Source organism: Triplophysa dalaica, chromosome 10 (genome assembly GCF_015846415.1).
Source record: "Triplophysa dalaica isolate WHDGS20190420 chromosome 10, ASM1584641v1, whole genome shotgun sequence".
NCBI classification, from domain to species: Eukaryota; Metazoa; Chordata; class Actinopteri; order Cypriniformes; family Nemacheilidae; genus Triplophysa; species Triplophysa dalaica.
The window spans coordinates 9,978,829-10,198,617 of record NC_079551.1 but is presented as its reverse complement, the minus strand read 5'-3'; the positions used below and the strand labels follow the sequence as shown (position 1 = coordinate 10,198,617).

Sequence of the window (219,789 nt, the reverse complement as noted above, 5' to 3'; positions counted from 1 at the left end):
ATATGGACCATGTCTTGCGCAGAAATCATCTCAGGATGAAGCAGGTCTACAGGGTGCCATTTGAATGCAATTCATAAAGAGACAAAGAATTGCGATATAACTATGTGCAAGTGAGTCCCACAATTGATGCATACTCTCAACACTGTATACAGTAAATTCTTCTGTTGTTTTGTATGTAGTGTGTGTGCAACTTTATGTTGGTCGGGAATGGGACGAACTGTGTACATTGTTTTTGCGGGACAAATAAACTACAATTTTACCGTGTATTTGTGTGTTCTGAGTATAAAAACAATATTCTCAATATTTTACAACACACTTATGTTTGTACTGTCTGCAGTAAGTGTAACACTATACCAAAAGAAGGGCTAAGTCATTATGTTGAATGGAGAAGAAGTGTTTTAAATTCATCATAGTGTTTTACATTGAGCACATCAGTGTTCAGCTGGTTCTTATAAATGTCTATACATATGATGGTTTGTGTGTGTCATTTGAAAACAAACTCCCATTTTGAGAAGAAATAACATTGTTTTGAATGTAAAGTTTCATTTTGCAGGAGAATTGAGGGGTTTTAGCCATTGTGTGTGTTTTTTTGGATTTGTGTGTAGAGTTCTGAGAATATGAGGCATGCTTTCAGAAAATGTGTGTAAACAATTGAGAAAAACTGTAATCGACAGAAGTGGTTCAAGAGGCAAAGTTGCTCAGAATAAGGAGAGCTATCATATGATAACATTAGTTTGGGTATATGTCAAATGTCACGTGATACACAATGGTTTAAGCACTCCTAAAGCGTTATTTCGCCCCCCGGTGGCCAAATGAGTTCATATTTCTTACAGACCTTAAGGACTGTGAGACAAATAATCCCAGCGAGTGTCGTTTTGATCGGCCTCAGTTAACTCGGTGTAATTAGCGCTCAAACTTCATTGGCCAATGGCGGCCATGTTTTTTGAGATACGCCAATGTCCTTTGAGATATTCATGTAGCATGAGACAAAGACCCACCATACCACATATCAAGTCAATCGGGCAAAGGGTTGCGTAGTTATAGCCATTTTCTAGCTCATTCAAATTATAGCGCCACCTAGTGGCCAAATGCCGCAGTTTTTTTATTGTGACCCCGGACTGAGAGTCTACACATATTTTCCAAGCCCCATGAACATATCTCAAACAGTTCACGAGTTAGGGCCATTTTAGTTAAATATGTTACTTCCGGTTTGGACGTTTTAGCGCCACATAGCGGCCGTGAATTGAAAATTCAACTTTTTTTTGATAATTATTTACATTCACACTCATCAGAACTCATCAGCGTTGGTTTGGTTCCGATCGGGCAAAAATCCAGGGACTAGTTCATTTTTAATTTTTTTCATAAAATGCAAATTAGCGAAAAAATTTGCATACCGGAAATGAAATCGGAGATATACGTTTTTTAAGTTTTGAGCCAATGATTACACTGATATAAAACACTTGGGTGTGCGACAAACGGTTTAGGGGTTACGTGCGCAAACGCGCCTTTCATCGCTGTAGCGCCACCTATGGGCCGATTTGGCTGGCTCCCTGTATCTGAGTAGCGACAAGGACTACTACCATCTGACCAAGTCACAGCTCTGTCGGCTTTACGGTTTGGGCTGCACGATCACTTTTAGGGAAGAATAATAATAAGAAGAAGAAGAAGAAGAATAAAACCTACAAATACAATAGGTTTCTAGCCCTACGGGCTCGAACCCTAATTAAAGCTGCAAGCAGCATTTAGCGGGTTCGAGCGATTTAAGGCATCTAAGGTACGTCTGCCATCGCCGATCAGTTTCAATAATCGCACCATAACAGATCAAGGACGGACGACACTCTAGCGCACCAAGTAAAATGTCAGAAACGTTTAATACAGTTGCAGAGATATAGATCTTGCTAAAAGGTTGCTAAGCTAATCCGTTTGGTTGCTATTGGCGTGGAATGGCACCTGCCAATTAATAACACATCAAACCACAAGTGGCGAAACAACTCCAGTGACTCTGCGATGCTCTATTGCAGAGATGGAGGTCTAGCTTAATGGTTGCTAAGTTAACAGTTTAGTTGCTATGGGTGTGGTATGGCACCTGCCAATTGATATTACATTAAGTCACAAGTGAAATTAACCGAACCCCTGTGTCTCTACAATATTCAACTGCAGAGATATACGTCTGTGTAACTGATTGTAGAGCTAATCTGTTTAGTTGCTATGGGCATAGCTTGTCACCTGTCATATTATAATACACTTTTCCATGAGTAGAACGAAGCAACTTCTTTGTCTCTATGACATTCGATTGCAGAGATATTGGTCTTTTTTGTTCATTTAATGCATATTTTTCAACATAGCCTCTTTTGTGTTTTGAAGAATTAAAATTGAATTTAAAATTTAGGACAATTTTAAATGGATACATTGATTCATATTCATGAATACATTGTGGTCAGTAGGACATTGACATTGTCTGCAATAATATTTTAGAAGGACGTGCCATTTAAATTTTGTTTCTTTGGTAGACACACCTCACATGATATATCCCATTTCTTCTCAATTTTGATGTTTGGTTTGAACTTCAGGAAGTCATGTTTACCATGTCTAAATGCCTAAATGCATTGAGTTGCTGCCATGTGACTGGCTGAGTAGCAATTTGGGTTTACATGCAATTAAACTGGTTTTATCTAATAAAGGTGTGTTGTATATATATATATATCAACACAGCATCTTAAAACCAGCCAGACATGTGCTATATTTATAGATGTGTAAATATGGAGCAACTTTTAATCTGTAATACATTATATTTCTAACACTGTCTTCCTGTGAGACATATTTCATTACACACACATGCACAGTCTCGATCACACAAGACACACAGAACTATACAGTGCATTCACACTCTTATGATAAAGAGGGAAATGATACCCAGAAACATACACACATGCACACTACACACCTTTATCCTGCACACATTTATCGTTCCTTAAGCAAAGCTACATGCATTGTGATCTGGTGACTCTATAAGAAAGCCATTGAAATGAATGATATTTCACCTTTTTGACTCTTATGAAGGAAAGCCTATTCCTATGAGCATCACATTTTGCATGATTGTTAAGTATCATAATATGTATAATAGTACTAAATGGCAAGTCAGTTGGATCATTTATTAAGGACTAGCGACCTTCACCGTACTCGATTCACGCTAATATCAAAAAGGACACTGTTATGGTCACAAAACTAAAAACACTCAACATGTTTTTGATGATTATTGACCTAGAGAATCTGAAAAAATGTACTGTGGTGGAAATTTAGAAATTGCTTGAAAATCCTTGAACAAGTTTGCAAAAGTAGTTTTTTACATCATAACCAATAAGTCACAAACCTTTTGATAGACATGATAGACAATGGTTCAAGAGGCAAAGTTGTTATGAATGAGGAGATCTATCGTTTGATATCAATAGTTTGTGTATTACTCAAATGACATGTGACACAGAGTTGTCTAGGCCACCAAAAGACATGTACATTTGGCCATTTTTACTGTTATAGCGCCACCTAGTGTCCAAACACCACGTTATTTTGTAGGTGACCTTGGAGTGATGATCTACATATATTTCCCGAGGCATATGATGATATGTTAAGCCGTTCTGGATTTATGGCCATTTAAATGTGATAGGCTCCACCCATTCTTTTATTTTGGCGCCCCTAAGCGACCGTGAAAGGAAATTTCTACTTTTTTTCAATAATTATTTACAAACACTTCCCACAGAAGTCATCTGCATTGTTTTGGTTCCGATCGGTCGAAAATCCAACGACTAGTTTGCGAAGGTAGGTTTTTGACCTCATCAGCGATAACTCACAAACTGTTCGATTGACAGAAGTTGTTCCAGAGGCAAAGTTGCTCAGAATGAAGAGTACTATCATATGATACCAATAGTTTCTGTATATGTCAAATGTCACGTGATACACAATTGTTAAAGCACTCCTAAAGCGTTATTTCGCCCCCCGGTGGCCGAATGAGTTCACATTTCTTACAGACCTTAAAGACCATGAGACGAATAAGCCCAGCGAGCGTCGTTTTGTTCGGCCTCCGTTAACTCGGTCTAATAAGTGCTCAAACTTCATTGGCCAATGGCGGCCATGTTTTTTAAGATACGCCAATGTCCTTTTAGATATTCATGTAGAATGAGACAAAGACACACCATACCAAATAATAAGTCAATCGGGCAAACTGTTGCGTAGTTATGGCCATTTTCTAGCTCATTCAAATTATAGCGCCACCTAGTGGCCAAACGCCGCATTTTTTTTTATTGTGACCCCGGATTGAGGGTGTACACATATGTTAAAAGCCCCATGAAGATATCTCAAACAGTTAAGGAGTTATGGCCATTTTAGTTCAATATGTTACTTCCGTTTTGGACATTTTTGCGCCCTCTAGCGATGGGGGATGAAAATTTCAACTTTTTTTTAATAATTATTCATATTCACACTCCACAGAACTCATCAGCGTTGGTTTGGTTCCAATAGGGCAAAAATCCAGGGACTAGTTCATTTTTAATTTTTTTCATAAAATGCTAATTAGCGAAAAAATTTGCATACCGGAAATGAAATCAGAGATATACGTTTTTTAAGTTTTGAGCCAGTGATTACACTGATATAAGACACATGGGTGTGCGACAAACGGTTTAGGAGTAACAAGCGTTAACGCGTTCGGCATCGCTGTAGCGCCACCTATGGGCCGATTTGGCTGGTTCCGTGTATCTGAGTAGCGACAAGGACTACAACCATCTGACCAAGTCTCAGCCCTGTCGGCCTTACGGTTTGGGCTGCAGTATCAGTTCTAGGGAAGAAGTATAATAATAATAATAAAACCAACAAATACAATAGGTTTCTAGCCCTTCGGGCTCGAACCCTAAAAATCCTTACAAAAACAATAGGTTTTCAGCACTTCGTGCTCGAAACCCTAATAAAAATCCTTACAAAAACAATAGGTTTTCAGCACTTCGTGCTCGAAACCCTAATAAAAATCCTTACAAAAACAATAGGTTTTCAGCACTTCGTGCTCGAAACCCTAAAGAAGAAGAAGAATAAAACCTACAAATACAATAGGTTTCTAGCCCTACGGGCTCGAACCCTAATAAGAAAAATCTAATATTAAGGCCGGTTGAAGAAATTCAAAGAACGATACGGCGTGTTTCCCAGGTGTCTTCAATTTGTTTCAGCATCACGCTGGTGCATTGTGGGATTGGTTTCGAACATGAAGCTCCAGCGATCTTGACTTTTGAGACGATTTTCTCGGCTTCAACAGAAACATGGTAAAAATGCTTCATATCCTAAACGTGATGCAGGTAGACAGTTATTTATAAAAACGAACATCTGATAGAAGGGCCTTTTATTTAACATCGACACGTGTCCTGTGTGTACACTAGAGGGTGCACACGTCCATGTTTTGTCTGCGAGAAATGCATGGTTATACATGTATTACGGTTATTGTTGAGTTGGGTAACACAGCTCGCATCAGTTTAGCTAGCACTTGTTTATTCAACTAAGTGTAAATAGTAAATAAACGTATAGACTAAACTTGCAATAGTCTGGAAAAGGACCTACATATTTCCTATGTGTGTGGCCGCTCAGATCATCAATAGACTTGCTTTTGTCCGATCTTGTGCATGTTAGCAGCGCAGTGTGTTAAGTGCACACTTCAACTGTCTTCCGCGCCCTCCCCTGAGCCCCAGTCACTTACCGCAAACCGGGGAGGCCAAGCCTCACTGCCCCTCCACGCCCACTGAGTGCTTAACAACCGGCAGCTGAGAAAACGCTTGAACGTTAAACTGTAGGCTAATGCTACTTCTTCGGTTCGTGCTAGTGCCTGTGCCATTGATTTCTTGTCGCGGCCCCTCAGCCCGACAAAATACTAATGGTGGTGGTCAATAAAGCACATGAACTGTTGGTTCTCACTTTTCCTATTCAATCAAAGTCAAAAGAGCAACTCCATACCACTAGGAGTCTACTGAGGTCCAGTGTACGCAGTTGTATTTTATCATCAGTTACTTTATTTTGGCCCATTGAATGTAAATATAAAGGTTTTACTTCTGTTTACTGCTTTGGACCTATGGGTATTTGAATGAACTTTAATTTAATGCATCATTAGTCTGACCACAATTAGCGGATCTTGGTGAGTGTTAGGCGCAACATTTGGTTGCATTATTGAAAAGAACATCTATATGCCAAATACAGATTTAAATGTGATGAATATAAAAGGCAGTTGTCACGGCTGTAGACTGACATATTTCACTGTGTTGTGCATTCAACAATAACAAAAAAAAGGAATTTATTCACCGTCATGTCATTCAAAACCGTTAACCTTTGTTTCTTTGGTGGAACACAGAAGAAGATATTTTGAGAAATGACAGTTTTGAGTGACAGTCATACAATGGAAGTCAATGGGGGAAGGATTTGGGATGTCATTACTTTTTTATTTAAAATATTAAGGATGGATGAAGCCTGCACAATAAAATCAAATAGACAAACTATAGAGGTATAAAGGAACGCATAAGGAACATACTATTCATTTTATTACAATCACACAACGATGCATTCAGAGATAAACTTCGCAAAGTTTTGACTTACTCAAAGGAACCCTTTGAGTGAGGTATTGATCTGTTTCTGTTATATAAAAGTTCAATGCCTTTTCCTGTTCCTGCCAAGTGTTGAAATTGCTACATCACTCGCTTTATCTCGAAACAAATGGAGTTCCTTGAATCATCAAAACTGTCAGTTTACAAAAGCCTGTTGTGCTTTCACAAATTCAACAGCCACAGCAGGGTAACAATGTGACAGCTTTTTCAAAGACCATTAAAAACAAGCCAATGTTTTCTTTTAATTAAGCAACTGTTTGGGACCTTGCATGAATGGTCACATAAAATATGCATGAAACATTGTTATGCATTTTGAAGTTATACACACCTAGCAGCCAACAATTCTTACTATCTTTAGGGTCAACTGTTTTCATGGATAATTTCATATTAAAATGCCTTTATGGACAGGTTGATGCCACAATATTTGAAAAATGTTCTTGGATAACACCTGTAACCATGCTTACAGTTCAATATGTAAAGTGAATTTCAATTTCCCCTGCAAAAGTATACCATTGTAAACATATGTTATACTAAAATACTACAGATCATAAACTAATTAAGTAATACAATGAAGTCGAAGCCCATCCCTAATAGATGATTAATCTGAAAATTTTCAACCGAAAGCATTTTAATTGTAACTAAACGCCATTAGTTCAAAAAGGTAAACATATTGTTTTAAAATACAAACATAGTATAAAGGCCTTGTCAGTTAGGTATGTAAAAGTAAAGCACGTGTGTTACATGCGGTCCTGCGTTTCCCGGAGGCTGCGTTTTATCCAGTGCTCGAATTGTACCAAGTCTTATGGGGGGTCCCCTCATAAGACTTTTTTAGGTGGGGGTTAGTCTCGCAATGTACAATTGATACAAAATACACAATATATTTGATTATTATATGCATAACTTTATACTATTATATTTAAAACAGGCTTACATAGAAGAACAGGCTTCTTACACTCTCCTGCACTTAGCGGTCTTTAGACGTCAAATTTAAAGAAACGTGACATATAAATTATTGTAAATAATTTATTCACAAAATGTACCACATCCATTGCATGAATTTAATCACATTTGTCATTGTAATTTTTACTCAAATACAAATATCTGAGGGATACCCCTAAAAAGTTAATTTTTACTTCTTGAGGGGGGTCCCTAACGCCTCCCGAACCCCCCAGCCCCCCTTCAATCCGAGCACTGGTTTTATCTCAAATTTGGGAAACTTCTTGTTGCGGAGCAAACGTGGATTTTCTATCTTAAATCTGTTTTTTCTATCTCGTATTTTATATACACGTTAGATTTAGAGGCTTTGGTGTACGTTAACTCATGGTCGACTCTAATTGTCATTGTTGAATAGTAATGTATATTTTCAACGAGAATATAGACGTTTTTCTTAAGCCACTCTGATTCTACTACAACATATCTAATCGCCCTCGTTGGCCACTGGGTGTCACTCAGGAGCAGAAAATGGCGCGTATTCCAGTCCGTCTCCCCCACCCCCTTTACCATCCACTGTCTATGTGTGTGTATCACCTAGAAAGTAAGTCTGTGTTTCCAGATGACTGCTCGCTCTCTCTCAGTGTGTGTGTGCGTGTTGTCATTATTATTATCCAGTCTGCTCCAAGCTCAGAATGGCCAGATTCACTCAGACTGAGAGAAGAACGGAGCAGCACCCACAGCCGCCCCATCCCGCATACTCCAGCCTGCTTTTCACTGGACCCGGGGCAGCACCGACCCAACATCCACTCCTCTTTATCCCGCACCAGTACGCTCAGATCCCATTTCCTAAACCCATGAACGGGTCAGAATCCATCTCCATTCATCCGGAGAACGGCACCATGAAAGACCAAGATGCCATAAAACTCTTTATCGGGCAAATACCGCGAAACCTTGAAGAAAAAGACCTGAAGCCCCTATTCGAACAGTTTGGGAAAATCCACGAATTGACAGTATTGAAGGACCGTTACACCGGCATGCACAAAGGTAAACGCGTGATCCCAATTCAGTGATTCTAGTAAGAGTGCTGTGATTTGTAAATTTGTTGTTGCTATTGTCTGGAAGCACGCAACAATTTTAGTGACACAATAATGTTAGACTTTATATATATTTGTCAGATTATGTTTGCTCAATATGTCTATTAATGACGCATGCGTTATATTAGCGTAATATTTATTGTAAATCATACATGACATTTTTGTGATGAAATAAGACCCTATGTTTCTTCTAGGCTACTATACCATTTAACAGGTGCAACCTTTAAACAACTTGTTCCAATAGTTTTGAACCTATTTTCTAGCATTACCTTTATGAATGATACATATTTCCACACATGCATGAAATTGGCAGGTTGCTTTTCTTTTGGTCTGTTTCATTTTGGGCGCTTTCAGTCGCGCTCTCTCGAAACTGGGGCAAATTACGCGGCTTGTGCTAAAATTCTTATTCGTAGTCTTTCTTTTGTCTGTTAAACGTGGACATATTTCAGCTGAACGAACTATCGGACGACACCGGTGATGGATTTTGGATGATATCATATTTGCACTTAAAACGCGTTTGGGTTGTGCGTCATTAAGTGAACTACTACGACCAGCGCGCTCTACGCTGTGGCGTGACGTTCTGCTTGACAATTGGCATGGAAGACGTCATAAATCCCACTCAAACAAATAGACAATGACTCAAATTAAACCTCCGTTTTGGTGTAATCTGTCGACGTGGGCGACACCGACGTGTCAGTTATTCTCCTCGAGCGATATGTTTCGGGAACCGAATTTTCACATTTATCTGCGTTAGTGTCAGTTGCCATTAAGCTTCATATCAGTGGCGTGTTTATAATTATGCTAATAAGGCTGTATTTGCTTGAGCGCTCATCCACAATATTTACCACCCTGAGTAACGTTAGCCCAGTTTTAGAATAACTGGGGTTTAAAATTGGGTTTAACTCCAAAGAAATGATAATGCATGGTTTGATTTTGAAGAGGTGAGTTTTGTGCATTTTACGTTTGGCAGAATTGTAATAACTTTAGCCTTAGCACTGTTTAGGCTGGTAGAAGCTGACTTTATTCTAGTCATATACTATAAAGAATAGCCTACGTCTTGTCATCTACATTCATTACAGTTAAAGCATTTGTTGGCTTTAGAGGACAAAGAAACGTATTCCTACCTGTAATGACTTGTGTCGTGCAAGAGCCCTTCAATGAAAGAATCCTCAAGGATTAATAGCTAATGAAAATAACTAAATTATTTGGAGTCTTGACAAGTAATGGATTACGAAACAGAAATCTGAGGGTACCACAGTTGAGTTTTCAAGTACTAGCAGGCCATTGGAAAGTTGGTGTCATGCTAAGTCATAATTATAAATGGCAATTACGTGCATTGAAGGGTTTTAATGTATTCTTGTTACCTCCATAGAATGAATTTATTTTCATGAGCTACTGAGTAAAGAAAATTGTTGGAAAATATTTCTTTAGTCATTTTCTAATAGGCTTTGACATCATACGTTTTTTTTTAGCTGGTTATCTACATTGTAGTTAAGTGGCAGATTTCAACATCATAGGCCCAGATGTGAACCTGAAACTACCTGAGTGCATCCGTGATGTAAGTAGGTAAATAAATAAAAAATGGAATGTGGGTTCTAAAGGTTTTGTCTTCAGGATGAATGGTTTGTGTAATCTTATGCATTATTCTACGAGGGGATATGACTATAAGGACAAGTCAGCATATATCGTGCAATCTTGTGAGTAGGCTCAGGAGGGACTGCATTGGTAATGTAGACTTCAGGGTTGTTCAAATGTTTGGCCTAAATGCAGCCGAGGATGCTAATGTAATTTTTGCGATACAAAAATGGAGTACTATTACCCACAGAAAGCAAGACCAAAAAGATCATTTAAGGACCAGAAGACACAAGAAGAGGAAAATCAATGTTTGTCACAACGCCAGTAGTCTCTTTTGTAAATCCTTCTATTTGCATATACGCAATTGAAAAAAATAAATCCACGGAAGGAAATCCATTTTGAGTGGCTTAGCAGAGCAGTGCAAACTAGACATTTGCGTGTCCTGTTTTTCCACACATTCGTGTTTTAAGAGGTTGTTCACTCTAAAAGGATCATAAGGATGGAACATGGAACTGGGGAGGGAGGGCGATATGGGCAGTGGGTGGGGGCACTTTTTTGAGCTACAGTAAGTCAACCTGCTAATCCACACAGGAAAACACTGCATTAGTTCGCTAAGCGTGGTAATAAAGCATGGCCGTAATGACTGGGGATTAGCAACTGTAGTTATTGTCTGAGGTTTTGGTCGCTCGGATCGGTTAGTTTGTCCTTCAGCGTTTGCGTCTGCAATTAAAGCATCTTGTACTTGTCCCACCCTGCAGTGTTCAATATAAAATATACTGTTAGGAGAGCTGCTCCATGCCTAACAATTCTCTCAATTTGTATTACTAGGTGAACATTGTACCTTCAGGCTTTTCACCTGTATTCACTTGAGCTTGGCATTTTAATTTTAAGTTTTTGTATCTATATCACTATATTTATACATAACGCTGTGTTATGGATCGGTGTTGTAGAAACATCCACGTTTTACTCCTCCAAAGGTTTATGTGCTTTTATAATCTTACATGAGCATAATATAGACTAGATGAATAGATGTTGCTTTGCTTAGAAAGCCTCTTACCCCCATTTTGCACTCTGCAGTTGATGTCCAAGGATAAGCTTGCGTCTTCACTATAATTTACAACACGGAGGGCATAGAACGTTCAAACACTGCAGTACACATAGACAAAGACAAACAGTTTCTTTAGACGCCTGATGCAGAATGAAGTATCTGACTAATGCAGACGCTTTGCCATCTGCTATTATGAAGTGTCAATAAGTAATAGCTGTCAAGGGGACCATTGTGCTAATGCATTTATGAGTGAAGAAGAAATAAGATGAAAATCATAAAAAGATGAAGTATGAATTATAAAAGTATGAAATATTAAAGGCTTTTAATTTCTAGCTTTCCTCGTGTGAATAGATTAACAGCACAAAAACTAATAGCCCGGCTGTGAGTTTCTACAAGTGTTGAGGCTGTTGTAGATACAGATTTAGATGCAAGAGAAGAGTTGCTTGATACTGGGGAAAAACTATTTTAATATACATGTTAAAATAATACAGAATTGATCCATGCAGATATACTGTATAATGATGACTTCACTAGATTTATTAAATGGATTTATTTTGGCTCAGGATGTTAAATATGTCGAGTGGCTTTACACTGTAGCTCAAAGGGAAAGTTCACCTCAAAATAAAAATTCTGTCATCATTTACTCACCTTCAGGTTGTTCCAAATCTGTATACAAGTATTTGTTCTGATAAGCACAGAGAAAGGTATTCTCAGACACGGAGGAAGAATTAATATAACTAAAAAGATCTTGGACCCCACTGACTACCATAGAAGGGAAAATGACTTTACTTTTTCTTTTTTTTCAAAAGAGGATTATTTTGAAGAATGTAGGCCAGCAAACAGTTCTGGGGCACTTGTTACTACCATTGTAATTTTTCCAACTATGGTAGTCAATGGGGTCCAAGACTTACTTGGCTACAAGCATTCGTCCAAATATCTTTCTCTGTATTCAACCATACAAAGATATAGCCTACAGGTTTGGAACAATTAGAGAGTGAGTAAATCATGACAGAATTTCTGTTTTTGGGTGAACTGTTCCTTTAAAAAGTCTGACAGTCCGAACACCCAAATATCTGTAAATACTGTAATACACAACAAGCCTGCTTCATAAAAAATGCAAAGCTTTAGCCGCTCTTCAGGCAGAAACTGTTGATGCGAATGTCAAAATGAGATCCTCCACCGGTGAGCTTTGCTTTTAGCTACCTGTCTTTTCATACGAACCCGCCATTTAGCTCCCCTTTACCTGCCTTTAGATGGACTTGCCTCCATACGGAGAAGGTTATTTTTCTTCTTTGATGGAAAGTGTGAGTGTGTGTTTTTTAAGGCTATTACCATTCATCAGCAGATGGCACTTACAGTAGAGTATTTTAGACATCCTTCTGGAAAGAGGTTCAGTGACCCTATGTAACCTCTTCTTTTATGTGGACCGGGCATAAAACAAGAACAGAAATTATTGATGCGCTATTCTGAGATACTGTGAATCTCTCCCTAGTGACTGTCTTTATGGAGGATAATAAGCCGATCTTCAAAAGTGTCGTAATGTTATTTGGTAATAGAAAGCCCATTAAATTTCCTGTACCCAATGTGTTTGTGTTTTAGAAATATTGTGTCACTGCTGTGTATCAAAACGGCAACGTTGGTTCAACCATTGGTGTTTGAGGTGGAAATGCCAGGAACGGTGGACAGCCAATACAATAAAGGGGAGAGAAGTAAATTACTTTTGCAATTGTGTTTCATATTTTGAAACCTTACAGACTGAGTTCAAGAATGTTGTTAAAGAAAAATGCAATAACGAACAAACTGTAAAGACAAAGCACGAGACAATAAAACATATGATGCAAAAGAATGTCTATTGTAGAAATTAGGCATTTTTGTTTTTTTAAGACGTTCGTTGGCCAACGTATAATAAATGAATTCCCGGCATGTTGACTAATGAATAAATAAAGAAGATTTCCGTCGCACTTGATGAGAACGGCTCAGAAATATGTAAATGCCTCTTCGGAATTTGCACAGTAAAGCCTTTTTCCCGGCTTCCTTTGATTTCGAGAAGGAGGGAATGGCCATTATGTCAGTCAGAGAGCTGTGACAAATGCCAAGCGCACACACGGAGCCGGAGTGGGCAGGCGAAAAATGACGGCGAGGCAGAGGGCTAAGCACAATATATGAACACGCTGAGAGAGATCGAGTGTTTGTCAGAACCTCTGAAAACAAATGATGCCTTTAATCCGGAGGCATCGTGAAGTGACGAGCCCTTCTGACAGGATGGGAGAGGCAGATCCACCCCTGCAGAGGAGGAGAGGGCGGAAACAATAGGATTTGATATGAAGAGGGAGGTATGGAGGGGCAGATGTGAGTGTCGGCGATGTTGAGAGTGGACAGGATGGGAATGCGTATAAACAATGCGATTTCATTGGTATTCGTAGGTACTTGCAGTGATGGGGCGTGCTGATACAATGGAATGTCGATATATCATGATTCTTTTGTGTCACAGTGTTGCATCAGTGCTTAGATCCTTGTAATTTGTGTGTTTTAGTTAATGATGTAACGTCTGATACAGTTTATCAACTCCACTAGTCAATATTTGAATAGTAAAGGGATCTTCATGGTCGCCTGCTTTAAAATTTGATAAACGTTAGATAAACGTTATTCAATGAGAACTAATTTTGTTTATTTTTGGAATGGGATCGCTTAAAGGTCCAGTGTTTGAAATTTAGCGGCATCTAGCGGTGAGGTTGCCAGTTGCAACCAATGGCTCACTCCACCCCTCAATTTTAAAGCACTACGGTGGCTGACACAGGACAAAGATGTCATCATGTTTTCGTTCTTTTGCAGGAGGAGATACGTCTTTACGAAACACGCTCTGTATAGCAGCTTCTCTGATAAAGACGTAACACTTTAGTCTTTAAGTCTTTATACACATCTGAACAGATAGCAATGCATATTATGTTGAATTTCTATCAGTAGATACTTCAAAAAAACACCAGCTGGAACTTTAACAAATACTTTTCCATTTTATTCATTTGATAAAACATTTTTGTGCATACAAAACGTTATCTACGTCTCTCCAAACATTAAAAATGTGCACAATTTATATACAAATACCATACCCACGTTTTCTAGGTCGATTACATTGGCATGATCTACAAACTAGAACTACTATTGATGCTCTATTATTCCATACGTGTTATTTCCAATAGAAATCATACTGTGACATCACATGCATTCTGTGATGTCACATGCATCCTTTAGGCAAGGGAATTATTTATTACATTATTCATGTTCTACATCCAAACATATTAGAAACATAACACCCTTTTCACGGAGTAAGGTTGCTGTTTTTATTTTAGCATCGTGAAGTAATGCTTTGACATGAGCGTAGCTGAAAGGTGATCCGTGAGAGGACGTTACTACTGAGTTTGTGGGACCCGTCAGGGATGTGCAGAGAGGCCTGCTGCTCAGCACAGCTATTAATAGAAATCTGTGGTATTTCCGAAAATAGGTTAAGCTGCCAGTGCTGGCATCACAACTCGTCTGCCAGCCACCCTCTAAAGACGGGGAGAGAGGGAGACAGATGTAGCCTACCGAGAAAGCTTCTCCTTTGAGGGAGTCTTTGTTTCAGTGTCCCCGTCCTGGACTGCGTAAATGTCTGGTGTCGTCTGAGCGAGGACTTCCCAGCATGCTGCAAGACATCTTAAACAGTGTCACATCTCAATACTTGAAATTCAAAACGGAGGAATTGATCTAGGGATATCTGAGTTGTATGACGTCAAAAAAGTTGTTGCCTATGTATTAGGGAATCATTTTTTTTTGAGGTGTTTATACAGATACAGTGGCAGGCAATGACATTTTTTTTTGGTAACAAATTTCTTTCATAAAATTGCACATTGTCTCTTTAAAACGTATTTCATTCATTCATCGCAAGCCTTTGTAATATGCATTTTGCATTATATACATTTGCAATACTAAGGTAATTTCAATATATTTTTATACTACATTTTTAGCATGGGGACCGTCATGATGCATCCATCCATTCTTATGAACTGTATTTTCATGGCCCGTGTGAGGAATTACGTCCTTATAACTCAGATCGGTACATGGCGGTTGTGCACATTTAGAGGTGGCTGCCTTAATTAAGGTTTACAGGTTACGCTAGCGCACCGCTTATATTACAAGACTCATTAGAAAGTAATTAGGCGAGGGCAGGGACAATGCTGTTGTCTGGACAGTAACTGAGAGACTGCTTTAGAGAAATTCAAACCCCCTTTTCTATTGTACGGCAGTCTACACAACACGTCCTGTTTACACAGACAGTGATTTTTATCCCTGGAGGTCATCAAGATACTTTGCTGTTGGTGTCACAATATACCGGTATTGACAATAATCGTGATGTTAAAGGGAGTTCGCTCAAAAATGACAAATTATTTATTCACCGTCATGTCGTTCAAAACCTTTATTATTACTCTTTCATGTGTGGAACACAAAATAAGATATTTTGAGAAATGTCTCGGTGGTTTTGCGTCCATACAGTGGAAGTCAATGGGGGTCAATGTTTGGTCACCAACGTACTTTAAAATAGATTCTCTTGCGCTCTGCAGAAACAAATTAAGTCATACAGGTGTTGAATAAGGGTGAGTAAATAATGAAAGTACTTTCATTTGAAAACATTAGAAATATTTTCGGAAATATTGAACTAGTATTGTGGTTTAGTAAAACTACGCATATGATAACATTGTGGATAATTTAGTGCTAGTCTCTGCTTGAGACTTGAACACAGCACTGTAAGTGTTGCTTTTGCACCCACTTTAAACACAAAATAATCTAAAGATCAGAAGGTGAATTTGATCAATAGCATTTTTTATTTGGCCACACTAATAGTGTAATGTAAATCTGATATTGTTGACTAGTTGCTAGTAGGCGTTCCTCCTGCTGGATGCCCTATCATAAGACCTAGACGTAGATATTAATCTGATCACAAGTGAGATTTATTATCAGTAAAAATAGATATCGTTCTTATTCGACAATGAATCTTGCTTACAAAATGTACTCTAAAGTGTTTTTATATACAAATTGTAGTCCTGCATTATTCATCATATGATGAGCAACATGAATAATTATCAGCGCATGAATCAAACTTTCACAATACCAACAATTTCAATTGGATTGTTTTCCACGCATCATTTTTATTGTTACCCGCATGTGGGAGAGACGGATCATACAGCACAGTGAAATCATTCACGGTTACATTAAATTCTCTTCCATCTTGCTGACACTCGATTATTATGCGTCATCTCACAGTAGATGGTTCAAGCAAGCACCACTGTCCCTGGTCCTATTGGTTGTCACTGCAGCGTATAACTTGTGGTTATCGTCCCTTTTCTTGGCTTTGTCAAGTCGTTGCATTACAGTACAAACAGCTTGTTCCTCATGTTATAAAAAATTATTATCATTCTGTCATGTAAAATTGCGACTATCAAGCCCAAAATGCTTGGGTGGTTTCCGTTACATTAGCGTTTTGTGTTTCAGGTAACATCAAAACCGAATTCCAGTGCTTTGTTCTCCGAGCTAAACTTGAATGTGCAGAGGAAAGAGCGAAAGGTGTGAATGACGCGAGAGTTGCGAAGTTGCAAAGTGCTCAGGCAAGAACGATAGAATTAGAGCACATGAGCAGATTTAGCGCCGGGGCCTTCGCACTTAACAGGCACCTCACAGTTCAGGGCTCGCACACAATTATGAGGGGACGCTGGGGGGGCAGGAGCAATGGTGCGAAGGCTTAGCTCCGCTATTAAAAATGGGCAAATGGGGGCTGTCAGGGGTGGAGGGGGCCGGCACCTTCAATTCAGTTTGCTTAATTACAGTACTGCACTGCTTCTCTACCTCTCCGTGAGGCTCAACGCCGTTCCATAGACCTGCAAGCCTCATGGGCCTCTGTCGATAGGATTGCTTATTAGCACAGGGGTTAGATGTCATTTCTTTACTGGAAGAGAGAAGAATGCTTTTGCCAGCCTCAGCTACATTTGGACTTTTTGTGACTTGACGAGAGAGGATTTTAAATGCATACTGTGGAGTCCAGAGGTTTGAGCACTTGGGGGCTTCTAAATCGTCTGAAACCCTTTTGGCTTTAATGACGGTGTGCGCTCGAGCTGGCACGGACCCCGCAAGGTTGTGCACGATCTGATGATCTGTTTTCCCAGCATGATTTGAGAATGTTCCAAAGAGTATCTAGGGTGTTTTAAGTGGAAGCAGGGAAATCTGACCTTTTGTACTAAGATTTAAAGGGATGGTTAAGACCAACCATTCATCATTTTCTCACCCTCATGTCATTTCAAACCTGAATGACTTTCTTTCTTCTGCAGAACACAAAATAAGATATTTTGAAGAATGTTGAACTCCATTGACTTCCATTGTATGGACTCAAAACCACATTTCTCAAAATATCTTCTTTTCACAGAAGAAAAGGTTATAAAGGTTTTGAATATGAAAAAAATAAAATGTACATTTTAGGCTGATCGATCCCTTTAATATGGTCAATCTCATTTGCAGATTTGCTTACATAGGGAATTAAATATAGTGCCAAATGTGACAATCTTCTTTATTTTATGTCATTTCTTCACAATCCTAAACATTTAAATGAAAACATCACATTTATCTCAGACTTTTGTTGAAAAACAAGAAGAACATATCAGCAACCAATGGAAAAAAGGCTGAAATTAGCTGCAATTTCAAACTACAGCCCATAGCTTTCTAGCTGCGCATCTAGCTTTGTTAATTATTAAATCACATTTGATCAAACATTAGAGATTGTTATCAAACAATGCGGTAGATCATTTTCATAGACTGTCCCTTGGGTGATGTGTCAGCAGTTTCCCTTGCGTGATCTTTTTATGTCGAGTTTCAAACAATTTCATCATGCAGCCCAAGATTTCGTGCCTGGTATGCAACAGCAGGCCAGTGATACGTGATTGGATTTCAATTATGAAGTTTCTGGTGCCCATGACGTGCACTCGCATATTACTCCAAGTGCAGAAGAACGTAGACACATTAAAATTGAATTTGTGATTTACTTCTTTTCTCTCTATCCATTTTACTGTCCCTTGCCCTCCTCACGCATACACACGCGCTTGTTTTTTGCTAATGTTATTGGGTCAGCTAATTTACTCTGGATATTCTTTGCAAACCTTACGAATGCGTTTTGAATGCATCCAATCTGGCGTCTGAGTAAACAGAAGATCAGATGTTCGGCACAAATTGATGGGTGGAAAAGAGCAGGTGGTGGGTGGATATGAGACGTAACAAAACATTGATGTATTTAAATGCAATATAGTTGTTTATAAGTGAGTTAACAGTTAAGATAAGAACACAGGATATTTGTTTGTTTGTTTAGGAATGCAAGTTATGAGATTTGTGAGAACAACCGCGTTTTAACTAAATGTGGTCCCATTTTGACATTGCCTGTTAATCCGTTTCCTTACATTGTAGCAGGTTTTGTAGCAGTTGTTAGCATTGAGCAATTCTTATTTGATAAGTATAGTGTATATAAATATTGTGCATTTAAAGGTCCAGTTTATAAAATTTAGCAGCATCTAGCGGTGAGGTTGCGAATTACAACCGACGGCTCAGTCCTTTCAAAGCACTGTGATGGCTGACACAGCCCTAAGATGACATCACATTTTCACTAGGAAATAACATATTCATGAATCGCGCTCTGTAGAGCAGTTTGTCCCTTTAGGGCTACTGTAGAAACAAAATGGCGAATTCCATGTGAGGGGACCCGCGGTGTATTTAGATAGAAATAGCTCATTCTTAGATAAAAAACATAACACTTCATTATGTAAGGTCTTTATACACTTCGTAAGACATGTTATGTATATTAAATCGCATTTCTATCAATAGATCCACCTTAGTCTTACACACTGGTCCTTTAATATGTATGTTTGACTACTTGACTCGCAAAAGCAAATTAGTTTGACAAAATATCCAGTAGACATAAAAGGATTTGAAGAATATTTGTTGTGTTGTCATAGTCTCACAATGTTGTCCAGCTCTGTGGTCTTTATTTCATAGCTTTGTGGGACTATTATGCGTGTCAGTTATTTGCTCTTTAACCAAGAAAAAACGACTGCGTTCAGCTTTAAGGAATAAATATACAGTTATGAATATGAGGACTTATAGATGCAATAGGACAGGGGGAGAAGAGCAAGAGGGAAGAATAAGCGACTGCTTGGTTGTTGATGTTACCGACAGTATATACATTACAAGTGCTATCCCCAATATACTGCTTTATTGTTGCCGGTGATCCGAACGAAAGCAAAGTTTGTTTTTACAGTAAACACCTTTACTTTTTGTGCTGATAATGTCAGAAAAAATCTGTTTTTGTGCCCTGCTTTCCTACTTTTTCGCATTACCTGGGAAAGAAGCTTTTATAGCCTGGTGTATAAATGTGTGCGCATCTTTTTATATATTCATTTTCTTTCAGACACCCCAGAGGCTTGAAGTTTCTTGTTGTTTTCCACTACTGGCTTTCTCTCTGTCAGAGTGTCATGGTAGTCAAGGTTTGTTCCAACTTCAAATAGGAACGTCCGGCAAATCTGAGGACTCGCTTGGACCGTGCACACAAAAAGGAAACACACACAAGCACATCCAGTGTAAAGTGGACCGGACAGTCTCCCCCATGTTAGAAAATAGACTGTCTGTATTTACCTCGTCCACAGGGACTCCTCAAGGCACCTCTGGCCCTGTCATTGTAAGGGACGTGGAGTGCTTTGTGCTGGCTCGTTTTTTAGAGCCGGAGAGCGGTGATGGTTGTTGGGAACAATGTTGTGGGTGGATGTGAAAGCTGAATTCAATGAAGACCACCATTATAGTGTAGTACAAAGTCACTTTCTGCAACCTTCACCCTCGCTGTCCCACAACCGTCACATGAATGGTGAAATCCCTTGCAATCTATAGAATATGGCTGGTGAAACAACTCCTCTGGGAGCACTTGGCTAACTAGCTAGACCTATTGGACATTTTAGGACTACTTTTAAGTAATGTTTTTTTTCTGTTGAAAATCAGTGTAACACAAAATTCACAATGAAAGTAATGGGAACCATTGGGAACCACACGCAAGGAAATCCATAAAAATTAGTCTGTCAAATCGATTAATCATGCATACACAAATGTGAGTATATATAACAAACATTTACTTAAATATACAGTATATAAGTTTATATTTGATTATAATTTAAATGATAAAAATATATATTACTTTAAAAAAATATATACATCTAAGCTTGTGTATTTCAATAAAATATACACACAACGCACGCATATATTATGTAAACACAAACATTTAATTTGGAATTGATTAATCACGATTAATCGATAAACAATTAAAAAAATATTTTTTTATTTTTAGTTGAACTGTCTTTAATAATAACAAAAATAACATCTTTTTTGGACCTTGTGTATTGTATTGATATCGCTGATCAGCTTGTATTCTGTTCTCCCTCAAATGAATTGTTCTTCTATTTTCATTCGTAAGTTATTCTTCTATTATTCTCACCCGTAAGTTGTTTTGTATAAAGGCATCTAAATTTCCTTGATTGTCTCACCACAGTAAGTTGTTACACAGAAAGTTGTTCGGTCGCTTCAAATGACATTGGCCACCCACAGACTCGTACTGAATTGAACACCACTGTCTATCCAAGTCATTAAAACTCTTCTTTCCTCTTTGTAACGCAGGCTGCGCGTTCCTCACCTACTGCGCCCGCGAGTCGGCCATCAAAGCCCAGAACGCCCTCCACGAACAGAAGACTCTGCCGGGGGTAAGTCCGCTGCTAGCCTTTCGCCTCGACTCTTGAGGAGGCCACCGCACCAGTCAAGCTAAACCTGTATGTTTTAGACGGGGAGCTAAAGCTTTTGGAGCAGAAATCAGTCGATAACCCAGCCTTTTAAGATCAGGCTTTGAGCTGTTCCATGGTACTTCTCCCCGGGGCGTTTGGGAGCATTGATCCGATGCTTTCAGCGCACGGCTCGGGGATGCAGCGATAGCAAATGTCAATTCATTTGTTCTCTCAATTTTTTCTAAACTGCTCCATTTACGCAAAAAGCTGGTGAGTCATTGTTGTCCAGTTGCACAAAAGCGTTCCGGACGCACAAAAATAAACATAGCGGGGTGCAAAGGAGAGTGTTTCCATTGAGGGTTGTGGAATCGAGAGTGGCAGTCGATAGCAGCTGCGTTGGAAGTAGCGAGGAAGCACGTCTAGACGTGGTATGACAGCAAAAAATATACGGTTTTAGATATGTAGCCAGACAAGAGAGAAACATACTTCACATTAAAGATGTGGCGTTTTTCCATAATGTTTTATACGTCTACTTTTAGAATATCTTTAGATTGTTGTTAGTAGATAGAATATAATTTTGCCAACAATTTAGTGTCGTAGAGTAACTCATTAAAAGTTACTCACTTTCTTAGAAGTGTGATGGTAGATCGGTTGCTTTAATGTAGTTTTTCCAGTAATAAGCTACTGTTTTCTTTTAATTAAGGCACATCATATCGTATACACCGCTTTACAGCTGAGAAAACTGGACGGCAGTAATTGAATACGTTCTTTTAAACGGGTTTCCTTTGTCTACAGTAGCGCTCATTTTATCGAATTGGCTGATTTGGATGGTTTAGATTATATACACCATTTTGCAACAAACAACACTCGTCCAGAAGCTCTTTCTGTTTCAGTTTTTTAACACTACACCTTAGAACAAAATACAAATAACAAAACTGTATCGAAAGGTGAATCGAAATCTAATCAGAATAGGAAGTCTTTTTGGACCAGTATTGTTCACGTCTTGCAAAATGGTCTTCATACTGTATACTACTTTTTTATTTAAACAGCATTCATTGTCTATCTACTTTTTGGGTGAATGACATATGTGACCCTGGATCACAAAACCAGTCTTAAGTAGCACGCGAACATTTTTAGTAAAAGACAAAAATACATTGAATGGGTAAAAATTATTGCTTTTTCTTTTGTGTCAAAAATCATTAGGATATTAAGTAAAGATCATGTTCCATAAAGATATTTAGTAAATTTCCTACCTTGAATATATAAAAACTTTATTTTCGTGAGTGGATGTCCTGCTACAGTGCCCCTGATTAACAACTTCAAAGGCAATTTTCTCAATATTAAGATTTTTTTGCACCCTCGAATCCTGAGTTTTAAAGGGTTGTATCTCAGTCAGAAATTGACCTTTTCTAACAACTCATATATCGATAGAAAGTTTATTTATTCAGCGTTCAGATTATATTTCGAAAAATTTAGCCATAAGACTGGTTTTGTTGTCCAGGGTCACATATGAGGATTTTTGATTTAATTTAAAATTGGCCTTAAAAAAAAATATTTCAATTATTCGAACATTGAGAATGCGGTTTGTGCACAAATGCAGAATAAAGTTTAGAATTAAGTGAATATTTTGTTATTTTCATCTAGATCAATGGTTCTCAAAACCTTTTCTTGTAAAGCCCCCATTGTGTAGAGTGCGTCGCTTTGCAATCCCCATATAAAGACCTAAACTTAGACCTAGACTAAATCTTAAACTAAGAATTTTAATTAAACCAAAAACATATTCATTTGTGCAATGTGATTTACATTGCATTGTATTATAAAAAAAAATTCTGACTAAACAAAATCTGTTCCCTCCCGGATCCATCTTGGGGTCCCCAGTTTGAGAACCACTGATCTAGATGAATTGGCCAAGTCATGGTGTGACTGTTTATCTTCAAATGAATTTATTTCCTTAACATGCTTAACACATGCTTAATAGTGTTTAAAGTGTTTAGAGAAAAAATATTTGCATTTGTTTAGTTTAGGTAAGTAACAATCTTTTATTTTTTTTCAGTCATGTCTAAATATACATTAGTTAACAAACTTATATTTATCAAAAATTACAGACAACTGACAAAGTACACATGATTTAAAAATACCATTCACTTAAGCATGATGTATCAATGATTCATTTTCCGCCCAATTGAAAACAATTATTGCTGTTATTGGTCGAATTGCCATCCTGTCAATATAAACGACTTACCCGACTGGCCCTTGATTTAATGTATGTTACGTTTTATATAAGAAGCCAATGACAGGCAAAATGCGACGTCGATTTAGCATCATGTTGAATTCAGGGCAACTGTGTCAAGCGCCCACCCACACACCGGTTTTAATCTCCTGAGAACATTTGCAAAAGAAAGAAATAAAGGGGGTTACTCTGAATCTGACACGTGTCGTCCAGCCCCGCTGAGAATACACCCCAACCTCTCGTTCTCACCGCGGGTTGAAAGAGACGCACTCTGTACATGCGCGACGTCCTTGCGTCAGCTTCACTTGCCGGTATTATCGTCCCTTGAGACAGCTGTGAATAAGGTAGTAGGTATTGCTGAAGAGTTTGGGAACTAGACGCCTATGTTTTATATGGCTGTGTTTTGGGTACATGTACACACGCACAGAACTCCTCTCTGCTCTTAAAGTTATCGAGCTTGTAGTGAGTGTACCCCTAAATCTATCTCCAACAACCTCTGCTGATGGTAAGTAGATATGGCAGTTGTTTGTTTGCTAAATCCTGCTTGATATGCAGATTGCCAGAGGCTACGGAGTAATTCATGTAAACTAGGATTCCCCAAGAGAGGGACCTATAAGTTATTTATGCTCGCGTTTTGTCCTTAACTCCTGAATGACATGCCTATTTGCAGGACCTAGACAAAATACGGTCTGGTGTTTGTCTATATTCAATCCTGTTGGATATGCTTTTAAGTCTCTTTTATGTGGCTGTCTGCTTTGATGGTGTAGAATTCTGTATGGCTATCAAAATTAAACAGATTGTTCGGTTGAAGCCATTGGTGGTTTGGATCATTTTATATGGCTTCAGATGTCAGTATATTAAAGGTGTAATGTGTTAGATTAAGGAGGATCTATTGATAGAAATGCAATATAATATACATATCTATGTCGTCAGAGGTGTATAAAGACCTCACACGATGAAGCATTATGTTTTTGTTATCTTAGAATGAGCTATTTCTATCTACATACACAGCGGGTCCCCTTACATGGAATTCTCCATGTTGTTTCTACAGTAGCTCTAAATGGACAAACTTCACTAGAACGTGTTTCGTAAATACGTTATCTCCTTCGGCAAAACAGCGAAAAATTGACAACATTTTATCTCCGTGTCAGCCACCCTGGTGCTTCGAAAGCGAGGAGGAGGATTGGAGTGAGCAGTTAGACGCCACTTAATTTCATACACTGGACCTTTAAGTTAATATAGTAAGTAAATATAGCATATTGAGACCAAGCTTGGGTTTCCAGGGTTGTGTATGAAACTCATATAACCACTGATGTCTAACAACGTAGATCCTCTCAGCCTAATTCCAGCTGGGATTTCGCAGAGAACATGCTGTGACATGAGGGGTACATGCTAGCGCCATTATAGAAGTAGCCGTGTTTGTCAGAGGACACCCTCAGGCAGAGGAGGAGAAAGCTGGGCGAAGGCGCGGAAGGCATTCTGACAGCTGTCCGCCTCGATTGTGCGCTTCCCCATCAGTGACCTCTCAGGAACATCAACTCTGAAATGTGCGAGATGTGGCGATAACATCACCATGTATACATGGCAGCTTGTCATGAGCATCTAGGGCTTACGGCGGTGATCGGTGTGTGTTTGTGCGTAGGGAGTTCGATAGAGCTGATTGTGTTTTGTATGTGTGCTTTGAGTAGAGATGGACATTTTGTATCATTTTGAATGTCTCCCTTATCACAGCTAATTCAACTTTTTCAAGGTCTGGAATGGGTTTGTTAGATAAGGGAGACATCCAAAATGTACGATTAGGGGTCTTTCAGGAAAAGGTTACAATGGTTGAGATTATTTAAAGGGACAGTTCACCCAAAAATCCTAATAGGGCATTTATATACCCTCATTTTATTTAATATCTGTATATGACTCTCGTAATGGGGTTCAAAGTTGTTTGGTCACCAGCTTTCTTCAAAATATATTTTTCTTCTGCAGCTGAACGAAATTCATACAGGTTACAGTTTTGGTGAACTGTGCTTTTAAATTTCGGTTCTTGCTTTTCATTTTTGTTTCTTTTTAACTATATAATTCAATAATTAGCTTTAAAATAAAATAAATGTAATCATATTATTATTTAGTAAACAAAATAATATTTATTAGTAATACGTTCGTATTTTTATACATCCACTGTATTTTCTATTAATTTAACCATGGTCACTCAGTATGGTGATGTAATTTTTTTTTTTCAAATTTCTTTAAGCACTCTTTTAAATGCAGTATATTTATATGAAACTTGCACCTCACTTTCCAAGCAGCTGGTGAAAAAGATGATTCATAACTGTAAATTGAATTTGTTACATTACCGCGGCTAACCGTTTTTAGAATCTGTCTAAATTGCTTTTAATTCATCGATTTATGTCGCAAACATGGTTACAGTGAAGATCCGAAATATATTAAAAGATCTAGATGGACGAATATGTGAAGATATTTATGGTATTCCCGCCAGGCATAGGATTCAGGAGACGAAAAAAAATACAACAGAGAAAGAGAGAGAGATATACTACATTGCTCATTCAACAGATTGGTTCAGTTTAAAAGGGATAGTTCACCCAAGGATAACATTTCTGTCATTATTTGCTCACCCTCGAGTTGTTCCAAATCTGTATAAATTCTTTGTTCAGATGAACACAGAGATTTTTGGAAGAATTGTTGTAAGCAAACACTTCTTGGCTACCATTGACTACCATAGTGGGTAAAATTGCTTGATAAATTTCTTTGTTCTGTTGAACTGATAGTTTGAAGATTGTAGGAAGGTTCTGGGGCACTTTTGACTTCAATCGTAATGTTTCCTACTATGGTAGTCAATGGTGGCCCAGAGCTGTTCGGTTACAAGCATTCTTCCAAATATCTTTCTCTGTGTTCATCAGAACAAAGGAATTTATACAGATTTGGAGTAAATGAAGACAGGATTTTTATTTTTGGGTGAACTGTCCCTTTAAGTAGTAGCTTAACTGGTCACTGTCCAGTGCTGAAATGCATTAGTCTAACTTGCTGTCATTCATGATACAATGCTTAGGGGGTCTGCTTTTTATGCATTTGATTGGCAAACCAAATGTGGTTTGCCAAACCTGCCATATGTACACAGGAATGGTAAAGGAGCCTATTATTCAACAGTGTCTAAATATAAATGTATTTTGATCATAAAGAAAGCTAGCCCTCATATACACACGGAAACAACAGCTCATTTGACACCTAAAATGAGATCTTTGGCACGCAACTTAAAAGATGGCAGCATGTGTATATAATGCCAACTACATCCTTGAGAAAACAGACTGTTTGTAGGCACGCTCTTTCACATTCACAGATGTGTGTATGCAAGAAGGCCCGCCACGCAGAGAAAATGAGACGGGCTCGCCACGTTTCCGCTTGCTGTCCGCGGGGCTCCACACCCCTGCTGGAATTGCAAATTCACCTGTTTCCTCCAAGCCTGCTCTACCCCGGTACAAATCCGGTGTAATTTAAGGTGTGTGTTTTACGCCCAGATCCCATGCTTGTTATCACATCCGTCTCTGGCAAACCTGCAAACTGGCCAATTTTCATTTTGCTCCTCCTGCAGAGAAAAAAAACAGTGCCTTTCCAACAAACTCTCATTTCATTCCTGGTATAGCACTGTTGAAACAAAGGCAACAGCAGAGTTTGATTGCTTACACTGGAAGGCTAACACAACTCCATATTTAGCTTTTGACGATAGCAGAAAGTGGGAGGTGACACTCTGGGTGTGAACGTAGGTTGACAAAGTATTTTTTTTTTCAAATCAAGTGCTCTTTGAAGATGGTTGGCGAATGATTAAATCAAATGCATGAAGCATAATAGGCATGGCTACATCTCCTCTGTTTGAAACATGAAATTACAGTTTACTTTATATACTTTACTGTCACGGTTCTGCCTATCTTGTTTGGCTTATTCTTGGTCTTGGGACAGAACCAGTGCAGAATTCCCTGTTTCATGTGGGGAGAGAGATTTTGGACCTTTTGGGCTTCCATACTCTCCCCGAGTCTCGTCTGTGTTTCCCGCCATTTCGTGTCATTAGCTTCCCCTTAGTGTTTCATCTGTTTCACCTGTCCCCTATTAATTATCCTGTCATTGTCTCCCTATAAAGACTCCTCATGTTTCTTTGTCTCGTTGCTCGTGCATTGAATGTGTTTATGCTGAATGTGATTACGTGTTCTTGTACGTTGAATGCTGTACATGTTCTTGTTCTCGTCGCTATGCCAAGTGTCCTTGTTCCTGTTTCCTGTATTCCCTTGTCAAAGTAAGTGTAGTTTAGTGTTTGTATCCAGTGTTTGTTTTCTTAGTTTAGTTGGTTAGTGTCCTTGTCTTTATTTATATATATATTATCCTGTCTTGTTTTCCCCCTCGTGGGTTTTGTTTTACCTGTTTTGTTAGTCTTGTTATTTGTTAAATAAATCTGTTAACCCCTTCACCTCCTTGTTTGTTCCTGCCTCTGCCTGCACTTGGGTTCCCACGCCATGTCTCACATGAGAGTTCATGACACTTTACAGTACGTCAGTAAAAGTCGAATGATGTCAAAACGTTCAAATGATCAATTATTAGAAGGGAAACATTTTTATAGAAATAACATTAAAAACTAAACTAATCAAAATGATCAAGATTACAAAAACAATATGATTTAAGAGGGGTCCATGCATTAAAAAGTAGATTATTTTGCCTATGGAGTGCTTGCCAATTTGGTCACTTATAAGGATCTGGCACTTGGTGCCTTGGGATTGGGACGCAGCTGCTGTATTCACAATACAAATACAATACACAACCGTAAGAAATTGTGAGAAAATGACTAAAGCACCATATCCAAAAATGTAAGTAAAATAAATTGCTATTGTCCTTATTGTTTAATTGTTGACCTTTAGTTACAAGGCAAACAGGCCTATTTCAATATCCTTATTGGTTTGAACTTATTTCTCTCTCTCCATCTCACTCTCAAACACGCTGATTCATTGACTTGACAATGAAATGAACCAGCCGATTGTGAGCTCTCTTTCAGTGTGGATATTTGTGGCCGGGCTCGTGGTAATGCAGTTACACGACCGGCGCTCCGTGATGAATAGAAATTCTCCAGTGCCGTCATATGAGAAATCCCATCCGAGCTGCATATGAGCCTGTGCTTCTCACTTCATGAAGTTTTATAGCGTCGCTTTCTCTGTTATGGCTTTCCACCGGCACGGCGAGATGCAGACGTATGACTGCGGAGTAACACGATACGTGTGCGAATACATGCGTGTGTGTGTGTGGAGGGGGCTTAATGGCACAGGGTGTAATGTACATAGTAAAAATCCATTGCGCTGTAGTGCTCCTGTGGGAATTCTCTCCCTCAGTAAACCTTGGAGCAAGTTCTTGAGAAAAACTTGATGTGAAATGCAAGAGCTAGATTGAGCTTTCTCTCTCTCTTTCTTTCTCTCTCTCTTTCTATATGGCAAATGTCTCTCTCTCTCTTCTTTCTATCTGCACCGCAAATGTATGATAGAAAATCACACTGCCATGTTTGTGTATTCGTTTCGATTAGGCTTGCCTCTCCCCTTCTGCTTTTACTACTAGATAAGCCAGATGCTTAGCCAAACATCACTTTCCCATGAGCCATTAACACTTCTATTAAGGTGTTTAGTGAAAAGCAGGCTTTGCACTTTGCACCTTCTTTTGAGTAGCATAGCAACATCGAAAACCGCAAATAAACAAGCTAATAGCTTTCTTCCTTTTACCAGCAAAACAGTTTTAATGGTTATGTCCTAAGATCGGTCCTTTTCCTACATCTCCATGTCTGGGGTGTTTCAGGTTAAAAGTATGTAAAGTCTCACCCTCCGATAGTTCTGAACAAAATTTATGGTTTGGGTTGAAATGGGGTCTGCTTCTCGTGAGCCATGAGCGCTTCTCCTGAAACCCGGGACCGTTGCCAGTTTCTTCCTTCCGTCACAAATATGGTCTTCATAGATATGGAAAATGCCTCAAAAGCTAAATAATCCTCCACGCCGGGCTATTAGTTAGGCACTGTTCTGGCACAAGCCCTTTCTTTGTTCCCTGGTAAAATAATGAAATATTAATGCTTTAGATTTTGGTCTTTTTAAGTCTATTTTAGGTTGTGGCTGGACGGAGAGCAGGAGTCTGAGGGATTGAATCATGTGACAACGTGATCTGGGTTAGCTGTGAAAAACGTGTGTGTGTGTGTGTGTGTACACAAACCAGAGTTGTAAGGGGTGGGTCTCGTGGGTGTATATCTAGATGGGTCTGGCTTCAGGACAACAGGAATGAGGGCTGAGCGAGGCCCGGAGAAGAGACACATCTTCTGCCTGCCAATCTGTCTTCCTGTCCCCTTGCTAGTGTGAAAGTGCAGGTGTGGCCCCAGCGTGCTTTGTCTGCAGAAAGGTGGGGAGTAATGGGCTTCAGCTTAAGAGGGGCTGCGCGTTTTTGGGAACTACAGACAGGGGGCTGGAAAAAAGTGTTGGCAAAAAACGAGGCCATTATTCGGCTTTGTGGTGTATGGGCTTTTATGATCATATAAAGTTGCGGTGCATAAATTTGAAAGGTTGAAAGTGAGTTGATTTGCCATTTTTACATGTAAAAGCAACAAATAATGAAATTCAGAGTTGGTTTTAAACAAGTTTAGACAGGAAGTACTTGTGATTAATGGGTGTTGTTGGGCACAATTCGAACTTAAGTTTAGCGCATTCACTGGTTTGCGTGAATATTTTACAACTTTTTTCTGGAACTATCTATCTAGGGTGATTTATAATGGGAAGCAGTTTTTGCACTGATGCCAGACTTATGATTCATTATAAATATTCTTACCTTTTGGTTTGCATCCATCAAGTTGTAAATAAAAAATGAATTAAATGAAACAAGCTATTTTTAGTTAAAATTTCAGCAGTTGTATATTAAAAAGCAATATCATGATATATATCCTATTAGTGAGAGACAAATTATGCTATCTTCATTTTCTGTATATTTGATCCCCGATCCCTTAGCTTGCTAAATGAAAACTGTAGTGCTATACCTACACAAATAATTCACACAACAAACATTTACATTTACATTTAGGCAATTGACAGACGCTTTTATCCAAAGCGACGTACATTGCTTTATCCTATTCATTTTACATAGGTATTTGCAATCCCCTTGGATCGAACCCACAACCTTGCGTTGGTAACGCAATGCTCTTACCACTGAGCTACAGGAAAGCTGTACAAACAAACCAGTTGGTGGTGTATTTTTGTTTTCTGTTGTCTTGACTTGAGCACCAGATGATCCAGAACTGCCACTCGCATGATGCCCCCGTCAAATTGTTCCATGACACCCCTGATACTGCCCATCCCTACTTTGGGAAAATTTAGCATTTTATAGGCCATCGAATAACATGGCAAATCATAATTGCTTGTGACACATGCCCCCTTCTGACCATATTTGAAGAGGGAATGAAACACACAAGGCATCGTGGAGCTGCAAAGATGGCTTCGAATTAGAGTGATAAAGAATGACAAACAAAAAGAAGCTGGGTCTCTGAGGAAATAGATCCAGCAAAGACAGATAGTGCAATAAGGAAAGGGAGATTAGCGCTAGCTTGGAGGGAGCTAGCGAGAGGTTGTGCATGGAATTCGGAAAGCTGACGTAAGGTCATGTCGACAGATTGGAGTCATACTTTCAGTGTGCTGCGAGAACCGAGCTTTATGCAAAGAACTCTCTCCCCACCCCAGGGAGAGATGAACCCCCTCTCTCTCATTATATCTCGATCTCTCTCTATCCCTCCCTCCATGCTTCATTTAAAAGTCAGATCTGCCCTGGACACAGAAGGTAGGGCATCACATTTGTCGGCAGACACAAGGCGCCAACCCCGCTCATTGTTGGTTGTGTCGTTACGTTTGATTGACAGGAGCCACAAGAGGGCATTGTCCGTGACCCCCCCACCTGCAATCTCCGCGGAGGTGAGTGTAGGCCAGCAAGGCTTCCACCGTGTGGGGCAGTGACCCTGAACACCTCTCAGGTGGAAGGGATTGTTTGCATCCAGTGCCGGGGGCAGATGCTGACACTACCGCACGCTGATGCATTCTTTCAAAGTTCCATTGGGAAGAGGGTTGTTGTTGAGAAGTAATGATGCATGGTAAAATATCTTCATCATTAGCAGATGCCTGTTGATTAATAGAATGCGAGGATCGCAGACTGCATGTTTGTTGTTTGAGTTGATAGTCCCGTTCCCTAGGGAAGGTGGTTCTTGTCGATCATGCTGAGACGGTTTGAAACGTGTGCCATATGGACACGTGAAATGTGGACGTCTCTGTTCGCATGGGAAGGAAATTGCCTGTTTTGTTAGTGCTGAAAATAGTTCAAGGTCGCTGTCCAGTGCTGAAACTGATAATTAAAGCATTACTTTTTGATTCACTTAGAGTCAGAGATCAGGGCCCCACGTAAACACTACACTATTAATTCAAAAGCTTAGTGATTAGCTACATTTAGGTCTACAGAACATTTACATTTATTCATTCAGCAAATGATTGTGTCCAACGTGTGTTGTAAAAGCATTTAACAGTTGGTCTAAGGAGCTTACATTTAGTGTAGCTATATATACATTAGGGTTGGGCGATGGCCACATAAAAACATAGTGATGGACGATGAAATCGGGGGGCGAGGCTTGGGTCTGCAGTTTAGCTCCTGCCCACTAGGAACGATGGGAAGCGAAAATCATAATGCTGGCTCCCCTTCGGGTTGGCTGTCAGCCATCAGTCTAACCCTAATATACACTAAATGGACAAACATATTGGGACACCCGTTTCTAATAAGCATTTTTATCTAATCCAGTAATTCCAGTCGAACAATAAATGTGACCCTGAACCGCAAAACCAGTAATACGTAGCACAGATAATATAATAATACACTGTATGGGTCAAAATGATAGATTCATCTACTTTCGGGTTTATCTACTCTCCATAACGTCGTTCCAGAAGTAACGTTAAGTCAATATAGGGCGTTAAAACAAACCTGTGTCTTCTTAGCTAAGGTCTGCTACAGCGCCTCTTATGGAGATCTTTAAACGCAATTTTCTCAATATTTTTTTTCTTTGTACCCTCAGTGGAAAAAATTCCAGATTTTGAAATAGTTGTATCTTGGCCAAATATTGTCATGTCCTAAAGAAACACACATCAATGGAAAGCTTTTACTCTCAATTTAAAAAGAATTACTTGTGTACTTTAGTCATTAATGGGTTTGAGTTTTAATGTTTGGCTCCAAACCCTGACAGTGTATATGTAAAAGTTTGATTAACCATTATTTTCACTATGATTTCAATCTTTGACATCTGTTTTCAATTGCTCCTTGATAGCCAGCCTTGCTTATATTCAACAAATTACTTGAAAATACTCAAGGACATGATTATTAAATCATAACCATAAGAGTCATTCATAGAACAAAATGTGTAGCACTCCTGCTGGATATTTAAGAACATGGTCGCTGTCCAGTGCTGAAATTAATCATTGAATGGGGGTCATTTCTGTTTTACTTTGGAGCGAGTAAGGTAGAAATAAACCAAAGGTGCTTAAAATCACACAAACAGTGATGTGTTTTTTAACCATAGAAATTAATTTAAAATGAGAATCAATATACTCATTATTATGAATGTTTATTTGAACAAATATAAAGGACCTTGTATCAATTTAGTGCAACCAATTCGTATTCTGCTGCAACAGTGTGCAACCACATAAGATATTTTGTGAGAATCCTTCAAGTGACACGAATATAATTTGTTCACCTCGCTTCTGGCAGGGGAGGGAGGCCTCGCCATCCTAAAATCTCCTTGTCAAAGCATATGCGCGGACGCCTCACAGCTGGGGTGATCTGCCCGCGGCGTGATGCGGAGGCAATTCGGAGCCAAACCGCCCCGCGTGACGAGCAGATCAGCATCTTTGAAAGCTGCTCACCATGTTGTCCACTTTCATTAAGGCTATGTTGGTCCAAAACATGGAACAAAAAGGGGGTAATGGCACACTGCTGGAACGCGCCCCTTTTTCCTCTTTGTCTTTTGTCTGATAAAAAACTTCATAGCTAACCGCGGCTCTTGGTCATGAACAGTGCAGAGCAGCGCGCCACGCCGACCACTCCATTACGGATTGCTATGATGAAAACCAAAAAGCCTCCCGGGGCTAATCATTAAGATGTCAGCGTGGTACTATACAGCACACTCCAGGCACGACTGAATATTGCAGAAAAATAAAAAACCAAGCAATCATGCTACACGGGCGCCTCTAGATAGCACACAAAGTTACGGTGATGCAAGTTTTTCATATAATAGTAGCGAATCGTCCAGCGAACAGGGTAGATACATTAATTTAGAGGGGCCAATAAGCTGAACCACACCCTTTTGAAGTAATACTTCATTGTGTATCGCCCCTGTGTGCTTAGATAAGCTGCATGTTGCATGCAGATGCACATACTGTACATACACACCAGCCCACTTCTGGGGTGTAGGTGTGTGCACCCCTTGTTTTTATGCGTGTGTTTTTTTGTATTTTAAGTTGTCTGCGCGTGTGTTTGTGAGGCAAATTGAGTTGTAGCTTGTCGTCACCTCTCGCCTCCGGGCTGCCTGACCGGTCTCCATGGCAACAGGGAAAAGCTACATACCAGGCCGATGCACAATCCATTAGGTGTGGAAAGGGGGGAGACGAGACAACACACATTTATTTACAGGGTTTATTTAGCTTTTTTTTCTTATTTATAATTTATGATGTATTGATCTGTGTCACTGTCGGGCAGGAGGCCGTCTACCACCAGGATATATTATCTTTTGGTTCCCTCGATGAGAAAGAAGGTAGTCACTGGTTTTATTTAGCAGTAACCCGGCACCCACCCGAGGGGTCTTGTGTTTTTATTATTGCCTTAAGTCTTTTTTGTCTGTCATCATTTACTCACCTTCATTTCGTTCTGAATCTGTGTGACTTACTTTCTTCAGCAGAACAAAAAAATATGTATTTTGATGAGCGTTGGTGACCAAACAACATTGGCTACCATTTCTCAAAATATCTTCTTTTGTGTTCCATAGGTTTTGAACAACATAAGGCAAATAAATGATAAAGAATTTTATTTTTGGACGAACTATCCCTCCAAAGTCCACAGATTGCACAAACCCTGTGGTCCACACCTCACACCGCGCTCTCTGTTTAAGACCCGCCCCATATCTAATAACCACATTCATTGCATGGGGGCGGATACGCCGTAGTGGCTCCTGAGGGTCCGCTTCCTCCGACGCTTTTATTTTTGGGTTCTCTGTAGAGAGGCATCACAGACTTTAATTTCACCTTTTGCCAGCTCCCGTGGTCATCCATCCCGGGACCAGCCATGCTCCAATGCAACTCCATCACGGTATTAGGAAGAGCAACAGCCTAGCCCAGGGTTTGTCCAAGTCGCCTGGCGTCTTCCCAGGATTCAGCTATGGAAAAATGGCAGAGAGGGAGTGGAAACTCATAAGCGTGCCAGAGTTTTGCTATGTGGGTGAACTGTATTCTGATGACTGAACGTTCTCTAATAGAGGGTGTGTTGAATGATGTCGAGCGAACATGTTGAATTAACTGGCAAGCGTGGTAGTGTTTTAGGAATGTCATTACAAAGTAATTTAAACAATGCTTAAAATTGGGTCCAGAAGTCTGGGATTTCAAAATAGAATTTAAACCTGGAAGTTTGTTGATGTAAAATGAATATGAAACTCTTGGCCAAATAAGCCAATTCGTTACATTAAAAATATTATCTCTATCTCACAAAAGGTCAAATTTTCTTGCTTCTACTAAGGAAAACAAGATGCTCCTTTGAACATTCTCAGATCATGCTGGGGAAACATGGATCATCAGGTTTTGCAAATGATGTTCATGCTAGCTTGAGTTCATGCTGGCATTAAAGCCAAAAGGGCACATTTATAATACCGAGCAATTCCTAAATTCACATTAATTTTTCATTTTTAATTCAGCTGTTCACTCAAATTGCTGCAATTATAATATTGCTAATAAAAATGAATGAATGCAAATTTAAGAGTTGCAAAACAGAAGCGTTTTCACTAGTGGTCTCACACGTTTGGACCCCACTTTGCATATTTCCCTATTATTTCCCACTCTTAGTAGATTAAGAATGTTTTTTAAGAATATTTTAAAATCCCACTTCTTGCATATTCTTTCTTTGATTTCTGCTTGCCTTTTATTGCCCTCCCATCACAAAAAAACATCGCCATTCATCTCACGGCAGACTCTGGAAATTAAAAAAACAGACAACGGTCTCATTTATTTTGTACTATGTCACAGCACTCCTGACACCACAGCTTCCAAACATAAAACCTCAGAATGCCGTATAATTACAGATTAATAGAGTTTTGCTGTGATGTTCCATCCCTCTTGGTTTCCCTTTTGAAAGAATATATGGAGAGAGGCTGCCAGGGTGCATCGAGTTTGTTAGTGCCGTCTACATCACGCCGGAGATGTCCCTCATTATAATGTGATGGCAGCCAGATTGCATCACATCAGGGAAAACAACACAAGGTGCACAGCATATGAAACGCTTTCTGACTTTGGCAAAACAAGAGCAGGTTTGAGTGGGATCATATGTTTGCGTGTTACTTTAAGTTTGTAGACAATCGAGCGTAGGGTTCATTTATTGAGGTGGTAATTGGGCTTGCAGTTGTGTTTTTGATTTATTATCCAACATTAATCAACTTATGAACAAGCAAACAAACAAAAGCACAATTAACAACAATAAAGATAGTTAAAGATATTGTTAAAGAGTTTTAGAATATGACTGCTTGTTAGTAAAGGTCACTGTATAATTTTATTCTAGTAATTTTAAAGCTTTGGTTACTTTTATTGCTGAATGACAAAAAGCAATGTTGACGATCTTTGGAAGGAAATTATATTGATTTGGAAACCTAAGTAAATGATGACTGAATATTCATTTTTGGGTGATCTGTTGATTTAAAAATATTGTTGAAGATGTCACAGTGATGCTCAACAGAGGTTACATATCATAGTGTTGTATTAGGGGATCGCATCATTGAAAATAAACAATTGACCAAACAATCTCTTCATCTTTAAGGGCTCGCGTGCGAAAACACAGACTATAAATTATTCATTACGAGAAGTTACACAAGAATAAATGAAGCAGTCTGCCATCATTTGCACTATGAGACTAATTGGCTACATTCAAGCCCCTTTGGTCCTGGGGATGAGTTTAATTAAGTTCAGGTATCGAATTAAGATCATGGCACAGATTTAAATGGCTTAGCCTGGGCTAAAAATAGCCATGCGCTCCATGACTCTCTATTCAGTACTTTAAGTAAGGGCGGAGATGGAAAGACATTTTCTTTTAAGAGATTTGCAAGCAGACAGTACAAAAAGAGTCATATTGATCATAATAAATTAAATGTATGTAGATAATATCAATTAAAAAAAACGAATCACCCTAATTTTGGCTGAATTGACCCTTTCATAAAAGTAAATATATTTCAATCAAAAATGTTTATTGTCTTATTGTACAAACATTTTTAATGCATCTTTGGAATTTTGGGCTTTTTACTAGACATTATTATTTATTATTTTAGTTGTTCCTGTTGGCATACAAAAAGCAATAAAACATTTTTTTTTCTTCAGTGGAGAACTAAATAAAATGGACATAAAATAAAAATGCTTGCGTCAGTTTCCAGTGTCTGCGTCGGTCTGGATCAAAATTTTTGTACATCACAACAATGATTCACATACTATGAATGCAACATATTAAATAAACTATTTGGATGTTTTAATTAATAGCATGCAATAACATTAAGTCAGCAACAGTACGTTTAAGAGTTTTGCATTAGCTGATTTTAATTAAGTAAATTGGCAAAAATCAATCTTTTATGTAAAGTTCATGCCCACTTCATTCCATATTTGATTTAGTAAGGCTGACGTGGCCCAGTCAATAAGCAAGAGTGTGAGAAGTCTCCTTACTAAAATAAAAGCAATGTGTTATATGGTAAGGCCACCACCCACAGGATTGGCAAGTCAGAAGTGAGTAGTCAGCAGCCTCAGGACCACAAATCCAGCGCCGCTTTTAGTCACACCCACCCACGCATTCCCATACGTCCAGGCTGTATATTTAGCTTGCGAAACTTGCCTGTTTTTCATCTCAACGTGAGAGAGTTGCAGGAAGGCTTAGAGATGTTTGTCTTTCTTTTTTTGTATTTGTGTGTAGGTGGTTGTGTTTTCAAGCAGCACCTTAGTCGTAAATTTGGACAGGGAGGATTATGGGAGCCGATAATACTGACTTAACAAATTGTTGTTTGTGACGGGCCAGTTTAGTACACTATAAAAATGTTTGTAATTTTAATGGAGAAAGATGGTAAAAATGTTACAGTTAATCCCCGTAAATTGGCTAATTGTACGTTAGGGTGTTTGTAAGCGTATGTAACTCTAATTAATGACATGGTCTGTGTTTTTTTATATAATAATGTATTTAAAGAAACAATGCAGATTTTAGTAGCTAATCTATGTTTGTTTATTTTTTATTATTAGTTCAACTTTATTGATTTTTATTATTAGTTCAACTTTTGAAGTGCTGAAATAATAGGGATAGAGGTTATTTTTATGTGTACATAAAATATATGGGCACCACAATTCCATCTCGTAATGCCTGAAACAGCATTAAGTTATTATAGATTTTAGTTTCTATTAATGTATTATTTTTTCGTATTCACAGAAAATATGTTTTAGTTTTTATTTGCTTCCAGTCAGTGTTGGGTGTAACCAGTTACTTAGTACTTAGTTACTTTAATTTAATTACTTTTTCCCCTTAAAAAAGTAAAGTAAGTGATTACTCTCTGTAATTTAATTAGTTACTTTTGATGTAATTTAACTTAAAACTGTTTGATGTGTACAATAGTGGAATTGACATTAAAATTCAAAGTCTAACTTTAAATTCCTGCATTGATGTATCTTTCTCACATTTGAAATACTTAATAAGAGTACTTTATGTAGTTTTATATTATTTATTTGAATTAATAAGAGACGTTTCGTGTCCATCCTTGAATGACTTAACTAATCAAGGTTGATGTAGGATATAGTGAATAATTTGAATGCATCAACTTAAACTAAAGAAAATTAAATATGAAGCAATGAATTTACGTATTTCACATAGTACCTAGGCCTACAGATTTTATTTCAATGAACGGAAATGTTATGATATCTTTAGTTTCCACCGCTTTAGTTTAAGATAATTAAAATAACCCTAGAAGGTTTCAGTGGTTTCTAACACTGTGTCGACATCGGACGCGACAGTGTGGATTTTGATTTTAAATTATTATGGGTTTTAATGCATTTTAAGTGTCTTTTGTATTGTCACGTCGCGCCAGTCATCTCTGGTGTAGACACGTCTAAAAGCTGCTTTTGAAAACCAAATAAACACAACTGTTGCACCGAATGATTTGAGAATTCGTCTGCTTTGTTCGATTCCAAATCAGATGTTAGAATGAAAGATTATGCCCTGCACATATTGTCTAATTGTCACATTGTTAATTCCCATGTCTTGAAGCAGCCTTTGCTGCTCTCCAAGGTGCTGAAACTGGCTCAGTCATTTGGACCTTGTCTTTTACACTTACATAATTGCTGCCGCCAAAGAGACTGTCAAGAGCGAAGCAGAATTGTTGTAGTGTTAAATCATGTCGTTTTGAATTGGGCTTGCTTGGTGTGTGTTGGATTGAATTTGTTCCACTCGAGAAATCTGTCCGTGGGCTACTGACAGACAGCCTACCTGCCATTATGGCGCCTAGTCAACAGCTTTGGCAGTTTAGACATGTGTAAATGCATTTCTCTTTAACAAATTTGAGTTTCGGAGGAAAATAAATAATAGCCTCTCTGTTTCTCTGCATCTTTTGTCGGCTAAATGGAAAACAGGCTTCAGCCTGCGCGTTATACCGGCGTTTGGAAGCGTGCCCAAAGCCTGCATGTGAAAACATAACTCGTCCTCCTTTTCCGATTGTTCTCCAGCTCAGTGCATCGCAATGCAATTAACAATGAGCGCAAATCGCACAAACAAATGATTTCGTTCAATAGCGACACGTTTGCATACCTGAACAGGCATCCTCAAGGCTATTTAATGACTGCTACGTCCATGCTAATCTGGTCATCCATATGACAAAAATACTTTGAAGATTTACTCGCCCGACTGCCCACCCTTTCTCTCCAGCTATGGTTCTTTAAACCCTAGCTCGCTCTTTATATTTTATATTTTCACGGCCCCATCAAAGGGGTTTTTGTTTTCCGCTTATTTTTTTCTCTGGGGGTTTGAAGCTTTGGGGTGCCTAAAGCAACCTCACAGCCAGTTTAACAACATATATAAGCAGCCTCCCGTGACCCAACAGGTTTTATGTGCATTACTGTATTTTAAAACAGAACATAAGCTTTGTAGTCTTTAGTGTGTGTCGAAAATTTAAGTTGTTGTTGTTTGGGAAGCTGTGGTTGAGTTAGACTGGAAAGGACGAAAGTTTTATTGGAAGTTTCTTCACAATCCTGAATTTTTTTGGGTAAAAGGTCTCTGGGATGTTTACGTTGCCCTCACCTAAACATGACTTTTAAAGTCCTGTTCTTTCCACGTACACAAGCACGATTCATTCTCAGTTTGTGTAACTGTAATGGGGCCTCATTATAAACTATCTGCGTAAATGGAGCAGATGAAAAAGATACAGCGGGTTCTCTGGCTTAAGATAGGAAATAACTGCTTTGGTTTCCAATTAAGCGTTCTCATTGTAATTAGCCGAAAGGCTCCTTCGACCCTTTTTGCTCCAACCTCTGCTTTACATTCACCCACACACACGAGCACAAGCTCATGTCCACCCCAGTTTTCCCAATGTGCTGCACAGCGAGAGAAATTAGATCACTAGCCCATGCATTCATGCAGAAAGCTCACGATTTCTGGTTTAATGCAGTCAGACAGTGAAGCCCGTGTCAATCCCGGCCTGTCTTTACATGCGGTAGATGTTCTAGGCTCAATCATCCATGCCATCTCCAATAGCCGTAGTCTTATGAGATTCCACTATTGTTAGACATTTATTTTCAACTATATCTTAAACCAGAAAAGTTAAGTAGAAAGTTTTTTCTCCCTTTCATGTATTCCAAGATGAATAATTCACAATGCAAGAAATATCAAAAGTCACCACAACACAAATGCCCATGAAGTCACCGCTGATTTGTAGCCAGTGCAACTAGGTACGGTGCACATAACAAATGGTATTTTTCCCATAATTACCCAGGCCTTTGCTAACCAGGGACCCACTACAATATGTCAAAGCATCTACTCAAGAAAGAGAGTGGTCATTTCGAATCTCCTTTCATCTGCGGCACCATCATCAGCATTGATATCCATGCCGAGAGTGGTTTCTGTTTCCAAGAGTCTTCTTTCATTTTGTGGAGGAGAAAGACCATTAATATTGTCTTGCCTTGCCATACATCTAATAGACCGATAATACAGGCATGGCCCCCAGATGAAAAGAGCACATTACTTTCTGTCAGAGAGATGAGACATGAGGGTAAGCACAGAGTCTTGATCTACTTCGTGTTTGGTTGTAAGATACACCGTCTCACGGACTGATACGTCGGTGATAGCTTGACTCTGCATATGGTCGACTTATGGTTGTTCTATGAAACAGATGCCTTTTGAGTTCAAAGAGATTTTTAAAGTAAATGTAGTGCTAGTAATTTGCATTGTAAAGTTTGGAATGGTAACAGGGTTGACAGACGACTTGTGCAGGTATTCAATCATTTCAGTAGTTAGCATTTGTTTTTTACATTTCTTTGAAATTACTGTTGTTTACACAGTAAGTGCAAAACTATCATATTTAGATTTCTATAAATCATTATTAAAATAAATATTGATGATCATTTGTTTGTGGATTAATTTTAATGTTAAATACTAACATTTTTCAAATAATGTTTTTTTCTTCTTCAAAATATCAGTTTCAAAAGTAGACAATAGATAAAAGCTCATTACCATGACAATACTGTATACCGCAATAAAAGACACAGCAATTGTGATGTGTTAAATCAATGCCATCACATGTAAAGTTGACAGTAACAGGGTTGACAAGTTAAAAGCTTAATTTGATGTTTCAAGGTTGCAAAACTCCAATGCGCTTTTTAGAAAAATATATTACAATACCATAATTACACAACAGGGTTGACATTTTAAGGTCATTCCCTTTTTACCAAAAAACAAAACAGAGGATAAAGCTATTTAAAAGGGACAAACTGTATTATATTTTTGTTGATGTGTTTAGAAGATACTCATAGTATAAGATTAAAGTTGTCGTTATTGAATTGATGTTTTCACGTACAGTACATGAAGGACACAAATGGGAGGCGATTTGTCCAAATAAAACTGAGCTTTCCTCTGGCCGTGTCTCATAACGAAAGATGACAGTGGCAGAGATCATTGTCCTCAGAAGTCTCATGAGGAATTTCAATGAAAAAGAGGGACCAGATTAAACATTATAGGCCTCAATAAAAATCCACTTTTTGCTCTTTCATTTCTGTCTGTTTTAGAGAGTCTTCAAGTATTTATGACAAAGGATCCCTCTGATCGCTGCACCCAGTCTGGGTTAAATGACTGACAGCTCCATCAGAATTAAAAGGACAGTTGCACTACTCAGTCTGTTACTTCTCATTGCTTCTCATGGTTTATTCATCTGTGATGTCATAATGCAAAATTCATATTGTTTAATAATGGAGTGTCAGTGTGTAGGGCTGATGAGTTTAGGTTTAATTGGTGGGGGAGGGGGGTTGGTGCAATTTGCAGAAAATGTATGGTACAGTGATGGGGAACAAGGAAGAGATAAATGCGATATTATTTTAATCTTACTCGTGACTCTCAATGGAGTGAGGAGACTTTTGACATGGTCGGCAGTTTGTGCTTAATCGAATGGGCATTGTATAAAACACATGACCAATACATAGCTTGAGTATTTTATATATTACGGTCACTGTATATATGACTCATTTGTTCTTTTTGGCTAAAAGGCTTTGACTTTGGTTTATAAATAGGATGCTGGTTTCAAACCTTCAGTACCCGAAGGAGCACCATGTCTCATTAAGCTTAATTATTATGTTAACTTAACATAATAAACATGTTAACTTAAATTAGCTTTTTTTGTTATATTATATTATAAATTATGTTATATTTGACCAGTTACATTGTAGCTTTAAAACTTGAAACTTTCTTTTGGACAGTGCATGACCCTTCTTTATGGCAAACGTGTTTTGAACTCTGTGCTCTTTGACTATAAGGAGATTTCTTTCCTCCTTGCTGGCTTGCTTGTTGATTCGTACCCTCTTTAGTGGCTCAACATTGATAGGCTTTGACTTGGAGACTTATCCGCTGCTTAGCTTGATGGAAAACCAGGAGACAAAAGATACGGAAACAGTTTTAACAGCTTCGACATGCCCCCCAAAAAATCTAATTTATTTGTTGAATTGACACGAAATTACTTTTAAACGGTGATGGCGGCGTCAAACGTTGAACAAAAGCTCTCGGACAGCTCATTCGAGAAATAAAAACACGATGTGGTTAAGCCGCGATTCCATTCCAGTTCCGTCTCGGGCACAAAGGGCCTGTGCTTTTTGCCGGAGAGCCACCCATCAGAACATTGATGTGATAAAGAATGACACCTAAAGAGTGTTTTAACCAGAGGAGTCTCGAAAACCGTATCTTAATGCTAGCGGACGGAAATGCACAAACGCACACATTTTCTGCCATCTCTTTCTGCGACTTGAGGTTTTATTTCCCCGGTGGAAATATTGGACTGTCAGAAGCAGATCAATCGCCAGTGTCCTGGGCACTTCATAGTTCCTCTAATTATAATCTGCTGCAGCTGGTGCCGGGCCTTTTGTAGCTGTGGGGCAGCCATTGTAATAGAGGCATCACTTGGCGATAGATTGTCCGGGAAGCTTCTTGGCACCCCCTGCAAGGAGACTCATTGGAACAGCAGAGGTAGGGAGCAGGCAGGCCTTATCTACTCACTGCACGTTTCTGCTTACTCTCCGGGGATGTCTGTTAGCGATCAAGCCCGGCATTGGCTGCCCACATTCAGCCACGGAAACCTTGGTAAGCCTCCACGGCACCGGTGAACCAAGGAACCACGTAAATTCAAGTAGAGATCTCGGTGGTGGTTTAGTGTGTTAGCAACCAATTTATCCGGGTGATAGACCAGTGTGGATTTGGTCAGTGTTATTGTGTTTGCTTTTAATTTCAAAGTCGCACAACCTGATGCCCGACCAAAATCTGTTTAGAACATAAGCATTGTGGTGTGTTTTTTTTAGATGGTATCAAAGTAACAAAACAAACATTACGGCGCATGCTAGCTTTTGTGGCCCAAATTTAACTTCCGGTTCACATCCGCAAAGAATAGAGTCCCTGCAGATTATTTTGGATAACCAGCAAAATAAATAGCATGCAAATTACATTAGCTAGCAAGTTAAAAGTATGTCTAGCCGGCATTATTTTGGGTTACCAGCAGAAGAACCGTTACTTGGCTAAACTTAATTGCGAGAAAGTTGCACTATTCAACAAATAGTTTTTTTTACATACAATAAAATCCAACAAATTGTTTATTTAATACAATTATTATACAATAAATGTGTAATATTAATTGATATTCATGTAAATTGATTGAAATAAAATTAGTTATATATCAGCTACTTGCCAGACCGATCAACAAACACAGATCTGAAGTTTACTTCGAGCCAGATGTGTGCATCCGATGAAACCATCGATACATTGTAATTTAAAGGGAAAGTACACTAAATAAAATGAACTCTTTTATTAACTCTTCCATCATGTATTTTGGAAACTACTACGACTTTCTTGCACCACATGATGAGATACAGTAGAGATTATATTGTAGAAACCTGACAAGTTGCCATTGAATCAAAGTGAATGGTGACTGGCTGTCACGCAAGATGTTTGAATTTCAGTGAATTAAGACTTAAACGCCAGGCTATCATGTGGCTTCGAAGGACTAAGTCCACATACACTCAAAGGATTACTTTTGTAATGTTTAAATCATGTATTTTTCTTTTTAGTAGAGTGACAGACTCAGTCCCTATCCACTTTCATTATATATAAGACAACATTATTACACACTTTGCTAAATTTAATGATAAGTATTTCACAGAAGATAAATATCATGTGGGATTGAAACAACACAAGGATGAATAAATAATGACAGAATTTCATTTATTTATTGGTAGAATAATCTATTAACCCTTTATTGACTTGCATAAGCACTTGCAGTGCATTTCCCAGAATTCAAACCCATAACCTTGCCAGTGGTAAAACCACGCTTTACCAGTTTAGGTAAAGTTATTAAGGACCCCATCTGAACCTAACAAAAGGATAGGGGAGATGTTGAGGGAGGAAAGGAGAGTACAGAGAGATGCCTGACAGTTCGGGCATAGATACTTCAAATTAAACCAAGTTATATAAGCAGATGTTGGCGGAGCGCTGTGGGCTATGGCTGGAGATGAGTAAGAATCCCTGTCACTGGATTGAAGGGGGGAGGGAGAGCGAGAGAGCGCCTAAGGGGTTTGGAGATACAGGGAGGGGGTGCCGCTGTCAGGCTGCCAGGGGTGGCTGCGAGAGGAGAAAAAGATGGTGAATGTCAGAAGAGAAAGTGAGCGAATTACTTTAAGAAATTCTGGGAGCGAGAAATATAGAATGAGAAATAGGGAGGGATAAAAAGATAAAGAAAAGGAAAATAATGATGCCGGGAGAGACTCCAGAGGTTGACTTTCACGTGTAAGCATGTTGCATCCGTGTTGCCGTAGAGCCGCCGGGCGATTATGTACTCGCTTCGATTGGGGTTTTTGATCAGCTGCCGAATGAGTGTACTGGGATCCTAGTCGTGAATTTAAAGTGTGTTCCCCATTCCTTATTAAGGATTTTTTCTTTGTAATTGTTGTTTTGGTTCGTTAACGTTTTGACCGTAGTGCAAATGTTGTCTTCAGGTTGGTTCTGCTTCATTTTCTCTATATGTGACCCTGGATAAAAACTTTATTTTTGTGAGTGTATAGCCTGCTACAGTGCCCCCCTTTAACAACTTCAAAGGCAATTTTCTCAATATTTAGATTTTTTGCACTCTCAGATTCCCGAGATTTAAAAGGTTGTATCCCAGCCAGACATTGTCCTATTCTAACAAATCATACACCAATAGAAAGCTTATTTATTCAGCTTTCATATTATGTAAATATCTCAATTTCGAAAAATTGACCCATAAGACTGGTTTTGTTGTCCAGGGTCACATATGGATTTCTTTAGGAAAAGCCATGAAAAAAACAAACCGGGTCTTAAATAAATCATATATATTACAAACTATATTTATTACAAATTTGTAAATAAATAAAAAAGAGATGAAAGATTATCGAAAATTGATTCACTTATATATTTATAACTTTATAAAAAATGTAAACACATAAATCATTATTTTAGCTTACCGTTGTGAATTTGTCAAATGCAAGATATTTTTAAGAAGTTTTTTTTTGCATTTGCTAAATAACTGCTTGTTGTTTTTTTAACAAAAAAATAGATGAAAATGATGATGACATTTTTTATTTTCTATTATTATAATGGCTACATTGCCAAAAAGAAAATTTAATTGGATGCACATGCCTGGTTTTATTTCCAATCCGTGTATGGTTATTAAACAGGTTTTTTTATTGTATATTAATTATATTTAGTTACATTTAACTACTCGACAGTCAATGATTCCCTGCATAGGTCTTCCAGAAGTCAAGTTGGGCCACGTTGTGTTCATGTTGTTGCCGCTAAACCATCTACAGGATATACTGTATTGTACATATATATAAACATTTCTCCTTTTTTCTGTGTGCCTCGTTTCTATAGGAACATTAGCTTATTTTATTGGTGAATACATTGAGAATCTGTTGGATTATGGGTAGTGTAGTTCTTCATTGTAAATTCAGCAAATTAACACCCTCAATTTTGGCTGTCGCTCCTAACCCTTTGTTCTTCCAGCCATGGCTGCGCTGCTTCTCTTTCACATCCGAGTTTTCGCTCCCCCGCTCTCCACCTCCAGCCGTAGTCTTGGTAACGCATCCTTTCATTCCATTTCCATTTCATTCCACTGAAAGGGTAATGCTTGGATTTTACGGAGGAGCTGCGATGTGACAGGTGTGTCATGCTTCTCCACATCACTCTCCAGACTTGTTGACCTCTGTCTCCAAGATTAGTCCGGCTCACGGATCCGCAGTTCCCACCGCGGAACGACAAGATTGCCTGGCTCTGATAGGATATGTTTCTCCGGTGTGACCGTGCCACCTTTGTTCGCTAACACTTGTCTGTTCACACATTTCCCATGTGTATTTCTTATAGGGGATTTCAGATGAGCGGTCTTTGGAGTGGGATGAGGCAGATGGTTTCTTATTGGTTCTTACAAAGAAGTGCCACGCATGACGGTACCCGTGGTTTAGTGATGTATCAGATGGTAATGCTTTGAAGGAGATTGTTCGGTTACCAGGTTCGATTTCTACATCATATATAGTGGGGTCCCAAAATGTGAGGGTGGATTGAAAATATGGGATTGAAAATAAAATTTGAACATGGAAATCGATAGACTTTATAAATGTCAGACAAATTGTGAATTTATATTTAAAGCTCTGTAACTTTTGCCTCTCTATCGCCATCTCTGTTCGAAATATAAAATTGAACTTAACTACATATTTTTACATAGATTAAAGTCAAATGAATCGTGGCAAACTTAGAAAAATATTATTATTTTAGTCTTACTGTGGTGAATTTGAGTACTGTAAACTTTTGTTTCTTTAACAAAAAATACATAAATATGTGAATTTCCAGCTTTAAGCTTGTGCACTATTTCTTTTTAAATGTGCAGATTTTTGACATTGACTAAGAAAGATGTATTTGTCTCCATTGAAAACATACTAGATAAAAAGTTATATCAGTTATCGTTTTAACTCTTCTTTTCATTGTTTATCTATTGTCCATATGAGCTTATGGTATAATTTTGAAATAATTATAATACAAACAAAATCAAAGTATTTTATATGATCCCCTGCACCTTGTATTTACACAATTCTTTCATAGCTTTCAAAGCATACCGTGCTATAACCATCATGCTTGCATCTGACAAACCGTGGTACTCTGGAAATATAAGACCGAGAACATCACCTTTTGCCGCCCATGCGTTTCAAATCAAAATACAAATATTATAAGACATAAAACTCAATGGGGAAAATAATTCCAGGTGTCAGGATGCGGTATCTCATGCTCACCCCCACCGTTTTCCGAACCTCACGCTTTGGAAAGTGTCATCACTCAACCTTAGTGTTGTAATGTCGCCATCTGGTCTCTTGGAGGATGGCAGCTTTGCTCCAACAGAAAAATGTATTGCATATATCCAGGGTGATTACTGAATCAGCTGTATCTCCTCCTGCCCCCCCCCACACCCCTCTCACTCATCCTTTATGTTTGTGTTAAGCGTGGAGAACATTGGCTGCTGATGAAAGGCATAGGAAAAGAGCCTGGGCAGAGAAAATCTTGCCTGCTTCTCCTCGGTGGTGGAAATATGTGCTGGAGGATGCTTGCCAGAATCTGAGGATTTTGTACTGATGCAGCTCTGGCCTGAATACCTATAGTTTATGCTATACGTGTCTGTTGAAGTAAGTCACAGATTTGCTGCAGTACTGTGGAAAGATCTTTTTTCTACCTTATATTTTGATTTTTTTTGTTTTCTTGTTACTCAGTTGGTATAGCTACGTGTTAGCAGTGCAAAGTTGGTCCGATATTCCAGTTTATACAAACATAGCGCATTCAAGCTTTGCATTTTTTCAGTCGCTTTAGATATAGCATGCCAACTGCATAAAATATAAGATAGGACTGTCAAACGATCGCATCTAGAATAAATGTTTGTGTATATACAATATATTTCTGTGTGCTGGGCATATTCATTTTGTATTTATAAACGCATACACATACATATTTAGGAAATATTTATATGTATTTATTTATATTGAGCAATAAATGAAATTATTTTGGCCAATAAATAATTGTTCATTTTGATATTTTGTATTTTTTTAATATAAGCATATGTGTATGGGTTTATAAATGCAAAATTAACATGCACAGCACAAAGACATTTATTATGTAGACACAAACTTTTATTCTGGATGCGATTAATCGCGATTAATCGGTTTACAGCCCTTAGATATTCATATTACATTTTGTTCAAATCAGACATGATGCTAGAAAAAGCTGGGTTTGGATCAGGGGTTGCGGACAATATCGGAGTCGTTCTTTCAAGTACATATTAGGATAAAAAGTTCACACTTGGTGCTTAGTAACCACTGGTTAGTTTCTAACTCAGTTTGACTATGATTTTTTTCTTAAGGCATGTAGAAAATGGGTCATAAGGTTTGTGTGAAATAGTGTGTTGCCGTATAATTGTGACATTTATCTTGGATCAAATAAACAGCCTTCAAATTTGTAAACAAATGCAACTGTTAACTTGCGGCTGATGTTTCAAACTTATTTCTGCCTTGTGACTCAACAATTTCACAAATATGATCATAAATATTTATTAGTGCGCAAGTTGTAATTTAATGTCTGTTTATGCTCGCGCACGGCTGATGGAACCTGCCCCGGGTCTTTCGTGTTTTTTGCATCTTAAGCGAGAGACAGTTTCCACCAACGCAAGCACCTCAACCAAATGCCAATCGTGTCTAAATTTAACAGCATCCCCCTCACGTCAGCCTCGACGCATCCACTGCTTTAACAGGCACTGCCTTGAGGAGTTACGCATTCGCAACCTCCAAACCGAAATAACAATTTCGTTTTATATCCGCCAGGCTTGATGTTGCATGTCCTCCTTTCCTTCTCATTTACTGTAACCCATCTCGTCATTTATTTTCTTAACAAATTGCTCGGTGTCCGCCAGAGGCGCATTTGGTAAATACTTGGAGGCATAGTCGGATCGGCCGCCACAGTGGCTTCGTGTGTTGTCATGTGTCACACCTACCCGGAAATCTCAATTCTGCCCAAGAGGTGGGAGATACTACATACATACATACAAAAAAAGCTCTGATATTCAGATTTTGTACATCATGTTTGACTGGTGTCACTTTTTTACATTTGTTTCAGCCAGCACACCGAGCACCATAAATATCCCCCATTTCTCTTTTCACAAACTAACGCACTTGCTGTGAATATAGTTGTATATAACAAAAAAAAAGTATTTTCTCATATGTGGCGGTCAGGTGAAGATAAGAAAAGGTCTGAAATGTTTAAATAGGGAGGTCGTAGTCTGGCTGGTGTGTTTACTTGTCAAAGGATTACAGACAAAATAAAAAGTGTATTGACTAGAGATTGTAGAAAGGCAAACATAACATCAGGGTTGAAAGTTTAGGAGATATTCGATTGAAGAGCGTGACTAATCTGTTGTATATACACATGAAACACATACTATTTCTGTGACGCAAGTATGCCTACATGTGACATTTAGTTTCACTCATACCTGTCAAGTATCCCGTTTTGGCCGGGAAAGTCCCGTATTTTACCCTTCTTTCCCGCCGTCCTCCTGTATTAGTATTTTCCCGTAAATCTCCCGTATTTTAACCTGCGTTATTAAAAAATAATAACACCGGAGTAAAAAATAAAAAAACATTTCCAATCTGAGCTCTGTCACTAGCCTCGCGATAACTGCCATCTGCAGTAGCCTACAGTACTGTAGGTGGCAGTTGTCGCGAGGTTAGTGTGTGAGGTCAGATGATGAGTGACAACGCGGGAAAAAAACAAAACCGAGACGGATAATGGACGTAACAACAGTGACGGAAGGCACTCCTGCCAAAAAAACAAAACCCTCGTGTAAATACCGCCACCAATGGGACAGCGAATTTAATTTTCTGAAGAGGAGCAGGGTGGGGGACAGTCACGCGTTTTGTAAGTTTTGTATTTAGCATGGTACGAAAGATTGTTACAGAGAATAGGATGACATTAGACAACAGAACTGTTTGCGCTCTACTCTCATGTAAAATGAACCACTCTGGCCCAGCCCACAAATACACTCCTTCCAAAACAGTCTTAAAGAATGCAAAGTCTGCAACAAATGTGTACAATAACTCACTAAAAGAGTAAAGAAAAGTTATGTGAAATAAAAAGAAAAACTGTACAGGAAAAGCAATATGAAATAAAAAGAATGTGGAATGAAAATAAACTGTAAAGACAAGCAATGTTAAATTAACAGAAAATATGCAAATAAGCCTTTAAATAAATGCTCTTCATATATACCCTTTTCTGTTTTCATTTGGGCTATAACACCTGTTTTAAAATGTAAGGGATACTGGAGCTTGGTTGGGGTGGTGGGCGCCGAAAAATTTCCCTTATTTTCAAATCCAAAACTTGACAGGTATGGTTTCACTTAGTTTTTTCTTTCCCTACATTTACAAGATAGACTTTCTGGCCCTGAAATTCATAAGGCGACTGCAACGCTGTAATAGATACTTTCATTTTATTTACTGTCTTTGCCTTTTAAACTCACATCATTTGTTTATTTAATTATTTACATTTTCATGAATAATGAATGAGTTACGAAAGTAAATGTGCATTTAGAGGTGCTAGCGAGTGGAGGTTTCAGTATAAAACGCAGTGTATGGAAACCTGTCTATATACAGGTTTAGCATCTAGATGAATTACTGTCATTTTAAAGAGTTTCTCGTAAACAACCGCCCTAACCTTTCTGATCTCCACCTGATGCACCCACACCTCTTTAATGCCAGACAGATAACACAAAGCAGAGTGAGAAATTTCAGATTTGAACAAAAAAGGACAGTATATGCAGTATAGACAAATAACTCGATAACAGCACCTGGAGAGATGGATGGCTGGCATTTTTGTAGTTTCCCAAATTGGGAATCTATATATTAAATTAATTCCCCAATATGTCACTTGTAGCTCTACGTACAACTGCCAATTTTAAGATATTGCATATTTTGTTAAAAGAAAAAAAAACACCCAAAAATGATCAAATCTGTCATCATTTATTCACCCTCATGTCTTTTGAAAAAAAATCTTTTCTCTCGCTTAAGATGCAAAACATACGAAAGACCCGGGGCAGGTTCCATCAGCCGTGCACTAGCATAAACGGACATTAAATTACAACTTGCGCACTAATAAATATTTATGATCATATTTGTGAAATAGTCACAAGGCAGAAATAAGTTTGAAAAATCAGCCGCAAGTTAACAGTTGCATATGTAAATTATTATTTATTTAAAATATCTGTAAAGAAGCCATATTTTCGACACCAATGAAACATTCAGCCGAATTTGTGTTTCACTTTTGTCGGTTCTACAGTGCAAATAGAACTTCCTTAGCACAATGTGAGAGACTGAGACATAAAGAAAGCATTTCCTGCTGTCAATCTCTTGTCTTGGACAAAAACGAGAGTAATTCCTATACAAACTGTCGTTTTCCATTTCCTGTAATGCCAGGCTTGCCAACCTGCTGTTAGGGCCCGTGGGTCAGACCCCTTGGAGAGGGGGCCATTGTACAGTGCCATTGAACGGCACCCGCGAGAGCCAGGGGAGGGGCCCGGATGACTAGAGGGCATTGTGCTCGCTGAGAAATACTGACTACTATATAATTAGGCGCAAAATGCCACTCTGCCTCCCTACCAACATTCTTCTTGGCGCTTCCATTCATTTCAGCTCTATTGTTTTTTCGCCTGCACTCTTTTCCGGGAGAGTGTGTGCTAATTAAGCATCGCTATTAGACAGCATGTAATTGGCTTGAGAAATAATGACAAGCAAGTTTATTTACAAGGCAATTAGAATAAAGGGAGCCTTTGAACTGATAATAATCATTTATGACCAGCAATGAGAGACAGAACAACATGGTGGAGGGTAGAGGATGGGCAAGTCTTCACAATCAGCTTGCCAGTGGGTTGACTGAACTTGATAAGTTTGTGTTAAAGGGATAGTTCGCCCAGAAAAGAAAACCCTTTCAGTATTTACTTGCTCACACACATGTTTGACTTATTTCTGACGAATGTGAAGGCTCTTTTTTCCATATTAGTGAATGGAGACCCAGGCTGTCATCATTTTGGAAAGAGGCTTGTTCACACTACACTGTAATTTTACAGTTTTATTTTACAGAATTTATACATATTTTTGAAATATAGTAAAACATGTCAAATTACACAAATAGACTGCAAAGTTACAAGTTGGGTGTAAAAAAAAACATTTATTTTGCTTTACAAGAAATGTTATTTTACTGTATTTTCTGGTGCTCCTGCTGCAGGAATATATATATATTTTTTTAAAGGATTTCTTACAGTATAAGAACAATAACTATAAAGAAAAGAAAAGTGTTATAAATTGTTATTATTCATAAATCATTACATATTTTAAAAGGACAGTCCAACTTTAAGATGAAATTCTTTGAATTTCTTCTGGGAAATCCTTTCTATTTATTAACACACTCTCTTGTCGTTTAACAAGTAAACGACTTTCTTGGTTCCCATTGACTTGTATTGACTATATGTGTCCATACAATAGAAGTCAATGGGGAGCAATGGTTTTCGGTTACCAACATTTTTCAAAATATATTCTTTGGTGTCTTGCAGAAGAAAGAAAATCACACAAGTTTAAAATGACAGAATAAACGATGAAAGAATTTTCATTTTGAAGGGAAACTATTCCTTTAATAGTTAAATTCACACCAGAAGTACTGTATAATGATAACTATACAAAGGGACTTTTACGGTTATAGTCACAAAAAAAAACCAGCCATTTAAATTAATTCAATTTTGAAGGGCTACCTCAAATGTGAAACCGTTGCGTTGCGTACAAGTTTAGAATAAACATAACAATATCGTCTGTTGGTATGGACGCTAATAAAGTTTTCATTCTTGCCTTAACCCATCCGTTTTTCAACAGAAATAGAAAAAAGAAAGAATGTGTTTGAAACAAAAATGACAAAATGTTTGTATAGTTTATTTTGCAGTGAATTGTGTCTTTAAAGGCACAGTTTTTGATTTACAGCGGCCACTAGCGTTGTATTAAAGATTTGAAACAAATCTCTCAGTCCAAACACAACGGTGGCCACCACTGTACAAAAAAAATTGTCGGTTGCGACAGTGTGTCTTCTCATGTTGACACAGGGAAGAGATCATGCAGGCATTAGAAAGACTGTAGAAAGAGCGATGTCTTATTAATTACATAAATTAAAAGGTCTGTGGATTTTAATTATAAAAAGAAGGGTAAAAGTCAGGCTGGAGCTAGGACCTGTGTTAATATTATAAAGACTTTCCAGCAGAGACACTCTAGAACCCGCGGTACTAAGGCTTTTAGCAGAGATACTCATAGATATCTATGGAGATACTTTCCAGCTGAGAGACGTTTGAGAAAAAGATTGTCTTAAAACCACTACCGAGGAGGTTGCTTTGATTCGGATTAGTATGTGAGTAACCTTGTTTTTTTTTGTTGTTAGAACCAAGATATGTTGTTGTTGTAATATTAGCTGTGTGACGGAGCAGTTTTAAGCATTATTGTTTATCTGGAACTCTTTAATATTGTACTCAGATTGTCGCCCAGATACTGGAGAGAGAGAGCGAGAGTGCGTTGGTGCTAAAATTATTATGTACCATTATACCGCAGGTGAGAGGGAAAGGAAAGGTGCGTTGTAGAGTTGTTAGTCCGTTTAGGGCTCCTGTACAAAACATGGCGGTGAATTCAATGTATGAAGGCCCAATCTGTATGTTGATATAAACATCATATTCTAAGGTATTACAAACATAACGGTTCATAACGTTAAGGTCTTTATACACCTCAGAAGAAATAGTTTTGTATATTGTATTGCATTTCTGTCAATAGATCTTCCAAAAAACCCTGTATTGTTCCTCTAAAGAGGGTGTTTTTATATTCAGTTCAATCAAACACATTATTTTGTTTAAAAAAGCATGATTTTTTTCTATTCAGAAAAAGAGACATGTGTAACTGTGTACATATCAACCTAAACATCTTTGTTTTATTTACTATGCAAACCTCTCCACCGACTTCTCCCCTCCTACCTTTTTTATTATATCATGAATTTGCACTGCAGGAATCGGCATTCCAGACGCTGTCTTTGTTTAATCGAAAGATTGAGCTGCATCGGCATAGACAAGAAGGCTTTGTCATCATTTCCCTTGTTATATTAGTACTTTCAATGTCAGTTTGTCAGCTGGGACACAATGAGCTGCCACATGTGGACTATAATACAAAACCGGCAGTTTATTCATGCGTCTTTCCTTCAACCGGGCAGACTCGGGATGGGAGGAAATTTGGAGGAATGCTTGCGCTCTTGGCCGCGTCTGCCCTTCACTTCTCCAAGCGACAGATGGAACGGGCGTATTAAGGCGCCCCAGGGCGACCCCGGGTGCCTCCTGATAGTCCAGGTTCAGCGGGAGCAGGTGGGCATCTGCTCTGTGTCCGTAATCAGGCCCAGACACATGATTCTCAAACCGTTGGACTGGTCGCCCAGATTTGCCCCGGCATTTCGGACGCTTCCTTTAGGACCCTCCCAATCTCCAGGGTCTTTGATGTCTCTGACCCCACACCCAGATCAGGCTTGTCGAAAGAGACATGGGGCGAAAAGGTGGGTCCCCTTACGTGGGGTCAGGTTGATTTAAGCTAATGCCATGCAGAGACGATGTAGTCGAACGGTTTAAAATGTCAAGCTGAGCAGCTATACAGTGAAAACAAAGTTACGGGGGCGCGTTGGGAATCCGTAAGTGTGTTTGTGCTGGTGAATGTGTACATGAATGCCACAAATTGCATTTTCTTTCGAATACATCTGTGCACGGGCATCTCCGCACACCGGCTCATATTAAAAAAGTATAAAGTCGGCCTCCCGTAGACGCATCCCAACTTTTGCGTTTTTTTCAGGGTTAGAGGTAAATAAACTCAGACGGCAGCTGCCGTCTTAAGGGAGTGATAGCAATTCAAAGGCCCTGGCTTTAAATATTGAGCAGGCTTGGCGCTGAAAAGCAAAGCCTCTGTAAATATGATTGGCAGAGGTGTTTTGAAAGCAGAGCTAATTCCATTAAGCTATTGATCTCCCATCGTTCCTCGCAGCCGCCCGACCAATGTTTACTCCTGAAAGAGAGCCACACCCACAGACCCGCTTGGTCCTCTTATGATGGATATTAAGTTTGCAGAAATCTCAGAGCGCGATGCCTGTGTGCGGTCGGTAAACAAACCCACCAGAAGCTTTGGCTGAGTTAAGGAGAAAAGAAAGATAATTGGATGGGCAGATAGATGGGTAGATATAAAAATGGATGTTTACAGGTTGTGTTGAGATGTAGGATGATTCTAATGTCACATGTGACTGCACTGATGTGTTACATGCTCGTATACACACACTTTACCACAGCCGTCATCATTTATTTCTTTTTGTAGTTACATAAGTGTGTACGTGACCCTCTGTTCTCATGGGGAGACTCCATTACATACAAAACACATTAATAATAAGGAAAAAGACTGACAGAGCCTTTGCCTCTGATCCACATCGTTTCTTGATGATTATGATTTAAGATAGGCCTGTGTTTTACTTCATTATAATTCAGACTTTCAGAGTGAATTCAGTTTAACGTGTCTTTGTTCCTTAGACACGATTGACGTTCAATGAAATCTTAACGCTAAAGGAAATGTATTAAACTGTTTTCAAACAGCTTTCCTTCTTGTCTGACGTTTTAGGTTTGATATTGTAGTACTCTATAGCTAGTTGTCTTTGCATGCCAGCCTGTTATAGACTGTTTTAACAGAAATTACTGCACATTTACATTTACACATTTGCCAAATGCTTTTATCCAAAGTGACTTAAAAGATACGTCACACAAAAACGAAAGTTCTTTCATTATTTGCTCACCCACATGTCATTTCAACCCTGTATGACTTTCTTCTACAAAAAAACCCTAAAGAAGATATTTTGAAGAACGCTGGTAACCAAACAACATTGGACCTCATTGACCTACAGCGTGCGAACACAAAACTGAGACAATTCTCTAAATGTGTCCCACAGGTTTTGAATGGCACAAGAGTGAATAAATAATGACAGATTTTTTCGGCAAACTATCGCTTTAAGGCCTGTTCACATCCATGATATCTTAAGAGAACGAAAACTGTATGTGCCCTTTGATCACAAAACCAGCCTTAAGTAGCACGGCAACATTTTTAGTTGTATGGGTCAAAATGATCGATTTTTCTTTTATGCCAAAAATCATTAGGATATTAACTAAAGATCATGTTCCATGAAGATATTTTGTAAATGGCCTACCTTAAATATATCAAACTTTATTTTTGTGAGTGAATGTCCTGCCACAGTGCCCCTGATTTACAACTTCAAAGGCCATTTTCTCAATATTCAGATTTTTTGCCACCCTGAGTTTTAAACGCTTGTATTTCAGCCAGATACTGTCCTATTCTAACAACTCAAAAGAAAGCTTATTTATTCAACTGTCAGATGATGTAAAATCCCATAAGACTGGTTTTGTCGTCCAGGGACACACATTAGCGGTTATCGTATGCGTTCACTAGCTTCACATTTGAAGTGCACTGGCCCTTTAAATTAGAATGGATTTTGATTGGATGTCATTATTCTATCATTCATCAGCTAAAAAATTGCTCCGAAAGGGAGCATATCGTTCATCTATCTGTACCGTTTTAATTGGGGTGCGGACTGAACGATTTTTTAAACTTGATATATGCCTACTGCTTCACAAAAGCGAATTTTTACCTCTCTAAAAAACGCGTTTTCTTCTGTCTGTCAACATCTCCAAACTTCTCCAGATATACCTCGAACCAAGGAAGCAAACAATGGATCTCAACCGCTGCTCTTAAACGGTGAGCGGGACTCGTCAGCAGTTTAACGGCTGATTGATGATACCGAAGTAAAGACGGTTGTGGGACGTGCCAGCTCCGAGTGACAAGCAATTACTCACTTCATGTAATGAAACCTTAACACCAATCATCGGGCCTTTACACCGCGCTAATGCCTCTTGTAATATTATACATTCTCTCCCATCAACCGCCGCATCCCGCGGGTGTAGCTTTAGACGGTTGCTAAATAACATCATTTGTAATAGCCGTCGACGACGTTTAAATGAGGAGCGAAGAGAGCGCGGGGCCGGCGAGCGTGTTTTCACGTATTGCATCTCGCGCGGCATGCACGTGATTCATTAACGTCCGCTTTTTATCCAAATATTTGCGACGGAGCTAATAAATGGCGGGATCAAACCCATGCGCGCACGCTCTCGCTTGGCTTACGTGTTGCCGTGGAAACAGAGACTTAATTACCGTTGGTATACGTGGCCTCTTTTGATGGCGCTCAGCCCGGCCTGCGTCGAGGCTGTGAACTCTGCGGGGCGAGATTGCAGCCCGGGTTCGCGCTGATTGCGCAACACACTGCAATTACAGCGCGCTCCTCCCGTTTACGCAAATCACTGTAATTATTCTCGCTTTGGATGCGCTTATTTCCAACAGGTGCTATTTGAATACAAAGCTCCTCACGACCTAGAGGACGCGGTTTGGATGTGGAATAGTTATTTGGATTATTATTATATTTTTCTACTTGCTGTTTCGTTTTAAAGCTTCTGGGATCGATAAATGGATGCTGTTTAAACCTCAATCGATTATCATATTTGCCAAAATGCGTTTAGTCTCCATGCTTTATAGAAGATCAAACCAAATATACGGTACCGAAATGCTACCTGAAAGGCTAATCGATACCAGGAATTAGGATGGGGAAGGTCGAAACTTGGCATTTCTTATCTCTCAGATTTTGATTTCTGTTTCTGCTGAGCCATCTGCGCAGAGTTCGGGCTGCTTTTTATAGTCGCTCATCTGTCACGGTATGAGTGGAAAAACAGGGATTTTAGCTGTTATGTAAATGGATGGGTATAAAATAAGAGCTTTCAAGGGTGGAGGAACTTCATACTCAAAGAATGAGTTCCCTTGAGAGTGCACTTTTCAATAGAAGAGAAGCTTGTCAGCTTTGTGGCATACTGTGTATGTTAAATTAAAGGTGCACAATGTGTACTTCAGCACATGAACATACAACCAAGTCTAAGATGACAGATTGTGAGTATTGCTCTTAGATTCATTGGAGGATAAGGTTGTATATATGTTATGTTAATGTAATGTGAATGCTTCTTTAAAAGAACAGGTTACTTGCATAAATAAAGAACATGTAAACACATTCTTTGGTTGGGATATGATGGCGTATAGTGCAATGCATTACTAGCTGTTTTGACAATTTATTTGTGGTGAGTAATGCGAGTAAAATAATGTGGTTTTATTTATTATCGTGTTGTGGAAAATCAACTTACAGCTTATGCATGTAGATATGAATCAATAGGTTGATAAGCGTATCGATGACTGTGATTTTCTCTGAGTTCCCTTCCTTACCCACAGATATCCGCAAGCCCCGACGATGGGCTTCATTGTTGTCCGTCACATCTTTGAGGCCCACAAAAGTACAAAGGCGAAAGACAAAGTACACTCCCATTTCTTTTCCCATCACTGGGTACGCTCAGTCCAACGTGGATGTCGCTTTTTAAAAATTGAAGTTTGTTTTATATTCTTGACTCATTTCCCTATATAAAATGTATGATGACATTCTCTGGGTTTCATAAAGTATTCATAAATGTCATTACTAATATATTTCATAGATCATTTAAATTGATCCTTCCGCACACCGTTAACCTCTCTCTCCACTCAGATCTGTCATATATATAGGAGAGAGAGAAAGAGGGACGTATGGAAGTGTGGAGCGTGTGCACCAGGCTGTATGCTTTACGTGCATCTGTATCTCTATTTTTGGTGTGCGCATACACGTACGTTTCGGTGGGGGGTCGAGCTTTTGCCTGTAAGCGCGATGTCACATCTGAAGGCATCACGGGAGAATTTCAACCCTCCGCCTGTCTAAACAGCTGCTTATCACTCCATTTATAAACGCTCCTTCATCTTTCTGTCTATTTCGGTACTTTTCACGTCTTTTTAATGTATGTGAAATGCACGGTACACACATCGCTAGCATTTCAAATGTCCTATAGCACGCACTTATTTCCATATATATATATATTTATAGATTTATAGATAGATAGATAGATAGATATGTGTGTGTATTAACATGCAAGTGTATATACATATGTGTGTATATATTTATATATACTTATATACATATAGTTATATAATGCTAGCATGACATGAACCTGTATGTTTGTACAGTTACAATATTTGATGAAATCAAACAGTTCATTTGGTTACTGTCCCAAATGGTATAAGACAAATTCCAATTTAGAAAGTTCCACTTGGGAAATGAATTCACAATAAACTTTCCTTGAAACTTCACACAAAATAGGCTTTGGAAGAAAACGATTAACCATCCAACCGATTTAATGTGACAAGTAACGTTTTTGAAACGGATTTGTTAATGAACCATTCAGGCGGATTCACTAACAAATCATTCAAGCTAGAGTGACTTGTTGAAAAGAATTGACTCAGAAGAACGATTCATTTGCAACATCTGCCATCACCAAGGCAGAAAACATTTATAATTGAATAAAAAGAAACAATCTTCAGAAATCTAAGAAGGTACGGTGACAAAGCGTTCCAGCTTCTGTCACTACGCACCTTTAGTACTGACACCAACCCAGGTCGGTTGCGAACCTTAAATACCATAAGCGCTAATCAAATTTTTATTGAACACAGCCTTGCCATCCGACGCAATTACGTTGACATTTAAAAGAGGTGTGAAAGTTTATACGAGGCTTGATTAAGACTGATTAAAATAACACTAATTACAGGTGAACCCGATAGCCCTGATTTGGCGCTTGCTCTTGTGGACAATGGGGCGTTTCTGAAACGCATCTTTGAGATGAAAGAGGCCGTTGTCTTGCCCGTAAGCCCGAGACAAAAGTAAGGATGTGGATAGAGAGGAGACCGCAGTACGAGCTGATACGATTGCAAGGGCCAATGATTGAAGTGGAGACCCAAATTATCTCATGAGTGATTGGGCTTTGTCGAGAACTCGGAGCGCTCCTTTCTATGATTAAAATGTCAGAGGTGCGTGTGTAAGTGTGTATCCCTATTTGTGTGAGGAGTGGATGCCTGTTTTCTGATTGAATTTTTAAATTGCTCGGATGGACCATGCAAATGACAAATATGGCCACTATTGTCCCTATTGCCGCTAAGAGGTTGGGGCGAAGGATGCTAACCGCTCCCCAACAATAGAAAATGAAAGTACAGTAATATGGCACAATTCCCCAAAATTTGAAATCACTAAGATCCTAGATATCCTGCTTTTTATGTTTGGCTCATATGGAACTATCTAAAGGCTTCACGTAACCAATGGCAGTTCCAGCCCCTCCCAACATGCCTGCTCTTGCATCAGCCCCCCTTAAACATCTAACACTTTGCGCTTGTCTTCTGACGCCCTTTTGCGCACAGCTGAAATCATCTCACATTCCAATACCCCCGAGTCTTCATTTCTCACCCCCTCCCCACCTCCCAAGCTTTACTTCCTGCACGCTTTGGGAAAAAAATGCTTGTTTATTTATCATTCCTGCACACTCTCGCTTCAGGCCCCGCACATTGAGGCTTGGTGGAGTTGGTGTTGAAGTGTTGTTGGTTAAATCCTTTTTTTCTGAAGATAGCTTGTCGCTGTAGACCCTTCCAGTGTTGAGCTTTAGTGTCTAGCTGCAGGTTTGGGAGCTGTCCGGTGCTTAAATGTAAGCTGTCTGCTTTTTTAAATGTTAGAGACTCATTGTGCCCCTGCAGTCATGAAATGGTATTGCAGTCTCCAGACTTTTTTTTACTAAAATTGATGTGAAAACTTCACACAAAAATTGAAATTCTCTCATTATTAACAACTACTTTCTTCTGCACAAAATAAGATATTTTAAAGAATGTTGGTAACCAAGCAACATTGCCCTCTGTTGATTTCCATTCTCTAAACACAAAACCACCGACAGATATATCGTCGTGCATGCCAGAGTCACTCCATAGCTATTTTAAATAGCAGTCTTCCAACTAAGCATTTGACCTGCAATTTTTTTCTCTATGTACTCAAAGAAATGGTAACATTTCAAATATGTGAGTTTTGCTGAACACCGCAGAAACGCGACAGTGCGCCTCAGAGGTCAAACTTTGTAATGTTCACACAACCGAGCCCATTCAGTAAACCACAGATAAAGTACTTAAAATGAATCTCAACATGGCCTAATGAAACTTTATAGAGTGTGAGAGGTTTGCTCTGAGATTAACACACTGGAGTTTTCTAGCCTTACCTGGAAAGACTCTTTATGAAGTTCAGCGTAACCGCACTGCAGCCCACTAAATATGCATTTTTAGGTACATTACTGGAGCTCAGTGAGGTGTAGGAATATGGGTCATGAAACTTCATAGAGTTTGGAAGGAATGAGATGAACATATCTAAGACGTACTTCCCAAGAAACTCAAAGCTTAGAAAGTCAAAGCATATGAGTGACTGTTGTGAGATTTTTGGAAACTTAAAATTGGCTGGAAGGGTTTCTTGTTTAATTTTTTTTTCTCTTGCTGATGCTTACTGTATGTCAATGCAGTAAGATTAAACTATTTCGGACGTTGGTTAACTAAGCGGCGCAGAGGTGAATTTAACCTTTCAATACTGGGGACTAGTTATTTAGTTGCCCTGTCGAGTGGTCAATGGGCCAAGACAATGTAGCGTGATGTAACGCTTGATTTTATAGATGGAGCAGTCTTGTGTTTGTTTCAACCTTTCAGTCTTGAATTTTGATGTCTTGAACTAGCCGATGCAAGTTATTTTGTTGTCGTTCACTTGATTACTTTGCAAAACTAAAAAGTGCAAATCACAGCCCTGTGCTACAACTCAACTACGGTAACTTTTTTTACGAGCCCGAGGTGCCAAGAATATTTGAACGGTTCTGCCATTCTTTGAATGCAGTACCATACATCAAAAGCTCCTTCACAGTGTCTATATTTTATAAAAACGGCCCATTGTATTACCCAGCCTGCTACAATCTCCTCTCAGTTTCCATAACATTAAGCAGGGGCGAGGGGCATGAAAATCATCTCTGGCGCGCATTATTCTCTGCACTGGTGGCGGGAGCGAGAGAGATTGAACACCGAGACGCAAGCTGTGTGTTTTCTCCGCCTGCCGTGCCAAGTGTAGGTTGCCTTGGATGAGAACGTAGGGAACTGGCGGCGTGCTGAAAGTATGGAAGGCTTCGAGAAAGAAACACAGCTTGACTCGGTCTAATGCAGATGGCCTCGCTGATTCAATGCAAGGAGGTGGGTGGGGCGGAGGTGGGTGGGTCAAATGGGGAGGGGGTGTGTCAATGAATATTTATGAGGTAAAAACACACTTGGACTTCAAATGGGAGGGCAGGGGTGGCGGATAAGCACTCACACATATTTGATTGTTGCCATGCAACACACACAAAAACATAAAACGCACCAAAACACACAAGCCATCTAATTCCATATAATGTCATTCCAGTTAAGGTCTATTTGGAGTCTGTACATCAAACAGCTATCTGTTCCAGGGCTTACTGTGTTTCACGCTTAGATCTTTGCAACCAACAGAGGCATCATGTTTTGGCACCTTTTAAAGAAATGCGAAGTGATGTCACAGCCAGCATTAGCGATGAAAAATTATCTTCTGTGTAAATGCCGTTTGCTCTGTGATTTCTTGCCAAATGAAACTATCTGAAACTGCTTTGAACTGTTATTTTGGGCGTGTGACTTATTTATCTTTCTTTCTCTCTCTTTGCATGTTTTGGAAATCAATCACATGTTCTGCAATTCAGGTAAGAAACATTTTGATAAACACTTCAATTGTATTTTTAACTATAGTGCTTTCTTTATTGGAGATCTACAGGTGTAAGTCTGTACATTGAGTTCTGAAATGCCAGCCTGATCTCACAGGAATTCGTAACTACTCGAGTATGTACGAATTCATTCGAATGAACTACCTCAATGTAAATCGTACAATAAAGTACAATTGGTAGTAAAAGCAATATTGAAGCCCTAAACCTTACCATCACTGACACGAAAGCAATTTATACCAAAACGTTCAATTAAGATCATACAAATTAGCCACCTCGTACAATTTTAACGAATTTCCATGGGATTGTTTTAGAAAAAACGAGCAATAGCATGTAAATATAGTAAATCGTCATCTTCTACACAGTTTAACTACTGTCATGGTTAGTTGGTTAAAACGTATTCTTTCGACATGTTTAAAGCTAACTGCAGGAATAGTAGCAAAACCAGTTTATGAGCCAAAACATGTGAAAATTGCTTCTTTTGCCCCCTTGAGATTTATTTTCGACAGTAACGTGTGTAGTATGAACGGCAGGATATAGTATGTGTACAGTACGTTGTTCTTTGTCTTCTCTTGCGTGCTAGTATGTTAAAAAGCTGTTCTGCAACATTTTTCTATTTATTACTCCGATTTTTGTCTTCACTTAAAACAAAAAGTCAATATAACTTGCTTTCTCAAGATAACGTTTGTTTTGTTGGTGTGACAAAAGCTTTAATCTCAATATTACCTGCTTTTTCGATTTTGCTGTCTAACAATTTCGTTTAGTGTCACTTTAACTTGGAAATCTTGAATTGCTATTAATTCAAAATACATTTTTTAAAATCCACCGTGGTCAGGTCATGTAAATGAAATGTTTTCGTTCGCTAAGTTACGGCTCGGTTTAGCTCTCTAACTTTTGAAATTTGGACCTGCGGCCTGCAGGCAATTAGTAAAATCAGTAGGAATGACAGTTAAGCTTTAGTGTACCTTAATCTATGTCACTATCAATGCTTGGGGCTGTCTCTCCAATCTCTTTTTCCTACTCACTCTCTTTCTCTCTTATACACACCAATACACACTCACACTCTTAACCACACACTCTTCCTCCTGCTGAACAATCAATATACTTGCACATTTGCAGTTTCTCTCTCTCTCTCTCTCTCTCTCTCCCTCACTCTCTTTCCCTCTCTCTCTCTGTGTCTTTCTCGCCCTTCTCTCTTTATGTCCAGACACTTTAATAAAGGGCTCTCGGAGGGCTCTGGCCCAAACTACTGGCTGCATGCTTCTATTAATAAATGCCATTAAGCATCCGGCCCATAGGGGACTATTCATTGCAGAGATGAACTACCTTAAAGTACAGCACAGCACACAGACTCATTTCTACAGCTTCCCCATTACAGGAGCAGGCCCCGTCTGCCGCGGCCTCCCGGCGGCCTCGCTCCCGCCTCCACCCGTACGCGGCAAACACACGGCAGAATTCTGCAGTCGATAGCCAAACAAGAGAAATGATTACAGCTGTGATGAGTGGAAGAGAGAGGTGTCCGTTTTATTTCACACTACTGATTTCGATTTTGTTAAATTGGCAGCGAAATCAATTTTTTGCATAGTTATCAGCCAATCAGCATTGTCTAGAAAAAAATTTGTCACATGGCATCTATGGCTCGAGTGATTATTACAAATAGTTTGTTGAAGTGATGGATCAGGGCAACATTTAGGGCCAGATTTACTAAACATGATATACCGCAATTTAAAAAAGTGCCGATGGGAGTGGAAATTTCTGTGGGTGATTTAGTAACAAGGCGCAAATTAAAAAAACACATGCACAATATCTCATTCCCATGCAATGGCTGTTTATCTGTTTTCAACCATACCTGTCAACATTTCGGTTACAGAATCTGGGAGACCTAAGCGTTCCTTGCATTCATTCGCAGTCGCCTTCCGGAGGAGGCCTTGCGCATCCGACGTTCTCGGAGTTAACTGTGACAAATGAAGGGAATAACGTTGTGTTGACATATGTCTGTAACCCACACTATAAACGGTACAAAAAGCAAAGAAAAACAATGCGGAAGTCGTAGCAAAATAACATTCTTGAAGAGGTTTTGCTCAATAATCTTCAAATAACGAAATGCTAGCTGACACGCGCCATAGATCCTAATTTCTCCATCTGATTTCTCCATCCGCGCATCACCAGCACAGGGTTTAAGACTTGCATTTTTCAGGTTGTAAATAAATCCGCAAATACCAGTACAATGACAAGTGCAAACCTTAGAAAACCGCCTTGTGTGATTCATTTAAATACTGTCCTCCCATAAAGTTTGCGTCTAAAGGGGAAACTCCCACAAATGCATATGCAATACGGTCAATCGCAAAAACATCTGTGTCCACGCTAATTTTCACTGTGTGTCTTTTGTAAATACCGACAGCAGTGTTTTTACGCCAAAAAAGGCGTTCGCGCTGCTGCAAGCTGTTAGTAAATCCAGCTTCTAATGTGCAAGTCGAGTATAGGATTGAAGTGAATGGGAATGTTTACAATGCGTCCTCCGGTTTCTATAGACCCATACATCTCCAGTATAATGTTTTAACATGCCAAGCTGAGGAAATTACTCCATATTAATCTGCTTTATGGTAGAAATGGCACAACAACACTGTATCATGTGACTGCTTTTACAATTACAAACCTGCTGCTATTAATGGGCCCACATGAACAATATGTTGGTCGGCCAATTTAGCATGATGCATGATGGGAAACGGCACAGCTATTGCTTAAGCCCGTCCATCATCTCTCCCATTTTTTTCCCTCCTATTTTTAATTACCTTTCCTTGTCATGTACAGAAATCTCACACCGGCTCACTGCTGGCGAACATGACATAGTTGTTTCACCAAAGATAAACATTTTATTTTTTCCACCTCTCAAACATTTTATTTTCTGTGTGCTGTTCAATTTTTAAAGAATAATATTACATTATATGTCTACACGACTAATTCCTTTTATGTTTATATCTATAATTTATCTTTTATATCTTTATTATATTTATAACTATATTATTTATTAAAGGCGGGGTGTCCGATTTCCGAATTACGCGGTGATTTAAACGTCCACAACGGCTATAAGAAATCGGACATCCCGCCTTTAATATTTGTTCTAGAAGTATAGAGCACAAGTGATATGGACTTTTTGGAATCTATATGAAGACACCTCACAATAGCTCTTGCTGTAATTCACACAAAAAATAAAATAATTAAAAAGCGAATAAAAGAAAGAAAGAAAAGAGAAGCCTTCTGGTTCACAACGTCATAAGGGTGAGAAAATGATTAAAATTGTTGTTATTTACAACCAAACTAGTAGCCCATCTTTGTTGCTCATCCTGTGCATTCTACTGATTTGTTGATGCGTAAATCGGAAAACAAAATAATTGCACACACCTTCTCTCGCCTCCGAGTCTGTTTGTCAAAATATTTGTTCCGGGAGTAGATTTGTTTTAGAATCGGGCGGAGAGACTCGGGTTTGAAGTTCCAGATGAACAACCTCATTATCATCACCCGAGCGCGGTTATTCCGTATGAAGCGGAGATAAAGAGGAACAGAAATGCAGAGCGCGAAGAGAAATATAAAAAAAAAGAGAGAGGCAGAGTGGCGAAGCGAGCCAAGAAATAAGCATGAAAGAAAAGTTTTGTGGAATAAGAAAGGAAACATGAACAAATTAGGAGGGGAGGAGAGCGTCGTGTGCGCCTCCGAGGAGATAGAAGAAATATGAAGTACGCAAGATTGAGACGGAAAGATGAAGTCTCAGCTGGGTCCCTCTTGCTTTTGTTGTGGCTTCCAACTGGCGTTAAAAGCGCTGGAAGCTACACGGGGTCTTCCGATGTTTATTTATCTGTTTGGCTTTCAGCAAGCCTTCGGGGGTGAATTCGCTAAACCGCCGGTTTAACACCACGAATTTGGAAGTGAGTAGCGTCCTGTTAAGTTGGGTCTAAAAGATTAAGTTCTGAAACATTAGCACAAATGACACATCGCATTAGTTTCTTCCCTGCTCGCACATCTCCTCGGTTTTCCTTTTATCATCGTTTTATCTCGCAGGAACTTGCATGATGATTAACAGTCGAGCGGTTTGAGTAGAAAGGAGGACAAAGAGGCGAACGGTGGTGGGACCAAAGGGATTTCTGGTTCCATTAAGACTTTCAGCACAGCACTGCTCAGTCACCGGCCCTCTGAGCAATGACTTTCATTCTGGCCGAGACAGCTGTGTCCACATAGGGTTCATTTGGTACAGATATTTTAATCCATCACTCCTACGTGACCCCCTTAAATATCCGCCCAACCGCGCAAACCTGCAGCCTCTCACAGAAAAATATATAGAGTGCCATGATCTAAAAGTAAGGGCGAGTCCCGTTTTTGTAAATCATACCTCAGCGTTTGTCAGCGAGGTTGGGAATCAATTTTGGGGTTGTAGATTAAAATTAAGAATGAAATTTTGAGGGGAGAGCACTTCCAACTTTATGAATAATGTTACCAATAAAAGCAACAAAAACAAATATAAAATATATCATTTTTAAGCATCTTCAATGTGGCTACCCTTTGACTAGAATTTGATAAATCATTCTCTTGGCATTGTATCATTCAGCTTCCTGAGAGCATTGAAGGAGTTTCCAAGAACACCACTTTTTGTTTTCTACTGAAAGAAATGTAAATGTTGCCAAAATTATATTTTGTCTACAAAAGTTATTTCAAGCATTTAGGCATACACCTTGAGATTAAAATATTTTTAGGATCATTTAAAACATTTCTGTTAAGCGTTTCTAAACTCGAAAATATAGCAATTCTTATTCAGAAATAACTACATTTTGTAGATAGATGAAGAAAATGTTAGTAGTGCTTGCCATGGCAACCTCAGATGCTAACATCATACTTACATGTTTTAACATAATGCTAGTGTGATTAAACAGTGTTAGCATTTTTTGTAGTTTTTCAGTAGTGTATTTTAACTGGAAACTAGCTGTTGCTAGGTTTTTTTGCTGGTTACTAGGGTGTTTCATCTGGTTGCAAGATGTTGTTAGTTGTTTAAGTTGTATAGGTTGTTTATTGTGAGTTAAGGTAACTTTGTTTGATAATAGAACATTTTTACTGGTTGCTAGGGTGATCTGTCTGGTTGCTAGGCATGGTAAGGGGTTTTAAGATGGTAACTGCGTGTTGTTGAGAGATGCGTGTGAGTTTTGACAGCTGGAATTTAAAAATGTCAAACATTCCATCAGCCTGTCCATTGTACGTCTGTGGGACTTTTTCGCCCGCTTCGTTTTTCGAAAGTCTGATCACTGATCACGAAAAGTAAAAGCACACCCCTCCGTCTCCTTATTAAGATGGGCGATTTGACCCCTCGTTCAATGGTCTACATCAAACGTTGTGTGCAGGAAAACAAAAGTGTTTTTTTTTTGCTGCGGAAGCACCAATAAAAATACTGGAAATACTGGATTTTTGCGATTCCTTAGCTTGTTGCGTTTGTATTTACACATTAAGCGTATCCAGTGTATAGACAGGACCAAGTGGCAAATGGGTCATAAAAGATATATTATCGAATTAAATATTTTAAGGGGAATTGAATCGTAAAAAAAACGAAATAACCAAATTACTAAACTTCACATGGTTCCCTGAAATTAAAAAATGAAGGGTGAGTTATGACCGCAATAGACTATCTGTTGCAACTTTAGGAAATCAACACATAGAAACGTTCAAGCTCATCTCTCTCTTCTTTTACTCTTGTAACAAGTCTCTCGTTCCTCTCGGGATAGCAGCAGTGGGCCAGCGTGTAACGGTATGAAAGCTCCTGCCAAAACATGCCTTTGAAGCCGAGTTCAGAGATGCTAGCAGAAGCAGCATGCACATGCTAGCTGACGTAAGTCGGCCCACCTCCCCCAACCCCTGCGCTCGACAAACAGACAGGCTGCCGTCACAAAGGCTGTCAGAGATGTGAGATTTCTTTCTCCGCTCAAAGGCGGCTAGCGAGGGATTTTCTAAATCTCTTTGTTTTGATGATGTTTTTGCAGCGAGACTCTCGCTCGAATACCATTGATGTTTCCCATCTTGGAGAATGTGACGTGCTATTTAGGGTGTCTGGCCTCTCTGTAGCGGATTCCTTGTTTTTTATTGAAAACAATAAAGACAATTCTTGTTTTGTCACGTTCCATTTATGATGTAATGACTATTATAGTGATAAAGCACATCAGCTAGACAAAAGAACGATTTTGGTCTTTGTTCTACAAATGTGTGATTGTGTATGAAGTCTTTTGATTCTGCTTTGTCGTTTTCATTCAGCAATAGAAGTTTAACTTGAACCTTGATTTGTAAAACAAAAAGGTGTTGATAGTGCCAGCTTAGCATTTTTATGTATAACCTGCTGAAAGTTGAGTAATATTGCACAAGTTATTTTTATATTTATTATATTAATATTTTGTTAAGTTAAACAAATAGTTAAATGTGGGTTTTTATTTTAGTATTTATTTGTTCTTTATACTGCTAAAAAGTTTCATTTATATTTCTTGCAGTCTTAGTTTTAGTTTAATTTATTAGTTCATTTATTAGTTTATTAGTAATACTGCAAATTTTCATATATTTGTATTTCCGTCGTGGTTTCGTTTTTATTTTTAGCTAATAATTATTGGGTTTCAAACTATGTTTATTATTGAGGCTACATTTCAATTTTTTTTTTTTACAAATAATATTTAGACCAATATTTTATTTGATACGATTAATACGGAAATTCAATTGTTTAGTTTTAGTAACATTGGATACATACACAACAATTTGTTTCTTTCAGCGCATTTTTGTTTGTTTTTACGACCTTATGTTGAGTCATGATTAGACATATGGATAAGACAGTGGACATTGAGACATGAAATTATGGGATGATAGTGAGGGAATCGGAAGCCGAGAAAGGACCACGAGCCGGGATTCAACTCGGGGTTTGCCGGAAGTGCTGGTGCACAATATGTCTACGGACAGTCCACTCGAACACTTGGCGCCGACATCTGTGTTCTTAACCAATGCCAGATAAGGGAGTGTTCAGGAAACCTGTTTGAAAACAATTGATTTTTTTGATGCTAGGAACTCTTTAGCTTCAAACACTTAACTGGAATATTTCTTTTAAAGATGAAAATATAAAGATCAGTGTGCATATAGGAGGTGCGTTCAACGGGAGATTATTAATTGATTTCTTTTCTCATCTTTTCACTTGAACAGCTTAACTATTACTGAAATGTTTTGCTAATGTGCACTTTTTGGAGCAATTCTATCATATCTTTGGTTTTAGATTACTCACATAACACACAATACAGGGGCTGACTGTGAAAAGTTTTAGCATGAAGCAGCAAGAAATCCCCGTCCGGAAGTCTGTAAACAGGTGAACAAATCCCTAAGGGAGAAGCGACGATTGAGCCAGAACCTCACCATGACTGATGTCTGATCCCATTAAGGTTATTAAGTGAATCTGTGTTGTGTTGATTCACTGCTTTTCAACTGGAGTTGACATTGGCAGCTGAGCAGATTGGATGGAGTGGAGCCGATTTTTTTTGTCTTAAACCAAACCTTTAATCAGATATATTTGAAAATCTGGCTCTTTGAAGGCCACGCTGGCTTACCTTGAGTCACATCAGCTCGGGCGTCTAGTGGATTTGACTTTCTGAAGCTCTGTAATTGTCATTTGCTGCGATGGACACTCGCATTGATTACTTTATCATTGTCTATAGAGAGAAAATAAAAGGAGCCTTGTATGTAAGGAAGTTGATGTTGAAAAGATTTTAGTGTGTTGAATGAGATTTGGATCTTCAAAGTTTGATTTGTAAGCGAGATAAAACGATTAACTTTTTTAATCATTCGCAATTTAATGAATTGTGTAAGTCCTTATTTTCAAGAAATAATTTGATCTTTATTCTTACGTTTATGCATGACTGTTGGCAGAATTTTAAATCTTATCTACTGCTTAAACTGTAATCCGAAATATGCAAATATGATTTAAATGTGGGTTGATGTGTTTCTTGTAATATGTCAGGTGTGTTTTTTTACAGTTTGGCCGGAGATGTTGAGTACTGAACTCTTTCTTGGAAAATGCATTTTTTTGCCCATACAAATCGATTTGACATTAATATACGTCATACTAGCTCAGTCACACAGACGCTGGCTGTCTATATGAACTTTAGCCCTGGGTTGACATCATGCATTTCATTACAATGATTTAGATCAGCTAGAGCTCCGGAGCAAGACATGATTTACCACAACCCAATAAAAGCTGATAGACTACTAGGCTGTGGGCCATTGTGTTTGAGGTTAAAGTGCACTTCATTAATGCAATAAGCTGGAGAACTGCGTTCGCTTTCGAGCTTGTGTAACTTTCTCTAGCGCATTGACTTCGCTTTTGTTTCCTCCATCATAAAAGTACTTTATTAATACATCCTTAAGTTCACTTAATATGGGAAATCATTTAAAAGTTTTTTTAGGGTACATCTCGATATGGAATCAAGGCACAAACACAGCACAATATTAGCTGGTGAATTTGTGAAAACATGTCTTAAACTGTATGTATCAGGTGAATGTATCTTACTTTAAGGATGTTTAGTTGTTTTGAGTGGAAAACAAGACAAGGCCAGTCAATAAGAATGTAATTTTGGCAGCGCGGCGTTCAATTTCTAATAAGAAAAACAGAGCGTTTTTGCAGCGTATTAGATGCTGCAACTTGAAGCAGTCGATGACGAAAAGTGTCACCAAAATGGCACGATTTAAAGGACAAGCCAATTACCAGTCAACTACCCCGACGCAGCCTTCAGCCACTTTTTTAAACAAACTGGCACGCCGAGTCAAAATCCATCTTACTGTACCGGGGGAAGGAAAACTTGGAGGAACAATAGACAAATGCCAGCCAGAGGCAAAACAACAATTCGGAGGCCGCAGCGGAATGTCTAAAGGGAACTTATAGCACGTAGGAGTGAGGATTATCGGAAAAGGGCAGACAAATAAAGGGGGGGGGGGTGATAATGTTGAGAGAGCAGCTGTTAAGACCAGAAAGAAAGTGGGGCAGAGGGGGTGCAAGGGATATAACTGAGAGCTTTAGGAAAGTGATTTTGTCCTTGCAGTTAAAAAGTAATAAACAGGTCATATTTAATTCGCATGTCCATCACATTTAAGATTGACACAGTTGTTTGTTGCTGAGAAAGAGCTTGACGGGATGTGGTGGAGGGGTTGGGTTTGGCAAGATGGGCAGTTGTTGTTTTTATTTTATTTATTATAAGTCTAAGGAATATATATCTTCTTCAGATTAAATGTTATTTACAAAGCAAACCCGCTGATCTGCATGGATAATTTATACGCACATTTTTATGTTCAAATACTTCAAATATTCCAGTTTAATGTATGTTGGGAATCGTAACGCATCCAAAACAGCAATAGTGGCTCAACCAATGGCGTCAGTTTAGGGCGGGCCAACCTGTAGAATCAGCCAATGGCTAACCAAGGGAGTGCTCAGGAAATGAAAACTAATGCAAATAGTATGCAATATAAAGTCATGTATAAAGTCTATTTCTATTTCAGGAGTGCCATTGTAATGACCTTGAGGAGATTTGACGGTTGTGTATGTGTAGTCCATCCTACACAAGGTTAACCCAAAACTTTTTCTGGGCACCATAAATAATCAAATGTCAAATAAAACAGCCCACCAGTAGGTTTTGTTCATATTAAGAATCTTTTCAATAAGACCTTTAGTATGTGTTTCTATACACGTGGGAGAAACATGATAGAAAGGACTATTTAGAAGAGATTTTCGAGCATCGGAGGATAGATCTGGAATCTGTCAACTTTTCATAAATTGATGTGAATTAAACATCATACGCCTGATGATCGGAAATTCTAGCTAGGAAACTAAAATGAAGCTTTATTTAGGTGTTATTTTAGGTCTAAGATATTTTTAGCATAAATACGTAAATTAACCTGCAATTTACTGTTTTAAACACATGTAAAGAAGCAGAAGTTACAGAATGCAGCTTTAAGTACATGGGTTGAAATCAGATGACGTGCCCAATTTTTTAGCTCAATTTATAAAGCTTACCTTACTTTGAAATGCATTATATTAGGCATGCTTGTTGCTCCCTAACTCTTTGTAAGTTGCTTTGGATAAAAGCATCTGCTAAATGACTAAATGTAAATGTAAAATGTGTTATGAATGGCATCTCGTGTTGGTTTTAAGAGGTCATTCTCAGCTCAGCAATGGCACTTCCAGAATACATCAGAACATTGTGACCGTGGGACAAAGTGGGCGGTCCTTACCTCAGTCGACCAGCTCCTATTGTTTATAATGAGCTCATTAATATTCACAGGAGCCATTTTCCCCTCCTCTTTAGCACCTAATTGCCAGCTTTATTCAGCTTTGCACAGCTGTAGTTCATGTATTATTCAGTGTTAATTGCAACTTCGATAGTCATTAATAAAGACTTGTGTTCTTGCTTTGGAGGAGATGACGCACTCACTTTTTAGTAGTGGTTGTGTGTGTGTTGTGCCTCTGGTGCTGTGGATGATGATGGTGATTATTATTTTGGGTGAATGTGCAATGCAGCAGTGCTCAACAGCTGTGTCGGGAGGGCGGAGTGCGTGTGCGCGTGTGCGCGTCCTCTATTAAAAACGGTATTGAAATATTTGTTTGCACGCCTCGATGGCATTTAATCTCCTGTTGTTCATCAGTTTCCACTTGATTTATTTCTTCACCTTTGCTTATTTATTGAATTTAATTACACACAAAGGCGAGGACGCCGGCTGCTTGTTGGTGCGAGTTTCGCGTGCGCGCAGAAATGTGTGAAGAGTTTTTGTTTGTTCCCTCCTCGCCTCACTCAATTCCCCCATTCCACGCATGAAAGAATTCATCCCGGTGAAGAATTTAATTTAACGATTTCAGTTCCTTAATAGTTTTAATAACATTTATTTTTGTAGTTTTAAAAAATGAAATCTATGGAAATAAGAAGTGATACTTTTTATATTTTGTTTTATTTAATTTAACAATTTTAGTTGCTTAATAGTGTTAATTACAATTATTTTAGAAGACTTCAACATAAAATCTATTTCAATAAAAAGTGTTACTTTTATTGTATTATTATATTATATTATATTATATTATATTATATTATATTATATTATATTATATTATATTATATTATATTATATTATATTATATTATTATTTATTTTATTTATTTATTTTCCCATCAGAAATTGTTGAATCAACCAAAAGTAATGAATCACATTCAGTTTTTTAAGTTCCTAAAGAAACAAAGCTGATTCCGAGGAAGGTTCTTGTATGCCGACCCTTAGACTTAGACCCTTAGTAAACTGATATACAGCTCTCGCTTGGTGGCAGTCAGGCTGAGAGCGGTGCCAAGCGACTCAGGGTCTCTGGCAGCCGGTGTCGTTTGGATAAAATATCACCATGATAATTGTGCAGTAATCGTCCCGTGTGCTCACCCTATCTCCTCCATAAAGATGAGGTCCAGATGCCGAGGGAAGAGGGGTCTGTGTTTTTAGTGCGACAAAATATGCCGGTAGGACCGATGGGTGAACCAAAAGAAAAAGTTCACGAGTGATTTATAGATCATAGGGATGTGTTCGAGATGTGTCTGTGGGTGACTAATAGGGAAAAATCGTGCGGTAGGCATTTTGTGTATGTGTGGAAGTCTGTATGTGATTGGACTGAAGCAAGTTCTCTTAGTATTAGACTTATACTACAGTATATTCCTCAAGTATGACATTACAGGAAAAATAATCAAAAATATGTTCTGCGTTTTTTCGCTATGTTGCAAGCAAAATCGTAGCAAATACATCACCACGCTCACTATATTGCTTAAAGGTGTAGTTTGTAACAATTTTTAAGACAAATATTGAAAAACCAGTAATCTAGTGTTATAAATGTTGTTCAGCTGAATACTTACAATATCTCAAACGTTTCCAGCTACTTGTAAATCGTGCAAAAATTGCCATTTTAAACAGTGACACGGGGCTGTGTAGTCGCCTGTCAATGGCGTCATATCCGCGTTACCCTTTGTTACCGCCTGTCATGACGTACAAACCGCCTGACAATAGTGTCGTGGATAAACACGAAAGTAATGTCTAGCGTCTAGCAAGCCACTAGCTTTTTTCGAGTAGTCACTAATTTATGGACCACAATTATTCGCAACATTTATTAACGTTACCTCATCGGCTAACATGATTTCTCATTCCCGTCTGATTGATGGCTATCAGAGTTGGAGTTGAAGACAACAGATCCCATCGTTCCGCACTCCTTCACAGCATCATCAAGCTACGCCATTGTTCTTGTTTTGATCGTGCACCCTCTAGGGGCGGATTTTACAAACTGCACCTTTAATAAGACATTGCAACAAAACCATCGCAAACATGTTCTGCGATCTTCACTACGTATAGTGATTTTTACCAGAACCACAAAAATTATCGCAATGATTTCCATAAAGCCCTTCATGGACCGTGTGTTGTATTGCATTGTGTGTGCGCATATGTGTGTGTTTGCATATGTGTGTGTTATTGAGTCAGAGATAGAATGACAGTGACGACCCCAAGCCAGAGGGGATGTGCTCGGAGCCAGAGGCCTGCTAGTACACTTCAGCATCACCACTGACCCTCTCTGTCACTTCAACTTATGAACTGAAGGCCGAGGATCTCCCGCAGACACACACATATACACAGCTTGCTTTGCTCTAGGGTGAGTCAGTAGTTAGGGCCATGAGTCACGTATAAGGGTCTATGAATCACAGGCGTTTCAGTAAAGCTCTGCTCCATAAAAAGCCCTTACGTGCAACTACTATATACACATGCTCTCCTGCTGCGATTCAAAGAGCATGAGTCCGTCATGTACTAGCATGTGTGTTGTACTAGCATGTGTAAACACTCGCGGGGGTGCGGAGAACCCCTGGAAAAAAACTCAGCATAAACGTGTATGTATAAATGTGACCTATAAGGTTTTTGTATTTGGTGTCTGCTGCATAAAGAATGATGAAATGCTAAGGTAACCCACGCTTCCCTCCAGCCTTATCGCAATCGCCGCTGATAATTACCTACCCCGCATTGTCACCGGAGCCCAGCGTGCCCTCGAAATCTTAACACGCTTTGGCCATCAGCAAATGAGATTCTTAGTGCAATCAAGTATGGCGAGTCTGTTTTTATAGCTAAAGTCGTGTAGCAATAAAAGGCCATGTCAGAAGAGACCCACATACACACACAAGGACAAGCAGGGGCAGAAGAAACATTGACACACACAGTCGGAACACGTTTGACGAAGCAAATAACTCCCATTCAGGGGCTTTCAAGCCTGTCCTCCACTATCTGAAGCTAGCGCGCTGTGTGCAGAAATCTCTCCATCTCTTTCCTGGGCTCGGAGCCTCGCGCTGTGCCGATGGCGTGTCTCCAACACGCCCTGACGTGACGAGCCGGTTGGATGGCGGTCTGATGGATGGAGGGCCACATGCTGGGAGCTCAACTCATGGCCCCTCCCGTCCCCACCTCTCAACCTGCCAGCCCACCGAGTCGAAACCGGGGTTGCTGTAGTTCATGTTTTAGTTTAAATTAATTTAGTCATTTCTTTTGTATTTCTCCTTTATTAATTTTTCATTACTTTTTACTTTGACAGGTAGCTTTAGCTTTTAAATTCTTGGAGTTTAGTTGAGGATATTCTGCTGTTTTTGCAGTTGATGATGCCTTAAACACTTTGTTAAACATTTCTCTGAGCTGTTGAGCGTTATTGTAGTCTGATCTCACATGAATTAGCAGCTATTTAAGAGGTGGCTTATTTGTAAGAATTGTTAAAAAAAATCACAGTATTATTAAAAAACTAAGAGTGATACACCTTTTTAAAATTTCTTAAAGATATCTGCCGATACCGATTGCATTGATAATTCTTAACTTTGTTGCAGTTAATAATTCATGTAAATGCTTTCAACATCAAAATGTTCCAAAGATATTCTATATACAGAGCACAAATGCATTGCAGTTTTTGGTCCTCTTGGTATATCAGCCCTGATCATCGGCCAATAGTTTTAGCTTTTTTTCTACCAAGAGCAATCATTGGCCGAAATATCGGTGCATCTCTATTCAAAATGTTAAAACGCTTACATTATGAAAAGTTACATTATGAAAAGTTATGCTAAAGTGGTGCGAAAGCAGATTGCAAAAATATGTGTTTTCAACCATTTACACAAATTAGCAACCTAATAAAATCTACGAATTGTTTTCAAATTTTATTGATTATTTTTATCAAAAAAAGTTTAAAGCTTTTTTAATTTTGCAGCTTAGTCTTTAGCTTTTTTTCAGTTAATAAAATTGTTTAAAAAGAAAATGTTGACGTTTTCAGTAATGATAGTACTACCAAATCTTTTGCAATTGGGTATTACTAATAGAAAGACTTTTGCCAGTTCTGTGTGTTTGTTTGTGCGCATAAACATAATAGCCATGTGTGACTGCTGGTTCAATATATAATTTCCATGCAGTGTTATTAGATTGCACAGCGGTTGCTGATTCACGCTGCCTGTGATGAAAGAGATTATTTGGTAGTATCGTCTTTTTCTCTGAATAACCTCCTGCAAAAAGGCATTTAGACAAAAGGCAGAATGGAGGGATGCGTTAAAGGAAGAGAACAGGAAAGAAGGGTTGAAAATAGGGTCTTGAATCTCATTTGATTTACACTCCAAGAAAAGCCGAGGGGGAATTAGGAAATTAGCTTGTAGAGAAAGCCCCAGTGAGTGGCACGAGGAGACTTAACAGTGTTGCGCCTGACTTAAGGGCTCGCCATCTTTTTTCGGTTAGCCCGATGGAGCCTTACTACAGTGCTGAGAAATGGGGGAGATTAACTTTCCCTGCCCTTGCTCTTTGGATAATGAATTGCTAATACTAGTGAGCATGCTGTCACGCATTCCATGAAAAGCACTAGTACATGAACGCTACATAGCTAGTGTCTGTATCACGCCAAATAGACCTCCTGAAGCCCTCACTTGCCGTCAAAGATGCGAGAAGATATTCTACTGACTAAGAGGTATTTCAAAAGTCAATGAAAAATGTAAAACCTTTCTCTCATTGGGTTTATTGCTGAGGCCCAGTCTGCGTTTCATTGCCCGCTAAATGTGATTAATTCATGCAGTCTTTTTACCACTCTGGTTACAACTCGGAAGAAAAGTACAGAAGTCTGCTTGTCGCAGATTAAATGCGCTATCAACAGCACGGAAAGAGGAATTTGGAACCGTTTCATCAACTCACAGGAGATAAAAATCACAAATGAGATCTCTTTAATATCACTTTCGTTTCTTTGAGAAGACAGCGAGATTAGATGAAGAGCTAATGGAGACTTTTGGATTAGTCACCTGGAAATCCTGAGAAGAAAAAGGCAGACAGAGATGAGCTGTAGAATGAATGTTGACGCTATAGCTCATATTTGTCATGCCTGTTTGGTTAAGGGCCTCGCAATTAATCGAAGTTTAATCGTGATTATGATTGTAAATATCACGATTAACTCTGAAATGTTTAATTTTTAAAGTGTACAGATGATAACATGCTTCTGAATTGAACAGCGGCATATTATAACATGTGTTTTTGGGTTGTAAGGTTAAAAACAAATGCTGAGGGGAAAACAACTTGACCGAATAATCGCGATTATTAATCGTGATCAATATTTTGACCCAAATATTGTGATTCTCTTTTAATAGTCGTGCAGTTCTGTTTCCCTAAGAAATAGACCCCAATGATCTTCGGATAAGATCTTAAATACATCTCAAACTGTGCTCATGTTTGTTCGGTCACAATCAAATCAAGTCGAAACTCTATTGGTCAAAACTATTTATATTCATTTATAGCTTTTGAGTTGGATGAAATATCCGAGACACAGTTGATACTTTCCAGAGAACTCAATAAGGTCTCCCGAGGTGCCCGGGGATTTTTTTATTACTTTTCCAAAAATGCACTTCTCCTCGAATGGAGAGGAATTGTTCCACACTCACACAATAGAACAGAGGAACGCAACCAATTGGAAAAACCTGAGCAAAGCAGGTGTTGTCGTCGTATTTTCAGGAACAAACACCAACAAACCATTTTTTTCAGTGTACCTTAATTCACTTTCCTGCCACATTTGTTGTTAACACAAGCTTGAGTCTGACTGCTTCCACGGCTCATGTATTCCATGTCACGCTCGGCCCCCTGCATTGCTGCTACCAGCTTGCCAGCAGAGAACAAACAACCAGAATACGTGTGCCAGCATTAGTCTGCATTACCACCTGGGTTTAGCGTTGCTTCGCCACCTCTTTGTTCTTTTATCCGATTGTAGATAAATAACCAGGTCTCATATTAGTCCTGACCTTTTTGTTCACTTTCAGATGTACATGACGTGTCCAATAAGACTGTTAAAACCCGATTGTGTTGTGAATCTCCTTGCTAGCAAATGTCAGACCCATCGATCGACAACGGCCAAAATAACACCAAAATAACGGAGACGGCGGGCCGAGGGATCCCTCCGCGCTGATAAAAATAAAGAGAGACTGGGTGTATATGGGTTTGTCAGTGCGTGTGTTCGGGGCAATTAAAAACCTTGCTCATTAACTCCCAACTCTGCAGTTCCAAGTTTTCATGGATTAATCAATGCTAACTTACTTTATCAGAGCCACTTATCTTCCCATACAGAAATCCATGCTTATCCCTGACTAGTAGACAATATTTTACACCAGTCGTGTCCTAGACAGCTCACCCCCGCTTCTTTGGCAATGTGAACTACTATGTATATGCTTGCGCTGAAGTTGAATCCAGGCAACATATTGGTTCATGACGGCCATCTCTCTTCAATAATTTGTAACCGTACCACTGGAGGAAGATAGACACTTAATGCACCCTAAAATGGAGTGTTCGGTGGGATTCAGGTGAACCAGAGAGAAGCCGGTAAAAGGTGGTTAACCTGGCATAAGCCCCCATTTCTGGCTTGACAGACTGAATCCTCCTTTACTCTCTGTCAGGGTGAATTCTGACAATTGATCTGGGTAAAATGGCAGTATTATATTTATACTGTTTATAATATATCGTATCTTCAATTTTACTACTAAAACGCTTTTCAGAAAATGGAAAACATTTTTTGATATTATACTTTTTATATAATATAATAATATATGATATATCACTGCTGTCCTGAAACCTTGTATCCCCATATTTTATGAATTGAATTTTTAGCCATAAATCATTATTTTTAGTCATCCTTTATGTTTGTCACTTGGTTTTACAAATATGTAATCAAGAAAATGTATTATAAAGTGCTTTTCAACTTTGACAACACAGTATTTAATCATTTAATTTAAATAATTAATTTAAAATCAGTGTGAATAATAAATAATCATTTTTATTTGTTAAATGTTTGGAAAACGTAAAAGGATACCTAAAAATTAGCTTTATGAATATATACTTTATTTTTATAAAAATATATCAGCATTTTTGTATTTTTGTAATATAAAACTGTTGAGTTACATGATCAAATTAGGATATTGAAGAAAAATGCAATAACTTGCTAAATAATGCTATATACAATAATTAATACGGTGTTGCTAATGATAAAGTTTGTAAAATCAATTTAAATTATATTTAAAAATAAATAAATAAATATCCTACATACATTTCTAGCCAGTCTCTCTGCTATCTGCATTGACCTAAAAAAAATTATTATTCTCAAAGATATATCTCCAAGCTCTAGATCATATAAAATGTATACAGAAATTTTCACAATAAGAAATTTTAAAGAATATACACTAATAAGTCTTTGAAGACGTTCAACTCTTTGACCAGCAGAGCGATGCCTCTTTCCCTCCCCCTCTCGCCTTGCCGCCTGAGGTTTCGTCTATGATGTGTCGACCGAGGTCTGATGAACTATTTATATATGTGTTTATTTATGTATTTATTAGATGCAGCAGCTCGGCGATAGCACCGCCCCGCGTGCCTCCGGGGAAGGCTGCGCTACAGACAGACAGCCCCCTTTGACAAGTCATTTGATTTCGTTGAGGTCATAATAATGTAAGCGTTTGAGATGTTAACAGCCTCGCAGACGAGGCCCCGCTGCCTCTTTGTTGTCTGCAGTAATAACCTGCTCGTTACAAGACGTACCGAATATCTACTCTGAGAGATTATGCTCGAAATAAAAGCAGTTAAAGCGCAAAGGTGACAGGAAACGGACCCTCGCGGCATCTGTAATCAGCCGAGGGGATTGTGCACAACGTTCCTCAGAGAGGTCAGCTCTGCAAACGCCACAGCTGAATGTATTTACAGTACGTATGGCCCATTCGGTTAAGGGGGCATTTACAACCGGGGGCACCAGGTTAAAGCTGCTCCAGTTCTCCTCCTCGCCCTCGCTTACATGACACGTGTCATAACAGCCGTGCCATTAAAGCAATCTTTTTCGACAGCCGAATAACTTATTCCGAAAAAACGTATTTTCGTTTCACAGCCTCGCTCATCTTCACGGCGCCTTTCGGAAATTGTGACGGAGAACGTTAAAAGTGCTGAGTCATTTGTCTGATCGCCTAAGTGAAACACATTCGGAGCAAATGAGTCAGGAGAAGCGATTGAAATAGCTTTCATGAAAGAGAAACCCAAGTTTCTGCAAGGGGAACGCGTGGGCCGAGGCAGATGGAGGCGAGGGTCTTATCCCCTCATACCCACCTCCGCACACACAAATGCACGCACCCGCGCAGGAACATTGAAGGGCAAATGTTTGAATCATTTAAAACTCAAGGGAACCGGATCTCTTCCAGTGGCCAATGGGACGCGAGAGATGAATGCGTGGCAATGACCCGCAGTGGCGCTTAATTAACAGACGCGAGACGAGGAGTCCAGAGACACAGAGCTAGAAGAGGATGAAAGGATAGATGGAGCGACATGTACTGTAGATGGGAGTGATAAAGATAGATGGAATAGGAGGGAGCGATCTTTATCGTAGCTGGGTTTACTGGTACTGAAGGAGCAGTTAATTGGGGTCGAGGGCGATTGGCACACCTATCTCCAACCTTAATGCCCATAGTAACTTTTATGCATGAGAAGGCAGACCGTAAAATAAAAAAAGTGCTGGTGTTTGATGGGGAAATGAATCGGAGGCCCGACTGCGCGGTGCTAACATTCATGTTTGGACCCCCCACACCCCAGTCCTTGAAGATATGACCCCGCTTCCTAAAGATACGGCTGCCCAAAGCCTAAGAGATGTTGATGATATAGTGCTCCCTTATTTAATCCACTGGCATGTTTTATTTGGTGTTAGTTACCCTCCTTTGACCTGTGGGGACTATTGAATGTCCTTCCCCTTTAAGTGTGAAGGAGAGACAACTTTACCCAACTTTCCTTCACCTTTAAAGGTCATGCGTTGCCATGGTGACAATTACCCCCTCCCAGCCATCAGCTTCCTTTTGCTTTTGCACTTGATTTTCACCTCTCCGTTTCTCCCTCCTCCTTTCTTGCTGTCCTGACAGATTACAGGATGTTTTTCTTCAACGTTCACCCTCCGATACCATGCCTGACGTTTTTATTAAAAGTACTAGCAGGGGCTTACGGGGGGGGGGTGCAACAGGCGGGACGGACGTGTGCGCGCCGAGCACCGAGGCTGCCACGGGCCGTTGATGAGAATTAATGCAGAGGCCGATATGCAGAGAGGTGCAGGAAACGGGGAAGATCAGAGCTTGAGCTTTCTAGTCACGACACAGCAATTTATTAGAATTTGTTTGTTGGCCCTGAAGTCTTCATTCCCCGGCCCCTGACGGAAAGTGGAGCTGGAGGTGGGAGAGTGCAGGAGAGGAGGGGATCGAGGGCCAGGGGCTGGAACAGTACAACGCACGACTCTGGGGGATTTATGCAATGCTTTTATGAGATGCAGTTATTCGGCTGTACACAGTTTGAGGGAAAATGCTTTGCAATATGGCACAATTACAGCCAGTCAGATTATTGGTTATACAGTTACACTACCGCGCAAAAGTTGGCAAATGATCGAACGTAATCTACATTTTGTTCAAAAATCAGTGATTTTTTTTTCAAGTCAAAATAATGAATAATAGGTTATTTTACTATTATATTTTAATTTGAATTTTGATGCAGAACACACAAATATTTTGAAGATTGTTGATAAAAATACATCAATGGTGCTCATTGACTTCTATTGAATGGACACAAAACCAGACCACCGATACATTTCGCAAAATATCTTCTTTTGTGTTCCACGGAGGAAAGAATCATATACAGGTTTTAAATGACGTTAGGATGAATAATGACTGATTTTTGGGGGGTGGTGAATTGTTTAATAATAAAGAGTGAGTTTGGTTAACTTTTGAGTGTTAGGTGAGAGAGAGGAGAATTCTGCCAGGACTCCTTAGCGTAATTTTGTAGGAATAGAAAACAAGTAGCTGACAATGTATACATTGTTTATATTGATTGTAAGTCTTTAGTAAAAAGACTGTTATTTGTTTGGAGGAGATAGCTTTTAAAGCTTTATCCTGATTTTATTATGTCCCCTATCAAAATAATACAGCGGTGTCAAATACTTCTACAATACTCTGGTGTTTTCATGGTAAAACCATTTTAAGAAAGGAATGTCCATGGCAATTCAATAGTATGCACTCGTAAGTTTAATGGAAAATAGACCATTTATTGCAGTAGTGGGAAGAACAAGGTTTTACAAAATATAGTGTTTGTACCCATTCAGGTGAATGTCTTGAGAGACTGAAGGCCAACGTGTCCTCTAAGGCAAGTCGGGTCTCAGACAAAATTGAAATTCTTCTCAAGTACCTGCTGTCAGGGGTTAAGCATTTGGTTTTGACAGTAGAGGATTTCAGACAACAAGACTTTCATAAAGTAAAATATTGTATGCATAGACAGATTAGAAAAACACTGTAGATATGGTTTGGTGAATTTTAAAATGGGTAGTTTTTTTCAAAATGAAAATTCTGTCATCTCATGTCATTCCCAACCTGTATGGCTTTCTTTCTTCTTCTGAACACAAAAGAAGATATTTTGAAGACTGTTGGTAACCAAACAACTTTGGACCCCATTGACTTCCATTGTATTGACACAAAACTACTGAGACCTTTCTCCGAATATCTCCTTTTGTGTTCCTCAAAAGTAAGAGTCACATACAGGTGGTTGAATAAATTGTATTTTTGCCTTTAAGACAGCCAATTCAAAACTTTTGTCAAATGCACAAATCAAATGAGAATCTCTCACTTACAATAGAATCTGTGAAGATTTTTCACCCGAAAGGTGAGACCACATAAAAAATGGAGGGTTAATGCTGTTCCTGCGTATCTTTTCCAGTCAGCGATCAAGCAAATGAGCAGCACACGCAGATATATTTCACCCAACACCACAAGTTTATATGGATTGTGGATGGCAAGTATAAATGTTGCGAGTGAAAGAAACAAAGTTAAAGAAGAACTGCGACATTAAGTTGGTGTGATGCTGGCGAAGGAAAGCAATTCGATGTGACAGACATTGAGTCAGCTTCTGTTCTTCAGGGCCTGAGCTCAGCAGGAAAGCATCACTTTGGCCGCGACTTCCCAGCATGCAGTGCGAATGCAGCTTTCCACCTTATCAACCGCAGCACGAATTTAGAGTCTGAAAAATTAGGATGAGAAACGAAAGCGCTTTGGAAGACTTTGAAAGTGAAAAGTGTTTTCCTATTCCTAATACATTATTTCATCCCGTAGAGAAACAGGAGAGGTTTAATATTAAATTAAAAGAGAAATAACGTTGCCATGAGAGCGAGAGAAAAAACGCTCTTATTAAAAGATATCATTCATATTCACAACAGGGACCTTTTATTGGGGGAGAAAATGTGTTTTGCTGTCCCGTTTGGCCGGATCTGTAGCGTGCAGATTTGTCTATGTCTATAAATTATTTATTGTGTTTAAATCCAAAGAAATTCATGACCCAAAGATCTGAATTATGCAATTTTACATATTCCAGTGATAGGTTGGACATGAATTAATTGATAACAAAATAGTCGAAAGATTTAAAAATGAAATCGATATATCTTCAAAGGCCCAGGCTCATAAGTCAGAATAAATAAACATAATTCATCAGAAAGCTTAATGTATGGCTGTAACTTGTAGATTTGTGTATCATAGATTGTCGACGCGAAACACGGGTTAGATGAACTGACTGATGTGGATTCTGAATCATGTATAACTTACGTCTCGTAAAAGTTGTTCTACCAGTTTTTTATCATTTAACCTATTTTATGATACGTCTTTAGTGTGTCATGGGACAGCAAATGTGAAAGGGCGGGAATTGAAAACTTGAATAAACGTGGAAGAAACGTTGTTCTTTTTAACACTATAACTGACCAATTTATTGCTATTAGCTTTTAAAACTATTCATCTATGTCATTCCAAACCTGTACGACTTTTTCTTCAACAGAAGATATTTCTACGATTTGATATTTGCATTTACATCTGAAAGATTTTTTTTTAATTCTTTTCTCATCCACAATACATCTCTTAAATGTCTTATGTCAAATGTCATTTATTGTAGACATGTAAGATTTTCCAGATCTTACGCAGACATCTTACAGACATACCCGTGCTGTCTAGGTGGTAACTAAACAACATCGGCCCCCACTGACTTTCATTGTACGGACACTAAACCACTGAGACATTTCTTAAATGTCTTCTTTTGTGTTTAAGAAAGTCATACAGGTTTTAAACGACATGAGCGTGAAAAAATCATAACAGAACTTTTATTTTTCGTTGAACTATCTTAAAAGTGCCATTTAATTCTGTTCCCAATTTTGGTAAAACATAGTAAAAAAAAGTTTGCAAGCTTGAAATCCTTATGTATGTTAAAGCATTAAATCGACAATCATATCATACTACACTCTAGATGTCGGGATCAGCCATTAAAAACAATTACAGTCAACAGCTAGCACTAGTTAGCTTAAGCTGCTGCCAACACTTTGCAAACAGGATAACTTCAAGGATCAATTCCGACAAACATGCGCAAATACCGCGACTGCACCGTATGACATACTTGAGTGTATATGAGGCCTACGTTTGCAATTTACACTTTACAAGTACAGCACAAAGAGCTCGGTCTGGGTGGTACCCGACATCAAGCACAGTGGTATATGAGTGCGTGTGTGTGTTTGTGTGGCTGCATGACGGCTTTACGGTGACGGGGGTCATTTACATATAAATGAAAGTTGCCGATCACAGCGGCTGACCCCATTTATTCTGGCGGACGGAAAGGCAGGCCTAGCTCGCGTCGACGCGCTGCCGAATTACTCCAAATTACCACATTTCCATCTCCACATCGGCCCTGTCAAACAAGTGCTCATCGTCGCCACGTTTTCTCCGCTTTCTTTTCTCTTGCTCTTAAGTTTCCGGCCTCGCTTGCTCTCTCTCTCTGTCCAATATAAGAATAGGTGTAATTGGCAACAGTGATTTTAAAGTGGCGGTCAATGTCAGTGCTAGGCAGCAGGACAGAAGAGAGCATAATTGTACGTACATTACAGGGGTAGTTCACCTAAAAAGGAAAATTCTTTCATCATTGATTCAGCCTCGTGTCATTTCAAACCTGTGTGACTTTCTTTCTTCTGCAAAACCCAAAAGATGGTATTTTGAAGACAGTTGGTAACCAGACAACATTGACCCCCGTTGACTTCCGTTGGATTGACGCGAAACTACGTTAAGATTGACATTACGGGAAATAAACCGTGTCTGAATTTTCCCTTAAAATAATCCCCATGAGTGCACGAATGAAATACTCTTACCGCACCAAGGTTCTCATGTATAAAACTTGATGTAGATGTTCCCTGGTGGATATTTGAGGTTTCGGAAGAACAGCATCTATATGCACGTTTTAACGCCCATTTTGTGCATACATAACATTAATACATCAGGCCCCAGATCACTGGCCAGATATGTTCTATCCTAAATCTGTACTCCTTTAATCTCTCAGTTCTCCTTCTGTGTGTAAAACTCTGAAATCATCTCCAGCGTGACTCGCAACTTCCTTCAGGAGTTACAGAAAGATCGCTGAGTGGTGGTTCCCTCAGCTTGTCAAAACTCAATCAGGTTCAAGTCTCTGCAGCAAGGCCTCACAAATGCCATTCATTTTAGTATTCTGCGCAACTCATGTCGCTATAATCTCGGCTCTCTTCTAGATCAAGAAGCAATCAGTGGCACCATGAAATCAATGAAGAACACAATTATGAGCAAGCATAACCTGACTTTGAGGTTAAACGGACGCGCGTGCCCGCGCCGCCTCTGTCAAAAGATGCTAACGGGCTTCCAGTAGGAATAGGTCAGGCGGTCTGAGCATGACAGTGTCTTACGACCTCTTGAAGCTCAAGCTAACCTATCTAGTCAGTAATGTCAGTGGTGACATTGGGTTTCTATTAGTGGCCTTGAAAGGGGAGCTGGCCCAAAGCCCAGTGGTACAGCCATAATTGATCTGTCATAGAAGATGCCCCAGCACCTCCCTTGTGGCCTCCGCCGATCCCCCAAAAGCCTGCTCCCCGTTCCTCTATCACACCTAAAGAAAGAAGCCAGAAAGTGGCCTGAAGGTCACATTTAATGACCGAGGCAAAAATAAAGAGGCCCTGGATGTTGGATAGCAACCATAATTGCCAATGAACAGCTGGGTTATTTGATATTGATTCTCAATGAGGGGAATCCATGATGTCCATACGGGCTGTTTACACGTCCGCTAGATGACTGCAGGCTGGTCAATACCGGCACGCAGCACCTGGGAACCCAAAGGGACCCGCAACCCCGAGGCTCATTTGAATGGGCGAATAGTTATTGGTTTTACTCCTCCTGCAGCTTCTGTGGCCTCATTTGTATTTTTAGTGAATTATTCTGCTTGCGCATCCTGAACCCACTTAAACGTGTCACTTAGCATTTGTTGAAGATTCGCAGCGCCGCGGCTTCATCAGGTTTCAGCCTGGGAGCGTGCGGCTAAGTGGTCTCTTGTCATGTTTATTTATTTCATTCTTCGCTTTTTTTATATCCATTTCGCGACGGCGGATCGCGTCGGCGGCTGTCTGAGTCGTTTAAACGCGACCGGGGGGCGGAAGACAGGTGTAGGTGCGGGCGTAATCCTACTAAATCGTCATTAGATTACTTTGCCACTCGTTAACCGTTGCGGATACGCCGAGCGCTCTTCGGCATCCCGGCTCGATTCGCAAACATTACGCTGGCGCTAAAGCCGCTAAATCTAAACCCAATTTGAATAATCTATACTTGGCGATGCCTAATCCCCATGACTCCCACTATAGGTGCGCTCTCTTGAACCCGCGCGACCTAACAGTGTGCAAGTACAAACAGCACTGAATATTGAAATTGGCCTCCGGAGCAGAATCCCGTTCCTTATTCTATATTTTGCACTCCTGTTCCATCTCCTGGTGTCACTTTAGTATGCATGGAAAATGACTCACAAATCCACGATATACATTATAAATGAGGCGTCCGATTCGGCACGCTTGTCACAGAAATTTTTATGTGCCACCACCAGCTTTCCTCTTAATTCAGATGTGTGCGTACGGACTCAGAGAGTCGATGTCAAGGGTATAGTGATGGGGCAAGTGATCACGGTGGAAATATGTCGGACCCGGTGGCCTCTGGCCACATGTGTCGTTGATTTGTCTCCCCTGGATTTTTTATTGATTTATTTTAAACAAGGTGAAAAAATGTGAGAAATTAGATGCCTGAGGTGACCAGAAAAGGAATAAAAAAGAAGATGGAGGGAGTTGAGGAGAAAATGATGGTGTGATAAGAGAGCAGGGTGGAAGGGCTTTTAAAGGCATAGTGGACCCAAAAAGGATTGAACTTGACTTTTTAGGAAATGCAAAAGAAAGTTTTGAATGTAGTTACAATGAACGTACGTACGTAAAATCGTACACCTTAGCTTGATTCAGGAATTTTATGAACCATATTTAAAGTGGAGGTAACATGCTATGTCATGCATTCTGAATTCTTTACACTGTTAAACGTGTTGGTTTCCCATGCTTAACATGGTCAACTTGTTAAAAAACGAGTTGGATGTATGACATTTTCTATGCTTGATGCACACCCCCAGCACTCCAACTTGTTTCGGAAAGTTTTTTTAAAAGTCTGGATCACTATTTCGTAACAGGGATCCTATTCCTCTAATTGGGCAATTCTCCCGGAAAAGCACGGTAAGGCGAAAGAATGAGCCTGCCCATGCGCCAACTGATGACCTAGACCCGCTTGTCATCAAGATTGTCTCTGCTGCGTCAAATTTGTCTTTGCTGCAGCTCGTTACTTTTGCGATTGTGAAGTTTAGGTGTGTTTGTTTGTTCACGGCATTTCAGTGATGGATGATATAATAACGGTGGATGTAGCGCCGGATTTGGAGATCGTTTGAAACTGATAGATGCCGCTGTCCCATTCCAAAAAGGTGCCGGACGTAAAGAGTTCCGTCCCACTGCAAGCCCCCAGCAGCTCGTTTTTTCGGAAATAATAATACAGATGTATCTATCTTTTATAAATATAATAAAACTAAACATACTTCGAAGATGCGACGTATGCAGTATTACTGTGTAGGTACTCAAGATTAATATGAGATTGGCAGAAACTGCGTGTGATACCTGATATTTTAATGATGATCTTAGCTACATTTACTCACCGTCTTGTTTTTTTAAAACCTATATTGACTTTCATTCTTCTGCAGAACACAAAAGAAGCTATTTTGAAGAATGTTTGTAACTGAACAATATTGGCCCCGTTGACTTCCATTGGTTTTGTGTCCATACAATGAAAGTCAACGGGGGCCAATATTGTTCAGTTACAAACATTCTTCAAAATAGCTTATTTTGTGTTCTACAGAAGAATGAAAGTCAAGAGTTACCGCTGTTGTTTGATTATCAACACTCTTCAATATATCTTCTTGTGTCAATAGTGTTATCAAAAGCACAGCAAACTATATCTGTAAAAGACTGCAAAGGAGGAAGAGTATAAAATCTCTTTTATATTTCTCCTTTTTCAGTGTTTGCTAAATGAGCTCCGGTCATAGAATCGACGAAAATGGCCGTCTGTAACACACCGCAGTCACCTTTTTAAAAACAACTCGGCACTTAGCGAATTTTAAGTTGCTCTCTGCCTAATCGATGCCCCCATTAAATCTTCCTAGCCTGGCCTTAACAGTACAGGCTTGCGGTGTAGCACTCCACAAGAGCCACCTGTTCTGAATAGGTCACCTTTATACGTCTCAGGCCCCACATTGATTTTTAGCAGGACTTATTTCATGAACCAGGTCTTTGGGACAGGACACAGATGAAGATGAACTAGGAGGCTAAATCACTTTTCTTTGGCCTCTTTTTCGTTCTCTAGCTCACTCCCTCTACCCATAATTCTCTGCTGTCATGTTTTACAATGGAGTGCAGCCAGGTTGACGTTTCAGATTAGAATTTCCCAACGTTGTTGGAAAATTTGATATTTTGAAACGTCTCAGGGGTTCAATGGAGGTCAATGGGGGCCAATGTTGTGTGGTTGCCAACGTTCTTCAAAATATCTTCTTTTGTGTTCTGCAGAACATAGAAAGTCACACAGGTTTGAAATGACAAGAGGGTGAGTAAATGATGAAATAACTTTCATTTGCTGTATTTACTGTACCACTTCCTAGTAGTCAGTAGGTTCAAATAATGTAGGAATATAATTGAGCGCATTGTGTGCGAGCGGGATTTACGGATAATTCTGTGAAGGTTCACTATCTTTAATGTAAACGCTGCATGATTTAGCAGGTTTCCTAAGCTTGACAAATAGATTGTGGGGTGCATTTGAAACTTATAAAAAATGAATAAATTATTATACAAAGCAAAGCAGGGGCTGTCGCGTGGCAGGAGGCTGGAGTTCATGCGGAGTGCAGGGCGTTCGAGGGACTCGCTTCATCTTTCTCTCTCTCATTCTGTATGACTGTCTAAATATTACTGCTCAGAGGTTGCTCTTTCATATCTCCAGGGACTTCTGTATAATGATTTCACTGTGTTAGTTGTTTCTCCTTGTTCATCCGTGTTCATATTGAAATATTTGGTGTTGGAGCAACTCTGAGCCCAGTTTGATACATTGTTGAGATTTCTCCTAAAATCTAGATGAGACGCGCAATCTCAGGAGAAACAGTACGACTAGGTATTTCACCAGCGATACATTCAAATGCAAATCTCGCCGTTGAATTAATGTCACGGTAAAATAAATGTGTCTGAATGGTATTATGCACACAATGACAGGAAGTACGCATCTGTCAGCGAGCTGGAATGGACGCAGGTGGCGGAAATGATTATGGAAATGTTTATGGAAGGATCTGGTCTCTCGGTGGGATACGGTTTATACAGGAAAGAAGATGGGGAGATAAGGAGGTAAATCAGTCCCGAGAGGGATCCACAACCCTTGGGGTCTGTCTTAGTAAGATACAAAGCATATGAACTGATGTCACTCCGTGCACTTTGGCCAAAGGTGTATAGATAGAACAGTTATACCATTATTAGTTCTCACAGCTCTTTACATCCACTTGTAAGAAAAATAAATCCAGTAGGTTCTGTAATAGCGTGGTGATGAGCAAACACATGTAAAAATATGCCACACTGACTTTCACCATCTCTCTATCAAACCAAAAGAGATGAGCTCTAAGATGGAAAGACAATTACATCATGTTTTCTGGCCGGCTGCACCGTGTTCTCACGTATTTGGAGTCCTTTGGGGTGAACAAAGGTAAAGAAAATGTTCAGCAACGAGGTCATGCTGCTTCAAGGTCCAAGTGTTATTTTTCATCCTGGACGTTTAAGAGGATTCAGGAAATTGATTCTGGAGCAATCAAAAGAGACGAATACCATTTCGTATCCAACACATTTTTTTTAGTGAAGTTGTTTGAAGAGGGATTTAAATCTATTTTGGCATAAGTAGGAATTCAGCTTGTGATGTTTTGCATGTTGGGTTTGCTCTAAAAAGTGTTCTTTGTTTGTCTTGTAAGGGATATTACATGCTTGTAAGAGCATTTCTGTATTGTAAGGTTAGTAGTGAGCTATTTTAGGGGTTATATTTAGTGAAATGGCCACTGTGTGAAGAGACGTTTTTATTTGCTTTAGTTAAATATTTGCTACTTGCTGGTCGTTTGCTTGTATTATGGGGAGACACGTTCTCGTTGTAGGGAGCATTTGATTGGACAAAATATGTGAAGTGCAGGATGAGTCATCAGCATTTTTGGGTCATTATTCTGAAAATGAGAGACTGTAGATTTTAAATATTTGTTGTGGGTGAATTTTAGTCATGTTTGGGACTACTCTACAGTAGCGTATACAGCCGTTTAAAAAATTAAGAGACCATTTTAAAATAATTTTTAGTTTTTTTGACTTTAATATTTATAGGTAAAATTATCATTCTTGTTTCATTCTGTGGACTACTAACAACATTTCTCCCACTTGAATGGCCACAATACATAGAAATGCTAATTAAATTAAACTTTGGGTCCAAGGGTGTATATGGCCTAAAAGCCAACATACACAAAGATCAACATTTATAATCTTTTGATTAAAAAAAGTAATTTCTCTCGTTTGAACAATACTTTTATTAAAAAAAGCAAGATGTACATGTATAATCCTAGCCATCATATCAGTTTCTGTCTAAAGCATAAACATTATCGGCCAATGATTGTCACAATCTGTGTCAGCATAACTTTCTGTATTGGTTCATTGCTGGTTGTTGTGATAGGAGTGTAGTTGTGTTGTTGAAGTCTTTTTGGACTGCCCCCACAGACAGATGGACTAAGCATGCTGGATCTTCATTGAGCCTCGGCCTGCTCTCTACAAACACACACACACACACTTACACACTCGCAATGAAACACACCGAGCTACACTGTCCCTTCTGTAAAACACTCCAGCACACAAAGATCTGTTGTTTCGCTATCGATCGTCAAGGCAACGGTGATCCAGATCACGAAAGAGATAAGTGCACTGAAACGTGGACGAAATGGACAGTGGGTTGAAAAAGATTGAAGCTAGGTGGACTTTAGAGTTAACAATTTGGCAAGATTATAAAACCGTATATGTAAGTAAATGAGCATCGAATGAACACTGAGGAAGATATTTGGAAGTATGATTGTAACCAAACAGTTCATGGCCACCATTGACTACCATAGTAGGAAAAATGTCAAAGGTAGTCAAAAATGCCCCAAAACTGCTTTGCAGTTTTCTGCTTTTTGCTTCCATACATTCTTCAAAGTATCTTCATTTGTGTTCAACAGAACAAAGACATTTTTACAGCAATTTTTCTTACTATTGTAGTCAATGGTGGCCAAGAACTGTTCGGTTAAAAATATTCTTCCAAATATCTTTCTCTGTGTTCATCAGATCCAGAACATATACATTTATATAGATTTGAAACATCTTGAGGGCGAGTAAATGATGAGAGAATTTTCATATTTGGGTGAACTGTTCCTTATTAGTTTTTTTGTGTGTGCTTCATTGAAAAAACGGAAATACTACCTTTTGTATTAATGTGTTAATGTTACTATAGTCACAAATTCTCTTATTTGATATGTGACCGATAAAAAGTGCATCATTTAAAATATGCATATCCTACAACTTTAATAAAATCAAATTTATTCTTTTGGCTTTTACAATTATGTTAACCTTAAAGATATCTTTAAACTAACCTGCTCCAAGTCGACAAAATTCATGTTTAGATGATGTAATTATGCAACAAAAGTCTTATATGTTTTTTAAAGGGGGGAGGAGCCGCTTGATGTGCCCTGCTATAACTTCCTGTTTTAGTGGAAATGGTTTCAAAAAATTATATTCACAAATTTTGTGTGGATGTATACAGTCCCAGTATATATTATTACAAATAATGCAATGTTTTTTTCCCATGTTTACTCAACGCTGCCAGTTGGACCCAGTAGACTTGAGTTGACATGTTTATAGGGACATAGTAGTTGATAAGATGCTTGCAGCTTTTATTGTTTGTTTTTCATGCACCTTGCTGGAAGTCTAGACGCAGCGAGCGCATTACCATTATTGCATCATCGCTCATAGCAGATAGGATGAATTGCTTTGAGCAAATGCCACTTTCGGCTTCAGGTCTCCAGCTCTACGCCGCTCTCTCTTTCCCTTTCCATCTGTCTATCCTTCCATCTCCTGCTCGTTCCCCACGGGCCTTTTCTGCCCACACCTGCCACTTGGTTGACTAGCAGCAAGTTGACTTGACTTGCTCACTCTCTCCATCCTGTGCCTCTTTTGTTCTCATTCCGCTGTTGTCATCCCTCGAGGTCCGCGGGGTTGAAAGAGGTTACGTGTGGTGTGGGGAGGGTGCCGGGTGGCTAAAATAAAAGGCAGAAAAAATTGCAAGCTGTTGGGTTGCTAATAGGCTATCATAGCGCTGAGAAGACGTCGGCTCGCCGGTGGTCTGTAACCAATTAAGGAAACGTCAGCTCGGCATAGGTATGCCGGGAATTATGGGTCACTGGCTGGGAAGCGGTGCTGGCTACCCATTGGTCAGAGGAGCGACCTGTAATCTGTCACAATTGTGTAATGCCTCTGACAGCACGGGGATATTCCTATTCGCTCGGCCGCGGCGGGGCAGAGAGAGCGGAACAGAGCGCAGTGAACTCCCCTAAATGCTGTATTAGCACATACTAAAGAGATCTTGGTATCGGAACGGTTGGGATAGCATGTGATCTCAGAAATTTTTGTTTTCTTCAGTTTGTCTGGTTTAATGTTACTATTTAAAAAAGAATTTGTGAACTAGCTTGAAAAGTACCGCATCATTTTCTTGTATTTTTTATTTTATGTGCACAAGAATGTTTCTGCATCCTCAAAGCACATTTTTTATGAAGCAATTAAAATATATTTTTTCTGAAATGCCCACTTTCAACACTCTAATCGAAAGACTTTGAAGACCGAAGCGCGGCTAAAAGCGATTGCCAACATGAAACGGCCCGTTTAATGCGTTCTTCAGATAAGTAAGTTCTACAAGAAAAGGTTTTGGGAAAAAACGAGAATAAAAAGAGATCAAAACAAACAACGCTGCGCTTCTCGGTAATTTGTTGACAGATTTATTCCCTCCTACAACTCTTCCAAGCCTTCTGTTTTTCTCCAAAAAGCACAGCGATGGCTGCTTCGAGCCCGGAACGCCTTTGCTGGAGAGATGTCTGGGATAGATGCCCTTCCCCTGATAAAAGACCACAGCAGCTGTGAAGTCAGGGAATCTCTTTTGTGCGCAACCTTTCTTTCTTTATCTCACTTTGACACTCGGGTGACTGGCTTGCTGAGTGTTTGTAGGATTAGAGACGTTTTTTCCACAGCTTTTCATTTGTTCTTTTTGATATTTCGCGAGTCGTACCTTTTATCCACCTCCAGTTAAATCAGCGTTACGGCTGGTTTCACTCCGAGAGACTTGTAGATGGCGGAACAGACGCTGTCATCCTGAAGGTCTTTTGTAGGATCGTGGATGTGTGTGTGAAAGGTCAGAACTTGTGTCTTGCGGTGAGAACTTGGGAGGTTGAGAAATGTTATAGGAAGAGATTTAATCTGGACCGTTGACCTTACATTTTAAGGGACGTTGTTGTGCGGCTCTCACAGGACTAAGATGTAGTCGCATTTTCCCTTTTTTGCCAAAGGCGATAACGTATTTACGAAACGCAATCTGTAGAACAGTTTGTCCGTTTAGGGCTACTGTAGAAACAACATGGCGAATTCCATGTAAGCGGACCTGCGTTGTATCAAGATGGAAATAGCTCATTCTAAGGTAATAAAAACATAAAGCTTCATTATGTAAGGTCTTTATACAACTCTGAAAACGTAGTTATGTAAAATATGTTGGCGCGTTGCTATATTGAGGAACTGAAAACAGAAAAAAAAATTGTTTGTTTGAAAAAAAAAGCGCATTTGTAGAAAATGCGCCTCTGGGCGGGTCCACAATGTGCTTTCACTTTATACTTTTTACACAGAGGGAAGCGCAGCAGCACACAAACATGCCAAATATAAAAAATAAATGGTTTACAATGTAAAATATTATTAATGTGTGCATAAAGATACAAATTCAGCTTGTCAGATGATCTGCTCGTGCACTTTAACCTTATGCACAAGCAGATGCGTTTCCTCTCTGGAGAAGCGTCCAGTCTTTGCTCTTGTAAATTCTGACGTGTAAATAGCGAATCCGCCATGGCTCGAGCGCAACTGGCTCTTAAAGAGAGTGAGAGATGACACTCTGATTGGTTTATTGCACGTTACGCCCAAAAAAACACCCATTACTCATTAAGAGAATCGGGACAACCCGTTTGGACCATGCGATCGGGGGCGCTGATGAATGAGAAAAAAAGCACTAATCCCATATCTCAAATGTAATCCACATGACTCATTCGCCACATTCCGAGTCTTTTTAGGTTGTTATTTACTGAAACTCTCTCCCCTTGCGACCCAGTGTTGTGCCAAAGCATGTAACAGACACACCGGTCCACTCGAATGGCGTTTCATAACGTAAGCGAATGTTATGACGCAACCAGTCACAATAATATAAGAGAAAAAATGTTAGGTTTATCGGGTCGGCTTATGTGCAAAAATGTGTCTAAAGTGTGCGCACAGAGTATTAAACGTACACAAAATACCATGTACACCAGTACACGTCATGATTTATAAAAACATTTGAAAATTGGCCCGTTCTGCTCACGTTACTCCACCCTCATGCGCGTGTCATGTTCACCCCTAGAGGAGGCAAAGCTTGAAACTCACTCTTCGACGTGATACTGGGTTGCCCCTTTACTAAGCTCACTGTCTTTTTCTCCTTCTCTCCTGTACAGTAGATTTATTAGCCCAGCCGCGGCCCACGGCTTTCACCACACAGCACACTTTCAAATCAATAATTGGAAATATTAATTATCACAGCCGGGATGCTCCAGTCAAAAGGTGTTTATTTCCCTATTAGGAATAACAGAGGACATGGGGCTTTGATGGCCTGCTAATGCTAAATAACGATCTGGGAATAGGCTGTTATCTTGCCGTTAAACTCCAGACAAACCTCTAGCATTTATTGTCTTTAATAAGACAAGCTCACATACACAGCAGGGTTACTATACGATTTGGAAGTGTCTTATTTATATTTTAATTCATTGTAATATTAAATCTGAAATGCAGTAATTGAGTAAATACATCTCAAAGTTGTCAATGAATGTAACACGCAGCAGTGATTTATAATATTGATTTATAAGAGCTCTCTGAGGATTCAATTTGACATAATTTCAACCTACATACAGATTAGTAAAGTAACCGGCCATTTTATGTTTTAAACAGAGATGGCGACATAGAGTCAAAAGTTACAGATTGCACCTTTATGTTTATGTGGTTAAATGAGCAAAACCTTAGAAGCAATGTTGATTTGATTCCAAATAGTGCTTTTAATACCAAGTATTTGTCTGATAAAGCTAATGTTTTATTCCATTGCTGTTTTTATACAATGTATTTTAGCACATATCAAAAGCTGGATTGTCCAATCATTGTAAGTCTGGAACTATAATATAGACCAATTTACAAGATGTAAACACTGGTCTAGATGCACTTCCAATTTCATTTCTTAATTTTAATTTTATCGTACTATAAAAATATTGTAATATCGTGTACAGTATGGTTTTGAATCGATACGGTACTGGGTTACAATTGCGATTTCATCACGGTATTTGAATCTTTTTTTTTGTAACATTTGTTATTTTGTTTTTTGTGACAACATTCAAGGTTAAATCCAACCATCTTTCAAAGAAAAATTTAACTGAATTTTAACATAAATATTAAAATTAATAACACTTTTAAATAAATTGCAATAGCGTTTTGATACATATCTTACTTTTTTTAGTATTGCGATATGCGATATATCGACATATTGTTACAACCCATATCAAATTAAATCTTACAAATATCCGTTTAACATTTTGATTTGTTATAAATGATCTGTTGGTTGTATTCTATTCAAACATTTGTGTGATGTTAAAAAACTGAAACGGGAAGTTCTTTTGGACCAGTCTTGTTTACAAAGGGATCTATACATACTTGTATATAATTTACATAATGTACTAAATATAGACAAGGCTAAAAGGCATTATTAGGCAAGACACATACAAATCTGTTTTAACTATTATTCTGAAATAGCGAGACACTGTTGTGAGTGGTTTTAACGTTGCAAAGGAGAAAAAAACGTCGATGCAAAACAGCTTTTGAACACACAGCCCAGCAGGTGGGCAAAGCTTAAAGTCTGGTTCCTGAGATTCTACAAGCTGTGACTTTGCACACTGACTCCAGTCACCTGGAAAAAAGTTAACAGAACAGTCTGCTTTAAAATAAATGTATTCTGGGTAAGCTGCTATGGCAAACACAGGATTTTTGTGGGCCATCCTCTGTTTTATTAATGCGTGAAAACAAAGACTCTGATTCCAAAAAGCACCACAACCATTAATTGAATCCACGTTGCAAACCATGACAGAGCGTGGTAAAACAAATACGGGAATTATTTCACATTCATCATAGACGAGGGCGACGGGACGTAGTCCCGATTTGCTCCGAGCAGCTTGTTCTGAATTTCTATCTACCCCGGCACAGCGGTGCCTAATCAAACACCGCTACAGGAGAACAGACTGCCTCTCAGGAGAATGGCTGTCTCATATCCCCCACTGGATTTTGTTTACCCTGTTTGATAGCTCCCCCTTTTGAAAGACAGCTGCACGGCAAACAACGTGATTATGGAGTTTTGTGTGTTTTAGAGAGAGAGAGAGACAGTTGCTGCTTTATCTAATTCCGTCGGAATTCCGGGAGAATGCTTTCCGGGTCGGAATGCTGGGACCCGAGGGCGTGTCGGAACGCGTGCATCATCCCAAATGAGACGCGGCCCCCGTTGGGATGTGGGGATTTGAATTGTTCCGCCGAGTTTAAACAACAGATTGGCAAACGAGGGGACGCCGGTGCTTTAGCCTTGGGCGGGAAACGTAAAAGCGCACGTTCGTGTCAGCGTGAGTCTATCAGCATATGTGGAGGAGCAGTAGGGTGGAGTCACGGTGCTGGAAATGCCACTCAGCTGAGAAGCAATCTTATCTGGCAGTTGCAGGCAGTGGTTTTGCCCTTCTTCTGCACCGCCACCCACCCTCTCCCCATTCCCTTGATTTCCCAAACCCCAGTACAGTTGCACGGAAACCTCCTTGAATCTATCACAATTACAACACGTGTTGTTACACAAATGCAGCGTAAAGCAAACTGACTCGTTTTATCTTACGTAAAGAGCGGTTTCGGTATGAAGGTACAAAAGCAGCAGAGGCATTAAAGTCTCTTAGGACAGAGACTAAATGAACGGTTTCCTTGACGACAGCCAGTTTATCAAATGCCGGTTCTATGTGTAAAATAAATGTGTAGGGTTGCAGAATACACTAGGTCCATAAATTATTTGTTGTCAGACGATATAAGACGATAATCTGTATTTACGTAAATGTTGTGCGTGCTTTAATGTATTTTGTAACTTTTTTTATGCATCTATTATTCAAAGTTTTATTATTAAATAACTTGTCTATTTATGAGACATCATCATCTTTAAGTGTAGATGCAGTTGAAGAATGTAACAAAGAACGCAGACTACAATTGTATATAGTTTCTATATTTCTATAAATTTGCATGTTTTTATATCCATTCTAATTTATTGTTTAAATTTAATAAAAAATAAAATATATTTTTAAATACTAAATATAAAATATATTTTTTAAATATGAGAATAATAGTAACTAATGCCTTTTGGATATAATTGAAAATTGTATGTAAATATAAACTTTTTAATAATAATAATAAAGGCAATACTAATAATGTTTGCCTTTTAGATATTAGTAAATAATATGTTTAAATAATGACTGTTTAATAATAACAATATAGTTATGAAAATTTCATAGTTTTGAAATATTGAATTTAAATATTAACTTTTTAATAATAAAATAAAGGCAATATTAATAATGTTTGCCTTTTAGATATTAGTAAATAATATGTTTAAATAATGACTGTTTAATAATAACAATATGGATATGAAATTTTCATAGTTTAGAAATATTGAATCTAAATATGAACTTTTTAATAAAAATAGTAATTATTATTAAAAAGTTCATATTTACAAACAATATTTCATATCTAAAAGTTAGACATTATTATTATTTTATGTTGCTTCATTTAAAGTTATATATTAGGTTTTAAATATTTTTATTAAGTTTATTTTTAGACAATATTTATCATACAATTATCGCTAAAAATAGTAACATTTAAATATTGTTCTGATTATCATTATCAGACAGAATTGTTTCATCTCTCTAAGTATGTGTATAGTGTTGTTGTGAATGTGTGTGTACCTATAGTGTGTGGTATCCCATTAGAGGTGAGAAAAATGCAATAAACCGATCGCTATCGATACTAAATGTACAAGGGAGAAGCACATTGCTCTGAGGAAAACAAATAGACCATTACGCCAGCATTTTATGGCCGGGACGGTGACTGGTTAGGGATGTGGATCCATAAACCCCATCCGAAAGTCCAATGTGTGAGGAATACATCTCACTGATGGTGTGTACAGATGTAGGGCAGTTGTGAAGAAAGTCAAATGGCTTCCGGTGCATCGCCTCGCAAAACAGTGTTCTTCATTATGAGGTGTTGAATGCATATTGCAATGCATTTAGAAATACATCTATTCCGTCTAATGTGGGCCGCATCTTGGCAGTATCACATTGTGTTTTTTGTCAAACGGTTTGTTTGGGATGGGTATGTTTCAAAAATTGCTCCGGTCTGTTTTTTATTTACGCCTGAGAACTTCTGAGGCGATGGGAGTGAAAAGCAGTATAGAAATATGAAACAACCTGCGCTACTCAACAGAATCTCATTGCGTTATTTTAAAGGACACCGGCTGCGCCTTGGACCGTGCAAACCCAAGAATAAGAGCGTGTGCGAGAGGACGCAACTGAACTCCAACCTTCAAAAGAATGACATCTTTTTCCTTTTACCCCATGTACAAAGACTTAGACCCTGCTAGTTATTATTTACGACGGTTAAATTTATGGAAGAATTTCTCAGAGGAAGGTTATTCATATCCTCAAGGTGAAAATGGATACGTTTAACACTTAATGAATCTGGCCTGGCCCTCTTCCTCATATATCAGCATGTTATTAAGGCGTTTTAAAATCCCATTATGGTGTTTCTCCTTGAACAAGTCACGCTTTTATGGGATTGGCCTGTCTTTAAAACTGACCTTTTCTGATCGCCTCACCGCAATTGGACGGTAAAAGAAAATATGTTGAGGATAATGAAAAAATGTTGATCCTGGCATCTCTTAAACATTTTCTTGGCCCCTGAAGTTGGAGTCTGCGTGTGACAAAAGTCACTGCAGCATTTGAAAAGGCTTAATTTGGGGTTACAGATGGCTGGGGGAGCGGCAAAGGACGCTTTGCAAATTTGGGTAATCTTGTCGCAAATCTCAGCGCAGCTCTTGGCCTTTTTCATCCAAACCGGGCCTGCTGTGTTGCTATTAGCAGTTCATTTTGGATCGATGAAAAGCTCCCATTGGACTACGATGCTGAGAAATGAATGTTAGAGTGTAAAGTAGGCCTTCAGGACATGATCTGTCCTGTTTTTCAACAATTAAAGGGATAGTTCACCCAAAAAAATCAAATGCTGCCATTTTATCATTGTAAGAATATTACTTGTTGTCCTCTTGTCTAGGTAATCATCTTTATGTCATTTTAAACTCTATTTGAATTTCTTTGTTTTGTGAAATGCCAAATGATTAGAATGTTCAGGCTTTCGTCTTCTATACAGTGATAGTGGATGGTCAAAAAAAAGTGATTTAAAAAAGGGCGTTTACACACACATTAAATGCGGGAAACAGATTGAAATGTTTACAGAGCCGTTTACTGAGAAACTTATTTTGTAAATCTTGCTTTATAGCTCCATTCGCTTTCAATATACAGAAAAAGCAGCTTTAGTGCAATGATACTATAAATAATCAATTTTGTGTTTCTGAGATGAAAAAACTGAAATAGTTTACTTTCTTTCTTCAGCAGTTATTTTGAAGAATGTTGGTAACTGAAGAATTGTGGTACCCATTGACTTATATTGTATGAGTTCAAAACCAATGCAAGTCAATGGGTACCAATGTTGTTCGGCTACCAACATTCTTAAAAACATCTTTTGTTTTCTGCAAAAGTAAGAAAGACATACAGATTTGAAATGGGTGAGTAAATAATGATTTTTAGGTTTTTTTGTTTTTAGCTGAACTATCCCTTTAAATATAGCTTAAGCTATTCCACCTGTATTATTCTGTGTTTATGATCACTTTAAACTGGCAGTGTCAAAATATTTATAACAACTTTTTTTGTGATGAGAATGCAAACAATCGTAATACTAGAACCACTTCTAATGTTTCTTTAATGTTTCAATAATCAACCATTCCACCCTTACAATATTCTCTTTGTGCTTTACATTATATCCCCAGGTAGGCGAAAATGGAAGAGCAGACAAACTCTTTGAACATCCTTTGATCCCACAGCGAAATCCTTTGAATCCTTGAAAGATGGACAGACGAAAAACAAACAAAACAAAATCTGTTTTGCTCGAGTTTGCGCAATAGAAAAACCAGCTGAGAATACAGCCTTTGCGGGGATAGTATAAAAAAAATGGCTGCGCGCAACACACGACACGATAACTGTGATGACAGAGGCATCTAATCCAACAAATGCCATTCTTATCAGGCTTTAGTAGATTACTGTTGGCTTTCTACCCACAGAATCCCTCCTTCTCAGACACTTTCCACAGCCTAAGGGCCAGAGATCAATAGAGGTTCATTGATCCTACTTTCTCTAGTGGCTGCCTTCACTTTAATTGTTGTTGCATTTCACTTGCTTCGTGCCACCGCCCATAGCCGGCGTAACCGAGAGAGACGCAAAGCTAATACAAAAACATTCACTGAATGCATATTGTTAATCAAATCCACTGTAGTTGGCAACCTGACCCCGGCCGATATATCCAAATCCCGCCCCCTAGCATCAGGAAATCACAAGCAAATCTTTTCAAATATTCTAATTTTATGCATACAAACCAGACAAACACGAATAAAACACTTGAGCAAATCAACGCTGTTGGTATTTTGTTTATTTAATACATGACAACGAACCTAGAAAAGCTTGTGAACTGTTTGATGTAACTTCATGTGTTTCTCTCTTGTGTTTCTTTTCTCACAGATGACCCGACCCATCCAGGTGAAGCCAGCGGACAGCGAGAGCCGTGGAGGTAAGTGTCTTGCTCTCACAATTTTTAAGTACATTAGTGCACAATTCATATTTGACTATTTTCCCGGCTTTCTTTCCGACTTCTTGTACGGTTTTTGATCTCTACAAGTGAGCAAGTAAAAAAATGTATAACATAAAAAATTGATAATCGGCATTACAATATCAAGGGGAAGCGATGCCAATCGTATAGCACTAATGCTGTACTTTATTCTTGCTCACCTGCTTTCTTCTCTTCTCAACTCTGTCTATCTGATGGATGTCCAGATTATTCATTTTAATTAAGGAGGCCGCGGTGCTAGCGAACAGAGAGGAAGTGGCTTCTGCTTCCTGTCTAACCTTCCTCCCCTCGCCAAACCCATTAACCACATACTGTAAATTAAAAAGTAATTAGCTTTGATATTGGAACGGGAGCACGGAGCCCCGAACCTTGCACACTTGATGTCTGGTCAAATTGAGAGGCAAATTGTAAACGAAAGGTATGGACGCCATTGGGCCGGATGTTTGGGGGAAAGTAGAGAGAGATTGGAGGGTGCACAGGTTGCCAGAAATCAATTTTATTGCAGGATACGAGCCAGGCTAATTTACTTAGTCTTCTTTAGTGTGTAGCATGTGGTCTGCCAATTAGTTTAAATAGATCTACATGTGTACAGCATGTTGAGATGCCTACACATGTCCCTGGGGTTATGTGGTGGTCAAAGGCGATTAAAGCTGACGTTTCCTGAATGAGTGTCTGAATGAGCACACAATAAAAATTTCGCCGCAATTAATTAAGTACAATCAATATGGCTTTACAAGGCATTTCAACTTAAGTACCTTTTTAATGTTTTGACATTATATCAGCTCATCTAAATAAGCAATTTGAACTTATTTGCAGTTACAGCAACTCACCACTGGTCAAAATGTGGATATAGAGGGTATGCACTGAAGTCATGGGAAATGTCGGAACACGCCCCCTTGAGTGGCAAAATGTTCAGCAAAATGGCTGATTTCAAAAGTAGAAACCGTGACTAAAACATGCAAGTATTTGCTAAAATGAAAAGAGTTCGAAAGGGATCCTGACGACCTACATATAGGAACCAGGTGTCCTGGTACGCTAAAATACAGCATGGAATTGCATTTCCTGATATGTATTTTGTAATTGACACAAAGCAAAACCGTAGATAAACATTTTCTACTCTAACAAAATACGTGTAGTGATTAAACAAACTAAGTCCGTGTTGAATCGTTAATCTTTAAGTCAATATGAAGAACATCTGCTTAAAATGTTAACGAAAATACCAGATCTCTCAATTTCAATAATGTAATATTTAGTTATTAATTTGACTTCACAGATTGATAACATAGTATAAAGGGTGGCTCGTTTGGTTTTTGTGAACGTCGATGTAACACACATTCCCTCTAGTAAGTAGAAATGACTTGAAAAGCCATATTGATTAGACTTGCAAAGTTAAGGCAGCCAAAACATTTTAACCAAGTTTCCAACCTCCAAGGTTGCCAACTGCTTTTAAACTAGTTCCATGGGTTGTTTTCATTGGGTAGACTTTGTTTTAGGTTTTGTTGAGAAATACTACTCCAAGGTCCCCCAATGTCAATTTTAAGATTTTGTTGTCAATAACACTCATCAATTTTCAATAAAGGGATTTGATTTCATTGTAACATGCTGCGCAATTCATTAAATCAGCTTGTAATGTTTAAAGAAACATGAATAAATATCTATAAACAAAACTCAGCAACAATTTGCCATTAGAAATAGTTTGGGGGATTCATTAAAATGTGTCAATCTTGTCTAGTTGTTGTTTTTATTTTTTGTTCTCTCCTTGAAAGTTTACTTCGCCCTTTCTCTCGGTTGTGAACTACTCATCTAAATAGATAACTGATACTCAATGCCAGACCAACCCCTAAGGTCTTCCAGAAACAATGGCACTGTGAACTTTATTAACACAAAAAATCCCAATCTTGTCACCGAGCAGATAAACGAGTCTTCATGGGGATGCATCAACTGAAGCCTAGAAAACCATCACAGCAATTTTCAATGTGCGAGTTCCACATCCAAATGGTCCGTCCCAGCAGTAGACAAGCAGGCCTTTGTACAGGAGATTGATGCCTCATATAGCTCCATTGATTTTGCCGTTGTAAAGGTGTGTGTTCGCACTGACTATGACACTTAGCTGTCTTTGGACTTCTTTGTGAGTGGCCAGCCTTAGGGCTCCCCAGGCGCACGTTGGACTTCCTCAGGTCCCTTATTGCCTTCCTCTTGGCGACCATGTTGGAGATGGAGAGCGTGCTTAGGTCAGGCCCAATAGTTGCACATCATTTTAAATGAACAGCTCAGAGTAGCACCCCAGGAGCAATCCAACACCATTGTGATTTTATTGGTTCCCGGGGATTTCGGTCCAAACCCCAGACCAATCCTAGAAGTTTTCTGCTTTGATAGACATGCAATTGCTTTTGGCACCGGTTACGTACCGTGTAGTGATACGAGCTAATGCTACTTGTGCTTCGGCACATCCTGCGTTCCCTAGAGTGGTTGAGGATCCATGCGTGAGAACTTAATTATGTTTCTTTCTATAATGGCAGGGTGGTGCCCGATGGACATCAGCTACTCTCGTGAGTTCCGCAGGGTTGACTGTTGGGACCCTCGGTGGCTTCGTTTCTAATTACGCTCGTAATCTTGTTAAGTGTATGAAAGGTCACCGCACCTGTTTAAAGAGAAACAAAGGAAGAGACCTTCTAAACCTCAACAAACCTTCTCCACAAGGGCTTTCTGTCAGCGGTTATTAAGTCTGCAGAGCTAATGTGATTAAAAAAAAGCATCGAGAGGGACAATTTAATCATTTCAATCTGCATGCGGCCTTGGATTAGAAAGAATCTCCTGGATGGGTCACTTGATTGACACGCCGCCTAGTTAAATTAATAATGCGATGGGTTATCGTGAGAAAGGACTGTACAGTGGCCGATTGAAAGGTTGCAACCTTGAATTAATGGGGAGGGCTTAAGTGGTTGTTACCATTGTCAACCACATGCAATTATCTGCCTGGTTATGCATCTTAGCTTTATCTTTGCTGTAATACGGTGTTTCCTAACCTTTATTTGTCTTACTGCGTGTACCTCCCATCAATACCGTTCTAGCTTATTGACATCAAACTAAAAATCTAAATGAAGTACTGGATATCATCAAGCAGTACATATTCCTTTGTGCAGATGGTTTTTGAGGTTTAGCTTTACATTTTAGTTATAAAAAATCTCATATAGCGACTCATATTATAATAGAAAAACTGGTTTTGTATTTACATTTATGAAAGCGGTAATGCTTACAATAAGATTCAATATAACGTAATTAATATAATAATCAAATATGATTTAATCAAATTTCTATATATGCTTATTTATTTTACATTTTCATAAATTGTTTTATACATTTACATTTTAAATATTTTTGATGCATTATGAACGAACATGATTAACAATGAAATTGTATATTTACAAATTTACATAAAATTACGTAAAAAATAGCTCATTGACATTACACAACTAATGGATTTGCTAATGATGGCACATTGAACCTTATTGTATCAGTCTACCAACAAAGGAAAATCAAAAACCATTCATGCGACTCCTAAAACCTGCTATGTTAAGAGTTATTATAGTTTTGTTCTCAATATTATTGTAATTTTATTCATATATGTATTATATTTTGTCCTTTCGTTAAAATAAAAAAAGTTACATTTATTTTATTTAGTTCAGTTTTTATAAACTATAATAGTCTAATAGTCACAGACACCTGGTTGGAAGATACATTTTTATTTTGGATTTTGTAAGACCATTGCCCATGCCGGTCAGGAGGAGTATTCGAAAATAGAAATTAAAGTGCGTTTGATTGACAACTCCCTCCACACAGACCACTTTTATATTAGTCCTTACCTCCAGATAACAGCATGTTTGCCTTATTGAACACTTTATATCCTTGCTCTGTTATGCAGCGCGTGTCATTTAAAGCAGCTTTGGGGGACGGACCGAACCCTCACATACACACACTTTCTCCCCTGGTATCTCTGATATGAAACAGATTGATTTTGCTTCACGGCCGGCCTGATGACTGGCACTGGCTGGATATGAAGGTGGCTGCTATTGCTTTTTGAAGGGCTGTTCAATGCCTCTCGGAGGCATTCAAGCCCTAACACAGGATAAATCAGCTTTAGTCGCTTTGATCTCCTACCAACCCGACAACACCCCAATCCCCCCGCCCCCCCCCCGTTCCACCCCTCCCCCTTGAGCAGATACCCCAACAGCAGCCTTTTCTTTTATTTCATTTTTGCAGCTCAATTCAGAGTGGAAATCATTTCGCTGACAGATTCCGTGTCTTAATTTCTAGAAATAACTCAGTCGATCCGCGTAGGCTTGTCGGTCCGATTTATGGATTTTTTCAAATGTTGGTCCCCAGTAGAGCGTCCGCAGAGACACTAGAATCCTTCAGCTACCGTACCGCACATCTGAGATTAAATCCTAAATTGTATCAAGTAGGATTTTTTTTCTTCTCTACAAATGTGAAGGTATATGTTACAGGTCAATTTGCTCTCAATGCTTTGACTTACTGCTAGGTTGGACTGAGTGAGATTTAGTTGCATCGGTAGCATAAAGGATGGATAAGATTGCATGAATTTGCCTAAACGTGTCAGTCAGGGGTTGATGTGAAGTGTGCAAGTGAGTGAGCTGAACACCCATATATTTTCTGCTGGGATAATGAAATCATCCGAATAAGACCACTAAGACAACACTTATGCACATGCATACATGCTAGCGCTAGCTTGCACGCCAAAAGCAGAAGTTGCCTGAATAACCCTGAAACAAGTCTAAAACAACAAGTGTGGGAGAAGTAATTGTAGAATTTCCTTGGGAAAGGGAAGAAAATTCTAGATTATGCCTTTCAATTACGCCTGGCTGCTCCGAATCTGGGAAAAATATATGCTAATCCCCTTCACAGATGCATTGTCGCATGTTTAAAACTCATCCACCTACCTGCGGGTATTTTCAGAGTTATCCATACACCTGGATAAAAAAAAACTGCTTTATGTTCACATTGCGGTAGCCATGAAATATTTCATACAAGAGGATTAGTATGAGGACGTGCTAATGGTGCATACAAGTCCTTCTGGGAAATATGTATTTACAAGTTGGGAAGTTGTTATTATAGTAGGACATCAGGTTACAGGAAGATGATGGTTATTATCGCTGTCCTTTCAGTACCTTGGATGTCCAAATTCACAGTTTTTAGGAAACGGAAAAAAGTATTGCTTTTAAAGGAGTCATATGACACGGCTACAACAAATATAATGGTTTGTTTTAGATATAATGTAATGTGTATACACAATTTAAGGTATCCGCTGTATATTCCACAAAACAGGCATGTTTGTATCTCCTCCTTGCACTGCCTCTCTGAAACGCGTGGATTTTTAACAAAGCTCATCACTCTGAAAAGCGAGGTGCTATGATTGGACAGTTAACCAGTGCGTAGTAATTGGTCAAATACTGCAAGCATGTGATGGAAATGTAACTCTTCTTACCATATTTGGAACATCAGGTTCCAAAGCAATTGTACTGACAGTACTGACTTGCTTCTGCATTTGGGCGGTCTTAGTCAACTCATACAATGAACTAACATGGATTTGTGGGGGTGTGTTGACAAGTTGACAAGTCATTTTTTATACTTTTTATTGGTTATATATTTGCAAAGCCAGTGAAATGTTTTAAAGGGTGACTAATAATAATGATTTATGGCAAAAAATCTAAATCACAAAACATGGAGATACAAGGTTTAAGATGGACAGTAGCGTTATAATCTTTGAAAATAAGGATAAAATAAAGCTCCAATGCAGACGCAAGTTAGAAATCAAAGAGTCTCTCTTATGTAAATGTTAAAAAACGTCTTGGTTACGTATGTAACCTCAGTTCCCTGATGGAGGGAACGAGACGTTGTGTCGAGAACGACAGATGGGGTTCGCCCTTGAGAACCAATCAACTCTGACTACTATAGAAAAGGCCAATGAAATTTGGCGAATGCAATTTGCATGCCGGGCTCCGCCCCCGGAAATCCGGTATAAAAGGAGGCCGGCGTGCAGCATTCACTTACCTTTGTTCTGAAGAGCCTGAGACCTCTCAAACTGCAGCAGAATACGATACGTGTTCGTGGCATAAGGGACACAACGTCTCGTTCCCTCCATCAGGGAACTGAGGTTACATACGTAACCAAGACGTTCCCTTTCTGTCGGTCTCTCGACGTTGTGTCGAGAACGACAGATGGGGTTGCCTATGGAAAACGCCACAACGCTGTATCGCGTCACAATCTCTAGCGAAGCGACGGTAACAAGCCTGGGCGTGTCATCTCGAAGCTTTCGTGAGACTGTAACCTTCCAGTGTGGTGGTCGGGGGGTTCCAGAGCTTTCTTGGAGAAAGATGGGTACAGCCCTGACCGGTAACTTTCACGGACGGGGCCTTAGCTCTCTATAGGCGAGAGGCCGTCCAGATCAGTTTACACCGGGTAAGCGCGACTCTTAATCAGAGAAGCGCTACAGAGGCCACCTCCTACCCGTGGGGAGGAATATGGTGGATATAGGTATGGTCTCGTCCTTGGAGGAGAACGCATGGAACGTGCGGACTGAGTAGTTAACCGCGAGGTGGAGGCCCACCTGGGGAAGCTCATGGGTTACCAGGAGTGGGAACCATTCTCATGAGGATACATCAGACGGAACAGCCCACGGAGGGGGTGTTACAGACGTCCGGTAGCACTAGGTCCGGTTAGAGCTATCTGTGATAGCTCACATGGTATCCCGGCCTAAGGGGGAAGGCTGCTCTGCCCAGCCAGCCCCCAGGGGGTGCTTGTTTGGTGATGGATGGAATGCCTATTCTTAACCAGTGTCTGGGTAAGAAGGGAGGCTGGTGAGGTACCAGTTTCTTAGCGATGTGTTCGGGTAAGAAGAAAAGGTAAATAGCACACTGACCCAACCTGTTAGAGGGTGGAAAGGTGCTTTCGCAGGCATACGCCCCCCCGGATGCCAGTCCTACATGTCGCCACGCAGGACGTGGGCTGACACCGGGTTTACGCGAAGGTTGTTAACCCTTGCGAAGGTGTTTGGGCATAGCCCAACCCGCAGCTCTACAGATGTCTGCTAGAGAGGCGCTTCTGCCAGTGTCCAGGAGGTGGCTAAACTCCGTGTGGAGTGAGCCCTCACTGCCAATGGGCATGGGAGATTCTGAGATCGGAATGCCGTCGTAACGGCGTCCACGACCCAGTGCGCCAGCCTCTGTTTGGAGACAGCCTTCCCCTTCTGCTGTCCTCCAACAGACACGGAGCTGGTCAGAGCTTCAGAGCTCTGCGTGCGGTCCAGTACGTACTGGACACAACACTAATCGGGTTGGGTCTTCCTCCCCTATGGGGAGCGCCTGCAAGTTCACCACTTGGCCCCGGAGGGAGTAGTGGGAACTTCTTGGGCACGCATCCGGGCCTGGGTCTCAAGATAACGTGAGAGTTTCCAGGGCCGAGTTTAAGGCAATCCAGGGACACGGAGGATGCTCGGTGGTCCCCTACCCTCTTGAAGGAAGTGAGCGCCGTCAGGAGGGCCGTCTTACTCTATGAGGAAGATCGGAACCTCCGAGGGGCTCTTTGGGGGGCCCTGAGGCTCCCCAGGACCACTTAGGGTCCCAAGAGGGTATGGAGCGGAGATGAGGCGGATTCCGCCCTCTCGCTGCTTAGGAACCTGGTGACCAGGTCGTGTTGCCCTAGAAACTTTCCACCGACTGAGTCGTGATGAGTGGCAATAGCGACTACATACACTTTCAGTGTGGAAGGGAGATGTTAGTCTCCAGTCTCGTGAGGAGGGGAACACAATCCTGATCAAGCACCTCAGTGGGTCTTTCTCGTTGAGAAAGACACCAGGACGAGAAGAGGCACCGTCTAGAGGCGTGTAACCGCCTAGTAGATGGGGCCCTAGCCTGGGTGATGGTCTCAGCCGTATAGGGGGAGTAGCCATCTTAGGATCTTCTCGTCCCGTCTAGAGACCAGACATGGGTGTTCCAGAGGTCTGATCTGGGATGCCAGAACGTGTCCTTCCCCTGAGAGAGCAGGTCCTCTGTCAGGGGAATGGTTCAGGGGGAGTCGCTGTCCAGAGCATCGGCTCTGAGGCCAAGTGCGGTTAGACCGGTGTGGTGTAACCAATAACACTTGGTGCTCCTGCTCCCTGACCTTGCACAGAGTCTGTACAAGAAGGCTCCTGGGGGGGGAAGGTGTGCTTCCGCCCATCCCGCGGCCAGCTGTGCGCAAGGATATCCGTGCCGAGGGCAGGGACTATCAAGCGGGCAAATGGTGGTGTTACGGGAGGTGAACAGGTTTTACCTGGGCCTACCCGAACAGCCTCCAAATGAGCTGGACTGCACGGGGGTGGAGTCGCCACTCTCCACGAGGCATAAACTGGCGAGAAAGCACGTCGGCTGTCTAGTTCAGTTTGCCCGGGGTGTGTGGCCTGCAGGGAACGAGTCACCTGTTGACTCCACCGGAGGAGGCGTCGAGCAAGTTGTGTTTAGCTGCTGTGTGCGAACGCCACCCTGACGATCTGTATTCGCTACAGCTATAGTGCTGTCCTCGGAACAGCACGTGTATGTCTCGCACGAGAGGCCGTAGCCTGCTCAGTGCAAGTAGCATAGCCCACAACTCTTGGCAATTGATATGCCAGCGCAGGCGGGGGTTCGTCCAACACCCCACCTGCGTGCCCGTTGCACACTACACCGCACCCCTGCAGGGAGACTTCAGTCGTCACCACGACCTGCCTCATAACCTGCTCAGAGGGACCTGAGTCCGTCGAAAAAGTCATAAAGACTAGGGGTTATGGTGCGTCGGCAGCAGGGCGGCATCACCATGCGCCTGCTGCCGGTGTGCCACGCTCTCCTCGGAACTCGACTCTGAAACCAGTGTTGGAGCGGTGTCATGTGCATCAACTCGAGGGGTATTAGCCCGCGAGGACGCCATGTGTCCCAGGAGCCTCTGAATTGTTTCAGGGGGACCGCTGTCTGCCTAAAATGTTCATTTCAGACAGTTCAACACTGGTTGGGCACAACTGCGGACAGGTGTGCCGACATGGTGACAGAGTTGAGTTCCATACCGAGAAAGAGGATGCTCTGCACTGGGGAGAGCTTGCCCCTCTCTTGGTTGACCTGGAGTCCCAATCGACCTAGGTGCCGGAGCACCAGGTCCCTTTGTGTACATAACAGATCTCGCGAGTGTGCCAAGATAGGCCAGTCGCTGAGATAGTTTAGTACCCGCTCGCCTTCCTCCTCTCAGGGAGAAAGGGCGGTCAGGGACAGACCGAAAGGGAGGACTCTGTACTGATATGCCCGCCTCTCGCACGCGAACCGTGGGAACGGCCGGTGTCGAGGAGGATCGAGACATGAAAGTAAGCGTCCTTCAGGTCGATTGCCACGAACCAATCCTGACACCTCATAGATGTCAGGACGCGCCTCTGTGTGAGCACCCTGAATGGCAGCTTGTGAAGGTGCTCTGTTCAGGGTACGCAGCCTTTGGGGGCAACCCGCCGTCTTTCTTGGGAACGATGAAGTGCGGGTGGTGACCCACTGAACATCTTGGTTTTGAGGGACGAACTCGATGCCTGTTTTGCCAGAAGGGTGGTGACCTCTACCCGAAGTACGGAGGCGTCCCTGCCTCTGACAGAGGGAGAGATGATGCCCCGAAACTTGGGTGAGTCTCTGGCGAACTGGATCGAGTAACCAAGACGGACCGCCCTCATTAGCCAGCGAGACAGTGTGGGCAGCTCTCGAGCTCCCAGGGACTGTGACAGGGTGACCAAGGGGACGGTCTGCTTCATCATTCCCACGGGGGGTGGTTCGTCGGCTGGCGGAGCTAACCATGTCGCGGGGAGTCCCCGGAGGGAAGGTTTTTGCTCCGCCTGCTTACCTGCCTGGCGGGACAACGGCACGCACTGTCGGTTTGAGAGTGGTGACGGCTGTCGTATGTGTACGACCTCACGCCTCGCCAGGGTGTGAGGTCGGTTCGCCGAGCACAGTCCAGTGGAGTGTGCGATCGGCTGCAAGTAAACCCGGGGAGAACAGAAAACTCAGTGAGTAAGTGGGCGCCAAGCCCTAACAAGGGCCCGGCTTTGGTGACGAGGCAGGAGTCGTCCCGTACCGACCGATCAGAGCCGTGGCTGTGAAGGTTCGGGCCCGATGTTGTTCTCCCTGGGGTCTTCCCGTCAGTGTCCCTTCTCGCGAGGAGGTTGCTGACGGGGTGGAGGTTTCCCCCTCGACCTCTGCTTCCGGGGTGCCGCCTGTGGGGGCACAGGAACCGGAGCCGATGTCGAAAGGGTCCTGGGTTGCAGGGAAGCAGACGTCACGTGAGATCTCGGAGGCCTGTAGGCGGCCGAGTCGCGGCGTGAAAAAAATGTGGTTAATTGCCACTGTCTGCTTCGCCGTCAAAAAACTGCTGAGCGCAGTCCTCGACGGTGTTACCAACAACCCACCCTGCGAGATGAGTGCATCAAGAAAGCGGACTTCCTTGCTGTCACTCTTCTGCACAAGGTATAGCCGGGGGTGTCTCTCCTGGACCACTACCGTGGACATCGTCCGACCCAGGGCCCGTGCCGCCGCCTTAGTCGCCCGTAGAGCGCTGTCAGCGGTGGCACGGAGATCCTGCATTATACCCGGGTCGGCCTTACCCTCGTGGAGCCCTCTCAACGCCCTGGCCTGGCGGACCTGCAGGATGGCCAAGGCATAGAGAGAGGAGGCAGCCTGGCCCGCAACATCGCAAGCTTTCGACACCAGTGATGCCGAAGTCTTACGTGCTTTGGACGGTAGGAGTGGTCGATCCCCCCCCAGGTGGTAGCCGTCCGCGGCACAGGTGCACCGCAGGCGGACGTTCCACCCGGGGGATCTCGACGCAGTCCTTGGCTGCCTCACCATCGAGGGAAGTAAGGGAGCCGGAGCTGGTTTCACTGGAACGGTCCGTGAGTGGAGCGTTCCAAGTTTTACACAGCTCCTCATGCACCTCCGGGAAAAACATGGCACCCGGGGTGGGCGCGGTTTGCACCGCGCACCGACCTCGGGAACCACGTATCCCCGGGTTAGCACGGATGACATCACTTCTGCTTCCTCCTGAACTCGACCGCTGGGGGTGGAGTTTGGATTCGGCAGAGTCGGATGCCAGTCTCCCTCCGATGCTGCGAGCGACATCTCATCTACGTCACACATCGTTTCCGAGTGTGTGCGTGAGGATCCGGACGGTATGCCACCGCCGGTTGGGGAACGTTCAGAAGAGCGAATCGGGGTGCGATCGGCCCGTGAGCACTTGGCTGGCGGGTTTACGTTCGCAGAGTTCCCCGTATCACTAACGCTGCTAACGTGGGTGGTCATCGGGGCCGTAGCCACAGATGTCACAGCCCGGGTAGCAGACGAAATGGTGGCTGGTTCCCGTAGGAAGACAGCCACCCGTGACCGCAACTTCTGAATGACAATCTGCCCGCAGTGCAGGCAGATGTGTCAACGAACGCTGCTTCAGTGTGCTGGACGCCCAGACACCTAATGCAGCGATCGTGTCCATCCCCCTCCTCGATGAGGGTGCCGCACCCAAGAGAACAGCGGGACATGCCGCGCTGGAGAATGCTCAGTCAGTCCTGAAAAGGACTTTTAGAAAAAATCTCTAACACCTCCGGAACCGCCGAGACGCCCAGGGGAAGGTCGCTGCAGGAAGGGACGATCCGCTGTAACACGTCGTAGCACCAGCGTGTAGTTGTAGAGGATTGAATCCTGAGTTGTACTCATGAGCGATGGCTCTGAAGAACAAAAGGTAAGTGAATGCTGCACGCCGGCCTCCTTTTATACCGGATTTCCGGGGGCGGAGCCCGGCATGCAAATTGCATTCGCCAAATTTCATTGGCCTTTTCTATAGTAGTCAGAGTTGATTGGTTCTCAAGGGCGAACCCCATCTGTCGTTCTCGAGAGTCTCAACGTCGAGAGACCGACAGAAAGGAACTATCAATTTACTATATTATTGGTGAATTAACAAAACACAATCACTGAAATCACTTAAATTAATGATCAATTACAAATTACTGTCAACTTTGTCACTTTCAATGCTTCTGTTAATGTGAAAAAATCTGTTTATGCAAAAAGACAAATTCTTTTGCCATTGTTTCAAACTTGATTGCCATTATAATGAATGGGACCGAGGCTTTCTCACTCAACCCAGGTTTGTTTTACACTTGGAAAACCCAAATATGGAATGGACCGCGTTTGCAGCTTTTAAAACGTTTATTTACATTTATCCATTTGGCAGACACTTTCATCCAAAGCGACTTACATTGCATGATCCTATACATGTATACATAGGTATTTGCAATCCCCTGGGATCGAACCCACAACCTTGCATTGTTAACGCAATGCTCTTACCACTGAGCTACAGGAAAGCTATGGTTTATGGTTTCAGTCCTCCGTTTTTGGGCGAACTGTTCCTTTAAGTTTCCTTGCAAGGTAGCAGTGTCCAAGACATGGAACGACAATTAAAGGAACATCTTTCAACCGCCGGTTCCCGCGTCATTCTCGACTCCAACATGCATATAATCATGCGCGCAGCAGTCGGGAATTCATTCCGTCCCGTCTGCACGAGCGGACCACCAAAGGTTACTGTTGAACACAAGAAGTAAAGGTCAGAAATCATGTTTAGTTTTCCTCCAGCTGCGAGGTAATTCCAGCCAGCAGATTGTGTCCCCGTCGAGGCAAGGCAGAGGAGTCTGGCGCAAAAGGGCGAGCAGGCACAAGGTTATCCAGCCTGTACTGCTGCCTGAGCCCCTTCGCTGTCACCCCTAACAGGAATTGCTCCCTTATCGCTGCTACAATCACCTTGAGAAACAAACTACTCTTCCTATTACCTTCACGTAAAGGCAGGAACAGAGGTGGCGGGGTTCAGCCGGCTTTTCAAGTAATGGTTTATCTGGTTGTATCAAGATTGAAGAGTGAAGATTGGTTGATGAAACTTGTTTTCTTCTTTCTAAAGAGTTTGGAAAATATAAGTCAGGTTGAATAGCTTAAGATGGTCTTGTTACAGATTTCTTCTTTTCCCTTGCAACTTTAGGTGACCACTGGCATATGTTGAGGTTTGGTTGACGGTTCCCAGCATGAAACGCTGGTGCTCTGGCGCTGTCGCTTACTTAGATAAAAGGAACAGGTAATCCAAAAATGAAAATCGTGTCAATGTCAACTATTTTTATAGTGAATGGTGACCGGAGCTGTCCAACTTTAAAATGTTAAAAAGTTTTTAAAAGTGGTCCATATGCACTATATTTTATAAATTCATAGAATTAGATTTCATCATATCATTCAGTCATTATATTCTGAATATCTGCTCTGATCAGATAATCCAGTTGAGAGTTAATCTGAAGTACCGGATTAATCTGATTCATGAACAAATCATTCAGATCAATCTTCTGAACAGGAACAACCATTTTTAAAAGTATCAAAGTATCAAACTATCTAAAATAAATTCCACAAATCAAATATGGCTAGTAAACTACAAATAAAAGAAAATACATATTTAATATAATACAATACAATACAATACAATATACTAAATTCAATGTAATTCAAAAATGTTTTTGTTCTAAACGATTTTTTTGTTTTATTTGATTAATAATTTTCAAGAAAATGTAACTTTATTTTAGTGCAATTTGGTGTGTGCTTTTGTCATTTTATTATTTTTATTAATTTTTATGTTGCTATTTAAGTTTACTTATTATCTTTTTTATGTATTCTTTTATTTACAGTTTAGTTTATTTTCAGTTGGCTCATGTTCATGAACTTATGTTCAAGTGGCTCACATTAATCTTATTTCATTTTTTTTTTTGCTAAGGCAACATTGCTCATTTTCATTACGTTTATTAATAATTCATTCTCATTTCCAAATAACATTTATGCCTATTTGTAGTAAGATTAAAATATAGTTAAAAAATGTTTTACACTATAGTACACCATAAAATCTTAATGTTCATCTCACAAAGCTGTCATACAGTAAAAGCCATAGAACAGTTGATGTTCACTATATCTAAACCTATTAATTTTGGATCAAAACACAAAGACATTCAGACGTTCTTCATATCAGACACATTGTACTACGCTTATTGTAAAAAAAATGTTTTAAGAACATGGGAGCATGTGGGTTTTTTCTGGGCGGCTGTTGTGAAGTGGGCCAGCGTGTCGGCTGATTGCACAGGTTCTGATAGGAGCTCGCAAGGGGTTCTGATTGGTCGGATGTGTCCGAAAGAGCAGAGCAAAATCTCTGCAATCACCGGGCGGCTGTAGTTCTCAGCGCTAATAACAGTCCTTCATATGCAGCCGTCTCATTAAAGCCGTCACGCCCTCCATTGCCACACACACACGTGCACACATATAACTCACACTTATAATACACATCTCATATTCAGGACGCACAAGGACATGTGTCATCTAACATGTCCGAGCATACCACAAAATAAAACATGAATAACACGTGAAGGATGATTTATAGACTCACTTGAGTTTGAAACTATTTTAGTAAAAAGACATTTGATTTTCCGATAGACTTGCATTTTTTGACAATTCCATTTTTTTCTATACTGAACGAATGATATTTTCCATTATATCCCCTTGAATGTAACCTTTCTGCATTATTACATTTTCATCCTAGCATTTCTTATATGGTAATTTAGCTGTTTACCGCATAGGGACCACCAGCTGCCCCCCGCAACATAGGTCAGTGTAGATTTGACTGTCCTTGTGGGGACATTCAGCACAATGTAGGCAAAACCTGACCCACACCCTCGCAAACGTCACAAGAATGAGAAATGTTCTTTTGAAAACACGACATAATACACACGGTAATGCAGGCACTAATATAGACACGCACACCAGATCGAGCAGGTCAGGGTGGTGGGTTGGAGAGTTCGAAGAAGCCCAGATGGGGCGGGCCGGTGTCGGGCCTCTGCGCGGGGAGAGATGCTCCTTCGGCAGATGGGAGGAGATTACGACAGGCTATATCCAGAACTGCTCTGAGACCCGACTCATCCTAACACGGCTGTGAGTTTTACATCACACACACATAGATGCTGTCTCTGGCAGGCCTGAAAATACCTCAAGGTTTATCCGTGGCAAGTGAACAAACTCGTTTTGATGAATATTACATGTAAAACTCAAGGTTGGATTGCGCAGAAGCATTCTTAGACGTCGGAAATCAGATTTAGTTCAACCTTTATTTAAATGTGTTTGCGCGTATGGATTTGCTGTGAACTGTGCTTTGAATAAAAGGATATATGAGGTTCTTTGATTTAGAAGGTAACAAATAGACTTTGAGTTTGTAAGTTAAGTTGTTTGCGTTGAAAGTTCATTTTATTGCATATATTCTTAAGTGTGATTTAACAGGTCATTTGTGTCACAGCTTAGAAGGTTTTCTCTGGACTTTCCGCATGCCCTTTTCATGTTTGTCTTATCAAACTTAGTTTAGATTTACTTTTGGGCAATTCCATGAAAATGTCAACCTTGGCATGAACATTTTTAGTCTTTTACCAGCAATTTTTACTATGGTAACAGCACAGATTTTAACATTTGGTGGTTCAGATACCCATGTGAGATCTCTCTTCAAATTTGTAAAGCATTTGTTTTATTTTTAGTGCACGATTTTTCAGAGTCAGGTAAGTGCCATTTTCAGGATTGTCACATCCATAACGCTACATATTACTCATAAATGGAAACATGAAAATGTATATAAAGTAACGATTTTATGTTCTATAAAGAGGCATCCCTTCTCCATTCATGGGGTACTATTGCTTCAGGATTGTGCATTTTATTTGACCGAAATCCTACAAAGATTATAGTCTCCCCAAAACCGTGTCCTTTTTTTGTCACATCTATAACGCATATTTATTTCCCTTTTTTAAATATATTATTTTTCATATATATACATTTTTTTGATGTTAAGACTCAGCAAGGGTTCAGTAAAATATAAACAGATGGTTCAATATAGTCGTAACAAATTAATTCTCTGAGCATTTTTATGTCACGTCCATAACGCAAAATGTCACGTCCATAACGCTGGAATTGCCCTCTTATGAATTTTATAATACATGGTAACAGTTACTATGCATTGATAAAATGATACTTGTCAAAGGACCAATAATCCTTTATTTAGTTTGAACATCATAATGACATTTCATTCATTATTTTTTTATTACTATTTTAAAAAAAGTCTTCATTATTACTTTTGAATATATTATTAGATAAGTAGATAAATTATAATATGAGATGCACCGATACTAAATTTCTCCATCGAAGCATAGCTGATAATTCAGAATGCTATCTGTCGATACGAATTCTGAAAATGACATTAATATTTCTTAATTTTCTGAATATGAATAATTAATTTAATGATTTTATCATTTAATTAAAAAAATATACACAGAGCACAATTCCTTACATCTCCTGTCCTCTTTTGATTGACAGGATATATATCGGCTGTTTGGAAACCATAAGCCGATGTGACAAAATTGCTTTCTAATTATTATTACTTTTTATAAATATTAACATCTAAGTAGGGGGGCACGGTGGCTTAGTGGTTAGCACGTTCTCCTCACACCTCCAGGGTTGGGGGTTCGATTCCCGCTTCCGACTTGTGTGTGTGGAGTTTGCATGTTCTCCCCGTGCCTCGGGGGTTTCCTCCGGGTACTCCGGTTTCCTCCCCTGGTCCAAAGACATGCATGGTAGGTTGATTGGCATCTCTGGAAAAATTGTCCGTAGGGTAGTGAGTGCGTGAGTGAATGAGTGAGTTTGTGTGCCCTGCGATGGGTTGGCACTCCATCCAGGGTGTATCCTGCCTTGATGCCCGATGACTCCTGAGATAGGCGCAGGCTCCCTGTGACCCGAGGTAGTTCGGATAAGCGGTAGAAAATGGAATGGAATGGAATTAATAGCTGATACTGCTGATAATATTAATGTATATTTGTATTGTATATCTTTTTTTTAAGATTTTTGCTGTTTACTTTTCTGTCTAATTTTAGTTCTATACTCCAGCTCTAAATCTACTTGAATACTAATAAAAAGTAAAAACTAACCACATCATCACCAGCTACCAGGAACTGAATTAGATTCATGTTTTAAACTCTGTTTGGTCTTTGGAAAAGCTTTTCAAGCAGGTAAATAACCTTGTTGTTTGTCCTGGAGAGATTTTAAGCACATTCCAAGAAACACAAGGTTTATTTCTGAGACTAAACTAGGAGGAGGCTTTTCAATAAGTGCACTTTTTTCTGTATTTCTCTTTTGTTCAATAATTTAGCATGCTTCAGTTTCTGCCAGTGGAAGCCTCTATTTAATCTCCTAAAGTAGTTAGCCCAGCGGAAAGGAAATATGTGTGCGACATTTCAAAGAAAGTCAAATGACAGCATATGCCATCTCGTTTTTATGGGAGATGCTTTAAAAAGTTTGTGAAAGGAGACTAATGGATATCTGGTCGAGATTGATCTTGAAAGGCAAGATGAGGGGAATCATTTTTTAATGCACAGTGGCTGGACGCGGCTTGTTGTGACACATCCCTAAGTTTTATACTGCAGAATCCTCGGGATTTGTATGTCTGTGTACCGAAGACCCGAGATGGCTCGATGCACCATTGGGCTCTCTTGAATCACTTCTTTTCCTTCTCTTTGCTCCTGTGCCCAGTTTGTGAGCGAGACCAGATGCGTATCATTTACAGGTTCATTATTTATGATGCATACCACACCTCCAAAAATACCCCAGCAGCAGACAGACACCAGTCCAGGACAAACACACAAGTGCGGCGGGGACTCCAATGATACCCGCACTGCAGAAGGCTTTGAACGCTACTCTACATAATTGACGATTGTATGTGTACTTAGGTCTTGTTGTCCGGCACGGGCTACTGATTACCCTGCCAGCCGGGGCAAATGAGAGCGCAGATAATGGAGAAAGAAGCTCTCACTAGTCGGTTGTAAAAGAGTCGCAATTTCAGGATCTGTAACTTTTGCTGTGAGGCGTGAAAACACGTTAAAATTAGCGTTGATAACCGTACACTCTCGTTACACATACCTGTGGATTTTCGAACACTTGCATTCTGTGGGTTCTTCCACGCTTGGTGAGTTATAGAATGTCTATGAGCAGCTTCTGTGGACCTAAAAGAACTTTTTATATCCTATATGGTGCTCTAAAATGGTTCGGACGATTGAATACATTTTCTGTAATGTTGTAGGGGTTAACCTTTTCTCAATTTTCCTCCTAATGCTGTTTTGGGAGAACAGAAATGGAGACAAATGAGACCGTTATTGACATGCTGTAAAAGTATAAAGTTATTGACGGTTTCAAAGTGAAAGCATAAACGAACGTTACTTTGCATGCGTGTATACTTAACTTCCGGTACACATTCACAAACAATAGAGTGCCTGTAGATTATTTCCTGATAACAAGCAAGAGAAACTGAGAAGAACCGTAACTTGGCTAAACTTGTCTCTCCAATATTTTGAATTTAGACCGCGATAGTGAGCTCAACCGCTTGATGTCAATGTATTATACGGTTTCTTTAAAAGCGTCACAACTACAGGACCCATTCAAGAAATTGTTTATTTAATTAAATGATCATGCAACAATATTAAATAAATTGTTTATTGAATGCAATTATTATACAATAAAATAATAATATAAATTAACGTTAACATAAAATGATATTACATATAAATAGTTATATTAGTAGACACTAGCCAAACCGGACCAGAAGTTAACTGCAGTCCCGGCGCACGGGTCCGATGAAATAGTGTGGAAAGGTGTATGTGTATCCTTTAGAATAGAGTAGAATTTATCATTATTGTCATTCTACGGCTGTACAACAAACATTTTGCTCTCCGTACAAAAAAAGGGAACATTTACACATTCTCATATGTATGCAAAGATATATAGCATAGCAAAGAATGGGGAGTGTAGACAGTCAAAAACTGCAGTGGTGCAAGTACGCATGTGATGTAAACAAGGCAATACTGTAGTTGTACAAGTGTGCATATGATGTAAACAGAGATGGGCAACCAAAGGTGGCATGTATACAAATATGAATTATTAAATAAATATAGGTGTGTATTATATGTACAAATGTATGTTACAAAAAGTATGCATACTTTTAAACTAAGTATACTTACAGTGCTGTTTTTATTTACTTTTCATAAATATGCTGTAAGAAAACTTACTTAAGTTTAAATTAAGTAAAATCCTACTAACCTAGTATTTTTCTAAGAGCATAGATAAAAATTTCCATAAACTAAAAACTGCTATAAGTATAGGACTAGTAACTATCAGTATACTTTTAAGTTCACTTTCATTACAAAAATCATAGTTGTAAACTTGTTTTTATTGAAATTTTACTACAGTTAAACTTGAAGTATACTTAAAGGTTTCTATCTTTTATACTTATCTTGCTGTTATTTAATGTATTAGGTTACTTGAACAACAATGAACAATCCTTCTACAGTATTTATTAACTGTAATTCATATTACAGTAATTCCAGCATTTACTGATATATTGTTTTAATCAAATGTTGTAACTGTTAACATTAGTTACTGCACAATAAACTAACACAAATAACTATATTGACATTAACTAACATTAACAAGGATTAATAAATGCTGAAAAACTATATTGGTCATTGTTAGCTAATCCATTTACTGAAGTTAACATATAGTTTGTTACAAATGCTTGTTAATATTAAGTAAGGTTATTGTTAGGTATAAGTATTAGGTAGGATTAGGGAAGTAGAATATGGTCATGTGTAATATGTGCTTTATAAGTACTAATAATCAGCCAATATGCTAAAAATAAGCATCTAATAAGCAACTAGCTCATAGTGAGAATTGGTCCTTATACCAAAGTGTTACCCAAATAGCACCTTATTGTAAAGTGTTGCCGACCTAGTATATAGTACCAAGGACAGCACGCTATACTAATGGTACACTGATAATATATATAAATTAAAGTTTATATAATATAATAGACTGTAAGTATACTTTATTTACATATACAGTATATATATATATATATATATATACACCTTGTTATTTCAATATATTCCATATATTTCGGCTATCATGCTATTAAGTTTATTGAACTTATTCTTCTCTCTCTGATTTTTCTATCATCCCATTTCACAAAATACGAACACGTCACATTTGAAAGTCCTTGTATATAAAATATCGATCTACTTCAAACTAGCATTGTTTTTCTGATTTCAAAACCAGATTTCACATCCCACCTCGAGCATTTAGACATTTAAAAAAGCAAAAGGCGACGTTAGGATTAAACAAGCTTGTTCCTGTTGCCCCCTGATAATAAACATGATTGGATTGGATTGGCACGGAGGGCTTCAAATGGCCGCCGTTACCTTTGGCTACAGGAACTCTGACCTGACACCTGAACCAATCTTTCAGTAGAACATGAACTTCAAAGAGCACTTTGATGGCGGAGGAGGCTTATTGGGTAGATCAGAGCACGAGCGTCTCCTCACTTCAGATTAGCTTCTCTGACGCATGCTTATGACTAATAACAGAGATGTGCTATCATGAAAAGTCAGGGTACTTGGATTCGGAAAGGACGTGGCCTTACCTGATCTGTAGAAGAAATGAGCAGTGGCGTAAGAGATAAGCATTTTTGCATTTCCTGTCAAATATATAATGTATATATATATAGATGTATCTTTTTATCTTTTTTTTTTTTGTCATATTTGGAAAGCGCATTTCTTAAATGCATTAGCGGTTTAGCGTCACTTTCTTGGTCATAACAATAACATTGCAATTCTCTTATCAGTGCATTTGTTAAAACTACACAATAACTTTCATAAATTTCTGAATTCAGATTTTGGATGATAATAATGCTGACGTATACTGTTATAGATTATAGTGACAACAAATATTATGCATTAAATTTTTCTAAATGAAACTTTTGCAACATTTCATTCCAATCATTTAAAACCAATGTTAGTTGAAAAATATTTGCATTAGTCTATCAAACTGTATGAAGTAGAAGCATGCTGTTGCAGAATTATGGGGGTGTTAGAGTTTAAACAAATATCCATGTGTTCTCCCCAACAGATGGCTGAACAATATTATGCAACAAATCGATGTGAAACAATCAATCGCTTCTCCAACATGGGCGTTTTAAAAGAGAATAAATCGCATTTTCCTTCTAGTATATCATACACACATACTATGTACTGTACTGTACGTGAGCAGTCAGATGTACCTTTCAAAAGTATGTAGTTTTATTATCTTTTTTCGAATGTGTCTTGATGAGGGATGATGGACAAAAAACTTGGACTCTCTTGCGGACATCTGTCTCCTATTAATGTTGCGAGGGAATAAGGGAGAAGCTAAATATGCTTAAAGGATAATTCATTTAAGGGAATGTTGGGACTGATTCAGAATGCTAATACAAAACCTTGAAGTCAGAACAAATGCGCAGGAATGGCAAGGCCGGGGCAATCTGGCGAGGCTTTTTAATCCACACCGCATGTCCGCTCTAACTCAGTTGTATTGACAATGAGCATCAAGTCACGGTATATCAAATCCAACTGGTCTTATGGGCTTTAAAACTCTAAGGCGTAAAAGCGTAAGAGGGAATTTTGCTGGCCCACAGTGGAAAATCCTGGTTGTAAAAATGTAGTAAAACAATGCCTTCCCGGTGGGAAATCTGGGATTTATGGTTGGGTTTCCAAGTTCATGTGACTTTTTGGTCAATTTACATATATATTTTGCATTTTTGGCCTCCGCACTAGGAGGTCATTGGGTCGTATTCTCTAATAATTATAAAATATGAATGTTATTACTTATGTGAAAATTAGTGTTCAGCTGAATTTACCAGTCGAACGTTTAGGATCACTTATTGGTTATTAATAGTTAATCATGAGAATTAAGACCCAGTCATTTTAATACGATAACTATAAAGGTATCTTTGTAAGATGTCACCTTCCGATCCAAATAAAAAAAAAAACATTACAACAATTTACTGACCATTTACTCGGTAATGCTCAATTTTTTTTGTTATTTATAAATATAAGTGGATTATCCTAAATGATCATACATGAATTTTTGCAGAGATTCGTGCGTATGCATGGTTTGTTTTTGAGGCGGATTTGTACAAGAGTAAACAAGGTGTTTACCTTCTTTTGTTAGAGCTTCTTTTCTCAGGATTCCTCTAAAAACAGGTCTGCTGCTTTGCACCCGAGTCAGGTACACAACTGCGCCGCGCGCCGCGACAGATTTACAAGTACATCTTTTGTCTCAGTATGGTGACAAATAACCTGTTTTGCGTAAACCGAGATCAAACCGTGTCACCTCATTAAATCATAAATGTTCCTACAGATTCCTTCAATTCGCCGTCGATACTGGAAAAAACAATTTGCGATATTTCACGACTGAACCGTGTTCGCTCTGTGGGGAGGCAGGCTCGCCGTTCCGGCCCTATCTGGTTGACATTAATGAAACGTGAAGGGGAGGTAATCACAGATCACAATATTTTGCCCTTGATGCAGATGTATCCTCTGAGCTGAGGAGCGGGAACGTTTCTGCATCTCCGTATTACCTTCTACAGATATCATGCCTGCAATGAAATTACACAAGAGTGCGGCAGAATTTTTTTATGGTGATTTTTTGAGATCCCTGACCTTTGTTTCAAGTATCTGGCAAATCCAAGCACAGCTTGACATCTGTTTTGAAACTCCAGAGGAGACTTAAGCAAAGGTTTCCATCTGCTCCGTTTAATCTCATTGCTGTCTCTGAGAAACAATTGAGATATTAGAGAGATCTCATTTGTCAGGTTTCGTTCCTATGGGTTGACAGCCTTAGGGATGGTTTGAGCAGGTGCGATGCAATGTCTATCTTGGGCTTTGTCCACCAATCACAAGCGTGTTTGGAAACAAGAGATGTTGGCACGCTTCGCAGAAAACCAGCTGGATTAGGCATGCCAGACATGCGACAAAACAGCTTTCTGGCTCCAACCTGTGCCAACCTGAGACTGGCACAGGCACAGATACACTTTAAGGTCGTGTGTTAACATAGCAAGTACAGAGATAAAGTCTTTAAGACCGCCCGCAGGGCGTACACCCCAAATGGGGTTATAAGCAAAGCTAGAATGGCAGCTATTTTCTTCTCTAAAAATGTGTTTTGTGGGGATCAAGGAAAGTGTTTTGTATTAGCCAAGGGAAGCTGTTCTATGGTTTCAACGTGTGCAGTAAATTAATAAGCAAAGTCCTGTGATGATAAATGCATCCTAAAAACAGCTCTTATTTTGTAAGGCACACCTATTTGTTTCAATTTATCAGGCTGGCAATAATTTTCTTGGATTTTTATTTTGGTTTAATAGTCATCATGCAAAACATGAAACTATTTCAGCCCTTTCCCGGTGAAGTCTTAAGTGCGTTTCTAACCGGTTTGAAAGGCCTGCCAGTATGCTGCAAATGAACGCAGTTAAAGGGCTCCTGCCATTGGCCCAAACATTTCCGAAGGCACTCTGCTTATCAGAAGCTTGTACGTGACTCGCATGATTCGCTGGTCCGACAAAAGGAGTTCAGTTACTGTGTGCCTACTTCTGCAGCTGTACTGCTGTGGGAAAATAAGGGCTGAGAAAGAGAGCCACACATGTGACCCTGGATCACAAAACCAGTCTTAAGTAGTACGGGAACATTTTTACTAAAAGACAAAAATACATTGTTTGGGTCAAAATTATCGATGATTTTTTTACACTCAAAAGGATTAGTATATTAAGTAAAGATCATGTTTCATGAAGATATTTTGTAACCTTAAAATATATAAAAACTATTTTTGTGAGTGGATGGCCTGCCACAGTTTCCCTGATTAACTATTTCAAAGGCAGTTTTCTCCATATTTGGATTTTTTTGGCACTCTCGGATTCCTGAGTTTTAAAGGGATGTATCTCAGCCAGATATTGTGCTATTCTAACAACGCATACATCAATAGAAAGCGTACTTATTCCCCTGTCATATTATGTAAAAACAAATTAGAAACATCAGGTTTAGTACAGACCAGATTTTCACTTATAAAATGTTACAATTTAAGTTGCTCAATGTGTTGTTGCAGTTGATATTTAGTTGTGTAATTTTAGATTATGTAAAGCACATTTAACCACATTTTATGTTTGAAATGTGATATATTATTATTCGTTATTATTTTTTTATATATATTTTTTTATAATAATTATGATAATAGCAATACTTATATTACTAGTAATAATAATAATTATAAATGTTACATAAAATGTACATATACCTATATGACCTATATGGTGTGACAGGAAAACAAGAAAAAACTCAAAAAATCTCTCTTATCCAGTTTTATATTTGAAATATAATGTTAATATTTTAAATAAAATATTATTAACATTTAGTTAGTTAAATTTTTTGCTATGTCACACCATATGACACAAGTATATAATATTTATAATTTATTATATAATTTATTTATTATATTATATGACAAATAAAGTTTTACTATATTTTTGTTTATTCATATTTAATGTCCTCTTTCATTGGTTTAGTAATTTTTTATTTATCTCTGATATCGTTGCTCTTAGCCTTAAAGATTTTTCGTCTCCTATAGTTTTCATTTTTATCTTATTGCTCAGGGGTAGCTTGAAGCTCTTAAAGATTTTAAACCATCATTGTAGAGACATTCCAGCAGCTCATTTGTTGGATTCTGTGGTCAGGTGTCCATTTGGGCTCGGTTTTGGCATCTTTTTCCAATGCACCCGGTCAGGTGTGCGAGGACTATTTATTGTTTTCTATCAAAAGAAATGGTTCCGTACACTCCGTCTGCTCACCTAACAAAGCCGTGATTTAGTCTCTGGGGGTGGGGGGTTACGATCTTGATGTAATGCATTGCCCCCTGTCTGTAAGGTGACCTCACTGCTCCTGGTCCCAAGTGTCCCCATTAGAGCGTGCTGGGCTTCTGTGAGGAATAAATTGGTTGGACGTGCTTTCGGTGGGCTTAGGCGCCGCGCTGGCACAGGTTAGCGGATCGGCGGTTCGTTCAGCCAGCGCCGCGCCTCGACAGACGCCCGGAGAGGACTGGCGTTGGGCGACAGCTGTCTTCCCATAGGGAATCTGTGGAGTCAGACCTCCTGGTCATTAGTGGGGGAAACGGCGAGAGAAGCAACATGCTGTGGAAGAATGGCACATCTGCACACCGCTGCAAAACTCTGGTGAAGTTGACAAAGTTCAACTATTGCGTATTGTTGCTAAGCTACTTTAAAAGTGAAGTTTGGAGGGAGTTAATAATAATGTAAAGTACTGTAAAGTAGTCACAACTGAACTGTGGTTTAATAAACTGACTTCAGCTTATGTCCGCCATCAACCAGCATGTGAATTTTGCTTGTCAGTTGCAGGAGAGATGTGATTGGAGAAAATCTGTGCAGTGCAGGATGAGTCATCAGTATATTTTGTGTGTTTTTAGTCAAGAAAAGAAACTATAAATGAAGATTTTTTTGTACACTAGCATATTAGGGTATTGCGTATTGGCTTTAATAGACATGGACTTAAAGCCACAAAACTAACATTTACATTTCATGGCATCATTAAGACCTTATGAAACATAAAATCACAAAAATGCAGATTATCGTAGCATCTAGCAAAAGCCATTTAAAACAATACTTTCCGACCTAAAAGTGGACCCAGAGCTTTTACACAGAGCCAAATTATTCCCTTCAGCTGTCTTTAGCCCAGTTCATATATTGCTTAAATACATTAGAGGCCATCACACATTCAGTTTGTTTACTGTCTTGCAAACAGCATCTCCCACTAATGGGGTTGAATTCAGCGTATTTGCATTAAAAATATTCTGATAGCCATAATCATCCGCTGTGTTTTTAGACAAAGCAACTAAATGAAAGATTTAGCCGTTTAAAATAAGCATTCTTATAAAGTATGAAACACAGCAAATCGTTTGCGTCCACTAATGGGTTATATGGAGGGCACTCAATGTTTATGGGGCCAACAATGATCTTCCGACTCTACATGGGGCTCACGTACAAAAGCGCAATCTTTTCAACCTCTTGCTGTTCTGTGTTTTCATTCCAGCCTCCTCCCAAATGCATTCAGCGCTTTCGCATGCATTGTTAAATAGGACTGATGGAAGCACTCCGGCCATTATTCACCATGTCGCCTGGTTAATTTGTGTGCTCTTACAAGTACAAAGATGTCAGGATGGAGCGGCGTGCTTTACCTTGGCGTCCCACGGGAACATTAATCCTTCGGCTTCTGTCATCTCCTCCGAACCTGCCGGCTCTGCCAGGAAACTGCTGTTTGGGCCATTTTCCATCTCCTCTCTTGGCTATATTTATTCGCTTTTCCAGTCAGCTGTCATCAGGCGGGCAGAATGAGCGTAATGTAATAAACAAAGCTTTTGTGATGAAATAACAGTCGAAGCCGGTAACAGTCCTAGTCAAACATTTGGATCTCACGCGGGATGCGGTAATAATGCGGAGGGGACTTTGGAGGTTTTAACGATCCACTTAGAAGGTTTGATGGAGTGTGTAATGTAAATAGGTGTTGTTTGTTATGAAATATTTATGTTGTAACGTTGTTTAATGCTTTTAAGCTGCGATGTTTGTTGGTTTTATAAACAGGCTGCTGAAAAGTTCTCTCAAAATAGGTACATGTCACAAATGTAGGAGGACTGCATAACGTTATAAACTCAGGTTTCTGTGTTTTTATGTATGTAGAGCATTTTTCACATCTTACAGAAAGAATCTGATGTTGAATAATGTTGCCCTTGCGGGTTTTCCATTCTGTAGGAGAATTAAGAAAATCTATTGAGGATAACAAAGACGTTTAAACCCATTGTTTAGGGCTTTTGTAATATGACAAGATCCCAAAGTGATGAAGGTTCTCTATCAATAAAGATAATTTGGTTATTTTAATGTTTTTAACGTAAGTTTAACGTTTCAATGATATTTCAACGTTTTTGAATTATTTTATTGTTTTTCATTTTAAAAAGAGGGATTGAACCAATGACCTTGGCGTTGTTAGCGCCATGCTTTAACCACTGAGCTATAGCTACAAGTACATTTTGATTTCCTGTTTCTTTTTTTTAATAATTTGTAACAATGAGTCGTTAACAATAGGACTAGAAATGTATGTTAAAATAGTACAGGTCAACATCAATTCTATTACTTTCACACTATTCTTCAAAAGAAGCACTTCAAAAGAAAGTCAAGGAAGTCAGAAATCGTCCCAGAGGTGCAGGTGAATCCTGAGCATGTGAATCGAATCCAGGCAAGAGAGGATTGACCTGATATTTCCACAGGGCTGTAGGCGTTCGCCATCGGGGAGGGGGCCGGATCTACATACCGTTCCCAGGCCTTTGGCCTTGGCCTGTTGATAAGTTGCGACGTGAGCACGAGCAGAGGAAGGTTGGGTGGGGGGGTGGTGCAAGGGGGGTGAATAGGGGAGTGAGATAAATGTGATTGGATCGCTGGCCGACCGCAGTCTCTCCCATCTGTCTCGGAGTCTGCCATCCCATATCGCAGGCGGCAGGAGGTAATTGGGTTCATTGTTCTCACCGCAGGATCTCCTGGATTGAAAGCTTCATTATCTGGATAACCATGAATGTAAATGAGCCTCACGTATGCAGCCAGATAATGGGGAAAAAATAGATCATTGCCCGCAAACGCGCGCGCATCCCTCCCCCAACTTACAATCACACTTTTTTTTTCAACTCACAGGAACACACATTCATAGATGTCGTCTGAAACCACAGCACTTTTTGTGTACTTTGATGTCATTTTTAGGCAAGTGCAAATTTTTAAAGGGATAATTCACCCAAAAATTCGAATGGTTTTTTCTTAGAAAAAATTTGGTTGTATTATTTATTTCTTCCCATGTTGTTCTCAAGACCGACAGCCTCTGTTGTAGGTAAAAAAACGTAATGTTACGTAACGTAATTTAAAGGGATAGTTCAGCCAAAAACTCCAATTTGCTGTTTATTTACTGTTTATTTACCCTCAGGCTATACGAGATGTAGGTGACATTTTTTCTTGAGTAGAACCATAAAGAAGATTGTTTGGTAAATCCGCAGCCCTCTCTGCTTCATATAATGGGAGTATATGGGGTCCGCCTGTCTAAGAGTTCCTAAAGCACATAAAGCAGGTGGCGCTAAACGTACCAGACGCTGGTATGCCATCCGCCACCAAATACTACAAGAAGATGATTGCAATTGTGTGCAGAGGCTGCACATTATGGCAAAAATTATTAAAATGACGTTCAGTTTTATGAAAATATCAAACGATTCGCTTCACGAAACGTAAACATGTCGCCAGGAGCCGCTTTTTGGAATTATGTGCTTTAGGAACTCTTAAGACAGGTGGACCCCATAGACTCCCATTAAATGAAGCAGAGAGGGCTGTGGATTTAGAAAACAATCTTCTACTCAAGCAAAAATGTCACCTACATCTCGGATGACCTGAGGGTGAGTAAATAAACGGCAAATTGGTTTTTGGCTGAACTATCCCTTTGAGGCTTCCACGATATCCAAATTTTCACTGCACGGTTATCGTTGGTTGTGCGTTTGCTGTGGCGGTATTATCATGTTATCTATTGCCGTTGTTTTGCAAGAATAAATAATACCACTAGCCAATTTCATCTTTAACTTTTTTTTGCCCATGAATCACAATTATAAATACGAATAGAGAGTTTATAACTTCTTAGGGGCGATTCACATTTCGTGTCTAAAACCGCACAGACAATTGCCGAACTGCTTTCTCGTGCGGCATTTTGAAAGTTGAACTATTTTCATCTCGACACGGCCCTATTTGGCCGTGTGACTAGATTTAAAATAACCATATTTGGGCACACAAAAGATTCGAAATGTGAATCACCCCTTAAGGCAAAACTTTATTTACAATGTGTGTAGAATTAGCACAATATCAATAATCACAGTTTTTTATAATACCGTCATTGTCTGACATATTCAACGTATATTGTGTCATCCCACATCTCCATTTAAAGTAATTCTGTACTTTATTTTCATATTCCTCTTATGCTTGTTGATCACATTATATAGAGCCCAAGTAAAAGCCTTCTTGTGTGCTATTCCCAGAGAAATGTTGCTGCCTGCTATGCAAGGCCTAAACAATCTCTCTTGAACCGTGAGCCTGTATCACTGGATAATAGCAGACACAGTGCATGTAAAAATGCAGCTGTCAGCTAATAACCGTTCCAAAAGAGCAGCAGTATATCTGACCCATTTTGCCGGCTACCGCATTTTACTTACTGATGCACTCCGAGGTGGCCCGGCAATTCGCTCTATACGGGCGACAACAGCGTGCCCGATGTACTCGGGCGTCCGTTGCATTATTCATGCAAAACCAACATGCACGCTGGAGAGTACGCTCAAAACATTGTAATTGTGTACAGGCCTGGGGAAGTTGCTGGAGATCCTTTGACAAGCAGGTCACCGCTGATCAGCCGCCTTTCCTCCACCGGTGAACGGTTCTCGCTTTTCTTCCCCTCTCTTTGGGCTAAATCAACACAAACATACTGTGGAACTTGCCGGTCTCAGATCCTCTTGCAAATCCATCAATTAGCCGCAGATGTGATCTGCATAGGAGATTACAGCAATTTAAGCGTGTTGGGAGAAAAGACCCTAATCCCGTCTCTGATGGGCACTCCACTTTTTTCAATTTGCTCTCCGCTGGGAAAGGATCCGAGAGGTGGTTGGGTGTAAACTTTAGCACGCGCTTTGCACCTTGGCCGTTTCTTTGATAAGAGGATTTCAAGTGTGCCAATCCAAAAGTGCCAAGCAGCCAAACAGATGAATAAACTGAGACAAAAGAAACAAGTAATCCTGAGCTAAGGGACGCCATTAAAGTGTATGAGGTAAGCAGTATGGAAAGTGCTAATGGAAAGCCGGTATCTTCTCGGGAGGCTTTGCTCCGCGGTGTTCTGAAGGACACTCGGAGCTACCTGTTCCTGAAGTAGCATGTCAAACACTTTTGTGCTTTTTCTTCATTTAAGGTCTATTTACACCAAAAACGATAACTGTATTGGCATCCACACCGACGGATTACAATAAAACGTTTTTTGTAAATTCAAATGTTGCCGTTTCACATTTATATACACAAGCCCTTTAAACGGTAATTGGTTTTGATTGGCTGCCAATGTTTATCATTCATTTGTGGAAAAAAATTGTATTGTTCCACTGTGTTGTTGTATTGACTCCATTATTCGTCAAAATTTAGAAAGATAAAAAAAATACTCGATTTTTATAGTTATTGTCCTTGGTGTGAATGGACTTCAATGGGTGGACAACCGATTAGATTAGATTTCTGACTAGTTGATTTGTAGACATGTATTCTGTCAAGAGTTTTTTTTTCATTTTTTTTCATTTAGTTATTTATTTGGACATAAAAAAGTTTTAAAATCATGCACTTTAAAGCACTGTTCAACTTCAGGGGCTATTTTAGAACATATTTGGTTTTGTACTCCGACAGAGAAAATTGGCACACATTTTGTTATCAAAGCTTAAAACCACCAATAATCATTTTTTTACTTAAAATTGTAAGAATACATACAAATAGCTTTTCTTACTTAGTATTTTTTATCAGTACAAAATTTCTTAATCAACTTTACTTGAAAAGCATTTTTTTTATAATTACAGTTAAGTTAATGCCTAAAAATGAAAAAAATATACTTTTATTGAATTAAGATGAATTAAGTTGAAACTTAATTGTAATTTTTTTAGTACATTTTCAGATCTTCGTTTCTTGTTTTAATCATAAACTCACTTAATTGTTATGTTTATTTTATTATAATCAAACTTTTAATATCTTTAATCATTTAGCTTCACAAGTAAATGGATCTTAAGAGAAATTGTAAGAAATTACAAAAAAAAGAGTAATAAAAAAGGATTTTTTTGCATAGTACTCCTCTGTCCATGAACATTCATGTTCATGGGTTGAAGTAGTCCAATGAGGCTTTGTCTCTTATGTAAAACCCCATAATGGTGAAAAGAACTCCCCGGGTATTCCTGATGAACACAAAAAATGTATCTTCATCTTGCACACTCAGTACAAACCCTTCTAAAATGTAAATTCTCAAAACCGGTGTATGTCTACAGAACCCTGTTGCAATGATATATATAAGCGAAATTGCATCTCTTTTGTTGGGCACGCAACCTGCGAAGTCTGTTCCTTGGCTTTTGTTGACTTAAGAGACAAGAGTATATAAAAAAGAATGAATCCAGACCGGCTGCATCTCTAATGTCATGACTTCAGCTTGGCAGATGGCAGGAACAGTTAGGGATCTCATTAGACCAACCAAGCGGAGTATGCATCGTCGCAAAAGCTTTCATTAAAGTTCCATGGCTGGAATGGTACGCCGTTGTAGTATCGGTCAAAGTCAAGATAGAAGAAACGTGTTGCTCGGGGTTTTATTTATGTTTGTGTGACGCACGCACGCAAGAGAACTGATGTCGTGTTTTTACTGCTCTGGTAAATATACAGGTCCCCGCTGAGCGTGGCAAAGGGGATTGAAAAGGTCTGGGGAGCATTTCCAACATTTTGCTTTGTAATTAACTGAAATTTGTTTGCCGCTAATGCACTGTGATGTGTGCCGTATGAAAAAAGAACATTTCCGTGAAAGGGCACGCTTATCGATGGACCGGGCCTGTGCGCACACGCCTGTGGGAGGAATTAGCCACTGCTACATGTTGGTATTTATTTAATGTTGTATTATCTTTAATGGCATGAAAACTAAATGGAGCACATTCGAAATGAATGAGTCGAACGCTTTAATACAGCAGCCTCAAGTCAATATGAATATATTAGGGCATTGAACATGTAGTCTAGGAAATTGTATTTAGGGTGCAGTAATGTTGTTTTAAGTTACGATTCGTGCCCTCGGCACAAGATGTGCCGTTTAATGCTATGTGTTTTTATTTGATGGAGGACTGGTAACATGAGGATCACTTAGATACAGTTTATTTAGTCGTACAGCTGTCCAGCTTGATGAAGAAATAGTGTTTTTACTATTGCCGCTCATTTAATGTACATTTGATAGTCTGTGAAATCCAGGCTAAAGTTTTATCGTCTAATTTTGCTTTTAAGAGCATTACAAAAATAGGAGTTGTGTGTTCATTGCAGTAAATGATGATAGATTTGAGAAATGATGTATTTTATAATGTGATAAACATTGAAATTAAAGGCATGGTTCACCTCAAAATGAAATTTACTCATCCTCTTGTCATTTCAAACCTGTGTGACTTTCTTCTGCATAACACAAAAGAAGATATTTTGAAGAATGTGTGGTAACCAAAACCCACTGATCTCCGTTAACTTTTTCACAAATTTTTTTCACAAAAAATCCCAGAAGTTGGCTTTGTTGGCCTTCCATATTAAAATATTTAAGTAATATTTTCAAAGAATGTTATTTTTTATGATATAGGTCGATTTTATCTAGATAGCACTTAGACTTCATCAGGGTTTTCACAGACTGGCTCACATTTAAACTTCTCGGTCTGTTTGAGCCTGAGCTCTGCTGTGCTTTGAAGCAGCGAGGCTCTGGATTCAACGCTGCTGATCGACACCATCACAAAGTAGTCGTCAGGTCTATTATATGCCAGGCGGTTTTCCCCTGGCACCTCTGGGTGTCGATGGGACACATGCCGGAGACGAGTAGGCCGGAATAAAATGCGTTTGACGCACGGGCCCTGAAAGTCAAACCATTTATGAAAAGCGCCCGCTTTCTGCCTGCGGGCCCAAACTACTTGAAAGTAAGCAGCAAATCTCTTTGATGTCTGCTCCAAATCTAAACGCATTTCAAATGTTGCTACACGTGAGTCAAGGACAAGGCTAAATTGTGTTGTGGTATGGAGCTGTGTGTGTGGGGGGTAAGTAATGAGATTAGTCATTTTGAAAAGTCTTTCGTGTTAAAAGTACACAGTAATTAGAAGTAACTACTAGTTTCTACATACACCGCAGGTCCCCTTACATCGGATTCACCATGTTGTTTCTACAGCACCTCTAAATGGACAAACTGCTCTTCAGAGCATTTCGTAAATACTTCTCATTCGGCAAAGAAGCGAAAACGTGACGACTAAGGCCTGTGAGAGCCACCATAGTGCTTCGAAAGGGAGGGGTGGAGTGAGCCGTTGGTTGCAATTCACAACCTCACCACTAGATGCCGCTAAAATCTCCACATTGCTCAGTTAATATATAGGAGTGGCCAAAAGTGAAGTCTGACAAGCAATAATCATAATGGGCTGTTAAAAATCGTACAGTGTGCACTCCAATTGTCAAAAATTTGGCTAATGCTTAACATATTCTTTTATAATAAGCAATATTGCAACATATTTCTTTTAAAAGTCCCAGTTTCCAGAAATATCAGATTTGGTGAGATTGGCACTGTCTCCATACTGCACATCTGGCTTGAGATCCCCACAATATGTGTGTGTGATGGCTGTCATCCTAAGAGGCAAAGCGATTGTGACCGTTCATTGATGAGCAAGGATAGCAAGAACATCTTGAGCATGCTCGGCTTGCTTAACAGGCTTGAAGCAGGGAAGGAAAGTGTTTCAAAACCAATCAAGTGAGAGATCTTACGACTGTCTCTATGGGCTGTTTGGGTTCAGTCTTATTTTGAGAGCGCGTTCTCCACGGCAATCTGCTGTTGTATCCCGGCAACAGTTATTCTTTACAGTCGCTCTGGTATCCTAGACAGCGTGCCTCTCTAGACTAAGACGCCGCAGATTAGTAACAGTAGGAAGCCAACTAATGCAAGTATGCACACACACATGTGCTCTTTCTTAAGTCTACTTAGACACGTACTTACTCTCTGTCATGCATAAGGAATGCAAAGGGCATCTGGGGAAATAAAAAGTGTTTAAAAAGTTAAGTTTTCAAGAGGGTCGGGAGGAGGGAGCTCTTCAGCACATCTACTGAAAACAGTTGAGGAGAAACAGGGCGGCCATGCTTGATTTAGGCCCTGGTGTTACGATCAGTCTCTGGCGATCGCAAGTGGATGGACATGACAGTGTCACGTCCAGGCTGACAGAACCCAGACGCAGGCAGAAGTGAAGGGGTTAAACAATAGTTATTAAGGCACAAAATAATAAACCCACGATGGGGCAAACAAGAAACTAAACAATACTGACAAACAGAAAACTTCCCACGAGGGGGCAAAACAAAGTTCAGGATAATCTAAATAATAAATCCAAACACAAGGGAAGCAGGAACAAGGTAATCCAGACACGAAGTAGCAACAGGTAATAATGAACAAGGAGTATTAACACGGAGTAACTAGTAAGTACAATGAACCGACAAACAGCAAGGGAATCAGGGACATTAAATAAGGGGAAACTAATGAGGAGCGATAACAAAGGGATCGGGACGGGCAGGTGACCCGACTTAGCAATGAGTGCGACTAGCGGGAAGAGGCATATACAAGTGAGGGAGATGAAACAATAATGGGTTGCTAGACATAGAGACGAGGGGGCGGAGCTACACAGAAGACACGCGGCGAAATGTCAAAACAAACCGCCACGTGTCTCCACACAAGACGAAACACACACACACAAGACATGATATTGTCACGGCTCTGTCCCCGAGGCCCGAATACTCAGGACTGGAAGGACAGGACTGTGACAGACAGATTGACACATTGTTATAACGTGTGTCTCAGATGTGTCTCCTGTGACCAATTGTGATGGGATTTGAAGGGATAGGTCTGTGATTATATACAGAATATATATGTAGCCTTTGTCAGAACTGAATCTTAAAGGGACAGTTCATTATAAAATGAATTCATAATTTGTTCACCATCATGTCTTCCAAACCTTTGTGACTTAATGTCTTCTGCAGAACACAAAAGATGATATTTTGAAGAATGTTGGTAACCAAACAACACTGTCCCCCATTGACTTGCATTGTATGGACACAAAACCACTGAGACATCTCATAAAATAAATAATTTTGTCTTGCACAGAAGTAAGAATCAAATACAGTTTTTTTTACTGACATGAGGGCGAATAAATAATGAACAGTCCCTTTAATGTCAGGTGTAAACGGAGACAACTTCCTCATCCTCTAGGAACGTCAGGTTACTTCCTAGCAATTTTTAAATGACCCAACAAAAAGTCAAATAAATAAATCACATTTTACAAAACCAGGTTTTTTTTTCTATGTAAGTTTTCTTTATAAAGGGAAGTAAATCCCAAGTCTTTCATGCCTTAGAAGTTTTAGAAATCTCATGCCGCTTTCTGAATTTCCCACAATTTTCTTCACTGCCACTTAAGAGACACAGGCCTCTCGACTCCGGACGTCTCATAGACAAGACGTTTGAAGGCCTTGTTTGAAGATAAAAGTGACAGACACTCGAATCCATATTTAGACCGAGTCACTTTTGCAACACTACACGTACCCCAAGCCATCCTTTTTTCTTTTCTACCTCCCCTCAAATGCCCTCACGGGGTTTAATGCCCCATCACCTGCCCCAGCGATACATATCTATACAGTGAGAGTTTGAGCATGTACATGCAGGGATGACCTTCAAATATACCCTCTAGATAGTATAAAGAAACTTTTCGAAGCACCGGATGCAAACTTATGCCACATGAGTCCCGATTTCACTCATTAAAAGCAGTAGTCTACATTTTTGCGAACAAGACCCCATTAGGCTAGCTTGCCTGTAAGATACTCTCATTAATAGCAGACGTACATCAACCCCAGGCTTCCAGTTTCATCTCATCAACCAAAGGGAGTGAAGATTTAAAAGTAACATCTCGCCGTCCACCCTCATACTTTCAGGTTATCGCTACGTCTTAAGCTAGCCCATGCTCTCGCGGCCCATAAACCCGGCTACGCTACGGGCAGGACAGTATTTAATGAACTGATTAAATTGTGGATCGGAGCCCTGCTAGTCAATCTTCGTTTTCTTTGGGACGGGCGGGAAGATCTGCTCTTCTACCCCCTGTCAGGAGGGGTCAGTAAGGAAACACCCCAACCTTTTGTTCCCGTCTGAGCCGTGGCGGCGCGGGATCAATCAAAGTTTTGCACCTCGCACTCGCACAGAGCACGTATTAATCACAGGTAACTCCACGGTTCAAAGGTTTAATTTACGCTCCGAGAGGATGTGGCACGACGGGATCGGACAAGTAGGATTGTCACTTTGACACCGGCGGCTGATGGATGCGTCGTGGCTTAAAGAGAAGGGCCTACCTCTCACCCCACACGCCCGATCCTTCAACCCCCCTCCGACTTGAAGCATCGATTTCCTCTCCTTACCTCAGGTCACTGGTTGGAAATTGAATTGGAAATAGTCGGAAACAGAGGTCTATTATTTCTTGTTCTGGTGGCATTTATTTTTTGTTCATCACCCCCACCCTTTACAAATCCAGCCCGCCCCAACCCACGTTTCAAGACAGCAGAGAAGCTGATGGGAATAGCAGTTACCGCCAGGACACGTTTAAACGACTGTGCTGACTTTGCCTCGTCTAATAACACTGTCCTCCGAAGCGAAAGGTTATGCTCACCCCTGTGGTTTTAGAGCACATCATTATGCCTTTATAGAAGTCTAGCTTCTCTCCCCTTCTCCCCCTCATGGGATCATCACCACTTCTGAGTGAAGGGGAGAAAAAAAAATATTAGTGATATTGAGTTGAGCGGCTCGCTGAGCTATTGAGCAAATATGGAGAAAGGGCATCGGATATGGGAGCGTTGAATGTGAGGATGGGTGGCCGTGATTCCTTTGCTAATTTACAAGTTTTTCTGTTGTTAGGCTTCACGATGTTCTTCTTTTACTGGAGATGATAGCTGAAGGAACTAGTGGAGAACTTCACGCTACTCCACACTTGAAGTCACGCTACTAGAAAATGACGTTGAATTCGCAGCTCTAGTTTTAGCTAATGTAGTTTATCGCTAACACTGGTACGCACTCATAACGTACATTTAGCTACTTTACGCAAGCTACAATACTAACTGTAGCACTCAAGGTGTGAAAAAGGCTTCTGTGCCGTGACACTATAGAAAATAACAATTTTTTTGTCATATACTTTTCTTAAAGTGCCATTTCGTTTCAAAAAAACGTTTTTCCAGAACCATACTACCCAACACAATCCCTTTTAGGAGCCTTTATTTTTTAATATAAAATGTATGTATTTCAAAAATCTATGTATGAAATATATAAAACAGATTGACAGTTAATGTTCGTTTAACATTATTTTGGTCATTCAAATATGTTAATCTAACCCAAATGATTTGTAATCAGATTTTTTTAATTGACGTTTTGTATTTTTAATTTATTTTTTATTGTTTACCTCTCTCTCTCTCCCTCTTTGCTTCAATTTTCAATTTAATTTAAAGGTACCTTTGTGTATAGTATAGGGCTGGAACGATGTCGCAACACACTGAAAAGGTTTCTTTTCTAGTTTATTTCACATTTTTGTCCATAACAGCCTTCCATGACATAATGCATTCTGTGTTTTATAATTTTTCCTTTTCAAATGTTGCAGCATCGTTTCATTCTTATGCCTTGCAGGTCATGGGCACAGCAGATTGTAAACAACATAATTTTTAAAACAACGATATTAACCACTAAGTATGGTGTTGTGTAAAAAGTTCTTTATAGAGTCCATTGCAACTTGTCGCAGATCAGCGTCACAACTAGTGTTGGACAAAAACTACATAAAATGGAAATGATACCCTTTTGTTGTTATGTTGTGTAATAAACGTAATAAATTAGTTGTTCCAGACGTAATTCAGTTACAGTATTGCCAAAGCACTATACTTAAATAAGTACTGACAGGTAATAAACAGTATCATAATAAATACTAAAATAAGATGCTACGTAGAGGTTTACATCAGAAAAACAGTCAAATATACAAATATAAGAGGAGACTTTTAACATGACATTACAAGCAGCAAGAGACAGAAAGAACAGGTTCTCTCGTTCGCTCTCACTCTCTTTCCATATCTCCTTCCGCTATGTTTTATGACAGCCTGTTCCATGTGCCGCTCCCCAGGGAGCTTTAATTGACAAGTGTGTACAATAACTAATCAGCAGTGGAGGGACTGCCCTTTGTAATGATGAATTGACTGAACTAATTTCAGATAATCCTTCACGTTACCCGGCAACGCTGACGCCGCCAATTGATATATGAAATACATGCCGCCCCTCGCTCTGCTCCCTACCAGTCATCTCAGCATCGCTCGTGCAGCGAAAGTGATGCAAGTCCTAATGAGCCGCTGATGGTGCGCTACCAAGATTAAAACTTTCTTAAATCAGTGAACAAACAAACCTCCACACACACCCATACAAAGTAATAGATCAGCATTAAAGGGCAGATTTAAGCGTTTATGTTTTGACTTGCTTATGCTTATCCACTTAATTATTTGTATTTTATAGCAGTTGACCATTTTTAAATCCTACAGGCTTGTTAATGTGAACCCTTTACCCCAGAGGCGAATGTGAAATGAGGTATTGGACAGAGAGATTCTTCCATCCCAATTCTCGGTACAGAAACGCCAACGTTTTTTATTGGATATAAGGAGTTTAATCAGAATCTCTGGTAACACCGAAGGACAATATCAATAAGGGAAAGGACCCTAGAGGAACTGCGCTAGAATATTCCCGGGCAAATATGTAAAATAGGATGAGAAGTATCCACTGGGCAAATACATAATCACTCTTGGAATATTCTACATTCGGAGAATTTCTCGGCTATTTCATCATTTGTTTGTTGAGGGCTATCCATAAAGACCTGCAGCCGAGTGTGCCATTAGCAACAGCAAATCTAAGCGTGTTAAAGGTTGCACGAGGCTGAAGAACTAAGACTGGGGAAAATTACATAGCGTGCAAACTAATTTTCAAGTGGAACATTTCAGAAGTTTGCTCTCGACGGTTTTTAAACAAGTTAAGAAAATGTTATTTGCGAGAAGCCTAACAAGTGTTAATGTTATACTGAATGTGGATTGTTAAAGCTACAATCCGTAACTTTTGGGTTAAAAATAAGAGAGCAAGAACATCACCTTAACCAATATAAATTTGCAACGTAAGCCAACAATAATGATTTATTTGAGTGTATAATAGCTTATAATAATGATTTATAAGAGCACGTATGCATTTAAAAATGCTATCCGAGAAACATATTTCATTAGCCTATCTGATGCATGCCAATATTAGGATATACCCGGGTTGGGAATGGTTGATATTCACTCAGGTTATGTTTGACTGCTGTTTTGGATGCCCTGATGTCTTCTTTTCCCATTTTGGACATCATCCTAATAAGCTTTAAATGGCATAACCACGTGTGGATGTTTCTATCAAGCTGAGCTAGCCTATTTACTGCTATATTACACAGCCCACATGGAGAGTAAAGATGTACCCGCTCAAAGTCAATAGCAGGCTCCGGGTTTCTCTAACCAATTTCCCAGAGTTTTCTCCAGCCTGCATTAAACAGCATCACAATGAGAAAGGGGTGAATAGTTCAAGGTTTATCAGTTCGCAGCACACTGTAATTTTAGCCTGTATACAGCACAGGAGAAATCAAACTCCGTTATTATGAAATCGCAGAGATATGGGACTAGCTTATGTTTTTATTTATGTTTTTGCCACTTTACCTTATCCAGCATTTTTGCTATCAGTAAATGTTAACTCGGCAGATTTGGACATCACAGCTGCATAAAGCAGCTACGAACACACAGCGAGATTAGTGAGTGAATACGGACAGTCACAATGCTTGGACATTGAATGCATTACGATCATGAATCTGCAGCCCCCCTTGCATCCTTCCTTGCGCCATTGGCTGAGCTGATGAAGCTGATTTTAATGTAGATACAAAGCTATAATGTAATACAAGCTTTTTGGAAAAATCATCCTGTTCTTGGATATTTGTTTTCTGTTGACACTGCGATTTTTTTTCCCCCAAAAAATTCTTAAAAATTTTTTGTTCAATATTATTTTGGTCTTTTAAATATGTTAATCTAGCCCAAATGATTTGTATTCAGATTTTTTTAAATATTTTTTTAATTGACATTTTGTATTTTTTATTTATTTTGTATTATTTATTTATACCTCTCTCTCTCTCTCTCCCTCTTTGCTTCAATTGTAAATTTAATTTAAAGGTTCCTTTGTGTATAGTATAGGGCTGGAACGATGTTGCAACACATTAAAAAATGTTTCTTGTCTATACATTTGTACTTAAAATCAAGAATTTCTTTTTTTTTGCAGTGCCACAGATAGCACAAGTATGTCTGTAAGATGTCTGCTAAAGCTTTGTAGATCTGGAAAACATCTGCTGTGTAAAAACATCTAATAAACGTCTTAGAAAAGGCAGTTTTACATACATTCTGAATCATAAACCTCATACGGACATCTTCTATATGACATCTGACAGAGACATATTTCAGATGAGCAAACAACAAAAAGGTGCATATTGCAGATGTAAATGCAGACATCAAATAGACGTCTCTCACAGATCAGGGTTAACAGGTAACAAATACGCATATTTTTAAAGGGATGGTCAACCAAAAAGATTTTTTGGGGGGGGTGAACTATCCCTTTAAAATAGATTTTGGTGAGTTCTTGTCATAATGGGAATAATGTTCTTTAGATGGATAATTATTCAAAAACTAGACTAGCAGTTGGTATTTTACTTTGAAAAACTTAAATTATCGCCAAAAAGTTTGAGGGTGTACCAAATTTATTAATTTCTAATAGTGTCATGGAGTCATAATGGTTATTTAGACCATTTCTTCCACAAACAAACTTCTAAACGTCTTGAAAACGCTCTTCCCATGCCAACGCTATGCATTTGCTTTCATCTCTGTCTTTCCCCCTCGTCCTTATGTCATAAATCTTGTTCACTCACCTCTCGTCCTCTGTATCAGCTTCACTTAGTTGCCCAAAAGAATCCCAAAAGGCCAAACCGTTCACTCTGTCACTGTTATGACTGATGTGAGACTCACGCCTGTTCGCTTTTAACCTCTTAATGAAGTTTGTTGTCTCGTGCTGTGGTCCACTGCGTCCTACAGAAACGGGGAAGAAATGAGGTTAATGATTTGAGCGCAACCGCAGCGACACATTATATAACCAAAAACAAAGCAAATAACCAAGACAGGGTAAGACAGAGAACAAAATAATAGACATAGCCATAAATGTAATGAAGAAAAAAGAAATCCATATAATACCCCAGCCCAAAGAGGCCAGCGAATGGCATTATGGAGGCAGACAGTATAAATAGCCCTGCAGTATTGTAAATGTTTATATACTACAGCGCGTGTGGACGTCGCGCGGGGGTCTGAAGATTTATGGCCGGTGCTGTAATACGTTGAAGCCGACACAAGGTAGCAGGTCATATTTCACGCGTGTTATCATATCGAGTGTAAATTTGCTGTGAAGTATACGGTGGAGATAAAACATTTTAGGCCGTTTCTTCTACTGTTTCCACCCCTGCACAATTGAATATAAGGCTCGAGCCTCCCACACGTGACAGATTTGAAACGTGCGTGGCCAGCAATATGTTCAAGGACCCTGGTCGTGGGGTCGTCAACCACGGTCAAAATTATTATTTTAACAGTAATTCATTTCACAATTAATACATTAAAAACATGTGTGCGGGTTATAAACAAATGCAAGTTCGCAAGTTATTTCCAAAAAATTAAAATATTATCACTATTAGTTTTAAATGTCAAATCTCTATAATATATAAAATCGTTTGTATAAAATAAATGTATGTGATAATAATTTGTACAGAATAATATTATTATTTAATATCTAAAATTACTTAATTATTATAAAATGATTTGATTATATTTATTTAATGTAAAATTACAATATTTTTTGACTTTATAAATTATTTTTTGGCCTGAGCCATCAGATAGCGCTATTAGAGCGCTCAGATAGCACGCTCAATAACTTCTCCTTTCAACTTCATCTGTGATCGAATGGTGACACAGAAAATGTGTTGGCCATTTGCTTCAAGTCCGTCTATGATTTATACCGGCTGTCTGAAGGCCATCTCTGCAGCCGGCTGTTTTTTATGTGTTGACCTAGCAGTTAACTGCAGGCGCAACGGCAACGCCGTACATCTATTTACATTACAGCGCGTGCGGAGATTTAGCTCGCTCACGTACCACATTGAGGATTTATTGTCTCGACGTTGTGAAATAAGCAACAATCAGGATCATTCGTTCAAACTGACATTAAAACAAGTTAACTAGTTAAAGTTGAATTATTTTGCACTCCTTGTATTATTACTTTTGTAATTGATTATAATGAAGCTGTTTAACGTATACATGCCAGCTTGGTATTGTAAGTGGCCTCTTAATCATTATGCAACGCTTTTTCATATCACATCTAATTACACAACATTTTTTATTAGCTTGCGTTAGGTTTATGTAACCTTGGCACGGTGTAAATTGTTTGCTTATTTTTTCCTCCTCTTACACACATTTTCATGCCCTTCTGTTTTATCGAAACTGCCAAACGTCTGTATGCTGTTTATAGATTAATCTGCTTGGCCATACCCTCGCTAAACTAATCCACTTCTGATCGTTTCAGATTAACCCACAGTTGTTAAACTCCTACAGACTTGCGTTAATCTGTCATGAGAAAGTTTATCTTAGTTTGACAGCAGGCTGAAGATCTCCCATCGCAGCTGCCAAACAGGGGTCGCAATTGATGCGAATATAATCAATTAGTGTCTGTACAAAACAATATATGTTGTATAATGAAATGAGCTACGTAAATCTACCGTGTTTGTTCTGTAGGTTAATTACTTTAACCTTCCGTGTCTGTTTGTTTAGGTTGCGTTTTGTTCCGTGCGGTAATTGTTGTGTTGTTTTTAATTAGTGTTCGGGGTGGCACGCCGCTTTCAAAGCTCGGAATCTGGCCTGCCAAGTGGAAATGGCAGAAAAATCCATCTTAGCCCACCTTTATCTGTATGGATCGCTTATCTGCTCGGTAAACCCGAACACTTTACTTTTTAGGTGTGCTCAGTGAATTATCGCACGGCCGGTAATTCTCCGGTAATGTGTTTGTTCATTCGTATGTTCCTTTTCTATCAAGATGCTAATATTCTTCATCATTTTCCCTTATCTCCGCCTCAGACAACGGAATTTACGCAGCACGCCCAAGAGCAGATTTAGGAACGACCCACGAAACACTGTTTAGGCGCGATTGACAGTTGCCATAGTAACCAACCTCAGGCTTTCACAGATTAGTGTCCTTTTACTCGTCCGCGTTTTTTGGGCAAGTGAGGATGAGCTGCAAACAGTGCCAAACGTTTCGGTTCTCTTTCGGTTGAGGACAATGATTTACAAACTTGGCCCGGATCACCTCCCGCACTGCACTCAGCATGGCTTTGGCTTATCTGAAGCTGCAGGATCTCAGGATCTGATTGTATTTTTTGTCTGCAAGAACCATCCACTGGGGCTCTCCAAACATGCAGACATCTGCGGATGGTTCTTGCAAACAAAAAGTACAATCAGGGGTGACCAAATTGTAAAATTGTGTTGTGGCATTGTCTTATTTACTGTTGAAAACAGTGGTTGATCAAGGCCTTTAGAATGATAGGGTGTGGTGGTGAGTAGTATTAAGACTCTTGGACCTGGTGTTGCATCTAAAGGAGTGGTTCCCAACGGGGGGGCCGGGCCCACAAGGGGCCCCAGCTTACATATTTTTTAATTATACAAAATAAGCATTGAAACCCAAAGATATTTCTTATTATTTGGCCATTTGTCTGATGAATAAATGTTTTTCCTGTTAATGTCAAGCTCTAAAATTGGGTTGAATTAGAGTTTTTTTGAGTGAGACTGAGGGGGGCCTTTGAATATTGTTAAAAACAATGGGGGGGCTTCGAGTCAAAAAGGTTGAGAACCCCTGATCTAAAGCAATGACTTTCAGAAGTTTCTATGTTTGGCACAACACTTTCTGGATCCTCTAGCTGTAGATATTCTGTCATCGTCAGTGCTTGATTTTTTTTTCTCACAGCAACATATAGTCTATTCACAATTGTTTTAATTCTGCATTCTTCAGGCAAAGCTCCTGTAATGAAGATAACAAATATCAGTCATGATATTAAACAATTAAGAAGTTGCTTTCAGTCATATCGCAAGGACGTAAATTGCCCGAGACGTCGAGCTACCGATCTCCTTCTCCCCTCATCATTTCGGAGCTTAATTTGTGATGTATTAAACAAAACTCTTTCTAGCCGCCGAAGTTGATGAAGCCTGATAGCGGTAATTTTTCCAGACACCATCACCAGCTGGAGGGGCTGGACCCTTTATCAAGGACACAGGGGAGTAATGTGCAAATATCAAGTGTAGTATGCAAATGTCAATTAAAAGCACGCTGGAAAGGTGCATCAGCACCTTCATACCGCTGTGATAAACGGTGTGTGTTAAACAGTCTTTTCGAGTTTGTGTTGCGTGTTGTGAATATGCGATGATGAAAGCACAAGGTGTGTTTTTGAACATTGTTTTCATACATTGTGCTGTCGATAAATGTACTTGCTTGCTTATTTGTGGACTGAAACTGTGGCATTGACTGCAGTTGACTTGCAATACCATATGTTCCTCAACGCAATGAACATTATATATGTAGCCTAACACTGTATGTAGTATGATGTAATATAATCTTTGTTGCGTTCAGATTTTTTTATGGATTGTATCCAAGAGTACGTGTACGTGTGCATGGATCGCTGTAGTTTGTACCCAGTGAGCTCTTAGAAATGTATAAATAATTGTAAATAAAGGAATTGCTCTATTTGTTTTTAATAATAATAATGCTTAAAATGTTATGGTTAGTCTGTTTAAATGAAATTAATAAATCATTTTAAGAATAAATTTGTAAACCATGTATTTATTATTATTATTAAATATTATATCATTGTTATTTTTATCTTTATTGTTGAATATTATATATCAATCATTTTCGATAGTGTCCATTTATGTTATCCATTTAGTTAAAATAAATGTGTGTGTAGGATTTCCCAACAGTCTGTTTTATTTTCTCACATGGGTCCCTTGGCAATGTTTTATTTCCTATCCCTGTCGAAAAGAATGATGATAACATTCTTTGGCTGATGGTATTTTTATACAACGCTCTGAGATTCTCAAAACTTTGGAAAAACTAGATTCAAGCTGAAACGCGGAGTAAAAATCCCAATATTAAAAAGAAATGCATTTATTTCTGTCCCGCTTTGTTTCTGAGATTTTGATTTATAGAACATATTACTGTCGCACTCTTTCTGTCATAAGCATTATTCCATTCAACTGACAGCTATTGGACAGCTGCTTGTGTGGATTTCGGATGCTTTCACGGCGGCGCTTATAGCTGAAATATTGAGGTGAAACACATGCGGCATTAAATTCATACAGGTCAGATTCATACATTAATCCACCCTGATCAAAGTCCGATCACCCGTTTCCCAGAGCACTGCGAGACCTGAAGGCCAAGTGCTTCTGAAGCTGTCCAGGAACAGTGCCACCCCACCTTCGGATAGGAACTATCCCTCCAGGCGTTGTGGAAGGCCCATCCTGCCCTTTATTTTCCAGTTCAGGGCTTGCTTTTTTGCAGATAAATGCTCTCGGATGTAACGTGACAGATGTCACAATGCATTGCCTCTATTTTGATACATACCCTCTGATCCTGCCACAAACTATAAAGAGTGCGCACGAGGGCCAAGCCGTCCCCAGACAGCCGGCTGACATCTGTGATTATTTTAGAGCACGTCACAAGCCGCGGCGAGACACGTACCCAGCCCGGTTCCAAAAGATGGCCACCCACTAAAGGAATATTAATAGGCAAGCTTCGGAGTCACCACAGCATTGAGGACTTAGCTAGACTCAATAGACACATCCGTCCCATTGACATGTATTCAACAAGATCAATGGATGGGATAAAGTTGTAGCTTTAGTTGGTTCATATGGCTGCGGATGACTTTAAGCCAGCGATTTTGTCACTTATTCATTCTCATGTCATTCAAAACCTGCCTTTTTTTCTGTGGAGGACAAAATAAGATATTTTGAGAAATGCTTTTTTGTCCATACAATGGTAGTCAATGAGGGTCAATGTTGTTTGGTTACCAAGTTAGGTTATGCCAGTATTATTTTCATCCCTTTTATGGGAAAACTTGTCGTCCTTTGAAATTATTTTGTATGACTGGCGTAGTGCCTTTATAATTGTCATGACCATTTATGCATAACATTCAAGGTTTAGATGGAGCTACGTACCCCAAACAAACGACTGGAACGGACAAAGACGGTCAGAAACGACTCTCTCTAGTTTAAATTCAAGGTCAGTCATCCCAGTCGTTGGGTTCTATCTGCGCCCTCCACAATTTTGTTGAAACGGCTTGCGCTTTTTTCCATTAAACCCATCCTCTGAGCACATCAACTTAGTAATATCACCTTAGGCCTACCCTGCGTTACCAACATGGGGTTGAACCCAATTATCCCCCAAATTAAAATGAGCAGACTTGGCACAGGGAGCGATTACTGCTGTGACTTCATTCCGCAAGCTAAATGGGCCAAGCAAAAACAGTCCCTGTTTGCACATGCTGGCCACGAACCAACAGGAGTGTTTGGGTTGCGCTTACATATGGCAAAGTACGCTTGTAATGGTCAGGTGTGAGGTTACCGTAGTCATTCAACTCGGTTTGTTGGTTTGTTTTTGTTGTTTTAGAAGACAGGAAGCTGTTCGTGGGGATGCTGAACAAACAGCAGACGGAAGACGACGTCTATCGTCTTTTCGAGCCATACGGCATCATCGAGGAGTGCACTGTTTTAAGAGGTCCTGATGGGAATAGCAAAGGTGGGATTGTTTTGCTTTTTTCTCAAGAAAATATTATGTTGTTTGTTCTCGATAAATTGTATGTTGTAGGCACAGTGTTAAAAGAACAGTTCATCCTAATTTAAAGGGAAAGTTTACCCAAAGATCTAAATTCGGCCTAAATTTACACACCCTCAAGTTGTTCCAAACCAATAAAATGTCTGTTCCGATGAATACAGAGATAGATATTCGGAAGGCTTGTACTGAAACAGTTCTTGGCCACCATTGAGTACCAAAGTAGGAAAAATCACTTTATAATTTTCATTGTTCTGTTGAACACACAAGAAGATATTTTGAAGAATGTAGGAAAGCAAACAGTTCTGGGGTAGTTTTGACTACCATTGTCATTTTTCTTGCTATGGTAGTCAATGGGGTCCGATAATTGTTTGGTTAGAAGCATTCTTCAAAATATCTTTCTATATGTTCATTAGAACGGAAATTGATATAGATTTAGAACAACTGGAGGATGACAGAATTTTCATTTTGGGTTAAACTGTCCCTTTAAGACTCCGTCATTATTTATAATTGTCTTTTCCTTTTGCCATTTTTGGACCAGAACTAATTCAAACATTTCTAGTTTCATGTACAAAACTACATTGTAAAGGTTTGGAATGACATGGAAGTGAGTCAATTAAAGTTAAAAATTTTGGGCGAACAAGTTCCTTTAGTTATTTCCGTTTTACTTTTTCTGTTGTCAGTCTGAGTCGCTCATTCAACATTAAAGACTCATCAGAGGCTTTTTGTAGCTCTACAGAAAAGCAAGTATTTGAGCGGTAAACTTTTTATAGACTCATTGTTTGCCCACCAAGGCTTTGGGGACACTAGACGACTCTAATACAGCCTGGCATTTGGCAAAGCATCGTGGGAGTTGAAGTTTTCTTGTTACGAAAACTGCTGAAGGGCTATTTATGCTATTTTAGGGGATGGATCTGTGAATATCCAGTCTTATGGAAGCAAAGAAAAAAGACAGCTGTCATTATGTTCTTGTATAATGAGACAAGAAATCTACATTCGTTTTGCTCCTAATTTGATGTGACTTCTAATTTAAGGCCTGTTTCAGCAAAAAATGGTCAATGACATTTATAATGTTTTAGGATCTATCTTTAATATGTTGACTGGCGTTGTTTATGGCTCGCCACATTGGTACTTCATTGCCCTTCGAGAACCAAATTGGTTTGAATTTTCTTTATGAATATCTGTTGTGAAGTTGAAAATTATGTTGTGGCACTGAATAGCTTCAGCGCTACAGTTTGTAGCCCAAATTGTCTTGTGTCATTCTTTGGGTTTTAATGTGGTGTTCTACGTTGTTAAAGAGAAAGTTCACACAAAAATACAAAATTCTGTCATCATTTATTCACGTCCGTGTCAAAATCTGTAAATGACTCTTTCATCTGTGGAACACAAAAGAAGATATTTTGAAAAAATGTCTCAGTGGTTTGGTGTCCAAACAATGGAAGTCAATGGGGGCCTTTGTTGTTTGGTTGCCAACGTTCTTCAAAATATCTTCTTTTGCGTTCTGCTAAAGAACAAAAGTCAAACAGGTTTTAAATGACATAAGGAAAGGTAAATAATGTTTTGTGTTGAACTATTCCTTTAAAGGTATTAATTTTGTGTTTGTTGTGTTGTTTTTTCAGGCTGTGCCTTTGTGAAGTTCTCCACACACGCTGAAGCTCAGTCTGCGATCGGTGCCCTTCATGGCAGCCAGACCATGCCAGTGAGTACACACTAATGCGTCAATTCTTGCTTACTTTCTTCCCTAGTCTCTGTTGGAGATTTACAGTCACATGTTTTTTGGTTCAAGATTACGTATTATGATGTTCAGTTTAATGCGAATGTTTGAGCCATCAATGCTGTCCAATAAAAATATTCATTGATTTTATTCAAATGTGCGATCTCTAAAAGGAGTTATTCTTAAAAGGTTTTTCTAGTATAATATACTTTATAAGAATATAAGATAAGATAGGATTGACAGCCAATCGAAATCCATTCGAATTTAAAGGGCTAGTGCATTTAAATGTGAAACTACAGCACATGAGCTACAATAAACATAACATTATCGTTCGTTGTTGTAGACGCGTTATTTATCGTCTTTATAGCGTCAACAGCAGGGTGCTAATCATGCCATTCTAACCAGCCAAACCTTGACCTCTAACCTAGCGTAACGCTAGTTTGTTCTAGCTGTCTTTCGTAACCCATAGCAACAACTGAATATTTTTTTAAAGCAGGCCATTAAATAAACCAACAACGAACACTACCTTCAACTTCCAAACTGCATACTTAGGTATATTGTTTACGTTGAATAGGTGCATAGCTAGCGTGTCAGCGCGTGGCCTTTGTCCGGTTGTTTCAGTCTTGAGTACTGGATGCTGAGCCATAAAAAAGCGGCTATTCAGCACAGCCTGTCTGAATCACAGTGCTATTCAGCCACACAAACATTGTTCTGCTCTCAGAAACAGCTCTCACGCTGCTGTTTCATTTTGTGAAAGACTCTGCTGGAGACAGGGAGAACCTTGGATTGTCAAAATGCATTTTTTTATGCGTTTTTTATTTCGGAAAACAAAATGTCATAGTTACATTCAACGAATAGTTCTCCCAGAATGAAAAAATCTGTCATATTTGACCTCTTAAAACCTAGAGTACTGCATGACTTTTAAGGAAAGAGTTTATTTTTCAGTTCAGTTTGTTCCTAATGTAAAATTTGCATTTCATTTTAGGAGACCTAAAGTAAAGTTCATGTTCCTTCTGTAGTGCATTTTAGAGGTTCGATCCCCATCCACTTTCATTGTATGGAATAAACAGTCTTAAAAACTTCTTTGTGTCACAGAAGAAAAAACATCACACAAGTCGAGGTCGAAAGTATAAGAACCTTTTTTCTGGGTGAACTGTCCATTTGAAACAGAGAAACAGGCAAAGGTAGATAGATCTACGGAGTGATTTTTTCCTCTCAGTATAACCTATGGGTCAACCGTGGTGCAAATGATTCAGGGACATTGAAATGTAAACCACAGCCCCAAAATTCCTCACACACACTCAGACATCCTTTTCTCTCTCTCTCTCGTCTCTCTCCTCCGTTCATCCTCCCGGGACATTAGGCAATAGACTTGTTTACCTCACCTTTCACCACATTGACTGGTGAATTATTCATTGGCATGTACTAAGGGTGGGAGTGGAGGACAGAAAAAAGAGAGAGAGCGAGAAGGTGAGCAAGATAGAGAAATAAAAAGAGAGGGGAAAGCGAGCAGGAAGCTCACGGGGCAGGAATGGAAAGGTTTATAGTCATCTCGGAAGGTAAATTGATTATGGAAAACCTCGCCGGGCTCCATTCTCTCGAGTCTGAAGTTGGAGGGGGAGGGGTCAAGACTCGCCAGGCTCCCAGGTGCCAAAGTGAGATCTTTAGCTGAGATAATGGAGTTCTTCTCGAGGCAGGGCTTGATAAAGCACTCATCCATCTGTGCACCCTTCAGAGGAAGCCAGGCGGAACTTCGCGAACTTAACAAAATCACCCACCAGCCAGAATCACACGAAACATGCAGTTATTGCGCTAACAGAGTGTTTTAAACATACGAACGCGCCAGACCCTGCGTCCAGATTTGCATACTATCCCTCCTAAATACTCATTTGACGCACACTAAAACGTTACACTTACTCGTAACAAAAATGACGTAGGAGGCAAATCGGGACGTAGCAATTGTTCCAGTATAAAATGATTCGACTGTGCACGCTACTAGCATTATGTTACGCCAAGCGTCAAAAACAGATCCATAATCAGAACAGATAAAATTAATTTATTATTTAGGGTTTTTGTCTCATTTTCCAGTTCAGATGTCCAAAACATGATAAATTGTGTAACATTTTTTTTAGAAGCACAATTACCTTTAGTCTTGTTTTTATGATGCTTAATAAAGATGCTCTGTTTTTCCACAAATGCGTTTATCTCGCATTTGCCAGTAGGTCAGCCAGACAGGTGGTCCCGCCCTAAAGCTACATCATTGGTTGAGCCAGTTTTGCTGCTTTGGCTGAGAACTGAAATGTTTTGAAAGCTTTATAGTGATCGTTTTTTCATGAAGAGAAACAACCCACAAATATTTAACTTCCATTTCCGTGAAACAGGTATATAATAAAGTATTTCAGAATTTGATTCACTTCACCTTTAACAAAAACACCCACCAGGCTCTCCAGCCCTCATTTTTTCTTCACACTGGTGCTCTTACTGTAGTTATTACAACGCCGATGTCCAGTCAAGAAACGAAAGCTAATTCGTTTTAAATACGCATGCATAAAGTGGCCTCTTAATAAAGTGCTTGTGGGCAGCGCTGAAATTGGCCTTATTGCAGAAATGCTTGACTCTTAAAGTCCGTTCCATCTTATATTGAACTCGTATCCCCCGGCAGGTCACAGTTGCACTCTCTGTGCATTTATTTCATGCACATGCATGCACACGTAGTCCCCTTTCAACATTTCTGCCTGTGTTTTTGTCACTTTCTATCTCGCTTTCGCTCGCTCGCACAGCCATGAGCAGAGGTCAGATCCACATGCACAGATCTAATTATATTTGCATGTTGTGTGATTGAATGTGGCGTGTGTATGCATGAATGTATATATACGCATATATTATATGTAAGAGTCATTTCTTTCCTCATTTATTCGCCCTCATTTCAAACCTGTATGGCTTTCTTTCTTCTGCGTAACACAAAAGAAGATATTTTGAAGAACGTTGGTAACCAAACAATATTGGACCCCATTGACTTCCATTGTAATGGAAACATTTCTCAAAATATCTTCTTTTGTGTTGCAGCGACAGAGGAGTCTTATACAGGTTTTTAATGAAATCAGGATGACAGATTTGGTTCATTTTTGAGTGCACTTTCCCTTTAAGATGATTTCGCACTCCATTGACGAGTCCCTTTAAAAGTGTGATGTCCAAAGAGACCAGCAGGGGGCAGGGCACCATCGAACCCGCGTTCTGACCAAGCAATCAATCCAAACATGAAAACAGTCATCCCCTGTACGTGTGTGTGCGACACTATGCATGTACAGTACGTGAGACAGAGAGGGTTTGAGGCAGGCGTTGGACATGCACTCTGTATTCCACGCACGCCTGCCCCCTGAGCCTCCGCGCCCCCACCCTCCGTGCTCCGGACATGGCGCAATTAAAAATGTACACCCGCGTGTGGTAAAGCAAATTGCCGAGCTTCAGGAAGGCCTTGTAGAACGGAAGACCAGGGACAAAATTATGCTCTGAGAAGGTTGGGGGGGTCAAGGAACTCTAGCCCCCCGTTTCGGTCTCATTTCCACCTGAGTGTATACGCCAGGGATTGGCCGTATTTCAACAAATACAGGAAAATGAAACTGTGGCAGCTATCTGATATTACAATCTTGGTTTAGGAGAGTTTGCGCCTCCGACCGATTGCCAATGTCTATGGTTGAATGGAAATGTGTTCAGCTGTATTTTCATTTCCTCATGACTGGCTGGAGGAGAAAACTTCTACTGTATGAGAAAAATCCAAAATAGCAAATGTTGACTACACGATAAATGGTCTTCACAACATGTCAGAGCTTTTGGGCTTGAGCTCCATTATGTCAAGCTAGCAGTTTACATTTTTTAGATTTGACATCACATTTTTACACCTATAATATAATGTTAAATAATTTGTATTTAACTTTGATTGGATTACACATTTTGTATTAAGGCATCAGGTTGTCATGTTGCTTGGCAAGAGTCAACAGATAGTCAACTCTGTTACCATACAGTATTACTATATTTATTTACATTATATTTTACACTTAAATAAAATCTCGGTTGTGTTTATCTTTGATTGTATTGGAAGTTTTATATAAAGGCATCAGGTTGTAATCTTGCTTAGCAACGGAAAACAGATTGTCAACTCTGTTACCATTCAGAATTACTTTTTTACATCATATTTTTACACCTAAATAAAATCTCAGTTGTGTTTAACTTTGAATGGATTGCACATTTTGTATTAAGGCATCAGGTTGTCATGTTGCTTGGCAAGAGTCAACAGATAGTCAACTCTGTTACCATACAGTATTACTATATTTATTTACATTATATTTTTACACCTAAATAAAATCTCAGTTGTGTTTAACTTTGAATGGATTGCACATTTTGTATTAAGGCATTAGGTTGTCATGTTGCTTGGCAACAGTCTACAGATATTCAACTCTGTTAGCATACAGTATTACTATATTTATTTAAATTATATTTTACACTTAAATAATATCTCAGTTCTGTTTAACTTTGATTGTATTGGATGTTTTGTATAAAGGCATCAGGTTGTCATGTTGCTTAGCAACGGTAAACAGATTGTCAACTCTGTTACCATTCAGTATTACTTTGTTTACATCATATTTTTACACCTAAATAAAAACATTTTGTATCAAGGCATCAGGTTGTTATGTTGCTGGGCAACAGTCCACATATAGTCAACTCTGTTAGCATACAGCAGTACTATATTTGTATTGTTTTACATAATATTTTAAACCTGAAAAAATCTCTGTTGTATTTAACTTTAAGTGGATGGCACAGTATGTATTAAGGCATCAGGTTGGCATGTTGCTTGGCAACACTAAATAGATAGTCAACTCTGTTAGTGCTTAATGTTTTATTATATATATTTTCTACCATATAACTATATTTTTAGTAATATAGTATATTTAGTAATATATTTTCATATTTTTTAGAATTATATAAAAGTTGGTTCGTGCAAAATACACTTTTAAGTTTCAAATTTACACAAACTTGAAAATCAATTTCAAGGTGTAAATCTTTATCAGCATGCAGTGCAGGTTTTCTTACATCAGAGGGAGGTGCAGAATAATCCATTCTTATTACCTTATTCAGACTTAATGCCCAGAGACAGATGTGTGTAGTTAAAGTAATATCAGATATACGGCTTAGTTAGTGTCGTTTACGACCCACGTCCACACCGAAACCTCGAGAACCGGAACGGCACCCCCTACATCCAAGCTTCTCGTAAAGATGGAACCTCGCTTTGATTTCAGGCCCTGTTTTTCCTCTTTTCACTGCACATTTTATTCCCACAGTTTTACTCCCTCCCTCTCTCCTGAATCCATTTCGCTGGGCCCTGGGCCTGTGGGAATTCCAGCGGGTGCTCGGCGGCTTAAAATTTAATGAGAGTTTTTACTTCACAGATCAAGCACCACTCTCTCTTCCTCTCTCTCTCTCTATCACTTTTTCGTACAAACACACAGCCTATATCTTGCTGGACCAACAAACCCTCGGCCCTGATATTCATGGAATGGCTTACAGCAAACAAACAGCCCAGAACGGATTGGACAAACACCAGATTGTGGTCAATCGGAAAACAATAGATTTCTAAAAAAAAGTCTTGTGGCTGCAGAAAGACGGACAGTGAATTTACTTTTTGATCAGGCTTTGCTCAATGGTTTTCGCGAGGAACATTATAATTTGTTTTTTAATAATATCTCAAGGTGATTTAAGAGTGTCAGTCTGTAACTTTTGCCTCTGTCGCCATCTCTGTTAGAAACATAGAATTCCGGTTACTAGCGAAATCGTTTTCTTATAGGTGGGTTGAAGTCAAATGAAGTCAAACTAATATTGCCCACAAAACCTGACAGCTGTGTGTTGACTTCATCCCTAAGTGTTAGAATCCACCGACAACTTAATACCACTAGCTCAAGAAGTTTATCAATCGAAAAACTGCTGCAGGTCCAAGTGCCAAACTTTTAAAGCATCTCACCGGTTAGAAAAATACCTAAAACTCCCCCGAGGTTATAGCCAGAAATCACTTAAACTGCTTTGGTGATAAAAACCTGAAGGTATACAAGATAAGCCTTTTTGTTGGAGATTTCAGCCTCTTGCACTCTGAGTTTGTGAAGTCTTCGCGAAGCCGCGTGGTACGATTCCTGACCCGTATCCAGCAAAGGTCCATTCGGTTTAGTCATCCGGCATGTCTAATGAGCAGTGGCTGAATACATTGACAGTGTCCCTGGCATTGATATACTTACCAACCAGTGAAGGAAACAATACAATATAACAGTTTTGGGAAGGCTGAGGGCATGAAAGTTCAAACGGAGCAAAATCGAAAATCAAATCTACATGTATCTTCCCAAGCGATTATCTTTCTCTGCGTTTCTGGCAAGCTACGAACGCCCACAGGAGTGGAGCTGCGTGTTTTCGGAGCCAACGTTGTTAAGCTTAGATGTGCAACGTTATTGCCTTGTGCTTGGCCCTCGTAGTGACTGATTTTCAAAGCATTCTGAGAAGACAACAGAGAGCGCAAGAGTGGGAGTCCACTTTTTAGCAGCCATCATTTTGAGTATTTTTCCAGTTTGATTAATCGGCATTTAAAGGTTCTTAACGGTACACAACTTTTGAGGGGAAGATATTTGTTTCCCATGATTCATTGCAAATGATGAAATCATGTCATAATTGATAGTATAATATAAACAAAAATGTATTTAATGATTTTGCATGAATAATGCACTTTAAATGTATTGCAAATTCAGCTATTAAACTACGACTGGGTTTTTATGCCAACATGGCTTGACAATCTGCCAGCTCCATCCTGAAATGTTCATTTGATTTTTGTCAGACATGGACATCAGTCAAAAGCATTACTTAGACCAAGCCCCCCATTCATTGCATGGCTTGTGCCCTCACCTGATATCCCCCCACGATTGTGACCGCTTATCGATATTTTACCGTCAAATTCAGCCTCTTATCTTACCTGATGCACAACCTTTCTCCACCGTCGGATCACAGTCATATTTCGGCCTTTTCGGCGAAATCGATTCAGCAGGTTTTTACCTCCGGACAGCGGCGCGAGAACAGGGGATGTTGCAGTCTGATAAAGGTCAAGTGTTGCATGGAGTCATCGGTAGATTCATAATGAATGTGAGCGAGGCTCTGGCGGCAGGTGTTTCATTACCGCGGTACGGGAGAGAACGAGAGAGCTAGACTTAGAAAGCCGCACTCCTCCAAGGTCAGAACGCGACCGTCGGTGGCCTTGTCAATCTGAAAACACACCCACGTTCTTCTCCTGATCCGTTTGATCTTTCATGAGCAATATGATAGCATATCAAGTAACAAATCTGAAATGGATTTGTAAAACAGAGCGCCTCAGGGCCACGTCATGCTGCAAAGGATTGTGTCAATCTACCGATGTAACAAAGATGACATACTGTGATATGTTTTTTGGGGGGGAAAGGGGAGCATTGTATAAACATGAAACATTGTCTTTGGATTTTGGTGGGCAGTAAGCTATAATGCAGACGTTTGATGAATTATGAAATACTTCTGTCAGCTGTTCTATTGATATGTTTCATAGGGATGCATCTAAACGGCCTCTGCTTATTGAAAACTCAGAGTGAAAATTTTAGTTATGCCAACTACAAATAAACATATTTAATTAATGTAGGATTTTTGTTAAATCAGCAGTTTTTAAAGGTTACTTGCATTATCAAATAAATGAAATGAAAATGAAAATATTTAAAAAATATTATTGTAAAAATGTAATGTTGTATTATGTTTACTAATAATAATAACAGCAATAAAGCATTATTGTTATGATGATGATTATTTATGTACTTTTTATTTATTATTTGTTTTGTGTTTTTAAAAAATAGCTTTTAAATAACAATAAAACATGGCTCCGCCCCAAAATCAAACCATTACTTAGGCGAATTGGTTGCGAATTGGTCTGGCTGGTCCGGATGATGAAACCAAACAGCGTTGTTTTAAAAATCAACATTATGTGTTTTGCACCCTTATTTTGACATATTTTGGATAAATTTCTACGAATGGCTACAGTGTCAAAACATATTAAGATGTGATTGGGAAAACTATTTTAAGATGGTAGAAAAAACACCCATTACATAAATACACGTAATAATGTAATAACTAGTTTTTCACTGGAAGAAGAAGAATTGATCTCTTATACCAGGGACATGTTATTCTGCTCTGAATTCTTTTGCATGTCACAGCTATGTAGAAGACCTGAATCTACACTTGTAGTTTTATTTATTTGGAAATGGTGCGAATGTCCCGTTTGCAAAGCGGGAGGTTAAACGTAGCCTGCCCTCTCTCCTCAGACTGGCTCCGATTCTCTCCTCCCCCAGGGTGCCTCGTCCAGCCTGGTGGTCAAGTTTGCAGACACGGACAAGGAGCGCACCATCCGCCGCATGCAGCAGATGGTCGGCCAGTTCGGCATCTTCAATCCTGCCATCGCCCTGCCCTTCAGCACATACAGCACCTACGCACACGCGGTGAGTACTCTCCCTACGGCCCTCTGTGCCCGGCACGCTTTGATGATCTCATCCGTGCCCACGCTCACCCCCCTTCCCCATGTGCACACGGGTGTCTGTGGCATACAAACAGCCTGGGATGACTCAGAATATTCCATACGAAGATCTTCACAAAACATGACAAAAACTATGCTATGGGAAACCACACAGTCTATTTTTTATTCTATTTGAAAGGACATAAAACATTCACACAATATCCCTGTTTCCATATGAAATAGATATACGTTTATTCATGCACTAATAGACTTTTTTTAATCATACTGTAAATGCTAGTTTTAATTGTCGTAGTCAACCCCGGGCTCTGAGGGTTTATCATTCACACTCATTTTCATATCACAGACAAAAAAACCCACAGTAACTGCCAGGACTGTATGGGAAAAACTTTCTCATTATCATTCATGAGATGCGGACCGTACACGGGAAATGCAAATGGTCCGAACGTGGCGTGTGGGAGCCCGGGCAGTTACTGTAGCTTCCACAGGTTGGCAGGAACTTTTATCTCGCGTGTCAGAGATGCTTCAGCCTGGTGCTTGGTGGTTCTGACACTGTCTTTATAATTCACTCTTCCAGCTCGATCCGCAACCCACACACGCCAGAGCCGGTGGCTTGTGACAACACGTGCAGCTCATGCTAAAGTTTGGGACGTTTTTATACTTTTACATCTGTCTTATTTTAACTTTTTCGTTAGGTGAAACAATTGGCTAGATGCATCTTTATAAAGCACTTAGAAAGATTGAATATCAGAAATAGTAATAGTTATAGAGCATTACATTTTTTGGTTTTGTTTATTAGAGTTAGTGCCACTTGTTAAGGAAGCTAATGCTGTTAGTAACTTGTAAGGCTGGGATTTAGTTTAACTTAAAACTTAATTTATTTATGATATAAACTATACGCAATCTCACAGGAATTCGTTAATATTTTACAAGGTAGCTAATTCTTATGAATTTGTATTCGTTTTAGTACGATTTGCTTTCGTGCCAGTGGTGGTTAGGTTTAGGGGTGGGGCTTCAATATCGCATTTACTCATAATCGTTTTTGTACGATTTAACACTTTTGTACGATTCACATCGTACGAATTCTTGTGAAATAGCCACTTTGTATAACAGTTGTGAATTCGTGTCAGATCTGGTTGAAACGATGCCGGTTGGACAGTAAAGAAATTAATAACTTCTTAAAGACTTCAGAGTGATATATATATATATATATATATATATATATGAAGGAAACATTTTTTACTATTTTTTTTTATTTAAACGGAAGTCCAAACCACACATATAACGTTTTTTTTAAATAGTACCGATAACGTTAGAATCATTCTCAAGGCGAATTGATTTTCATTGTACATTAAGTTACTTACCGTAACAATGTGCTAAAAACATTTACAGAACCCTAGCAACCGCATAGCAACCTGGCAACCAGACAAAAAATAGCATTGCGGTTGTGAGTTCGCGAGTATGACATTTTTTGATTTACTGTAGCCGGCCTTTTGTCGCCACAATCAGCTCTTTGTGAAATAGCAGATTAATACGAGTTTCAGTCATTTCTGTACCTGAGCGGAAGCCGAAAGTGTTCAACCTCGGAAAGCATTCACACCTCCTTCATAACAAGCCAGGCAACAAAGCCACATAAGCTAAACATTCAGGCTCAGATATGGCAATGGTACATTTAGAAATGTGGAGGATGAGCAAATTAAGAGGCTTCTCCACAAACACAGCTGTGCTGAGGATTACTGGGTTCAGCTGACAGCCAGTAAATTGGATTTTAGTCGGAGCAGAGGAGGGGCGCATGCGAGCGCAAATTGGAGAGGTAATAGCGTTGACAACATCGTGCCAAAAGACAGATGCGTTTTTTTAAGAAGGTACATCTAACTCCCAAATCTGACAAACATCTTAGCATTCAACGGCACATGAAGATGTTCAAAATATCAGATATGGCCCCGTACTTGACTCTGGAGTGGAGGGGGGGTTGACACAACACATGATGAAAGCGAGAAACATTAATTTTCTTTCAGACGCATCTTGTCAATACAAGCCGAACATCTTTTATCTGTTCTTTTTTTTCCTGGCTGTGTCGTGTTTGATCTTTTCCATTTCTGAGCGAAGCCATCTTCATTTTCTGCTTTTGTGGGGGGGGGGTGAATAAAAGCCCGGCTGTTGATGGAAAGCCAGCAAGATCTCTTTTACTTCCCGCCAATCACCAGAGACGGCACGTTAGATTAATATGACGCACAAATGACTTGAAAGCACTTCAGAAGGTTCTGAAGCCAACATTAATGAGGAGAATGTTTGGCTGGGTATTTTGAGGTGGGGGTGTCATGGGGTGTACGTGCTCTACCATTGACCAGTATCGCCCCCTGTTGTTGGGAAATATAACACTGTCAGCCATTTAAAGGGACAGCTCACCCCAAAATGAAAATTTGTCATCATTTACGTACCCTCAGATAGTTTCAAACCTGTACAAATTTCCTTGTTCTGCTGAACACAAAGAAAGATATTTTGAAGAATGTCAGTAACCAAACAGATTTCATCCCCAAGAATTTTCATTTTTGGGTGAACGATCCCTTTAAAGGCTCTTTAAATGTTTGAAATTATGAATGTTTTATGGTTAAAATGTTTTGTTTGAATCATCATCATACGTGGAGTGTAGACATTACGAATATTTTTATTTAGTTTATTTAGTTTATTCGTTCATTATTGTTGTAAATGTATAACATCTAGTCACAGCTCTAAATAATTCAGTTTCTTATCATAGACAACAATTATATTTAGTGGAGAGCAAATGGACCCTTTTGGTTTCGTCTCCATCTTCTATAATGTTTCTACTAAAGAAAAATAAGACAATAAAACAGCACTTAGATAGGACAGTTCTTGGAATGTTTAAGGCCTCTAATGTAACAATTTATCCCAAAATAGTTTTTTTTATAGCATTGTGAAGCACGTTTTTTGCCTTTGTCAAAAATTCCCGGAAATATACTTCCGGTACAACCGAAACTATATTTGCCCCATCCTTCAGCTTAGTCCCAAAGATGCGCCTTAGCACACAGCTTAAAGTATTTTCTGGCCTAAAACATACCCCAGCACAACCCACGCTATGTTTGCACCGTCTGTAAGCTTCGTCCTGAAGACGTACCTCCGGCACACAGCCGAGAAAGCAGTTGCAGGCAATCTTCGGAGCCGGAGACCTTAATAACCGAGGTCCTCGCGCTCCACTCAGTCCATTTCTCCTCTCTCTATAAATATCTCCTCAGCCCATACCGCCATTCTCCCGGCGCTGCAGCTGGGCCAGGCTGAATGCAAGGGGTCATGTGTGATGCAGGCAGAGGTGGGTAGAGACACAGAACAGCCTTGGGTAGATAATTGCCAAGTGATAAAGAGGTGATTGCCTGGTGGCACCGAGGGAGACTAATGCCATCGGCAAGCCATAAAAAACCCACATGCCTGACACTGAACGAATGCCGTCGCCCGGGCAACATCTTCCAGGAGCTGCTTCTGTTTTTTTAGTTTTCCATTCCGAAGGAAGAAGAGGTCGTGACCCCTATGATGAGAACTCTACTGAAGGCAATTTGGTTGCTTTTGCCTGGGCTTGAATGCTTGCTGTCTATTCAGGATGCTGGGTAAAGTGTTGGTCCCGCAGTGGTGAAGCTGAAGGGAAAGCAATCGCTCGTTCGCTATTGGCTCCCCAAACCCGTCTTGTGTTTTTTCTTCTGTAGAACACAAAAGAAGACATTTTTAAGGAAGCGGTACCCATTGACTTGCATTGGTTTTGGGTCCTCATAATATACTGTAAGTTAATGGGTACCACTGTATTTTGGTAACTAACATTCTTCCAAATATCTTCTTTTGTATTTTTTACTTAAAGGTTTGAGGTCAAGTAAATGTTGACAGAATCTTTTGAGGGTTTAACTATCTCTTTACCAGCATTGTTTGTGTTTTTTTAAGCCTCAAAAAGAGTCCCTTTTTTGTTCTGCTGAAAAAATATATCAGACCCTGGGTGACCCGTCCAATAATAAGAACGCGGCGCAGCACGAGAGATTATTTTTTTTACAGTCTCGTCCAGGCACCGACAGCCGAAGGACCTTGTTTTCCCCCTTCTTTATTCTCTGCTCTCCTCTCTCACCCCTCCTCCCCCTAAGAACAAATTGATGTTGCTCACTTCTCCCCAACATAATTACATGCTTGGGCCTCCAATTTTCTGTTTTAATTCCTAAAGAGCAGAACTGAATGCCACGTCGTTATCCGAGGCAATCTGGTGGCAGCCATGAAAGGCGACATTATCCGAGCTGTTCATGGAGGGAAATTACAATATGGAAGTCTTCAACTCACCGCGCCGCGCTGTGCCCGGAGCCTGTCCCTTTGGCTTTTAAAAGGCATTAGCAAACTGTCACCCGGCTAGAGCCGGTCGGCTTAACTGTACTGCCCCATTCAGCTTGAAAGGGGAGGTCGAGAAATGGGCACAAAAGCGTCTGATTAACGTAGCATTGCTATTACGCCAAGAAGAGGCCAGACCATCACGTCCCGCCATGCCAAACGCATTAAACCCTTGCGCAAATGTACCTATTGTTCGGTTGTTAAAGCTGAAGTGTGTTTTTTTTTTATGTTACGGTAGATTAACGTTTCCTGGCTTAATATACAGAGACAACTATAGGTGAGCCATTGGTAGGTTGATGTCTTCGAGAGGTGTAAAACATCGTCTCTTTGGCTAAACAATGGAAGACGGGAGTATTTAGGAAACCTGTTTGAAAACAGTAATGAATTAGTTTGTAGTGCAAAAATGATGCACTTCAACTTTAAACAGTGCTGAGCTTTATTTTAATGCCATTGATTGTTAACAAATGATATTTTTTTATTAATGAATATTAATATATATAACCATTTTAGGAGCATAACATAATCCCTATTTGTCTTTTTGTCAACACGATTTCCCAGTCCGGGCAGCCGAAGTGATGTCAGGCTATTATTAGATCTGGAACATGTGTTAAGAAATTAAACTGGGTCAGTTTTGATTTCACATCGACTTTAAGACCGTTCATTATATTGAATGGAGCGGATGTCTATCTCGGTCTCATTTCCACCGGTGTTAAATGAAATATGGCATCTACTCTGACACAGGTCTATGGATAAGCGCAGTGATGTTATTAGAAGAGACTTGACGTACGGACACATTTCCCGTTTGCGACACATGTATACCGTGTAGATATTATAAAGCACAAAGAAAGTGGTTCAGGATCAAATAATCATTTAGAACACATCTAAGTATGTCTGTTTCAATGCAAGACTGAAAAAAGATACAAAGAACGGCTTATGCCATGACAGCTGTCAAAGTGTAAATGGGGAAAAAAACGGGTTTGCTGTCGAACCTATTAAGAATCACTTTAAAGTACAAAAATGAATTCTGTCATTTTTTCTCTTCATGTCATTCCAAACCTGTATCTTTGTGTCACAGTATCCAGGCCACTGTTTTGCCGTACAATGAAAGTGAATGGGGACTGATGCTGTCGAGCTGTTAAATGGTCAAAAAAGGCCCAGAAAGCTATCAAACAAGTGGTCCATATGACCTATAGTACTCTATTTTAAGGCACAAGGGCCATATTATGATACATTTATGGTGCTTTTTGTCATTTTTGAGCTTGACAGTCCCAGACCCCTTTCATTATCTTTCAATAGCAGCTAACCTATTCTTGAGAAATGTACCTTTTGTGTTTCACAGAATAAAAGAAAGCAATAGAGGTTTGAAATGACACAAGGGTGGCTGAATCAAGATAGAGTTCAGAGTAGTCATTTTTGGGTGAACTGTTCCTTTAAAACTTAAAATAAAATAAAAATTCTACTCTCAACTCTGGGGTTCCTTGAAGGGATAGTGAATTAAAAGTTGTATCATCATTTGCTCACCGTTATGTCATTCCAAATCTATATGACTTTCTTTTGCAGAATACAAACGACATTTCTCAAAAAATCTTCTTTGGTGTTCGGCAGAAGAAAGAATGTCATACAGGTTTTTGAATAACATTATGGTGTATAAATGAAGACAGAACTTGTGATTTTCTGTGAACTATCCCTTCAAGAACTGCAATAATATGTGCCACCATCCATTGGTTAGAATGAGCTAGACCGATAGCTGTTGAAATGTTTCGAGGGCGCTTGTGACACGCTTTCACTAAAGGTAGGTTGACACATTTTTTTTCTCTTTTTCCGTCCTGCTTTCTCATCTACTCTGTGAAGCACCGCCTATCCATCTTGCCCGCATGTATCCTGCGTACATCTAGTAACTTTTCTTTCTTTTCCTTCTGTTTTCTAGCTGATGCAGCAGCAAGCGGCTCTAATGGCCGCCAGTCACGGAGGCTACCTGGCACCCAGCGTGGCGTTTCCCACCAACCAGATACACCAGATGGGGGCGCTCAACATCAACAGCCTCCCACCCACCCCTATGACCCCGGTGTCGGGTGAGTTTCATCATTCACTGGGTGAGCAATACTGCATCGTTTTTATTTTTATGGGTCTTGTTAAGGTGTTTGTGTGTGATGACAAAATGACTGACCGCCTGTAGCCTTTTCTACTTTTCTTTATTCTGTGGAACGCAAAAGAAGACATTTGGAGAAATGTCCTGGTGGTTTTATGTCCATACAATGGGAGTCAATGGGGGGTCAGTGTTGTTTTGGTTACCAACATTCTTCAAAATATCTTCTTTCGTGGTCTTAAGAAGAAAGAAAGTTATGAGGCAATTACTTCCCTTGCTTTTGAACAAACCGGTCTCTCTTACATTGCATTATTATTATTTACGAAAGCACCAATGCTGACGTTTCCAAATTGGCACGCATACCAAATGAAGAATTGCGGATTATCCATCGCAGTCGTCCCCTCAAAGCGGAGTGGTTTAATAATAAGGACATACAGCCGTTCCCATTGTCATTTCAAACGCCGGTTATCACGCAATCTAAACAAACAGATCTTATTGGATAATGGCTACCTTTCCGAATTTGCTTATGCGGCACTTTTGCACTTTTCCAATCCCTCACGAAAAATGCTTCCCCATGATATATACCCGGCTTTAACAAAGCTCATTCTTCTTTTGTCAACAGCACTGCTGTACCAATTTACGCCATACACCGCGACACCGGACAACATCATTTGTCATTCCCAGAAAAGCGAACGGTTTGGCGAATTACGAGTAGCTCGCAGCTAACCGGCCGACCAATTTCAAAACACATTATTAGTTTGGCTAATTGAGCGGCCGTGGAATGACTAAACGTTTGAATGCAAAGAAAAATCAAAACAGTCGCGGAAGTTTCATTACCCGAGGCGCTGGCAAAGCAAGGTACTCCCACTGGCATCGCGTGTAGGTTTAATACGCTTCTATCTTTTACAAGCTGCCATCGGATCTTGTAAAAGCCTCGTCCAATTAAAGCGCCCGAGCTGTCAAGACAGGCCGCTCTTCAAGGCTGAGGTTATCCATGTGTGGCATTACATGCAAATGTACTTACGTGCTACTTCAAATATTAAGTTAGACAGACAGGGCGGTTTGTCAAATATTTTGTCAGGACGCGTGCCATGCAAAACATGCATTTTTTTATGTTGCGCATCGTTTGTGACATCTATGAGTGAAAATGTGTGTTTGTGGATTAAAGGGATAGTTCGCTCTAAAATTGCATTGCATTGTGTATTCATCCTTATGTTATTTAAAAGGAGTACGAAAAGAGATATTTCGATAAATGTCTCAGTGGTTTTGTGTCCATACTATGGAAGTCAATGGGGGTTAATGTTGTATCGAAATCTCTTCTTTTGTGTTCTGCAGAAGAAAGAAAGTCAGGTTTAAAATGACATCAGGGTGAGTAAGTGACAAAAGATTTTTGAGTGAACTATCCCTTTAACAATCTTAAACTTTCTCACAATTGCAACAGTGCATCTGTATTCTAAAAGAAACCTAAACCAGGAGTTTACCGTGGTACCACATCCAAAATAAAAAACTGCTTTATCATAGCAGATGTCTATGAGGCCACTCCTTAAGAAACTTAACCATGGTTTTACCATATTAAAAGTGTAGTAAACATGTGAACTAAACAAACCTAAGGTTAGTCAAACCATTGTTTTTATTTAATTCTTTCACATTTTCCCCCTTTGCAAAAATGCTCAAGCTCTGTGTAAAACAACTGTGTTCTCTTGTTTGGATTTTATCCTCTTTGACTGGGATCAATGTCATATTAACATGCAATGCAGCTGCTGGATTGAATTGGCTTCTCTTACACTGACTTAATTGAAAGAGACTGCCGGAGCTGTGCAGATCTCCTGTGGACGCAAGATGTGCTGAATATGCGCATTGGACACGCTCGCTCGTCTCTGTGTGTGTGTGTGTGTATGTGTGCGAGCTCTGCTCCACTGATTGCCTTCCATTATTGAACCTATTGGAATCTGTTGCATTATTAATCCTAAGCGAGATAGCAGAGCTGGCGTTAAAAATATTCCAAGGACTACAATAAATAAGATATTCATACGTTTCTCTTCTTTCCCTCGTTCATTCATTCATTCATTTGCATTTCCCTGGCAGGCCCAGCACCTCTGGTTTATTCAATACATCTGCCGTACAGGCATCAACACACACACACATCGTGTGTGACTTGTGTATAAAGTATTGTGGAAACATAAACCACACCGCCACAAATCCCCTCAGATATGTGGACCGGAGAAATGCTCTGTGCTGTCTTGAGAGTTTTAAATTTCTGTTTCAATAAACAGAACAAATGTTTAGGATGCCAAAATCATCAGGCTTTAAAATTGGCTGAACAAATGATCCACCGTGATGCAAAAAAGACCTGTTTTACATTCTTCCATCATGAAGTGGTTTGTTGGGAATTGTGCAATCTGAAGACATCTGGCATGTCCACAATTGAAAGCCCGAACAGCTGTCATATAATTCGAAACTGTTTTGTGAACTCCATCTTTTATTTAATGCACAAGTGCAGAATATTACCAGAGCGGAGTGGGATAACGTCGGTGTTCGAAATAACATTAGCACAACATAACAAGTATGCTCCCAATCTTATAGACTAAGTTAAAGATAAAAGATTTGCTAAATTGGATTACAAAATCTGGAGCGCATTATTGCGACACCGAGCACTATGAATACATTTAAGAACATCAAAGACAACATTATGCACTGTAAGAGATGTGTCTCAGTTCACGTAAAATGTGTTAAATTAACAGGTTTTATTCAAGGTGATAATGTTTTGTTTGACCGACATAACCTGAATACATTAAAACACACCAACACGGGTCAGATAAGGTAGAAGTAGCTTTCTTCTCCCCAAAAATGACATCATTTACTCGCCCTCAGATTGTTCCAAACCTGTTTAAATGTCTTTGTTCTGCTGAATACACAGGAAGATGGTCAAATCTCATCCCCCATTGACTCCCATAGGATTTAGTTTCCCTAGTATGGCAGTAAATGGTGGGCGAGATCTGACATTCTTTCAAATTTCTGCAGAAATGTATACTTGTTTGGAACAATCCAAGGGAGTTTATTTTTGGGTCAAGTATCCCTTCAAGGTGAAAACTTTCTTGTAAACTTTTTGTACGTTTTTTGTGTAATTTAACCACAACTGACCATGATTTTATTAGATTAACTATAAGTAAACCGCAGTATTTGTATTCAAATGAGATAGAATTTAGCGTTTTTATTTAAAGTATTAACTGTAAATGTCACATCCATAATGCTGGAAATAATAAAACACCAATTTGGATTTAATGCCAAAACTTTTACAATAATACACCACGCTAATATCGCGGTATAACAGTGGCGTAAACGCCAATGTATTGCTATCTTGAAATGTATCGAGGTATTTACATGTTGCATTACAGCTCTACTATCCGTTCTGAATAAACCTTTGTTCAAAGGTACGTCACCACGTCCAACCGTGCACGCAACGTTCATGAGTGCAGCAGAGGGGTTAAACGCTCTCGCCGACAACAACAGCGCGCTCGCTCTATTAACAGATGTAAAGCACATAAGCGCGATGGTGCGTACACACTCAGCCAGATGGCGCTCTCTATTAGAGGATGTATCGGTACCGTGATGCATGGGGATGTTTTTCTCCCTTTTTCGTTTCTTTTTATCAGAGAAATGTTCAGCAGGTGCAAGCTCTCGAGCTACAAAGAGCTCAACGTCGACAGCATAATTGTCAGCGCCCGGGATTAAATGGCTCAAAACAGTGCAGGCTGCTCGGGCTATTTGTCTCTGCCCTAAAGTTCGAATGCGCCGGGGCGGGCTTGATGGGTTTCACGTAGCCTCCGTCCCGCTGTCTACGCCGTGCCGCAGACGGATGAGATGCTGCTCTTTGGTTAAGCGTATGCCGGATGTTTCTGTTGTGTTTAAAGCCCAGGACGAAGTTAATGAGGTGTCAGGTGCGGTATTTGCAAGCTATACGAGAGACTAGGAACATGATGGGAACGGTTGAGTTCACCTTCAGGGGCATAAAACCCATTGACTTTCTACTTCGTCTCGCGGGGCCGCGGAATAGAGATCCCGCTCGTACAAAAACATTTCACGGTGAGCAGATGCGCAAAGTTGCATCACCTAGAAATTTTTGGTGATTTATTGAGGCGAAGATTCCCAAGCATTGATATTTACGATGCTTTTGTCTCTCACGTAAACAATTTTTTAGGAAGCTACTGGTTATAAAAATCATGATGGGTGTTTTGTTGTGGGCTGAATTTGGGAGAAAATAGCAATGACTGTCTTCGTTGGATTATTTTATTCATGTTAGGTCTATAGGAAAGCCTTTCTTGTAGCATATGAAGATGTGATGTATATTTCCTCTATTATATTTATAAAAAATAAAAAAGGAAACACTTTTATTAATATTTGATCTAAACATCAGTAATGTTGTCAGTGGGCAGTGACCGTGTTGAGTGACCACAGCCTACTGAGAAGTTTAAGTTGCCAAATATTTTCCTGCCAAACTTGTTGCCATGCCACTTTTCAGAAAAATAGTTGATATTTAAATGCCTTGAACACGTGTTGCATTTTTTTATGTATTTATGGACGGAGTGGAGACATCAGATGGCCCGTGTATTTGAACAAGATTTCTAAACCTGACCGAATCTATTTACATTCCATTACACTGTAGCCAACCTCTCTATAGATTCAGATGTAAATAAACATACGTTTAAAACAAAATATGGATGTTATGGGAGTCAGCTGTTGTGATTGGTTTGACTACGCCTAACCAATACGGTTCCACTGTTCCTATGTATAATTTGCATAATAAATCCTTTTGGTACATATGGTAAGCCGTTCCTCACTTTAGTCACCATCGGGAGCAAATCAGCAAGACGCACGAGGGCAGATTGCATTAATATAAATGCAATTACGCTTCTCTAACATGAAATAACAGAGTTTGCACGGCAGTGTACATCTCACAGCGCTCAACATACTAACAGGGGTGGCAGATATAATATTTGTTTAATAACAGATGGATTTATTCTGGACTTTTGAATTGGATGCCAAAATCGACTCCGTCTGGAACAAATTACTGTTATATGGACCAAACGCAACCACAAAGGGAAGGTTGATGAAGTGTGTACTTCGGATTTACACTAAGAATTGTCTATTGAATCTCTTGATCTGTGAATTAGGTGCCATATGCCGGTACAAGCGACTAGAGAAAAATTGTTTACACTGTAAAGTATCACACGTATCTTTGTTTTTATGTCTAACCGTACACTGATGAAGAAAATGTTAATGTTTGTCCTTCAAAACGTTGTGAGCATAAGTACCGCTATTACTTTGAATGGGGAAATGCAACGCTTAATTTGGCCGCTCTATAACTTTATGAATTTTAGCTTATCTGTCTTCCCCGATTCAAGTAGATTGACTTTGTCTTTTTATAACTGAGATGGTGCTGTTGAAATGGTGGCCGCTGAGTGGCACGACTTCCGTAAATGGATTTTGGTTATATTTGTACATAAAGTTCATTTAATACCAAATATTAAAATATAATGATCTGATTATGGCTGGCGTTCAAGGGTTTAGGGTCAATTAATCGCATATCAATAATTATTCTACATAACATTGAAGAATAATCTCCAAAGATGCAACTTTTTAAGAATTAAAAGAAGAAATATTGTAACTGTTGACGAGCATAGTTTTTATCAGTTCAATATTTGCAAAACCTTCAGACCAACAGAATTGTGACAAATATAATGAATTGTAAAAAAGATTAAATAATAAATAATAGAGATCAATGTAAAACTTTTCTGTAAACAATGACTTACTGTAGATTTGATTACTACTTGATATTTTCCTATTAGAACTGTTTTTAACTTGAGTTCCACTTTACTTTAATTAAAATTAAAAAAAAGTTTCAATTTTGAGATTCAAAATTTAAAGAATAAATTTTTATAATTTTTATAAAAAAAAAATATATTTTATTTTGGCTGCTTTTCTTCATTATTCTGTCAAAGTCATCTATTTTAAAAACGTTTTATATTCTGATCAAACTTTTCAGTTTGGCATGAAAAAAACGAATGTTTGCTTATTTTAAAAATAAAAATATGTTTGCATAATTGTATTTGTATATTTAGGAAACAAATTTAAGACATCCAAGCATTCTCATTTAGGTTTGAAATGACAAGTGGGCTAATAAATGATGAAAGAATTTTCAATTTTTGGTTGAACTATCCCTGTAAGCACTACACTGTGAGGAGACTCTTATCTCTTTTTTTATAAATCTTTATTCGTGCCTTTTTAGCCGTTACTTTAGTACTCTAAAGCTCCATTGTTTCATATATCATTTGTCTTGCTGTATCATCTCTCTTTTCATGCCTACGAAAATCTCCTTTTCAACCAGAACATGATCTGAGTTTTCAAGCCCTTGTAACCTTCTGGCGGGCTGAATCCACCGTCAGCATTCAGCTTTTCCAACCAACACATCACGATGATAGATTCACAACATTACAACAGCACGCAGCTGCGGCCCGGCCCGCACGTGTGGTCGGTTCGGCTCAGGCTCCTGTCGGACATCCCCGAACGCGCCCAGCCTCCTGGGCGCCGGGAAGAATAGAGCGGAGGCGCCATCTAATTTATCAATGTGGCGTGTGGGAAGCAAACAATCGCGAAAAAGCTTAGGAACGTGAAATAGCACAAACGAGACTAAACAGCTCCCTTCGGCCCACCTGAATTCCCCCAGGTTGCAGAGGTGGGCGGCTTGAATACAGTATAGGGAACCTTTAGTCAACATTAACCCGGTTCACTTTTTTGTCATGCTGTAAGCGAAGCCGGTCGGTCGAATGCTTTGAATCTTTCCTCTCTGTCATATTTCTATAAGGAGTCTTATTCACTGGATTGTAATTGAGGCATGCTGGGGGGTTTCCATGACAACCATCCTCTGTCCAGCATTGTTCACGGGTACAGATTGAGATGGTTTCCAATGGGAACGGATTTTCAGCACGTCAGGCGCTCAGAACCAAAAGCACACCTGTTGACCAGTCATTTTAAAATATCTGTTTAAAGATGAACAAATTATGAGATTAGAATCAAATCTTGTGTATGAAACTGCAGACGTTTAAAAGATGGTATTAATGTATGATGTGCTGTCCGTGTGCAGGTCTCAGCTCACCTCCTGCCAACATCACCACATCAGCGGTCCCCAGCATCGTCACTCCAATCGTCAATGGCTTTACCAGCATTCCTCACCAGCCCAACGGACACCCTGCAGTAGAGGCCGTTTACACCAACGGTCTGTCCCCTTACTCCACCCAAAGCCCCACGGCTGCAGACACCCTACAACAGGCCTTTACCGGAGTGCAACAATATACAGGTTAACAAATGTTATAAAAATACATAATAAATGGATAACGATTATTAAAGTGTACAATATAAAAATATGCATTTGCACAACCCTAGACTATATTTTATAAAAATGTTTGATTTTTCAATGTTTGAGTTTACAGAAAATGGATGGTTGACTTTGACCAATAACACGTGTTTTTTTTCGCCGGGAATTGTCGTGTCGGTAATGAGTCGAGTAGCCTTGTTCAATGCTGTACCACATAAATCCAGTCTGTCCTCACAGATTTCTCTTTGTACCTACAGCCATCTATCCAACGACCACACTGACCCCTATTGGCCACAGTTTGCCACAACCACAGCAAATCATCCAACAGCAGCAGCAGAGAGAAGGTGAGGGTGAGAGATGTTTTTTATTTGTTTTCATAAAAATCAAGGCTACTTATGAGAATGAATGGATACAATATGTTATTGCTATAGAAACGACAAAAGACTCAATACAGCGTGTTTAAAATATACTAAATACATATTAAGTACTAAATACTAAGTAAAATACTGTACGGATTCTTTATAAAATAATTTTATAGAATATTAGATTTTTTAAAACATGCATTTTTAATATATCAGCTGTTAAAAATCTGGGCTTGGATTACATTTGACGGTAGGTCACACTTTCAACTAGTGACAAGCAGGTGTATGTGGAAAATATGTGAAAAATATGTGAAAGAAAAGTTACATGTAGTTTTTCATTAAGAGCACTAAAAGCACAGGGTAATAATCATGGAATGGTTAAACAAATATATATATATGCAGTATATAAACTGTATATATGAATTTACACATGTTTAAAAGATAAATAAATAAAGGTTTTTCATCAAAATAAGGACTCCGCCCAGTCTACCATTGGTTGGACAAGCAGGAAGTCCCACGGCAAACTTATGCCATTGGTTGAAGTTGTGTTGCTGTGTCGGGCAAATCTAAAACGAACAAATCAAATGGCTTTTAAAGAAAAGTACTGCAGCAATAACACAAATAACACACGTCACATTTTATATTATGATAAAATAAAATCTATCAACATTGCAAGCACTGTATTTAGAAATGCCCGAAGGCTGTTTTATTCGTTGGTATTTATGTGTCTATTTTGTCTTTCAAAAGTCTTTAGTAATGAATCCAAAGTGAGTAACATCATTGTTTACGTTGTGTTTCAGGACCAGAGGGCTGCAACCTCTTCATTTACCATCTACCGCAAGAATTTGGCGATAATGAGCTCATGCAGATGTTTCTTCCATTTGGTACAGTCATCTCCTCCAAGGTCTTCATGGACAGAGCCACCAACCAGAGCAAATGTTTCGGTAAGGCTGCACTTCCGGTATGGATCACATGTTAAAGACCAAAAAAGAATAAAGATTAAGCAAATTCTAGGACGTTCCAAAACGCGGCCAATTCCAAAGAGTCTACATCCATTCTTCCAACACAAGGTCCATTCACATTCCCTGCACTGTATTGAGTGTCAAGCCACAGACCCGAGCACTTTTAAAAGCCCCTGAGTCCGAACCCGAAGCCTTAAGTGAGGCAAAAAGGCCCATTATGGATCAACATTTGTTCTCGCTCCAAGGGGAGACATTTCCCAAGCCACAATTAATAGCAGCTCCAGTCTCCTGAGGGAACTTAATAAGATATAAATTTGTGAAGTAGGACCTATTTGCACTATTGACTTATACACTATGCATTTACTGCATAATGTCAGGTCTGGCTAACAGACGCCCGCTGGAGTAATTAATCTGCGCTGAGGTCAGGGGAAGGGACGGACCTGTGGGACTCGGCTGTGAGCACTGACATACATAGATTCTCTATTAAGCGGCGTAGTGGTTTCTCCCCACGTCACCTCCACACAGATACAAGTGTGAAAATGGGGCAGCTGCGGGCAGAGTCAGGCACCTAGGCCGGTGCTCCCAGGTGGCCGATGACCAAAGAAAGAGCATGCTGTTTTTCACGGTTCCCAGCTGGTTCCTGACACTCGTAATGCCAGGAAAAGTGCATCCAGTTGCCGGATATACACTTCAGGGCAGCGTTTTTGGTCAGTGACTTTTAGAAGGCGATGGGTTTGAACATGTAGCTGGGGGTGTCGTGTGCTGTAGGTGGCCCCGTTTCGGCGTCCTATGGGGCGATTTGTCCCTGTTCTATACTGCCGGTGGCTTATATATGCTCATAACGTATGAATTCCACACAGTCTCACTTGTAGTTATTTCATTTTTTTGACAGATGTTCGTGTAGCTTAAACGGTGCAAACAATGTCAAGGTCATGGGTTTGAATTCCAGGAAGCACAGGGACTAATAAATAATATATAGTAATAAATATAATTTTATAAATATTTATAAAAAATATTATGTAGAATTTTAGAATTTATCACTTTTTTAGATTTATATTACTTTTATTTTTATACAACATATTTTAACTTCTTAATTACATTTTTACTAAAGTGAAGAGCCTAAGTGTATGTAAAGCTGCTTTGCAACAATGCAAAATTGTGAATAGCAATATATAAATATAAATTAAATAAACGACTGATTCACAAATAAACCGTTGATGTGTTAAATGGTGTGACAGCAATTAAAATAAAAACTCAGATAAATATTATTTTAAATTATGAATATGTATAATTATAATATAAAATAGTAAAAAAGAGATTTATATTTATTGTTAGTTTTTTTCTACATTTTTGTTGTCACACCAGGACACGTGTGAGTTTTTTGTCAAATATCCAAATATTAAACTCAATTACATTTTATTTTAAATGATCAATATTTATAATTATAATATAACATTGTATAAAAGAGATTTATATGCATTGTTAGTTTTTTTTCTACACTTTTGTTGTCACAACAGGACACATGTGAGGTTCATTTGTCAACTATCCAAATATTAAACTCAATTAAATATTATTTTAAATGATCAATATTTATAATTATAATATAACGTTGTATAAAAGAGATTTATATTCATTGTTAGTTTTTTTTTACATTTTTGTTGTCACCAGGACACATGTGTGGTTTATTTGTCAACTATAAATATTAATTTGTCAATATTTGCAAAAAAAAATTTAAGTAAAAAAAAATTTTTTACTTAACACTCTTTAGAAATTGTAGACAGCAACACAATAAATGTAACTTTTGAACGACTGAACCGTGTATGTAACGTTCTTCTGGTTCCTCGCAGGTTTCGTGAGCTTCGACAACCCGGCGAGCGCGCAGGCTGCGATCCAGGCCATGAATGGCTTTCAGATCGGCATGAAGAGATTGAAAGTTCAGCTAAAGAGACCGAAGGACGCAAGCCGCCCATACTGACAGGGCCCGACCTCCACAGACTCCCAGCAACAGCACAGGTACTGTTTCCTGGTGCCAGTAATGATTTACATTGGAATCACATGCTATGATAATGGAGCTGTAGATATTTCACATTTAATGATTTATTAGGTAGAATTGCAAAAGGATCTTAAATAAAATGCAAAGAAATGCTGTTGACTAACAATGAACAAAATGATGCTGGTGTGAGTTATATCATTGTTTTCTTTCATAGGATTTGAAGAGTGAAATCTGGAAAGGAGTTTAACTTTTTCTTTATAAACAAACAACGAACGAATTTTTTTGAAGACATATCAGCATTTATTTTATGGAGAAGTTCAGTACGGAGGAGATTTGCGGGCGAACGGATACCCGTGGACTAAAAAAACACAGTCGGCACAGCGCACGAACGGCGAGGAAGATTTCTCGAAAGACGGAGAACTCGACACGTCCTCTCTCGCTGAGCCACGAACCGTTAGTCAAGAAACAAACGAAAAGAAAATCGAGCGAGAACAACTTTGATTTCTATCTACATATTACACACGCATACGTTATTTAAAGGAAGAGGCGCGTACGGCTTTTGTCACACTGGACAAATGAGGGTTAAACTTGAAGACCAAGGAAAAATGCAGTGGAACAAAAGCTCTTCTTTCCCACTAGTGGACTTTCTCTTTGTCTTTTTTCCTCTTTCCTTTCTTCTGTCATCGTGTCTTTCAGCAAACGAAGGACTTTCTGTGGTCACCGAGGTTTCTGTACCCTCGGTGAAACGCGTTCACCCCCCAAGGGACCAAAGGACCAAACATTTTTATTCCTCAACAGAAATATATGGTATTATTATTATTATCTACTAATACTACAAACTACTACTAACAATGTAAGTTTAAAGAAAAAAAGCATAAAATATTCGCTTCAGGTCGGAGGAAAGGGATTTTGAGTTCTTTTCCTTTTACATTTATAGCTACTGGGTTTCAGAATATTTAAAGAAAATAGACAAAAAAAGGAAGAAAAAACGATTTTAAAAGCTATACTATTTTAGTGGAGTAGAATATGTGGTTTGGAGAGTGTTAGGAGCATGTTCAGCCATTTCTTCATCCATTAAAAATAAAGGGGATGGCGGGGTGGGGCGGGTGGGGCTTTTAACTGTCCATTCTTCATTTTTACTCCGAGGTTGCTCAGATATCAGAAATAGGCCCACATTCCACACAAACAAATGCTGAATAAAACTATACGTATATATGCATGTGCAAAAGTATTGCTGGTTCAGCAAAAACTCGGCTAGGTATTCAGTACGCATAAGCAAACGCATTTATCTGAGGAAAGCTTCACTTATCAAGTACCGGTGGCTTGTGTGCAAACTAATATAACAGCTGTAGCCAATGCACAGGTTAAAAAAGAACAAAAATCACTGGTAATGTTTGTTTTTTGACAGGATGGGAAATATTTACTGATATTTATTCGTTTTAATGCTTTAATGCTCTTAGTGCCCTCAATCGGATCTAAAGAGCATTACAGTTGTTCATTTTATTTTTGAGCACCATCGCCCATTTCTACCATACGTGTGAACATCAGAGCTTTTCATATCATTCATTTCCGAAAACATCTTTCAACATACTCGACTTACATCGCATCTAAACGCAGCAATCTACTATGAACATGCCGGTTGGTGCCAAATGCTCGATATCAACTGATAAAGCACATTGCTAAATAGACCAAGCAGTTACAGAGATACCAAGCCTTAAACCTTGAAAAGGTTATTTACAGCCCACAAAATCGCCCCAATGTAGTGGCTTACAAGGAACTCTACAGAAGGGCCAAAACGTCTGAAGCACATCAGAATTTTACAGGGACCATCTTGCAACATAATTGTAATGGTTTCAAGTTTGCCTCAGAAACATGCACAACCAATGACAAATTGACGTTTTTCTCACTCATTTCGCTCATAAATTATTTTAAGGTAAAATGCCGCAGATTGATCGTAACTTCCCCTCGACTCGAATGTACGTCAAAGGACGTGGAATCCACAAATTACTTATATTTCTAAGAATACGCATCTCAGGCTGGTATGGATTAGCACGACGCTAACTGTCTTCGAAAGCCTAATGAGCAGACTGTTTAACAGCTTACCAACAGCTTGCAAATAGCAGCCATGGGGGTTTACATTTGGAGCAAACTGATCCATCAATAAAAAAGCCACTGAGTCTGACATTATGGTGTACTTAACCACAGCTGTTGGTTTTCTCTCAGACAAGACACAAATATAGCGGAATGCTAACGCGAGCGAGGCTGACAGGAATCTTAACTATAAACAGTATCAGGGGTGTCAAAAGTATTGAGGAATTATACTTGAGTTGAAGTTTGGGCACCGTGCCACATTTGATGAAACTGAAATTCAAAGAAGCTAGCTAAAACAATTAAAAGTAAAAGTTTGTTATTTATTGAACTTGTAAGAAGGTAAAGTCATCATTACTTTACCAGGTAAAGTCAACTCAAAATTTACCCTAAAGTCAAAGTCAGTGTGAACCCTAAAATTATGACGGATTGAGACTTTTTGTGTCCAATATGGTTGAATTGTTAACCACAAAGATTTGAAAAACATTTTACATAGCTGTAAAAAGTAAACAAGTTTGATCAAAACTTTTCGTGACTTTGAAAGAAGACCGATTTCAATTTTGCAATGTTTTTCTGAGTGAAACAAAAAATTGAACGAGACCTGAAATGAATCTGGTTGCATTGTTAGCGCACATTACTAGTTTTGTGGTGAACAAAGTAAATAGTCAATTTGTGCTTCATGTGGATTTTGAGATTTGAATATAGTTTAATGTTCACTGCCGTGTTCGGATTGTGGTTGCTTACATTTTACCTTGAAATGGATTGACGGTTTTAAAACTGTGTCAAATTTGAAGTGTCTGATTTGGTTTGTTAGCTCGGTTAGCCAGACAAAATAAAGTCTATTTCTCAACAACGATTTACATCACAATGGCAAGTAAAAACATCTCCGCTGTCCTTCAGAAACCTCGGATGTCCGAATATTCAGTTTTTCATTAAATGGAAAAACAGTAATTTTTAAATGATTAAATACTGTGTTGTCGAAAAGTCAACAAGCACTTTTTAATACTTTCTATTGGCTAGATGTTTGCAAATCCCGGTGACAAACGTAAAGGATGACTTATAATAATGAAATATGGAGTTAGGTGGTTTCAGAAGGACAGCAGCGATATGTACTTTGATGGTCTAAATGAAGTTGTACGGAGAAGGAAGTATGATTTTTCTATTAGAAAGGCTATTGAGAATACGCACCAGTAGCTCTAGTAGTACATCAAAGTAAAATGATCTCAGTAATTTACACCCCTGATTGAAATACTGTAGGAGGAGAGGTGAGGTAACATGCAGTGTTCCTGGTTGAAAGGTTTATTCCTATGCATTTCTCATTCAAGTTTTTCGAAATGTTGCGTTTGCACCCATGCTGTCGCTACGCTTGTCGCTGCCAACTTCTCGATAACGCACTGCCTTCGTAGATATGGCAAAACTAATACACGTCACAGAAACACACAAAAATAGAGATAACTGTTCACAGATAAACAGAGCTCTAGAATCCAGCTAGGACAGTAAAGCACATATTTTGACCTCGTTTGATTTCCACTGTGGGTATTTGACCTGTTTGTCTTACCTAAAAATATATCTCTATGTTAAATGTTTCATCTCGCAGGCGTCAACAGGTTCTGTCGAGAAACATTAACGTCGACGAGCTGCATTTTTTCGCCCTCAGGTCACGCAGAAATGGATCGCCGCCGATTCACAGGTTATAATGGCCTTTTCTGGAGAACCCTCTCCATTTCATTTCTCCCGTCTCCTGTCCTGTGGTGGCATATCAGAAGACTTTGACATACAGACATGCAGCCTTCGGGCGTCTGCGGTCTAATAACCTCACGTTGCGCGGCCTTCTTCGAGAATCTCTCCATGCCAGATGTGAATTATTAAAATCAAATTAAATTGGGCCTGCATGTAAAAGCAAGTGTAATGCAAATTAAAAACGGCAACTAGTGCCTGAAGTTTAATAAGTTTGAAGGATGATATCATTACAGAAAAAAGAAGATTGGAAAGGCATGTCAAACGAAAAACGTGGCTAGATTTGTAAAAAAAAAATAAGGTGACATGTCGACGCTGCAAATTGCATTTACACAAGAAACCAAGGTATTGCACTACAGGTACTTCTGAAGAAACTACACCACCAGCATTTCATACCTGTGTTCCGACCATTTATTCATTGATTCTCTTCAAAGCATTTCTATTTCGTTTTTTTAAGTCTTCATGCCGAACTTTGATCTATGAGCATGCTCATGGGGGGGAAGCTTTGGGGGTTTAAAGTCTTATAAAGGTACTCATATTAACAATATGATTCTTTAACTATGGTTTGTATGCTAAGGAAAGTAGCTTATTATAGAAATGAAATCTGTATATTAGGGAGCAGCTGCACAGGAACATTTCTTAGATTCTATGGGGGTGTTGTCGGTGGGTGGGCGGGGAGGGTCGGGTTTTCGCTTTATAAAGATCATGTTAAAGTTCTGGTTTTCTCAGCACAAAGCGTAAGGAAATATATATCGAGATTATTGATTTTTGCTGTGTGAAATGTGCAGTGGGAGAGCCAGGCACTCACTGCGCCGATCTTAAAGCCTGGACGAGACAATGCTGTTTACAGTTGATTTTGGTTTCTTGTTAATGTTTGTTTTCTTTTGATATTTTCCAAGAGTGCACCGTGTGATCGATGCGCCATCGATCCTCGCGATACGATTGGTGCTGCACGAACAGAAACGGACAGTGCTTTTTTTTTCTTTTAGAGACAGAGAAGATATATCTGAGATAATTGCCTGAAAACCAAACATCCTGTTGACATTTCTCGAATACTTGCTGCTTACATTGTTTTACTGTTATGGCTACTCATCTAACGATTTGCCAATTAATTTATTAACATTATTTATTTATTTATTTTATTTATTTATTTATTTATGACTACAATCTGTTTATGAATCGCCTATTTATTGGTTATGTTTCGAAAAATGTATGCATCGAAAAGAAATGCTTAATGGGCTTCTCTCTTTCTCTCTCTTTTTTTCAATTTTACAATAAAATTTTAAATTTAATATGCAGTGTATTTGCGCCCTGGTCCTTACACCCAACATACATTGTTTCACCTCTTCAACTTTGCCACCCCACAAATCCACAGGTGGAACCAGTATTGAGAAAAACTAGACATAAATGCTATCTTTTGAAATCCATTTTCAAAATTTTGCCCTTTTTGCAGAAAAAACATTGGGTCTCAAATCCTCTTGCCCAAACCTAGCCCTTACCCCCTTGTGAAAATAATACAAATTTAATCTGTATGTATATATCACACAAAATCTTTAGAGTAAAATAACATAGACATAAACCGGATAGATAGATGGACAGGTATGCAGACAGATAGAGAGAGAGTGAGCAAGAGACAGTGAGATAGACATAGATAGATAGTGAGAGGTAGACAGATCAATTGGACAGATGGATGGATGGATGGATGGAGAGATAGATAGATGGACTGACGGATTGATGGATAGCCAGCCAGACAGACAGACAGACAGACCGTATAGATAGATGGACAGGTAGACAAACAAACAGAGAGAGAGAGAGACAGACAGACAGACCGGATAGATAGATAGATGGACAGGTAGACAGACAAACAGGGAGGGAGAGAGAGAGACAGACAGACAGACAGACCGGATAGATAGATGGACAGGTAGACAGACAAACAGGGAGGGAGAGAGAGAGACAGACAGACAGACAGACAGACCAGATAGATAGATGGACAGGTAGGCAGACAAACAGGGAGGGGGAGTGAGAGAGAGAGACAGACAGACAGACCGGATAGATAGATGGACAGGTAGGCAGACAAACAGGAAGGGGGAGAGAGAGACAGACAGACAGACCGGATAGATAGATGGACAGGTAGACAGAGAAACAGGGAGGGAGAGAGAGAGACAGACCGGATAGATAGATGGACAGGTAGACAGACAAACAGGGAGACAGGGAGGGAGAGAGAGAGACAAACAGACAGACCGGATAGATAGAGGGACAGTTAGACAGACAAACAGGGAGGGAGAGAGACAGACAGACAGACAGACAGACCGGATAGATAGATGGACAGGTAGACAGACAAACAGGGAGGGAGAGAGAGAGACAGACAGACCGGATAGATAGATGGACAGGTAGGCAGACAAACAGGGAGGGGGAGAGAGAGAGAGACAGACAGACAGACATACATAGACAGATAGAGGCAGACCGATAAATTGGACAGATGGATGGGTGGACGGACAGACAGACTGGATAGATAGATGGACAAACAGAGAGAGAGAGAGAGAGAGAGAGAGAGAGAGAGAGAGAGAGAGAGAGATAGAGAGACAGACAGACAGACAGACACATAAATTAGACGGACAAAGAGACATATAGATATATACACAGACAGATAAGTTTGATAGATAGATAGATAGATAGATAGATGGATGGATGGATGGATGGATAGACAGACAGACAGACAGACAGACAGACAGACAGACAGATAGATAGACAGACAGACATAGCTAGCCAGACAAACCGGATAGATGGATAGACAGACAGATAAATTGGACAGAAAGACAGATAGATATATAAACAGACAGAGAAGTTGGATAGAAAGATAGACACAAGGTAGAGTAGCAGATAAATTGGACACACAGACAGTAGACAGAGAGATAAATCTGATAGACAGACAGGCAGATAGATAGATGTCAATGATTCCTAACAATGAAATGATCAGATAGTCTATGCTGTATGGACACATCTGCAGGTGGATTCATGAAATGTTGAATACACAGTTTGACCGGCAGCTGAAATATGAAGAAAAAATTAGGATGTGGTTGAAACATTACAGTGATGAACAGAGGGAGGGAGAGAGAGAGAGAGAGGAGAGAGAGGAAAGGGGCGAGCCTAAAAAGTGGAGGCAGTGGCTCATGAAATAAATTGGCCCAATTACAATAAAGTGTGGCTCTTGGTCAGCGCGCAGTCCTAGCAGTTCATCTTTATTACAATCTGTTAATGAAAATCAATCCTCCTCCTGATAGACTCTTATCTCCACGGCCTCCGAGCGCCGCACACGCTGGAAGATAATAAATTAGGGTAATATTGCCTTTGATGAGGGAGTGAATTGCAAATTATCATAACTTGCCAAGATTTATGATATAGATGCCTAATTTTCAAGCTTGGTTTTTCCAGGCTTGGAGGTGTAGAGGGGGCATTTGTTAAAAAGTTCTATAGCGCAGACGTATTAACAAAATACAGTGTAGAACCTGAGCGCAGCGCAATGCGTTTGCAGCATTGGAGACTTAAAGAGATGTGGAGGTACCACGTTTATAGAATCCTTGTGTGTAATAAAAGAGTGAATAAAGTAATACTAAAATACTGCAGACAGCAATGGCACTATAAAAAGGCATTCACAAAAAGAACATTTTCTGTGTTTTTTTGCCCCAAGAAAAATTCTTACAGTATTCAGTGAGACTGTAAATGTTAATGGTGCTTAAACACAGCTGTTTAAGAGAGCCATCCATCTACCAATTTATCAATCAAGGTGTAGACATCTCCCGTTCTGTCTATTTATCTTACCCGCTATCCTATTAATGTCACGTTCATTTTCTCGTTGTGAATATTAATCACTCTAGAGGCTTTCCTTTAATTCATTAGCTCAATAATTGTCCTTGTTTATTAGCTCAAAGTGAGCAAAGAACAAAGTGGATTGTCGTTTGTTTATGTACCTCATTACATACCTTAAACAGAGCAGCTCTGTATTATTTATAAATATTAAAAAGCTTCATAGAGAAGGCAAGAAAAAAACGCGGAGTAGCGAGACAAAACGCATAAAATATGTTGTAAAAAGGCAATAAAAACGCACTATGCCGAAGTATAAGAATCATATACTGTAGCTGTCAGCATGTTAACTACAGGCCTGCATTACCAAAGCCTGTACAAGATGATTTCTGACAGCCAGACTTGTTCTTTCTCGCGTTGGGCGCCATTAATACATGAGAGTGATGGAGTGCCGAGAGGTGCGAAGTACAAGAGAAGGGCAGCGCTGGAAAACGCTTAGTTTAGCATGATGAATGTGGTTAAACTGACGACGTTTTAATCTCCGTCACACGACCCTGTCATTTCAGCCCGGTTTTCACCCGAGGCCTGAAAGATCCTTTATAAGGACCATGGAAACGGTTTGTAGATGTCGTCGGGCGGGCAGTATTCGCACACGCCACATATGGACCACTTTAAGCAGTTGATGGACAAATATCAATTGCTTTCGTTCACTGGGCTCAACCTAATGGTACCAACCATTTGGCCAGTCTAGGGGAATAAAAACTAAATCGCTGCCTACAGACCATTTTGCAGGATGTAAACAACACTACGCTACACACATGTTAAAACAAAATATAACAAAACATTTGGAACTCAATCAATGTTGAAGGGGTGATACGCCGGAAATACGTGCTTTTCTTTGGTGTGTTATAAGTTGCTCATGCATGTATTAGATACGTACAATTGCAAAATTTTAAGTGTCGGAAAAAATATGTTTTTTATCTAGAAGCGAATGCTCACCAAGACCTGCCTGAAACACCTCGTGGCGAATCTACGTCTGTTCATAACACGATTTGACTAAGACCAGCTGAATCCAAACTCAAGTAAGGTGGGCCTATCTGTCAGTACAATTGCTTTGGATGTTCCAAATATGGTAAGAGGCGTTACATTTCCATTTAGTATTCAACCAATCACTACGCACTAGTGAACTGGCCAATCATAGCACACAGAGCGTTGAGCTTTGTAAAATGTCATCGCATTTCAGAGAGGCGGGGCAAAGAGGAGAAACAAACATGCATGGTGTGTGGAAATACAGCGTTTTTTTAAATCGTGAATACACATTGTATTACATCTAAAACAAACAATAATATGTTAAGCCGTGTCAAATAAACCCTTTAAAATAACATATAATACTTATACGTGGAATTATTAAGAAACTATTAACTAGAATTGCACCAGTCTTGTTTACATTCAGCAAAATTATCAATAAGGCAACTTACTGTTCAAACATAAACCTTTTAAATGTTTACTTTGTGATTTTAATCATTTTAATTAATGACTAAAGAGCTAAATTGTAGAAGAGCCTATATACCCAGCAAAAAAATAAACGTTCTCCCAACTTTAGCATCAGGTTCCCAGTTGTTTTAATACATTTTTTGAATGAATTTTAAGAATGTTTCCTTTTTGTAACCAAAAAAACCTTCCTAAAACAATCTGAGAACGCAAAATTGTTTGGTCACGAAACGTATGGCATAAATCAGACCATATACTGTCACAACTCTTTTTTTAATATGGAAAACAGATTATACAATGCATCACATATTAGTTACTTCTTACAAACTAAAAAAATATCTAGCTAGATGAAACCGCTTCAAAACGTCCAATTTAAAACATAAGCATCTATACACGGGTGAATGTACACATTATAAAACATATATACACTCTTTCAATATATTATTATATAAAGAATTTGTTTCGTTTACTTTCAACCATAATAAGCAGAGCAGCTTGAGGAGGTCAGTTTGTGTCTGGTTGACGTGACTGTACATTTGTAGCCTTGTTTATGGATATTAGCAACCCTAAAAGTATATGGATAGGTAGGTTTTCCAGTAGTTGTTGGATCCCGTGAACATATCATGAATTTTCAATAACCTTCCACGCTTGTGAAGTGCAACTAAACTCGTGTGATCCTGGAAGATGCGTACTACGGTGTGCTCTAGGCCACCTCTCACTGTCTCTTAATACTTTTCAATAGAAGCTTCATGTCCTTATAATAGGTCTCCTCTCTGGTGAGACTTGAATCTGTTGTAATCTAAAGGATATGCAGATTAGCTGCCTTCATCTTTTCCAGATTAGAGGGCCACGGTTGATTTCACATTCAGAAAGCCTGGAGTGTTTCACCATTATCCCGCTCCAAAGGATAAACGCGTGTTTAAATGGCAGATCAAGGATTCAGGGTCTATTTTCACTTAGCACTGTAGTGGCGGTTTCAGTTTTTCTTACTGGCCTATAGTTTTAAATCAACCTAAGTGTGAAACTTGACCAACGTGGATTTCCAAAAGGGTTTTCGAGGGTCGCCTCGACCAGCGCTTTCAATTCAACAGCAAAAGCAGCAGCAAAGCTACATAAACAGATGGTGAAACGACTGTTCCCGTGTTAAAAATGTGTGGAGTCCTGGGCGAGCTCTGTTTCAGAGTGCTGGGTGGAAGTGCCTTCAGATCCTCCAGAGCGCCGTAAGCAGCCATGGAGAACTCCGGATCGCCCGTTGTGAGAAGATCAAACACGCACGATTGGAAATAAACGTCCTCTACTTGCAGCATCTCTCTGCACTTTGTAGTGGCACGTTCAAGCATGTCCACATGTGCCGAGAGGCCCGGCTGCAGCTCGCCGCCATCGCCGCCGCCAAACCAGCCGCCGGTAAGTCGTGGCGGACGGAGACTCTGTTGGCGGTTGAGCACGTGGGCCTTGATGACCTCGCTGCGCGGACAGCCATGCAGGCACAGCTGCAGGCCACCGTTTTCCTCCGCTAAGTCCTCAGGCATGCGGATAGCGAAAGTCAGGTAGCGGCCAACTTGGCGAACGATGATGGACGTGCCCAGGTACCGAGCGTGGATCTTCACCTGCCGGATGCCGAGACCTCCGCTTCCCTCTACGATCCACAGACTGTCTCCTTTACCACCGCTGCGCGTGCCATCCTGGAATGCTGAAGGCAGGTCCTCTGTGGTGGCCTGGTAAACCTTCTGCTCGGTGCAGTCATGGTAGGACTTGAAGATGACTGTTATCTACAGAGGAGATCAAATGGGAACGGTTAAGTGATTGCTCTCAGCAATACAGTAAATTGTTGTCAGTTATCTAGATACTGTCAGAGTGTTTTTGTTTGGGTGGGTTTTGGTTTCAACTAGTCGTGTCCTTGTCTGTGAAATGTTGAAAAGGCCAAACACATCACGGAAACCAAACACGAAGGGTAAACTGTTTAAGAACTTAAAGGAATAGTTTATCCCCCCAAAACATTCTATCATGATTTATTCATTCTTGTGTCATTTAAAACTTTTCAATGATTCTTTCTCCTGTGGAACACAAAAGAAGATATTTTGAGAAATGTCTCACTGGTTTTGTGTTGATACAATGGAAGTCAATGGGAGTCAGCGTTGTTTAGTTACAAACATTCTTTAAATATCCTATTTTGTGCTCTTCTAAAGAAAAGTCATGGAGATTTGGACTTGAGTTACATGTGGATGAGTAAAAGATGTAGGAATTTTCATTTTAGGGTGAACTATCCTTTTAACAGAACTGCTGCTGGTGGATCAGAGCAAATAACAGAACTCGCCACATGATGGCAGTGGTAGAACTGTGAAAAACCAAGAGGAGATACCTTGAGGCCTGCTGGTTTCTAATCTATAACCAAAAGGATGTTCAGTTCACTAAGAGTCTTAAAATGTGCTCAACTATTTTTGAAAAACATCTAAGCCGTGATGCTGTGATCAATCAGTATTTGAATAACATATTCGTGCAAACTGGTGCTCAAAATGTGTTTTTTTAGATCTGTCAAAATGTATTATATTCTAATCACCTTCCCTTCCATCATGTTACCCAAGTACCTTATGGTTGTTCTCCCCATAACAATTAACAGCAAGAGAGAATAATCCATCTTCATTACTGGTTCCCTACTTGTGTTGTAAGACAAGAACTTAAGAACAGTTATCTGGACGCTCTTTTATTCTCTTTAGGACAAGCATTGTACCCACGGTTCAACGGTCTATATCCACTTCCATCAACAGGAGAAAAAATGTCCCTCTAATGACATCATTGTTTGGGCTAACTGTCTACCTCATTCATGCTATCAATTTTCTTTGAGTGTGTGTGGGGACACGTTCTTGCAAAGAAAAATGGCTGTAAATTTCATTTACATGCACTTTTGATTGTGGTAAATGAAGATGACTATATCAAAGAGATCTAAAGAGAGTCAGTGTTTTTTGCACATTTTAAATTAAATATTTGCTGTTGGTAGATGATTAAAAGAATTGACAAAATGATTTGTCAATATATCGTATTCTTGATCACATTTCACATTTTTATTATTAAAGTTGTGGCTTAGATAAACACTGACCACCACTTCGCATGGATTTCAGGTTTTCACAACTTTTTTCCAAATCTCATCAATAAATGTAATAAAATTGTATCGACGCGAGTCTACATCCACCTCAGATCTCCAATGAAACCAGTAGGCCAGGTCCTAGTGCCTGACGTTTCCAAACTCCAAACCAAGTCACCCTTACCCCAAAATGCAAATCATACAACTAACCTTGTTGGTAGCCGTAGCACTGGACCCTTCCACGACCGGCACATTTGTGACTTGAACCGAAAGATATCGGTTGTGGATAAGCGGCCAAGCCCCCTCCACCCTACACGTCTGAAACTCATCCCGAAACGTCCGCAAGTGTGGATCCCCGAATAATCCACAATGTCCATACTTTTTCTGCTGGGCCGAGGGCCCTGATGCAAGCACCCGACTTTCATAATTACACACGTCCACCACGGGCGGTCTAGAAGTGCTGGGTGCTTTGGCCGACGATGTCGGGCCGTCGCTGGAGCAGTTATGCTGTGCAAAGAGCTCTTTGATGCGGAATACAGCGGAGTGGTAGACCAGGTCCCCTCTGCAGCTGCGAGCAGTCCGACGGGTACACAAGGAGTAGGCCCTCAGTGCCGTGCAGTAGTCCACATCTGGAAGCACCTCCTCTTGCAAGCCACCGGAGGGTGAAAATGAGGCCACGTAGTCTGCATTACAACGCTGAATACGGCATGTTTGGCAGCACGCTGTTAAGAATAAAAACAATACGTAAGAACAAAATGATGAAACGTTAGTTAGACGCATTTTAAAATGGGGGGTTGATTTTTGGTGGTGGGTGAATGGAGTTTAAGTTCTTGGCAACTGATGATCTCTAGGTAAACTCTACAATAATCCTCTTCAACAGCTACACAAATATTATATTTTTGTCATATTGACATCATTAGTAAGTTGCATAACACTGCTAACATGGAGGAAAGTGAGAAACACATTTCTAGTCCTCTTCTAAACCAAGGAAATGTTTTGTTTACAATAAACAGTAATAAACATATGTAACAAAGGTGTGAAAATAAAAGCTGCTTGATTATATTTACTGTACTCTTTTAACATGGTTTAAATAATGATCCAACAATAACAAACATGATGTAATGCAGCTACACAAGTAAATAAAGAGAAATTCCACACCAAAAACAAAAGTCACTGGATGTTTATGTATTTCTGTTATGATTATGCTCAGTTTTTATTATAAACTAATGTAATAAGACGCACAATGCAATTTTAAATAAAACACGCTGTACAGTAAGAGCATAAACAAAAGCAATAAGCCCGTCAGCACATCGTTTTTTAAATATCCACGTTTTTCATTTAAACGCGTTAACAAAACACTCACACTGTACAAACAAAAACGGGAAAAAATAAAGACATTTGTGTGCATATTTCCAACAGCTTAATTGATCATGAAATGTCTACACAACACTTGCGTTAGTTAAAAAAAATCGTTGTTTCCAATAAAGTGACACTCGCGCGCTGCTGTAACTGCACAAACCCCACGCGCGTGTTTTTCAGAGTGACGTATGCGTCTGCAGCGCGCGAGTAACGAAAAACGACGTTAAAACGTTTCGCTTATTGTTGCTAAGAATAGAGAAGTTTAGCCATTTTTAACACACACGCGTCCTTCGACGTAAACATCAACGAACGATATGGTAACTAGCTAGCCAAGTTAGCGAACGTTTTGTCCAACGAATAATCAACAAATCCGACCAAACTATTATTAACGTGAAAAGGTGAGAAATTGTGAACATGCACCAGAGTAAAATCAATTTAGGAGTTTTGTTTCGAAGTCGTGTTAAGTTTTACGAACGTTGAGTGTGAATCATTTCGTAAACACGGAGGGGGTTGATCTGCTAAAGTTAGCGAGTTAGCAGCACAACTCTAGTGAGGCGATGTTCACTCAGTGTGGCGTTAACTTTGGCCTGCCCAATAAAACGCGTCGCATTTTGATAATAGACGCATTTTACCCTTAAGAAATGCAGTGTAGATACTTTGTATTAAAAGTGTAGATACTTTCCTTAAAAGTGTAACTAGTTCTCTGGGAAAAAAAAAGTTTTCCCAGGCGCTCCGGGATGCAAGCATGCGTACAAAGAGCGATTATTAGATGAAGACTTTATTTACCTGATCGGAGAAGCAAGGACATAGAAAGCACTAAAAGACAAATCCAGTCCCAGAGCCGCCGCTTAGCCGGGTTGAGGGTGCTGCTTCTCCCCATGCCAATCCATTCAGTTAGATTGAAGTTCTCCAACTGCTGCTCATCGGCGTTGAGGCTGCGAGAAATCACACAACTTTTTCATCCCCTTCCCCAGACACTGTCATTCAGAGGAAAACTGCTTGGAAAGCATCGCGTGGGAGGAGCCTGTGGTCGACAGCCCCTTTCCGTGAATGTGCTCAGTCACGTCTTTTGTGAGTAGTGCAGAAATATGCACGTGAAACAATAAACGATCATATAACGGTGATGTCCATACAGCCTGCCATAGGATAAGTTGTGCGCTATGGGTATGCCTTGTGGAAACTATGGAGAGTTTAAGTTGACGTACACTGTGTGTATTATAAACAAACACATTTATTTTGAGATTTATTTAAGTAGTATTGTTATGATAATCTTAATCATTTGGCTATTTGCGGTTCATTTACATAAATGTACTGTACATAAAATGAACTCTTAAACTTCATTTATACTGCACCAGTGTTTGGTAAGTTACTCTGAAAAAGTAATTAATTACTAGTTACTCATTACATATATTAAATAGTGTAATTAGATTACTGTCCAAATTACTCTGTCCAAAAAGTATTTAGTTACTCATTACTAATTACTTTCTATATCCTACATCAACCTTAGTTAAGTGATTCAAGGATAGACATGAAACAGGCTTATTTAATAAATTCAAATAAATAATATTATTAACTGACCAAAGTATTACAAATGTGAGAATTATACATCAAAGCACAGATTTTAAAGTAAGACTTTGAATTTTGATGTCAATTACACTATTGCACACGCATATATTGCACAAAGTAACTGCAATTAAATTACAGAAAACATATGAGTAATCCCTTTACTTTTTCAAGGGAAAAGTATTTAAATTACAGTAACTAATTACTTAGTAACTAGTTACACCCTCACTGAGCGTACCTTTATTAACCGCATTAACTTATCTATTGCACTTTAATAGCCAATGTCTATAATCAATGCACACTTAAGTCACTTGCACTACTGTGTAGTCTAAATTGTTATCTGTTCATAACCACCTGTACATTAATGTTCACAGTATATAGCCTTCTGTATATATTGTTCATAGTACATACAGACTGTCATATTGTCATAGAACATTCCTTCTGTGAAGTATTTTTCATAGTACATTTTCCTAATATTGTATTCTGTATTTATTAACAATTTATATCCTGCACTTGCTAATTGCACTTCTGGTTAGACCTAAACTACATTTCGTTACACTGTACTTGTATATGTGTAATGACAATAAAGTTGAATCTAATCTAATCTAATCTAAAAAAGTGCCATTAAGTGGCGAAGAAATTAAAGGACGGGGGAAACATTTGTCACAGTCTGCAGACCCCATTTTGAAACAAATATGTAGGAATAAGTATGAAACAAATGAAGGAAATGCACATTATAAAACAAAAGATCAGTTTGAGTGTTTAGGTTTATGGGCTTCAGTAATCTAAACCTGTTTCTTTTAGGCTAATAGGTTTGGTGAACTACTTCATGTTTGTTTACAGTTATCGTGTTAGTATAGTTATATATGAGGAGCTCTTTTCCAAAACGCTATAAATCCATCCTAATATGATGACATCTTAATGTCATGAAAGTGACATTTTTTACCTAGACCCATACATTTTGTGTATAGTCCATTTATGGAGTTAAAATGGTCTGTTGGCTCAGTCTGAACATGTTAAACAATGATTATTAAATGAAACAACAATATTATCGATTATAAATTCAAAGTTTATTTTATTTTTTCAAAATGCTACAAATCCTTTTTTTCAAAACAATGTTGGTTTATTTCTTTTAAAAAAAAAAAAACAAGAGAACGAACTAACAAACTAAATAGTAAAATAAATATTTTCACTTTCATGTTTCAATATTTCCCACCACATACAACAAATAATTAAAAAATAACACGCATACAAATACCACTAACGAGCGAATTCTGATTGGTCGAGAGGACATATCCAATTAGGCTAAATACGGGTAAAATTTGGCGTTTAATGCGTTTTGTAAAAGAGCTCTTCATATGGTTATTAAAACAGCAAATGATGTACACCAACAAGCTTTAAGAAGGAAGTATATAGTGCTTATCAGCTCACCTTTGGAATTGATTTTGAGGATCCATTGAGCCTGTCACCTAACAGAAAAAACAAAGTATGAAACATTAGTTTTGATATTTCAGTTAATAGGATATTTATTCGTACATTAGGCCTACAACAAAACATTACTAGAGTGACTCTTAAAAGTATTTGGACACTTTAACAAGTCGTCCTTGTGCAAATACCATGGATACAAAATATCATTAGATACAAAATATAAAATCAAATGGTGACCTAAAAAATTTTGGACTAACTTCACTTTCTTTACCATGCATATTGTTTCTAACAAACTAAAATTTATGAAGTCTTACGTGTTAAATACTGTGACTGTTGTATAGACTGTTTCATCGGACACACATGCCTGGCCCGGAGTTAACTTCGGGTTATAATATAACCACTTATTTTAATAAATGTCTATTTTTTTGTATATTGATGGTATATAATTAAATTAAAACTACTTAACAGTTATAAATTCTACGCAGAGGTCTGGGGGAGTTAAGTTTGAGCCACACAACGTTTGTTTATGTTTTTGCTGCTGAACCGTCTCTATATAACATACGTATTCTTATATTATCACAGATTGATTTATTACTTGAAGTTTGACTTATAATTGCATTTCATTCTGCAACACAAGCATTGTGTTTTTGCATTCAATAATAATTCACCCAAAACTTCTTGGCACCCATAAATTTATGGTTAAGGCCTCAGGCCTATAGAAGTATTGATACTACAGAGGCGTCATTCAGAATCTGTCTTGACTTCCGAACCAAATATCTCATTTACTCAGGTGGATGGATCAGTGAACCCCTTACAAGCATCTCATGCCAGCTGACAGCTTGACAAGGCCGATGGGTGGAGAAAGGGCCCTTTCTTTACCTTAGGTTAGTGAGCATATTACATTGCATGACCCAGCGAATATACATATTCTTTCACTCAAAACAAGAAGGGAGCGAGTCAATTAGAGAGATGAATTAGAGAGATGAATCAGGTGAAGGGGGAAGGAGAATAGAACGGAAAAGGAAGGATAAGCCCGCACATTTTTCCTGACACTGAGTCACTTGTTCTTGTACAATAGCGGAATGAGGTCAGTCTGGTAAAATTAGCCATCCACTTCATGGCTGTACTGAATGCCAGGCCAGTAAGAGTCTCCGTTAGAGAGCTGGAGAAATCCTAGGCCACGTTTTCAGACGGAGAGTAAAATTAAGTATTCGGAAGAAAGGAGAAGAGGGTCACTTGCTAAAAGCACAGAACTAAACTAAGAAAAAAACTGAAGTGTGATGTTTTGTGGCGCTAGCATCGCCAAATGGAATTGCAAAAATAAAGGTCTGACACTTTCCTTGTCTGCCATTTGTCGCCAAACAGAGAGCCCCGCCCCAATTTCACTCCGTTGGCTTAGCCAGTTCTGTTGTGTTGGCCTGGTCGAATGCTCAAACAAAAATGTTTTAGGGGAAAAAATTCACAAATGGCTTTTTGTATGTATATTTTGTATTTAAATGGTCAGAGAGGGCCAAACATAACAACATTGACTGAATCATTGGCTTGTGTTTGGGGCGAAGTGTATTTTTTTATGTATATTTTTTTGTGTCATATACTCTGTTTTATCATTGAATCCAATCCACACTTTTGCTTTAAGAAAACAATGGCCTGAAGTTTTATTTGCGTAATAAATTCACGGTGGACGTAAGAGTGAAAGGAAGAGAGGTGACAGAAGGAGAGAGGGAAGAATAAGAGGAAGAGGGATTGGGTTTCCACTGACTGTATGTCTGGCCGTTACCATATGGTCCTCATTAAGGTGCTCACTCTGAGGGAGCAGCGCCACACCGTGCTGCTTGTTTTTGTTATTAGGCCCGTCACATTTCGGTATGGACCGATGGGTTCTGAACTGATTTCGCCTCGGGGAACAGATTTTACATTGGACGTCAATTGGCGACCCAGCGGGCGCAGCAGTAGTTGCTAACACTGTGACCTAACCATGCCGTACGGTGTCAGTTGCCAGCATCAGGTTTAATTTGTCTGTAGGCTCAAATTGAGAATAATGTGGTTCAATAATAATATTTTTTAACATATTTTATGTTTACTTTACAGTGGCTGTATGGGGAGTGGGATTTAGCACTGTCTTTAAAGTGTTACAGTTTATCCAAACATATGTCATTATTTACTCACCCTCTTGTCATTGCAAACCTGTATGACTTTCTTTCGTCTGCAGAACACAAAAGACGATATTTTGAAGAATTTTGGTATTCGGACAAATGCAGTGCATTTGTTTTGTGTCTTTACAATAGAAGTGAATAAGTACCTCCGTTGTTAGGTTACCAACACTACAAAATATCTTCTTTTGTGTTCTGCAGAAGAAAGTCGTACAGATTTGAAGAGGGTGAGTAAATGATGACCGAATTTTCATTTTGGGGAAAACTCCCTTTTTCAACCAACCAATTTTTCGATTTCTTCTAATTATGCGCAATTTTACGCTTTAGTGCATTTTATGACGTGCACTTAGCATAGTCTGATGTCTTTATCTGAACAGATCTGTCACCCACCATCAGAGAACCAACAGTGCTACTCTCTTCTGCAATGCGGAGTCTTGTGTCACGGCAGCTGATGTGATTGTGAAAAATGAGGTCTTAAAATGCGCCCCGCAGAGGTAAATATAACTTTTCTCAGTAGTGCATTTGCGAAGGACAGATGAGAGATTTGCTTCACTGACAGAGACTTGGTGCTCGCTGCAATTACCATAGATAACACAGACAGAAGTGTGTGCCTATAAGAGGCTGCCACTGATTGTATCTCTGTTCAAGGATCCCACTTAACCGCCTTGATTGATGCCGTATTACGGGGGGTGGGTAAAGAGAAGGCCTTTGTAGGCCCTGAGTGGCTTGCTTTCTCCCTGAGAGTAGGCATGTATTAGTTTATAATGACGGAGCTCAAGGCACTTTTAATTGCGTTGGAAAAAAGGAGTTGTGTTTTCCATTCCTGGAGAACTTCTGTATAGTGATATTGTTTGTTTTTAATAGACTGAAAATATACAAGCCGTTTACACCTCATTTTAGGTGCTATGGCACTAATTCGATTGCAAACACAAATGCCCTTTTTCCTCACTCCCCACTTTGAATCGTTTCCTTCTACTCAGGAGATGCTGTTGACATAGTGTCAAGCTCGGTCTTTTTAAAAAGATAAACACACAAGTAACCTTAGATTCAGGGTCATGGGGTCTTCTCAGCTTGGTGAAGAAAGATAGTGGAAGTAAACAAAGGCAGAATGAGAAGACGCCTTAGATCTCTTCACTGAGACAGGCTAAGCTTAAACAAGGATCTTTTTTGGCTGCTTCCATAGCTGCCAATAGATGGATCTGAATTTGTTGTTAAACTTAAGGTTCCAAATAAAGCTGCAGTCTGTAACTTTTGTCTCTGTGATGGCATATATTTATGTTTATATGCACACAAGTATGTAAAATAACATTTCAAGTTATTTTACATACTTATCTCTATGTGGGACGCAAAGTCAAATGATGTCAACTGACATTTCCTGCCAAACTGTATCTGACAGAACAACTTATAAATCATTATAATAAGGGGAAGGAGACTGTTCTTTTTGTACTTGTACCAGATTATTTACTTTTAACCAAAAAAGTTATGTATGGCAGCCATGGTTTACTTCTGTCCAAAGCTAATAGGAAATCTACAACATCATTGAAGAGTTTAACAGCATGAGAGTAAAGAAATAACTACTTATTTGAGCGACACTGTTAGAATAACTACAATAAGAATAACGAAATTAAAGGAGCAATGTGGATATTTTACCAGCATCTAGTGGTGATGTTGTAAATTACAACCAACGGCTCACTCCAACCCTCCCTTTCGAAGCACTACAGAGACTGACACAGGACAAAGATGTCATCACGTTTTTGCTTCTTTGCCGGAAGATATAATATATTTCACGAAACGCGCTCCCTAGAGAAGTTTGTCTCTTTAGGGCTACTATAGAAACAACATGATGAGTTGTACATTTCAGCTTACAACAGTGCACAGAAACAGTGTTTTTCAATTTTTCTTGGCTCAAGTATACAGCGTAATGGCTGATGTTATAATAGAAAAATGCAGGAGGAAAGATACGAAAACTCCTAAAGTTCTCGCTCTCTTTTAGGCTCTCTCTCCCTCCCTCCCACAACACCTGCTCAGACTCTCATTTCAAACCGCTCAGCTGTGGGAGCATTCTATGACCAAATAAATCTGTGGAATCAAACGTAACTCCCACTCCCAGACCGCCAGGTCCAGCCTGGAGCTCAAGACATAAGAACACAATATACGCTACAGCTTGCTGCTTAACCCATATTGACCCAAACTCGCCATTTATCTTTTGAAAAGTTTTTAGGTGTTTTCCAATGTTTGCTGTTTTTAATCTAAGTTCCAGCATCATCACATGGGGCAACTGTTGGGCTCCTATTTCTGTTCTTCGCTAGGATATGTTCTCAAGCTTTAGAATGGACACATTGCTTGTACCTCCACCACTAGACATTGAAAAAAAGGTTTAATCCAAAACTAATTTGAGGATATTTTCTCGAATTTCTCGAATTTATTTTCCAGATCTATACATAATATGTAAAACCGAGCATGTTTTTATTTCATTTAAGAGTTTCAGCAGCATTTTTGAGTTCCCATTTCCACATACAAATTCATACTGGTTTACGTTTATCCAAATGACACTCCTACCCCACAGAAACCATTCGATTGTAAATCACATCATTACACATTTTGTGACATTCATTTTGAGTACTCTACAAAAATAACCATTTAATGTATCTGCTTCATTCAAATAGTTGTTCCTGTTTCGAGAAAGTCAGGTATAGATCATAAAGAAATGTCACTACTGCGACTACGGCACCAAGCAAACCAGCTTTACTTTAGTACTTTTTACCAAGCCAGGGTTCAGATTGACAGTCAGTATCAAGTTACATATTAATGGCATTGCTAGACTCAAACCCAACGACAGAAAGATGAAATGGAACTTACCTCTGATTTTTGTGACTCATGTGCAAGTGAAATAGACGCACGCAACCCCATTTGACTGAAAGAAGTCTGTTAACCCCTGTTCCCTAGCTGACTCTTCCAGACAACTGTGTCCAGCTTTGCTTGACAAAGGGAGATAGCTGTGAATTAAAGCACATGACAACAGCTGTCTTTTTAAAGAATCGGCACTTTGATTAGGGCCGGTTTGTAGTTAGGCGATGTTCTCTAATTCCTACATATCAGAGAAGGGCGGGTGGGGAAAAAAAAGCACAAGAAACACAGTAACATGCACTCGAACATATACACACAAACACACACAGACATTTATACACATTCAGAGGCTTTGACAACATATGTCGTCTTTGGCTAGTGTCCCATATTCTCTTGTGGTCAGTTACAATGTGCAGTCCACGGTAAGGCGCATTAAAGTGATCGTATACTTAGGTCACATTTACAAAAGACAAATTTAGAAGTGTCGTTGCATTATGCATTGAAATTTCAAGCTGTGGCATTGTTTTTAAAGAAAGCTACGTTTTTGGTGAAAGTAATATATTATTTTCTATAGTTATTGTAATGTACTGCACATGACTACATACCTCCAGTAAAATCCTCAAGACATCAGCTGGTTGTAATTCATTATAAATGTGAAGTTAGTCTCAAGAAAAGCTCAAGCATCATTTGTATACAAATGGCAGTTGCATTGATATTTTTTCAGTACAGTTCTTACATCTGTTCTTACAGTTCTGATCAGTGTGCAAATACATCTGAGACAAATCTGCATTACATTTAACTCAATTCAATTAACTATGATATAAAATAATATATATTGACATAATATAGTGTATATTTATATATATTATATAACAAAAGATTAAGATATTTTATACAAAGGACAAAGTACATTATCAAATGCAAGTCAAATTTGCAACTTTGTCCATTGTATAAAATCTCTGTTGTTCCTTGTTGAGAAAATTTGAGATATTTTAAATAAAAACAATGGTAATGCATATTTATAAAATATATAAAAAACAATAATATGTGAATTTAAGTAAAATATGATTTTTTTAAAGTATTACAGTAATACATTTATTTTAACAATTTAAATGTTATAACTTTATACGATTGTAAAGTATCTAACACCTCCAATGTGCTGCACTTAACAAATTATAACTGTTTAGAAAAACATTGCTCTCTTTCTCTCTCTCATACAGTACATACTGTATTTATATGTATATTTATTTATATACACACATACTGTATATATAACTATACTATACCCATAGTAAAACTGCACACCCCTCAAACTTTGGAAGCCCTTCAAGGTTTTTCGAGCGTGCAAATTCTACTTTGTTTCTGTCGAATATTTTTGTGTAAGCAGCTGTTCAAATAGACAGCTGCCCGGGCCATTCATTTCAAATGGCAGTGATTACAAATCAAGCCAGTGTTGTCTTTGACTTGATCCATTGCTATTTCAACAAGTAATCCTCTGTATTGTGGTCTCACGAGCACGCTTGCTATCACACGATCGTCCTTGTACGCTTAGCCATTAATAAGTTCATTGACCAAATATGATGCGTGATATTTTAATCACATTATAAGACATAACAAGCATATTTTCTAAAGACAATAGGGTCTACGCTACAGCAGCATGGCACCGGATTTGGGACGTAACTAGACAGCGAAGCCACCAGGAGCCACGTAATCTCTCCCACAATGTTCTTCGCATTTTTTCCATATCCCTCTGAATGAGAAAAACTCCACCCGCGAAAGCCCTCGGCGGGACAGCCCGGCATTTCTAAAACATTGTGGCGATCTCCATGTGGCCGTGACTGTGCACAATAATACATATATGCACACATGTATCTGAACACATGCACACAAACGTATTCGCGTTCGCATTCATGCGCATGCACACCCACAAACCCCCCAGCTGTTCCTCGCCCTCTCTGCGTGCAGCAGGTGTAGGGCTGGACCTTGAGTGGGAGTGAGCGAGACTTTTTTGGAGAACAGATTTGCTATTGTTACAGCTATGCGCTCCGTCCCGCGATGTGACTGGAAAATTGCATCATGTTCTTTCTACTTTGCGTAATGCAAGCGAACAGCTGCGGAGCAAAGTTCGTGGTGATTCTAGTTCATTCTTGTCTTGTAGAAAGCCCCTTGGGACTCGTCCAGTGATTGCGTCCAACTGCGTTGTTTAGTAGATTACCAAAGCAGAAGTATTGAAGTCCTTCAAAGGTTATCAGTTGTGTTGCGATCACCTACTTTCCATAGTTGCATCCCCCCGCCCTCCCATTAAATAGAAATCTAATCAAACACACGCTCTCTTTTCCATTGCAATGTTGGCTTGACAGTGGTGAAGCAGGAATAGCAGTCATACTGTTATTAGCCTCATATTTCCACTGAACTATTAAACTATCTTGGCAGAGTTCAATGCAAAGTCATAGATATGACATTGAGTAATACGGGGAATGGCACTCCTCGCTTGCCCTTGTTTTTTGGGCTTGGGTTCACATTATTAGCAAGGGAATATTAAATTCTAGTTACTGCTTTAACCTTTGTGTGAATTTTTCATTGCATTTGGTCTATAGGTGTGTATTGGTGCGACAGTGAATTGCAGCAAAATCATCAAATCAAAAAATGGTCATTTCCTTAGCATGCAAATGAAAGCAATTTGATGCTAAAGCTCATCCGCCATGCGTCTTGTGTAGTAATGCCTAACGTCTGACTCTGATTGTCTTGGTATAGTACATACAAATGCATAACAAATCCACGGTTAGAAAGTCTAAGCAGATGTGATAGAAAACAAGACAGCAGGGAAAATAGGCCCCCCGGCACCTGTTATTATTTAAAAACAATGTATGGACGTGCAAAAATGAAGGAAAACAAAGCAGCGGTGACATCATCGTTTTGAAAGTGGGCTAGGATGGGAGGGGTTGTTGGTGGGGTCTGTTAGGGGCTCGCTCGCCTGTCGGTTTGAGGGCAGGAGACTGCGAAAGCAGGAATTTGTGCTCACGAACTCAGCGGCCATGTTTGAAAGATTTAGGCAAACAATCTAAAGCTGGAAGGGTCTGGCGTGTCAGCCTCTCTGGCTCCTGTTGTTATTACACATGAGCTGGGGAAGATTAAATGAAAATGTTGATATGGATCTTCCCATTTCACGATGTAATTGTTAACATAAGCTAATGAGTCCTGCGAAAGACTACGTTAAGTCACATTATGTGGTTCCACCACATAAGTCTTCGTGGTTAGGTGGTTTCTTTAATTACTTGAATGAACGGTCTATTTAATGTAAACTGTCTCTATAGAAACACAGCTATTAAGCATCTTTGTTGGATTCCAACTGTACTTAAGAAGTAATTATCTATGCATGAGGGTTTAGCGTTGGGAGAGGAACTGTAGGAACACAAAAATAGGCCATCTAGCATATTCAGTCGATCAACAGCCTAATACCCAATGGGCCACGGAGATCCTTCTGAGCCCCCATCGTGAAGGTTTTGAAGAAGGTAACTAATCATTTGTGTATGAGCTCATGTGGTGCCGAACGCAAGAGCATTTATCTTCACATCTTTTATCTTCTCTGTTTACAGCTGGCGGATTCGGAGAGCCTTTGAAATGTACTGTCGTGGTGCTACATTCATCTCCCAAGTTCACAATTAAAACCCACTGCTTGCAGGCTGAGGAGAACATAGAGGAACGCTCAATGTGAGCCATCTGCGAGCATCACGCCGGCAAGGAGCGAACGCCCCCCGCCCTGCAAGAGCGTAAGAGAAAAGCGAACATCTTCTTTCTTCTCCGGGGCAGGGGAAAGTATTGCAATGAGCTGTGGAGGAAGGTGGGGTTTTAGGGGGCTTTGAATTCTGCAGAGGAGCCTTTGTGCCAAGATCACAACCAGATGTTCTGGGAACGTCCAAACAGGAACGAATGTGTGTCTACAATTTCCAGCAATTTGTCAGATTTAAGGGTTCACCCCCAATACCACCTGATAGACAAATAAAATCCCCCCCACGCTCCTGCAATAATTTGAAACACGCTGGCACCCCCCCGGAGAGTGAATCTGTGGTACAGTCGCTCATTTAATGACAAGACAAACCTCAAACGTACATTGAACTGTAGACATGTGAATCATTGAATCTGTTAAGTTTGAAATGGATTCAAAATGTTCATCAGTCTTTCCCTCATTCTGGGTTTCTTTGGAGCCGAGATTTTGAAATACGTTCAGCATTCGCACTCTTTAAATCCATCACATGGCACGTTCACAAAAAAAGCCTTGAACCAAAACAAAATTATAATAAATAAACATGAGCGACAGCCAGTTAATCCCTCTGGTGGCACGTCGTAAATCCAGCCTCAATTTTTTGGCCTTGAAAGAATTTTTGCCACACACATGCAATGTTCCACTGCTTATATAATCTTTCTGCAAGAAGTACAGTGGGAGTGCATAATGCTAATATTGTCAAGTTAATGATGATAAAAATTCTGTCCATTTGTGTTGCCACTTTATAAAGTCTGGATAGTTAACCCCCAAAGAAATGTTTTACGATTTTTTCACCCTCATGTCATTAAAAACCTGTATATGACTGTTTATGAAAAAAAACATTACTCATAGATCTTTGGAATGGCTTCGTGTGTTTGTGCATGTTTATGCCATTATGTGTATGTTTTTAGTGTTTTAAGCCAGAGAAAAGTTGTATTGCTCAATAGTTGCTCTTTTTGTAGCTCTGAAGATTTATGAGTTCTTGGTTAGATTTCATTCAAGTATCGAGTTTGTCTTGTACTTCATGTGAAGTCTTAAATCTCTGAAGTTTGTTTGCAGACGTTGGTACTCAACCATTCAGATCTCATTGGTGAGGCACTTCCTTTCCTAATTGTTGTTCTCCGACACATAGGCAAGCTTCGTTTTCCAAAGACAAGAGAACCTATGTCTATAGGCCTTGGCCGAGCATGACTACATAAAAACGTGTGTGGTCAGATGTCCATGTATGCAAGGGTGCATGCCGGGCAAAACGTGAAGAACATTCATTTGTCGGCGCTTTCATGTTTGCATAGGCAGCATACCACTGTGTCCATGAGGACTGAGAGCAGCTGACTGGTACCATCTGTGGCGTAAGCCTCCGCCACCCACTGTCGCTTCAAGGCCCTGTGTAATTGCCCCACAGGGGCTGAGGTTTTTGCCCGCTGAATTCATCTCCCATTCACCACCTCACCAGAATCTCCGGCTTACTCTCTCTTACTCCGAAGCTGTTGTCATTACCGCAACGGGAAACAAATTCTAAATTAGAGCCGTGTGTATCTTTGTCAATAGTGGCTTTCCTAAACCCTACAGTAAAACTGTTGTCCCACAGTTTACTTTTCTTCGGGTTGGCTTCCCACACGTTGGCGGACAGATGTTTATCAGAACCGTCACTTTACCTCAATTCAAAACCGTCTCATATTTTAGGGTCCAGACAGAGGTGGACATCTGGACATATTGTGGGGTTAGGATGTTATATTACGGTAACTGTTCTTTAGGTAAACTTGTCGATTTTTCCACTGTGTAAAACTAAACCTGTTAACCTTCCCAGAGGAAAAAGTTATGGCTCACGGGTTGCTCGTGTGTGTGTGTTTATGTCATTATGTGTATGATTTTACGTGCTTTGAACCTGTTCCAAAAGAAAGTTTTATTGCTCAGTGGTTGGTCAGGAGCTTTTATTGAGCGCTTGGTTATGTTTCGTTAAAGTATCAACTTTGTCAGTATTTTCTTCATAAATTCCTTTGGAGGAACAATAGTAGAGATCTCATTTGTATTTTTTTACATTGGGTTGACTTGAAATTCGACAGACGCATGATTGTGGCCATCCTGGGCAGCAACATATTGGCATGTCATTTCTTGATGATTCATCTTATTAGTAACACAACCGCCAAGTCTGTATTAGCTTCCCAGCCTTCGCCTCTCAGTCTGAATAGCGTAGCGCACAGCCCACCAGCACCTATAAAGAGAGGCTATGATTACTAATAACAGTTAATTAGCCTTGTCAGAGTTTCTCTGTGAAACCGGAAGGGGGAGGGGTCAGCAACAAAAGACCCACTATGGATGAAGTCTTCTCGGACCTTTTGCTGGACATTTACACGGATTGTGTGAAGCACTTAGATTCCAACTCTTTGTGTAATGCAACTTTGACTGGAAATTGAAAATGTATTATTTGTTTCGGTAACACTTCACAATAAAGTTGTATTTGTTAAGATTAGTTAATGCATTAGCTAACATGAATTTAAAATAAACGAGACTTTTGCAGCATTTGTATTAGTTCATCTTAATTTAAGCGTTAACATTTTTTAAATCAAACATTTTGTTTGTAAAGGCCCCATGCACTATAGTTAATGCACCTTTAACTAACATGTCAATTTTAGGAAGTGGCTTATTTATATAAATTTGTATGATGTGAGTCGGAAAATCGTGATTAGAAGCAATACTGAAGCCCCTCCCCTATCCGTAAAATAATGAATTCAGAGTGAGATTAAGTTTCTATTCATTTTGTTGCATATATTAATAAGAATTAAGTACCTCTTTATTAACATCAAAACAAACCACAAACAAAATAATATTTTCATTTTGTAGTTTTATTGGATATATTTTGTCTAATTTAATTTCACTTCAGCACTATAATTTACAGAACTTTTAATGTAGCATTTTTGTTTTGTAAGTTTAACAAACCATTTTCCACATTATTTTATGTACGTCCTTGAATTCGCTTTGATAAATCAGTAAAAAAATTTTTTTAAATGAGTCTGTTTCTTGTAATATTGGTACTCGTATTAGCATTCACAGCCAGTAATGAAGCCGTTCAGAGCAGCTGAGCTGAGCTCTGCTTATAAAGTGATTTTACGCCGGCACAAAGAAGAGATTGGCTTGGAAGTCATGAGGCTGTATGTGTTAGTAATTTAAAGTTGTGGGGGTCTAACTCCCACAATGCACTGGCAAATTCCTTTAACATATGGCATGTCAGGAAAGGGGTGGTTGACCTCTGGCCTCCCAAGAGTCTCTTGAGACTGCCTAGTCAGGCTGCAGAAGAGATCTAGCTGAATGTGCACGGCAGGACAGCCAGTGACTGCTATAACAATTACTTTCCATCTTCTTACCATTCCCCTAAAATCTCATTCGATATCTTCACGGCTCTCACAAAGAGAAATCTTTCGCTGCCTTTTTGTAGTCCCCTTGCAGTTTTTTGCGCTTTGCTTTCCTGTACGATACATCATTTCAACACATGTGATCCATTAAGGTAAAGCCGAGAGAAAGCACAGGAAACAATCTTTCTGAAAACGTGTTAGCCTCGTTTCAACTGTTTCCAGAGGCTGAGAATCGTCCCCCTGTATTTCCTCTCAATATGATTTTTTGAGCATTTAAGAAAACAGCAGTTCTGATTTTGAAGAATGGCAGTCACGGATGAACGCTTTCTGATTTGATTTTGATTATAAACAAATCAGGCGTCTAATGATTTCAAATGGTTTTGTGATTGAGTTTTGATAGGATCTTTTGTGGTCCCACACGTTTATTATTAGACCTTCTGCCAATTAGATTCCTTTTGATCCAAATAGTTTACAGAGTTTTAAATCATGCGCTGTATTGGTGCTTTTATTTTTTTAAGCATACTGGGAAATGAAAACATTCAAAGCGTAAAGAGTTAAACACATTTCTTTTTAGTAACTGGATACTGTCAACATGAGGGTGAGTCTAATATGCGATTGATTCACATTTATTCATAATTTTTTTCGAACAAGATCATATCTTCAGATTTTGGAAGATTGCTAAACATAAACATTATACGTTATATATAATAAAGTAAACAAAAAACAAGATTATTGATTATTTAATGTTGGTTGGTTAGTTAGGGAGCACATTATTTTATACATTTATACACGTTTTCGAAAAAGTAAATATTGTCATGTTCATATATATTTGACATTTCAAATCTCATCAATATTAAATAAAGATGTAAATATTGTAATGTAAATTAAATAATATTTTTTTAGAACATATTTTTTGAGAACATCTTTGACAATATTTTTTTTCAGCTTTTCTTTTGAATAAAAAACGACTGGGAAGCCTAAAACATGATTCGCTCTTCATTTGATCTGATGGTTGTATTTGAGAAACAACTGACACATTAAAGAGATCTCTAATTATTCTTCAAACAACTAAAAGATCACTTAATTTTTTTTACGGGATTCCTCCACCACAACTTGAGCAAATTCAACACGACTCTTGTCACCAACAGTTATAGATCGAATTTCAACCCTTCCAACAGGTGCACCTCCAGAACTCAAGCGGGGATCTCTAATTGATGGCTCTCACCATATCAAAGGGTGGACAAATAGCAGCTCAGGGAAGTCCTCTGAAGTTGTTAGATCCACCGGGTGGTAGAGAAAGGGTCTGAGGGTCAGGGTCAAGAGAAGGGGAAGCATCCAAAGTCTTCATTGATGGAATGAAAGAAGTCGTGTTTGAGGCCTTCTAGGCCATGCCCTGCGGGGGTTAAGATGCACAGGAGGTCGGTTGTGGGGTGTGAATAGGACAGCTGCGTCGGGGAGAATAGGAGGTCTCATTGTGTCCATGCAGCTAATAAAAATCTGCGACCAATTATTGCGAGTCTGTCCCACAAGTGGAATTCCTGGGGACTTTTAGGAAAGAGGTTCAACGGGGGGAGGTGGAGATCTGGGTTTGAGGATTGCAAAAATGGTGGGATTTTTTGGGTTGGGAAGCCCTTATCTTCCTTTGAAAATCAATATATTTTTTATTCATATAGATATATGGATAACTTTGCAAGATGTTAACACTGGTCCAGAAGAACAGCGTTGTTTATGTCTTCTGAAGTGGTCTAAATATATACACTGTATATTCAGACACAGAAAAAATGAAGAGGCCATTCTAAATGTCCAATTAATCAGCATTTCTAGATGTATTGTGGCCAGTCTGTTGAATTTCAACATAATCACACCTCAGGAGTGACATAAAGTCATCCAACAGCAATGTAAAAAACTGACAGCAAGACAAGACACATGAAAACTGTGATGAAAATCATGGTTATCACATAAAAAATAATTTTTGAGCTTTTCCTAAATACATGTACAAAAAATACTGTTGTTTGCTTAAAAGTGAAAATGAAATTAAAAAACAAAGACCGTACTTTCTGTTATTTTTAACTATTTTTCCAATTTTCATTTCTGGCAATAAATGCAAAGAGAAACAATGCTTTTATTCGAAATTTGGAAGAAATGTTGTTAGTAGTTCACAGGATGAAATAAAAATGATAATTTTACCTAAACACATGCCTGTAAATAGTAAATGCAGAAAAACTGAATCATGTCATAGTATTTCATACTAGTTGCATATACTAGGGATGTAACAATATCAAAATCTCACTGTGCGATAATACCTAGGTATAAAGTCCACTGCACCGTATTTCTTGCAATGTTTAAAATGGCAAAGGATGACTTGGAAACATGCCATAAGCATCCTGTTTTCTCTATCCTCTTATCATAACTGTTGCTTAGAGGTATGAATTAATGAGATGTGTCAAATTACATAAAAATCCCTTTTATAAAATAAAATAATTGCACCAGATGGACCTTGCCAAAGGTAACATCTATTATTTTTTATAACATTCTCTGTGTTAGGCCTGGGAGACCTATCGTTACTTACAGTCATGTGACCGCGACAATATTAAGATAATTTTGCTATTGTGACAACACGATATCGATAATATTGTTACATCCCTAGTATACACACATTCTTCACACAATCTCTTCAGGGTTTCTAAAGCTAACAGTGTGGTCAATACCGAACAGATTTGAATGTCTCTGTCATGTGTTGTCCGGTGAAAGCAAAGCTGTTGGTCTGAATGATGTGTGTTTATCCATGTGCTAGGCATTAAAAGTTAATTGCTTTTAACAGCTCCAGCTATAAGTATAGCCTTGTTAAGTATACTTTACATTCTCTAAAGAGATTTATCATCTTCGACATGCAAAACTGGAATTATCAAAATTCTTATAAGAAAATAATTTTGTTAAATTTATACTAAATTATACTAAAACGCCTCTGAATTTATATATTTCTGTACTGTCCCATTTTGTGTCATGGCACTGTGACTATGACAAATTCCTTCAATCCACTGCTTAATGAAGTTATGTAGTCTATGTTTGGTCACTTTCGAGTAACTAACTGTGAAATAAGAGCTTTCCTCTAAGTAAAGACAACCTCATCATATCATAACAAAAGAAATCTCCAGTGTGCATTCGTTTTACCCCAAGCTCCGCTCACGCCGTAAACCTTGTTTCCATGCTGTGATCCAAGGCTAATTGGAGAATTTCAGGCTAGGTATGTTTTGTGTGACCTTTGACCCAGCGGGGGTTGGGCATATTATTGAATAGGTATAGAATGACTGAGCCTCTGATGACCCCACTCCGACCTTTTCCCTTCGGTCCCACATGGTTGCCAATAGCGATGGCTCCGGTTGATCTTCACCTGTCAAAGCAAGACTTTGACTAAAGACTTGCAGCTTGGGAAGAGGAAACCAAAACAAAAAAGGGAGAGAATGGAATAACAAAGCATTCATGTTGAAGAAAGCGTCTTTTCAAAACGGAAATGCATGACTAGTCGGCAGAAACACATTCATTACACATGTATCTTTACGCCTGTTAACTTTCTGTACGCTTGTTTTGCGTGAGTCGGGAGGTGTCATCTTTTGAGGTATAAAAAACATGTTCTACCTCAGCAGGTATGTATAGCCGATAAAAGCCAGCAGTTCTGAGGAGCAAAAAGTCGAGGTGTCGAGTTTGAGAACTGTTTGGTGTTGTAACGGTATGACATGTCTTTCAATAGCTTCTGGCGTGTTTTTGAAAAGGGGTGTTCTTTGAAAACACGGGCAGTTGAATGATGCTTCGTGCTCTTTCAACACCAGACAGAGCTTCCTCTCTCCTCGTAAATTTCATGACACATTTCATTCGCAATCTTTTTCCAGTTGAAGTGCGTTTTAAAGGCAACAAGTAGACTGTAGCAATGCTAGATTTAAAGGGATAGTTCAACCAAAAATGAATCTTCTGTCATCATTTACTCATCCTCATGTCATTACAAACCTATTTGACTTTCTTTCTTCCACAGAACATAAAATAAGACATTTTAAAGAATGGCAGAAGCCATTGACTTCCATTGGTTTTGTGTCCATAAAATTGAAGTGAATGGGCACCGCCATTGTTTGAAAAGACATGAAGGTGAGCAAATGATGACTGAATTTTTTATTTTGAGGTTAACAATCCCTTCAAATGTGCATGTTTGTTTTTGGATTGAAAATTATTAGTTTGACTTGTCCTTTGCGCTTGTTTTTGTACAAAAGAGAGCAAAACAAAGCAAAACGTCTTGCTTGGAACGCATTGGGTTTTGGATGTAAAAGTAGACCAGGAAGCTAACAAGCCCCGTCTTTGGGATAACATAAGTGGCCTCCTTGTAAAAAGCCAATAATCCTTACAGTTCTGGTTGAGTAGTTTAAGACCCCCCTTGATCTTGGGGAGGATGGGAGTCGAGCATTCCAATCCCAACTATCCCCTTCGGCGATCCCCGTTGAAGGCAGACAAATTTGGCCCACAACTTTTTCCTGCAGGAGTTTTATTTATGTTGAAAAGAGGTTATGAAAATAACTTTCTCTCCTTTGTCGAAGTCAGGGCTGGGCTAGAAGGTTTGGGGGGAGTGTTTAAAGAAGGCTGACCTTAAAGTCGGACTGAGTGTCTTCAACAAGAAGCTGCCGTTTCTTCTCATCTGCTTCTTTGTTTGTTTCAGTAGACCTCAACAATTCAGCCTTTTTCAATGCGTGGTCTATAAGAGGAGTCGAAAATGGTGGGGGCTACCTGTTAACAGTTGTGCTTTTATTCAAGGCACCCCAGGGAGGCAGCGAGCACGGTCCGCTTGTACTTGAAGACTTGGCCGTGTAGCCAGAGACACATCTGGTCCTTTTGAACATTGCAGATGTTGCTTGCAAGCATCTCCCCCATACAGGCCGCCTGAAAGAGTATGAGACACGTTATAATGAGCAGTTTTCTCAGAACTGTCTGGATTAAGATGAGCCTGATTTGAGCTACTCTATGCAGGTTTAACTGGAATATAATCTGTAACTAATTGAGCGAATAGCAATTCAGTGAAAAGTCACAAGTCAACTGTGGTTTTGAAAGACCTGAGTTCTCAGCATATACATGGCGTAGATCCAGTAAGGGTCCTCTAACAAATTGGCAGGATTGTTTGCCACTATCTTCCATAGGTGAAGCTAGTTTATGCTGGTTAACTAAAGACGTCTTACTAGTTAAAAGGAGAGTTCACCCAAAAACGAAAATTCTGTAATTTTTTATATTCTGTCATCTGTTCGTAACCCAACAGTTCTGGGGCACCATTGACTACCATTGCAATTTTTGGTGCTATGGTAGTCTATGGTGCCCCAGAACTGTTTGCTGTCACTTCTTCACAATATCTTTCTTTGTGTTCTGCAGAAGAAAGGAAATCAATACAGGTTTGGAACAACTTGAGGCGAACTTGACCAATGTTAACAAAAGGGGATATTTTCATGCGTTGTTTTGCCAATGGACATCATTTCAACTACTTGTAATGATCTAAATCTGAGATATCCCAGTCTGTTATTAAAATATAAAGTCATCCAGCTGAGACTCACTCATGGAGGTCATCTGCTAGCCTTCACCTGCGTCATTCAACAAGTACAGTACACTCAAAACCGCAACCTTTCCAAAACAGTTTTTATGTTCATATTATTTATGGCTCTGGCTTTGACCACGTGGCCATGTTTTCAACAGTCTTTATATTCAAATAAACAGCAGGTTTCTAGGCAGCAGAGAGATGATGAAGGTGCTACCTGATGTCTACCGACCCGATGGAAAAACAACACAAAAGTAAGCTCAGGCTCAGCGTGATGTTCCGGGTGTTGTTTGAGAGAGAGAGACACTGTTCCATTTGTCCCTAGAGAGCCATGAAAGCAAGATTGTGCCTTTTTCCTCACGGTCTAGTCCAGACAGAAGGGCCGTCTGGAATGCAATGTGTTGGCCATCTGCAGACGGATGTTCATAGCTGCTCTCCAAAGACCAAACACTCGGCTGAGAAAGGCAACATCTGAACGCTGGATGGTGGCAGCTGCCCAATTTTGTCGTTTTCTTGCCAGAGAAAAGTTTTATTGCGGAGAGGTTGCTCTTGTAGAGCTCTGGGGACTTTATTAAGTTCCTAATTATGTTTCATTAGATGTATTAAAAATTCTGATCTAATATTCCTTTTGTAAAATAAATTAGACACAGTTGAGACTGTTTTTAAATTCAATATTAGAATGAAATGTTATTAAAGAAAGAGCTTTTACATTTATACGGATAGCTTATTGACTTTCGATTGTAGTGTTTGGTATCTTTACAAACCTAAACACAATTTGTGAGAATGTTAAGATCTCTTATGAAGACACATGTGAGATCAGGTAAAAAATCAAAATCTGTTCTCCATTACAGACTGACCTTCTGAAACCATATTTCGTGATTTTTATTTTGTTGCCATAAATAAGTCTTATTATTCTCCCTTTATGTTTGTCACCAGGTTTTGCAAATATCTAAGCAATAAAAATAATGAAAAAAGTTCTTGTCAACTTTGACAACACAGTATTTAATTATTGAGGAAGTGTTGTTTCCATTTCCTGAAAAAGAAGAGAATTTGGACATACAAGGTTTCAGCAGCACAGCTACGATATGTATTTTTCTTCTCACAGGTGCTATCTTCATTTATATGAGTGTGTAAAATGTAGAAACTCCCTCTTTATTGATTTATTGGTCTCCTCACACAACTGAGACTTATGACAAACAGCACTAGTTTTGTCTATGAACTAGCCGAGGGATCGTCTTCAAGAAATATGTTGCTTTCATCAACACCGAGTTCACCGGGACACGCTTGGGTGACGGAACGAGTGTGGAAGAAGATGAAAGACTTGCGTTTTCCCTCTGATCCTCTGGTTTACTCTCATTGTCTCCCCCACCTCTCCTTCGAGTCTTCCTGAGATCAGGGTTATGGACGACAGAGAAGCTGAATTTGGACGCCATCCAGCCACATCTGTTCTTCTGCTGTTGCCGTTCTCTCGCCTGTATTTTTACACTTACTGCACTGCTTCTTTTTTATATGTGCAGCTTGCTCAGACACGTTTACAGGTTTTAGCAAGACTGTAACTCTTAAAGGTCCAATGTGTATTTTTTTGAGGAACTATTGACAGAAATGCAATATACTATACATAAATATGTCTTGCGATGTGTATAAAGATCTTACATAATGTATCGTTATGGTCTTATTACTTTAGAATGAGCTATTTCTGCGGGTACCCTTACGTGGAATTCGCCATGTTGTTTCTACAGTAGCCCTAAACGGACAAACTGTTCTACAGAGTGCATTTCGTAAATACGTTATCTCCTTCGGTAAAGAAGCAAAAACGTAACTGCATCTTAGTTCTGTGTCAGCCGTCGTAGTGCTTCGAAAGGGAGGGCTGAAGTGAGCCATTGGTTGCAATTCACAACCTCACCACTAGATGCCGTTAAATTTCCCAAACTGGACCTTTAAGTTAAGACTGTGAAAAAGTCCTTAATAAAAATATTATTACTATATTGATCATATTTAAATTAAAATAGTGGATTTAAAACCGAAAAGCCTCATTTGTGCTCCTGTCAGAGAATGGAGAGAATATTTCGAGAGCAGGTGTTTGTAACAGGTGGAAAGACCATCAAAATGAAAATCTTATAAAAGTGCTTGAGATGACCCACGTAAATGTTCACATAGAGAATGATGAAAAAGGACACATTGAGCAGAGGGGGTGCATTAACGTTTGAGAGAGGGCGAGCCGAGAAAAGCTGACTAAAGCAAGGCCCCGTCTCTAATCACTGGCTGTTTAATAAGACACATCTCTCTCGTTTTTTTTCTCGAGCTTGTGCCAGCATCGCACCAAGCTTGAACCTGCCGTGTATGCCAACAGTAAACAATTATAAAATCTTGCGAGCGTTCCTCGCTGCACGGCTAGGGGGGGCAGGCCGAGTCGCGCGCTGAACTCCTGACCCGCTTCGCACACCGAGCGTCTGTTGTGGACTCCGGGAGGTGCGAGATGGGTCACAGCAAGCTGTGAAGGGGAGACCAGGGCTGGGGGAGGAGGTTGGGGGATTGAAAGGGGCTTTCACGTGGGGGTGGATGGAGGGAAACAGTGGCTACTGTGTAGGGAGATTTGCGTGCTGGAGTGTCGTTATGAAAGGCAGATCTGATAAGAAGAACGTGGATTTTACTAAATGCTGTGCCGTCACATGACAAGTTGCGACAGATGTCATTATCAGGTTCTACATTGGTTGTCCGTATTGAACGTTATTTTTGTGTTGTGGCAATTTGCATATATTAACGGTAGTGCAAGGTTTTGCATTACTGTACTGACTTTACAGTTATGACCGCAAATTTTTTTTATGTTTGGTTTTAGACCCAAAACTCATAAATCAGTCTGCAGCTGGCCATTGTGCAAGTCCAAAGCCATTGGCAGTGGATGTAGTCTAGTCTAAACATTCAAGGGTCATCTTTAAAAAAAAATAGGTTGCCCAAGAAACGGTCTGCCTGCGTTTAAGCGTGCATGTGCACACTTTCATGAATAAATGTATGAATTCATGAGGTCAGGAGTCACAGAACAAGATGTGAGATACCAAATTTGGTAGATCCTGTGCAATTGCTTGTTATGCTGTCGTTTGCATAGACTTTGAGATTCGTCTTCTGGGAGAATCGTTCCCAGATGTGGAATATTTCCTTTAATCATTTCCATTGGTCCACTTTCTTTCTTGCAGGCTGGATCCAACCAGCTTTGTTTTCTTGAACTAGTCGCATGGGAAGATCAAGATATGTGTAATTATCTTAGAAAAATGTAAAACGTAGTCCCCAAAAATTGATACTTAAAACTAAATAAAGTCCCTGAGCTATAAATTAAGATATTAAAAAAAATATGTCTGTAAAGATTTGTAGATGTACTGAAATGATACGTCATCCCAAACAATCGCGTTTGACCTCTAGATGAAAAAACATTACTTTTTTGACAGATATCTTTTACAATCTCATGTCTATATAAAACATTATTTATTAAAATTTTGGGGGTGAAATATGTCCCAGACAACTCTTTTGACAGGTTCTCTTCTACGCCTGAACTTAACATAACCTCTTCCTCATGAGTAACAGTACCAAACATAACTTTCCGACCAATCTCCTGCTGTGTTTGTCTCTTTGTCTCTCTCATTCTGTCTCCTCATATCTTGTACTCACCCTTCTGAAGGGGTCACCGCAGTCCCAGACAGACACACTGCGCTTCACACGACACAGACTCTGGAAATTCCACCCAGCGCAAAAACACACGCAAGAGGGAAAGAGATGCACATGTTGTCTCTTTGAGGCACTGATGACCCAGTCATCCTGTCACACGGTATCAAGAAAACAGATCGCAAGAAACATGTTTTTGTGTTATCGTTTATTCTTTCATTTGATCATAATTTGGATTTGGGAATAGACTGTTCATAATAAGACCAAGAACATCCATGTAATAGGAAGATCAACTACGACCAAGCGGAAAATTATTTTAGTTGCTGTTTTATAATGTAATATAGTTGATTCGGTAGATTTAACTTTAATTTCAGTTTTGTTTGAAACTCGTGCATCTCATCCTGTGTTGCACTTGCACCCTGCAAGTTTGATCATCTGACCACATCAGACGTTACACTTGGACCAGACAAGGTTAATTTGAGGTCAGATTTCCTTTTAATACGCTGATGATCGACTGATCCTGTGTTGCCTGTGAAGGACTCCAGACTGGAGATGTGGGCTTAACCCCATTTGGCCTCTCTTTTATTTAGCCTGCTGATTTATGAGCCTATGCAAAGACGAGAAACAACCAAGTCACCGCTGTACCATGCACGAAACGACCTGAAGCGGCATGGTGACCCTCTCTGGAGCCTGCGGTGAGAGAGTGTTTGTGCTTTTGTATGAGCGTGCGCTTGCTTTGCATATTTGCATTCCAAATGTGTAAACATGAGACTTTTAAAGAGGGTTTAATGTACAGTTTGTTTGTCAGTTGCGGCCGCCAACCGGCTGATGTAGGATGTTCTTATTTATGACATGGGTGACTAAATAACGACCTGTGTGAAGTTCTTATGTCACACTTTTTTTGCATGTAGTTAGACTTTTCAATCCTTGACCCTGATCCAAAGTGTTGCCAAGGCGTTGCTATGTGGTTGCTAAGGTGTTCTGAGTGTTTTTTATCTTCTGGCTATGTGGTTACCAAGGTGTTGAAGATTGTTGCAATATTGTTACAATACAATCCTATGGTGTTCTGAGTGCTTTTTATGACAGGGCTGTTGTTGCTTAGGTGTTGTGAATGTATTTTTATCATGTGACATGTTATGTGCTGTTGCACAAGTTGTTCTATGTGGTTGCCAGGGTGTTTTTGAGGTTGCTAAGGCATTCTAAATCGTTGTTAGCATGGGGCTATGTTGTTGCTAAGGTGTTCTGGGTGGTTGCCAGATTGTTGCTATTAATTTCTGAGGGCTTTTTTAAATGGGTTGTGTGGTTGCTAAGGTGTTTGAAGTGATTTTCTGAGTGAAGATGTTTAGGTGTTCTTTGTATTTTTAGCATGTGGCTATGGGGTTAAGGTGTTGTGTGTGGTTGTCAGAGTGTTACTATGCGGATGCTATGGTGTTATGGGTGTTTTAGCATGCGTCTATTTGGTTGCTAAGGTGTTTTTTGGGGTTGATAGAGTGTTACTATGCAGTTGCTAAGGTGTTCTGAGTGTTTTTTAGGACATGGCTGTCCTGTTGCTAAAGTGTCCCTGGGGTTGCCAGTGTGTTTCTATGCAGTTGCTAAGTTGCTAAGATATTTTTTTGCATGTGGCTACATGGTTGCTAAGCTGATCTGTGTTGTTCCCAAAGTGTAACTATGCGGTTGCTAAAGTTCTGACAATTTAGCGTGTTATGCGGTTGCTTCTGTGTTCTGGATGAACTCTGATGTTCTGAAGTCTTTATGATCTTCGTTCCCTAACAATAGTCACTTCAATCTAAGTCTATGGGATGTATTTGCTAGATTTAGTTTAAAACAGTAATAGTACTGTTAGCAACACATCACACAATCTAAGATTTCATTCATGCCTATTTCAGAGAGTCTGAGGTACATCTTTTTGACCAATAAGCCACAATAACTACCCCCATCCCAGAGAAGAGCTGCCCCTCTCCTCTGCTCCAAACAAAATTCTTTGAGGAGTCATCTTATATCACCCTTTGAACGTGCATTGAACTGTAAAACCACCCTATTGGGAGAAAAAGAAATGAATTGGGGATGAGAAGAGAGGGAGAGAGAAAGAGTGAGAGGGAGAGATGAATGGGGGTGGGGGAGCCAAAGGAGGAGAATTATAATTCTTTGCAGGCCCTCTTGTATTAACCCGAACACCATCGCTGTCAGCAGCTTGGGGAGCGAAGCGCAAGGGCCAAACATTCGGCGCTAATTGGCACTTTGTAAGCCCCGAGCCTTCCTTTTGTGATAGGTGGAGGGGACAGAAGATGGGGTAAGAGAGAGAGAGGAAGAGAAAGCAGGTTCTTGTTCTTGCTCGGCCTTGTTGAGGGTATTTACGGTTCACTTCTTATCCTTTGTTAATTGGTCTTTCTCTTCTTTATAGCGGAGAGAAAACGAGATCCCCCACCCTGCCACCCGTAAGTCCCCCAAAATGGGGGGAAAGTGGACGGCTCGGGCACGATAAAGATGCACACCACGCGTAATTGGGCATTGGACTTCATTAAGATCAGATACACGCCGAAAACATGTCACGTCGAAATAATGCCCGCGAACACATTCGGACCCATGGCAGATGACCCCTGATGATTTAATCAATACATCACCGTCGTCCATACGGAGACGGCATCTTTCATTCAAACCCAAATAGATGAATTAAAATCGGGGGTTTTTGGTCTTGTGATGCAGTCAAGTGTCCCATTTACCAAACAATTTTGTACGAGCATTGTTGTGCAAGCTATTTACTTTTCATAGCATTGTTAAAGGGACAGTTCACCAAAATGTTCTCCCCCTCATGTCATTTAAACCTGCATGACTTTATTTCGTATGCAAATCATAAAAGAAGTAAAGAAAGCTGGAAACCAAACAACATTTACCGCCATTAACTTCCATTTTATAGACACAAACCACATTTCTCAAAATATCTTCTTTCGTGCTCCACAGAAGAAAAGTCACATACTTTTTTAAAACAACATGAGGATGAGAAAATGATGACAAAATATTTTTTGATGGTATGAAATGTACACTCTTACACTGTGTGTTTAGGCCCGGGCGAAGTGTCCTAATTAAAACGAGGGTGAGAGAGAATAGGCCCGCGGCTCTGACCCGCTTCACAGCTCTCTTGGCCTCTTCCTCTCCTCAGCTCACTGTGTAAACAATAACAGTGAGCTCTCTTAAAAGACACAGGTGTCAACCATTGTGTGCTATTTGAAAAGCACCGAGGGGGGAGGTCGGAGGGCTAGAGGGTGGGCTTAGGCCCCCTTTTCATCCAAAGCCCCCCCTCTTTAACAACATGCTGCTGTTATTGTGGACCCAGATTTCCTGTCTCTCGTGTCGGATGCGGGATGCTGTTGACATGATGCGTCTTGAAAAACATGGTTTAGTGGTTGTAAATTATGAAATTCTCTCATAATTTACGCACTCTCATGCCATCCCGGATGAATGTGACATAAAAGTCACTTCATATGGTTCACCCCCACCCTCCAAAAAAAGTTCTGTCATCATTAATTCATCCTCATGTTTTTCTCCAGTGGAAGAAATTTTGAGGAATGTCTCAGTGGTTTTGAGTCCAAACACAATGACATAATGGTGAGTAAATGATGACATCATTTAAATTTGTGGGTAAACTATTCCTTTAAAATGTCATCATGTTATCTTAAGGTCCTAAAAACGTGGGTTAATAAGAGTGACAAAAATGTCTTTGAAAGCAAAACAATACATTTGTGAGAAACACTTTAACCCTATTTAGCAAAATTAATAAATAAATAAACAGATTAAAGTGATACATCCAAATATGGGGGCACATCGATAACTTCAACTCGATAACTTCTGAGTAGTTGTCATATTATAAGTACCAATAAGATTCAAAGTTGCCTTTCTATTTGAATGTATGGCTCAGACCTTATAGTAAACTATTCCTTTAATGATAAAACGTATTACCAATTAAATTAAATAATAAATTAATAATAAAATTACTATTGTGGTGCCCATATGTGCTTGTTGAGCGTTT

The 219,789-nt window shown here is 39.5% G+C and overlaps 2 protein-coding genes and 1 long non-coding RNA gene across 10 annotated transcripts; 2 read left to right on the top strand and 1 right to left on the bottom strand.

Moving 5' to 3' along the window:
* The first annotated feature begins 8,226 nt into the window (after window positions 1-8,226).
* On the top strand, window positions 8,227-183,012 carry celf5a (cugbp, Elav-like family member 5a). Of its 6 annotated transcripts, none has more exons than XM_056759888.1 (12): window positions 8,227-8,600; window positions 20,997-21,079; window positions 103,503-103,551; window positions 150,299-150,427; window positions 152,080-152,159; window positions 160,568-160,714; window positions 167,048-167,192; window positions 174,348-174,560; window positions 174,836-174,922; window positions 175,741-175,884; window positions 177,750-177,915; window positions 178,110-183,012. In XM_056759888.1, exons 1-11 carry the CDS (start codon window positions 8,249-8,251, stop codon window positions 177,875-177,877), a joined length of 1,557 nt encoding a protein of 518 aa, XP_056615866.1. In that variant the 5' UTR covers window positions 8,227-8,248; the 3' UTR covers window positions 177,878-177,915; window positions 178,110-183,012. The 6 variants fall into 6 exon arrangements, with proteins under 6 accessions (XP_056615866.1, XP_056615864.1, XP_056615865.1 ...); XM_056759886.1 differs by having other exon boundaries at window positions 174,836-174,928; XM_056759887.1 differs by having other exon boundaries at window positions 167,048-167,213.
* A 4,254-nt stretch (window positions 183,013-187,266) lies between these two features.
* On the bottom strand, window positions 187,267-192,473 carry rgmd (RGM domain family, member D). The gene is made up of 3 exons (XM_056759889.1): window positions 192,237-192,473; window positions 190,302-190,813; window positions 187,267-188,781 (listed from the first exon to the last, which is right to left on the bottom strand). The coding sequence occupies exons 1-3, from the start codon at window positions 192,328-192,330 to the stop codon at window positions 188,092-188,094; spliced, it is 1,296 nt and encodes a 431-aa protein (XP_056615867.1). The 5' UTR covers window positions 192,331-192,473; the 3' UTR covers window positions 187,267-188,091.
* LOC130430738 (uncharacterized) lies at window positions 190,828-213,062 on the top strand. 3 transcript variants are annotated; one of them, XR_008907904.1, is made up of 8 exons: window positions 190,828-191,848; window positions 192,425-192,521; window positions 195,232-195,325; window positions 196,969-197,085; window positions 203,035-203,208; window positions 211,952-212,173; window positions 212,291-212,365; window positions 212,480-213,062. It is a non-coding gene; the product is annotated as an uncharacterized LOC130430738 (long non-coding RNA). The 3 variants fall into 3 exon arrangements; XR_008907903.1 differs by having other exon boundaries at window positions 212,291-213,062; XR_008907902.1 differs by having other exon boundaries at window positions 211,952-212,365; window positions 212,437-213,062.
* The last annotated feature ends 6,727 nt before the right edge of the window (window positions 213,063-219,789 follow it).

What these genes read in the sequence shown, in the direction of transcription:
- celf5a (XM_056759883.1), top strand. Translation starts at nt 8,249, where the DNA reads ATGGCCAGATTCACTCAGACTGAGAGAAGAACGGAGCAGCACCCACAG. An exon ending in TTACACCGGCATGCACAAAG is followed by an intron (nt 8,601 to 20,996) that starts GTAAACGCGTGA and finishes TTTGTAACGCAG; the next exon opens with GCTGCGCGTTCCTCACCTAC. An exon ending in AACAGAAGACTCTGCCGGGG is followed by an intron (nt 21,080 to 103,502) that starts GTAAGTCCGCTG and finishes CTTTTCTCACAG; the next exon opens with ATGACCCGACCCATCCAGGT.
- rgmd (XM_056759889.1), bottom strand. Translation starts at nt 192,330, where the DNA reads ATGGGGAGAAGCAGCACCCTCAACCCGGCTAAGCGGCGGCTCTGGGAC. An exon ending in GTCCTTGCTTCTCCGATCAG is followed by an intron (nt 190,814 to 192,236) that starts GTAAATAAAGTC and finishes TATTCTTAACAG; the next exon opens with CGTGCTGCCAAACATGCCGT. An exon ending in GTGCTACGGCTACCAACAAG is followed by an intron (nt 188,782 to 190,301) that starts GTTAGTTGTATG and finishes TCTCCTCTGTAG; the next exon opens with ATAACAGTCATCTTCAAGTC.